This window comes from Squalius cephalus, assembly GCF_949319135.1.
Source record: "Squalius cephalus genome assembly, chromosome: 3".
Classification (NCBI taxonomy): domain Eukaryota; kingdom Metazoa; phylum Chordata; class Actinopteri; order Cypriniformes; family Leuciscidae; genus Squalius; species Squalius cephalus.
This window is the reverse complement of record NC_137124.1, coordinates 15,576,960-15,865,317: the sequence shown is the minus strand read 5'-3', so window position 1 is coordinate 15,865,317 and position 288,358 is coordinate 15,576,960. Positions and strand designations below refer to the sequence as shown.

Below are 288,358 nucleotides of genomic sequence, written 5' to 3'. Positions count from 1 at the left end.
CTAGAATAGAATGTTCAATGTAATTAAAAATATATAATAAATTCATACTCAGCAGCATAACTTTGTTTAAAAAGTGGGTGGGACAGGAGCGGGAGAAACAATAACATTACAATGTCCAGAAATCAATTTCAATAGTACATCGAGTACATAAAATATAGTACATCGACATCGACATAAAATTCATGTTTAACGTTATAGTTTCATCCTTACATCTACTATAATACAATATTGTTAGAGATTATTCACATCAGTGAATAAATGCATTAATTTACATAGAACGCTCTATTCCATAATGGTCGGTAGAACTTTTGTAGAACTCCGTAGGTTCTAATCCACTCTTGTATAGTTTTTTTCCCCATTAAAAGCCAAAGAGGTTAATCAGTGATTGTATATCAAGAGCATGGACACGCTTGTGTACATTTTGTTATTTCACCAGAACGAATAGTCTCCACAACGGCGTTGAGCGAAAGACTGAAGCGCACGTCTGTGTGAAGTGCACAAGCGCAAAGAGAGCACAGTTGTCTTCCGCCACTGATAACAGCGATAACAAATGCTCAGCATGATTAAAAAAAACTAAAAAAACAACACATTCCAGTGCCAGATCGCTTCTTTAACAAACAAACTAAATGAATGCTCTGCTAGTCAACTGGAGATGTTTCAGTCATTGCCAGTAGTTTAACAGCGTATTGACTCTGAGCTCTTTTAAAATAAGCTGAAACTGCCTATTTAGAGCATGCCAAATCAGCAATCTAGGACCTTATATTTCATTTAGGATGCTGCCTTAGAAGACAGCTTTGTAGGCAGTAGACACATGATGTCAGCTTATCAGGTTTTGGAACAGAGCCACAAAATCTAAAATTGCAAACACTTCACATATGCATAAACCTTAATGATACCAGCACAATCTGACAAGGAATGCCAAGTGAAAATGTAAGAAAGGCATGTTTTCATGCTTCTATTCCCAAGAACGCACCTGTCGTCTTTGTCTCCATCCCAGAATACGGCGTTGTGGCCCTGCAGCGCCGATAAGAAGAGCTGACTGTGTTCCTGGCAGGACAGCAGGTACCTGAGACAAGCAAAACTGGGATCCTGCATCTGTCTCATGAGAGGAGCGGCCAGGGGACGCTAAAGCCACAGGAGGACAGGACATTATTAGATAGAGTACATGCCTTATTTCACAACATCTGCAGGCTAAAATGTGCCTACATGACTATTTTTGCCTCAGGTGTATGTGAAGAACTAAGACAATAACCATTATGACATACTGTACACTACCATTCAAATGTTTGGGGTTGGTAAAATGTTTTAATGTTTTTGAAAGAAGTATTTTATACTTACCAAAGCTGCATTTATTTGATCAAAAATACAGTAAAACAGTTATATTGAGAAATATAATTACAAGTTAAAGTAAATTCATTGCCACGTAAACCTGTGAATTTAATGAATCATTGCTAAATGAAAATATTATTTTAAATTAAATTATTAATTAAAATTCCATTTGAAACATTTATTTTCAATAATAAAATAAATGTTGATTGAAAATAAATCCCCCCCCCCCCATTTAAATTTAATTTAAATAAATAAAATTTATTTATTTATCACAAGCTAACTAAATTAATGAATGACATTATCCCAGGCCAAAATTACTGGTTGGAAGTATTTTTCTCTATGCAATCAACTTAATATTATGAGGCATTCACACTGACAGCATCTTTAAAGAGGACCTATTATGCTTTTTTGGATAATACCTTACAAGTAGTGTGTATGTTTAAACTTAGTTTATTATTTATTACCATTTATAAATGTAAAAGGTCAGTGCACGATAAATGAGTAAATGCCTTCCAAAAAGAAAAACGTTCCTGAACTCCCTGAAACTAGTCGTCAGTAACTTTAGTCTTTCTTCCATGCTAGCCTATGGTCTTATTTGGCTGTCCGCACACAACATCTACTTTGATCCGCCCTTAAACACTGTAGTAGCAGCTGAGACCTGGAAGAGTTTAGTTTGTGTTGTCAAAACGTTGAGAAGAAGCTGTTTTCTGCGCTGTGAAAGCAAATCCACTTTGCATGCACTTCCAAAGGGTGAGGACTCTGGCTCGAATTCATTCCGTAAAAAACAACTATTTGTTTCCACGTTGGAAGTGGTAGACCAATCACATCAGACTGGGCCATCTGACCAATCAGAGTTGAGTAGAGTAGGCTCTTGGAAAGTAGGGGCTTAGAGAAACTGAATCCCTTATTGAACCATTTCAGACACTGTGAGAAAAGAGCTGATGCTGCAATGTTTATTATGAGAAAATAAATTGTTTTTTGAGCTTGAACGCAAGTAAACCTATTGTGGGAGACCTCCAAAACAAAATGAGGAACCTTTAAAATAGCATAATAGGGGCACTTTAAAGGGCACCTATTATGCAAAATTCACCTTTACATGGTGTAAAGGCAGTGTGTACACAACCACCCTGTAATGATAAAAATCCACTCAGTGCTTTTTTTTTTAATCCCCATAAATAATAAGCAGTGTCTCAGAACAAGCCGTTTTCAGATTCTGGGCAAAGTGACGTAGATTTGCACAAGCCCCTCCCAAAACTGTTGACTGACACTGTCGTATTAGCGTAGACCCGCCCTGAGTGAGCTAAACACAATCTGCTATTGAGCAGCCGTAAACAAGAATGTCTTATAAGCAAATGAGATGTTTTGTTATAAGATGTAAGAATGAACATAGCAGTCGTCATTTATTCTCGTTGTTACTCGAGGATGGATCTGTACCAACTATTCGTGATCCAGCTTACAGTCTCCGGTGCGATAGGCCTAACGTTACTGGTCACGGCAGTAATGAAAGAGAGAGTGTGCACTTCTGTTCATAGGAGTTGTTTTACGGATATAAAGTTGACCAGTTTATTAAGCACCCCCTGAAAAGGTGTGTATATATTTGTTTACTGTTAATTGTAACAAGTGTTTTGTGTAATTCGCTGTGTGTGTTGATGATAATGAAAGGGAGAGAGAGAGTTTATGGATAAGACTTTAATGCGCACTTCTTATACTGTGTTTATTCAGCTTTTACTGTGATTTTCTGGAGTAAAACTGACGCTTCATCTTTTGTGTGATGTACAATAAACTTCATTAAACACATCAGTATATTTTTGGCCATCATTCGGACGGGGTCCGCTACAGCAGGCTTGTATTAATAGTGAATAAAAGCAGATGACAAATAAGTTAGAACCGTAATTAATACCTGTTCTATCTCCATACAGCATATATTCTCTGACTCTGTAGGCATCATTGTCCAACTCCAGGTCGAAATGAACAGCGCTACTGAGAGTTTCTGTTTTGATATTATCACTCCGTGAGATGAGATTGTCCTGACACTGAGTGCGAGCTCTTGAAGCTCCGCCCTCTGTGCCGGCAGCAGCAGCTCATTTGCATTTAAAGGGATACACACTAAAACGGCGCATTTTTCTCAGTCCCAAAAAGTGACAATTTAAACATGCTGTAAAAAAAAAGATCTGTTGGGTATTTTGAGCTAAAACTTCACATAAATACTCTGGGGACATCAGAGACTTATTTTACATCTTGTGAAAAGGGGCATAATAGGTGCCCTTTAAGAAAAGTCAGAACTACGCTGTACCTTCTCTGGTTTGGTGTCCCAGCACTCCTGCATCAACGCCTGCAGACAGTGAAATTGCACCTCCTCTGGGGTGCCCAGCGCTGGTCTGAGTCCTTTAGATAGTTTCTTAGCGATCTGGAGTTGATGTTGACCCATGCATGGTCTGCGGCCGGACAAGAGCTCATACAGAACCATGCCGTATGAGAACATATCCACCTGAATCACAGATATGACAACAGTCATTTAAAAGCAATCCACAGTAATGTTGTTAAACAGTCTCAGATGGCCCATGGTCCATTTACAGCCAATTCGTTCCATGCAATTCCCATTTTGCAGGGAAGGTAACTACATCTCCACAAGCCGAACTGTATATTTCACTTTACTTTCTGGCTGTGAAATAATCTGATAAATGAAAACAATAATAAACATCTGGGCTCGCTCCTGTCCAGTACATTTTTTCAGTAAACAAGACTTAATACCCTAAGTTATTTTGTTTCTCAAGTAAATGTATCTTGGTTTCAGAACGTTTAGATATTTGTATTGGAAAATCATTTTTTGCAATGTAAGTGTAAGTATTCCTGCCCAGAACAAATGCGGTGCCCAGTGATACAACGTGAGACTAGAAGGGAGGAGAGATGGAAAAGAAAAGGATGAGTTCACAAAGGGAAGAATGAAGTCATCATTACTGACACAACAGCATGTACGTCATGCACTCCTGTGGTTGATTTGACAGATGCTCTGGAGACGGTGACATATTTTTATTAAACGTCTTTCTAGGTCAGTTCTATAAATGGACATGAGCTTTGATGAGAGCCGTGTCAATCCTGGACCTTATTTTTAGAGCGCTCTGCTTTGCCAACACAAAGGAAAAAGGCATGCTTCCACATTTCACTTCAGTTTCGGGAGCCTGAAATGACATCACAGAGCAGGCATGTGAAAGAGCAGGAAATAGTTTGTAGTTGACACACACACACACACACAAACGGCGGATCTACAGAGACTATTTTCTCTCAATCTTGAGTGCAGATATCTCACGTTAAAAGGCTATTACGGTAATGATTTGATTAGCAATTAGATTAATCATTGATCAATTAAAATGCCTCTTAGGAGACTTTAATCTAAAGATCAAGCTGTCAATCACAGAGTGAGACAGAAGAAACACCACTGAATGATTCCTGTTGGTTTATATTCAAGGGAACCTATGTGACCTTCTTTCTTCCAATGAAACACAATGGGGTCCAAAAGTCTGAGACCACAAAAAAGGCTTCTGATTAGCATTGCAATTTTGTCCTCTTTTCAAAGAGCATAAAAAACAAGAAACAGAACAAAATGTAAAAATGTAAAAGGTCACCAAAATAAGGTCCTCAAAAAAAAAAAAAAAAAAAAAAAAAATTCATCATCATATAAGCTTAAGCAACTGATTTTTTATTTTATTTTTTTTTTATTAACAACAATTTCCTCCAGTATGATTAAATTTGATCAGTATATATTGATTTAATGAAAAGGTCATAGTTACCATGTTGTATAAATTTTTGGGGGATTTTAATATTTATCTTGTGGGTCTTCCTTGAACCATTTTCCTAGTTAGTGCTTTTCTATTGGCTGCAAGTAATTTATAAAAAATATATATATAAATCTGTCTTTCCTTGTTATTTTTGTAGAAAAAAAAATGCCCAAATACATTTCTAATTCAACAGTTTGTGGGTTTTTTTTACATTAAAAAGGGCCAGATTTACTAACAGCTTGCTATAGCACAAACCCTCATTCGACATTAAAAAACTACTAAAGACACTTAGTGAAAAATCTGCGCTGAAAAGCCGTGGGCACAGTTAGTTTTGCGGCTGACCTTTTTGCATATGAATTTGTAGGAGTTTCCTTTTCCGTTTTCTACACAAAATTTATGGTAGTATTTCAATTAATCACGCAAGGTGATTTACTAAGGTTTGCGCTTGTATATTTACTGGTGTTTGCACCATTATTTATATTTTAGACGCTAATTTGCACTGCTCATGGTAGATTGCGTCTGTGTTCTTTTAATTTGCGGGTCGTCAGCAGATCACGCGCTGAACTCCCCCATCTGTGCTGTTTTGGAATTGCGCTCTCACGCTAATTTGCCGTTTAGTAAATCTGGCCCAAAATATATTATCAGCATAATTTGAATGAAAATTAATGCAGATTTGATTTGTGAAATAGAAATATAACCTTAAATATTTCCTCTTCATTGTATTTCAAATTTGTTTTAGATTTACATTTTTTCACCTTTCAAATAATACATGAAAATAGGATTTAATGCAGTCTCAGACTTTTGTGGCATGCGTAGGACGGTTGGATTTTCATCTTCAGACGGCACTACAGCTGCCCACAATCCACCTACTTACTATACATACTACACACAAAACTGGAAAGCACTTGTGAAAATCGCATGCGGTTTTGTTGTCAGACTGCAACACAACCTAAAGGACGCAGGATGCATGGGATGTGTTTTTAACGGTCTACTGGAAAAACAAAATCATGTTTCTGCAGATTCTGTAGATTTCCCTCCAAAAACTATATGTAGAAAAACATCTAGATTCCATCTGGACCTAAAAGCCAGTGAAGAACAAAAAATCCAAAACAAATTTGACCAGTATGCAGGACACCACTGTGCTCCTATAACTAAAACATCTAGGAATACCTGTCATTCTCTAATGACGTTGCATGAAAGTTGAGGAAACACGGTCATACAAATTCCATTAGAAACATGGTAATAGATTTCATTCTGTTCTGTTGGACATGATCCATGCATACTCAGCAAACCAAACTGGAAAACAAATCAGCCACCGTGAATTGACCTAAAAGACTCATTGGATCTCAAATCTGTCTTTGAAGGAAAATCCCTAGATGTCGACAGTCAGGGGAGGCATATGCAATCTCAAAGAAAACTAAAAACTTCTCTAAACAGCCTGAAGACAGAGCGCTCTCAGATTCACTATTGAATGTGGTTTCGTGAAGTAGACAAACAACTGAAAGGAATGTTCTTGGTTTAAAACAAGTTAAGCTCTACTGACAGATACTGTGGCGTGCTGTCGATTACCACTGAAGATCACTTCAACTTGTTCCTCAGTTTGTAAAAACATGCCAAAAATCACGATCATGATCAGCTGACACTAATGCACAATTATTTACACGAGTTACAAAAACTTAAACGAAAAAAAATATATATAAAAATGAAACAAAACAAAATATAAATCCTAATTCAAAATATTAAAATAATAATATTATAGTATATAAAAGTAAGACAGATACAGTAGCATAACAATTTTTGAGAAAAGCCAGTTAAAAAGTATTTTGGGGCTCAATTATCAGAAAACAGTCAGAGCGGGACTGTCAAATAGATAAATGTATATATATAAAACACTTAAAAAAGTGCACTGAAGAGCTTAAAAAAAAGAAACAGTATGTGAAGCTTATTAAAAATTGTGATGAAGTTTCTCAAAGCACATGCAGTACTTTGCAAATAGTCATATTAACATCCCTTTCCGGCATCGTTGCACACATTGTGTAAAAGCTAGTGGTTAACCAGCATTATATGGTCATGACAGCTGACTCATGGAGTTTAAAGACCAGATATTAAAGACTGGACCCTTGAAACTGAATTAAATTAGAATTCAGGCAGTAAACAGACTTTGAGCTTTATTGATACACTAAAAGCTAGTTTGGTGGCTGTTTGACAGCCAATCAAACTCATCAGATCAGTAAGAGCCCTTTGGTACCTTCTCATCATAGACGATGCCAGGCCGAATCTCTGGAGCCTGGTACCCGGGCGTGCCCTCGACCCCTAAAGCTCCCTCGTGAAAGGACTGCCGGGAGATGCCATAGTCGGACAGCTTGATGTTTACAGAGTCCTCCGCATCCAGAGACCACACCAGAATGTTGTCAGACTTGAGGTCACAGAAGATAATGTTCTTCTTGTGAAGATATGCCAGGCCTGTCACGATTTGATAGGCCACTTTGAAGGTGAGCATGTGGCCCAGTGGCATGTAGAGAGAACCTTAGGACAGTCAAGCAGAAAGGACAGATGTAAATTTCAGTTTGTTTCTCAGACGAACCCATGATATGACCTTGTATGGACTACTTTTATGATGCTTTTATGACATGAGGGTTAAGGTTGGGTATTGAGAACCGATTCCATTTTAGAAACAGTGATTCGATAAGAAACACGCATTTCGATTCTGCTTATTGGTTCCTGTGTGCGCATTTTAATGTAATTTAAACCATTCAAGCACAAAATCGGAATTGGAATAGTTAAAATTCAAACAATAACCAACACTAACGTAAATGATGTAAATTATGTAAATGATGATACATTTAATTTATTTGTTTGGTGAACTTTTAGATAATTAAAATTTTATTGAACCACTTAATGTGGCACAGAAGATCGGAGCAGTTTTTTCTTTTAAGGTTTGCTCACGTCTGATACCATTAAAAGACTGAAGTGTGTGTGTGTTTATATTTATATCATAGTAATTTATTTATTATTTAAATATCAAAATTTATAACAATGTATAATGAATTATAATATTGCCGGATCATTAAGGCTGATCTTTATACATTTGGTATAAATGTAAAAATAAAGGCCAGTTTCTGTGCCAATGTGTCACCTTTCGCTTTCTCTTCCAGGATGGTGTTGAGGCTGCCCAGCGGCGCCAGCTGCAGGGCGAAGCATAGCGGGTGTATGCTGATGCCCACCAGAGCCACGATACACGGGTGCTGCAGAGAGTGGAGCATGCTGGCCTCCTGACGAAACTCTGAGAAGCTCCTGGCAGCGTCCATGGACTGCAGGTGCTTAACCATGGTATCTGTGAAGAGATACATTTCAAGATGGTATTATTAAGCTGCAGGCCTGAAGAGTTCAGCTCAGACTTTTACCTCAGGTTATGGAATAATTATCGATGATGAGTGAAAACACATAAGCATGTGAATCTGGAACTTTACAAAGATCTCTGTATATATATATATATATGATGTATATGTATATATATAAAATACATGTTAAAATCAACAAATGTTTATTTATTTAAAGGAACATTTGTATTTCAGAAAATTTTATATATGTTTATGTATATATACATATACATACACATACATATACACATATATATATACACACACATATATATATACACACACACACATATATATACACACACACACACACATATATATGCACACACACATATATATATATATATATATATATATATATATATATATATATATATACACACACTCACATATATATATATATATGTGTGTGTGTGTGTGTGTGTGTGTGTGTGTGTGTGTGTGTGTGTGTGTATGTATATATATATATATATATATATATATATATATATATACACACACACATACATACATACATATACATATACATATATATATGAATAAATGAAAAAATGAATACATCCAAATTTATTGTTGCCAAAAGGATTTCTAGAGTATTGAAAATTATGGCATGTCTTATTTTATTCTTTAATACTTGCTACTGTTCTGTATTATAATAAAATAAATAGGCCAGATGTTTTTTCTTGTATATTGATTATTTGTCTTGGATGTGCTGGCAGTACATACTGCGAGGTTAAAAGAGCAGAGGTCAAGGATCAGGTTTTACATAACGCATACTGACCTTTCCCATTAAGCAGTACAGTAAAAAAAAAATCTAATCCAGTCTGAGACCTCAAAGAGGAAACCCTTAACTGTTCCCTGAGCTGAAACTAAAATGTTCTGATTTATAGCTGCAGGGTTTTTAATGGCTCTGGTTATTCACATGTACTTAATCTGAGCTGGTCTGGGGTCAGTGCCTGTCACTGTAAAGTCTTAATGAGCACCGCTGCAGTTTCTCTCCTGCTGTGTCACACATCACCGTAAAAAGTTTGTTTTATGCTGCAACGGTAGCTTGAAATAATACGCAGAAGTCTCAATGCTGCTGAAAGGAGTTTAACATGCTTTTGGTTAGTGACCGTGAGTTCCAGGGCGCAAAAAAAAGATAGTTTGCGCTGTACAGACATGATTTATGTTGGGTTGGCTGACGGATGACCGGGCTGCCGTGTGTCTTTGGTTATTTCCACTCAAATTCGACAACTGACTCATGGAGAACTGAAGTCTGCAACTTCAGGCCAGTTTTTACTGACAGCATTTCCTACTTGCATAAATCAAGATCTATACTCACATCAATGTGTTTGGGTTATTTCACCATGTGTTTCTTTCAGAGTAGGCCACAGTGTTTTATGATGTTTCACTTTTTCATCTTCTCCAAAACAAACATGAGAAAAGTGAACTGAAATCAAATCTACAATGAAAACAGTGATGTGAGAGGACATGTGACTTCCTCTTATAGTACATGTAATGCTCCTTCCCATTATACTTTTTTGAGAAATGTAATGTTAAAATCTCTCATTATAAAGCAGATATCTCTGACTCCAAAATCTGTTTGGAAAAGCCACAAGGTGATTTATTTGTTTTTCCACCCTTCTATTGTCCAATTTTGGTGAGCCCATGCTAATTGTAGCTTCAGTTCCCTGTTCTTAGCTGAAAGGAGTGTTTCCAGGTGTGATCTTCTGCTGCTGTAGCCTATTTGCTTCAAGGCTCGACGTGTTGTGCGTTCAGAGATGATCTTCTGCAGATCTCGGTTGTAACGAGTGCTTATTTGAGTGACTGTTGCCTTTCTATCAGCTCGAACCAGTCTGGCCATTCTCCTCTGACCTTCAAAATTATTACATGCGTTTATGACAAATGCACCTTTAACATGTTTAAATTATATTTGTTAATATTGTTATTGAGCTTTTCTTTGTAATATCTATTAATCAATCTATTTTGAAATATGATCATTCTCTGTCTGTATCTATATCTACACTAAAACTTTAACACTATTCTATTGCCGGCTTGTATATTGATTATTTGTATGTATTTTTTTTGGCACAAAAACAGATGAGGATTCTGCAAGCTTCCTCAGAGGCCTCATCCAAAGGCCAGATGCCATCCGTTGTTGTCATTGGTTACCATAGGGCACTACTTAATAGACCATAAAACTTCAGTACATGAATGCACTTGACAAAAAGATGGGAAACTTTGAACAAGAAACGTCTGGAATTCATGAAGAAGATAAACCTTATGTCATAAAAGTAAATGTCTAGATTTATTAGGAGTCTTTATTGTAAAAAAAAACTCTAGAATGAGTAGGAAGGAATAAATCAACAGAGACGTAAAACCGGGAACCGCTGAGAGACCAATTCAAACAGCAGTGAATGCTGACAAAGAAATAGTCCACATAAAACGGCTGCTGATGAAGAGAAACCGGCAAACTTAGTTTTTTTTCTTCAGTTTCCTGCAGGAGCTCTCTCTCGCTTGCAGTGTACGTTATGACAAACTGCACATCATAAATAGTTCGGAAACATTTCACAGGATTAGAGGAAGCGGACGGAGGAGCAGAGAGAAAAGGCAAGAGGCCTTCAAGGTCAGAGAAACGCAGAAACTAGTGGAGCGTGACACAGCTCAGAGGAAAATCATTACATTGAGATGTGCTGTCAGCATTGAATCTTGCTGCTGTAAAACAACAGTTTATAAAGTTTGATAACTGTGGTAGATTTTTCCCTAAACCTAACTACGTACCTGGGTCTCGTCTACAATCGACGTCCCCGAACGTCAACAGTCGACGTTAGTTTCCTATCTCTAGCGCGTCTACACGTCGACGTCGGCCGAGTCTAATCCTATACCCTAGCGCATCTACAGTCGACGTCAGCTGGGTGCTAATCCTATACTCTAGTGTGTCTACACATTGACATCGGCTGAGTGGTCTAATCCTATACTCTAACTTGTTCCCCTAACTAACTAGCTGCGCAGCTCTAATAAACAGACAGACTTTAGCAAATTTCCTCTAAATGCTTTAATCACGGCCGGGAGATTACTCAAGCAATTCTCAGAGAATCTCCCAAGAAGAAGCACGGCCGGAGGATCTCAGACAAATTTCAGAGAGAATCCCACCAGTAAACACGAATACAACAGTTTTTATAGAATAGGGGCATGGCGAAAATGACATGATACATTACATAATTCCCTACAATTTGATTTGTTCTTCATAGACAAACCCTTCTGTTACTAGGTAGCCTACTTCATAATCACAAGGTTTGAAAACTAGACATCTGTCTAGTTTCATTTCCCATATGTGTTATTTTTACACTCACACAACCAAAATCACGAGTTTTCACCAAAGGGGAAACATACATTTAAAATTCAAAAGCATATGAATGTTGTTCCTGCAAGAAAAACAAATGTTAGTTATAATTAATTAAAAAGTCCATCACATAACTTATTACAGAACTCCAAACCTCCCCCAGTAGATCATTATATTTTAAAGAGGTTTATTTTGCTTTGTTCAGGTATGCGATCCACTAACTTGTAAAAAAACACAACAACAACAATAATAATTATCATCATCAAACTAATTTTAATTAATTATTTTAATCATAAAAAACTTCTTGGTCTACAGATGTAACCTAGGTTCCCTGAGAAGGAGAACGAGACACTACGTCTGAACAAGACGCTATGCCTCAGTTTGACCGGTGTCTGAAGCACGTGTCTAAACAACAATTGTATCAGCCAATGACGTAACTACCAGTGCAACCGCGAGTATACAAGGGCACCTGAGGAACACGTCATCGTGTGTGTGGCAGGCATCCCGGAGGTATGGTCTCGTTCCACTTCTCAGGAAACCTAGGTTAGATTTGTAACCCGAGACGTTTCCTTTCGAATGGGAACTCACAGTGCATCTGAACAAGACGCTATGGGGAACAAATACCCACTCTGCCATGCTGAGGGGAATGCATGCCGTATCGGCTGTGACTATTCACTAAATAATCTGACTCTCCTTACCTTACCCTCGGAGTCAGGTTCCCCAAAGGCAGTCACCAGCTTGCTGTCAGTGACACTATTCCCTAGGGCCACAGCCCAAGCTACATACCCTAAACGAGGAAAGCCCTCACAGGGCCAAGTGACAGCGGTAGGCATAGCTCTAAGGTTTTGAATCATTTACCTACAGAAAGATTCCTTTGAGGAAATATGGCCAGGATCAAAAGAGACCCTGGCCTGTCACTTCAGGGGGACATAAAAGCGTCAACCCCTAGGATTGCCAGGGAGGCTGACTCCTGCTATCCTAGCAACCTACAAACTATCTGCCCAAAGCAGAATCTCTAGATATAGCACTCACACAGGCCTCCGAAGAGAATGTATTGCAAACAGGCAATAATGACTTCACACTGGATTCCAGAGAATGAAGTCCTAGAAAGCAGACACTCAGCATATCGACTCTCTAAGTGAGGAGAGTAACTCAGTCCAAAAAAGGGGTTCTCCAGGACCTGCAGAGCATTGACGTAGCTCTGGGGGAGCAGAATACTCCACATAACGACCCTTATAAAGACCCTGGTCCAGGTCCCTCAGAGTCAGCAGATTGGCTTGGTATGCTTGCAGCACTGCCACAGTGTGCAAAGCAGCCCCAGCCTGACCTGCTGCCATTTAAGCGAGATGTAACTCTAAGGGCTTAGATGGCAGGGTCAGAGCATTCAGTGTCAATGTTTCCCCCTCGTGGGCGTCTCTTCAATGGGAAGCATTGACACGTATCCGTGGTCACGCATGCCCTCAATATTATCATAATTAGCATACTGAAATCAATGGATGCAGGCTTAATACAGCTTCTTTCATGCTCTGTCAATCTTTGTATGGAGATCAGGAAGAAAGGGAAGGCTCACGGAACTCGGGCAGTTATGTCCAGATACAAATCGCTTGTCTAATCTGCAATGAGCGACTCCCTCTTTCTCGAGTTCCATAACCTCCAAAAGCTCCTCATACACGGGGCAGGCAGGCTGAGATGGCTCATCCTGCAGTCGCTGAGGTGAGGTTGTCCCGGTTCCCTCGAGAATACGGACAAACGAGAGCGGAGCATTCATCTCTAAGCTTTTCATCTGAAAACGCTCACAATGCATGCACACAGCCTTCTACAGCCTAAGTTTTCTTTCTACTTGCTCAGGCGAGCCGGTTCACATTTTTACCTGCCAAGCTAAAATGCAAAAAAAAGTTAGTGTTTTCATTGTTTTTGACCCATGTAACCTTGTAAACAGTGCTTTAAGATTTTCAGGTAGGTCTAATGGTTAAATATAAAAAAATGAGTAATTTCTGTATCTGTGCAGTTAAACACAGCAAAGTCTTCACTGCATAAATTATAAATTGAAGAATATAGATTAATCCTTATTAAAGCTCCGAAAGTTATTCAGTCAAGAGCAGTGACTGGTTCTCTTTGTCTTCTTGTTTGATTAACATTAATGACACAGACAGCAACAGGTTTATTAGGCTGCTGTCACTTTAAGATCTGAAGCACATGAATAAGATCTGACACACATCCTATTTTCTCACAACTCTTTACGTTCATTTAACACTTTTTAACTCATTTAAGACTGCTTAGGAGGATACCCTACAAATCGGGTTTTGTGTTTGTGTGTCTAAAGCGGCAATCTATTACTGTTTTTACATTTTACTGTTTTATTACAGCCTTGGTGAGCATGAGTCCTTTAGATGAAAAACTATTAACAAACAAAAATTGCTAGCGCCATGTCTATAGTTTGCTTTGGTAGTAGCTACAAAAATAATTGTATTAAATAGTATTTTTGTCTTGTTCAAACTATAATTTGCAGAAACAAGTTTTTCCAATCTCATTAAATTCTGCAGCTCACTAGGTTTTGGATTGGAGAAAGAAACACAACGGGAGGAATCCGGTGAAGATTAGTGTTTCTCTGTTAACAGGAAATTCCATCAGTTACAGACGCTGTGTGTCCCACTGCGAGCCTCGAGTAGAACGACAGCACTTTGACCTCTGACCTTACTTACGCCTGCTGGAACACATGGCTTACTTTCCCCAACTGATCACCTCTGACTTTAAAATCATTCATCGAGCACATCGAATGCAAATCCAAACATTGCAGTGAGAGGAACTAACGGATCATATCCTAAAGATAATAATGGCTGCTTTCAGAGGAACTGCAGGGGTCAGTACAGGAGAGTAAAGTACCTGTGCTACTGTTGAGCGACTGCTGCCTGCATTTCTTGAAGTGGAAGCATTTAATAGCCACCGGATGGCCTCTGTATTTAGCTCTGTAGATGATGGTGCCGCTGCCACCCTGACCCAGGATCTCTGCTTTCTCTTCACTCCACTGCAGATCACTCTTCAACAAGAACAACCTGAAACACAGACATATAGATGTTTGCACTATGTGTGTACACTACATTTGAGATTGATTCAATATTGAATAATTAAACTTTTTTTATTGAATTTAGCAAGATGACTAAATTGATTAAAAGTGACAGTAAAGACACACATATAATGTTACAAAAGATTTCTATTTCAAATAAATGCTGTTTATTTGAACTTCATCGAAGAATAGTGAAAAAAATAAAAATAAAATAAAATATTAAGTAGCTGTTTTCAACATTGATAATAATAAATGTTTAAAAGCAGCAGGTCAGCATATAAGAATGATTTCTGAAGGATCATATGACTGAAGACTGGAGTATGATGCTGAAAATTCAGCTTATACAACTGCAAATAAATGCAGTCTTGGTGAGAATAAGAGACTTTTAAAACATAAAAAAAAAACGGTACCGATCCCAAACCAAACATGCATTCTGACTTTTGATCTCTATCATTAACCATCAGATTTATTCTCTCTTTCCAGCTCCATTCTTGTGGCTGCTGTTGAATCAAACCCAATGTCTGACAATTCAAAATGAGTCCATTTAGTCAGCTGTTATTTCCTAATCATTTCCATTAAAGCTCCACATGAGAACGTAATTTCATTTGACATGTGCTTTGAACTTCCCCGCTGACTGATGGTACGTACAGATGCTTTTAATGCTCTCCTTCCACAGAACTTCCTTTTTGGTGTGTGATACAAACTTGCGGCAAAGAATTAACAGGAAACACTCATTTATAAGACATCAAGCCAAGAGGATTATACTGTTGGCATAATTATATCAAATAACTGGTAAAATCATTCATCCCTTCTGTATAATTAAAGACGTCTCCAGGCCACACTGCTGTTGTAATGAAGTTCATGCAAATCTTTTGTTTTTGACTCGAGTGTTTCATAATGTGAAACTATTTTTGTTCAGATGCCTGACAGTGTTGCTATTGTTAATGTTAACTAAATGTAAAACTATAAAAAAATAACACTGATGCCAGACTTATCAGAAATTTGTTATGAATAATCTTATCTTGTGTCTTGCGTCCATCAAGTTCTCATTTATTTAGTATTTAATTTGCTCTATTATCCAAAAATAGACCTTCTTGCATGATTATTAAATCTCATGCTGAATTTCCAGGAAAAATAACTATATTCTGACATTCAGCATGACTGATAAGATTTGGTCACACGGCCCATGTATAAATGCACGTACACCACATTTACAGTTTAAATATAAGATGAAAACTTGCTGATGTAGTTGTTGGTCTGAATAAATAAGGTTTATCTGCAAGTAAGCAAAAAATGCTGATCATGTCAAAACGAGTTAATGCTCATTAGGACTGATATTCACAATAGGCTCGTTATAAAGTCTCTTCAAAGAGAAAGTTTAAAGGTTACCATTTGTGAGTAAAGCAATTTAACTTAACCTTAATTCCAAACTCTATTAAGAACATATTCCAGTATATCCGGTGTTACAGTGGCTCTGTTTCAAATGCTAGCGAGCTGCCTCAAAGTGTACTGCCTACATAGGCAGCATCATAACTAAAATTAAATCTCATAATTGATTGATGTAATACTCTAATGATAAAATGCATAGCACATATAATTATTGTTTAATTAGGTACTTTGAGTCATTTCAACTTTCTTTTGCGAAAAACAAACAAACTTATATTTCTGTGGACGCTGTCTATCATATTTTGTGTTTGTCGCAATCGATTGCATGATTCACAAAGAATAAATAGGAAGTCACCTTGAATGTTGGCCAAAATTAGATTTCTAATAATTCAGGATAAATTCACAGTCTAAAAATGCTGTCTACTTGACACAGCTCAGCTCACCGGGGTTTAGAACAGAGCCAATGCGACAAAATATTACAACATATTTTTTATTGTGTTTTAAAGATCCAAATCGACCCTTTCTTAATGCATCTTCCTAATTTTAATGTGAACAAACCATCAGTGTATGTTATTCCAAATTAATAAAAAAATTAATTTGTTTTGGTAAATCACAATATAAAAACTTGCTCAGTCTGTAAAATCATGACATTACAAATTCAGCTTCCTTTTTATTTAAATCCTGAATTGTAGTAACCTTGAGATTTATCAATTCATAATTATGTGATTTTCAAGTCCTAATATAAAGTATGACGTCCCACAGAGACTTTTATTCAGCCCTTTGCCGCATAGGGACCTCTTCAAAGAGATTTGTTTGACGTGGCTCAAAGACAAGAGCTGCAGTTCAAACCCTCAGATTCTTCTTCCATTTTAACTTCAGAATTAATAATCCAATTTATGTGATGTACCACAACCGCACAGAGAACACACATCTCATGCCAAGACAAGAGCACGGCAGCCCACCGAAAGCCTTGTTTATATTTGTGCTATAGCTCAACCCTAACCCACTTTGATTCAGCTCGATTAAATACATCTGAGCTCTGGTTATTAGGACCAAGTTTGCAAGGTTTACATTGAATACAAAACTTAAATGCCACACGCTAGCAGATGCTCAGGAGAGCACTATAATATATATATATATATATATATATATATATATATATATATATATATATATATATATATATATATATATATATATATATATATATAAAATGGCCCGGTCCTGCAGATTTGCCTTATACAACATCAGGAGGATCAGGCCCTTCCTATTGGTGCAACTCCTTGTCCAAGCTCTTGTTCTATCCAGACTGGACTATTGTAATGCTCTCTTGGCAGGCCTTCCAGCATGTACTGTCAAACCTCTGCAACTGATCCAGAATGCTGCAGCGAGAGTGGTCTTTACCAAGCCGAAAAGAGCCAACGTCACAACTCTCTTCATCAATTTGAACTGGTTGCCAATAGCTGCTCGCACCAAATTCAAGGCATTGTGTTCACCTACAGAACAACCATTGGCTCTGCACCCATATACCTAAACTCACTACTTCAGACCTATGTGCCCTCCAGAAGCTTGCGTTCTGCAAGTGAACAGCACCTTGTGGTGCCATCCCAAAGAGGCACAAAATCCCTTTTACGGACCTTAAGCTGGACTGTTCCCTGCTGGTGGAATGACTTGCCTAACTCAACCCAAGCTGCTGAGTTATTTAATATACTGTATATTTTCAAGAAACAGCTGAAGACGCATGTTACTTTGTCAATACTTGACCCGTTTATATACATATATATATATAAAAAAGTGTACTGTGCTAGACTAACTGGGACTAGTCACAGCACTTGCATATTGTTGCCCTATTGTTGATTTGATTGTTTCGATTGTTCTCATTTGTAAGTCACTTTGGATAAAATTGTCTGCTAAATGATTAAATGTAAATGTAAAAAGATGGTTCAAAACTTCATGCTGAAATCTTACCGTGAAGGGAAGTCGGTCATGAAGAGCTCAGGCACCAGCTCCTGTAGCGGCACAGGCTGTTTGGGATGGTTGGGGCAGGTGATGTGCTCCTTCTCCACAGCTGCCAGGACACAGTCCTCCATGTTGAAGTAGTGGACAGTGCTGTGATTGGAGCCGGACAGAGGCAGGGGGTCGGACATTTTGGGTACAGAGCTGCAGTACGGACAGGGAGCGTACTGCTCGATGAGACGAGAGCCGTCACTTTCACTGGCTGTCAATGCTGACCAGGGGAGAAGGGTAGAGATGATTATGAGCATGTAATGCTAAATGCAAGTATGTATATGGATTCTGATTTTTATATAAAAATAGACATTAATCATGCTTAATTAAAATGGCTTATTATAACAGGTTTTTTTTTTCAGCCATTTGACAACTCTCAATATACATCTCAATATATTTTCAGCCATTTGACAACACTAAATATACATCTCAGTATATATGTATTTTCTCAGAAATGGCTTAAAAGGGTGATTTGTTTATCAAGATTAAAAAGCATTACATGCATCTGTTAATAATCTCTCACAGCAGTTACTGTAGTTTGTTTACACACAAACATTTGTGTAGAGTAGAAGTCCTGATGTGTAACTGGTGACTTGAGCAGGTGTGTGCTGATGCGTCTAGTATAATTAACAAGCTTTGTGTGGATTAATGAATCAATCACTGCTGCAGTATAAACTAAAGTATGACTCACCCCATCTATATGAGTTCAGTGTGTGTGTTTGTGCTGCACCTGTGTTATTGACTGACAGTGTGTTAATAGTGTGAAGCAGCTTTGCACTGACACACAGCAAACTTCCACACTGAATGTACTGCAACAAACAGCTGCACATCCGTATTAATACCCTTCGGTTATGGGTGTAGGATGTTTGTCAAGATATCATCACACTCGATACCCTAATTATGATGCTATTTTAGTCTTTTTGTTTTCGGTTGGGCTTCTGTCTTATGACTGCAAGTGATGTCGTCACTTTTGTTTTGCATGGAGACACTCATATTATATCATCTTAGACTAGTACTGTCACAATGTGCATCTCAAACCGCATTTCAGTACTGCTTCTAACTGGAATAATTACTACTGGTTCAGTCCTAGTCATTGATAAAAATGTATCACTTTCAACAAATATTTAAGACTCTAAATCCCACATTTGAAGCTGTTCACATTTAAATGCTGAAAAAAATGTGATGGCCTTCATTCATAAAAAGATGCCATTAAACAAGTATTTACAATACAGGCTACGGTCTTTATGCTTTTCTCTAAACTTTTCCACGGACCCCCTAGCACTCTCTGTGGCCCACTGGGGGTCTCCAGACCCCAGTGTGAAAAACCCCTGCACTGGAGGATGCATGTTATAATCTTATTACCAATACAGTTACAATGATGAATATACTTTTTAAATGTATGGGCTAAAGTGGCGTTTTTAACCGCAATGCATTATGTGGTTAAATTAACACATTCAGAATGAAGTAAAAAGTCTACAATCCACCCACAATACCAAGTTATAGGCCTGTGCATGAAATTAAATATCTAAGAGATCTATAGAGATCTATATGCCTGTGGACTGGGATCTGAGAAACTCAATCACAATTGGAGGAGTCCTCACCAGGAAACCACTGCTCTATGAGGGAGTTAACGTGATCGGTGATGAAAGCCATCGCAGAGAAGTCCCTCGTCTCCGACTGGCAGATAATCTTGATGCCTCCGCTTTTCTTTTTCTTCCAGTTTAGGTCAGATGACTCTACGCTGTGGGCGAGAAACAATGTGAGTCTTTTCTTATATGAATCTCTGCACACACTAGTGTTAGGATCTGAGTCAGATGTTCATCAGTGTTATTTTAGTATTATTTATATACTATTATAGCTTTATCAATATTTTAAAGTTTTCATTGTAATTTTTGTTTAATTTTAAGTCATTTTGTTATGTACTTTATACACTTTTTAAAAAAAATAATACTGATTAGGTTGAATTTATTTTAATTTTAGTTTTAGTTTAGTTTTTATTTCCAGTAAGTAACTTATTTCATTCTGTTGCCAAGGAAACATTTCTCACTTTCATTTAATTTAAGTTTTCATCAAATATTTATTATTTATTTGATTTCAATTAACAAAATTGTTTTCATTTTACTTAACGATAATTGTATTAAGTGTATGTAAAGCATAAGATAACATTTTATGGACATATTTTTAAAACAACACCACCACATGTATCCCTTGCAGAGAAGGTAGTCCCATAATGCTTTACGACAAACTCCGTACTTCAGTATTATTTATTATAGTATTTATTAAGTTTAAATTTTCATTTGAGTTTGTTTTAGTCTTTTTTTCTGTGCTTTTAACATTTTTGGAAAAAAAAAATCGATTTAGCTTTAAATTTTTTTTTTTTTTTTGGGTACTTTATCTTAAAAGGGGTGGTTGTTTAGTTAGTGTGTAATGTTGCTGTTTGAGCATAAACAACATCTGCAAAGTTACAATGCTCAAAGTTCAAAGCAAAGGGAGATATTTGCTTTTAAAGAAATCGCTTTTTAAGGACCACAACAAACGGCTGGTTGGGACTACATGACATTCCTAAAGGGTTAGTGACATCACCAAACCTAAAATTTACATAAACCCGCCTTCGGAACACGATTTATAGATTATCAAGACAGAATAAGCTAATCAATGACTAGAAGATAACTACACATAAGCTAAATAAATTCACCAACTAACCATTCAGAAAAGTCCTGTTGCATTCTACATGTAGTCACTTTCTTCTTGAGTCTCTCCATCAATGTCTGACTCCAGTTTAAAAATAAAAGGCTAAAAGTTTTTGAAATTTTCAGTGCATGTCTGTGTGAGTGCAAGCTGTTGTAGCTCCGCCCTCTGTGCAGGGAGCAGCAGCTCATTTGCATTTAAAGGAACAGACACAAAATGGTGCGTTTTTGCTCACCCTCAAAAATTGACAATTTTAACATGCTATATAAAAATATCTGTGGGAATTTATTTCAGTTTCAATTATTCTAATTTTCATTTAAGTACTTAAATGTTTCCATTTAATATTTATACTTTATTTTAGCTTTAGCTTTAAAGGGCACCTATTATACAAAATTCACTTTTACATGGTGTTTGAACATAAATGTGTTTTGGCAGTGTGTGTACACAACCACCCTATAATGATAATAATTCACCCAGTGCTATTTTTTAAATCCTCATAAATCATAGAGCACTGTATCAGAACAAGCCGTTCTCAGATTCGGGGCAATGTGACCTATGGTCACAGCACACAGAGGAACTTCTGCATCTGGTGCCGTGTGCCAGACTGTCTTCTATACTCCAGTCCTGTTTTTGCACCGTAGACCTGGTCTATTTGTCCAGTGTTATGGCTTTTCAGGATAATTTAAAAAAAAAAATTGTAAAAAGTGCCCACTGGAATTTTAAAATAGTAGAGACAAATTCTAAAGATTATAATATTAAATAAATTAAGCAGAGGTGCTTGATTGTTTTATTACTTTTGATAGTTCAGAAACACCTGCAGATTTTAAATCGAGGTGCATACTTGGTTTAATTAATTTGAATGTTCGGAGTTTAATCTTTAAAATGGATATGGTTCGTATTTGGGCACAGTCAACTGATGCGGATGTGATTGTTCTAACTGAAACGTGGCTGAACAAATCTGTTTTAGACAGGGATATATGTTGTGGAAGAAATTTAATGTTCTATTATATTTGCACTTAATTATATTCATAGAATCTTTGAAATATGATGGTAATTAGATTAATGTGGTGTCGATACATATTCTTATTAATATACGTATGTGTATGTCCTTGTATATGACCGGACAAAAGTTAATGTGACAATGTATGACCGAGACAGAGAGTCTCCACTCAAGGAGATGATAAACAATGTATTAGTTATGGCTGAGAGATATCTTCATGTAGCCTCAGGAAAACAACCTTGGGGGAGGAACAACTATAAAGAATGAAGAAAGCCCCCACTCGTTGTCACACTCTGCAGGCACTTTGTAATGACTGTATGACTGCTGACCTTTCCTTGCAAGAGAATAAATAATTGTTAAAGACAATTGATCCATGTTTGTCTCTTATTTAGTAAGTAGAAAATAGTTTGCCACTACAATGTATTAATGGTTATAATGTATATAGGTCTGACTGACCAAAAAGGGGTGGGGGCATAGCAATTTATATATAAAAAAAAGGTTTCATGTTAAAGTATTGCTTTTTAAATCAGTGAGTAAACTATTTGAATTTTTAGCTCTCGATCTTGAGTTTTCTAAATCTCTCATCATAACAGCCGTTGGTTGCTATAGGACACCATCTGCTGATAGTAGTGCTCTCCCTTCTTTATTTCAGCTCTTGATGCTAAAGAATTGGTAGTTCTTGGTGATTTAAATTGGAATTGGTTGCATTCAGCAACTGATGAATGTAAAACCTATTGTGATGCATTGAATCATATTCAAATTGTTGACAAGCCCACTAGACCGAACCTAAAATGTTCAGAAAAATCATCACTGATAGATCTAATCTTAACAAACACTCCCCATAAGTATTCAACTGCATCCATGTTTGTGAAAGACATCAGTGACATCGCACTGTGTCATCGCAACAGTTAGAAACCCAAAAATTCCTAAAACCACAAGGGTTCCTACACGATTTTAATAATTTGGAGTGGGAACAAATTAATTCAATTCCTGACCTTGAAATAGCCTGGGAATTTTTTCTATGCAAATTTTTCTGCTTTAGCCAACAAACATGCTCCTCTCAAAAGGTACAGGGTGAAGGGTCGGACTAATGCATGGTTTTCTCATCTTTTATCAAATATGCTTCATGAGCAAAACCTGGCATGGGCAAAAGCTAGGAAAACCGATTTAAATTCAGACTGGCTTGATTTCTGTCGATTGCGCAATGAATGCACGGTTGTAGTCAGAAAAGCTAAAGCTGAACATTTTCTTATACACACATCTCACAATCTAAACAATTCATCAAAATTTTGGAAAAGTGTTAAATCATTAACTGAAAATAATAAAGGTATAGAACTTCCATCATGTATTAATTAGGGCTCTCATTCAATCATTGATAAAGTAAAAATGCTTAATTGTTTCAATGAACACTTCATAGCTTCTGTTTTTTTGCTTGATTCAGTTAATGGTGCTCATGTGAACCTTTCGATTGTTCAGTCAGAGAGCTTCGTGTCTAGTCAATCATTCAACTTTTCACCAGTTGCAATCTTTGAGGTGTGCAAAGCCCTTAAATCTTTACATGTTTCAAAATAGGCAGGTCCTGATAAATTGGAACCTTACTTTTTAAAGCTAGCAGCTGATCTTATTGCCCCACCTCTGATGCATATCTTTAACCTTTCTCTTGTCTTAAATGAAATTCCACTTATGTGGAAATCAGCTTTTGTTCTTCCCCTGTTTAAAAGGCGGAGATCCCACACATCCAAATAATTACCGGCCCATTTCCAAGCTGTCAGTCTTGGCCAAAGTCCTCTAAACATCTGTCAACAATCAATTAAAGGACTTTCTGTCTGTTAATAATACCCTGTCTGATTTTCAATCTGGTTTTAGAAAACAACATAGCACAACTACGGCAGCCTTAAAAGTACTAAATGATTTTATTGAATCTGTTGATAAGAAACACTGTGCAGCCTTATTCATTCTTTGATACTGTTGATCATACCTTACTGATATAACGACTTGTCAGTATTGGATTAACTAAACATACTATTGGTTGATTTTAATAACTATCTCTCAAACAGAACTCAATGTGTACAGGCAGAAGGTTTTATCTCAGATTCACTTAATGTAACTAAAGGTGTGCCACAGGGGTCAGTCCACTCCTATTTACCACTCCTATTTACTTTATATACAAATAATATTGATCAAAATGTTCCTAAAGTAAATTTTCATTATTACGCTGATGATACCGCTATATATATTTCAGCATCCACACCCAATCTGGATCTCTCTCAGTTACAGCTTGCATTTAATATTGTTCAGCGTAACTTATTTGAATTAAAACGGTTTTAAATGGTGATAAAACAAAATTCATGTTGTTTTCTAAATCAAAATCAATCCCTCATAATCTTCTGCCTATTACTACGTCCCAAGGTTCGGAGATTCAGTTTGTGTCTCAGTATAGGTATCTTGGGATTTTAATTGATGACGCTCTCTCTTTTGGCCATCATGTTCAGCAACTGGTGAAAAGATTGAAAGTGAAATTGGGTTTTTACTTTAGACTAAAATCCTGTCTTTCCTTTGAGGCAAAAAAGAGGCTTGTTGCAGCCACTTTTATGTCTGTACTGGACTATGGTAAAGTTATATACTGTATATATGCATGCATCTTCATAGTGTTTACATGCTTTAGACACTGTTTATCATGGTGCACTGAGGTTCATAACAAATCTTAAAACCCTCACTCATCATTGTGTGTTGTATGCAAGGGTTGGATGGTCTGCTTTGTCCATCTGAAGACAAAAACACTGGCATGTTTTTATTTATAAATCTATCCTGGGTCTACTTCCTTTATATATTTATACCTACATCTGTAAAAAGCATGTTTGTAGGTCCCAGGAATTATTCTTACAGTCTGTTCCAGTGGTACGTACTGAATTGGGGAAAAATGCCTTTAAATTTGCTGCTCCCTCTGCCTGGAATACTTTGCAAAGTACGTTGAAACTTAGGGAGCTGGTTTCATTGGACATTTTCAAAGTAGTTTTAAACGATTTGGAGAACGAAACATCGAGCTGTAGATGTTTTAACTAATTATGTATTGATGTTGAAATTTGATTGGGTTTGCTTGTGTTGTGTATATGTGTATGTATTGATGGATATTATCTGTTAAACTCAAACGAGCTTTGTCTGTCAGTCTTGGCCAGGATGCTCTTGTAAAAGAGATTCTTAATCTCAATGTGCTTCTTTTCCAGGTAAAATAAAGGTTATAATAAACTATACCTGTTCTATTTTCATACAGCATATATTCTCTGACTCTGTGGGCATTATTGTCCGACTCCGCGTTGAAATGAACACCACTACTGAGAGTTTCGGTTTTGATATTATCATTCCGTGAGATGAGATTGTCCTGACACTGAGTGCGAGCTCTTGAAGCTCCGCCCTCTGTGCCGGCAGCAGCAGCTCATTTGCATTTAAAGGGATACACTAAAACGGCGTGTTTTTCTCAGCCCCAAAAAGTGACAATTTAAACATGCTATAAAAAATGATCTGTTGGGTATTTTGAGCTAAAACTTCACATACACACTCTGGGGACATCAGAGACTAAATTTACATCTTGCGAAAAGGGGCATAATATGTGCCCTTTAATTAAAAAATTTAACAAGTTAACAATAACACTGAAGTGATGAAGTAAAAGAAATGTTAATAACAAAAATACTTTTATTCATTAGATGTAAAACAAATAAAATAAATAAAATAAATAAATAATCCTTAAACATTTACTAACCTCAGATATCCACCATCAAAGGTGACTAACAGCCCTTCCTTCCAGTAGATGGTCTGGTTGCGACGCACACGGAACGTGCTGCAGCGATTGCGCTGCTGGTTCCCCGCAAAGCTGTAGATCACGGTACTGCGGTTCCTCTGGGTTTTCATATTCTTTTTGGTCTCGAATGCCTATTATGAAAAATGAAAAAGTAGGAGACATACATCATAATCAGTACACTGAAACAAGCGATCAGCTTCAACGACACTTTCACCTGAGAACTTGTCATATAAGGAAATACTTTAAAATACAGCTGCAAGCAACGTCTACATGGCCAAGCCTTCATTTTGATACTGAATGATTGAACAGTTTTGTTTGGTTCAGAAAGTTTTACCAGTAGGTGGTGCTACAAATTTGAATGATATTCTCAGGGCAATGTGGCGTTGATAGAAAGAAAAATTTTGTCAATATGCAAAAGCTTTGCCAGGACAATGACTCACTTCCTGTTTGGTGTCTTCGCCAGCAAAATTGTTAAGGCTTTTCTGGAGAATAAAATCCAGCAACTGAATTTGTGTGGTTTTGTCTTTGTCTGTGTCTGTGTCTGTGTCTGTGTCTGACCTGAACCAATTTTGGCGAAGATTCAACAAACACTGTAGGAGGAAAAGCAACAAAAAAAAAAAAAAAAAACAATATGCAAAATTGCTCCAAAATAGCATAAAGTAGCACCCTAGAAATACATGAAGTGAAGAATCATGACGTTCATCGTGACGAAATTATGATTTCTGGCTGGATTTCATGTGCCTAGGCCAATAGATGGTCTGGCAATGATGCATAGCAAGTTTAAGATACGTCTCACTTCCTGCATGGCATCCTCATTGTCAAATTCATTGATGCATTACTAATGCTGCACGATAAATTGCAGTATTACTTATCAAATCGCAAAGGCTTTGATTTAAGTAAATATATGTGCTGTGTGTTTCAGAGTGAAGTGCAGCACTGTGCTCTTTTACACGCAAGCAACTCAGTCTCATAGCGACTGATCGCAGTAAATGCTGTTCCACACAATCTCGTACGCTGTGAATTTGGGTCACTTATAATGTTCATTTAGGAACACAGAATGTGCAACCATCTTCTCAAACTTGTAATAAGAAGTGCTTAAACATCGGCAGTTGTCAACAAAAGAGAAGATTTAAAGTGATCTTAGATTTAAAGATAAGATTTAAAATGTCAACATGAAATCTTGTTTTTTTTTATGGAATATTGTGGTATTTATAATAAATGATTTATCAGTGAACGTCTTTTTTCTTTTTAAATCCATGTGCCCTTGTAATCTTTCATCAAAATAACTTTCTTGCAACGACTTCTCTTCCCTGATGACGCGTTCACAGGCGCGATTGCGGGACAACCTGTCAATCAAATAAGATCCACCAATAGCAAACCACAACAATCCAATCAATTCCTCACAGACAAAATCAAGTTCCGCCCTACAATTTCATCTGGATATTCGTCATAATAGGGAAGAAAAGACTATCGCAAGTTTCATGCCGACTTTGAGGGCTCCCTGCGGTTTTCTGTCAAAATAAATGTTTGATGGTTTTATGTTTGAAGATGAAATAATTCAGAAAATCAATAGTATTGTAATTGTACTGTTGTACTATGAAATAAATGTATATGATTATTTTTCATAAAACACTAGATTTTTTATTTTAGAGTGAAATATAACAATAGTAATATTTCTTATTTTGTTTAATAACTTATTTAACAACAACAATAATGATGATAACAATGACAATATTATTATCAACATTGTTATTGTAAATATTAATAGTGATATATAAATCAAAATTATTTTGCCAAGAAAATGGCAAAATTGGTACCTGGAATACAGTGTGCCAAGCGTCTTACCATGCGTTTTCAGGGGCTGTTGTAAACTTCAAGCCAGAAGCAATGTCATCATGTGGCCTCTAATTATGACTGCAATTATTAGACTAATATTGGTCAGTTAAGCTGTCATCTCAGGGTATGCGTTTACCTGTACGTCCATCTGGTTTAAACTGATTAGCATTCTGGCTATAAAGCGCTCCCAAAATCCCGCAGGTACGAAGCTCATCTTAAAATGCCGCTGGATGTTGTTGTTAGTTTGGTGCCGAAAGCCGTGGATGTCCAGAGCAGGTTTGGGTGGCAAAAGGTGTGGTAGCAGATAACTATGAAGAGAAGACGACATTTCTGAGGCAAAATTAGATTGAAAACATTAAACATTAAAAAATAGATTGAAGTTACAAAGAACAGAAAGCTATTGTTTTTAATCTATTAAATATTACTATATATTAAAAACATGTTCTGCATTATTTTCACAATAGGTTTATGCTTTACCCATCTGCATATGAATGAATGAATGCTGAAGTTACGAAAAAAATCCATTGTTTTACCTGTTGCTGGCCACTGGTAAAGCGATCTCAAACTTGGCCAGGAACTGGAAGTACTGTTCTTCTGTTTGTTGGGTGAATCCAGTTCCTACCAGCAGCATGCGGAGGTCCTCCGCCTTGATCACTCCATTGCAGGCCACGGAGCGCGAGCCCCTCAGGTTGATGATGCGTTCCAAACATTCGGACAGCCACACGGCATCCAGGAAGTACAGTTTACACAGGCCGTGACTCGTGTCAGAGAAATGCAGTATGGTGCCGGTCTCAATGAGGAAACTGATCGCTGTGTGATTCAGAAAAGATGTTATGGAGCCATATTCTTCTAATTGAACCCTGTTTCACTTGGAAATGCATTAGATTACAGCGGTCAAATAAGTTGCAAGATCACATCTATTTTAAACTTTAATGCGAGGAACTGTGAATGAAATAAAATTTTGTATTCCAGATATACAAAATTATCAATAATTACTTAACTTTTTAAAGGGAATTTTTTTAAACTATATTTAAAGATCTAGAATTCCACATGCTTTGAAATTTACAAAAGAAATTAGGCATTAAAACAATGTGCGGTAAAAAAGGTGGAAGAATATTTTAAAAAATGGGGTCAATTAATTAATTTAATAAATAATCAAATTAACTAAATAAAAAAAACTCAATTCATACGGATTAAAATATATATCAAAGTTAAAAAACAGAACTAAAATGTGCATTTTAAAAAATATAATATAAAAAAACATTATTAATATACATTAAAACAGTTATTATTTTTGTAACAGATAGATAGATAGATAGATAGATAGATAGATAGATAGATAGATAGATAGATAGATAGATAGATAGATGGATAGATGTTAATAAGAACAGAAATATAAATATGTATCTTAAAAAATAGAAAACATAGATTTTAAAATAAATGTATATTTAAAAACGTTTTATATTTATTTTGTAATAAATGATGCATTACCTGTCTGCAGATCCTCATAGTCTTTGATATCGCTAGCAGGACTCTGCTCAATGATATGCTCCAGTTCCGTGTCCGTCAGGTACTGAACCTCATCGGCTTCGTCTCTCCTCAGACATTCTGCCTTTATGGCCTCCTGCAAGGTTAGGTAACTTTTGGGGATCTGTATAACAACAAAAAGACACTGACTGAGATGTTTCATCTTAAAGACATTAAAGTAATACAACTCCTTTTTATGCATTACAGATGCAATGCAAAACTGCTGCACAGCCTTCTCACACTTATTTACTTGTGTTTTTCCTCAAAATATCCACTAAATGCATTTGAGGTGGAGCAACAGTATGTTTGACTTTAGTTTTCCATCTTACTGAATAGATGTCAGAGAGTACAGTGATTTACGCCATCCATAGTCTTAACTAACACTAACCAGTCTTCCCACCAGTTTGTGACAGCTAGCAGGGTTGCTGATATCCCTCATAGAGCAAGCAACCTGAAACAACAGCCTCTTGAGTCCGTCCACGCCTTCTAGTGTCTTACACGACACCTCACTGTCAAACAACCACACATTTATTCACAAAAAAATCAACACAACAATTCCATTAAGGAAGCTAAAGCATGTTATGATAATAAAACCAACTGTAAGTGTTTCCATGTAATGTCGGGGTAGCCACTGGCCCGTGCACCAGAAGGGGTTCTGCAAAGTGCCAGGATATATGCCCTCAGCGTAGCGACACGCTCGGTACGAAACTTAGTGTCTATGAGGTCCAAATGTGTGCCAACGACAATGACAGCAGAGTTAGGGGCGCGAGCCTGAGGGACACACACATGAACACCAACACATTATAGACTAGTGTATATTTGTATATGTTAAACAGATATTTTTCAAAACACATCTACAACATGCCAGTAACTTTGTTTTATTTTTTCCCCTTGAGTCTTATCTATTTTTTAGCGTGTGCCCTGCATTTCTAACTTATCTTTGCTCTATTAGTAAATATGCACATTCTGAAAATATTTAAATATAATTTTGTCTTTGTTCTTTCTCTTTGTATAGGCCATAGAATTTAGTTGATATAAAGCATTAAATAAGCTTTAAGTTGTGAATATGAACTATTCCATAAACGTAAAAAATTAAGAACTTTATTAAATTAGTTAGCAAAGGAATTATTATAATTAAACTATTACCAAATAAATAAATAAATAAATAATAACTTAGTTTGCAATGGCAAAATGCTGTTCATTAATATTCAAATACTCAATTAAGAATTGATATATCCAAAATAAATAAACACAAACTTTATTAATTTAGTTTGTAATGGCAACATGCTGTTCATTATTATTTAACCATGCCATAAATAACAGATAAATACTAAATTAATAAATACTAAATAATTACTAAATTATTAAATTACTTATACATTTAGTTTGCTATGTTGTTCATTATTATTAAAATATAAAATAACTTCAAAATAAACACTAAATAAAAAAACATTTATCTACACCTCATCAAATAAAAATAAAAAATGCACCTGTTTCATAGAATGACCCAGTCCCTTTAAGTCAATCAAACATTTTTTTTTTATCAAAATTTATGCTATGGAGCTCAGTATGGAAGCCTCCTGACCAAAGTTAGCGCTTGAACGCTACCATTTTTTCAAAGTGTTATATATTCTTCTTTGCTCACCTCGATGTTGAGCAGCCAGGACTGTAGGTTGGCCACGGCTTCCTCTCCCAAAGCCAGATTCCAGATCACCATATACAAAGCCTTATCTGTGAAGAAGCACTGGTTTACCGTCGACATGCTGGCCGGGCCACCAATGTCCCACAAATTGAAGGACACCAAGTCAATCTGTATCCAGAGTAGAAACAAAGGCATTAAACAGCCTGACAACATCACTCAATACTCTTACTTTCATCAAGGCATTTTGTTGCTGAAGTGAAACAATGGTTATTTTGTCCCATTATGAAGCAACTTGGAGTCAATTTGAAATAAAATTTACCCTATTACAGATTGCAAGTAGTTAAATGATACAGTACATTTTGAATACTTATTTTTGTCATTAAAACTTTCTTTGTCTGATAAGTGCATTAAAGCTGATTTATACAATTTGAAAAACAATTTTTTTTTGTGGGAGAACGATTCTTTTAAACAGCAAATCTCAAAAAAACTCTTGCAGTGAGTCAGCGGTGGAGTAAGTGTTCACAGCTGCTCGAGGTGGAGCGACATCTCTGGGGCTTTATAACATCAGTGTGCTTGTGTATACGTTTGCTTCTGTCGATGACATACGTGTAAGAGGCCATTCTGTGTATGTTTATAAGAACATGTCTATATGACATCAGTGTGTGCGAAACACTGTCTCAGGTTTTATACGTCTGGCTCTGACTCAGGGCGCCTGATGAGAATTGAAACACTGTTAACTCCTGCTAAGAAACCATGTAAGGCCACAAATAGGGGTCCAAGGTCCAGAGCTGCTACTCATTCATAAACCCTGATGTCAAAATGTTGGCATTTAAATGGCTTTGTGTGTTTTTTAGACTTGCTATAAAGTTTTTTTTTTTTTCTGCCTTATTTTTGTCTTATCATGTTTACAGAGTTAAAGCAAACATAGCTGTTCATTTCCCCATAAGCAAGCATTGTGGGAAAAACACATCTGAAGGCACGCCCTGAAAAACAAATAAGATTTGGGACTGGGAATTCAGTAAAAGCTCAAATGATGAAGTCACACATTGTTTTTAAATCAACATAAGAACACTTCCTTTGTCTACAGTGCGTTTCAGTTTCTTTCCACACCAAATTTACTTATTTTTATGGCAGCAAATGTATGCATATATTAAGAAACACATGAACTTTAATAATGGATGGATGGATGATATTTATATATTTATTTGAATTTCTGGTTTTACATTCAACATTTATATTATGCATTCTGCTAAATGTATTAAGCAAGTATAATCACAGTAAAACAATACATACATATATATATATATATATATTAGTGTTGAGCGATATGCTCCATTTTCATATCGTTCTATCGTCAGCCTGTGAGATCGGCGATACACGATACTATCGTAAGGGGGTGGGGCTTATTTATTTGATCATTAACTTGCTTATTTACTCATTAATTTGCTTGTTTAATTACTTAGTTTTATAGCATGAGAATATTTTTCTATTTTCCTGGCAAATGTGGAGTGTTTATTAATAGGCTAAATCAGGTTATTTCCCAGTACAGTGAGGTAAAATATATATTCTAATCATTCTTGTATCTGACTCTGCTGAGTATTTCAACATGACAGCGGGAAATTTACAGACACATAGGCTACTCTCATGCGGTAATGCAGCATTTTGACTGTAGCCTATTTCTGCACGAGATGAGAACATGTTTTTATAATTCCTTGGATCAAGAAAGAGTCGGAGTTTGCGATATATGGGCTCCTACCAGTGCTCTCTCTCTGTCTAGATGCACTTAAATACACAGTAAGGACGCTTTCCAGTCATATAGCCCATCACATATGTGCACTTCAATAAGCTCAAAGAACGCGGGTTAATGTGTTTTGCATGCAAAAATCTAGCTGAGTCGATCGGCTTATACTTAAACTTATGACTTGACTCTGATAAAGGAAAACGGGTTAATGCGTTTACATGACCACATGCATTGTCAGTTTATTCAGCATAATCGGGTTAAGAACATGCATGTAAACGCGCGCACTTATTCCCTGAAAGTGAAACCAGAAACGTACTTTCGGCATCTGTCGCTGCATTAACGGCACATTCTCTCGGAGATGGATACATAACAGTTTAGCAACTGTCTTAATTTACTGGCTTAAGATTACTCTTGTGGACCTACATTAATGACAGTGAAAAAATGAGAAGAATATTTCTTGTTAAACAAGTTGTTTTTTAAGCGTTTGAAGCTGCTTTTGATTTTCACAGATGGCAGATTTGTGCTGTGTTCATGAACTAAAGACTGTTATTAGGCCTATATCATTTTACTGATATTATTATATTATTAATAATTTTTTGTAAATGTATTGTTTTTAGTGTTATTAGTGTGATTAAATGTTTTGTTAATGTGCTATGGAAGCAAAATGCTGACAAACACGATGCCATTTTCATCTTGGCTCAAACGACAACTGTAGGCCTATAAGAATGATGCGTCTCTTACAAGCACTCTTGACAATTGTGTGTGTGAGTGTGTGTGTGTGTGTGTGTGTGTGTGTGTGTGTGTGCGTGAGTGTGTGTGCGCGTGAGTGTGTACCCTTACAGAAGATTTGACTACTCCTACGGGTCGCTCCAGATCCCAGCTGGACGTGTGGATGCTGCAGTCAGTGTTGAGGAAGGGTGAAGGTTTGCCAGTCTGCAGTCCCTCCAGCAGAGCACTCTTACCCTGCCGGGGAGGACCGACCACCATCAGCTTCAGCAGTCTACAGGGCTCTGCTCCTCGCAGCTCCGCACGCAGGTACGCCAGAACCGCAGCAGGACCTACGACCAGGACAGAGACAGAGAGAGATCTGCCTCAGCTCAGTGTCTCCATCACTACACTACTGAGATATTCAATCTCTTCCCATCTTTATTTTAATGGTTTCATTCTTAAATAACAAACTTCTTTGGTAAAATTTTACAATAAGGTTCCATTTATTCACATTAGTTAAGATGAACTAACAATGAAAAATACTTTTAAATCATTTAATAATCTTAGTTCATGTTAATTTCGACATTTACTAATACATTGCTAAAATCAAAAGATGAATCTTAATATTATTTAATGGACCTGTGCTGAAATGAACTAACAATGAACAGTTGCATTATATTAAATAACATTAATGAAGATTAATAAATACTGTAAAAAATAAAATAAAATAAAAAGTATTACTCATTGTTTCCAATGGGACATTATTTTTCATTTGAATTGAACTCCATTTTAATTATTTCTTAATTCCTTTTTAAATTTGTTGATTGTCACTTTTTTTTTTATTTACTCATCACTTTGTTATTTACATTTTTTATTATAATACTTTAAAATATTAAAATAAAGTGTCTGTTAGTAGATGCATTTATTCAAGTGATAACTGCAATAGAAGAACTTTATATTACTTTTATTTTATATATATATATATATATATATACATACAGTACAGGCCAAAAGTTTGGACACATTACTATTTTTAATGTTTTTGAAAGAAGTTTCTTCTGCTCATCAAGCCTGCATTTATTTGATCAAAAATACAGAAAAAAATGTAATATTGTGATATATTATTACAATTTAAAATAATTGGATTTCAATTTATTATACTTTAAATTATCATTTATTTCGGTGATGCAAAGCTGAATTTTCAGGATCATTACTCCAGTCTATCAAATGATCCTTTAGAAATCATTCTAATATGATGATTCATTATCAAAGTTGGAAACAGATCTGCTGCTTAAAATTTTTTCATAACCTGTGATACTTTTTTAGGATACTTTGATGAATAAAAAAAAGAAAAAGAAAAAAGAAAAGAAAAAAAAAGAAGCAAATGTTTTCAAGATAGAAATCTTTTATAACAACAATATACACTACTGGTCAGTAATTTGGGGTCAGTAATTTTTTTCTTTATTTTTTTTTAAATAAATCAATAATTTTATTCAGCAAGGATGTGTTAAATTGATAAAAAGTGATAATAAAGAAGATTTATATTAAAAACAATTTTTTTTTATTTTGAATAAATGCAGTTCTTTTTAACCTTTTATTCATCAAATATATTAGGCAGCAGAACTGTTTCCAACACTCATAATAAATCAGAACATTAGAATGATTTCTAAAGGATCATGTGATTGACTGGATGTCACATGTGACACTGAAGACTAGAGTAATGATCCTGAAAATTCAGCTTTGCATCACCGAAATAAATGATAATTTAAAGTATAATAAATTGAAAACCAATTATTTTAAATTGTAATAATATATCACAATATTACATTTTTTTCTGTATTTTTGATCAAATAAATGCAGGCTTGATGAGCAGAAGAAACTTCTTTCAAAAACATTAAAAATAGTAATGTGTCCAAACTTTTGGCATGTACTGTATATATATATCTCTCTCTCTCTCTCTCTCTCTCTCTCTCTCTCTCTCTCTCTCTCTCTCTCTCTCTCTCTCTCTCTCTCTCTCTCTCTCTCTCTCTCTCTCTCTCTCTCTCTCTCTCTATATATATATATATATATATATATATATATATATTAGTGGTGGGCCGTTATCGGCGTTAACGCAGCGAGACTCTTATCGCGCGATAAAAAAAATATCGCCGTTAATCTATTCTCCAAATTGGGTTGGGAGCTGGCTCAAGCTACACAAGCTATGATGACGCAATCTACCCGCGGCCGCGAGGAACACCCGGCTGCAACGCATCATATTCGTCGTCATCTTAAGTAAACACGGCTGAAAGTGAAAGCTGGTGTAAAAGATCCGTGCAACATCCATTATTTGGACTAGGTTCGGATTTAAGCCGTCCGACGTAGACTGTGTGGTGTAACAGTTCGGTAAGTTAACACACGACTAATCCGTTCTACCACCTCAAATTCAAAACGAAACATATAACTGAATACCAGCGCGCGCGTATTATTCCCAATATATCTTAGTGAGTGGTGTAGCACATAATCTCTTTTTATTAAAAGCGCCCGATTTTAAGAATCGTTGTTGTGTTTCTTTTTAACTGAAAAGACATCAGTTAGACAATATTCTCATTTTAAATTTGGGGTTTCATAAGCTTCAAGCCATAATAAACATTAGACCTACTTAAGTCTCTGCAGCTAGTGTACTTAAATTTTATTTATCTGCAAAATTATGTTGTATACTTACAGTTTTGCACAATATATGTTCTCAAAACTACATACACCCTTTCAAAAAAAAAAAAAAAAAACATTTAGCAGTTGTTTAGCAGGGTCTGTGTAACCTGTTCTGAAATGGTTTTATTATAATATCGTTATCGCAAGAGGCTGCAATGTATATCACAATATGGATTTTAGGCCATATCGCCCATCCCTAATTGATAGCCTATAGTAGTTGATAATAACATAGGCCTACCTAATGTTGCCTACGGACGGTAACAGTACAGTAGTAACCTTTTACAGTCTATGAGTAGAACAGCTTTCTCAAGCAGTTTGTGATGCATTTTGGAAACAGGAGATGAGCCCCTGGTCTAATGCGCCACCTGGCTTGAGAAACCCGTTCTCAAAGACTTACTTTTATAGTCATTATTTGGGTAGCACACATATTCTGAATGCCTTCGGCAGAATTCAAATGAGCCATTTTAATCTAGATTAATCTAGATTAATTTCAAAATTAATCTAGATTAATCTAGATTAAAAAAATTAATCTATGCCCACCTCTAATATATATATATATACATACACACACAAACATGAGATTAAAGATTCTGAAACCTAAAAGTAGATTGTGTTGTCTCAACAATACAGTTATAGTACATCCACATGAGTGACATGTCAAGCTCCAGGGGATCTTCAGCTGAACCACACTGACCCACGCTTCCACCCATGGCGTGGTTTTCACTTCAAGATAATCAGCTTTACGCTGCTGATGTGTTCGTGTGCGCAATGTTTGTTAGGGACACTACTTCCTCTCAAATCTCTTGAGTCTGTTGTTATGACAGCACAACGCACTAAATATTGCAACAAATGCTTCAGCTCTATGATGAATCGACAGCTGGCTGAACAACTCACAGCTGGAGTCACCAATGAAACATTAATCAGACAAATCCTAGATTATCCAGTTTTCAAAGGCTGAATTGGAATATCACTTTCTCTAATGCAAAAAAGTAATGTTCAACATGACAACATTTAGCTTCTTACAGAATAAGGTACTTCACCTAATTAGTTTCAGAGATGCATTCACATTACACGCATGCATTTGGCAGATGCTTTTATCAAAAGCACTTTCATTGGATTCAAGATATACATTGAGTTGAATGTTGCTATGGTAGCACAAAGTGCAGAAAATGAATAAAGTCATTATTTCATTCATAGCATCCATTTAGAAGCAGTGTTTAGTTTTATCTACTCTAATGAGCCAAAACATTATGATCAGTCACAGGTGAAGCGAATATCGTTGATCATCTCCTAACAAGGCCACATATTGACGTCTGGGTAGATTAGATGTTAAGGAAACAATCTGTTCTCATAATCAACTTGTTGGATGCAGGTGAAATAGGCAGGAATAAAGATCTGAGCGACTTTGACAATTGAGCATCAGTGGGATGTGCAGGACCGAAAAAGTTTGATCCACAACGGCTCCACCTCGTAAACTACAGGACTTGAAGGTTCTGCCTCTAACGTGCCAGATATCACAGGACACCTTCAGGAGTCTTTTAGAGTTCATGCCTCAGCGGGTCGGTGCTGTTTTGGCAGCATGCGAAGGACCAACAGCATATTAGGCAGGTGGTCATAATGTTTTGGCTCATCAATGTATATTATCATAGTTTTTATTAATATTTTAATTTAGCTTAATTTAGTTTTTATTTTCATTTTATTTGATTTTTTTTGTAATTTTGTTATGTTATTTATATATATATATAATATAAATAAATATAAATATTTGTTTTTTATTTATTTAGGTTAAATTGATTTAGTTACGTTTCAGTTATTATTTATTTTTAGTTCTAGGGCTGGGTATCGAGTTCGATACTTTTTAGGCATCGACCGAATTGCCTCGATACCATCGAGTATCAAAAAAATGTCTTGTCGTTAGGTGCCAAATTTCGATACCTGAGGGGTTAATCTGGTCAACGTCAGTGAAACACTAAGCATGCAGCATGTATGATGTGCCTAAATCAAGTGCTGGTGATTGGCTGTGGCGAGGCATCAAGGAAAAACAGTAGTTTATGTCGGCTTGAAGGCAACATTGCAGTGCGTGATGCAATGAATAGCCCAGACAAGCACCGCGTGCGTCGTGAGTGCTGTGTAGTAAACACGCATCTGCACCATTCATTGATGCAGAACCATAGCGCAGAACATGCAGGAATCATATTTAAATAGTCCCTTTGCATTTTAATATTCTCACTTTGACAACATTTAATTTGAGAGAAACTATCGTCACATCACAGAAGGAGGTCTACACTGCAACCCGTCGAAAGAAACTGCCATAGAAATATATTACTCTTGTACAGTATAATCTTAATGTAATACTACTGCTACTACTACCAATTCAATTATTCTTTAAAAAAAAATGTCTTCCATGTTATAATTTGAACAGTAAACTTATGTTGTGTAGCACTTCTTTGCCAAAAAAAATTACTTGTTTAATTTTAATTTTAATAAAAGATACATTTATTTTTTTATGGCTTCATTTGATTAATAAAAAATAAAAAAATAAAAAACATTAAGAATGTAATATTTGTTAAACTGTAAATAAATTGCTGTTAAATTGAACAAGTTTCATGATTTAAATTAATTACACATGCTTTTTAGATAATACAATTTTATTTAACCATCCAGAAAAAAACCAGAATCAAGAAAAATTTAAATGGGAAAAAAGGATATTAACTCACATTAAACTAGGTATCTTGTAAAATGTGCTTATACTTAAGGTTGGTTGCATTAACAGTTTAGCTTTCTTGTTTTTTTCCCCCTCTTCACATTAATGTTACAGCCTCTGCTATAACATTATCTGTTCATAAAATCGGTACCGAAAAAAGTATCGTTCAGGAACCTGTATCGAAGTCATGGTATCGGTATCGATATCGGAAAAAAATTAACGATACCCAGCCCTATTTAGTTCCTAATTTGTGTTTGTGCTTTAAATTAAACTAAAAGAAAAATAGAAACGTTGCCTTGACAAATAACTAAAATAAGCAAGCAGCTGAAATTGTATTTGCAACTGATTGTATTTCAGCTTTATTTCAAGCAAACATGCTAATTTAATTCATTTAGTTAACGATAATAACTCTGCTTAGCAGTTGTGTAAAGACCTGCTATTCAATAAAAAAAATTGCATTTGCTGAACCACCCTGAAAAATTGTTTATTTCGACTGATCTGACCTCATGAAGCATTTATAATATTGATGTGTGATTTTTATTGCTGAATATTGTTGCATGTGTTACTTAAATGTAATCTCAGCAAGTTTCCCATTCAAATAGATATGAGCTGCAAGACTAGAAAAGTTGCCAGTGTCTTACCATCTTTCCTGACATCTGCAGGGATGTTTGTGATGTTCAAGTCTTCGATGTCCAGCTGCCAGAGGTTGGAGAGCTGCCCGAGCTCAATAGGAAGTTCCTGGATACCTGGATTACTACGGAGACAGGAAGGATTAAAATCAAGATATGGAAGTCTAAACAAAACATCATTACATCCTGTTAATTGCTGAAGAAGAAAGGAGAGAGGAATAAGTCTTTTTGGTACTGCACATTAGTTTGACTTGCAACTCTTAACTTTCACCCACACTGTGAAAACCCTGAATCACCAACTGTGATTCTTGGGCTCCATTCCAAAAACTAGTGAAGTTCTTTGCTGTAAAGCTGAATAGGAACCTCGTAAGTGACTGATTTGTCAGGCTCTACACAGACAGCAACAAACAAATAGTGCTGCATCATAGCAATGATTGATTTCAGCAGTTTGGCATTAACATGTTGCTAAGATTACGCCAAAAATGACGTAATAAACATAAAACGCAGGAATAATGAGTAAAAAAAGTAAATTTTTAATTTAAATATAAACATTTTCTTAAATTCAGTGACTCTACTTTTTAATACTTTAGATTTATAATCATTATTTCTATCTGTTTTCATTTTTTTAAAATAATTAAATTTCATTTTTACTGTATAATAATAAAGTGGAAGAAGTGAAGATCTACCCTACTGCACATGTCCCATGATTTCCCTGTGACTCACTTGGAAAGATAGAGTTCAGAGAGGTTCTTGAGGGCACATACTGACGGCGGCACACACTCCAGCTGGTTGTCATTCAGGAAAAGAACTTCCAGAGAATCCCGCAAGATTGCAGGAAACTGAATGGGAGACACTGCCAAAAGAAAAGAGCCACTGAATATGAGCATTTCACCATAACCACATAATGTAGATTTAAAATCCCTGGAGACTAATGGATGATCACTGATGACTGTGGTAGTAACTCTAAAGCTAATATCTAATATTACTGACTAATAAGGCTGGGCGGTAAGACCGTAATATGGGCCTACTATGAGACGGTAGAAACGTGTCCATATTCGCACAACCATTAGGACTGCTTTGCATTATTAACTTGCAAAAATACAAAATATATTTTGGTTTGCATTATCAACCAAAATGGATAAAATAATGAAATAAGATGAAGTGTCTTTCATTCAACACGGACATGATTAGATGTATTATGCATTATCATAAACACGGACATGATTAGACATTGCACATGATTGCGTAATATACACTTCTGTTCTCTTATGCTCACCAAAGGCTGCATTTATTTAATCAAAAATACAGTAAAAACAATAATATTTTGAAATATGATTGCAATTTCAAATAACTGTTTTCTATTGTAATACATTTACAAATTTTATTTATTCCTGTCATGCAAAGCTAAATTTTCAGCATCTTCAGTGTCACATGATCCTTCAGAAATCATTCTAATATGCTGATTTTCTGCTCAAGAAATGGTTCTTAATAGTATTAAATATTGAAAACATTTGTGCTGCTTAATATGTTTGTGGAAGCTGTTATACATATTTTTTTAACATGCTTTGATGAATAGAAAGTTCAAAAGAACAGCATCTATTTAAAATAGAAATCTTTAGTTTTATTATAAATATAGTTACTGTCATGTTTGATCAATTTAATCCGTCCTTACTTAAAAAAAAAAAAAAAAAAAAAAAGCAAAAAAAAAAAAAAAGGCAGTACAAACAGCTATATTGTGATAAGTTTTTATTAAATAATATAAGATTTTGGTCATACCGCCGAGCTTTATTGCCTAAAAACACTTAAAATGAACTTAAAATATGAGTCCCCCTTTTGGATGAAAAAATTATTTTGGATCAATTTGAAAGGGTTTTATTTTAGATTCTGATGCCATTACTAAAACAATCCACACACTTGTCACAGACTCAACAAAACATCATTACCATGGTGATATTACTCTAGATCTTCTGCCTGGGCAGTTTCTCTGTGGTAAGTTTGGTAAACTCCCTTCAGGGCTGGTTATGCCATAATTACAGTGTGAAACTGTAACGTGCCATGGCAACGTAACCACAGTGTTTGAATGTACTGTACCTGGCTCTTGGTCCCGTCTGTGCCACGTAGTGAAGAAAGCCAGTTTCCTGGTTTTGGTCGGCTCTCCTGTCCTAAAATAACATTCAGAGCACTCGATTTCAGATATTCACAATATATATGTCTATATACAACCACAATGACTGCGAAGATGATCTAGAAGGGCTAGAAGAGCATTTTGTTCTAGAAAATCATTTGTGCCAAATTATAAGGCAGCATCACATGTATCCTTTGTAGAGAAGGCAATCCCATAATGCATAATGTGCACTTAGCGAAAGAACATTGATTAAGATATACATATAATTTATTCAATAAAGAAAAGATATCTAGCAACAAAAACAGACAGACCATTTTACTATGTTACTAATTTATGCTTATTACAAGTTTCACAGCATTGACCAAAAGAGATTATCATAGAAGGCATAATTATGAAAAGCCTTCAGATTGATAATGTGCCAATGGATGCATTAAAATGCAGCCTATGTAGGCTCACTAGGTTTTGGAACAGAGCCTTTCTGTGTGTGTATATATTCATATATGTGTGTGCGTGAGTTTGACCTACTTCCCCAGTTGGTTTCTGGACAGGTCTAGTGTTCGGAGACAAGAGCATTTCCATTTGTTGGGAGTGGGCAGAGTGGAGATTTGGTTCCCACACAACTTCAGAGAGACAATGGCCTAAAACACACAGTTAATATTTGTGACGCACACACATGACGCATCATTGCTGGCCTGATCCATTGAGTAATGATGCAATAAAGTAATTTTGCAAGTGTGGGCTTACTAGCTAGCACATTTATCTGCTGTACATTTTTTATAAAGAAGCTTAGAAAACTTGATGCCTACTACTCTCAAAAGACTACAAATAAAACTCAAATACAAAAAAAAAAAAAAAAAAAAGATGAAATAAAATGGAAAATTAAGAAAATAAAAACATCAACAAAATAAAAAACAATAAAATAAAAACAACATCAAAATAAGAATAAGAATAAAATAAATAAAATACAACAAAATAATAACATAATTCATAATAAAAATAAATAATATTAAAATAAAAAGTAATAAAATAAATAATAAAATAAAAAATATTAAAATAAACAGTAATCAAATCATAAAATGAAAAACAAAATAAATATTAAACAAAAACAATAAAACAAAACAAAAAACAAAAAAGGAAAATGTGAATGGTGTTATCCAAACTTGCCATCTCAACGCTAGAGAGTTGTGTGAGGTTGCCAGAGGATTGCTATGAAGTTGCTAGGGCATTCTGGGTGGTCTGTGCTCCAAGTCAAAAGAGCCCACACTCAAGTCTCTATGCAAGTCCATGTGATTTTTTTTTTACCAATTTTTATTTTTTTTACCATCAACAAGAGAACAGAGTAACAGCACACCTCTCCTCAAGCTGCACAAGCAATAATAAAAGTGATGCTCACCTTATCCTAGACATAATATACGCACTCAACAGTTTTTGTTGTGTGTTAGTGTGAAGTGTGATATCCTAATACAACGTCAGTTTTGACTAGCACTTCACTGTTTAATCACTATCTTTGCTTCGAGACTACATAAATATTTGGTATTTAAAGAGCAGAGATTTTAAAGTCAAACTGTTCGAGCATTAAATTGATTTTTAAATAAAAAACTCCTGTTCCCTTCTTCCTTATACACTTTCTTAAGCTCTTTAGTTTGCAATCTCGATTTCTCACTCTGTCGTTGGCTTTGTGTTGACATCTTGCCAGTTAACTTGCAAAACTTAATAACTATAAAATCCCCATCTGAGCTGTTCTGCCGTACGTTTGTAAACACTTCATGACACACTTGGTGTCTTTCAAGCTTACTAGTGTAATTTTTTTATTATCCCTGCACTTTTTCTCTGATTCATTGGTATCTTTCAACATGAAGGAGATACAGAAGGAAAACCCACAATCATTCAGGGCTACAAATGACCTTTAATGTGAGAACAGCGCCACCATGAGGTAGAAAGAAGACAAAAGAAACGGGTGGACTGAGTGCTGTATAAAAGAAAACAAAAGAAATTTGTCTTATTACAGTAATCAAATTAATTAGAACAATGAGATTGCAAAGTACAACGTCAAGACAAATGCAGGAAAAAAAAAAAAAAAAAAAAAATCAAGGTTAAAAATTCTCTTTAGTCAAACTATTATTTTTTTTATTTATTTTTTTGCTGTGGACATGAACTCGTTCGATTCACCCTAGCATGGTGGGTTCACAATAGTTGAGTTGCTCCTTACCTCCAGCTCAAATATGTAGGAGGGCAGCTCCTTCAGGACGTTCTCAGAGATGTCCACCTCCCTCAGATGAGTCTTCCAGAAGATGGAGATGGTGTCAGGAAGAACCTCGATCTGGTTGTTTGAAGCTTTGCAGACTTTCTGTGGGGTAAAATTGTCCCTGATTATCATAATACTCAAACAACACATACAGTACCATGGTATTTAATGAAGCACTATCTAAATATACCATGGTACATAACTATGGCATTCATCTTACCCAAAATGCAACATTGTATAATTTATCCAATACTGTTTTCTGAAATTGTAACTGGTAATTACTGTTGTTCAATTTCATAAATACATTTAATGTATTTAACTGCATTAAAATGCACATTTTCAGTTCCATATTTATTTTATTTGTAATATTTTGGTCCTCTAAAATATATAAAATAAAATATAGAACAAAACTAAACAAAATAAAAACATCAAAAAACAATCAAATAATTCAAATAAATAATAATAAACTAAAAATAATTAAAACAAAAATTTATTTAAATAATTATACAAATGTATTTAAATAATTAAATAAATAATAATAATAAAAAAAATAATAATAAAAAAAATAAAATCATATCTTCATTTAAAAATATGTTGCTAAAACTGTAGATTCTCAAGCCCTGCAGACTGCACTAAACGTGTGTGTGATCAGACTGTGTTTGCAGCGGTAACACACCAGAGGACAGGCCCAGGGATCCGGGAAGCTGGTGAGTTTGTTTCTGTTGACATTGAGACAGCTGAGGGCCTTCAGACAGTGCAGTATGGAGGAGGGAAGATCCGTCAGGCTGTTATCGGACACGTCCAGCTCCTGCAGCTTACGTAGGCCGATCCAGTTAGTGCCTGCAGCAGAAAAACAGCAGATCTGCCATGATAACCACTTTAAAACAGTGTAACACTGAACAACCATTCAGAGTAACTGTATACTTGCTGTATTCATTACATGAATTAAAAAAATAAATGAGCAAAATCAAGGCCGAAAAAACCCACAACGTATTAGATACTTAAGGAGTGCTTAAAAAAGTAAGTAGTAGGTAGAAATTAAAAAATAAATAAATAATTATGTATGTATTTATATATATATTTTTAGCATAATTAAAAAATGAATGAAAAAAAAAAAGATTAAATGTTATTTAACATATCAATTTCCCAAAAGTACTTCACGTTAACCACTCACATATTAATATGTTAGGGAAAATTTTTATTTTTTTTTCTAGTGCCATTCATTGTGAAGAAAGTTCCTTCCACATAAAAGGCAAGGCAAGTTTATTTAAAAGACATTTTGGTTTTGAGATTGGTATTAAATTGTAAAATAGATATACAGTTATACTATTATATAATACACTTAAGCCACATTTATATTAAATGACTTCAATCATTAATAGTCTGATGGAAACAAACATTTTAATTTGAAATACAGACCCAGTGCAGTGAACACTGATCAGTGATCCTAAACCGAACTGCTGAAACTGCTGTGGATGAGCGATAGATAAACAGAGTGTGGCACTGAGTGGTTGATGCCAACTTAAAGAATGTTGTCTATTCTGCTTATGCAAAGATCTGTACGTGTCGGCATGTGAGACGCCAATAGGGAGTGTGTTTGTGTGTGTACCGTTAGGGATGTTGAAGAGGCTGGTGAGTTTGTTCTTTGCTGCAGAAATCAATTTCAACTGGCCGAGGTGAAGCAGACCGACAGGGAGACACTCCAACTCATTCTCACAGAAATTCACCTGAGATAATCTACAAAGGAAAGAGGAGTTATTAGCGAGAGAAAAAGACGATGGCCCTGACAGTATCTGCAGACGTTTTTCACATTTCCTGTGCTGAATTTGGGTCAAAACATTTGGATTTAACATGATAAAATAGACCTGCTGATTACATTCAACTTGGTCCCACTTTAGCATGTGACCAAGAAGAATCACAATTGAGCTCTTTAATATCTCAATTGTTTCTCCTAGACAGCATTGAGACTGAATGGAGACTTTTGTTTACATCTCCTGCTTTTCAGATGTTTCTCCTGAGACAGATGTCATAAGAACAGCATATTGTTGACCAGCTTCACCAGCTTAGTTTTGCTAACTACACTGGTCCACCAACTAAACCAGCACTAGACCAGCATAAAACAAGCCTTATAATTCATGCTGGTCAAAGCTGGTCTTTTCATCAGGTTTCCTCCAATCCTACTCCTGGAGGGCCACTGTCCTGCAAAGTTTACTTCCAACCCCAATAAAACACACCTGAACCAGCTAATCAAGGTCTTACTAAGCATACTAAACTTCCAGGCAGGTGTGTTGAGGCAAGTTGGAGCTAAACTCTGCAAGACAGTGGCCCTTCAGGGCCGAGTTTGGACATCGCTGTTCTAGAGCTTCAGAAGAGATTTCAACAATGTCTCAAACAGATCTCAAATTTGGAGATATGAAACAGTGTTGTGTTAATTAAACTAAAACTATTAGACTATTACTAAAATAAAAATGATTACACAACTAGTAAAATAGTTTTTCATTTATTAAAATAAAGCTGAAATAAAATGAATATTAGATGAAAAACTGGAATAATCTTAAATGAAAAATAAAAATATTGCCTGGGCAATTACCTGAAAAAAGTACGAAAATTACTAGAACTGATTTATAAAAAAATACAACTTCAAAAAAAAAAACTAATAAAAATGACAAAAGCACATATCAAAACCATTAAAACTGAATTCAAAATATTAATAATATTATATAAATAATCCTAAAACAACACTGATATGAACTTCTGATCAGAACTTTTTGGAGAAACAGCTGAAATTGATAATTAAGAGAATGTGATGAATTTCCACAACAATCTAACCCTGATTTTGATAAGGATATCTTTAGTCGTATTATAAAGAGTGCACTCAGAAAAGTAATTTTATGTAGTCAAAAATATCTCAAGCATGAGGATAACGAAAAACTGACTAGAGTGATTTTTGCAGATCTAAAATGTGTTGATATTTCGGTGTGTGGAAGCGTTACGGACCTGCTGCAGATGATCTCCTGAGATGACGTTGGGGTGGGAAGCTCTCGAAGCATATTGTGGGAGAGATTGAGCGAACGCAGGTGTATCAGACCCCAGGGCACCACAGACGGCAACGAGCACAGACAGTTATGAGACAGATCCAGAACTGTGATCCGAGACGATACGTCCATGAACCAGTCCAGATTCAACCAGGGTAGCTTCAGTCCTGACCAATCAACATGGACAGCCTGTGGATGAGGAAAGTGAAACTGTGAGATTTTCCTGACACTGAGTTAAAGAAGTGATGATTAAAGAAACCTTGTGAAATCAAATTGGTATCGATCATAATACATTACTACTGTGAATGTTGACAGTACACAATTTTTATAAACACTAAATTGAGCAGTTTAGCAAGAATAAATAAATTATTATATAATATTATAATAAACTATAACATAATAAAATATAAACAATTGTAAAATATAATGTAATAATAAAATTAAACTAAATAAGAAAAATATTAAATAGAATAAAAATACAGAACAACACATACATACATAATATGTAATAATGATAAATATAATGCAATTTAATAAAGCAATAAAATGAAAAAATAAAAAAGGTAACATTTTATTTCAATGATTCTACTAACTGTAAATAACTATGCAACTACATTTCAACTTCCTCTCATTAGAGTATTAGTAGACTGTTTGCTTAACACTATTTTGATGTTCCCCAGTCTACTAATACTCTAATGAAAGTTAGTTGTCATTAATTGACATGTAGTTGCAAATTAATGAGTTAGTTGACATGTAGTTATTATGGTCAATTCAGAAACATTTTTAGAACCTGAAAAAAAGTAAATTATTTTATTTTTTAAAAGTTGTGATTTAAAAAAAAGTGCAAACATTTGCTCATGAATATTACATTTATAATATTAAAAATATAGCCAAAATATAGCCAAAAAAGAATAAAAAACAGATCAAGTGAACAAATGTGAATAATAGAATTGGATATCTAATGCTAAAAATCGATCTGTGTTTGGGATAGATTGTTTAGTTTGGGTAAAATCATTAGAATTACGACTTCCAAACTCGAAAGCAGGAACTTTCCAGGAGGATGTGAAGTATCCTGTGGCTAGACTTCATTTAAAACAACAATTTTACTTCTTGTATAATTATTGTACAACATGCACATGTTTATAAGCTCAAATTAATTAAGAATCTTAATTACATGAATTTTGTTCAGTTTTAAAAATCAATTATTTATACCACAGGAACTGCAAACTAGCTTTTGGAATATACAAAACGTTGGATATTATTTTGTATTTTGGTAGTGTTTAGGCACAGGTATCAAGTTTTGCCAGTGTGTGTGTTTGAAAAAGGAATACATTTACAAAGAGGAAGTAGTACTGACTGTAAAACTTCTGTAAAAAAAAGCCGCAGCATTGTTCATGAGTCCAGCGCTGATCTTAAAATACTTCGGTCAGTCAAGAGTGTGAATCAGTCTCACCTGCAGCAGTCGCCCATCCGCAGGCGTGTCTTTGTCCTGCAGGAGGCGCTGTCTGAGCAGCTGCCCGCTGAAGTCTGCGTGATCCATCAGGGTGTACGAGGAGAAACCGGCTCCATTCTCTAGTAGAAAGCATGCAATCTCCTTATTTCCTGAGTGGAGAAAACAAACTTCGGTTAGACCAGGAAGAACTTTTGCTTTGTGTCTCCACACCTCTGTGCTGAAAGAGGAAGTGTGAGCAGTGGAGGAAGTGCGTGTGCGCTGGATCAAAGTGGGAAACCTGAACACTGTCAAAATTCCCCTGCTTTCTCAGTGTGCAGTTCATGATGATAAAGTATTACTTGACTCTAGATAGATAGATAGATATCAAAAATCAAATTCAAAAAGCATAAGAATGACATCAAATCACAGACGAGTCACAGATTAACCATCTGAGGTCGACATGCTGGATTTTCTTCACATAGCAGTAAAATAGACTCAAAATACTCATTTGGTCATTTATGGTCATACAGATAAAATAAATCCATTTAAAACTGTAAAAGGTATACTTTTGTATGTGTTCATTCATTTACAATCAAAACAAAACCTTGTGCTTTTGTAAAATAAAAAAAACAAATAGGGTGTGCTTTCTGCCGTCTCGGTCTCCGAGAACTTTTTTTCTGGAGCATGTCTCTAAAATGAAATAAAACTCAGCGAATATGTGTCACACAGACATGAGCAAAATATCTTTATAAAAATGTAAGGGTGTTTTTAAATGATCTAATTCAAAACAAAAAATCTCTGTTTATGTAATCTGTATAAGTGAGCTCTATTCAAATGCTAATTCTGAGGCTATCCATGTTGACAGGGTCAACGCCCACATCAACTCGATAAAACACAATAAACTCAAAATATAGTTTTTACATAATGTACATAACATTTTTGAGTTTGAGTAAATGAGTAGTTTTATAAATCTCCATAATTTTTTATTTGATTATGCTGCTCGCAATGGTTCATGGGATTGTAGTTCTTTCCCTCACTAAATCCGTTTAGTACACATTCTTGTACCTTTGTATTTTTGTTCAAATACCGGTCGATTTTTTTGCTTAAAAATCAAAGTTTGTAATGTTGTGAAGTATAGGATGAGCAGAAGCCTACAGTACCTGCCTGCGCTGCAGCATACAGGGGCAAACCGGTGATGATGGCAAACTCTCCTGAATTTACTGCGCAGTCCTCGGCATCAGCATTGTATGTATAAACCAGCAGCTTCACCACCTCTAAATGCCCCTGCTGGCACGCCGTAGCCAACATCCAGTTCAGCAGATCTTTACGGACACACGGACCTAAAGAAAAAGAAAGTTGTTTCAGAAGTGGAGCAAATTATCATGTTATGATATACAAAATGGCAAAAAAATAAGCTTTTGTTATTTGCAATAACACATACCATCGAATCATATCTTTGTCGGGCGGAAACCTTGTATCTTCGTATTTCATCATTTTACATTTTTTTCAAAAATCATTACTATTGTTCAACCTTTACGTCGGTCTGAGGGTTTTGCAAATATTTGACCAATGAAAAGTATGCAAAGCACTTCAATTTTATACACATGAGATTTTGTCCAAATGACAGAAAAAACTGAGCACCCAGATAGCTAAAATAAACTTTATAGCCTGTAAGTTGATGAAAACGTGATGCACTTACTGCGGCCATTCTAATGTCTGACAAATCTCTGACATTCACTGGTCAAAAACCTTGGAACTCCATTTGAGCTTGATTTTGGTCAAATGTTAATAATATAATGACACATGCAAGTTTCTGACCATATATAAAGCCACAATATCAACTTTGACAACATATTGTTTAACTCTTTAAAAAAAAAAAGTTTTTTTTTTCCATTTCCTGAAAAGTAGCAGTTTTGGACATACAAGGTTTGCGCCTGACAGTTACAATATGCAATAAAACCTGGAATGAGCATTAAAAAAGTAAACAGGGTCAATTTTGATTTCACGTTGACATTAAAGTCAGCATGAAATGGAAGATGATAGTCTTTTCTTCCATATTGTGACGTATATTCGAGTGAAATGGCTTTTCGAACAAGAAAAATTGGAGGGTGGGACTTGAGTTTGTCCATTGGGGAATTGGTTTGCTATTGGTTGATCTCATGTGAGTGACAGGTTGTCCCGCTCTCGCACCAATAAACAAATCATCAGAGAAGAAAAGAGAAGTCGCTGCAAAATGGAGGGGAAGTTATTTTGATTAAAGATTACGAGGGCACACAAATAAAAAATTTTTTTGCACGATTTATAATTTATAATAAATACTGAAATATTCTATAAAAAAATAAGAATTGACAAATTTCATTTCATGCTGACTTCAAGGAAGTTGGTTTTGGTTTCCGCTCACGTGGTATGGAGTCCAGCAGCTCTCGGACTAACACCTGATGTCCATGATGAGCCGCTAAGACGGCAGGGTTCTCTACGCTGGGCTCCTGTGGAACCACAACCCGCGCGTCCTGCAGCAAAAACCGAACAGCGTCCACGTCACCGTTCTGAACTGCCAAACGCAGGAGCTCCAGCTACACACACAAACAATAAAATTCAGTTAAATCGGTTTCAATAAAAAACAGACATTTTGCAAAAAACATTTCCATACCACTATACTTCAGCATCTGTAAAAAAATTTAAAAATAAATAAAATTAACTTAAATTGAAATTTGAAAATTAGGTTCCAAGTGTCTTCTTTTACATACCACAATTGTCCACATACTCCAAAAGGGTTTAGAAAAGATGACCATTATAGACCATATGAAACAACATACAGTATCTAGTTAGAGAAATCAGCTCTAGGTGGCAGTAATTCACCTTCACAAATGACACATTACACCAAATGAATGGACAGTTTAGTTTGTAATTTTTGTTTTACAGTACCGTTCAAAAGTTTGGGAACTAGAGAAATACAGTGAAAACTGAAAAACATTCTTATTAATATCAATGTTGAAAAAAGTGCTGCGTGCTTAATATTTTTGTGGAAACAGTAAAAAAATTTAAGGATTCTTAGATGACCAGAAAGTTCAAAAGAACAGCATTAATTTGAAGGAGAATTTTTTTGTAACATCATAAATGTCTTTACTGTCACTTTTGATCAACTTAATGTGTCCTTGCTGATTAAAAGTATTAATTTCTCTCAAACCCCAGGGTACAGTATATAGAGTATTTAACACAGAGTATTTAAAAAAACACAGACAAACTGTGGTGTAACATATTTGATTAATGTTTTAGATTCATTTAATTGCTACACAACTGCAATAATTCATATTGCCCATCATGTACCTGGTGTTTAAAATACGATGGTAAGACCATAATTTTTGGCTATGTTGAGAATGGAATACTAACACGATTCATTTGTCACACTGGATATGGAAAATTAAGTAGAGTAGAGCACACTGAACTATGGGATACAGGTTTTATTAAAGTTTGACCTGGATGCATATTTTGACAAATGTAGTGGATTAGTAAGAGTAGTACACAAGTATGCCATTCCAAAAATAGTCTTTCATTTACAAAATGTGATTTAATTTTAGGCGAAACAGCTGTTGCAAAAAGTCACACTAGCTTAAATGCAAGTACACACTTCCTCATTCTGTTCCTGGCTCACTGTGGCCTACAGACAATAAACTCGTCCTTTTTTCCCCACTGATCTGTTTCAGTCTCTGAATAAGTGCAATACAATTTCTACTACTATTTCTGCAGTATGCAAACTGAATGCAGAATACAATTTTTACGAAAATACCTGGATGAGCTATTACTGTATATTCCTAGAAGATGCAGTATCCAGCAGCACAGCATGCTTTACACAATGTACACCGTTTCAAACCGGCTTTACAGGCAAATGTTGCAGAACTAATTTCTGAAATTCCATTGATCAGTTCTATTTAAAGCTTAATAAATAAGAAAAAATATGCAAAAAATATATAAATTAAATAAAAAACATAACTTAACTTAACTAAATGACTTAAATATAATTTAAAAAATAAATAAAAAATAACTTGAACTTCCATTCTCTGTGTGACAAATGAACCACAAGTTATGTCTAGTGTGATTTATTTTTAATATCCAAGTCATTTGATAATCTTAGTTAAAAAAAGGTTTTAAGTAAAAATACAAAAAATGCTTTGTTATATGTGGAATACAAAGTGTTTTTATTTGCATTTTTTCTCCAACTTTGTGTAAAACCTTTTTGTCATTTCTAAGTTGCTATGGAAAAATGTGTCTGATAAATTAATAAATGTAAAGGTAAACATTTTTTTTTTGTATTCATGTCACTTGCTGAATTTAACAACGACACAATGAAATCAAATGATAATGTTTAAAATACATTTCTTATTTTATAGTATTACACTAAACATACGAAGCATTTCATTCTAAGCGTAGGTCAAGTGTTTTAGGGCAACACAGAAATATTGAAATATTATATACACAAATTTCTCATCTCCAAGACCATTGAGCTCAATAACAAACTGATTGCGCAGGACTAATGTGATGAACGTGGAGGCAGAAGCGGAGGATCAGATGTGTGTTTGTTAACTGATGGCTGGTTAGGAGCCATTACAGTCACACCATCAATCACTCGTGACCTCATTAGAGACCTGTAACAGCATTTACAGAGGAGAATCACTGCGCACTAACAGACCACATGCTGTAATCTCATCTGTAATCACCTTACTGTGAACAAAGCCTTTTAAGAAACAAACACACCATATGATTTATGTTTTCTGCCTTTCATTTTTAAATCACAGACTCAAACCAGTTTTTATTAGTACCATAAAAATACATTACCATTGTTTTGCAGTGTGTATTTTGACCTTTTTTTTATTCTCAGGTTAGGTAAAGTAGGTCAGGTCTGGCCTAAATTATAAGCATTTTAAAATACTTAGAATTTGGTCAATATATGATATAATATTTATATAAAATATAATAAATCACACCTTCAAACAAAGGTGTAGTCAGATCTGGGTTTCTTGTCCTCAGCTCTGGGATTCTATAGTCATCGGGAGTACTGATGTATGGTCACACTTTAGAATAGGGTCCAATTCTCACTATTAACTACAAATCTTGCTTCAATAAACTCCTAATTACTGTTTATTAATAGTTAGTAATGTAGTTGTTAAGTTTAGGTATTGGGTAGGATTAAAGGATGCAGAATCTGGTCATGCAGAATAACGCATTAAAGCTACACTGTGTGAATTTTTCCCCCATCTAGCGGTGAAATTGTATATGACTACCCAGTGAATATTTGTTTCTGTTCCTCTCAATTCCGAGGGCGTTTTAACTCCTACGGTGGCCGTATTATTCCAAGATTAACATGGCTTCCAGTTATCGACTTCGTCCATGACAATAATAAACAATACGTCTAAAATGAATAAAACTACAGGACAGATGTCAGGAGGTAAACGTCACCCTTGGAATCGGCTATCCCAGCATAATCAGATTAGGCTAACGTTACAATGTGTACAAAGTAAAAGCAATTAAAAATAACTAAAATTTACCTTGTCCTTTTTTTTATATAGCTTAAAAAATTGCGCCTTTAAAACTATTCATCACCTGTGATCCGTCGCAGCACAGATTTATGTTACAAGGTAAACAATACTTTTCACCATTGACGCGAGGATGAAGTTATACTAGAGGTCGTTCTGGCGTTATGCACAACCATGCTATGGTTAGACAAGCAACTATAAAACTTCGAATTTACACAAATGAATTACAACAGGCTGAATTACCTGTCGAGAAGAAAGCAGGCAACCTCGGCGCCCGTTTTAAAATCTTTTCTCCTCATGAGCTCTTTCCATCTGGGAAAAGTTACTCCAATATTGACTATGGTCTTGCTGATTTGCCTGTCGCGTTGACGTAACTTTTAATTCTCTCTTTCAAGTGTGAGCACACACGCACACACACACACACACACCACACTATCTTTCAAATCTGCCGGCACTCGCGAGCTCGCGAGTAATCTCCCCCTCGCATTCGTCACGGTGTCACTGAGTGAAAAACGCAAAAGGCGAAGCTTGAATTTACAGGTATGTCCCTCTTTGGCTAATGTAGTTTCAAGATGGAGTGGCAACATGGCGACCGGCATTCGAACCCCTCACCCGTATGTACTTTCAATGGCAGATTATAAACTTAAGAGAATACTTTATTACTTGAAAGAAGTAAATATACATTAATGAGCACATATATTTTTGAAAGAACTAAGTGTTTTTTTGCTAAGAATCAACTAAAAAAGTTACACAGTGTAGCTTTAATATGTGCCTTATAAGTACTAATAAACAGCCAATATGCTAGTAATATGGTGTTAATAAGCAACTAGTCAATAGTGAGAATAGGACCCTAAACTAGAGTGTTACCTGATTTAACAGTATCTAAAGGGGCAACTAAATCATCAGTTTTTTATATTCCTGTTGTTTACCACAGACATAGGTTCATCTTTCTTGATTGACACATGCTGTAACTTTCCTAAGATCCAAGATCCTTCTAAAGGCCTCACAGGTGCAAGCTCTACGCTTTCAAGTCCTTGAAATCCAGTAAACTCAACCAAGATTGCTGACCTCCTTTAAAGCAGTGGTTCCCAAAGTGTGGGGCCCGCCCCTAAAGGGGGGAGCGACGTTACCATTGGGGGGGCGCGAGTGAAAAGCTGAGAGGGAAAATTATGTTTGGTTATTCTGGTTAATTCCAATTTTTGTATTTTACCTTAATTGTCACTAGGGGGCGATCACAGTTTTAAAAGCTGATATAGCCTATCTTGTTTCAACTGGTAATAATACCCGCTAGCAGCTAGCAAAACTTTTCAGAGTGTAGAAAATAAGATGGATCGTTGGCTGATTCGTAAAAATATAATCGTTGATTCTACGCCTAAAATAACTGGAGCAAACACAGATGGCGGGGGATACAGTGGTGCCAGTGAAAGTGCGAGGGAAACGCAAGCATTCCACACATAGGTGGATCTCGAAACAAGATGATGAAAGAGAACAATAGGTTACTGTCGTAACCCCGGTTCTCTGAAACATCGAGTGGAGAGATCCACCTATGTCAGGTACAGGATGCCCTTCCCATAGGTGGATCTCGAAACGAGATGAGATGAGACATTAAAAAGCACAAAATTTTCTTACGGGGGGGCATGCCCACGAACCCCCCTAGAGGGACAGAGGTGCACTCAGCAGTGGATTCATCACTGTGAAGTATAGTTCCATGTTATTAATAAATGACAATTTTGTACTTATTTCATCTGTTAACTATCACTCGTTCCTCACTCAGTACATGGCACAGTTATTGTTTTTTTTTTGTTTTTTGTTTTTTGGGGGGGGGGGGGCAAAATTGTTGCTGCATACCCCTCTGACACTGGGTAGTTGCGCCCCTGGGTGCTATGATGGGCAAACATAAGGGTCTAAAGGCGAAGATACAAGCAGTTGCACCACACATAAGATTCACCCATTGTTTTATACACAGGGAAGCTCTTGCTTCCAAGGCCCTTGATAATGAGCTGAGTTGCGTGCTTCAAACAGTAATAAAAATTGTTAACGTAATAAAAGAATGTCCCATCAATACGAGACTGTTTGCTGTTATGTGCAAAGAAATGGGATCTGAACATGAATCTTTACTGTTGCACACTGAGGTCAGGTGGGTGTCGCGAGGTAAAGTATTGCGGCGTCTTTTTGAAATAAGAGATGAAGTGCGACTATTCTTATTGGATATACAGTCTCCCTACGCAGAATGTCTGACAGATCCTACATTTCTGACAAACCTGGCAGATATTTTTGATAGACTGAATGGACTTAACATGTCACTGCAAGGCCCCAATACCAACATTATGTCATTAGCCGACAAAGTAATCGGATTTGTAAAGAAGATGGAGCGATGGACAGCGCGAATAGAAAAAGGAAGTGTGGAGATGTTTGATGGACTACATGAATTTATTGAGGAGAATGAGCTGCTTCTGGATGACGGGACAAAAACATTGATAACTAATCATTTACGCGGACTTATTGGACATTTCAAGCGGTACTTTCAGGAAGAGAAAAACGAAAACAACGAATGGATCCAACAGCCGTTTATTGCCACCACCACTGGCAGCAACCTGTCATCGGGACTACAGGACTCACTGCTGGACCCATCCAGTGACAGGGCCCTGCGAGCAGCCTTTGTCTCAACTCCGTTAGATGAATTCTGGCTGTCAGTTGCAGGGGAATACCCGGGATTATCTCAAATCGCTTTGGATGAACTGATTCCCTTTGCCTCGACCTATCTCTGTGAAGCTACATTTTCTTCGCCTACTTAAAAACAAACAACGGTCACGACTTACGAGAGCTGAAGATGAACTACGTTTATCAGTATCAAGCATAAAGCCCAGAATACAAATGTTGTGTTACCAGCATCAGACTCATCCATCTCATTAATTGGAGTGAGTGCAACAACTAATAACACTGTATGTTTAAGATATTCTGGTATGTAAGCTACTATATACCGTACATAGTTAATTAGCCCAGAATACAAATGCTGCGTTCACAGCGTGAAGTTTATCCATTTGAGATGTGACGCATATATATGGGGGGGCCCGAGGCAAAAAGTTTGGGAACCTCTGCTTTAAAGGTTCTAGGAGTAGAACCACAGTTCTTTGTGTCCATGGACACACACACACACACACTTCTGTATATTTGGCATCCAATTGCCCCCCTCCTTCTCATGGCTAGACACACATATACAGTCCATAATTAACAATTACTGTACATATCTTCCCATACAGTATGAGGCATTTCTTATTCTTATACAAACAAAAATAAATACCAATATTGTAAGCAATGCATTATATTCAACACATTGGCTAAATATGTGTAAGGAAGTAGAGGGTAATTGCATTTCCTTGATATTATACAAAACTATTCAAAAGTTTAGGGTCGGCAAGACTTTTTAAAATGTTTCTGACTGAAGTCTCTTATGCTCATGCAGGCTGCATTTATTAGATTAAAAATACAGTAGAAAGTAATATTGTGAAATATTATTACCATTTCAAATTGTTTTCTATTGTAATATATTTTAAAAAGTAATTTATTCCTGTGATGCAAAGCTGAACTTTCAGCATCATTACTCCAGTCTTCATTGTCACATGATCCTTCAGAAATCATTTCTAATATGCTAAATTGCTGCTCAAGAAACATTTCTTATTATTATCATCAGTTGTGCTGCATAAAGTCCCCATGAAATGGAAGTTGCAACCGACTTTACTTCAGTGTTGTGAAGTATTTCAAAGTGAAACAGTATATTGAATAGAGGGCAGGGTTTTACTTTAGCGAACCTCCTCTCCATCCCTCGCTCATAAGTTAAGTTAAAGGGGTGGTTGATTATGATTTCACTTTTCTAACTTTAGTTAGTGTGTAATGTTGCTGTTTGAGCATAAACAACATCTGCAAAGTTACAATGCTCAAAGTTCAAAGCAAAGGGAGATATTTGCTTTTAAAGAAATCGTTTTTTAAGGACTACAACAAACGGCTGGTAGGGACTACACAACATTCTTCCTGGGTTAGTGACATCACAAACCCTGACATTTACATAAACCCCGCCCCCGGGAACACGCAGTCCATGTTGAGAAGAGGAAGAGTTGTTTAGTAGAGCACATTTGTGAGTCTGCTCAAGCTGTCGCATCAATCTTTTCACATGCAATACAGTGCTTAACACAAATGCAATATCATGTCACTCTGTAGGCATCTTACAACAGTTCCCACACGAGCAACTTATAGATTATCATGACAGAATATGCTAATCAAAGACTTGAACATAGTTAACATCAGCTACATAAATTCATCAACTAACCATTCAGAAACGTCCTGTTGCATTCTACATGTTGTCATTTCTTCTTGAGTCTCTCCATCAATGTACGACTCCAGTTTAAACAAAAGGCAGAACAGTTTCTGACATTTCAGTGCATGTCTGTGTGAGGTAATCGAAGCTGCTAACACACACAAGCTCTTGAAGCTCCGCCCTCTGTGCTGGGAGCAGCAACTCATTTGCATTTAAAGGGACACACACGAAACAACACGTTTTTACTGACCCTCAAAAAAGCAAAATTTTTTTGTGAAACTTATTTTACAGCATGTTACAGCATTTTAAGGATATTCAACCCAAGCCGTCAAACTGACGTCACCAGAGAAGGAATAATAAAAGTATTTCTATAAAAAAATCTTACAGACTTTTGAAAACAAATGGACTTTTTAGGACCATTTTAGTTTCATTAAGTATAGGAATATGGTGAATTAAGATAAATTAGTCTACATTTGACATTGAGATGTCTGTGGTACTGCAAAAAATTTGCAAATGTGTTCTGCTTGCTAAGAAGGTGGTTGTTCAGGTGTTCTCAATGATTGCTAGATAACTGCTAACCATAAAAAAATTATTGTTTTGTCAAACTAACATAATGGCTGCATTTGAAATAGCATATTCTGAACTCACGCCATTGGTTGAGCCAGAAGGTAACATGTACGGTGGTTTAAACAAACAGTTCATTGTCAGTGTTAACATATTTCAGGGAAATCAACATGCAAACGATTTACTTAGTTATTTCTGCATATAAAGCTATGACAGGAGGAAGTATTGTAACTTAGAAAATCAATACATTTCACCTCTACTTCTAATGCATGCCTTGTCAAATCCAAATGACTTGAGCTTGTTTTTTTGCTGCTTTTCAAAACAGTTTTAGTTTGATTGTTACACCCACACAGACAACTAGAGCAGATTTACAGGCCAAAATATGTTTTAATGTTAAAAACACATCAGTCTACCATCAGAAATACCTGCTTATCAGCAGCATCACAGACAGTAAACACATGCAATTGTAGTGTTTTGAGTAGGAGGTCTATGGCACGTCGATATCATGTTTCTACTGTTTTGAAAGCACATAATTAATGTGTGCAGTGTATTTCACACATTGAACCTCGAGGGGAAAACTGAGAAGCAAGTGTGAAAAAAGCTGTGATGTTTAATATTTGTTAGTAGGTTCTTTTCTTTTAGTACTGCATTGTGTGTCTATGTAAGACATATCAAGGGTTTCAATAGAAGCATGTTTTTAGTGCATGCAGATCAGAAAAGCCGACACAGTCTTATGCTAAGCCAAGCCGGATACTGGACCATTGCTCAAATTTAGGTTTATTCATTTGAAAAAAACACCCTAATCCTCAGTATTAAACTTTGGCGATTAAATCATCATGCATCATTTCTGCTCCAGACTGATACATAACATAATGCAATTTACATTGATGCATTTGGCAGACGCTTTTATCCAAAGCAACTTACATTGCATTCAAGACAAGTTACACATTTTTTCAGTTCATGCATTCCCTGGGAATCAAACCCTTGATGACTTCTCACTCTCTACTGTCTGAACTAAAAAAACAGTTTTTACATAAACTAATAAACGTACTGCGATGCTTATATATAAATAAATGAAACAGGTAAGAAACAAATTTCTGCTCTCAAAAAAAAAACCATGGCATAGTTTATTATTAACTATTAGCACTTTTAGTTTATTTTGTTTAAATAATCATATTTTCACATGAACACAAATCTACCCATTGTGAAATCAATTACATTAATTCAGTTAAAGTATGAACATGGTTAAATTATGGCTAGCTGTGGAACAAGCAATATTCAATTAGTTTAAATGTATGATATTTAAAAAAGATGGATTTATTGATGATAAACATATAAACCTGGTCATTTTATATTTAAAACACATCCAGTTTATTAGTACCATTACAGAAATCTTACCCGTTTCTTAGCAGTTTCATTTATGTATGACTGACAAATGTACATCGCATTAAGTTTATTAGATGGTTTATGTTAAAACTGTGAAATCCAAATGTATGGACATTTTTTCAAATACACAATTCTTAAATGTAGCCCTAAATATTGTTTTGAGTGTAGCAGCTTCCAAAGCACAACATATGCTGAGCGTCCTTCAGCTGTTGAACTTCACAATACACCAGCTTCCCTTCAGTGTTTATGTCATTTTTCAGTAAAACATAAACTCACCCCATCCGGTCCCTCCCCGCTGTTATTCTCGCAGGAAAGACGGATTAGCTCGCGTGCCCTCTGGTCCTCTCCATCAGTATAGGCCTCTTGGATGTTCTTCAGAGTGGGCGACTGACTCAAGGAAAGGTTGCCAACCGCTGACTGCTTGGCTCCCATCTCCGGAATGCCTGCAATTGGGGCATAGCCACCATAAACAAACCGTATACTCAGTAAAAGATAAGGAATCTTAGCACACGCTCATGCTAAAGCAAAGATGACGCGATGGGAAACGAGCCCCAGATACAGGAGGAGAGGGAGCATCCGGGAATCAGGTCAGCCTCATAAAGAATTCACATGCCTTTCCCCCCAGACTGGTGAGGGTGTATTTGCGGAGCCGTGCTTTTCCACGTTCACCTTTGATGTAAAGAGCACCTACTCTGGGCGAGAGTGAGATCGGGAAGAAGATAGTGATGCTCACGAGTACATATGCATGCACGCAGCTCTAATAGCTAACAACAAAAGCAACAATCTGGACACAAAACACACTCAAAGTGAAAAAGGCATGTATATTTGGTAGTTTGCATGAAATATTTTTAGGAAGTTAACATGCTCTCTGGTGTGACATACTAAACTCTATCTAAAGCTTTTTAAATGGCATTTTGATCATTCTTTTGTAATTATTATGCATGTAGGTTTGCCACCTTGTATTGTTTTACAAACTAAATTAAATATTTGAAAAATCTATTTGTCACACTACAAGATCATTTAAAATGAACTAGACAGATAGAATAATAGACAGAACATTTGAATGATAAAACAATAGACAGGCAGATAGAGAGAATGATAGAGAATGATAGAGAGCCAGACAAATAGAACGATAGACAAAACTTTTGAATGATAGAACGATAGACAGGCAGATAGACAGAATGACGGAAAGGAAGAGAGACAGGCAGATAGACAGGCAGGTAGACAGAACGACGGACAGGCAGAGAGACAGAACGATGGACAGAACGATATACAGGCAGATAGACGGAACGATAGATAGAACGATAGACAGAACGATAGACAGAATGACGGACAGGCAGATAGACAGAACGATGGACAGAACGATAGACAGGCAGATAGACAGAACGATAGACAGTCAGACAGACAGAACGACAGACAGACAGAATGACGGACAGGCAGATAGACAGAACGATAGACAGTCAGACAGACAGAACGACAGACAGACAGAATGACGGACAGGCAGATAGACAGAACGATAGACAGTCAGACAGACAGAACAACAGACAGAACGACAGACAGACAGAACGACGGACAGGCAGATAGACAGAACGATAGACAGTCAGACAGACAGAACGACAGACAGACAGAATGACGGACAGGCAGATAGACAGAACGATAGACAGAACGATAGACAGAATGACGGACAGGCAGAATGACGGACAGGCAGATAGACAGAACGATAGACAGTCAGACAGACAGAATGACGGACAGGCAGATAGACAGAACGATGGACAGAACGATAGACAGGCAGATAGACAGAACGATAGACAGTCAGACAGACAGAACGACAGACAGACAGAATGACGGACAGGCAGATAGACAGAACGATAGACAGTCAGACAGACAGACAGAATGACGGACAGGCAGATAGACAGAACGATAGACAGTCAGACAGACAGAACGACAGACAGACAGAATGACGGACAGGCAGATAGACAGAACGATAGACAGTCAGACAGACAGAACGACAGACAGACAGAATGACGGACAGGCAGATAGACAGAACGATAGACAGAATGACGGACAGGCAGAATGACGGACAGGCAGATAGACAGAACGATAGACAGTCAGACAGACAGAACGACAGACAGAACGACAGACAGACAGAATGACGGACAGGCAGATAGACAGAACGATAGACAGTCAGACAGACAGAACGACAGACAGACAGAACGACGGACAGGCAGATAGACAGAACGATAGACAGAACGATAGACAGAATGACGGACAGGCAGATAGACAGAACGATGGACAGAACGATAGACAGGCAGACAGACAGAACGACAGACAGACAGAATGACGGACAGGCAGATAGACAGAACGATAGACAGTCAGACAGACAGAACGACAGACAGACAGAATGACGGACAGGCAGATAGACAGAACGATAGACAGTCAGACAGACAGAACGACAGACAGAACGACAGACAGACAGAATGACGGACAGGCAGATAGACAGAACGATAGACAGTCAGACAGACAGAACGACAGACAGAACGACAGACAGACAGAATGACGGACAGGCAGATAGACAGAACGATAGACAGTCAGACAGACAGAACGACAGACAGACAGAATGACGGACAGGCAGATAGACAGAACGATAGACAGTCAGACAGACAGAACGACAGACAGAACGACAGACAGACAGAACGACGGACAGGCAGATAGACAGGCAGATAGACAGAACGATAGACAGTCAGACAGACAGAACGACAGACAGACAGAATGACGGACAGGCAGATAGACAGAACGATAGACAGTCAGACAGACAGAACGACAGACAGTACGACAGACAGACAGAACGACGGACACACAGATAGACAGAACAATGGACAGAACGATAGACAGAACGACAGACAGGCAGATAGACAGAACGATAGACAGAACGATAGACTGAACGATAGACTGAACGATAGACATATTTATTTTGGGGTAAACTACACCTTTAATAATCTATTTTAATATCTCTGGGTAGATCATCAGCTAGACAGTTAATGAGAGTTTTATGATATCAATCCAAGAGGCCAGTGAAGCTCAAATCAATCACTCCCTCCTATTATTCACATTAATCCATCGAGCCCTTTAACATTTATCTGGCGAATGTGGCCAGCGGCAGACGCTGCTCCATTAACATCAGGTCTGCTTTGATGTAAAGGAGCCGGACCTGCGGGTAAGTGCCGGTATGGCTGTGTGCTTTAATAGAAGATGGTCATATGAATAATTGAGAACATTTTTCTGATGATGATAGGCCGGAGAAAGCCTGAGGGAGGGTAACCATTAGAACAAATCCAGCCTGCATCAATACGGTCTCAGCTCACGTATCGCCCAGACCAAATCAACCTGGAGGAGAAACCAAAGCCAAGACAATAGCTTCGTTCTGAAACCAGCAAGCTGACAACCTAGACAGATTTTAAGGTATTTAAGATGCTCCTAATGTGAAGGAAAGATGAGCATGAACACAGTTCAACTTGTTGCAACACCAAATTCGCTTGTCTCACCTTAAATCAATGACTGTAAATGAAAATGAATAACTTCACAAAAATGAAAACACATCACAAAAAGCCCAGCAAAAAAGTTCATCCAAGATTGTAGACAAAATGAAAGAATTGTAGACTAAGAATGCACTTAGGTATATTTCAATACTGATTTTTATAATAAATTCAAAAAAAAAATGTATCTAATATTTATACTTTATTTTATTTTTTATTTCAATTACCAAAATCTTTTTTTATAGCTTTAGTTAATAACAACACGGCGACAGACATACAGATGGATAGACAGATAGAATGATAGATAAACAGACAGACAGACAGACAGACAATGATAGAGCGATAGACAGAATGATAAAATAAAGTGATAGATAGAATGTCAGACAGAACGTCTGAATGATAGAACGATAGACACAGTCAGATATATCGACAGAACGATAAACAGAACGATCGAATGATATAACGACAGACAGATAGACAGACAGAATGATTGAATGATAGAACGACAGACAGATAGATAGACAGAATGATTGAATGATAGAATGACAGACAGAATGATGAAATAATAAACCGATAGATATGTGAAAGATACAAATTATCTTAATTGATCTATGTGTGTAAAGATAAAAATTAAGAGAGCTCACTGTCAACATTGGGCTGAGCAAAAGGTTGAATATTCACAATACACTTGCAATGATTTTGCTGGCTATATGAAATCAAACAATGTTTTAATTAGGGCTGTCAAACGATTAATCGCGATTAATCGCATCCAAAATAAAAGTTTGTTTTTACATAATATATGTGTGTGTACGGTGTATAATTATTTTCTATATATAAATACACACACATGCATGTATATATTTAAGAACAATTTGCATGTATATACTGTGTATATATATTTATATTATATATAATTTATATTATATATAAATATTTTATATATAAATAACACATTTTTCTTAAATATATATGCATGTGTGTGTATTTATATATAGAAAATAATTATACTCCATACACACACATATATTATGTAAACACAAACTTTTATTTTGGATGCGATTAATCGCGATTAATCGTTTGACAGCCCTAGTTTTAATAGCATCTCCAATTTAAATTTCAGCCAAAAAAAAAATAAAAAAAAAAAATTAGAATTGGTGAGTTTGACTCTTTACAATGTAATTAATTTCAAACTGTCAGTTTCAATGAATCGATTTAAAATATGACGCAATTATTCACTTGTATCATCACCCTTAAATGTTAACGAAAGTCTCAACATGGCATGTTTAATATATTAAAATGTTTTATATAACAATATGCTGTATTTTGGTAAATATTGCATTATCTTTGTGCTTATTAAAAAAATAAGCGGAAAAAAATGTAATAAACATTTTGAATCTACTAATCTACAATGGCTGCTCTCAATAATATATATGTGTAATATTATATATAATATATATATATATATATATATATATATATATATATATATATATATATAATATTAATGATGTCATATTTGTGTATTTGCATAAAGTATATACAGTATATCAAGATTGATGTTAAATATATTCAAACCCTTAAAAATATCAATATTCAACTCTAGATATGATAGCGCAAACCTCTTAAATTTGAAATAATATGTATTGTGGAAAGAACTATCCAAATAAATTAACTGAATTAAATTTCAGCTCTTGAAAAGACACTTAAAGGGAAAATTTAAATTCTGTCATTAATTACGAACCCTCATGACGACTTTTGTTCATCTTCAGAACACAAATGAAGCTCTTCTTGATGAAATCTGTCCCTCATTGACAGCTATGCAACTACCACTTTCAAGCCCCAGAAAGGCAGTTAAGTCATCACAAGTGATCCATGTGACTCAAGTGGAACTTCATTTGTGTTCCTAAGATGAATGAAAGTCTTGCGGGTTTGGAACGACATGAGGATGAGTAATTAATGACAGAACCCCCTAAACACCATTTACATATAAATGAAGTGTTAACACTGATCTAATCAGCATATGTTGAGTAAAAGGCCTCTAAATTGAACTTTTTTCATTACTTTCAACATATTCTATTACCACTTCATCCCCTTAAACTATAGAAAACGTTTAAATCTTGCTTCCACTAAGTATAAGACAACCAGCTTCTACTAAGACGAGCACAATCTATCAAGACCACTCAAACAATGTGACAAATCAGACAATGAAAAGAAAGTCTGAGGATGATAACAAAGACAAAGAAAAAAAAAAGAAAAAAAAAGTATAAAGAGTAAATGAAAGGTTCACCACACAATCACTTCTCCTTAAACCCAATTCCCACTATGAACACTGACCTGAAACGCAGGAAAGAACCAAGACATCCACAATCCAAACACGCTGAGCGCTCCGTCAGCTACACATACCTTATCATTCTGCACGGATCTATCCGGCAATCATCTCATTTACTGTGCGTCACAAATCCACAAGCTTGAAGTACGTCCAGTACCTGGAGCTTAAACCTGACTACAGAGCAGAAAGATGCTTCACAGAACGAGAATCCCGTCTCCTCCCTCCATGCTGTCCTTAATGGCAAGGTTATCTTACACTGCAAACACATTAAAGAGTGAAACCCAACCCACCCTGGCCTGCTGCTGTGTCTCTGTCCCTCCCAAGAGGACCTCAGATTGCGTTTGCAGCTAGCTCAAGCCGTGCTAAGCCAGATTAGCACATTGGCTTCTTTCTGCAGCATGTGTTACCATCCCACAAGACCAGCGCTGCTCAGACGACACACTCAAACACACACAGATATGTGACGGGACTCAGACCTATGAGCCACGCTGCTCTAACACACACCGATGGATGCATGCAAAGTCACTGTTGCTAATGGCAACGGTGTTGCTGATGCTGAGCCGGCAGGGAAAAGGAAACCCAACACCTATGGCATGAGATTTCACCTCTGGGGGGATACTGACTGTTTTTCACGGGATGCTTACTTCATCTGTTTTCCGGCAGAATGCAACGCAGTGCAACCCAGAAATTATATACAGTTGGTTGTGAAAGTATTCGCAGCCCTTCAATTTATTTTTCACATTTTATGTTGCTGCATTTTGTTAAACTACTTTAAATTACTTTTTTTTTTTTTACATCAATCTACAGGTGAAACTTGAAAAATTTGAATATCGTGCAAAAGTTCATGTATTTCAGTAATTCAACTTAAAAGGTGAAACTAATATATTATATATACTCATTACATGCAAAGTGAGATATTTCAAGCCTTTATTTGTTATAATTTTGATGATTATGGCTTACAGCTTATGAAAATTTTCAAAATTTCAGAGATTTTTAATTTAGGGTTTGCATAAGCTGTAAGCCATAATCACCAAAATTATAACAAATAAAGGCTTGAAATATCTCACTTTGCATGTAATGAGTCTATATAATATATTAGTTTCACCTTTTAAGTTGAATTACAGAAATACATGAACTTTTGCACGATATTCTAATTTTTCGAGTTTCACCTGTACACTCCATACACCATAATAACAAAGCTAAAAAACAGATTTGTGACAACTTGGCCAATTAAAAAAAAAAAAAAAAAGAAACCGAGATATTACATTGCATAAGTATTCATACCCTTTTCTGGAACACTTTCACTTTCCAATTTCACTTGTAGATATTACTGCACTTCGAGTGGAGTTAATCTGTGGCAAATTCAATTGAATGAGTATGATTTGTAAAGGTACACACCTCTCAATAAAATGTCTGAAAATGCATATCAAAGCAAAAACCAAGCCATGAGGCCAAAAGAACTGACTGTATAGCTCAGGGACAGTATTAAATCAAGACACAGATCTGGAAAGACTACAAAATAATATATTTATTTATATTTACTCTCCATAATCCTTAATGGAAGAAGTTTGGAACAACCAGGACTCTTCCTAGAGCCGGCCTCCTGGCCAAACTGAGCATTTGATGGAAACGGCCTTGGTTGGTGACCAAGAAGCTAATTGTCACTCTGGTTGTGCCTATCCAACCTGACAGAGCTTGAGAGGATATGAGGAGAAGAATGGCAGAAAATTGCCAAACGCGGATGTGCGAAGCTTTTCGCGTCATACCCAAAAAGACTTGAGGCTGTAAAGGTGCTTTAAGTACTGAGTTAAGAGTTTGAATACTTATGCAATATACTTATTTCAGTTTTTCCTTTTTAATAAATTTGCAAAGTTGTCACAAATCTTTTTTTTTTTTTTTGCTTTGTCATTATGGTGTATGAAGTATAGATTGATGTGAAAAAAAACCAAGACGTTTAACATAAGGAAGCAACTTTTGCAAGACACTGTATATTACAAATATATAGGGATGGCCAAAGATGAATATAGTTCATTGGACTGCTAAATGAATGTGAAATTTTGAATTGGGTGAATGCCAGTCAAAAGTTGAGACACATGTGACTACATTTGTAAATGTAAAAAACATTTTCATCAAAAGGTTAAATATTTAAAATAAGTGTTGAAGACATTTTTGTCCCTGCTCTGGGAGAAATATCTGTTACTGTAACATCAACTATAATATTTTTTTGTGTGATTTATACATTTAGTCAGTCATGCCAAAACTAATACAAATATGTGCAATATATATGAATCAATGTCAAATGTTTGGACCCACTCATTCTTTATTATGACTATTTACCACATTCACCATAAAGACATTTATTTATCATTGTGTCATCAGAGAAGAGATGTCACTGCAAGAGGGAAGGGAAGTTATTTCTCAATATGAATCTGTGGTCAACTCTATATTAATCAGTATCCAGATTTGACAAAAGAGTGAGAGCTGAATGCACATACTGAATAATGCAAATGAAATGCAAGCATACAGCCCAACCCCACAACCAAACTTGGGTATGTGTGAGAGGAAATGACGTGCAATGCTATAAACACCTATCTGAAGAAAAGCCGGGTTTCAGTTCATATTTCTAAATATACTGTTCAGACTGTGAAGTTCCTCGAACCAGAACCGCACTACTGGTGTTGTTTAAGGTTTCAGAGGGGTGAAATGAACAACTAAAAAGGAACAAATCACACATGCTGCTTCTTACATGGTACACTAGGCCGAATTGAAATCACTATTAGTATCACAATATCAATTTCTCACTTACATGACACAGTAAATTCGCTGAACTCTTGTTTCTCTCAGAGGGAAATATTAGCCTTTATAGTGCTATGATTATACAAATTCACAAACTGCCACACTTCTGTTTATGCACTGTCTGACAATTTGTAAAACAATGAGGAAGTTTCTCTGACTTCAGTATGTCTTCACTGAGCAAAATGTCACTGTTTGTAAAGTTTATTTAGAGGATCTGCTATGAATCTCTGTCAAAGTGATGTTCTGGAGACGTTATAAAATGTAATATTATTTTTGCAAGTAGATCACTGCCAGACCAAGTGCCAAATGTGCCATATTTGCAGGGAAAACTACTAAATGATTCATTAAATAATTATCATAAGGTTTAAAGATATAATATAAATAATGAATTAATGAATGAATTGATGAATAAATAAATAAATGAATAAATGATTACAGAAAGGTTAGAAAGGTTAGAAAGGTTCTCTTACCATCTTGCTCCTCCATGATGCCGTTGATGCCACCTGGATCTGCAGTCTCTCTAACGTTCCAGTACGACGACATATTTCAGGCTAAAAGCTGCCGTTTCATTTTGAGGATGTCATCATTGATTGACGATATGTGAAATACCCCTTGAGGAACAGATTGTGAGACATCCATCAATTTGCTTGTCTTAAAAAAATTCAGAGACACTTGTAGACAAGTGAAAAGGAACAATACAACATGTAGAGTGCAACAGAATATATCATTTTAGAATATTCAAAAATTATATTCTATATATATATCATATATATATATCTATATTATATTCAAAAATATAATGTTAGGTGTTATTCATAGGTGCAGGTTGTTTAAAAACAAAAAAAGTGTCTTTGTGAACCCTTACTTATGAAGTCCAATTCTGTTTTCTTTGGAAATATGTCCAAATATGGAAATAAAGTGAAGTTATACAATGATTTGAATATGAAAATACAGCAACAACACCAGTGGCATCTGGCCATTTCATTTAGTTCCTCATAAATATGCCGATGCCAACCATCTTTTTATAGATGTCCAATCTAAAGTAAGTCTGCTGGTATCTTGCTTTCAATTTTAAGAGCTATACATCAGCTGATCCAAATACCAACTGTCCAATCTAACAATTATTCTACAAGTCTACAATCCACCACAAGAAACTGATGTATCCAGCAAAACCCTTTTCCAGAGCTGGTGTGCTGTGCCAGCTACTGACGTGACTCATTTTTCCTTGGCTTGAGGTCATTGGTCATTTGGTTACAAACAAAACAAGCTTTCTTTGGCGAGTTACAGTAGGCTACATTGAATTTTAATGAGTGACCTCTGAAATGCTGGTACGGCCAGACACATTTTGACTCGCATTTTGCAATTAAATGTTTTGAAAGAAAGTATGAGTCCCGTATGCAACGTCACGGAATGTCAAACACTTTAAAAAACATGGTAAACATTTAGTACCATATCAAAGTAGCAGCTACTGTTAAATGTTCCATCACCAATGAACCATGGTACTACTTTATTGGGTAAGCGTACTGTATGTAGCCTACGTACCCCAGATATTAACGTTTACAACTTCTTTTTAATCAAGTAGGAGAGACTGGGGCTCCCCAATTTGTTGAATAAACGTTACAGTTTACAATATCCCACATACACAACCTCCTCACCTGCACTGCAAACGCTGCACGGCGCGCTAAATCTAAAAAGGCTGCACGCGCACGACGCGCGAATTAATGCAAGCTTTCCAAGCCAAACGTGTTACGTTGCGTCGCGACGGAGACAGTGTAGATGAGGAATACACATGTGGTGTCTAGTCAACAACATTATAAGATAGTCTAGTGTAGGCTACTTACCACACACTTGAATACATTATATTTCCCGTAAAACCACGGAATAAAGCGGGGCTCCTCAGATGCTTTCGGTTTGGATCCGTTTCGTAGACGCTCAAGGATCAAACTAGATTTCTACTTCCTGATCGGGGACAATCTTTCCTGAGGAGTTGAGAGTTTGCTTCTCGTTGCACGGCACGCGCGCACACACACACACACACACACACGCTCGCGCTTGTTTTCAAACCTGCTGGGGACTTTCCATAGACTATTGCTTGAGTCCATTATATTTCTGTATCGTGAATGTAACCGTCCCTCACAAATTTTACATTTCCAACAAGACATTAATAACTATGACACAGGTGTATTTTGTTGGCTGTCCATTTATAGGGTGACATCAGATTTTATTGGGACACTGCCATTGAGATGACTTGGAAAAAATTGATTGAATGCCAATCAACCTGAATTCACGGTTTCTGTTATGAAACCTGTTTACATGATCATTCGCGAAACTTGATTTGCCAAGTTTTAATTCATTCACTTCACATGTCTTCTCAAGTCAAGTTCCAGCATATTTCACGTGTGTTTATGTGTGATGACGTTTTAAGAAGTAGGCTATTATCAAACTACATTATCTATAGAATATAAAAGAGGACACATCATAGATTTCTGTTTCTGGCACTTTTATGTCAGAGAGGCTCATTCTATTAAAAGTTACATATATAAAATATATATATTTTTTGTAATGTGAAAGTCATATTTTAATCTATCTTAGAATGTTTTTACCATCTTTTCTTTTGCCGTTTTTGCAGAATTGTATTGCTTTTATTTGAGGATTTATGTAAATATGCTGGTATTCAAATACAGATTTTATTTTTGGAATACCACTCATACATTTACTACTACCTGACACTAGATACATTGTGACAGCAATAGACCCAATAAAAAAAATAAAAAAAAGATGGGCAGCCTTTCAGAAATGACTTTAATTATTTTGTGCATTAGAGTTTTTACCGAATTTGCAATCATAAAATAAATTGTGGTTAATTTAAGTTAATATATCAACACTCCCTGTTTCTTGTAATAAAAAGGTTTTATTTTTACAGCAAAAATGACAGGCCTTTTAATTATGGGGGGTTAAAAAAGTTGAGAGCCACTGTTTAATATCTTAACCAGATCTTGTAAAAACATACTGTATGCAAATGCACAAGTTGCGAATGCGCTGTCCCTTTGTATATACTTAACTTTGGCCTATTTTGTGAAAATCAACCTTAGTACTCAAGGAAGTGATCAAGTTACCCTCAAATGTTTGTGCCATTAAACCTAAATAACTAGCACCACTTCAACAGATCAAAATGACAATAAACAGTTACTTCATATGATTTTTTTTTATTGATTCACTGATCCAGATTCATTTTTTAAAATCAATAGCTATTTAATAAGTCAAAGTAAACAATATATTTGAAACAATTACGTCAATTCACCTGTCATATGATGTGTATGTACATTTACAAAAGGAAATCACTTTTAATTCTAATTATACATTAACATATGCAGGGCAACACACCATATACCATATACAGTGCTGAAAATGATTCATCATTTCAATTTGCATTCAGCATCACAAAGTGAATGTTGTAACAGTTAAATAATTTTTGCAGTTGTGTTTGGTGTCAGAGAAGCAGAAATTATTTAAGACAGCTTTGAGGCGAATTGCAGGACCATTTTGGAATTTCAATCCAAAAACTTGATTTTTTACACATAACAGACTATACTTGGTTGCATATTTTGTTATATATTACCAGGAGACCTTTAAAGTCACCATGAAATCAAAATCGACCAATATTGCATTATTTATTATAAATGATTTATTCATGCACATCATTATTATTTCATTTTTAATTAATGTGCAATCTTAATCTTTAATCAAAATAACTTCCCGTCCCTCTTGCAGCGACATCTCTTTCTGATGATGTGTTTACTGGCGTGAGGGCGGGACAACCTGTCACTCATATGAGATTAACCAATAGCAAACCACAACCATCCAATCAATTCCAACTGGAAAAAAATCAAGTCCCGGCCTAAATTTTGTCCTGTTAGAGAAGCCGTTTCACTCGTCACAATAGGGAGGAAGAAATCGCAACTTCCGCTCAATGCCGACTTTTAAGACCGCTAAGAAGAATTGAACCTCCAAATCAAAAGCAAAGCCTGTGAATATGTGTTCAACCAGGCAAACAAGCAACAATGGTTTGCATGTGAATCTATTGCACATATGTACTTAAGTTGGATATAGTATATTTCTTTATATTACTAAATATTGAGAGATGACGGATGACTTTGCTTGATTTAAAAACATCCAAATTAAATAAAAAAAATTCAAAAAACACAAACTTTCTTTTAAATCTGTACAGCACATCTACATCAAATAAACAGACTGGTAGAAAAAGAGCTGAAATGAGACTGATGGTTAAAGCCAGAGTTTCTTCATCCGTAGACTGACAGATGCTGTTATGAACACAGATAGATGGTGGAGCTTCAGATCACAGTTTCAGCTGCTCGCTGAGTCTAATAGTGATGGCTTTGACCTCGGTGTACTCCGCCAGTGCATACTCACCCCTGCACACACACACACATTTGAAGGAAATGTACATGCATAACCCAAATTGACAGAAAATAAGATTTGAGATTGAGAGGCTGGAAAACGGTCATGATTAAACTATGATGCAAAAATCTAAACACTAACATTACATAACATAGACATTAGGGATGTATGTTCATATTATTAGACAGGTATGAAACGAGATAAACACAAACGGAAAAACTGAACCCAAAGTATCAGCACTCACAGCTCTCGGCCGTTTCCTGACATCTTGTAGCCTCCGAATGGAGCTTGAGCATGTAAGGCGTTGTAGCAGTTCACCCTGGAGAACACAAAGAAACATGACCTTTGACCTCACGTTGAAAATTCCTGCTCATGTCATTTTTGTATATACATTAGAGGCCAAAAGTGATGTCCGACCTAAGAAAATTGGCTTCTCTGCACTTTATTCAAACTTTTAATGAAATATTTATTACATATTTTGTTTGCATGTTGTAAAGTTGCGCCTTGAGTGTAAAACTAATGTGCGAGTTCCACGTTTCAATTCATTATTCTCATTATTCCTAGCCAATAATTCAATAAATCACTATGTGGCAGGTTTTCGCTATATTATTCATTTTAGCTATAATATTATTTTAGTAAAAAAGGGTTTAGGGTTTTAGTAAAAAATCTTCTTTCCTCTTTCTTCCTTTTTTATTTGTATAGCACAATTTAATACAACAGGTGTTGCCCAAAGTGCTTCACAATCACAAGATCAAACACTTAGACAATATACTAAAAGAAGAAAATAAATAAATATAAGGAAACACTAGCATATAAATAGTAACGATCAACACCCGATTCATGGAAGTTCCCAAATGGTATTTAAAAGTGTTTTTTTAATAGCTTTTATAACATAATGGCAAAATCTGGTCAGTCTGCTCTTGATATTGCTCATGTGCAGGACATTAATTGTTTTATATATACACTCACCTAAAGGATTATTAGGAACACCATACTAATACTGTGTTTGACCCCCTTTCGCCTTCAGAACTGCCTTAATTCTACGTGGCATTGATTCAACAAGGTGCTGAAAGCATTCTTTAGAAATGTTGGCCCATATTGATAGGATAGCATCTTGCAGTTGATGGAGATTTGTGGGATGCACATCCAGGGCACGAAGCTCCCGTTCCACCACATCCCAAAGATGCTCTATTGGGTTGAGATCTGGTGACTGTGGGGGCCATTTTAGTACAGTGAACTCATTGTCATGTTCAAGAAACCAATTTGAAATGATTCGAGCTTTGTGACATGGTGCATTATCCTGCTGGAAGTAGCCATCAGAGGATGGGTACATGGTGGTCATAAAGGGATGGACATGGTCAGAAACAATGCTCAGGTAGGCCGTGGCATTTAAACGATGCCCAATTGGCACTAAGGGGCCTAAAGTGTGCCAAGAAAACATCCCCCACACCATTACACCACCACCACCAGCCTGCACAGTGGTAACAACAAGGCATGATGGATCCATGTTCTCATTCTGTTTACGCCAAATTCTGACTCTACCATCTGAATGTCTCAACAGAAATCGAGACTCATCAGACCAGGCAACATTTTTCCAGTCTTCAACTGTCCAATTTTGGTGAGCTCGTGCAAATTGTAGCTCGTGAGCTCGTGCAAAAAAACGTCTGGCACCAACAACCATGCCACGCTCAAAATTGCTTAAATCACCTTTCTTTCCCATTCTGACATTCAGTTTGGAGTTCAGGAGATTGTCTTGACCAGGACCACACCCCTAAATGCATTGAAGCAACTGCCATGTGATTGGTTGATTAGATAATTGCATTAATGAGAAATTGAACAGGTGTTCCTAATAATCCTTTAGGTGAGTGTATATCGGCTATTCTGCTTTGTAGATATTTTGTAGATACTTTTGTGTTTGTTATTATAAATTACAGTCAGTGAATGTTTACACTCTAAAAGCTTACAAATGAACTGCACGAGTTTAGTGAGTCTCCTACCAGACGGTTCCAGCTTCCAGGGCCGCAGATACGCTCAAGGCACGATCGATGTTACGAGTGAACACGGCTGCCGTCAGGCCGTACTGTGAGCTGTTGGCCCTGTCGATCACCTCCTCCTGAGTCTTAAACTTCATGATGCATTGAACCGGCCCGAAGATCTGCAAAATACACACATCAGTGCAACACTAATGCCCAGGCTATCTACAGGTGCTTAAAGGAATAGTACATGCTAATAATAGTGGTGCCATTATTTACTCACTCTCATGTCATTCCAACTATGTATGCTGAAAAAACGAAAGTTTTTTTCCATTCAACAAAAGTTCAGTGATCATGTCTTTCAAGCTCCATAAAGGGCAAAAAAAGCGCACGTGGTTATCGTATGACTTTTACACTTTTATGATACATTAAATGGTAATTTAATTTGCAGCCAGGTGCATATTTTCAGACAGTCAGCTGAAATGACAAAGCGAATTTATATTTATATTTAAACATTATATGGGTGCCGGTCTGATCAGCTCAGGGTTTGTGTTGTGTTGTGTTTGTCTGAACCACCAGGGGCCTATACCATGAAGCCGGTTTAGGTGGCTAGCCAGCTATGTCTCAGTTTAGTTTGCGCTAACCCTGGGTTTTAGGCACCATGAAAGTGGTTTGGCTTTTAGCAGTGTTCATCGCCATAGTAACTTATGCTCCACGGCTAACCTGATCCGCAGGTTATGTTCCAGGTTAGAGGTTGCAAACCGAACTTGGACCAATCAGCTGTGAGCAAAGTGACACATGTCACTCCACCTGTATCTACTCCAAATTAAAGTTCACTACATAGCAAATGATTTTTAAAGACAAAATCATCTGGCTTTTACTAATGCTTATTTAGAATAATAATTGTGTATGATTTAGATATATTTATGTAATTATTATACCCTTAATCGATCACATATGTACAATTTTAGTTGATCAATTATTATTGCGCACAGTTTAAATGAATAAATATATAAATGTAATATAAATATGCTTTAGAATCAATAGATAAAGCTATAAAATGACTACAAGTGAGCTTAAATGTTCAGTTCTCTCTATACCTTTATCAACTGTACAAAATCAAATTAACTTCACAACTTTTACTTGCACTGATAAAGAAAGACTTTTTCGTTTAGTTGTCCTCTTTCATAGACAGCTATTTTCTTCTTGCTGTGTAAATTTGTTTAAATTCTTAATATTTTTCAATCTATATCAATCTTGAATCTTCAATCTTGAATCTTCAATTCAATAATATTTTGCAGAAGAGAGAAGTGAATCGCGAGCTGCTTCTCTCGCGAGAAATGAATCACAGTTTCACTCTTTCTCAGCATGTGATTGGCTGTTCGCTACTGATGTCATATCTAAACCCCTGAACTCAGGATCAAAGCCTGAGTTGACAGAGAAAGTTGATGATCAGCATCATGGTACCAACACAGCCTGGTTGGATTGGTTTGGTTTGGTCAACTCGAAACTAATCCTGTAACCCTGAGTTTGTTCAACTACCATCATCCTGGTGTTTGTGTTGTCATGCCATGTGCTCTATCGTCTACTGTTACTCCGCCCATCTTATGTCATTATGGCTCGCACCTGCTTTAGTTCATTTGTCACCCTTTATATTCCCCTCTTGTATTCAGTCTTATGCCAGATCGATTCTCTGCGTCGCTGAGTTTACCTTGATCTTGTCTTCCTGCCATTTATCTGAAGTTTTTGAGATTTGGTTATTTTATTTTTTCCCGTTTTTCTAGCCTTGTTTTTGAGCTCCCGTCTGGTTAGTTTAGTTTAGTTTTTTCTCCTCCCCTTCTGTTTTGCTCCCCAACTCCCCTGTCTGCTTTGGCTGCTGGATCCCATCCTTCCTGTTTAGCCTTCCTGCTCCCTTTTGGATCTTCCCTGCACACCAGCCCCAAGATTCCAGCTTCCACTGCCAGTTCCCTACCTCAATCATCAGGGAGCTTGAAAATGGCTGCATCCGAAAACGTAGGCAACTGACTTGTTTCCTCGCTGCCCTATCAGCAAATGACTTCGCAGGCAGCGTTTGCTCACGAAGGTTCCTTTGCGAAACTGATTTTGTACAGAATTCTGAGGCAGTGTAACGATTTAATGATCTACAGCAGTGGTTCCCAACCTTTTATTGTCTGAGACCCCCTTTTTCCCAAGAAAATATTTTAGGGCCCCCCTTCACATTTAATGATATTATCGCTCTTGTTGGCTAGCAGCAAGGATGACAAAATATGTTGTTTTCAAGCAAACGGTAGGCTATGTTTATTACTATAACCAGATATGTTTATGCACAAATAATAGCCTATAGCCTAATATTGAAAATACAATAACAAAAACATCAGTGGGCCATTTGTAATTTAAAAACGTAAGCCTAAGAGTAACCTATAAATTGGCCCTATTTGAATCGCAAAAAAAAAAAAAAAATCTGTATTCACACTGGTGTGTAGGTTAAAAAAAAGAATGAATATATAGGCTATTACAAAATTACTGCTGTCTGGGACCTCAATACTTGCATGTTATTTGTGAGGCTTTATCAAGAAGTGTGAGGATCTGCCGGTCGTGAGTAATTTGGTCAATGCGTGGAGAGATCTTTAACAGGGTAAGATATCTTTATCATCCTCAAGGGTCAGTCTGGCCCATATGTATTTGGTTTTTAAGGCTGTCATGGTTAAAATCCCATTTTTTGGTCAGCCAGGGAATGGATAAAATTAGCTAATGTAATATGATCGTTCTCCTTAAAGCATGCATTCCTTTTTTGCGCACTATAGCGATCGTTAATAAACATGCGTTTGTTAACAGAATAATGCGTCTTTCGGAGCCGGAATTACTTCTCTGTGTTTGGCTATGACGAGTTACGCAGGCCAAGTACCACTACTCCGCAGCGGCGGCGATCCGAACCAGTGTTAAATAGTACCAATATAAACACTTATTATAGGTGTACCATAGTGATTCAGAATAAGACAAAAACACGGTTTGGAAGGTGGATTCATGATGAACTCGCTCATTATATACATTTTGTAAATTTTTAACGTAGAAAAAGTTACGGACGACTTGAATGCTCATTACTCAAAACTTTTCAAAATATGACGCGACCCCCCAGAGAGCTCGCCGTGACCCCCTTGTGGGCCGCGACCCCCCTGTTGGGAACCACTGATCTACAGCAAAATAGAGCGAGCTTTGGTGAAAACTAAGTGAATATTTAATGACTACAAAAGTAATTTCTCGCTAGAAATGACATAAGTGAAAAACATTGATCAAAAATGTACATTTACACACAAACTGACGACCAGCCGCAATTTTCAGACGCCATCTTTATTTTTCTAGCTCAACTGTCACAGACTGGAAAAGCATAGGATTCTGGGATATCAAAGGCGATGAAGGATACATCTATGCTGCCTTCAAAAATCGATCAGATGAAGGTATCTCAGTAGACAGGAAGTAAAACTAACATTGCATTCGGATGTGCCTTCCGACCTCTAAATGAGTCCTCCGAAGGTAGCATTTATAAGTTTTTGGACGCAGCCAATGGCTGGAATCTTTCCTGTTCCCCTTTTTGACTCTGGCCTTACAATTCCTCCCTATTTTGTGTGCCTTTTATAATCAATAAATCACTGTTATTCCAGCATCAGATTCCTCCTCTTTTACCATCCTGACTATATATATATTGTATATACAGTATATGTGTGTTTAAATGCAAACATATTTCACTTTGAAAAAAAAAAAAAAAATATATATTATATATATATATATATATATATATATATATATATATATATATATATATATATATATATATATATATTTTTTTTTTTAAGAATATACTGTATTTATTTTAATTTGATCAGGCCATCTGAGGACAGACACTGCCTTTAATGCCACAATCATCCAGCAGGTGGCAGTATAGGACACACATTTAGAACTCTGTCTCCTGGGCCCAGTTGTTCAAAAGCAGTCTGATCGGGTAAAATCAAATCTTGAAAATGGGTTGTTCAAAAGAAAAGAAAAAATTATGAAATCAGATTAGGTTACAAAATCCAATCTTGGTTTTGATCTGGATCAAAATCATCAGATTGTGTTGATCAATTTTTAGTAAGACTGGGTTAACTGATTTAAAAAAAGGATTATCCTGATCCCAGTAGAAGGGTGGATTTCAGGAACAAAAATGTCATAACTTTTAAAATGGTCAGAAATTACAACATTTGTATCATGATACACACATATACATACATATAAACACATTTAATTATTTTATTAGTTTAGCTATTAAATTAATAAATTAGAAGTAGATTTTAATCTACTAGCCTTTCAGTACAGTAAAGTAAAAAAAGAGATTTTGGCATCATAAAATAATCCCCCAAACAGCTGTCAATATCGAACACAAATATTATTTTATTTTAAGTGGTTTTTTTTTTAAATCACTGTATATAATTATATCAATGGACATGGTGATGGGAGGAAAAATATGAGATGGGAGGAAAAATTCATTTGAATGCTTTAGCGTTCTCTCGGAAATGTTTTGCGTTACCCAAAAAACTTTGCATTCACTCTCAAAACTTGAGTTCTTTGCGAATTAACGCACATTATTTCTTTAGGGAACACAAAACTTTTGTGAGAGAACGCAAAAGGATTAAAATAAAAAAATTTCTCGCATTTCATTTTTTTTCCCCCAACCCCTTTAGTGCCTCTGTAGCGGTCTGATTGTTTAAAGGAAACTGAAAATGGAAGGCGATGTTTGTTTGTTTATGTTGTTTTCTTTCTCTTTAAATAAAGTAACCCCACATCGACTCTTAAACCTGTTGTTCTTTACATAGCTAGCAGCCTTCATTGTGAAATGTAACCCCATTTTGAGCACTGGTAATCCAGATTTGGTAATCAAAAAAAATAAATAACTGTGTATTTGGATCAGCGTGATACAATCCTATTTTGCTTTGAAAAACCGGCACAAAACTAAACTGGATGGCAAACCATAGGATTTCCAAATTTTCCAAACCATAGGATTTCCATTCTAATCCAGATTAATCCTTTTGAACTGGGCACTAAAGATCTCTATAGTTAGTTCAAAATGAAGGTTATGTCAATATCTAGTTGAGTCATGAAACTCATGAGGGCGCAGGCTGATCGGTCCTTTACATGCAATCCGCAAGCAATCAAATTTTTACTGCGTGACACAAGCTGATTGGCCTCTGCTGATCCTGAAGCCAATGAGATTGCTTGCTCAACATTTAAATAGTCTGGTTCAGTGTTTGCTGTCCTGCAGTGCACTATCAGAGTTCCTCTGAAACCCTCCACCTCCCCCAGCTCCACCTGCCTAGATCTGCTACAGGATTTGTCTATTTATGCAGCAGCAGCATATCTTACATGCTCACAGCATGGCGTCTGTGTATCTGTTAGCAGTAGCAGGTTCATACTTTCTCTGCAGCAACGTAGCAGATCAAGTCTGCCAAGACCAAATACATTAACATTAAAAATTATATTACGTCTACACCATGTATGTAGCTGTTTTTCTATATGCTTTACAAATGATAGTGCACATACTATAACACTGAGCACAGAGGAGCGTCGTACCTCTTCTTTGGCAATACGCATGTGGTCTTTGATGTCAGAGAAGATGGTCGGATGGATGAACAGACCCCTGTCTTCCACTGCACAGCCGCCACACTCCAGCTTCGCCCCGTCCCTCTTCCCACTGTCCACCAGCGCCAGGATCTTATCAAACTGATGCTGGTCAATCTGACAGAAATGCAGAAACACATAAAGAACCTGAATACAGGAAGAAAAACGTTCAAGTTAGTGAGTAAACTGAGTGATCACCTGCGGCCCGTGTGAGGTTTGCGGTTCCATAGGATCTCCAATCACAATATTCTTGGCTCTTTCCACACTGAGACGCACAAACTCATCATAAACCTGCTCTTCCACGTACACACGTGATGCAGCGGTGCACGCCTGACCCTGGTTGAAGAACGCGCCCTTCTGCGTCTCCTCCACCGCCGACTGCACTACACACACACACACACTCATCAGTGTGCAATTTATACAAAACCTTTTCTTGTGTTATTTTCCCATGCCCTTATGCTTTGTTTCTTTCCGCAAAGCTGCAGTGCATTACGTAGCAGTTTGGTGCTCGTGCCAATGTTCATGCTTTGATTCATTTGTAAACTTGATAACATAATGCATTATATCATTACACCCTTTCTGGAGTTTAATGAGCTGTGCATTGGCATAAATCTGGGTTTGTGTGCAGATGTGAACATACATAATAATAGAGCAGCAAAGAGTTCACAGCTGCATGTGTGGTCTGCAGTATTGCAACATCACTGGGGCTGAATAAACTCTAGCCAAAAAAAAAGCCCATCAGAAATATAACTGTACCACAATCAAATGCACTTCAATGAACTTTAATCATACTGTACATTGGTCCAAAATGTATTTGGCAACTTAACCCTCATAAAGCTATCATATAAATCATCAACATGATCAACATTTTGGTGAAAAAGCTGTTGTACACTATCTACTTCTGCCATCTGACTGATAGTTCATAGCTTTTTAGCAAGTAAAAAGACTTTTAGCATAATTGTAAAAACGTCCACCTTCGGGTTAGTAAACATCTTTTTGCTGTTAAACCTTTACAGATTTTTATAAAGTAAAATATTTCAAGACGAACACTTACTGGACTGAAGCAGGTTTAATTGATTATTCATACATAATTTCTTTTTTTAATAAAAAAATCATGTTAAAATGTGCATATAAGATATAGAACGTTCATCTCTCGATCATCATTGTATTGCATTGCATTATATCTTTTGACCCTGCATAAAAACTAGAGTTTAGTATTTAAATATTAACTTAATAAGACATAATAATGGGAGATACAGAGTGATAACTGATATTTATAAGCATTTTATGTAAGTAGTCTGACCTACATTAAAAGCTATCAGAATTACATCTATTTGGCCATATACATAACCACATCTGCACCAAATTGCATATTTTTACTCAGTTTGGGCCTCTGAAAAAATCCATATTCTCACTATATCATACTAGATGAGCCATGTATCAAATAAGATACTAAACAAAAAACATATATGCAAACCTTTTTTGTCTAAAGGTTCAATTAACTTCTATTAAAAATTAAAAAAAAATCAGCTTTACAGGGTTCAGTCATTTACATTCATGCATTTGGCAGATGATTGATGATCAATTTGATTGAAAAGTGTACTATTTTCCTTTAAAATAAATGCACTTTGTTTTTGTTTTATAATGCAATGACATTCAGACTTTTTTAAGTGTCCCTTAAGTGTCTAAATACTTTCCACTCTTTGAAATAAAGACCAGTACATCTTGATTTAGGAACATACTGCACACATCGTTCCCATTCCCTGTTTTTCCCAGCCTCCCCAGTGCAATCATTATTGTTTCAGCAGTGAGATCTGGCAAACCACATCACTCACGGTCTGAGTCAGCGAACACAATGCAGGGGTTTTTTCCCCCCAGCTCCAGAGTCACTCTTTTCAGGTTGCTCTTGGCCGCCTCCGCTTTGATCAGCTGGCCCACCTGAACACAAACACAGCGCATGACAATAAGGAGAGCGGGGAGCGCAGCCGGCGCTTGCTAATGATGCTTCCGTAAGCTGGTCTGTTGTATGTAACTTATGAATATCATCTGGTTTGTCATTTAGATAATGACGGGAAACTACCAAAACAGCACAGCGCTTTGAAATACTACCGTTCATAGCACTGAGATTCAGCTCGCATAGATCTCATCCTATAGAACTGATATTTCAACAAAATGGTTTATTAGTACTTGAGGTGACACATCATTTTCCATAGGTGAAATAAATCATCTCAATTCTTAATCTCTGCAATTTAAGTTATTCATACAGCAAACAATATGTATATTCATATATATTTTTAAATGTATTTCAAAATTCATAAAAACTTGCATTAAGATTCGGTTAACACTTTACAATATGGTTCCATTTGTTAACATTGGCTAACATAAACTACATTGAACAATACTTCAAGAGCATTTATGTTAATCTCAACAACATTTTTGAAATCAAAAGTTGTATCTGTTAACATTAGTTAATTTACTGTGAACTAACATGAACATTTTATTAACTAACATTAACAAAGGTTATTACATGGCTTGGTTGAATTCTAATGTAGAATGCGGTCTGTTATTTCTTGATAACAGACCGCTGCTAAGTATAACACACCGTTGCCATGAAAAACAGAGCGTTGCTATGGACGCAGGATTCTAACTGTAGAGACGGAACGGACTATTTTCTTTAGCGGAAGCAATACAATCATTTTAAAATCAATAAACCCCTTTTTAAATCAATACTTTGTGTCAAATTATTGATTTATTTGGTAGGTAGCCATGTAATAAGCGGGATAATGTAGAGCGATAACATTATCCCTTACTTACTAAAAACTGTAAAAAATATGTTGCTCATAGTTAGTTCATGTTGGTTTAAGCATTAACTAATGTTAACAAATGAGATATTGTAAAGTGTTGCCAAGATATATAGCTTACATAGAAATATATAGCATATAAAGCACACTGCTTTATAAATATACACTTTATAAATATATAAGTTGTAGTAATTAATTTATATATTGCATGTTTTCAATCTAAATATGAAGAGTTCAGATGCAAACGCCTCTAAGTGCCATCTGAAATTTTCTTCTAGAATGATCATTTTTATCAAGCTCGTATATTTAAGTTCAGTAATTTCACTAAAATGGCAATGCAAATTACCTATTAATTGTCATTTAAGTGAAATTACTGAACTTAAATATACAAGCATGATAAAAATGATCATTCTAGAAGAAAATTTCAGATGGCACTTAGAGGCTTTTGCATCTGAACTCTTCATATACTTATATTATCCAGAATCTATTTTTAAAAATACAGTTTTCCTTTACCTAAAATGTATTTTAAGATTGAAAATGTATTTTCCTGCTCCTTGAAGAGCACATTGGCATGTGAAGGTTTTGTTAAATATATTTGCCTAAGCACCGTTCACCACATTTATTTAAAATATATTTTGGTAAAATAAACCAAGCTCTGAAAAAGCAACATTTGAGCAATATCATTTATCCTGAGCTTTTCCCCATTAGTTGCTCACCTCTGTAGAGCCTGTGAACGCCACTTTGTCAATGTTCATATGACTGGCGATTGCTGCTCCAGCCGTAGATCCAAACCCAGGTACGATATTCACGACTCCAGGTGGAAAGCCAGCCTGACATGATGAAAAGAAAGGGCTTTATTTTTATTATGTACAAAAACATACAGGCTTAATACTGTGTGATATGGCTTAATACTTTCTACTAAAGAAGGGCAAATGAATAGGTAAAAAAAAACTTCCCATGGGGACAGAGACAGCAAGACTGTTGATGTACACAAAGAGACGCTTTTCTTTTGAGGACTTTAAACCACACTGATCTCATTCATAATGATTAAGACATAAATCAGCTCTTTTTTAGATACAGAGGGCTTGAATAGAAAGCGAGGGGCGGTTGACAGAAGGCTTGCAGCTGCAGTTTTAGTCCATGTCATTACGGCAATTCATGAGTCCTGCTCTCTTTGAAGAATTAAACATGATAATTTAAGCGTTTTGTATAAGCAGAGACAGAGCAAAATCTCATGACCCACAATGCAGCGGAGTCATTCTGTAATACAGCCAGGGGCTTTCAAGTTCAAATCTTTCAATAAACATATATAATAAATTTACTTACTCATGTTACTCAATAAATTTAATTTGTGTATAAGATAAGAATAAAGTGTAATACTTTCATAAACACTTTTTAGTTCAAATGTACACTACTGTAAATATTTTTTTCATAACTAATTTTTTTTTCATTAAATCTATGATATCGGTAACCCTTTACAATAAGTTCTCATTTGTTAACATTACTCAATGCATTAACTAACACGAACAAACAATGAACTATATGCACATTAACCAATGTTATCAGATTCAACATTTGATCTTAAAAATGTATCAGTAAATGTTGAGATTAACATTAACTAAGATTAATTAATGCTGTAGAAGTATTGTTAATGTTAACTAATGTTACTAAATGGAACCTTTTTGTAAAGTGTTACCGAAACATCCAAAGTGACTTTGTGACTTTGACAAAGTGAGGATATAATAACCATAAGCAAATAATCCAAGAAAGAAATCAATAGTGTTATTCTTACGATGCCTGTGCTGTGTCTAGTGTTTTGTAAGGACTTTTATGTTGAAGTGTATTCTTAGTTTCCATTTTTTCTGTTCACTTCCTGTGTTTGGTTCCTGTTTTGCCTTGTACCTTGTTTGTCGCCATAGTTACCCTCCTTAGTCCCCATGACATCAAATCATCAACACCTGTCCCTTGTCAGCCCCTTATTAACCTGTCAATTTAAACCTCTGAGCTTCAGTTGTGGTTTGTCGGTCGTTGCTCTCTGTGGATTACTCTTGTTCTTGGATTATCTGTGTATTTTTTTGTTAATAATAAACTGTTGTTTAAAAAAATGTAGTAAACTTGTTTCCTTAGTTAAACTTAATGCTTAATTGAAAAAAAAAATTGCCTTGACATTACTTAACTTTTTCGATTAAGCATGCCGTTTATTAAATACAATTTTAAGGCAACTGGTTTCCTCAATTTTTTTTTTAAAGTTAAGTCAACTGATCACTTGCTCAATGCCGCAACCAATCAGAATCAAGTATTCCAGAAAGTCATTATTAGTGCTGTCAAATTGATTTGATGCGATTAATAGCATCTAACATATAAGTTTGTGTTTATATAATATACTGTATGTGTGTACATATTATTATGAATAAATGAATGAATGAGGTATTTATATAGCGCTTTCATATGTACTATTGTACACCCAAAGCGCCATTATATATATATATATATATATATATATATATATATATATATGTCTGTGTGTGTATACTATATTTATATTTACACATATATAAAAATATACACACACCTACAGTATATAAACAAACCTTTATGTTAGATGCGATTAATCGATTTGACAGCACTAGTCATTATATACTGGGGTGCAAAAAAGCCGCTGGCAAACTTAAATTTGGCATTTCTCTCATAATCTCACGATCCCCCAGCAGATCCATCATGAAGCCCTGGTTGGGAAACACTGACTTACAAAGTTTATGCAACATGCACAGTCAAACCACAGAATCTGGGATGCAAGAAAGGCAACGCTGATGCAATCAATCATCAGTGTCCATGTTAATAAAATCAACTCCAACAAACCAAACAAATCCCATGAGCCACCGCTGCACCCTCACCTCCTTTATGAGAGCTCCAACATGAAGAGCCGTCAGCGGGGTCTGCTCAGCGGGTTTAATGACCACCGTGTTCCCGCAGGCCAAAGCCGGCGCGATCTTCCACGAAAACATCAGCAGAGGGAAGTTCCACTATAAATGCAGAAGAAGATTACAATTAAATACACAAACACATGTACATCAGCACAGCTGCACTAGTTTGATTTCTCCTGACTGCTATTGCACTGGCATTGCTTTTTGAAACAAGATTTGAACATGTCAGGTGGTTGCTACTGGGTTCTGAGTGGTTGCTATGTGGTTGCTAGAGTATTATGGGTTGTTACTACAAGCTATATAAATTTGGAGGCTAAAAGAAGAAGAAAAAGCAGAAGCAGAAAGCATCCCATGAACATTTTCTGCCAGAAGTGAAGGAGCCACAGTTGTTTTTAAATATGAGAGCACACCAACAAGTCTAATTGCTGTTCTCTGTAAAAATTAGTTACACAAATATGTACACAAATCACTTGTTTACCAGAAAAGAGTTGTTCTTTTTTTACAGCTTCTTGGATGTTGTCATGGCAATTAGACATAATTATATCTCTGGATTGCATTTTCACTTTTCTTATTTTTCTTTCTGAGTGACTCATTGCTCTGAATGCCAACTTTGCTTTCTCTGATTACCACCAAATCAATCCCAAATATGAATAATGACTTTATGATATAATCTCCAGTGTCTATCAACAGTTTGTGCTTTGTTTCCAAAGCAACATAAGACAATAAAAAGCCAGTCATTGATGGACTAAGATTCTTGGATGGCCTGATTTGATTAATGATATATGTACGTTTTTGAGAAAATATGGTGTTACATCGATGACAATAACTTAATTTAGTCAAAAATTACCCACCCAGGAGAATCTTCAAACAAGCCTTTAAATTATGATAACTATAATTATTTTCAGAAAGAAAGATTTCCCTTAATATTGTATGGTATTCATTAAACCTTTTTTTTTTTTTTTTTTTGTCTAAAAATTTTGTCTAAAAAATTCACTGTCATGGTGTTAGGGTTTTATCTGTGGTTGCTAGGGTGTGACCTCAAATAAGGTGACTGTATAAACAGCACTGAATAAATTTGTCTACAATAGGTTGCTAGGTGGTTGCTAGGGTGCAACATGCATAACTTGCACCCGCTCTAGCAACCATTCAGAACACCATAGCAAGCACCTATAGCCACCACTCAGTAAAAAATAGTGTTTAACAGCAGAATTCCTGGTGAAAAACACGTGATGCTGTACAGACAATTACACCAATCAGAGAGTCGAAAAAAGCGACACGCTCCAAAATAGCTCTATTGCTCCGCCCACTCCCACGAAGCACTGCGAATGGTGTAATCGAGTCGATCTCGCTACGCCCTCAAAATACTGAAATGTTTGTACACTGTAAAAAAAATACTGTTGGTTAAACTTAAAAAAGTAAATTACCTGGTTGCCTTCAAATTTTGAGTTCACTGAAATTACAATTTTTAGTTAATACAATGAAGGAGATTTGTCTAATAAATAGAAACTCAAAATATTGTTATCTGAACCACATTAATTATTTGACAAAAGATAAAAAGTAAATAATTTTTACAGTGCATATATAAACATTTTGCAAAAAACTTAAAATATTGCTTTTATATACAGTAATCAACATTTGTAAATAAGTAGTTTTATATTTCTCCATCGATTATGCTGCTCACAATGCTTCATGGGATTGTAGTTCTTAAAGCCGTTAAGTAAACAGTCTTGTACCTTTGTATTTTTGTACGATTTGCCATTTTTTTTTATACTTCAAATCAAAGTTTGTAGTGTTGTGATTCACCTCATAGCTGTTCATGGCTTATAACTCTTTAACAAAGACTATTTTACAATCCCTATGGTAAAAAATGAATGAAAAAAATACTTAGGAATCAGAACCGCTGAAAAAGGCCACTGTTGTACTCTCTACCCTCTATATGAGAGTCAAATCACACTTTCATCTCATACCTCACGTTCACCGTGCTTTTCTGTCATTGGAATTAGTGAGGATTTAGAGCTTCACAAAAGATCCGGCAGAACTCTGATAGAGTTATGTCAAGAGAGAAAACAGGCTCTTTTACAGTAAGGAAACAAAACAAGGCCTTGTGGTTTCAGAGAGCTGATGCTCGTGCAAGCTTTCATAAACATTAATAAGCTTCAGTGGCACGTGAGATCATAATACGCTCGTCTCGTGTGATGTCTGTGAGAGGGAGTGGTGTATTTGTATTCGTCCGTGTGTGAGAGTGTGTATCTGTATCCAAGGTGTTTCCTTACATGCATCTGAAAGACTCTAGACAGGCGTTGGCTACAGTATATAAACAATGCTGCGACAAAGCCATCATGTATGTGTGATTCAACACTCACAGGAGCTTACTGTGTTTATGTTCTTAACCATGTTCGAGTTGAATCGAGTATTTTATTATTTATTTTATTATACTGTCAAATTCACAAATTAAGTGCATTTTGCAAGCATTGAAGATACACAGTTTCCCGTCCTGGGGAAACTATGACAATTTTACTTGCATACTACAAGCTAATCATAATTTAGTCAGAAAGACGGCAGACCTTCATCGTAGCTTTCATTGGCCAAGGACCGCCCAGCCCCTACTTTTGACTGACATGTAACGCAACCAATCACAGTTACTCTGAGCTAGGGTGACGGCATTAAACAACATTTGAACAGATTATGGGTATGTTTACACGACAGCGATGTACTAAAAACGGAAAAGTTTTTCTTTTCCGTTTTTTGTGTACAGACGACAATGTTGTCAAAACGTGATCCCTGTTCACATGGATCTGCAAAAATGACAAAAAATGCTGTATTATGCTGTCAGGCCAGTAGTTGGCGATCTCACTTTATAAAGAAAAACAACACGCCTATAGACTGAACACGTAATGCACATGACGTCACCGTTTTGACAAATTCACATTTTTGGCCCTATCACAACTTTTTGAGCAATGTTGCTGGGCAATCTTATTGCTTGGGCACTTTCCCATTGAAAATGGGAAATAAATTTCTCTCTGGATAATTTAGATCGCTCGTGGGCCCTGTGTCTCATCTGGTTGCCCGTTGATGGCAACACTGCCCAGCAACATTGCGCAAAAAGTTGCCCTTTGTATCATCACCTTAAGTCCTCGCAATCTTCCTCCGAGTGCACTTTCATGACGTAATGCCACTTTGGTCCTGTCCCAAATGGCACACTTCATGTGCACTTGTGGCCTTGTGGCCATTTTGGACAGGGCCTTTGACTGTCTGTGCGAGCTTTTCTAACATTTATAAGATTTTATAAGATGTTTTTAAGACTTCTAATCCATTAAATAATCCTTAAAAATCTATATCATAGTTTCCAAAACAATATTAAGCAACACAACTGTTTTCAACATTGATTATAATAAGAAATGTTTCTTGAGCACCAAATCAGCATGTTAGAATGGTTTCTGAGAAAAAAAACCCAACAGACCCCAAACTTTTGAATAGTTATAATATATTATTATTTATTAATACATATATAGAATAATTTTTAAATATAATTAAATAAATATAATAATTAAAATAAATAATAAATATAAATACCTAAATAAATAATAAATATAAATACCTAAATAAATATATAAATAATAAAAAAAAAAATTACATCTAAATATACCAATTAAAAAGCAGGCTGTACCACAACATCCCCATTTGATCCACACGCGCAAAAAAAAAAAAAAAAAAAAAAAAAAAAACATACATTAATGGAAAATAGCCACAAACTCACCGGAATAATTGCTCCACACACACCGACGGGCTCATGTTTGGTAAAACACACAAAGTTTTCATCTGTTGGGAAGAAAAGAAATAAGGAAGTCAAGGGGCACTAAACACTATAACACACTAAGCTCCCCTTTGATATACAATCATTGTTTCCTTGGGAAGCTCTTGGATGTGACCACCGAAAACCAAACATGAAAGACAAAGGATTGGGAAAAACACACAGCGACGGTTTCAATGGCCCACACAAAGCTCTGGTCAGGAAGAGTGTATATGTTCTGCTGCTTTTTTTTTCTTCTGCTTTCACCGGAGACACGTTGAAACGAGAGAGGCCTGAGGTGTGTGAGAAGTCTGGGCAGCAGTTCAAACCCGCTGCAGATCTGCTCTTGGCTTGGATGCACACCTTTGTTCGCCCTCACTGGTCTCCTTCTCCCTTTGCTCTCTCTCCCAGGAGTCAGATAACCAGTCAGGGGTAATGTAAGGTAGCAATGCTGTTTTATCACATCTCTTCGCACTTGAACCTTTCCGTTGGAAAATGCCATAAGATTGGCCAATTTACCACTTCCTTGTTCCAATGTGTATCCAGTTAAAGATTCGAGTGGCCTCGCTAAGTATTGCACAACGACTGATTATTAAGGGAACAGTTCTTCCAAAAATGAAAATTCTGTCATTATTTACTCACCATCATGTACGTACGCTGCTATTTTCTACGTGAACAGAAGTGCGAGGGAAGATTTTCAGTGAAATAATATCAAAATGAAGGTTTGGAACAACATGAGGGTGCAAATGAGTCCGGCTAATGACAACTCTCAGAGGCAAACACCTCTGTTAAAACCCTGTTAAAACACTCACAATGAGTCATTCTCTTTGGTCCAAAACCTAGTATGCTGCCTATTTAGACAGTATTTTAAGGCATCATCAGTGGGAGGCAGCAGGATTATCCATCTTTTGAACAAATTCACATCACAAGTACACTACTTTTCAAAAGTTTAGGGTCAGTTAAATATTTTAATGTTTATGAAAGAAGTGTCTTATTATCACTAAAACTGCATTTATTTGATAAAAAATACAGTAGAAACAGTAATATTGTGACATATTATTACAATTTCAAACTGTTTTCTATTTGAATATATGGTAACACTTTACAATAATGTTGATTAGTTAAGATTAGTTAATGTATTAACTAATATGACCTAACCATGCGCAATCCATTTGTTACTGTATTTGTTCATCTTTGTTAATGTTAACTCGTAAAAATACAGCTGTTCATTGTTAGTTCACAGTGCATTAACTAATGTTAACAAGATGTTAATAAAGTATTAGTAAATGTTGAAATTTACATTAACAAAGATTAACAAATTCTGTATATGTGCAGTTCATTATTAGTTCATGTAGTTAACTATTGTTAACTATTGTTATCTAACGAACCTTTTTGTAAAGTGTTACTGAAAATATTTTAAAGTGTAATTTATTCCTGATACAAAGCTGAATCAGCATCAATACTCGGGTCTTCAGTGTCACACGATCCTTCAGAAATCATTCTAATGTTTGCTGCTCAAGACAAATTTATTATTCTTAGCAATTTTGAAAACAGTTGTGCAGCTTCATGTTTATGGAAACCTTTTTTCCAAGATTCTATGATGAATGGAAAGTTCAAAAGAACAGCATTTGAAATAGATTTGAAATAGACATCTTTTACTGTCACTTTTTGTCAATTAAAAGCATCCTTGCTGAATAAACGTATGCAATCCCAGAATACACTTTGATGAGTTTAGTCGGGAAAAAAGATAGCTAATAAAATAAAAAATTTTGTTGGTTAGAATTTTTTTATTTCTTTATATATATATATATATATATATATATATATATATATATATATATATATATATATTAGGGCTGTCAAACGATTAATCGCGATTAATCGCATCCAAAATAAAAGTTTGTGTTTACATAATTTATGTCTGTGTACGGAGTATAATTATTTTCTATATATAAATACACACACATGCATATATATATATTTAAGAAAATGTGTTATTTATATATAAAATATTTATATATAATATAAATTATATATAATATAAATATATATACACAGTATATACATGCAAATATTTCTTAAATATATACATGCATGTGTGTGTATTTATATATAGAAAATAATTATACACCGTACACACACATGTATTATGTAAAAACAAACTTTTATTTTGGATGCGATTAATCGCGATTAATCGTTTGACAGCCCTAATATATATATAAATATATATATATATATATATATAAAGAAATAAAAAAATTCTATATGTATATGTGTGTGTATACTAGATTTTGGAAGAGAGTGTGAGCTTCATAAGACACATTGAAAGCCTTCCAATTAAAACTACAGCCCAACAACAAACTCGGACTTGCTGCTGACACCAGCATTCGAAACTCCCACGAACATATATGAAATTTCATATATCTGTGCATGGATACGTGGGAGCCACGCCTGTTAATCTACCACAGCCGGCCTCTCCGAGACCTGACCTTCTCGTGTTTCCCCATGCTGCAATGTGTCGGGGTGATTACAGACTTGACGACTCCCTCACACAATGCTCATCTCTGGCTGGGATCAGCCAACTGATCCGACAGTGCTGCTTATCAAAGGTTAAATTTACATGGCATCTAAGGGGTTTATTTCAGCAAACTGTACGTTTCCAAAGCCTCGCCCACCGACTTTTCCAGCAGGAACTAATTCATTTGTATGGACTGAAAATAATAATAATAATACTGTAATCTGACATATTAACAACCAATCAAAACATATCTGATGTTTGATAAGCATTTATGCGGAGCAGGACTAAATTGCCACACCCATGAAATAGAAAATCCTGTTGCTCATTGCTTAACCCTAAAGTCTACCATATCATATTTGATAAGCAAAATTAGAAGTCCTCTAAATTATCAACATGATCAAAAATTTGATAAAAAAAAAACGTGTACACAATCTACTGCAAGCCTTCTGTCATCTGATTCATAGTTCATAGTATAATTTAGTATAAATTGTAGTATAATTGTAAAATATCTCCCTTAAGCTTGTGGTCTTTTTGCAATGAATTCTTTAATGATTTTTATTATTTTAAGTTAATAAAGAATAACTTTTAAAATTGTTAGTAATATTTCAAGATGAACATACTGGACTGAAGCCAATTATGTTTACTTGATTATTCATACATGATTTTTTAATTATAAAAATCTTGTTAAAATGTGAGTATCAAATATGATACATCAGGCTTTTGAGGAATGTTTATTTGTTCATCTCTCAATCATCATTGTATTGCATTGCATTATGTTTTGCTCCCTACAATGAGTTTTGATCATAAGACTAAGCATTTAAATACCAGGTTATAGGGAGATATAGAGTGACAACTGATTTATTTATGCAAGTATTCTGCTATGCAGTTATAAAACGCTTATTGATGACAAGGTGTAAGAATTTAATTTAGCTTTTTTGTCATGTAAATATCAGCAACTGCACCAAATGGAATATTTTTTTACTTAGTTTGGGCCTATAATATAATAATAATAGGTGTTTTTTTCCTTCTAAAGTATGATTTATATTTACCAAATTCTATTGTCCATAGCATATTTTCCTATATCACACTATATGAGCCATAAAAGCTATCTAATATGATTCTCAACAAAAAAAACATGTGCATTATTTTTTTTTACTTCGTTTTTCTCATATGTCAGGCTTTACAGGGTTAACCTGTCCAAATATCATATATGCATGAAAAAGCTTATTTTGTGTGCATCTTTATCTAGTTGGGACCCAATGCAACATGCCTGAAGTGATAGCCACCTCTGTCTGCGGGTGGAAATGTCAAATTGGCCAGACTGGTCTTCTAATTGGCACGTCGACAAACCAAGTTAATCCGGCTAATGGAATGAACCCTAAACAACACATTTTTCCAAATAAACACTTGAGTTGGGCAGTAGGCGGTTGACGTATGCTAATTGGCAGCTGTTATCAATGGGGAAATTCAAAGCGGCTTCAGTCACGCACCGTGTTCCAGCCCTCAAAAGAGCGAGATATTCTATCTGGCCGCTGATTCCCTGAACTCCAGCTCATCTGCGGCACTAGCGGCCGTACCTCAGCGATTAGGATCAGAGCCTCTTCCTTTTCCTTTGTGTGCCAGGGCTTTCGTCTTTTAACGCTTTATTTGAATCTAATCAGGGGGAAAGGAGGGAAGCATGTTTTGTCTATTGAGTATCCTGGAGTGGCAGGAATGCTGGGGGAAAGGGAAGAATTAGAGAGGGGGATGACATACCACCCAGGGCTGAAGGGAACCCATCAACCCTTTCATGCTCATTAACTCATCACTATCATGAAGAGGAAGAGGACATAGGAAACACTGGCTGACTTGAATGTGTTTATCATATCCACACCGGTTGAATTTAAAATGCCTTTTAAATTGAAATTCAATTTCTCGATTTGAATCGAATTTGAATTCGGTAGCACACAGGAAGCAGAATTCAAATTTAAATTCAAATTTAAAATTGCAGAGTGTAATTTCATAGTAAATAATGACTCTCCCTCTGTCTGCCATCAGTCTGCAAAACCTACAAATTACTTATTTACAGTTGTCCATCCATATTAAACTTGCATGTGAAATAGTAGTTACCAATAAAAATAAACTAATACATTTAATAAAAATAAAAATAACGTCACAAAATTTGGGGTCAGTAAGTCATTTACCGTGTTACAAAATATTTCTATTTCAAATAAATGTTGTTCTTTTGAAATTTTATTCATCAAAGAATCCTGGAAAAAAGTATAACAGTTTCCACAAAAATATGAAGCAGCACAACTGTTTTCAACATCGATAATAATAAGAAATGTTTATTGAGCAGCAAATCATCATATTAGAATGATTTCTGAAGGATCATGTGACACTGAAGACTGGAGTAATGATGCTTTTATCATCACAGGAATAAATTATATTTTACAATATATTTGAATTGAAAACAGTTATTTGAAATTGTAATAATTTACAATACTCTTTTTAAATGTATTGTCAGCCTTGGTGAGCATAAGAAACTTCTTTCAAAAATCTTACCGACCACAATCTTTTATACAGTAGTGTATACTGTACCCGCTGTAAGTATAGTTTTTAATAATACATATATTTAATAATAAAATGAAATAAATAATAAAAAGATATTTTAAATACCACTTATAAAAATGGATTTCATTTAGACATATTCTGTAATATTTAATTATATTTCATTATGTTTTCAGTGGGAAAACACTTAATTTCCTTGAAAGCTCTATTGACCACAGTATTCATAATGAAACAATGAAAAATAATGAAGTTGCTTTTAAACAAAATAAAAAAATCCTCATCCTGTCATTTCCCTTTGAATTCTGATTCTACACCAATTTAATTCAAATTCTTTCTCATGATTTGAAAATAAGCATGTTCTAAAATTGAGAATTTTGCTCAAGCCTGGCCCACATGACAGACAATCATGGTACTAAATAACTCAGCTGACTGAAAACATAAGTAACAACTGGCCTATTCAACACTCACCGACTGGCATGGTTTTCCCATGAATCTTGTCTGTCCAGCCGGCGTAATACCTCAGGGTTTTAATGCTGCCGTCCAGATCGACAAAGAACGCATGCAGGAAGGGTTTGCCAGTGTCCATTGACTCTAGAGTCTAGAAACAAAAAAGTATTTGGTTCAACTACTGCAAACCAATTCTGAGAACATAAAAGCATAAAATTATCATTTTTTATTAGCAATCTGTTTCAAATAGGCATTTTTATTGGCCATTGTCAAAAAGCAGGCTCATTTCGAGAGCTACAAATTTGATACAAAACTACTTTTTAATGTGCGTCAGAGGATGCCAAGATTTGAATTCGCATGGGGAGATTTGTAGGTCCAGAAATTAAACAATAACACAAATAATAAATTCTGCTGCCCTCTAACAATATAAACAATGTCATCAAGAGGAAAAAAAGGAGGTGAGTAAGTTTCCGGCTGAAGTCATTGGCAGATTTCTTGCTCATGACAGTTGTAATATGGGAACCATCAGTGCTGGAATGGATCGATTACCAAGCACGCTTCTAAAAAAACTTATTTTGTTAAAGATTAAATTACAATTACAGTTATAAAGCATGATTAATCTGACATCTCAAGCTACTAACAGCCTCACAAATGTATCATTTTAGATTGCTGGGTGTGTTTTGAATTTCTATACTCAAGAAAAAGAAAGTTTTTAGAATCTGTTTGCGTGGGAAACATACAAAACTTTATGCATGAGTACAGTTGTGAAATACGTATTATATTTGATCCATCCCATTTGCACAATGTACAACCGCAAAAAGCACAGTATGGCTTAATATAGACAAGGGAGCGCATTTTAACCTCTTTATCTCTAAATCTGTTCTTTATTTCCCTATGCAGAGCTCTGAGTTATTGAAATGAGCTATATCCCAGAATCACAGGACATGTTTGCAATTATCAATCACATGCAATCTAAAAACATTACTTCACACACATCTGTAAAATTTCATTCACAAATGCGGTAACTAATATGATCTGGCAGGAGAACAGGGTGAAAACCAACTCAAGCAAGGCTTTAATTATGTAAAACCCAAGCATTGTGATACTGTATAGAAACAAACAACAATGCGTCCATAGATGTAGAAGGCAGTTTTTGATAGAACAAACACGTTGGTTTCTCAAAGGCATCTAAATCCTACATTTTTTGATGTTTTAATAGACCAGACTTGAAAATCAGAGCACAGTGTCAATGCTCACACCTGCAGCAGTGTTTGATGAATGCATTCAGACAGGCGTGACAGCCTTTCGACACAAAACAAACACAACACAGCCATTATCATCAATGAAGCAGCAAGTGTGCAGTTTCATAAGCACGGCTGTTTATGAGATGTGCTCATTCTACGATCTGCAACAATTCTTTCAACTGGGCAGACATTTAATTCTGCTCAATTAGCTCAACTGTTTATTCTGACTGATGTAGCCTATTTACATGAAGCCTCTTCATTCTGACAAAGATTTGCAGTGATGGTGATCTGAGGCCATTTATAATAAGAGTTGACATGAGCGAATTTAGGACTGATCGATGAAATAAAGAGACTTGCAATGTCATTTTGTTTGTGTGTATATTGTATAAAACAGTGATTGATCTTTTTCCACCCTAAAAATGAGTGTATCTTAATTTAGTGTTTTTTTTTTTTTTTTTTTTAAGTAGGCCTAGTTGTTGTTTGTGTAGGCCTTATATTAGCTCATTTCTGCACTGTTGACACAATGCTATAGCCTAACAGCGCACACTATCGCTATAGGCAAATTTGGCCTTGAAAGTAATTATATTGGGACTGAAAATACAGCGAAAGTTTAGCAGAGTTCCACTTTATGTAAAAAATAAAAATGTATAACATCGAAATCCCAGCCGCTGTCTACATCGCATGCGCGCGAGAAGATTTAGGCTACTGTAATCGCTTGAAGAAAACAGAACTCACCGCGAGCACCGCGCGCTCTCGCTCCAGCAGGTCCGCGAGTCTGTGCAATAACCTCCCGCGGCTCGAGGTGTCCATCCGCCGCCACTCCGAGCCTCTCTGCCCGGCCGCTCTGGCAGCTTTAACCGCCTCATCCACATCAGCCTGAACAATTATCACCACTTTAGAATACACCAGAACTACACAACAGATTAAAGGTAAATCGTTCATTATTTATTACGTCTACTAAATTGAAATTGCAGATGACTTAATCATTTAATGTAACCTGATCAATGCATTTAATCAGCCAATGTTGCCAAATGATTATAGGTTACAGTTAAATAATCATATTCATAATTCTTAAACCAGACTTATTTGCATAATAGTCTAGTAACTTCTTAAAAATGCAACACCAGCTGCCAAAATCATAGTTATAAAAAATAACTGCAATTACAAAATAAATACAAACTCTCAAATCAGTCTCATATAGTTTAACTGATATTAGTAGTCATTAATAGCAATATGCAAGCATATGAATTCCTTGCTTAATAATGGAATTTAATAAATTGAGTGAATCTAATTTATTTTTAAATCAAGTCATATTTACATGAATGATTGCAATTAATAAATACATTACAGATATACATGACTCCCAATTCACTGTACATGCATATTCATTTTTTAATTATACATCTTAGTCAAATTCGCCTTACTTTATCCCCCTCCTCGACGTCGCAGATTTTGACACCTGTTGCAGGGTTGATTGTAGGAAACTTCTTCCCTTTGATTGACGTGTGCCATTCATTATTGATAAAAATCTACAACAAAAACAGTGGTTCTAATTACAGTTAAGACTTATTTTAGAATTAGGACTTGCATGGTTAAAGACAAAACATGACCATGGGATACTGTATCTATCCCTCATGAAAAATAATTGTCACTGTATAGTTGCAATGAGGCTCTTTGAAGATAATATATCGTTTTTTAGGGTCTTTAACTCACCAGTACAGTTTTCTAAAAACTATACAAAGTTCTTTGTAAAACTTCAATGACATCAGGCTCTAAAATCCTTCATTTTTAATAGAGAAGGCCTAAAGTTTCTCACAAATGTCCTTGAAAAGGCACCACACAAATCAGACTAAAATTCCACTTGCTCTATTATTTAGTTTTTACAATGAAAAACTCTTACCTTCGTGTGTTTAATCTCAGGGATTTTCACAGGTTGAGGCAGAGGCGGAGGGGACGTGTTTCGAGTCACCCCGTTTTCTATAGTCCCGTTCTGTGCCATTGCAGTGCGGTCGCAGCGAAGTGCTATAGAGATGAAGATTACAGATCACTGTTGACTGAACATGATTCTACATCCAGCACACTTTATAAGAACTTTTAAAGGTCCTCCCCCTTTTGGGCAAGTGTGCTCTCCGCCTACCATGACAAACAGACTTTCTCGTCCCACCTGCCAGTGAATCAGTCTTTCAAACAGAAAACATGCTGTTTTCCAGATATGCGTTTACATGACGAATCAGACAAGTTTTAAGAGATCAAACATTGGAAATGGCTGCAGTTAGGAAGTTTGGGAATGTTTTAGATTCTTCAAAAGCCTTACACAGTTCCGAAAAGAATGATTGGCTGTGTCTTAATGCCAGGCGTTGGAGGTAATGAGTGTGAATTAATTGTCCAGGAATATTTACATTGTAACAAAGTGGCTTTGATCTGCTTGCGGAGGGATGGATTTGAAGCGACGGCGGGCTGGGCATCAGATGGGCCAAGGTGTGATGCGTTCTGATGTTCATCACGAAGTTGGTTTTTGCACCTGGGCCTGGTGAAGTTGAGTGGAGTTGAATACGTGCAAACAAATGCTTTTGTTCGGCGGGACAAAGACTTTCCCAGCTTTGGGCTCATACTCGGACACTGTTGCCATTGTTTCCCCTCCATTGCTTCTTGTCACTCTTCTTGTCAAAGTTTAATTAGGACAACGAGCTCTCGCGGGCCCATTTCTCACTTCAGCAGCTTTCTAAACACTTCCTAATGAGGGCAAGGCTCAGAGAGATCGAGCGAGAGAGGGCGTACGGGAAGGGAAGGCAGGAAAAGCAGGAAAAGCGTATTTTGCTCACTAAAACCTGAAACGCACACAAATATATCTGCACTTAGTGTATTGCTTTAATCATTTGTAGGTTGCTAATCACGATGACAGAAAATCGAGTCATTGTGTAAACTGTTTTTACATGCAAATTATCAATCAATCAATCAAATAATCTTGTCAGATTTAAAAAAAACGGCTGAAAATGTGATCCGGGGAAAAATCGTGGGAAAGTGGAGGCAAGTGCCCTCATCCTCCAAGCTTGGGTGCTCCGGTTAATTGGCGTTCCACACCTTTTAAATGAAGGTCAAGTCTCTTCCCCTCTCCAGGCTTCAATGCCGTTTAGCAGCATTACCCGGCTAATTGTAATGACTGCATCCTCAAAGAAATCACATGACTCTGCAGACTCTTCCCAAAACAGATCTCAATAGAAAAGCTTCAGAAAATCGCCAGCATTGTTCAATCAAAGTGACACTAGAATATAGAGATTTAGCTACAGAGAACAGGTGCTTCAACTAAAGAAAACCGTCACAGTTTTTATTGTTTAATACACAGTAAGATACAAGATGTTTTCAAACAGTTATTTAAATTATGAAACAATATAAATAACAATATTCACAATCACAATTACTTTTTTTTTTAACCATTATTTACTGCTCTTGCATGTTACTGATCTAAACAAACCTCTGACCCAGAGTAGTAAGTTCGGTGGTCATTCCACACCATTTGTGCCATGGACATGAATGATATCTAAAACTGTGAGGCTTGTGAAATGTGCGCTATTAATTTTTTAGGCTATTGGATTTACATAAGCAAATGGTTTTATCATCTACTTGTCTGGAAAGACCAGAAAATATAGAGAGTTGGGGATAGGCGCTGCATCCGAAAGCGAATACTTCCCTACTGTATTGTTTGCGAAAAACAGTACGCCAACAGAGTAGTATGTCAGAATACATAGTTTTCGAAAAACAGTATGAGAAACGTTCCTGGATGACCTGCTTCCGGCGAGATTCTGAAGTGCGCATTCGATGGACACTTTATCCCATGAGGCCACAGGAGACGACAACGCTGGTAACATGATAACGATAACATGGCAGATGTAGTACGTCCGGATTACATTCATACTATATAGAACATACTTTTTTAACGGTCACAAAGTAAGTTCAAATTCAATTGTAGTAACCAAATTTTGAGGCACTGAGGGTCTTTTAACTTGAGCCTGTAAACACTACTCACATTTGGATTATTTTATAATTTGGATACATTTTTTCTTCAGAAAATGTAAATATCTAGTTCCTTAACTTGTTCACAAATATGAATAAAAAAATAACTAAATAAATAATAAATTAATTAATTATTAAATTAAAAAGTAAACTTCTAGTTTATTTATTTGCCAACAAATATGATTAAAACAAGTAAATTAATCAAACTTGTAAATATCTTGTTTATAACCATTAATATGAAAGAATTAATAGTCCAGAAATTTAAAAAAAAAAAAATCAAATTAATAGTGCTGACAAATCGATTGTGACGACTGAGATTCATTTATTTTTAGTGCTGTCAAATTGATTACTGTAATCGATGTTGACTACTGTATATACACACAAATATATTTTTTACAAACTTTTATGTTAGATGCAATTAATCACGATTAATCGATTTGGCAGCAAAATTAATAAAAAAGTTAATTATTAGATTAAATTGCACAAAAATATGAATAAAAAAAGCTCACTATCTAGCTCACTAACGTCCCCACAAATTTGAATAAGTAAAAAATATTTAATACATGTATTGCCACAGGTGTATAAAATCAAGCCCCTAGCCATGCAGTCTGCATTTACAAACATTGCATACAAGTAAATAAAATGAGTTGTTCTGAAGTTCTCAGTGAATTCAAGAGTGGTACTGTCAGTGCTGAGGCGCATGGAGCGTAAAAAGTCGCCAACGCTTTGCTGATTCCATAGCTGAAGAGTTCCAAACTTCCACTGGCATTAATATTAGCACAAAAACGGTGCGTCGGGAGCTTCATGGAATGGGTTTCCATGGCTGAGCAGCTGCATGCAAGTCTCACATCACCAAGCGTCTGATGGAGTGGTGTTAAACACGCCGCCACTGGATTCTGGAGCAGTGGAAACGTGTTTCATGGAGTGATGAATCACGCCTCTCTGTTTGGCAGTATGATGGACGAGTCAGGAGAAGGTTCCCTGCCTGACTGCTTTGTGACAAGTTTGGTGGAGGAGAGATAATGTTATGGAGGGGTTGGAGGAAAATCTCAATGCTTCAGAATACCAAGACATTTAGGACAATGCTATGCTTCCAACTTTGTGGGAACAGTTTGGGGATGGCCCTTTTTTATTCCAGCATGACTGTGCCTTAGTGCACAAAGCAAGGTCCATAAAGACATATTTGGATGAGTTTGGTGTGAAAGAACTTGACCTCAACCTTATCGAACACCATTGGAACCAACTTCATATTAAAGGGTTAGTTCACCCAAAAATGGAAATTCTGTCAGTAATTACTCACCCTCATGTTGTTCCAAACCTGTAAGACTTTCGTTCATCTTTGGAACACAGATGAAGATCTTTTTGATGAAATCTGAGAGCTTTCTGTCCCTCCATTGATACACAACTACCACTTTGACACCTCAAAAAGTTCATAAAGAGATTGCAAAACTAATCCATATGAATTGAGCAGTTTAGTCCAATTTTTTAAATGATTTGATCGTTTTACACGATGAACAGATTGAGTTTAATCTTTTATTCATATATAAACATTGATCAGCGAACATAAACAGAAGCTCAACCGATCCTGCTTGACGCACGAGAACAAAACTCTTGCGGAAGCTGAAATGTGCTGCGTAACACGAAAATGAACCTCATTGGTTCTTGCTGAAGCTGAAACGTGCTACGTAACACGAGAATGAACCTTATTGGTTCTTGCTGAAGCTCAAACGTGCTGAGTAACACGAGAATGAACCTCATTGGTTCTTGCTGAAGCTCAAACGTGCTGAGTAACATGAGAATGAACCTCATTGGTTCTTGCTGAAGCTCAAACGTGCTGAGTAACACGCGAGAAGGAACCTCATTGGTTCTTGCTAAAGCTCAAACATGCTGAGTAACACGAGAATGAACCTCATTGGTTCTTGCTGAAGCTCAAACGTGCTGAGTAACACGAGAATGAACCTCATTGGTTCTTGCTGAAGCTCAAACGTGCTGCATAACACGAGAATGAACCTCATTGGTTCTTGCTGAAGCTCAAACGTGCTGCGTAACACAGGAGAATGAACCTCATTGGTTCTTGCTGAAGCTCAAACGTGCTGCGTTACACAGGAGAATGAACTTCATATTTCATTAAAAGATCTTAATTTGTGTTCCAAAGATGGATGAAAGTCTTACGGTTTTGAAACGACATGAGGATGAGTAATTAATGACAGAATTTTCATTTTTGGGTGAACTAACCCTTTAATGTCTATGTATTGAATATCATTACAGTCCCTGTTGGTGTGATCAGGTGTCCTAATACTTTTGTCAATATAGTTTATGTATAAAAAGTAAGTAAAAAATATGAATATTTACTTTTTATTAAGATATATAAATTTAAAAAAAAGTTATATATGAATTCATTATAAAATGTATTAACATTTTACATGAATTCATTCTATCATTCTCAATTTTACTTCCCTCATGAATATCTCCACTGGCATTTACTGCAGTCCAGGAGAGTGGTTCAGGAATATCAGTGCTGACTGAAGCCAGTGTCGTGAGCGGGTGAGTGCAGAGGCTCACTGCTTTGGCAGCGGCTATCAGCTCGATACGGACTGACCATGGAAGCAAAGGAGGACCAGTCATCCTAAGATAACTCCCTCCAGGTGTTCAAAGGCCCAAACAAAGAGCCTTTTCAGTCGCCTTTATGAAAATGAAGAGGGCTCAGGCTTGTTGCAAAATATACTGGATAAAAGCGAAGCAAACACAGATATAGTAATATTCTGCTACAGTGGCTGGGACCAGATTCGATAAGGTCAACCTTGTTTTTGAGGGATAGAAATGAGCCAATTAGTCCAGCGAAGCATGTACAAAGCAGACTTGAGCAGTGCAGAAGAACTGTGGGCCGATGTAAGGATGGGTTGTCTTAAATATATTACTTTAAGGAAAAGTCATCATTTACTCACCATGACGTTATTTTTCTGTGGGGTGCAAAATGAGATATAAAGAATAATTTTATGCAACTTTTTTTCCCATGTCAAGCTCCTAAAATGACCAAAAAGCATGTTAGCAAATAGCACGTCTCTGATTCTCATATATTTTGTTAGTGGGCATTAGATCGCCAAACAAAAAAAATACAAATAAAGCTAAAAGAAAATAAGATAATGACATTGGCTGACTTTATCACACAGGGTTGAAGCTCATCATGCAATCATGATGATTGTGTGATTCGTACGTATGTTTCATCCTCGAGATGACAAGGTTGCATTCGGGGCTCGCAAACCTGATCTGACCAATCAGCTCTTCGCTGTTTTGAACAACACAAGATATCGCCATTAGTCGCCAAGGAACTCCTCATTCAGCATTCAGCCATTGTGTGTATTTGTATTAGCTGTTGCTGCTGAGCTGTTTTTCAAACGGCACTGCTCTGTTTCCACACGTCTGATTATTATGTTCTATGCATACAATTATATTATTTGCCAAACCACTTTTCACAATTCAGACTTTGAATGTGATACGACCATAAAACACACATGAGACTATTAAAACTATCACTTAATTATACACAAATTATACAGTTTCACATTTCTTTTATCATATCATTTTGCAAAGTAATGAGGCAGATTTTTACTAGGCGTCTTTAGAAACGTGTTTGCAGTCTCAGTTTGTGTATTTATATGAAAAAAAGAGTAAGAGTTCACCAAAAAGTGAAAATTGTCATTGTTTACTCAAGCAACACTGGTTTGTAACAGTTTGTGAGGGTGCAGTAAATTATGAAAAATTTCACTTTTCAGGCAAACCATTTATTTAAATGAGTGTCTGTGAAGGGCCGCTAATCAGAGGTGGACAAAGTACACAACTTCCTTGAATGAAAGTACAGATACTTCTGGTCAGGAATTTCCAACCAAAATCATCCCCTGACTGATGTTACTACTTTCTACTCAAGGACCTTGACAGAAATGGAGTGGAGTAAAAAGTACAATATTTGTCTTTCAAATGTAGTGAAGTTAAAGTAAAAAGTTTCCAGAAAAAAATAACACTCAAGTAAAGTACACTCCAAAAGTACAGTACTCAAGTAAATGTACTTTGTTACTGTCCACCTCTGCCGCTAATTTCAGACTCCATCATCCAAGGATTTTGTATCCGTGGTTCGGCTCCCAGGCTTCGACGGGCCTCTTTTGGTCCCTGTGCCTGCTGTCACCATTACCTCTTTGAAGTCGACTCCGACTCCAAACCCTCGGCGTTTCTCAGCACCTCACTTCTCCTGCCGCAGGTTTGCTCATCACTGCTCGAGTGAGAGAGCGCTTTGTGTTTAAGATCAGAGCAATTTGCAAGCTTATTGAGGAAAACTGTCTTAACAAAAGAACCTTAGATATAACGTCTGTCATCGCTGGTTTTCTCCAGTTAGGGCTCGTGTTTCATACTTGATGAAATTACCTTTGTGGACAGTTTTGTGAAATTGCAGCATTAGCTTCTCTCACACATTTTTTTTTTCTTTTCTCTACCGCAATACGACAGCAAAAACGAATATGAAAACGTAGGCCTTACACAATCAACTGCTTACATTTTTGAGAAACTTTTTGTAAAATTACATAGCAATGAAAACTGAGCAAATAAATAATTGCTCATTACAGTAAATATATAAAAAAATGTTTATTACTTTTATATAGCCTACACTACCATAATTTAGGGGTTGGTAAGATTATTAAAAATGTTTCTCTTTCTCACCAAGGCTGCATTTATTTGATTTTAAAATGTAATTTATTCCTGTGATATCAAAGCTGAATTTTTAGCATCATTGCTCTAGTCTTCAGTGTCACATGATCCTTCAGAAATCATTCTAATATGCTGATTTGCTGCTCAAGAAACATTTCTGAAAACTGATATCCTTATATTTAAAAAAAAAATATATATATATATATTCTAATAGAAGCATTTCTCAAGGCTGAATTACACTAGATTTCCTGACACCTAAAGTAGAAGTTTTGTTCTCCCAAAAGACATGGGAGGCAAAGACAGCACAAGTCTCTAGAGGAGGAATGTGATTTATAAGGAATGCTGGGTAGAATTCTGATTCGTGGACTTCTCTTATTATTTTCTAATGTATAATTGGTCCTAGAATTTAGAAGAATGCAAACATTCAAAAACTGTAGGAACTATATATATATATACAAACATCATGAAAGTAAATTGTTTCTTGTTTTTGTTTTTTAAAGTAACCAGATTTTAATAAACTCCCAACAAGGTTTATTATCGTAAAAAATTATGAAAAACAAACTAACAAAACATTTTTAGAAAAAAAAAACTTAAATAGTGATGATATAAAAAAAACTAATAAAAATGAAAAAGCACATAAAATTACAAAAAAAATAAACTCAAGTTTAAACAAGAACTGAAAAATATGAAAAATACAAGAATTCAGAATATTAACAAAGACTATAAAAGCATATAAATAATACTAAAATAACACTGTCCCCAACCATAGAGGTCAAGATCTTTGGGTGGAGATTTTGCACTCCTTTTATAGCAGACTCATAATTTAGCCAATCATGCTAACCACCATGATTTCAGTCTCATCTATGGTTTGGTTTTGTAGTTTGCAAACCTTCGCACCTGTTAAAGCGAGGTCATCACAGTGGACGTCTGTTGCGCTGAAACGTGGCCCGCTAGATAATGTGTCGCGGGGGAGACGGCCTACAGACGCCCGGGGAACTGAGCCTTATTGTGACTACATGCAGGGCTCCTTGTCAAAAGCGCTGTTCTTATGTAGAAGATTGAATGACCGAACACTGTTTACATCTCACTTCTGGCCTCGCAAAGCTTGCGAGCGAGCGAGGGGCTTCTCGGCCACAACGTCAATGTTAGCTATTGTTCCGTGACTGAAACGCGTGAATCCGTTGGTGTTATTACGGTGGCGACAATGATAGTTGCCGTCATGGGACACACTTAAATGATTCCCCCAAGCGTAATGAATAGGCATCTGACAGATGAAACTGGTTATTAAGTGTGGAAATAAACATTGAACGGGCTGCGGTTATGGCTGATGAAACCCAAGCCGCCTCGCTCTGTTTGGGGTTTTTTAATAAGACAAGCAGGCGCGCGACAGGATTCGCTCTGCGGTTATCTATAAACTACATCATCTCCGCAGGTAAGCCTATGACAGGTTCAGACCACAGGTTTATGGTTACTATAGCCTATTAATAGAAGGGATGTTCTCTGGTTTATAAACATGTTTGCGTTAGCATCACACTACAGGCCACCAAAGAAGCATCATCATCTAAGTAGCCTATGATAAATGGGGCCACTCTGTAGGCCTAAACATTAAAATATTCATTGTTTCAATAGCTCAGTCACAAAAATATGTGCTAGCATGATTTTTTATTTGTGTATTTTCTGTATAAAGAAGTTTATTACATTAAATTATAAGCTTAACATTTATGCTTTAAACCCTCCAAAATTCACTTCCGTTGCAAGTTCCTCTCTGTAACCTTTTTTTGGGACTAGACAAAGCAATTTTTTGTGGTAATCAATATTATCAGACATTGCTGTATGACATGCTGCTGCACATGATTTAAAGCAGGGCTATGCAGTTTCGGGAATTTCTTTGCTGTATTCTCGCTTTTTGCTCGCAGGTTTCTCTATAGAGCTCCCCCTACAGCTTCGGAATAGATATTTGAAAACACTGTCGAAAAACTCGTTGATACCAGAGGCTATATCAACGACATCAAAGCAGATGGGACATTCTTTAAAACGTCTTCTTCATTCGGGTTCGAACAGCGCGAGGGAGCGCAATAATGACAGAATTTTAGCAGATTTTTTTGCCGTAAAGCAATTCGTTACATCGCGAGACCTGATATCACGCGATACTTCCTGACGCTGAGGTCACCCAGCCCAAAGTTGCAAGGGTGGTTTTTCGGCTCACAGGCGCTTTGGGGGTGCGAGACGACCACCAATCAACCCGAAAAAAGTCATATAACTATTCCAATGACTCCGAAGCTGTTCGGTTAAGGTAAAAAAGTTCACCTTTAACCCCCGTAGCAGATCTATACAGGTGAAGCTGGGGAAGGTGGAGGGTTTCTGAAGGCGCGCTGCATATTGCTAACAGCAACACACTGGTGTTTGTTTGAATGTTGATGCAACAGCAACCAATCAGCTGTGCTATGTAAATAATGATGATAAAGACCTCTCAGCCGGCGCCATCTAGAGTTTCATGCCAAAACCAGGTAATTAGCTGTGTTTAATGGGACAATTTACCACAATGTACTAAAAACTGAAAAGTTTTTCCTTTGCATTTGAAAAGTTTGCTTACAGACAACAACATTGTCAAAACTATCACTGTTCACACAGATCTGCGAAAATGACAGAAAATGCTGCCAGGTCAATAGTTCGCAGATATGAATTCTTCTACAGAGCGGTGAATACAAACAATCAAGATGGCGAAAGCATTGAGCAATTTTGTTTATTACTACAAGTCACCCTGGACTATTAAGCGGAAAAATGTCAGGAAAATGTGAACTGGGAGTCAAGTCAAATAGGCTACTTGTGCATGCCTATAGTCTGAACATGTAATACGCATGCGCATAATGTCACCGACCGTTTTTCACAAATTCGATAATGATAACGGTACCGTTTTCAAAAACTTGCACTTTGAAACGTTTTCAGGCCCGTTGTTGTGTAAATGAACGGCCAAAACGCATAAAACGCTTTCCATTTTCAGTTAAAAACGGTCATTTAAACGCTCCCTAAGACAGCAGAATTGATTTCTAACTGTAACCTATAGACGTGAGTTATAAGGAAGTCTGCTTCTGCAGGAACAAGAACAAGACAGTGAGATTTCAATGTCATATTTAAAATAAGAAAGAAAATGAGCTTTAAATGAGATCCACCAATCAGAGAAGCAACTGTTACTATGTAAACCATGGAATGCATAAAATAAACTCAGTCCCATATAACATTCCAAATGATGTAATGGATTTTTATTATTTGGCAATAAGCTTCAAATGCATTAAATTTGATACATATATTTCATATTATTCGATTGTTTTAGATTTTATGTAATTCATGGGAAACTATTTTTTTGGAAAACAAGATTTCTTCAAATGCCTGAGAAAAAGAATAAATGGGAACATACTTCTGGAATCAAGGGCGACGAAAATGACGGAAACATTCATTAATTTGCGTTTTTTATCTGACCTAGTTATCCATCCTGCTGCTTTTCAACAGAAAACCCAGCGGACCTCTTTTAGATGGCCTTTTTCTGAATCACTACACACTTGTGTGGGAAACCCGAACCACCTCTCTCAGTCCTTGGACCTCCATTTAGAACGCAGCGTCCGGCTAGAGCTCTCTGCATGAGCGCTAATAGTCTGGTCTCTCTTGCTGGGTCCCAGACTCGGTGCTGAAACCCATCCAGCTGGTTTTTGGATCTTTCCCGAGCCCTGTTCTCTCTCCGGCTGAACACTGGCAGATCTGTGCCTCTTTCCCCTGAGAGCGCGTGTTTTCAACTGGCCCCGTCAACCTCTCAAGCTTTTTATTGAATACTGATCAAATTATGGTGTCACTTGATATTTTGTCAGCACGTCCAGTGGGACAAAACAAAACGGTGTTCGCAGAGGACGAGAAAACAATCACTGCCCGTATATATGAGTTTGGCATAAGCGCAATGGCATGCCAGCTCATGGGAAACGTTTGCTGGGGCCTTGACTTGGGACGCGTTCCAATGGGAAATCATGATAATTTGCAAAGCAAATGCTTTTAATGTCTGGCACAACATTGATAGGGTCAGGTTTAAGAATGGAAGCCCTTAAACTAAAACACATGCGCTCATCATAGTTTTACTGAGGACCACGTTAACCTTGATGAGGTAAATGCAAAGAGAGGCCTGTGCGAGTTCTGACATAAACCATTACACCGATAGCTGTCGTGCTCCTTTTTATTCACTCCGCTTGTGCAAATGAACAGATGAAGAGATAAAGCGCATCTGAATCTCAGCTGTGAGCAAAATGAGCTTGAGTTATGGAGTCACTTTGTCATTGTTGTCTAATTTGCTATTGTCATTTGGAAACTGTTGCCAACATGGTAAGTCATGTTTCAATTAAATTATATGCTGATGAATTCAAATCAAACACAAATCAAGATTTCTCCACAAAAGCCCACAAACAAAAAATATTCAAAGGCATTACGCTATTTTGTCAGATGAAAATATTAATTATGCTGATCATTTTTTTTAATCTATATTATATAAATATTATAATTTATACATTTGTTTATATAAAAACAAGCTATAATTTTATTTAAAAAAAAGATAATATTTGAAAGCTTGTTAAAAATATAATAAAAATACTATTTGTATAAAAAAAATGAAATGTTTTAATCAAAGCTAATTTTATTTAAAGATACAATTATTTGAATTATAATTATTAAAAAGTGTAATCAAAACCTAATTACATCATATGCTGATTAACCAAATTAATCATTTATATCAAAATGTCCCCACAAAAGCTCACAAACAAAAATTATTCAAAAGCATAACATTATTATGGCCTAAGTATAGTAAAATATAATTATTAAAAATATTATAATTTGAATAAAACTATACATTAATTGCATGATATGATTATAATTAAATTAAATTAACTCCTTAAAAGCCACCAAACAAAAAAAATATCGTTTTGTTATCGTATTGTGGCAGATGAAAACACTAAAGCTGATCAAAAATATAATAACAAATAAACTAGTTGATTTTATTAAAAAAATAAAAGTATTTCAAAATAATCACATTACTTGCATGATATGCTGATTTATTAATATTAATCATTTTTTTGGTAATAGACAAAAACATTTACATTTAAAGTGACTCACAATCACTTTAATCAATCACTTTATAACAAAAGTTATAAATCTAATCAGTATGTTCCTTGAGAATCAATCCATCGGCCTTTCTGTCAGCTGAGCTACAGAAAACACTGAATGGATATTACATTTAAAGTCAATATTTCTATATCACTGAAAATGCATTTTTCTCTGACCTTGCGGTCCATTTCGCAAAAACAAGCCAGCGGTTCTTCAGGCTTAATTGAGTTGAATAATTGAGTTGTCAGAGGTCATGATTAATTGCAGGATTTTTATCATCATATTATTTTCTTTATAATTAATCACACTAAATTAACACACTCAACTGACAGCACTAGAATAAACACAAAATCAACAAACTCCACATGCGTCATAAATACCCACGCTTCTAGAGAGAGATGCCAGATAATAACTGTGTAAACCAGCCAAAGGGGTTAAGATAGTTTCCCAGCCTGGCCAAGCTGTTTAGGCTGGTCTGTTTGGATGGTTTTATAGGGCTTTGGGGCACTTTTTTTATTTATTTTAGCTCTGAGACCAGCTAGACTAGCTTAAACCATGCTGAGACCATCAAAAAGCGAGTCAATAGATCATGCTATTTTAAGTTAGTCAACATTTAACTTTAACTGGATTGACTAAAATGGACAACTTCTAGACCATCTAACCCATGAGCCAGCTTTTTCCAGATTGACTTTCCTATAAATGAATGCACATCTTATCTACTGATCTTTTAGCTGCATTATGCAAAACCAAGAGACTAGTTAGAGCTTGAAGACAAGCACTACTAACACTGCTGCCATTGCATCTGTTCACAGACTAGATCTCTTAAATCTTTCTCATGGCATTATGAGTCACTCATACGAGCAGTGGGAGATGAAACAATATCAGAGGCAATAAAAGACAGCAGCATTTGAGCGAATGACACTCAGCCAAGCTTTTACATTTTCAATAGCATGGTGGATCAGCAGTCCAACTCTCATTGTGACTCATCCTTGTCATCTGTACGACACATGCTCGTAATATGTCAAATAAGCGCATGTTTGATTTTTCTGGCTCTTCTGCTATAAAGATAACATGAGGCCTCTGCTAGCTTCCTTATGTTTGACATTCCACTGGATCAAAGGCCCGGTGCTATTAGAACTGGACAAGGGTCTTTAAATCAACTTGTGAACACAAAATTAAGGAGTTAAAACGAAGTCCAGGTTTTCAAACAGACAACAATAGGCCTTATTCAAGCTTTAGCCTAAAGCTAACCCATACTAACAAGTTACCACAAAGGACATTCATTCTGGACATTCAATCACAATGTGCATGTTGTGGACACTCTTTTCCTTCACTATCAGTTCCAAATCATCCATAACAAAACATTTTAATATGTTTATATTTGTCTACAAAATGAAGCCTTTAATTCAAAAGGTCTTTCAAGCATTGATTCGAGACATTCATGACTGTAATGTATATACACGAGACCCCGTTTTTCATTTAATCTAATTACAGTTTATTCTCGAGCCATACGTCCATCTCCTCCATAGCATAACACGGCTATTATTAAGACTACACATCTGTTGGCGGCCCCCCTCTTTCTTTCTTTCTTTCTTTCTCTTGCATTGCTCTCTTGTTAATGAGAGACGACCTTCTATAGTCTCATTCCCCGATGCACCTGTACGCTGCTCTTAAAATTAGGGGCTTTACATTACACTGGTGCGAGAGCACAAAGGCTGACAGTGTACGCCGCAGGCGGGTCTCGAGCTCTCCGGTCGCGGGCTTTTATTCCCGGGCCCAGAGGGAGGGAAGGACTCTCTTCTGGCCTTTCACTTCGTTCTGCACCACCACGTCCCGCATGAGCCCCAGTCTGGGCTTTCAGCAGCTAAATGAAGACCTGATAAAAAAAAATGGCACCGGAACAGGCGAGTGGAGGAATACGAGCATTAAAAAAAAATGCTTTTGTGCTTCCACGGGCTGTGACGGAAGCGTGACCCCGTGGCGTGCGGTACATACCAATGCCGGACAGCCCGTGAGAGCCGAGCTGATAAACAGCCCTGAGTGTGTGTGTGACAGCAACTCAGAGCGGGAGAAATAGTATAAAAGAAATAAAATAAGATAAATTCATCATCAAATTCATATATATACAGTACCTGTCAAAAGTTTGGAAACATTAAGGTTCTAATGTTAATCTCACCAATGCTGCATTTATTTGATACAGTAAAAACACAATACTGTGAAATATTATTACAATTTAAATAGGGCTGTCAAACGATTAATCGCATCCAAAATAAAAGTTTGTTTTTACATAATATATGTGTGTGTACGGTGTATAATTATTTCCTATATATAAATACACACACATGCATGTATATATTTAAGAAATATTTGCATGTATATACTGTGTATATATATTTATATTATATATAATTTATATTATATATAAATATTTTATATATAAATAACACATTTTTCTTAAATATATATGCATGTGTGTGTATTTATATATAGAAAATAATTATACTCCATACACACACATATATTATGTAAACACAAACTTTTATTTTGGATGCGATTAATCGTGATTAATCGTTTGACAGCCCTAAATTTAAATTAACTAGTTTCTGTTCTAATATATTTTAAAATGTAATTTATTCCATTAAATGAATAAAAAAAGACAGTAAAGACATTTAATATATTAATAAATATTACAAAAATGTATTATTTATAATAAATGTTGTTCTTTTGAACTTTCTATTCATCAAAGAATCCTGAAAATAAATCACTGTTTCCACAAAAACATTAAGCAGCACAACTGTGTTAAACATTAATAATAATAAGAAATGTTTCTTGAGCATAAATTAACATATTAGAATGATTTCTGAAAATTGAAAATTCAGCTTTGATTACAGAAATAAATTACATTTTTAAATATATTACAGAATATATACCAGAAACCACTTTAAATTGTAGTAATATTTCACAGTATTGCTGATGTTACTGTATTTTTGATCAGATAATGCAGCCTTGGTGAGATTAAGAGACAAAAACATTAAACAAATCAAAGAAATGCACAAATACATCACCCGTCTCTCTGGGTGGAAGAGAAGAGATGGAAGTAAGAAGGAAATAGAACATGGAAATTTTTTTATCATGCTGAATATGAAGATAACAGTAGAGACAAATAGTCAAAACTGTTCAAATGTAACTATTTCCTCAAAAGGTCTTATGTGCATTATGGTAATTCTTTGGACAGTGTGAGAGGCTGATCGTACAGAAAAATACATTTTTTTGCGAGTGCTGCTTGCACATGCAAACTTTGACACCATGTTGCTAGGATGAGTTACACACACACACGTTTCATGCAGGCGAAGGTTTTGTTCAGATCACTAACCCCAAGTGTGAGCAACATAATAGTGATGCTTGCCTCACTGCACTTCTAAAGAAAAAAATAAACAAAAAAAACCTTTTCCATTTGTTAACATTACCTACATTTGTCAACATGAAAACTTCAGAAGCATTTATTAGTGAATTTTAATTTCAACATTTACTAATGCAATATTAAAGTCAAAGTTATTAAATGGACCTGAGCTAACAATGAACAGTTGTGTTTATGTTAACATTAAATATTAATAAATGCTCGGTAACACTTTACAATAAGGTTCATTAGTTAACATTAGTTATTAACTAACATGAACTAACAATGAGTAATACATTTGTTAGAGAATTTATTAATATTTGTTAATGTTAGTTAATAAAAATCCAGCTGTTCATCGTTTGTTCATGTTAGTCCACAGTGCATTAACGAACGTTAACAAATACAACCTTTGATTATAATGACGTATTAGTAAATGTTGTAATTAATATTAACTGAATATGAAGACTAATTAATGCTGTAAAAGTATTGCACAGTTCATTCTTAGTTCATGTTAACCTTATTGTAAAGTGTTACCAAATACTCTACCAAATGCATTGCTCATTGTTAATGCATTAACATAACTAATGGGACCTTATTGTAAAGTGTTCCCGAAGAAATCCAAATTTCACTAGAATTAGAGATGAAAACACCACCAAAAAAAAGCTTAATGACCTTTACTCGTTAAGTAATCGCCGCTTTAGTGTTTAGCGATAACCACAATCCAACACACAAAGCACTGTTGCATTTGCTTTGCACATTTCCTCCTGTGGCCATCAGCCCACACATTCAAATGGATCTTTCCTCTTCCTCACAGATATAGGCCCACAGACAGGGAGTTTCCCGAAGCCAGCGGCCCGGGCTCAAGGAAGACCTGTTTCTAGCGCCGCTGAGGACACCATCCATCCGGCAGGACCACCAACAATAGACGCATTGTTCTGCTTGTCTGCAAGGAAACACGGGCTACAGAGAGATGCCATTGTTTTATTGTGTAATGTTACCTGTGATTCGATAAATGATAGCGGCCCGTGTTTTTGTCGTAGGAATGCGCAAATATATCACTCACCGGTGTTCTTAGGTCACTGCAGAGTTTTGGCACGGGCCCCGCTCGCATGGGTTCAAGAGAAGCAGGAAAGCAGAAACCTTTTTATTTAAGAACGCCGTTCCTGGGAAAGCGAAGAGAGCGAGAGAGATCGCTTTTCAACAAAACATCAGCCATTCTCAAGTAAACAATACATTCAGATCTCTGGAATAAGTTGTGATACGGTGCCAAGCGTCGTCATTTAAGGTGCCCCGTGCGCAGAAACCTGTAACGTTACTGAGATAACGTGGCACTGGATGAGCTTTTCTCTCAAGCTTTGCCAGAGATTTGGTTGTAATGGCATAACGATGAGATACGAGACCACGGGAAAGTGTGAATCGATGCATCAGACGGGGTTCCCACACCTTTCCATTAATGAATTTTACTGTGTGATTTCTGGATACGTTTTATTTTATTTTAGAGATTATAGAGCAGTTTATATGAAGCTGCGAATCAACTTTTCGTGACTTTGTAAGAATGTTATTAATTTCCAGGATGTTTTCAGGCCTGGAAAACACAATTTAATACAATTTCATAACACTCGGGATTCAAAACATGTGGTTTTACCGCATCATCAAAACAATCATAATAAAATAATAACTGTTGACTCTCAGAAAAAAAGGTACAAAAGCTGTCACTGGGGTGCATGGTACCCTTTCAAATGGTACATCTTTTTTACCTAAAGTGTGCATATTAGTATCTCAAAGATATTGGTACCATTAGTGTACATATTAGTACCTAAATTGTACATATGTGACCCTGGACCACAAAACCAGTCACATGGGTACATTTTTTTTAAATTGAGATGTATGCATCATCTGAAAGTTGAATAAATAAGCTTTCCATTGATGTGTGGTTTGTTAGGATATGATAATATTTGGCCGAGATACAACTATTTGAAAATCTGAAATCTGAGGGTGCAAAAAATTCGAAACATTGAGAAAATCGCCTTTAAAGTTGTCCATTTATGTTTGCGATTGTGCTGCATTCACTCACAAAAATAAATGTTTTATATATTTACGGTAGGAAATTTACTAAATATCTTCATGGAACATGATCTTTCCTTAATATCCTAATGATTTTTGGTATAAAAGAAAAATCGATAATTTTGACCTATACAATGTATTGTTGACTATTGCCACAAATATACCCGTGCGACTTGTGACTGGTTTTGTGATCCAGGGTCACATATTGGAACCTTTTGAAAGGGTACCATCCCAGTGACAGATTTTGTAGCTTTTTTTCTGAGAGTGCACAGGAAATAACTTTGACTTGTTCCGCAGATTGTAAAAGCAAAAATAAGTAAATTAATTAATTAAAAAGTAATTCTGGAGGGAACAAAAAAAATCAATGTCAAGCATTTTATTGCAACATTATTTTAAATTAACTTGAGAGGTGGCAGCAAAGTAGCAGTATTCTGCAAATGCTGTTGATAAAGTTTAAATGAAATGCTATTTTTAAAGTTATTTCACTTCTGTTCTGGACATTTTGTTTTAATGAAATGAAACTGGATAAAAAAGAAATTAAAAAAAAAGAAATGCAGAACAGGACTTTTTTGGATCATGGAAAGTGGCATTACATACCGGAATGAAGGCAGATCGTTGAAGAGGTTGAAGTAGTAAAAAGGATTTGTGATGTAAACTGAAAAAGAAAGTCATTTTAGAGATGGCACAAGTTTAAAGTAGGGTCAATTTTGATTCAATGTTGTATCTTACCTGAAATATTCCTTTAAAATAAACATAAAGCAACCGGTGATTATTAAACAGCGTTTTAGGGTGGATTGTCCTGCAGTTAAAAGTAAAGATGGCAAGAAAGCATATACAGTTACCAAATGAACAATGAATTCAGTAATCAGCATATTTAGCAGACATTTTATTAGAAAGTCATCAAACTCTAGAAAAATGGATGCAAATCGATGAACACGGCACAATTACTGCTTCAAAGTACAGCAATAAGACTTTGAAAAATAACAAATGGGGACATTATGAGATCCATTTATTCACACAAATGTACATGTGAAACTTGCAAACAGCAGATTATATACATTCAGTAGTAGAAGTTGTGGAAGACTTTCGCTTAGTAAAGACAATTCCCATAAAACATTCCTTCGCTCTTAAATCAGTCCTCCAAACATTGTTCTGAAGTTCAATACATTATGGTAGCAAGCAGTCATCCAGAGATGGTTTCGTCCCAACAAACGCCCAAAACACACTAAACTGAACCTAAATGCGACAAAAAAAAAAAAAAAGAGATTATTTAAATTTTGTGGCAGGTCACTTTAATGCTCTTGAATTGAGTTCATGATGTGGTGAAATGCCGTAGCTGTACTGCGTCACAGATTGCAAGTAAAGGCAGCTAGTGTTAGAGAAAGGTTTAAATAAAATAGACTCGAGGGAAAGTGAAGGAGAGTCCGTTCAGAGTCCTGACATTTAAAGTATCTCCCACAAAACTCTTACACTGATTGAGATTTTAGGGGGAAGATTAAATATCAAGTTGCGATCTGAATGACACGTGTATGAAACAAACTGAACGCTTGCTTGAAGACGTGTCAAATGAACTGAACTAACTTAATGCTATGCAGACCTTACAAGTGGGTTTATATTTTGAAGAAAAAAAACAAACTTAAGTGCATTTCAAATCTTTAATAAACAATATGAAAAAATAAAATAAAAATTAAGTTACTGATTGCAAAGATTTAAGAGATTTTTCATGTGCATAACAAAAAAAAATTAATCTTAAAGAAATTAGGGCCAATTAATATTAAGCATCACTTATAGCTGTAATCGAATCTAATTTTCCATTTCTTTGGGGATTCGGACATTCCCACATGAAAGCCCTTGACAGGTCACATGAAAAACACACAACTCAACAAAACCCCCAAAACACTTTGATAACACAAGCTTGTGGCTTAAATAGTCTAAAAATATCTGCTGTACATATATGACAATTATTTACATAAAGTTTGTTAATGATTTATGCGTGTACATACGTTCACCTATGTAGACCTCTCGTGACTAGAACTTTGAATGGAAACTTAAGTCAAGAGCCTCTGATGCTGTAATCAGATTAAATTAGGCATTCTTTAAAAAACTGAAATGTTTGCAGAGAAAAACTGAGAGCTTGTGGGTTTTTTGGTATGATTTGTTTTTTTTTTTTGTTTTTTTTTTAATTTGAATGAATTGGATTCTCAACAGAGGGTTAATAACTTAACAGACCAAAGAATTTCTCCAGAGCAAAAAAGGACAATAGCACATGCATACAAAATTGTGAGTGGCCTGAATATTTGCCAATTTGTCTTGATAGTTTAAAAGGGTTTTATATATTCCTTGTCTGAGAATTTAGACGATAGAAAACGTCAAATACTTACAAAGGCCTTGTTGATTTAAGAACAAAAAAAAAAAGATATTGGTACAAATCAAACATCCGCATTTTTTCTTCTCTCGTGGGTCAGGAATTTCTCCAGGCATGCATGAAAGGACACCTTCTACGAAACGAATCAAACGTGGCCATTACAGTGCTCCCCGATCCACAGTCGTTACTCTGCAAATAAGCTTTTTCACTCCGCTTGTACAAAACGCCGCACCTGCTCCCAGAGGTTTTGAGTAGAAATGAAAAAAGAGAGTTTGCATAGAGTCTTAAGGGAACCTACAGAAATGAGTTTGTTGGCTTCCGTCAAACATTGTCGAACTTGTGTTTTAGGTAGTCCTTTATGACCTTGGCAATGGGCAGATCTTCCAGAAACTTTAGGCTCTGCAGTCCGATGCACTGCCGGATCTTTATCCTGCACAGATCCTGCAAAGTCCTGGGTTGCCCTGAAACACAACGACTGTCAGGTTAAATTCAATCTATGTTGACATTTAATAAAAACTGAATGATTGCATTACTGCGCATTGACTAATTTAAACTGATAACAGAGAAAAAGGTACAAAAATACCAAAGATTTGTGGCTAGAGCAGGGTAACTAGGCTATAGTTAACTGAAACTAAAACTGCTTGAAATTATAATTTTTTTTAAATCTTAAACTCATTTTATTTCAGCTAGTTGCCAAGGGAGCATTTCTCATTTTCATTAATGTACTAAAATAACTAAAACTGAAATAGAAATGAATAAAAAATCATTTAAAAATGACAAAAACACAACAAATTTGAAGCATAACAGAATATTAAGCACGAGATAAAATGTGAATGGTAAACTCACACAGATCATACTAAAAGAAAATTGTGACAACATTAAAACACTCTCCAAAATGCACCAAATGTAAGTAAGCTCTGTCAAGTTAATAAAAATGTTAAACCGGACAGTTGGCCGATAATAAAAAAAAAAATATATATTTTCATAATAATAATAATAAGTCAGTTTATAATGTAAGGAGGACAGTCTGACCCTTGTGTGTTCATCTGCCATAAAAAACACAGTATATACTGTATATTCAGGGCGAAGCAGAAAAAAGTTGAAGCAGTAAAAACCAGACATTCAATTAAAACAAATTGGCACAGAAAACCACCAATATTATAAGTGGCCATCGGGGGAGAAAAAAAAAGAAGAAAAAAAAAAACACACACAAAAGATTGAAAAAGGGTTTTTTTTTTTTGCATTTGTCATCTTAAAAGATATCAGGAAAGTTCTGCAATGAGTTCCAGGAACCCGGTGCACAGAGTTTATCAGTTTTAATGGGCCAGTTTTCCAGTCCCAACACAATATAGCACAGGCTGTGCTTCCACAAATGAAGCCAGCTGGAAAAACCACTACAAAGAGCTGGAGACGGCCATCTGCAGCCCCTGTCTTCTGTCAGTCTCAATGCCTTACCAAAAGCTTGCAACTATAGGTGACGGCAGAGAGAGCCAAATGAAATCAGTGCGTATTCTCACAGAGGCGAACCGGTCACTCCCTTCAAGACATGAAGTCATGCTCTCAAAGTCTGAGTCGTCCATGTAAATACAGCCGCTGAAGTGCCTTTTTAATAAATAATCAAGGTGAAATCGGATCACGCTGAATGAGTTGACAGCGAGTAAATGTCTGCGACAGACAGGTGGCTTTGATATGGCGATATCAAAGTTGAAGCGGTGCACAGGAATGTGGCCATTGTTGCGTACTTGATCATTAGTGCTTCAGGTAACACGGCTCGCTTTTCTCAGATGACCGATTGTTCTGTGTGGGGGATAGAGATCATAATGGTGTTCGTTCGGGAGGTTAGGCCATTGCTCAACTTACAGATCGGCTGCTGCTCTTCGTGAGATTTGACATCTTTCTAGAGCAAAGAGTGAATATGACCTCCTTTGATGATACTCTTTTTGTTAACCTTTGAGGTTTAATGCTTCACGCTTGACTTGATTGGACTCTCTTCAAATTTATATCTGTAATGAGTGTCATTGTGTAACAGAGAAAAATTAAAGCTTCGAAGGTTTCATTTGCTAAGGCAAGCTCATTAGTTACTGTCGTTAACAAAAGCAATAATCAAAACTTGCAATTAAATAGAAGAAAAGAAACACACACACATGCATACATATATGTGTGTGTATATATATATATATATATATATATATATATATATATATATATATATATATACACACACCCGAAAGAGCAAAGTATACCAACTATAATGTGCACTGCAATTAGGGCTGTGTATCGGCAATTACTTCTTATATGATACACATCAATATTCAATATATTGCTGTGCGCATCACTAAATCATAATTGGATTGCAATTTAAACTGCAGCAAACACACGAGAGAGACTGATTTATGGAAGAAAATATAATATATATGAAGGAATATGATGAAATTCTATAAGGTTTTATAGCTTCACAAAAGTGAACCAAACTTTTCCTTTCAAAAAAAAAAAAAAAAAAAATCTTGCTAAAAGGTGTCTTCTTCAAAAGGTAATAAAAACTACCAAGAAAACTACCCCCCCCCCCCCCCCCAAAAAAAACCCTTTGTAAAGGAACAAAAAGTAAACCAACTATAATGTGAAATTTAGACAAGGTATATCATGTTATGCAACTTTATCTTTGAAGTTTTAGATTTTCACGTTTGGCTTCAAAGAAACTTTACTTAAAAAAAAAAAGTACATATTTGAAATTTTTATTTGTTTAACTATTGTTAAACGGTGAACTAAAATGATTATAAAAGCTGGCAATAAAAAATATTTGTTTCAAATAAAAATGCAAAAGAATGAAAAATAAACTGCAACTCTAAAGTGCACTACAATTAGTACTGACTGAGCATTACTTGTGTAAATGTTAAATGTTTAACTTGTGTTAAATATTATTGAAAGAAGTCTTTTATGATCACCAAGCTTGCATTTATACAAGTAAACACAGTAAAACATCTTATTGGGATTCTTTGATTAATAGAAAGTTCAAAAGAACAGCATTTATTTTAAATAAAAATGTAAAACATTTTTAACCTTGTAACGTTATAAATGTCCTTGCTGATTAAAAGTATTCATTCAATTCTACCGTAATAAGAGATCAATGTGCAAAAATAGTCACCCACTAACAGAAAATCTGAAAACAAAAAGAGAAATAAAAATTGTATTTGTTAAATAAGACACAAAGATTCAATTAGTTCCTAGCTAAAACGTACTTGAAAATTTGGACTGCTAGAGGATTTGAGAGACCTCAAAAGAGTACTGTCACCTAGAATACTGAGACATTTTTACTATAGTTACTATTACTATATAGTTACTGTTACCATCTACCAAACAATTAGGAAGAATGCTGACAGTCCACATATAAAGATTTAGAGAGGAAGAAGAACCTACTTGTGACCTCCTGCAGGAAGTCCAGACAGGGTCGACTGATGCCAGACATGCTGACGGAAACAGCCACGGGGGTCTGGCCCTCGTAGTTGCGCGTGTTGGTATCGGCCCCGTACGTGTACAGCATTTGAGCGCACAGCACATCGTCTCTGAGGGCCGACAGGTGCAGCGGTGTCTGTCCGTCCTCCAGCCGGCCCAGGTTAGTGTCCGCTCCCCGCTGCAGGAACATGCGACAGTACGAGTGGTTGCCCTTGATGACGGCGTAACGCAACAAGAAGCCGTTCTGAATGTCTATGTTGGCATTGTGGTCGAGCAGAATGCGCACACAGCTGGAGCGCTCGCGGATGATGGCCAGCTGGAGCGGCGTCGTGCCTTTGTCGCTGAGCGGGTCCACCTCAGCTTTGAACTCTAAGAGGAGACGCACGAAGGAGTCGCGGCCGTAGTGGGCCGCCACGTGCAAAGGGGTCCAGCCGTCATTGCTCTTGGCATTGATGATGTCGCTGCGATACTCGGACTCCAGCATGAGGCGGGCGATGCGGGCACGGCCGTGCATGGCAGCATAATGCAGAGCTGTGAAGCCTCCGATGAAATCCTTCACTGTGGGGTCCGCTGGAGATCACAGAGAAGAAAAAACAGCTTGAAGGATAAACACATGACAAAACCAAACTAGTTTAACTGACAACTAAAAAAAAAAGATGATATATATATATATGCATTAGCCCTACTATTATTACACAGGACAATTTGCATTTAAATACAATTTGCCATGTGAAATTGAATAAATTAAATGTTACGATTGCATTATGATAGGCTATACTTGTTTTCAACATGACTAAAACATTAATAAATAAATATAAAAATAATTAGGCTATTTCTTTAATATATTATGTAGGCTGGATTCCAAAAACATGAATGAAAGTGGTGTGTAATGTTTAGAACATTCTATTATGTACAATATTTGTATACAAATACTAAAAGGAATCCTTTTTATTTATTTTTAACTCTTAAATGTTAATAAATGACTACAGTTACAGTCCCTTAAATTGTTGATCATAATTATTTGTATGACATTTAGCTAGCTAAAAGTTCATACTTCTGCGCTCTTACAGCTTTTGACCAAATAATTTCAATGATTTATTTATCATTTTCCAGTAGTTATAAATAAATATGTAAAATATGTCGAACTAAACTTAACTAGAAACATTTATATTAACTACAGGAAATTCAATTACATTTCCTGACTAAATCAATCAATCTGGGTTTCTACAGATTTAAAGAATGTAGATTTAAGACTTTTTAAGACCTTTTTAAGACCAACTAATGAGTTGTATTAGCGACACTTCCAACAGATATCTGTTACTTTTGAATTCATTTTACAAAATAAGTCGCTTGAATGCCTCTGCTCCCAACCACTAGAACATGGAAATAACTTTTACTGTAAATTCTGATCAAACTGCAAAAAAGTGCTGTTCTTTCTCAGTGTTTTTGTCTTGTTTTCCAGTGCTAATGTCTTAGATTCTTAAATCAAGACGCATTTAATTGAGATGCAAAATGATGTAAAATATGAATCAAAAAATATGTTTTTTTGTGGAATTGATCAAAATTAAGTGAGTTTATGATTAAAACAAGAACAAATATCTGCCAGTGAGCTCAGAAAACTTAACTTAATTCAAATGGAAGTTTTCATAAGAAATACTGAGAAAATAAATATTTCATAAAGAAATACTTAAGACGATATTCATTTTTTTGCAATGCATGTGACATTTTAATGCCATGACTTTAAATGCCATGAATTCATTTCAGCTCTGATTGAAGGCCTTAATTTGTGTAAGGGTGACTTAAGACATTAAATTTATTCTGAATCTCAATAAGCAGAGGACAGTGCAACTGCACAGTTAAACACTTAATTGTGGATCATTCTATCTGCAGATCTTTTGACAAAAATAGCAGTTTTATAGCGCCCCCTAACGTCTAGCATGCATTATCACACTGAAACATGAACATCAGAACAGTGTTGTCTCTTCTAGCAACGTAGTACCAGTTTAGTATTTTAAGGGATAAAGAGATGACAAGATAGGAAACCTAATTATAATGCAAGAGTGTAAAATATCACCTCAGCCACCGTTGTGAACTCACTGGTTATCAAGAGTGTGCCATTGAGAAAAAGCACTTAATCATTCACGTGAAATCAAATTTACCCAAGGAGAGGGATTATATTCAAACTATATACTGATTAATACACATTAAACTATACATTTTCATTACACTTTGTTGTTTTTTTTGGAGCTTGGTAGTTTACATCTCCATCTACTTTTAGTGTGTGTAAAACAGAAGCCTGTGTTTTAAAAATAGGGATAATAATACAGGGCCCGAATTACTTTAGGGTAAGTAACATAATGAACATTTTTTGGGAGAACGGATTCCTTCAAGAGCCACCTTCAGCAAGCCAACCACAGTTTATAATAAGTGTCAATCTAGGCTGGTCATTCAAGATATTTTCTTACAAAGTGACACATTAAATCAGACTTGCCCATCTCCCCACTGTCCTAAAGCAACCAAACTTTTTACCTCCGTGTTCGAGGAACACGCGCACGCAGCGCTCCTTGCCCTTCGCCGCAGAGAAGTGCAGCAGCGTCCAGCCGTTGGCGTCTCTGATCTTGGGCGAGTAGCCCTGCTCCAGCATCTTGCGGACAGTGTAGACATCGCCGGCCGCCACCGCCGCCTGGATCTGCAGCTCCTCCTGTAACTCTGGGTTCCTTCTGCAGTGATGGTTCAGCATCCTGTCACATCTCGCAGTACGGGCGTCAGACGCTCCTGTGTCCCTGCAGACAAACACACACGGATGACATTACTGATAGACAAGCTCCTCATTTTGAATCAAAGGATGATCAATTATGTATGTTATGAAAAAAATGCAGTCATATGCAGAGTGTTTACATGTTTTACAGGAATCAACTACAAATGTCTCAAAGGAGATTTTGAATACAACTTTTGCATGTCCAATATAGATACCAATACTGCAACCTTAAGTATCTGCCGATGCCAATAAAATGTTTTCTTGATCAGCTTAGAATATCGATTTCTCATTAATTTACTAACTACTCACTGCTTCATTATTAATAAAAGATATAAATAAAGAATAAATACATATGTATAAAATGTTACATAAGATTTTAGAATTACTGTTAATTTGAATGCTGCATTTAAATCAAATGCTTTGAATGTCACAGGTTCTATAATATATGTAGGCCACGTGTGTGTGTGTGTGTGTGTGTGTGTGTGTGTGTGTGTGTGTGTGTGTGTGTGTGTGTGTGTGTGTGAAAAATATATAAAACACAAATAAAACTAGACTACTGGATACCGCACTAATATTAACAATCATTCCAAATTTTTATTTTTTATTTTGTCAAATCTAAAAAAACAAATAATTAAGTAAATGTGTATAGACATTATACAATATATATAATATTACAATAGATATATATTTTTTCTTTCTTGATCAGCTTAGAATATCGATTTCTCATTCATTTACAAACTACTCACTGCTTCATTATTAATAAAATAAAAAAATATGCATAAAATATTACATAAGACTTTAGAATTACAGTTCATTTGAATGCTGCATTTAAATCAAATGCTTTGAATGTCACAGGCTCTATAATATATATAGGCCACATATGTGTGAGTGTGAAAAATATATAAAACACAAATACAACTAGGCTACTGGATACAGCACTAATATTAACAATCATTCCAAAAAAAAAAAAAAAATCTAATTATTTTGTAAAACCTAAAAAAAAGAATTAAGTGAATGTGTATAGACCTCTTACTGGTAAAATCATACTAAAAAACACAATTATAAATTACTATTTGTGTTACAAGAGTGTCAGCATACTTAAAATCTTATGAGCAATACATTTTAGATAATTATTACATAATTTATCATATGAGATAATTACTACATAAATATATAAACACTATAAACGGTGTTTCTTTGGAATGTATGATGCTGATTTTAATATATTTCTTTAAGAAAACAACATGATAGATATGATAGAACAAATACATAGACTAATTATTACTTATCTTTGATTGCAAGAAACAGTATGAAAAGAAAACAATTGCACACATCACTTTTAAGATAATAAAAATAGTTTTGCATGGAAGGCGAGATAGTTGCGTTGCATGAAGGCAAATCCATTAAACCACCCATAAACAAGCTCAAACAACATAAACATGTTAATATAAAACAAGATGACAGAGATTACAAATTAATACATATTTAAAACCATTGCCTACAGATAATTAGAAATGACAAAATTACCATTCATTAATGTCTTGTAGATCTTAAACAGCCTTTGAGTTCTGCATCCATATTCATATCCACTTCAGATCTCCATTCTAGAGATGCAGAGTAATATAGAAATATCATCATCATCAACATGATTCATTCATCTTTTATATAATATCCTTTCATTTATATGTATTAATGCAGATTCATATAGATATTTACATAATCATCATTTAGCCACACCTAAATGGTGATGTCTCATTTACACACTTATCTGTCATTACATTGATCAGCTCTCTGTCTAGGAGCAAATATTTACTGCCATCCATCAGTTCACAATGAAATTGTCTCTCAGACTCTGAAAAAAACAGCTGCAGCGAGCATTTGCACACCTACATTTACCTTTAACAACATAAATGTCCGCTAACATCTGTGATATATACCATCAACAGCAGTTTGACCTGTTTAATCACCTCAAATAAAGTAAATAAAAGGTAAACAATCCTGTTTGTAGCTGCTGCACTGAGAACAATGAATCTGTTAGCTGGTGTGCTAAACCAGCTGTGGCAGCTAAAATGAGCCTAAAACAAATACTAAAGCTGCTCTTTTTTAGAGACACACATAACTCGTTTTAATATCCCTGCAATAAACGATACGATAAGTCTAACACGTATCATTAAACTGAAGGAGAATCTGACAAACTCTGTGATTGACATACACTGTTACTGCATTAGCATTGTTAGCATTTAGCCAGCGGTTTTTGACCATTCTCACAAGAACACTGCTTTTAAAGTTATTCAAACTCTCTTAACCTGTGGCGAGAGGACAAAATTAACGACATCTGCTTAATTAACACAATAATAACTCGGGGGACAGTGAAATAAAAATATATAATATACATACAGAGTACAAATACAGTCAGGTAGCCATGAACACCATCTCCAAGGCTTCAAACCGCAACAACCAATCAGATTCGAGCTGTCAAATACGTCATGTTGACATCATATTGCTGCAAAATAAAACGCTGAAGGTTAGAATTTTGCGACAATTTTGGCCGGATAATGGCAAACAGCATTCCATGTGCTTTATGGAGGCGTTTGTTCATTTTGGATTTTTTAAATCAAGGTTAAAGAAAAACTCACCGGGATTTTAACTGAGCAGTCCTAAAAGCTCTTCATTACATTACAAATTCTGCTTTAACGTAGCATCTTTCTACAGATCACGCCTGTCAGTGGATTCTAACCCAATACTTGGGTAACGAAATCCTCTAAACAAACTCTACCGTCCTGTAAATATGAGGTTATTTTTCCATTTATGATCTTCTTGTCTGTTAGATTTATTCATTGCAGACTGATGAAGTGGCTGTTCGGGAACATTAAACAGGATATTGAGAAAATTGGAAATTCATCATAAATCACGTAAGCAATCCATTTGTGATTTTGGGATATTTTGGAATAGCACATATAAAATGTCTTTAAACACTTTAAGTGAAGAATCATACTTTTTTTAATTCTTGCAATTTCATTTAAACATAAAAGTAGAGTGTTGCACCTTGACTTATTTCATTCAGTCTTACTGAACTTAACAAGCCAATCTACTCATTTTATTGTAATTTTGCTGGCCATTACTTTGGTCATTCTGTCTTTGGCTTAAAGGTATAGTTCTCCCATAAATGTCAATTCTGTCGTTAATTACTCCGCCCTCATGTCGTTCCTCCTGAGTCCTAACCCAAGTCTTTTGTTCATCTTCGGAACACAAATGAAGATCTTTTTATAAAATCTGAGAGCTTTTTGTCCCTCCTTTGACAGCTACGCAACTGACACTTTGACATGTCAAAAAGTTCACAAATAGATATTAAAATCATTGAAGATTCAATCAACCTAACTGGTTCTTGCAGAAGCTCAAACGTGCTGCGTAACTCACAAGAATGAACCTCATTGGTTCTCGCACATCAAGTGAACATGCTTGAGCTTTGGTTTACCACAACTGACGTGTGAGTTGATGAAGGTTTGTATGTGAATGTGAAATGACAGGATTTTCATTTTTCAGTGAACTAGCCCCTTTTAAAGCAGTTCATTTATTAATGAATTTTAATTATACTCACAATTACAAACGGCTGTTTTTTTAAAGTCTGACACATTCAGGACTAATTTCAGGATATAACTTATAGTCTAACTACATTTGGCATGTCTTTTAGAACTTTACAGAGCCAACATTTTTGATTTGTAGATATAAAATGTCTATGTATAGCCCTAGAAACTAAGTGCTCTGGCCGTCTTAGCCATTCAGAAACGCTCTCTGTCTGTCAGTCGCTTTTCACAGTCAGGTTTGCTGACATCAAATTGTCTAACATGTTCATGAAGGGAAGAGTGTTTTTTGGAAGAAGCATGTGGTTGAAGAGATGGGTTGGTACAATTCTTTGGCTTTAGTCTTATTAATGCATAACAACATTCATTTAACAAACTACAGGTCATATCTGCAGTAGTTTTGTTTAAACACAAGTTTCGAGCATGAATTACTGATTATCATTCGTTTGAACCTATATTTTCACAGTGTCTGAGCATGGATGCTGCCGGATTGGATTTCCAAGCCATTTTTAGGCTGTTATGTACAGGATCTGCTCCCAGCCTGAGCAGTGAAGAGCTCTCCAGCAGAATCTCATCATGTGTTGATCAAACAGCAAACACTCCTGCTCCGTCTGTCACACACACAGACGTCATGTGCTTTTGTCTCACTCTTATAGAGGCCATCATTAAGAGGCTGACAGCACAGAGTCTGCAACAAGATGTCACAATATTCTATGAAGATGTCAAAAGGAGGTTGTTTGAAGAAATGAATCTGATGACAAAACTGGTATGTTTAATCAAATTAAACAAATAAGTAATATTATTTTAATTAATACATTTTTTTTTTAATAGATTTTTTGTAACACTTCTTTTTTTTAAATGTCCGTTACACATCTTACATGTACTTACTATTGTAATATAAGTAAATTATGCATAATTACAAGCGACTAACCTTAAACCAAACCCTAACTAATTATACAGTAAGTACATATTGTTAATTAATTTTACTCAGTACTTATTTATATAAGTAAACTGTAACAAGGACACCTTAAAATTAAGTGTTACTTGTTTTTTTCACATCGTGATGATCTTCCACGTTTTCTTATCCCGATTATCCCTATATATATATATATATATATATATATATATATATATATATAAATAACATATTTTTATACCATATTTTTAATAATGGGAATTACAGAATAATACAGAAACATTTTCCACATTTTCTTATCCAATATAATTATCTATCTATCTATCTATCTATCTATCTATCTATCTATCTATCTATCTATCTATCTATCTATCTATCCATCTATCTATCTGATTAAAAAAAATAAAATAAATATATATAAAACATATATTTAATCCCTACTGAGAATAATGGGAATTACAAAATAATAATAAAAAAATGGCCAAACACATTATGGTAATGTAAATTTACTAGTCATTTCTGGCATACAGTTTTTTTTATTTGTGCATAGAAACTTCCTCATTTGAATGAAAATAATAGCACAATGCAAAAAATATAATGGGTGATGTGCTAAATTTATGTAAAATATATTTTCTCATTGTTTTTCTTTTCTTTTAAGTCATGTCACCTTTATTCCTGCCTGTACAGCACTTTATACAGTACAACCCAGGTTTGCTACACATTAATAAACAGGAGAATAACTGAATTAATGATGTAAACTTCTTCAAATATAAGACAAGTTCAAATTAGCAGCTGTAGCAAGATAATAGTGTTCTTATTCAGCTCAGTTCAGTTTAGTGTTGATTCAATTCAGTTCCATTAGTGTGTGAAGTTCATTCATTATGGAACTGGTTCAATTCAGCTATACGCAGCTCTTAAGAAGACAATAGTGTCGTCATTCAACTTGAGTCAGTTAAATGTTGATTCAGTTCTGTTCAATAGTGGTGTAGATGTTGCAAACTTAATCAGTTTGGAAAAGAAAATTGATTCAGCTATAAAGCAGAAGACAAAATGTGTCTTGGGCATGCTTGTGATTATACATTTAGCCTAGAGTTTAATGTAGAGATCCTATAGCTGTTCAGTTCATATCTGTAAGTTTGAACATGTTTTTTGACCCATTATACTGATGTCTTCATGCAGGTTTCTCTCCTCAACTGTCAAGACCAACTGGTGTCTCATTTATCTGCAAAGTGTATATCAGTCTATGTCATCAGTGACATTTCCATCAATGTGAGTATTGCTGCTGTACATGAACTTGGACTGGCAACTACTCCATTTGAGTATTATGAGGATTTGATATATTATGAATGTTTTCTCTGTTTTTCTCTCTCTCAAGCTGTGTGGGTACACTAAGTGCTGTAATTGTTGATTATAGGGAGGCAGCAGCTCAATCTGGAGACACAGGTGTGCTGAAGTGTTTCAGGAACCAACGACCAGCAGTGAACTGGACTCCTGCCTGTGGTCACTGACTGCTGTGATTAAAGGAGTGCTGAGAGGAGAAATATGCCAGAGGAAAAGAGGTACCGAAGTGTGTTCACATACAAAAAGATGATTCAGACTGAGTTGTTTTAGTATCCTCATGTAAATGTAGTGGAACCTTACAAAACGTTTTATCCGAGGTGGCAAGACAAGCGTGAATATGGATAATTGACTGAATATGTAAAACTTGTAGAAAATATTACAATGTAAATAACTCACTCATACATCATGACTTTCACTTATATCTGAATCTAAATTGAAAATTCATCTTGAAATGACTTGAAAACAAGAAATGATGCTTAGTACCTGGGTTAAATTTCTGCAGTCAGCATGTTTACAGATTTGTTGACGAATGGTTGGAGAATAAGATGAGGTAGTATTTGTAGTAGTAATAATAATAATAGTCTTATTCTCATACCATTATTTTTTTCATGTTGGTAGGTATTGTCTATTATTATTATTAGTAGTATATAATATAATAACAATAAAGCAATACCTTTTGCCATGAAATGAGGTGATTTATTAAAGGGATGGTTCGGAGTAATTTCAACCTAGGGTCCTTTGCACCATGACCTCGAGACAAACACCCCCCACCCAACCCCCAGAAGCTTTTTTTTCCCTTGGTCGAACATTATTAAAGTTAGAGCTTATTTAGAGATATCAGCCGAATGGCTTAATGCAGGCGCTAATGGAAACTAGGATGTATCTCGTAAATTACCCCACTAATAATGCCCAGAATGGTACAGGCTTTTCCCTAATCACTGAAGTGACCTCGACGTCCGGGTTAGCGGTAGCATAAGCCATCAGGCAAGTGTTATTTAAGTAAACTCCTGATGTACTTACAAAATTTGTAAGTTGTAGTTATTTTTGAAGCAATATAAAAATTATTTAAAAAATTGCATAAATAATTGCAGACTTAGTTTAATGTATAATGTGTTCAGATAAACATAAAAAATATTATTGTATAGCAAGAGGTTACATTAGATTAAACCACCAATTAGGGCTGTACGATACTGAAGGAAAATGCGATATGCGATAACTCATTAATTAATGCGATATTCGATATGCAATACGATAATGCTTAAAGTGTGTAAAATAAACTTAAAGGTATAGTGGAGGATCTTTCCAAATTTTAGATAAGACCCGCCCTCTCCACTTTTTGAACAAGTTTGATTGATTCACCAGAAAGATTGACAATTAGGAGGACCAATAGTATAGGTGATCCACCCGGAAGTAAAAAATCCTCCACTATACCTTTAAATTATCTTTAAAATATATTTAAAATTATATAAGTGTTTCACATTCTTTTTGTGACAAGAAAACATCCCTACAACTTCTGAAAGTGAACATCAGTGTTTTACTGTAGCATACAAAGTGTTATTTTAACATAAGAGTAAACCACAGGGTTTAGGGTTTCAGGTAGGCCTACATTAGATTTATTTATCAAATGATCAAATGTAAAAATAAAACACTGCTTAGTCTTTACTGTATGATTTAAATATATACTGATTCTTATTAAAGCTACAAAAGTTATTCAGCCAAGAGCAGTGAGTGATTTTCTCTTTGTCTTTTATTCATGACCCCAGTTATTGCAAGCTGTTGCGATATGCATATATATACATTTTCGATATTTCGATAATTTCGATGTATTGTGCAGCCCTGAACCAATCTTTGCCTTATCGTTTCAGAGGACATGATCTCTTAATTCCAGCTGCTTGTTTGTCTTCTCCATAGATGTTTTGATGAAGCTTCTTTCTGGATTGGATGCCTCCATCACTTACTTGCACACCAACCTTCTGACTCAAGACACACAGGACCCTCACAAAAGAGAACTGACGAATCTTTCTAAAACCATGTATGAGTTCTTCGACCTCCTTGAAGTCCTCAGCGCTGCCCGGCTCAGATATGGAGTCTGTTCTTCTGTTCAGAGAGTCATATTCGTTCAGTCGCGAGCGCTCCTTCGTGTCATGAGAGCTGATGTGGAATATTTTGTGAAGAAACGAGCACTGCTTCTTCTAAAGAAAAGTCTTCTGCGGAGAGCTGGGGACGACTGGGCTTTAGGTGAAGCTCAGTCTGCGTCACATGAAGATCACAGCCTGACTGAGGACATGTTGACCATGGCAGATGGAGTGCTACAGGAAGTGAATGCAGGCTGGCTCAAGGAAGTGCCTGTGAAAGCTCAGGCCAGTTTCTTTGGTGGGAACTGTGACGTGAGACTCGCTGGGACGCAGAAGGATGATGTGATACTGAGAGCTGTGAGCCTCATTTTGCTGAAGTCACTAGAAATAAACATTCAGCGCCTTCATTGTAAAGGTAACTGTCATTTATTAGTTTTCACATCATCATAGTAACAACTGGAAAATGAAAGTTCATTAAGACAAACTTTACATGACAGAGTCTTTCCTGAAGGAAACCAAAAAGATTTTTTGGATGTCTGAAAGTTACAAAGTGTATACAGTTTGAAAACTGTTTTATATGCTATATGGTTGCTAAGGTATCCTGAATTATATAGAATAGAAATTACATTTATTTTTAAGAAATGCAGAACATTTGCTAAATATGAATAAATACTATAAAAGTACCTCAGTAGGTCTGTCTCATTTCATGTTTAGAATTATTTTGAAGGCACTGATTCACAAAGCATTTGTAAGAATGTTTGCTTGCATGTACAACTTACATAAACTGAACTTTCTAGTTCTTCACCACAGCTTAGTTAGAATAAAACATGCCATTTAATCATTTGCAACAGCAGGGGGCAATGCATCTCTTCATTAAACACATCTTTCCTGTGTTTCCAGGATCTCAGAGTGACATTGACATCCGTCAGTATTTAACAGAGCTCATGTCATTCCTCCAGCGTCACGGGACTCTGATGTCTGCAGACGCTCACAGCTGCTCCTGGGTGTCTGTAGTATTTGCCGAACAGGATGATGACATGATAGAATCAAGCAAGACTTTGATTGGCTTGTATTTATATAAAAAAAGGTTTGGAATCTGTTTTTATAAATCCTGCTATACTGTACCCAGAACTATATCTCTTCCAACTGATATGGGTATTTCCAGAGGTATTAATGTACAGCAGGGGTGTCAAACTCAGTTCCTGGAGGGCCACAGCCCTGCAGAGTTTAGCTTCAACCCTAATTAAACACACCTGATCAGCTAATCAAGTCCTTCAGGCTTATTTGAAAACTGCAGGTGTGTGTGTGTTGAAGCAGGGTTGGAACAAAACTGTGTAGGGCTGTGGCCCTCCAGGAACTGAGTTTGACACCTGTGATGTACAGCATTGCCAAAATAAAATTTTACTCAAATATTTGGGCAGACAGAGTTGATGTATTTCACAAAAATTAAAAACCAATTTTACCAATCCAGTTGGAAGATTTCAAACAATTTTGCAGGGTTCCCACGGGTCCTTGAAATCCTTGAAAGTTTGTGAATCTGAAAAAAAAAAAAAACACACACACACATAGATACAGTTCCTTGAAAGTGCTTGAATTTATTTTGTGCAAGAAGTTTTCTGGAAAATAATTCCATATTATTCCCTATGGTTATTTCGCCAACACTTTGTGGCCTATGCATAATAGCTTGCTTAATTTACGTTAGTTATGCGCATTTACGCGTTACTTGAAGTGTTTCCCGCGTGAGGTACTTGTGTTGTACGTGGCCATGATGTTCACTATGGTTCATCTACTATGATGGTACCTCAACGTTTCACAGACACACCGTAAACATGGCAAAAATTGGCTGAAACCGCTGAAACGCGATGCCTGGAAAATGCAAGTTTCAAGATATTTGGCTCACCAAAGAAGATTACAAATGCTTGTTAATGTAATGTAAACCCATAAGGCAAGAAAACCTTAAAAGCATATTCATATATACAGTATATCTTAAAACGTCTGATTACATGAGCCTATTTCTTTTCAATAAAATCCATGCAGTTAATATCAGATAATTTTAGAATACAGTCTAGGATGTACCGAATATTCTTCAGTTTTATGCAAAACAGAAATACGACAAATAGAATATCAGATCTCTGTCATATGACCAAACTTTTTTGCATAGTTGTGTTTGACACATGAAAACTGTAACAATTTATCTTACAAGGTAACACGATGTAACCTTGCTCTCACCTGAAATGTGTCACCACATTAAGTCCTTGAATTTGAGGATATTGAACCTGGAAAGTCCTTGAAAGGACCTTGAATTTGAAGTTAACCAAGGTGTGGGAACCCTGTGTTTGATATTTTGAGTACATTTTTGAACACATATTGTTTTTATTTGTCACATGTCTCCTTGCAATATTGTTGTGTGAGTTTGTTGTGTTCAGAACGACTTGAAAGTCTGGTAGCGGTTGATCCTGAGTTGTTTAGTGTATGATGCCTAATTTTTCTCTGTAACCATTTACAAAGCCGGCAAGTGTATGATGCCTAGTGTTTTGAAGTCTTTTTAGATCCCGGTTTCACAGGCTAGATTAAGCCAGGATTAGGCTTTAGTTTAATTAGGGCATTTATGTAGCTTTTTAAAACATGCCTTAGAAAAAAAAAAAAAATTACTGGTCTGCATATTGAGACAAAATATGGGCACTGATATATTTTAAGATCATCAGTTAAGATATCACTTAGCTTTCAGTTAAGACAGTTCAAAAAAGTCCTGGACTAGGCTTCAGCTTTGTCTCTGAAACGGGGTAAAAGTCACAAAGTGTGTTCCAGCCTTAAGTTTAGGAAGTTTCTAGGAATTTTACTAAAGAGTTCTGAGGGGCTTCTTGGTATCAAAAACAACCACAACTAACGATAATGACACAGAGGAACAATATTGTTGCGATGAAAACGTTAACAGCAAATAGAATAGAATCCATCCTGTTTTAAAGAGATGTGCGTTTAATGCGGCAGAGGACAAAACTACAGTGCTTATGTGTTGGTATGGACACTAATATAGTTATCGTTCTTGGTGTGAACGGACCTTTACAGCTTTAATAGAATAAAGGCTTAGGTGTTTTACTGTAAATGTAAATATATTATTAAGACACTAATATAGTAATTGTTCTTGGTGTGAATGGACATTTACAGCTTTAATAGAATAAAGCTTTATAAAAGTTCTAAAAAATATTTAAAAAGGTTTTATTTAAACATCTATGTATTTATTGAAGAATAAGAAACACTGGCTATTATACATATGTATAAAACATGCCTTAATTTGCCATAATTATATATATATATATATATATATATATATATATATATATATATATATATATATATATATATATATATATATATATATATATATATATATATATATGTGTGTGTGTGTGTGTGTTTTTATTTATTTTTTATTAACAAATAAAAGTAATTTAATGGTAAATGTTTTTTTTTTTTTCCCTTTTCTTCACAGTTTGAGTTCCTCAGACTCGGGGGTTTGTGTCTGGGGCTGTAACCCTCACTGTCATTTCATACTTCTTCTCCGCTCCCTCTCCTTTGACCACACCGTGCTACTTGACTTCCTCATCTCTTCGGAAACATGTTTCTTGGAATACTGTGTCCACTACCTGAAGCTTCTCCGTGAGGACTGGACAGGCTTGTGTAGGTCTTGTCGTCATATTGAAGATTGTGATGGGAGGCTTGGTGCCACTAGAAAAGGAACTGATCCTTCTGTCCAAGCTCCTTCTGCTAATTCAGAGACGATGTATGTTGTTCAAGCAGGTAATGAAGTCTCAGTTCCACGACTGGTTGATTATGGGAGCTCAGATGAATCCGATGAGGCAGAAGAGCATGTTTCTGGGAATACTGATGTAGATTCTGGTAGGACAGATACTAAAGCATCTTTTTGCCCATCTGAAATGGCGCTAGAACAAGTTCAGACTGAATATGCATCTGAATCTCTGTTAGATAAAGTGTTTGTGTGTCTTATGGACTTGAGGACCACCGTAACCAGACTACATAACAGGGGTCTCTTTCCCTACAACCCTACCTCACTTCTGAAACTGTTAAACAGCGTAGAACCCCAGAGAAACAGGATTAGTTAGTTAGCTTTGACTTAAAGCTAACTAACAGTTATAGATTATGATTGATCAAGAATGTCGATCTGTTCAATTACTGCAGTGAATAAACAATACATTGCTGAACCAAAAGATTTTTTTGCATCAAAACTAATAAGATATAGAGGGACTAAATTAAATAAATATATAATGAACTTATTAAATACGAGATGGAATGTTGCAATAAATAAAAATACAATGAAATGTAAGAAGGCGTAAAATACACTGAACAAAATTAAGGCAAAAAATTAATAAATTAATAAATTATAATTATTATTATTTATTTATTGTGGCCACACCTGTGCAATAATTATGCTGTCTAATCAGCATCTTGATATGCCACACCTGTGAGGTGGATGGATTATATCAGCAAAGGAGAAGTGCTCACTAACACCGATTTAGACAGATTTGTGAACAATATTTGAGAGAAATAGGCCTTTTGTGTACATAGAAAAAGTCTTACATCTTTGAGTTCAGCTCATGAAAAATGGGGGCAAAAACAAAAGTGTTGCGTTTATAATTTTGTTCAGTGTATATTCATCTGGTAACACTTTTCAATATAGTTCCAGTTTTTAACATTAGTTAACATGAAATAACAGTGAAAAATACTTCTAAGGCATTTATCAATCTTGGTAAATGTTAATTTAATACATTATTTAAAACCAAAATATGTATCTGTTATATTATATGTAATATTATTTAGCGGAGCTGAACTAACGCAAACTAATTTTTTATTAAATAATAATCTTATTTAGTTGTGCTTACATTTCATTCTACTTTTATTCTTTCACGGAAAATGAAAAAGGACATGAAATGCCATGTGAAATATCATTTAAAATGAAAAAAAAAAAAAAAACTTGCAAGGCATATTAAACCATTTTATTTTATATTTATTTGTTTAATTTAGTCTGCTAAATCCCTCCATAATAAGTTTCCTAACAAAAGCAAATTTTCTAAGAGTCCATCCTATGATATTCTGGAATGGCTCCAGTCAGTCCCCTCATTCAGCATTTGTGTTTGTCTATTTTTTCACTCAAAAGGTATAAACTCTGTGATTACTGTGTATGTAAACCGTATTAACAGCTGGTTTATTCCACTAAATGGGATTGTGGGATTAGGCCCAACACCATTATTTAGCATTTAAATTACATCACCAATCCAGCTAATAAGAGCAACAAAATTTCCATCATTTTATATGCAAATATCCAGAATCAACATTCGGCAACAGCTTTTCAGAGGGAAAGGCACCACTACTGTAGATCAAACAGCTGTTGCTCACAGTAATGTCATAATTCGGCTTGTTAGATGATTAGACTTTCCTCAACTTGAATGTTACTAGCGAACGTTAATTAATTAAATTATTAAAGGATCCCAAAGGATGAAACCTTCAGCTTCGGTCTAGCTCCTCAATATAAACAAACCTGATTTAAATTGAGCTATAGACATGAATGATTCCTCAAATAATGCGTTGCTAAAAATATTTAGAACACACATAAATACATGGTTTCCACAAAAATATGATGCAGCACAACTGTTTTCAGCCTTCATAATATTAAGAAATGTTTCTTGAAATTAGTATATTAGAATGATTGAAGGATCATGTGACACTGAAGACTGGAATAATGATGCTGAAAATTCAGCTTTGCATCACAGGAATAAAATACATTTTACAATATATTCAAATTGAAAACAATTAAATTGCAATAATATTTCACAATATTACTGTTTTTTTACTTTGTTTTTAATCTAATAAATGCAGCCTTGTTGAGTAAAAAAAGACTTCCTTCAAAAACAACTTACTGACCCCAAAAGAAAGGCAGAAAAAATACCAAATATAAATAATATAGTGCTACAAAAACAAATGATCATAGAGCAAAATAATTCTGGTGCACTGCAAATTTATCTATTGCTTGGTAGAAGTCACTTGGGTTCACTTGCAGTGCGAATAAATACGATTTATGTCAACCACAATGTATGGATTGAGTTTCACCAATTTAGAAGACATTTAAGAAGCAGAATTTAATTGTTTCTATTCTGTGTCGTCATGTTAATAAGTATGATAGGATCTATGCATTTTCAGGATGCCTTTGTGTACGTTTTATGCACCAATTCTAGTACTGTGTTTGGTCACCACTTGATGTCCAATGTAAAGTTTGTGTCCTGAAGTAAAACTATTGTCCTTTGCTATATAGCTATAGGTGTCTCCTGAATTCCAGGTACCTAATGGGTGCAAGCACAGGCAGCGTGTTTTTGCTCGAAACACACCCCATAGAACTGAGTCATTGACTGTTTGTCTGTCTGCCCTTTTGTCGTATCTGGCTTTTCACACACTATCTCGCCCTCACCTTGCTGCTCTATCAGTTGCACTATGCAAATAAGGTGAGTCCTTAGGGCGCAGTTTTTATGTGTGTGTGTGTGCATGCATGAGTGAACCCACCGAATGCCTGTTAATCTACAGAAGGTGAGGAGGAGGCAAGTAGGGAGGGGAGGAAGCAAGTCAATTGCTACTAAGGTAAGGTGTGACCGCAAAGTAATTCAGACAAAGAACATTCCCGTGGGTCTCGCGAGCAGCGGTGCTGTCATGTTACTCACTTTCCCACAGTCATCAGTGACGCAGAGCGAGTGGATTGAGATCAGACGTTTACCTGAACGCTGCACTGAACCGCTAACAGGAAGCAGAGGTAAGTGTTTGCTTTTTCTTGACCTTTGAAAAACTTTATCTTGAGTTTTAAACAAGAAGAATGTTGAAAATAAGAGGACTTTTATGGAAGATGTTTGGAAAGTGTCTCCAATGAAGTAGAGCTTGTGGAAACCTGCCTGTTCAAGAGCTTTTTGGGTTTTAAGACAATGGAAAATCATCTTAAACCCAGGTTTTTCTGTTGTTTTTTTGTTGTATTTGTTGAAATGTGTTTTACAATTGAAAATTTCTGCATTATAAGCTGGGTTGTACTGTAATGCTAAAGTTTGAAATTTTTTAATGTGCTTAAGTTAATCAGTTCTTGAATTTTAACTATTCAGTTCATCCATCCATCCTAGTTTCTTGTTATCAGAAATGGTTAACAAAGAAGATAGTGGCTTTGCGATAGTGTAGATAATTTTTAGAGTTGTGTGTGGCAGTATTGGGGTTTGAAGGGAAGGATGATAATAATTCTGTGTGATCTGTACATGAGGTGGCAGCTTTGTTTACTCAGCGTCTTGTTCAAACAAACTCTGAGCTCTTTGTTATGTTCAGTCGGCATGCTGTTCTGGTCATTCTCTTTGGTCATAGTACAGTCATGGAGATAGACTGCTGTGCTGTTAATATTGCCTGATCAAAGCCAAAATGTTAACCATATATTATGGTTAAAGGAATGAGCAGATACATTAAAAGTTCATCACCAGACTCCAAAGGTCAGCCTCAGCCATTAGTTATTAGTTAGCCATTAGTTCAATAGTTTGGGTTGGTAAGATTTTTTTGATGTTTTTGAAAGATTATGATCACCAAGGCTGCATTTATTTAATACAAAATACAGTGAAAACAATAATATTGTGAAATATTATTGCAATTTCAAATAACCTTTTTCTGTTGTAATACATTTAAAAATGTAATTGATTTCTGTGATCAAAGTTGAATTTTCAGCATCATTACTTCAGTCTTCAGTGTCACATGATCCTTCAGAAATCATTCTAATATGCTGATTTGCTGCTCAAGAAACATTTATTATTATTATTATTATCATCATCAATGTTGAAAAAAGTTGTGCTGCTTCATATTTATGTGGAAACAGTTACACCCCTCCCCCCAATTGATTCTTTGATGAAAGTATTTGTTTATAACAACTAATAATTAGACTGTATTAGTTTGGGTGTGAGTTGCCGTTACACATGATGTAATTCACTAAATAGATTTGAACTTTAAATCCGCATAATAACATGTTGGTTCACACCAGCCCTACTTGTATTGCCCGTTCAGGTGCATGGCGTCTCAGGTGTGTGTTGGTAGTAAGCATGTGGTTTTGCCTCGGGTTAGCATCGGCCCTATACTGTTTTCAGTAGCAGCAGAGCTGTTTTACTGTCAACAAATTCGACACATCCTTTTCAGAATCTGCACAACGTGCTATGGAAGCAGAATCTTGAAAATACCACACGATAAAAGGTAAATTATCAAAAGACTTTCATGAAACTATCATTGTTAAAATGGTTGAGATTCTGTAGCTTTAATTATTTATATATATATAATTAGATATATAATTATATATGTATTGTATGTGTATTAACATGCCTAAGACTTTTGCACAGTACTATGTATATATGTGTGTGTGCGTGCGTGTATGTATGTATGTTTTTTTTGGTATAAATACACAGAGCTGAATAAGCCTGATTTCATCACGACTACTTATGTGTCTATACATGCTAAATCTAGTATGTCCTTAATCAAAATTTCATTTCCAAAATCTTCTCTCATCTCTCTATAGAATATAATAGAAAAATCAATTTTTTTTGTAAGTTTCTACAATCATATATTTATGAGTGTACCATATACTTTTATGCTGTATGGATGGATGTATGCTACTATTAAATGTATTAAATTATGTACTGATATGTAGGTATCATATCAATAATAATAATAATATTAAACAGGATAAAACATTATAAAACTTCTCTTCTTTAGAATAATGTGTGCACTGATGCATCATGAACCTTAAGTCCAGAATGGAATATGTATTAAGAGTGTAAATGGTGTCAATTTTGTTTCTTTCTCCTCGAATGAATTCAGTATTCAGAGTGTTGGCTGAAAACACTTATTTTTGTAAAATGTGATGCGTGCAGTCTTGTCTAACTGTGCTTGTCATCTGCTGTGTTAACAGATCGTGGTCATGATTGGTGAGTGGTTGTGGTGGGACCGGTTGTGGCTGCCGGGGAACCTCACGTGGGCCGATCTCAAAGATGAGGAAGGGCTCGTCTATGCCAAATTTTCCCACCTCTACGTCATTGTGCCTTATGCTTTAGTCTTCCTGCTAGTCAGATACTTGTTTGAAAGGTGAGTTGGTTGTGGAATTTCTGTGATTATGTTGCAGGAAGTTAAAATATGATCGATCACTCAGGGTATATATTTCAACGGCCAGCGTGAGAATTTGTAAATGATCCATTTTGAAAACCATCCAGCCTGACCAGACTGGTAGATGAGAAAACTAGCCTGGTTTAAGCATTTTTACCTGTTTTTTTTGTTGAGAAGGCTGCATGGCTGTTTTAGGTCTTTTTCATTGTTTAATATTTAGTTCAGATTTAGTGGTAACTGTTTACAACTCTATGGGTGCGTCTTAATCAGCTCCTTAGTTTAGTAATCAGGTCACTGATCAGGAAGTCGGACATTTTAAGGCCTGTCTCAATCGCAGAATCCTTTTAGTGCACTGAAACGTTCGCTCCCTAAAAAGTCCCACAATCCACTTTGAAAACCAGGAAGCATCGATGCTCACTATGTTTCCTTACCTTGAAATCAGAAGCGCAAAAAATAAATCAAGTGGGCCAACTCAATACACATAATGTAACACGAAAGATGTTTTCTTTTTCAACAAAAAAACATGATCTACATTTGTTTTACTGTCAATGTTGATCAATTTAATGTGTGCATGCTGAATAAAAGTATTAATTTCTTTAAAAAAAAACTTACTGCCCCACATTTTTGAACAATATTGTATATACTATCTTTATCATCAAACATTTTAAATACCACATCTCTGCCTGGTTGCATAAACTGCTTAGACTAGAACTACAAGTTAGTCATGTAATTTCTTTTCTTTAACATTGGTTATAACATTTTTATTTTTACAGTCACATAAAAAAACTAGACTGGCCCAATTTGAATCCTAAAAGTAAAACTACCCCTTAACAAACTGCTAGATGGTCAGACTAGCTCTTAAGACACACAGTCTTAACATAGAGGCCAAGTTTATGAAACTGGCCACTGTTGTCTGATCATTTTCCAAAAATCAGCCAATTAATTGCCCTAGCTGATAAATAGCTAATCATAACAAGTATAATAGAAGACATTTACTCCAAAAATGGATCAAGTAAAGTTTCACAGTTTCATCTAAAATATTTGTGCCAATAATGCTAATTAATTTCAATTTCTTACAAAATGATTTGGGTTGAGGTGGCAATAAAATCACATCACGGCACAATAAAGTCCTCGTATAACCTGCTCGATATGTTTCGCCACACTTTCGAGGCACCTTTGTTAGGCTGTCAATCAATGTTATTGTAAATATGCTAAACAGAATGTTAACCCAGGATTTACAGTACAGTTTAAAATAAATTGTTAAATGATCAATTTTTGCAACAGACATGATCATGTTAGAAAACATTTAAAGCTTAAAAGCTCATTTTAAAGTAAAGCTACCCTTTTGAAGTATAGCTACACTATAAGATAAGCTGCTGACAAAAAATAACCAACTGTATTGATGTGTGTTTGTGACATAAGAAATTAGGGTTTTGGCTTAATAAACTAAATACAAGATACAGGCTGCATCTCACTAGCTCCCCTCCCGGTGACAACGCCACTACTGGTATTTATGATTTACAGCAGCACAGATATCTTTCTGACATTCATTTGTTTGTTATTTAAAAGTATATGATGATAAATACTTTGATTGTTACATATCGCTGCAACATTTCATCCATACATTTATTTTAAAAGTTAGCTAAATTAGGTAAATTACCTGTCTAGCGATGCATGTTTATGGCAAAATGTAATTAATATTTTTTGTAAACAAAAAAAAAAAAAAACATGTGATTTTGTTTCACGCTTCAGATTTTCCTGTAAGGATACAGAGAGCATCGATGCTTGCAGGTTTTCACGGTGCATTGTGGGACTTTTTAGTGAGCAAACGCTTCAGTGCTCTGAAAGGATTCTGCGATTGAGACAGGCCTTAAAATGTCCGGCTAAACTAAAACTAAACTAAACTAAGGAGCTGATTGAGATGCACCCACAGAATTACCTACACTAAATCTGAACTAAATATTTAAAAAAATATTTAACTATGAAAAAGACAGCTATGCAGCCTTCTCAAAAAAAAAACAAAAAAAACTATGCACAACAAAAATGCTTAAACCGGCCTAATTTTCTCATCTCCCAGTCTGGTCAAGCTGGTATTGGATGGTTTCAGAGTGATTTAGCCACTTTTTGACTGGTCAGGTTTTGAGATCAGCATAACCTAGCTTGATCTTTTTGTCAGGGTAGAGTTTTGTTGTGCTGCACCTGCACTGCTAGTCTGCAAATAAAAAGTAGCTTTTTACTAGAAAGGCTACACTATTTTGAAACCAGCTTAACTATCGTTTTGTGTTGATTCCTTAAGTTTTGAATATGATTCATATGAAGGATGTAAAACAAAGCATCAGTGATTATCCATGTTTGGAAGATAATGCCAGCATACTGTATACATAATAAAAAATGTCAATGGTTTAATTCTACTAATGTCTGTCTGTTTAGGTTAATAGCAACACCGTTTGCAGCTTCGCTTGGCGTTTCAGAGAAGACCGGATACAAAGTGGAGCACAATGCTGTTCTTGAGCATTATTTCAATACAAAGTCAAAAAACCCAGGACAGGTAACGTCTTCTCCTCTCACGTAACAACATATCATTCTGAACTTCAGATCCTCATCAGATTTAAAGTGGCTTGTGGCTTGATCACGGGGGAGCATCACTGTTTAAGACATCATTTAAGGCAAGATTCTCTAAAGCTTTTTTGGAAACTTGAATTGAACTCAGTTCCATCCAGATCATGTGATTTATATTTAGGTTTTTAGTTTTCCGTTATTTATTTATTTAAATTTTTTTTTTTTAACCCATATACCTATACATATACCTATACATTTTACTGTATTTAATATTTAGATTTAATTGTTTTATTATTTAAAAAAAATCTGTTTATAAATCAAAAATGAAATATTAGATTAAACACTCAACCCAGACCAAGTACTTGAGGTTCGTCATCTAATGAAGCAGTTTTGGCTCCTTCAGAAATTGATGCAATGGCTTCATGTAATAGTCTGACTGGATGTGTTTGATAAGAATCATTTTTTTATATTTATTTTTATTTCTTTGAATGTTTATTATGTAATTATACACCCTTAAAATGTATTATTTTTTAAGTGTTTATGTAAATCTGGCAAAACTGAGGAGTTTTTTTTTTTTTTTTTTTGGTAAGATTTGGTCAAATAAAGCCATAATTATTACACCACTTTTCATAATCAAAATGGCACTTTTCTGCAGGAGATGGTTGCAGTATTTAATGACTTGTAACACTAAATCTCTTCCATCTTTTATCAGGCAGATATAGATGGTCTGTGTAAAAAATGCAGCTGGTCAAGTAGACAAGTGGAGCGCTGGTTCAGGAGGAGACGAAACCAGGACCGTCCTAGTGTTCTGAAAAAATTCAGAGAGGCCAGGTATGAAATACACATAAACTCATTTGACTTACCACATAGCTGTCTGGAATACTTGATAGTGATTGGCCAAATGCTGCATTCTGTTGTCAAATATTGTTGTATAATGACGATAAACTAGTGTTCTAGCATTCTTCAAAAAATGTAAAAAATATAATGCTAATTGTGTAAATGTAAGCAGTCTAGTGTCTGCTGTACCAGAACACTTTAGGAACTTAAGGGGTTTTTGGACACTGAATCACACATCGCAGATGTCCAGAATATCAAGATGCACAAATGGAAGTAAAAATTATTTTATTCAAAAAGTAACTAAAACTAAAATAATAATAATTATTAAAGTCTATTCCAGTCTGTGTGATTTGATGAGGATTTAAAAAATATTTTTACTCAATTTCTATCTGACAAAATATTTTAGACATTAAAATGTCCATGGTTTTTTAATTAATTGACGTTTTCAGATATATAAACACTTTCAAAATTAGGCTTCGTAAAGAATGAAGGAACCCTGGTTCTTCAAAAGGGAACAAACAGTTGTTGAGAGGGTGAATTAAAATAAGAAATAGATGCACAAATGACGTAAACGCAGGAAGTAGGATTCAAAAATAAAATTATTTTATTTTATATATAATTTTCTTGTATATAATTTTATTTATCATTTATTTTCACCAAGAAATCACCAAAAACTCACAATAGATTATTGCAAAATTAATTTATTAAAAAAAAAATGTGCTAAATGTATTTTATACAACAGTAACACTTTACAATAAGGTCTCATTTGTTAGCTTTAGTTAAAATTACAGTATATATGCATTTAATCATTTAGCAGATGCTTTTGTCCAAAAATCAAACCAACAGTTGGTCAATTTTTTTTTTAAATGCATAAAAAATAAATAGATATACAGAATAGAATAGTAAGTGTTAGTATTAATGGGACAAGTGTTGACAAAAAAGATGCACCTTTAACTGTTTCATATACTTTGACAACATGTATTAACCTTGTTAATGTTAGTTAAATCTTTTAAACAAATACATCTTTTGATCTTAAAACGTAGTATTAAATGTTAAGATTAACATTAAGATTAATAAAAGCTATAGAAGTATTGTTAATCCTTAAACAAGGCATGTTTATAAAAGCTACTTAAATGTCTTAATTTAACTAAGGTCTAATCCTGGCTTAATCTAAACCCTGTCTGTAAAACCAGGCCATAGGTAACTAATGTTTACAAATTAAAACTTATTGTAAAGTGTTACCTATTAAACACTGTTCCATATGTAATGCCCACAATGCACTGCAGTAGTCATTGAGTCTAAGGCCCAAAACCCAAGTGGTTGCTGACTTGTTGCTGTGTGCTTCCACTGCCAGATTATTGTTGATTAGTGGTTTTGATCTGAATGTAATCCCTGATCTCATGAGTTTACCTATCTGTTGGGTTGTCTCTATAGTTGGCGATTGGTGTTTTATCTGGGGGCGTTCATTGGTGGAATCATAGCCCTGTATGATGTAAGTTTATCCTTTTCTTATGGTTTTCCTTTAAAATTGCATACCTGAAGTAAGAAATCTATGAAAATTGTGCCTGTTTTCCTGTACTGATGATTGGCATGATTAGGACCAGTGAACCTGTTCTGTGATCAGCTCTGTGATGTGCTCAGGGGTTTAGAGATCTAATGTGTGTGAAGCTTCTGACAGATGAACACTGTGGTGAATTCAGACTGATTTGAAACACACTACATAGGCAGTATCATACAAATGCCCCCCATTATCCACAACAAAATCCTATTTTTGTTTTCAAAAATTATTTTAACCTAAGGACGCTCACAGTTTCTATAAATTTAAAAAGTAACTTAAAACTAAAATAAGGTTTAAGAAATCACACTCTTTTTAGGATTTAAAGGTGACATATCATGAAAATCTGACTTTTTCCACATTTAAGTGCTATAATCGGGTCCCCGGTGCATCTACCAACCCAGAAAACGTGAAAAGTGACAACCCAGTAACTTTGTTTTGGTAAGCCTTTCTCAGCAAGCATGTCAGAAAATAAGCCGATCAGATTTCACTCCCCTTCTGACGTAGGAAGGGGATCTTATTATAATATTCCCGCCACTTAATCTGCACGTTTCCACCCACTGTGACACCATTTGTTTTTTGCAAGCGACAACAGTGTAACCAGTTCTAACGCAATGGCAAAATTTCGAGCAAAGCATGCAAACTGTTCTGTCGATGACTCCACAGACAAGCACAGAACGCTATTTGGAGTCCCAGCCTCAGATGAGACGAGAGTAGTGGATATGTCATAATATGTCACCTTAAAGGAATGAGGATAAGGATTTAAAAAATATATATTTTTACTCACTTTCTACCTGACAAATTATTTGTATATTATTCATTATAAAAATGCTCATGGCTTCCTCACAGTTGTTGAGAGGGCAATTTAAAATAAGAAATATCTTGATATTTATTATTTAGCTCATTTTAAAGTTAATCTTATTTAACTATAATCTTATTTTAAATCATTTTAAGTCATCTTAGCCCCCTGATTTCCGAAAGTGATTGCGTTTGGAACAGTTTTTGTGTTGGGATTGTGCCTATAATGCCTTAAAACGCCGTTTTAGAACACGTTTTAGAACACAGTCACATTGCAGCTCTAGAAACAGTCATTAATAAATAGATAAAAAGCTAATTTTTCACGTCAGAAAGTAAAGTTTTGAGTTTAAAGTTTGTTTAGAGTCTAAAATGGCCATTTTGTCATTTTATTAATTCAGTATTTTTATTGATTCTTCTATTTCTCACAGAAACCCTGGTTTTATAATTTGCGGGAGGTATGGAATGGTTATCCCAAACAGGTATGTTCCAGACTTCAGATCTTTAATTTGCTTGTATTTGCTCCAAGGACTATTTTATTGTTCATATTACTGCACTAATAAGAGCAGACGAGATTTTGCTCACTTTGACCCTGCCCCGATAAAGTGTTCAGTTCACGCAATGCTCAAATTTACGGCATGGCTAATAAAAAAGGCAGATAATAATGCTCACGCTAGTTCCAAATCAAACATGGCCATATTTAGAAGAAAGATGTTTTTTTTGTTGGCCCAGCTGAAGTTTTTTGGAACCGTTCACTTGTTATCGGAGTTCCAGGTTGTAATCAAAAGAACAGTGATCCAGATTGGCACTCAAAACATTGAGTTTCCTAGAATAATCGCTCAAAAAAGTGCCCTCTTCAAAGCACAATGAATGAATTACATAAAATTCACATTGAATTATATCTCTGATCAATCAAAAGAGTCTTTTACATTTTCCGTTGTAAATGTAACAGTGGGTTATACCTTGTTATTGTGCATTTTTCTGAGAGCTTATTGTTGTTTTCGCTTTTGCAGTCCATGCTGGAGTCACAGTATTGGTATTATATTGTGGAGATGAGCTTCTATTTGTCGCTAGTGCTCAGAATAACATTCGACGTCAAACGAAAGGTCAGTATCATGTGGTCTTATTCTGCATAATTACACCCTTACATTTTAACTACTTGAAATCTTTCAAATTAAACTTTAAACTATGTGTTGTCTGAGCCTAACCATTTATCACATGACCTGGAATAAACATCTGATCTGAAAGATACACAATGAAAGCTATTGTAATCTATTATTTAAAGCTAGATTGATTTGTTGTTGTTTTTATTTCAGATACAGATCTCATCTAAGAGCACATCTACTTTTTTCACTGTCACAGAGAATTACTGACTGTGAACACTTTTTTTGTAAATGTATATCTATATTTTAGGACTTTAAAGAACAGATCATCCATCATTGGGCCACACTGACACTCTTGGCTTTCTCCTGGTGTGGAAACTACATCCGGGTCGGGACCCTGGTCATGCTCATTCACGATTCTTCAGACATTCTTTTGGAGGTTAATATGACCAATCTTATTTTATTTGATTACTTGTTTTTTTTTTTACCACTTTACCTTTTTATTAGTGTTTTACCTCTAGAATGGGGTCTTTAAGAATGTTTATAAATGTCAGTATTAAAAGTCGTCATGAAATGGAAGAGTTACGATAGTCTTTTCTTCTCTGTGACGTATATCTGAATGAGACAGCTTCTGGAATATGAAAAAAAAATGTATGGTGGGACTTGATTTTGTCCATGGGGAATTGATTGGATAGTTGTGGTTTGCTATTGGTTGATCTCCTGTGAGTGACAGGTTGTCCTGCCCTCACACCAGTACACACATCATCAGAGAAGAGAAGTTATTTTGATTAAAGATCAGGAGGGCACATTAATAAAAAAAAATAAAAAATTGATGTGCATGGATAAATCTTTTTTTGTGTGTGTGTGTTATTTCTCTGCAGTCCGCTAAGATCTTCAACTATGCCAAATGGGAAAAAACGTGCAACAGCATCTTTGTGGTATTTGCTGCTATCTTCATAGTCACGCGCCTCATTATCTTTCCATTTTGGTGAGAATTTTGTGTGTGACTATTTACATCTTTAAGTTCTTATAAAGAGTCTCAGTTGTAGTTTACATAAGATATATTACGAAAAGTTGTAAAAATCTCTGTTGTCTCGTGTATTTTTATACCAGGATCATTCACTGCACATGGGTTTACCCGCCTGACTATTACCCACCATTCTTTGGATACTACTTTTTTAACTTCATGCTTGTCGTCCTGTTGATGCTCCACATATTCTGGGCATATCTGATTCTACGTATGGTGAAGATGTTCCTTTTCGGAAGTGTAAGTTGATCTACATTTACATTTGGGAATGTTTTATTTGTTTAAATTCACGCTCATGTAATATAGATTTGTTCCATTTCTCACATCATTCATATTAAAGTATACTTGGTAAGTATACTTATGCAATATTTGGTAATTCATTTTGGGTAGACATATTTAGAGATTTCTCACTGTACATTTGTAAACCCTGGTTTTACAGGGATCCAAATAACATTGATTTGACAAATAAGTGTGTGTGTGTACTGTATGTGATTTGTGTTTATATTTGCTTGTGAATCTGTAAATGTTGAGACATGAACCTGTCTTGGGTTTTCTGACACATGGTACAAATACAAGTACAAAAATTTAAATGCTGATGAACTTACAGTATGCATCACTTTTCAACATGTTTAATACAAAACAACATGTGAAAGTTTCTCTGATTGTACAAAGCGCATGAATATTTATTGAGGCAGATTATGATAATTGTCTGTTGTTAAACAACTCGCCGTAACATTTTGGCACTGCAGTTTGTTGCAGATCTTTATAACCCAGGGTTAAAAGCATCACTAACCCCTTTCAAAATTACAAGTGAGAAATGTTGCTTTACCCGGGGTTAAATAGACATTAACCTGGGGTTAATTGTTGCGTGAAAAGCCCTGAATACATTATAAAACCATTTATAAAATGGTTCCAGGCACAGCAGATCTGAATGACTCAAATAGTAGTAAAACAAGTAATGAGGTGCATCTATGCAGCCCGTAGGCCATGTGTCACTAACAAAAACCATTAACACTCTTACCTCACCACCCTCGGCTAGTTGTCAATCATCTCAACTGACAGAACTGAGACTTTATGACTTTTAACAAGTCATAAAACTGGCATATATGCAGTCAGAAATTTCTGGATGTTCTGACCTGCATGTGGACGGACTGTTTTATTTGACGAGTTCCTGACTAAAGCTATTTTTAAGAAAAGTTATCTGTTGTCTTGTGAGCTGGTACAGTTTCAGCTATGACACGGTTTTCATTTACTGTCCAACTTAAATGTCCTATTGTGATTATTATTGCATAATTTCTGGATTTACTGGTCTAGTTACAACCCATAATGCTGGTTATACCAGTGTTGGTTGGTACAGCCCAGGAACACAATTGTACTTATGCTGCGTTTAATCGTTTAAAGTGCTGGGTGAGCGCCAATAGAGCTTACCACTGCCATTAGATATGGTTGTCTCCAGTTTGTCAGTTTGGTAATCTATGAGAGTGACAACCGCATTTTACAACCAATTCACTAAATCTGTGATATTAAATCCATGTAGCGTATATTATACATGCTAGTATTCCTATTGTGAAATATAACAAACACTGTGATAGTGTTATACTTAACAACAGATGAGTTTTTAGTCTCAATTCCATCTCAGAGGAAGAAATTCCTGCATTTTGCAGTCATGGCATGTCATCGTTTCTTGTATGTGCAGTGCTCCCTATTGGATCCTGTAGGAAACACTGCCTTAATTAATGTGAAGCAATGGCCTATGCATTTATTGGCAGTTACAAGCAAAGTCATTCTGCATGAATTATACTCCAAACACAAATGATGACACGAGCTTGTAACGGTGACTGAGTTATCCAGGTCTGCGCCGTTGTTCTGTTATTTCCCATTACACTCGCTTTCTGATTAAAATAAGCCCTGCCAGCCTGTGTTTAGTGCTCCATTGTTTTCACTCCAGCTCAGTCTATTGAAAAAGGTGAGTCATAATTTGAGAGTGATTGCACTGGCAGCGTACATGATCTCTCGCAAATGCAGAGCGGATGAGGGATGCCAGATTCAATCGCTTCTCTGCTCTGTGTACCTGCAGCCTGTTGCTCGAAGGGACCTACTATAATTATTCGTGATTTAGTGCACATCAGACTGTTCGGATTCATTTACTATGGATGATGGATTGTGTACTTGCTCGTCTGGTTTCTACAAATAGCTCGTTAGGTTAATGTTTCAAGACCGGCTGTATTTTCAGATTTCAGATGTTGTGGTTTTCATTTTGGTTTTTGCAAAGTACAGGAAGTTCAAAGATCAGCTTGCTTATTGTTTGATTTTCAAATATTTTCTTAGCTAAGGATCAATAAACTTGTGCAACAGTCCTTGCACTGGCTTCCAGTGAGGTTCCACGTTGATTTTGAAATCATTATGCTCACATATGTGACCCTGGATCACAAAACCAGTCACAAGTCGCACGGGTATATTTGTGGCAATAGCCAACAATACATTGTTTGGGTCAAAGTTATGGATTTTTCTTTTCTGCCAAAAATCATTAGGATATTAAGTAAAGATCATGTTCCATGAAGACATTTTGTACATTTTCTACCGTAAATATATAAAACATTTATTTTTGTGAGTGAATGCAGCACAATCGCGAACATAAATGGACAACTTTAAAGGCGAATTTCTCAATATTTTCGAATTTATTGCACCCTCAGATTTCAGATTTTCAATAATAGTTGTATCTCGGCCAAATATTGTCCTATGCTAACAAACCATACATCAATGGAAAGCTTATTTATTCAGCTTTCAGATGGTTTATACATCTCAATTTAAAAAAATTGACCCATGTGACTGGTTTTGTGGTCCAGGGTCCCATATAAGGCACTGCATGGTCTGGCCCCTCAGTAACTGTCTGCGCTTTTAACTTTATATAATTCTTAACGTCATTTGCGCTCCTCTCAAGCTGTTCCACAGACACTTTTGTGATCTGTAGGGGACAAGGCTTTATCTTCCTATACTCCTAGATTCTGGAACGCACTCCTTTCTCATATTAGAGATGCACAAAATGTAAGCATTTTTAAATCTAACCTAAAAACAATTTTTTTTAGTACGTTTTGTATTTCTATCTGTGTTTTATTTTTTTCCCCTTATATTTTTTTATTGTTTAAAGTGCCTTGAGATGCTGCTTTAAAAGTGCTATATAAAATAAAGTTTATTATTATTATTATGAAACATACTTTTGGTTATTGATTTCAACCTGTAAATGTAAGTATTAAACAGTAAGGCTCCATTCGTGGTTAACTACATTAAATAACATGAACTAACCATGGAAAAATACTTCTAAAGCATTCATCAATCTCTGTTAATTGTAACATTTATTAATACTTTGTTAAATCAAAAGTTGCATCTGTTAGTGTTACTTATTAAACTGTGGCATGTAGATACTACTCAGACCACATGGCAACACCCTGGCAACCACCCACAACACCCTAGGATAGTTTTGCATGGGTAAACACCACTCAAATTTTCTTTCTCAAATTCGTTTTAGAAATAAGTGTTAGATGTTGTTCGCTATAAATTCTTATTATTTAAATTTTTTCCTTTTTTTGATAGTTAACCAAAGATGAGAGAAGTGACAATGAAGAAGACGAGGAAGAGGACGGGGAAACCAGTGTGACCGAGGACAATGAAGGACATGTGAAAGTGACCAATGGCTGTGGAGGAGGCGGGGCTAATCATCACTGACACATCTTTCCTTAAACTGTGAATGACTTTGAATTGGTCTCAGTCAGGGATGTGAGGAGCCAAAAACATAATTTGGATTTATTTCCACACATAATATGCCAGAGACCTGTCAAAACAAATTGCATCTTTTAATAACACTGAAAAAACTTTTTTACTCTCCACTCGGCTTCACTGGAGGCGAGGCGCTGTGTGTCTTGGCTGCTTTAAACCTATTTTCCCCCTTTCAACTAAGAACTTTTTTATTGTGGCACAGGATCACATGGGTAATTATGAAAGAACACCACACAAAGAAAAAGAAACCCCTTGTAAGATTTAATAGACTGCTCATTGTTTTTGAAGCTCAAAGATCACGTCACACTGGCTGCCCTTCTTCCACCGAGGCTTCATCTGCCGTGCTGCTGAGTGCTGCATCAACCTCTGCCTCTATAAAGAACTGAAATGAAATCTCAAGCCTGCATTTCTTGCGAGTGACTTTGAAGAATAACATCTCCCCTTGTATCACTTTAACCTCTGGACACTGGAGCTGGGGCTCGGTGGACAGCTGACGTTTTCTTTTAGTTCTTAACTTCTTTTACTGTGTCTAAATTGGATGTGTCCAACATTGTGGCTTATTGGTGTTCACACTGCAGTAACATCTTTTTTTGTCAATGCATGTTATTTGCATCAACTTCTGATTGCTGGAGGTCACTGAGTCTCTGCACTGCTGGTTTCTATTTCTATGCGTACTCTGAATCTGCACTCCCAATGGCAGTCTCCACATGGCATTCTGCTCAACTCAAATCACCAGCTATCATTGAAAATGAAGGACTTCCAGTCAGTCAGAGGTTTAATAGTTACCTTCATATGTGTGTGGCACAAAACCAGAAGTGGTTTTATTAAAATAGCTAGTTTTAAAGGTGTTAAAAGGTGTTCACCTTTTAACTTTAATCTTCCTTGCTCCACAAGTCTCAGAATTGAAGAATTGGCTGCCTTTCATTTCATCAATTTGAATTGGCCACACTCCACAGGAAGTTGAATTGGAATGACAGGAAGAGGAATTTATTGAATTGTAATTTTAAAGAAGTGTGAAATGTTTTTCACACTGGTCCGCATAATCTAATTGATTAAATATGTGAAAATTAAATGCACAAATATGAAATATACAAACTAAATGCAAATTTGAATAGAAGGCCATCCATCCATCCATCCATCCATCCAAAAGTTTTGATGCTCTGCTGGTGTTTAGTGTAGACATGTTTTCATAAGATATTATGTATGTGACTTAAAACTACCTAAGTATATCTGAATGCTGTATGTGGTAAATTTGAGATTTAATGTTTAATATGTCTTATTGACATTTATGAACTGGAATATTCACATCTGTGAGTGACTGATTTGGTGTGTGTTTTAGGCAATTTAATTAGTTGATATGTGTATGAGAGAATGACAAAGAATGAATTGAGATGAATGAGTTCAGGCCTTTGCAATATATATATATGTGTGTGTGTGTGTATGACAAATCATTCTTGTTTCTCTGGGGCGATGCAAAGATCCACAGATCAGCAGAGATGGTTTTGAGAATTTATGTAGTGCATTTACTGTTTTCTACACTGAAAAGTTAAAGGTTTAATTGAAGGATTTTTTTTTAAATTGTTTAATTCAAATTTTATTGTAATAAAGATCTAATATTGATCTAATATTTCAGTATACAATATTATAATGCTTATAATTGGATCTTTATTTAATGTTCATTTAAATAGAAATTTCATGATTTTTTTCTCCCCTATATGTTCAATGGACCTCCAGTTTAAAATGTTTTGGGTGAAAGGAGTATTTTCCCCTTAATTATTATTATGATTATATTTTATATGTCGTCTTATAGATATATTTTGCATTTAATGCAACATAAAGAAAATATTCAAGTTGCTCATTTCTATACGAAGAAGTGGTTAAATCTTCCTCCTGTCCTAACTATTAAATCTCATTTATAAATTTCAAGCAACATGACCATGAGTAAATGACAACAGAAATGCATTTTAAATTTTTGAGTGAACTGTCCCTTTAAAATCAGTGTGTGTAAAGGGCATTCAAGCAGTGTAATGGCATAATGAAACAGAACAAACTGTCTTATAAAACTTACTCCGACTGAACAAGTTCTTGTTTAGTGTACTGCCTCTAGAGGGAGCAGTTGACCACACTCTTGACCTCTGCAATAAAGCACACAACCTGCAGTTCTGCAGTGTCAACTCAAAATGATAACTGCTAAATCATTTTTGCTTTCATTATTGTGCTTGTGTTCATAAATCACTGCTGTCTTGTAAAGTATCTTGTAAAGTCTTTTCCAGGGATGACTGTAAGGATCTGGGCTACCTAGAATCATGTTGTTGTCATGCAGGTGATATTTTGTTCTGCTTAAATATATAAAGAACAACGCTTCTCCTCCTAAACATGATTATCATTAATAGTGTTTGCTAAAGTAAGCATCACCAGTACTGTTGTTCATACAGTAGTCAACATTTGAAGTGACAAGAACGGTTGTTCAGATTGTTCAAAATGGAGGTTTTTGGAATATTTGCTAGGGTGTTCTGGGTGGTTCAGTGATTATCAGTGCATCATTACTGCTAGTACACTGTACATTCAAACTACAATCAGCAGACTTATTTTGCTATAAATTCTGCACACTGTGCTCAGATATCATCATAGCACCACTGTGTCCAGCCTTGATCATTTTGCCATGACCATCGCTCATTACGGGCCACTTGGTTGTGCCAGCGGCCCCGCTATCCGCAGGAAGCAGTAATTCTTCTGTGGTACTTTGGCGAAGAGGAATGAGAAATCAAAGCACTTGAAATAGGATTAAAGCCTCTGCTGACCTACTCTAATGAACTTTATCCACTCACAAGAGCGCCGTTCTCAGGGTACGGACTGCTGATAAATGAGTTTTTCTATTGCTCTTACTGTTGTAAGAGAATCCACAAAATTAATGGAGAGTAGATTCTTACACCACAGGTTTGTTCAGCTCTATAAGAGCACCTCTAGACTGCACTAGTTCTTTTTCCTGTTTTGATACGAGATACGAATTAGTGGTGTTTTCTAAGACAACTGCATAGACACCACATAATGCAACTATCCAGGACACCCTAGTAACTCCATAGCAACTCAAATGCTACTTTATTTGATTGTTTTAATTGTAGTGCATAATGTTGTATCACAGACTCCCTTATGCACTGTATTTCATTTAATGTACTAAATAAAGAACATTTAAATAATGTTTTGTTTCAGTTTTCTAACTGAATATTAAAACAAGGCGTATTGTAAAGGTCACGCATGCAAAACACAAAATGCATTTTTGTGTTTAATCACATGACTTGCACACATAACTCACATAGTTTTGGCCCTTTAATGACTGTATATGGGCTACAATACAATCCCACACCACTGCTTTATCTGTGTGTTGACAAACTATAACTTACATTTAAAACGACAATTTTCAGCTAGGCCTATATAATAGTCATCCAGTAAACCGATTCTCTCCCATAATGTTATCCAGGTCTGCACATGCTCTGCATTAGTAATAATACATCACATCTGTTACTTCTAAAACTGATGAGGCACAATTACAGGCAATGCCAGCATATATGCCACGGAGATGATATCCTCTCATATCCTCCCAGAATGTCTAACACAAAGGGATAGATTTTTTTTTGTCAGTCTCTCTGTCAGGACGTTATTTGCATTTCTTTATCTATGTGGTTTTGATTATGAAGTGAAATGCGGTTCAAAGTGATTGAAATTGTTCTTTTAATATACTTGCAAATTACCCTGTGCAGACACTCTTTTATGTGCCGTTATTCTGACTTGAGAGGTTTTAGATTACAACGTGCACTTTTAAGATTCAATGTGAATAAAAAATAAAAAAAATAAATAAATTCTAAATGTTATGCTCTAAATAAATAACCCTATTTATTTAGAGCATAACATTTAGATTTTTTTTTTATTTTTTATTTTTTTTTAGTTTAATAGAAAGTAAAGGAAATATAATTAATTTACACAGTTGAAAAAGTTATTATTGAAAATAATAACTGAATATTATCAATAATATTTCAGATTAATTCTTAATAGTAGGCCTTATTCTTAATTTGACAAGTTGTGGCATCCACAGTAGCCTATTCTATAACAATTAACAATTAAGTTTACTATGGTCTATGACTAGGTAAAAGGTAGAGAATGCAATCAGTTTATGCATTGTCCTGCTGAAAAGACCAGCTTAAGGTGATTTTGCTGCCCTTAGTTGAATTTAAATGATTTTGCTGGTCTCCTCCTGCCCCGGCCAGAAGGATGAAGCTGTTTGGCTGGTTTAGCTGATTGGCCAAACTGACAAATACCCAAATTTTGGCAAATACCCAAAACCCATCTAAAACCTAGACAAGCAAACCACCTTAAACTGGTTTGCTTGTCTCTCAGCCATTGGTTGGTTGATTAGAGGGGTTTTGTGAGCATCATTTTGGCAAAGTTGGGACTGGGAGACCAGCTAATTTTTTTTTTTTTTGCTTAGGCTGGTTTAAGATGTTTTTGTTCAGCAGAGAATGTACCAAAAACCGACAAATGAAAGCTTACCACCAAGTTCTTCTTTACTGTTGGATTGAATACGTTTTATTCACCTAACAGCTACAGGCTGATTTGCCTTTCCCTCTGTTTCAATAGATGTGTGGGACAGCGTGCACTGTCCCGGCCCTCTTTTCAGACTGACAGAACCAATAGCCAATGACGCCGCAGGAATCTATTTACATAAATCAAATCGACGAATCCGAACGCAGTCTGTGTTTGGAGGCGGGGCTTTTGCCTGAAGTTGAGTTCCCCGTCTGCTGTAATTAAACTTTCTGAAACTTCGCGTCAGTCCGCTGTTGCTGTTCCGCCAGCGCACACTGCCTACTCTCTTCACACAGACTGTTTCTCTACGATATATTACTCTTAATAATGCACGGCAATGACACTCTACTGCTTTTCTTGTCTTTAATTCTCTTTTGCATTGGACTGAAGGCAATATCAGGTAAGACTGCAGCACCTGCGATACTCCTGACAGAAATTCACCATGGTTACCAGTTTCAGGCTATGTACCAATATTACTACAGCTATAGGTGCTGGACAAAAAAATAAATAATAATATGGCAGAAATGACTTGAAAGCTTCTACACTATTCCCGTATTAACATTATTTTGCAATAGCCTAGTCAAGATAACGGCGGAAACTGCGGTTACCATGGTAATTTTTTCGTCTGGGATCATTTAACGTGTACTAACCGACGGCGACTTGTCTCCTCGACTTGTTTATATCATTTTTAACTGCAAACTGCATATTTTTCCTGCTGCTTACAAAAAGGTTTCAGTCATGTTGTTTCAATTAAGATGAAATTGTTTATCTAAGACTAAGAGCCATAATACAGGTTACATTTCAAGATGTTGTGTGTCTCAAAACCCAAGTGCGCTAACGTTACCTAACGTTACGTAGACAGCTTTTTTGGGCGTCATAATCGGAAAGAAATGATGTGACGTCACGTGCGCTCCTTTTGGCAGAGTGGATGTTACATCACAAGTGCTGAGAGTGCATGTGAGCTCATGCAACGGTATGATGCCAAAAAGGCTGCCTGGATAGTTAGCTTACTAGAGGTCACATTCTCTGTGTAGTCAGCTGCCTGTAACTAGACAGTTTTTGGGGGCATTTTAGGCACATTTTAAGATGTTTCTCTTGAATGAGAGTGTCCATGCAACTGTATGTTGCACAAAATGCTGTATAGATAATCGTCTTATTAAAGTACACAAGTCACATTCTCATGTAGGCATTTTAGATTCCATTTCAAACATTTTTAAGCTTTATCTCTTGCCCGAGCATGCATGTTGAGCTCATGCAATTGTATGATGCCCAAAAAATACTGTCTTGGTAGGCAGCCAGATAGTGTGTCTTCTGTACTCCAGTGAGCTACTTTCCTAGAAAGCATTTTTAGGCATTTTGGGCAAAAAAACTCTCTTGGCGAAGAGTTAATGTTACATCACAGAGGGCTGAGAGAGCATGTGAGCTCATGCAACTGTATGATGCACAAAAACGCTGTCTAGGTAGGCAGCCTACTTGGTTTTGAGTGTGTGCTTCTTATGGTTCTGTGCACTTCGTTACTTCATTTTTTTAATGAACTGTTCAGTGGTTTCTGTACCCTCTATTTCCATGTTTATTGTTTTAACAACTTTATTCCCCCTTACGTGTATCATTCTTTAACTAACTGCAGACAGACTGTAAACTAAACTGTAACTTATAAAACTAAAAGTTTTACTGTCTTTAAGGGTTACCACACAACTTAGAAATGTCAGGGGATTTTAAAATATATATATTTTTTTAGGTGTGGAAAAGTCATGGAAATGATTAAAATCTTTTTTTTTTTTTTTAAATCATATAAATCACGATAGTGAATGTAAGTGTTTCCAGTTATGCTCAGCACTAACATATTTAATTGCATGAAATTGAGTGTAATCCTTATCCAGTAATCGGCTGGAAAGGTCATGGAAAAGTCATGGAAATAGTTTTTTTTGGGATCTCTGATGTGAGACTATCCACTTTGCACTGCTTTTCAAATAACAACGTGTTGCATGTCCTCTAGCGCAATCTGCCATGTACGAGACAGATGTGGTCGTTCCGCAGGAGCTGCGGCCAGACGAGGTGCACCTGCTCCAGGGAACCTACAGGTGGAGCAGAGGTCGCAGACGACGTTCGGACCATCAGCAGGAGGACCACCTGTTTCTACGGCTGCCTGCTTTCGGAAAGGAACTCTACTTGCAGCTCCATAGAGACGACTCTTTCCTCGCCGAGGGGTTTTTGATGGAGGAGAGGAGCGAGGAGGGCAGCGTTCAGCATGAGCCTGTTCTAAAGGTTCGCCGATGTTTCTATACCGGAGCCGTTCTCAATCACACTGACTCTTTCGCCTCATTGGATGCTTGTGGTGGACTGGTGAGTGGAGTTCAAGTTGTTGGGAGATTGTCACTGCTGGAAAGACATGAATGTGTTTGTTTCAATAACAAGAAATCTGATTTTGCTTAAAGAAAATTAAAGTCCTTTAATTTCCATTGCCCCCTCTAATTATCATTACCATAATGCAAAAACCTCACATTCTCATCTATTATATGTATTATTTGTTTATCAAGTTTAACATTTTCTTGATGTCTAACCTTTTAAAAGATTGAGTTTAGTAAGATTTTTTTTTAAAGAAATTAATACTTTCATTCAGCAAGTAAAATATATTTATAATGTTACAAAAGATTTCCATTTTGCTATTCTTTTAAACTCGCTATTTATCAAAAAATTCAATTTTTTTTAAATAATGAAATTAACAGTTTATAACATTTCTTGAGGAGAAAATCATCATATTAGAATGATTTCTGAAGGATCATGTGACACTGAAGACTGGAGTAATGATGCTGAAAATTCAGCTTTGAAATCACAAGAATAAATTACATTTTAAAATATATTAAAATAGATAGGCCTAATTTAAATGAATAATAATAATAATAATAGTTCATAATATTACAGTTTTTACTATATTTTTGATCAAGGTAATGCAGTCTTGGTGAGCATAAGATACTTTTTTCAAAACATTAAAAAATCTTACCAACCCCAAACTTTTGAACAATAGTGTATGCTATCCAAAATAAGCACAATTTTTCTGGTTAATAGAGTTTTATTAATTGCTTTTGCGACATTTTGATCAAAACAGACGTGAAACATTTTTTTGATACTACCAGTGAGTAGAGAACTAACAATACAGGTGCTTTTTAAAAAATTATAATGCAATTGTTCATATTAGAAGAAAGGATATGTGCTGAAATGTTGTGAAAATAATGTCACAATGCATTTAATTCTTCATGGTCCTAAAAACAGGCTTACTTTTCTTTCTTATTATTTCTCTTTTGATTTTGAGTTCAAATGTGGCATTGACATGTTTTTGTGAGATACATCTGACCACACTTTGAATATGTGGTGGTTATTTGACTTGTGGTTGTGAGCATTCCAGGCCCACCCATGGGAGAGAGGCTGTTTGTTTGAGAAAGAGTTTCCCTGACTTTGGTCCCATTATGGTCATTCCATCAATCAAACTTCCTTTTGAAATGCCATCAATCAAACGCCTGTGAGGGATGTGGCACTCCATCATCGCAAGCTGTCAATTAATCTGATTAGAGTGCAGGTTTTTTCAGTCATCTTATTGGCCAGGGTTTGTGGTCTTTGATGTATTCTGACCAAACTTATTGATAAACCTCACTGATTGACAGTTCGGTTAACGGACAACTAGTGACCCATCCCTCTTTATGCTGACTATGTGGAAAATGAGCTCATTGTTACTGTAAATGTTCTATCCACATGTGACGTGAAGGGTCAGACATTTTTGACACCTAAAGTGAGACTGACCGTGAGCAGATGTGAATGGTTTTGCAGATAAGTTGAAGATCAGCTGTGTGTTTTAACTAGCCCCATCTGACAGCTGTCAGTGACGCGTGCAGTTCTCTCGCCGCTTTGCTCACCGCAAGGAAATACAATTTTGGATGGTGGAAATGATGTCCAGTCCAGTTAAAAAAATCTTAACAACCCTAAACTTTTGAATGGTAGTATGCTATCCTAAATAAGCAAAATATTTTGGGTAACAATGATTTTTTAACTATTTTTAGGGCTGTTTACACAACACTGTTTTCTACTAAAAGCTTAAAAAGTTTTATGCGTTTTGTCTGTTCATTTACACGACTAGGCTATGTCGTTTTGGGGGCCTGAAAACTTTAAACTTTGAAACTTTTGAAAATGGGTTTGTGAAATTGAAATCGTCTCTGTGTAAACTATGAAAACACAAATGTGTGAAAATGGTACATCATGCGCATGCGTATTATGTGTTCAGTCTAAAGGCATGTAGTGTTTCTTTACAAAGAGACATCGCCAACTACTGGCTTGGCATGAATAATACAGCGTTTTAGGCGTTTTTCGCGGATCCGTGTAAATGGTGATTGTTTTGACAACATTGTCATCTGTATGCAAATTTTTTTTTCTTCTGTTTTTAGTACATCGTTGTTGTGTAAATGTGCCCTTAGATACTTTTACAAATTAATTGATTTAAGCATATTTATACTTACCATTTTGAATAAAAATTTTCCACTGATCTTTTTTTTCTTCTTTTTTTTTCTGTCGTTTTTGCCCTTTATCACGATAGGACAGTTAGTTGACAGGAAGCAAAGTTGGAGAGAGAGACTTGACCGGGAAAGGTCCACGAGCCGGGACTCGAACCCAGGACGCCCGTAGCGCAACTGCCCACGAGGCTATTGGCGCCGACACGGATCTTGTTGCAATGCATTGTGGGAATCCCTACTCATTGAAGAATGCATATAATGCAACTGTTGATTTTGTGCAAAAGAAGGTTGCTGTCTACGTAGGGAGAGTCTAGAGTCTACTTCTTCTAACTTCTACTTAGTAATCTTGTTTAAACAATGTTGAAGTTTGAGTGGACAAGGTTTTTCTGCCTGTTAATGTCATTTCGGACCATTTTTACTGCTCTATCTCTCCTCGGAGTGTAGCCATATGTAACTGTACTTTGTTTAACCTGGTACATGTGGGGTTTGTCTGTACATGTTGTGATGAAAGCGTATGTTTTACAGCCTCTATGGGCAACTTCCTGTCAGCACTCCCATGTTCTTTTCCTCCTCCACCCGCCTGGGGCTCTATGCACATCTGCCTCACCTCCATCCATGTGCATTTTCCACTCTTTTCTCCAGCGAAGCCTCTGTTGTGCTGCTTGGATGCAGCGTCAATCCGGACCATTCTGCTTGACTGAACGCTGTCTCCGGATTTGATGCTGACTTTGTAGTTTTGGGCTTTGGCAAAAGGAGATAAATTATTATCACATTTCACATCTTTGTGCCCTTGAAGCCACGAGGGGTGGCACGGTCAGATGGAGGGGAAACAAGGCTTCGTATATGGGAGATCCTCAGAGGGGCTCATGATGAATGATCCTGGGTTTGCTGTAATAGAAAACACATCAGCTTCCTCCTGAAGCACATCATCTGAGATTCTCTATGCAATCTTAAAGGAATAGTTCACCTAAAATTAATGTCATTATTTACTGTACATCAGCAGTTCACAGTGATCAAAAACATGAAAGTTGTCCATATTGTCTTAAATGTCTGTTTCTCACATAAAGGTATCATGTGACTTCAGAAGTCTTAGTCACATGGACTAATTTTATAGTGATTTCATGAGAGTTTGTTTTAAAGCTTTGCAGATGTGGCTTTGTTCAGACATATGAAAAAAAAAAAAAAAAAAAAAAAATTCCAAATCAAGTAAAGCTGATGAAATATGAGCTGTCTGTTCAGGTAGTGCAGTGATTTTCTGGTATATCTACATCAATATATATCTACTTGTTGTTTTCAGTATGTGCAGAACCTGCTTATATATATATACAGTATATATATATAATAACATTGTATAATAAAATTGTGGAATATTTTAATGCAGTCTATGTAATTAAAATATATGAACTGATATATGGCAAAAAACTAATAATAAGAATTCTTTATAACTTTTTTACTTTTGAAAAACATGACTTTTTTAATATCCTTAATATCTTACTGGACAGTTTTCTGAACATTCTGAACATTCACAGATTGCCTCCAGAGTTACACATTCTATCCAGATAAAGGCTTTCTCATCTGCCGTTATTGATTGTTCCACCTCATGTGTTTTCTTGCAGACTGGCCTGGTTCAAACTGAAGAGGAAAGACTGTTCATCACGCCAGTGGGCCAGGCTGCGGATTCCTTCTCTGGCTGGGAACACAGAGTGATCCGGGAAATACATTCTTCATCGGATGGACCTGCTACTGCTGCAGACAGCAGCCCGAAATTGTGCCAAACCATCCAAGGTGAGACATTGCTGCGCTGAAATGTGGTGGGCTTAACCGTGTCAAGTGTGGCAAGCCCCATTGATTTAGAGGTCATTTTAGTTCAGTTTGTAGCTCTACAGGGATTTAATTTAGTCAAATTGTGGGTGCTAGTGGGAAAAGTGGTCTATTTATGCAGTCAGTACACTGCTGTGGAATAAATGCCCAGTTTAACCTCTTTTCACCCAGAGACCTTTACGATTTCTATATGCTACACTAGTGTTTCTAAAGTGGATTTACAAGCACACAGATTTTAGGTTGATTATCAAGTGGTTACCCATAGTTCCAAATTTGTTCATCATAAACTAAAACCTGTCAAATGTTCTTACAAGTGACAGATAAAATACTGTAAATATTTATTGGACATACATCATTTGACATCATTTTAAAAAGTGTATTTATTTTACTCTCCTAAGTTAACTATGCACAATTATGTGTTTAGTTGCATTTTATTATTTGCATTCAGCATTGCTCTGTGGAAACAAACCTGTGAATCTCTTTTGGGTCACAACTCACCAGTGGTGAACCACTGTGCTTTAGGAGTCTGTTATCATAATCTCACGCTCAGATTCTCATGTGTCTCCCATCTTCCTCTTCCCTCCAGGACCGCTTAAGATTCAAGAGTTGTCAAGTCTGTAAATCAAGTGTTTCATAGAAACCTTTATGACTCCATGTAACTCTTTGATGTCTTCATCTTGTTAGCAGTGTTGAAAGATATTGGAAGAGAGAAAGCTCCGCTGTTTTGCTCTTTAATGCCTTTATCACACTGGTTAATGGTGGTAAACTCCTGTTGGAACGTGCTGCTTTGCTGTTGAAATACTACCAGTAAGAAAGCAAGTATTCTGTTGGCCTGCTCGCGTACATTAATAATACCGTGCATATTTTCCAGCCCCTTGGGTTTTTCTTTGCCAGGATTATGGATTTTTCTTGCCGAAAGGAATTCGCATATTTGAAAACGGCCTCTTCTGTTCCCTCTGAGTCTCTGAATGCCTCCAGCATCTGCAGGTTTTCATATTCCGAGGCAGGAAGTTTTGTCTAAGCATATTGCATTATTGGATTTGTAGTTTACCCTTTGAAATGAAGATGCAATTATCCAAAAATCCGGGTTTGTGTGTCCATGTGTGTGGATATATACAATCCTATGGGCCAACCAAAACAATTTATGGAATTTCCAGTTGTACGCTACCCTAGTTCGTGGCTGATTACATTAGATCCAGACTTAAAGTCCCCTTGAACTTTTTGCTTGGTTCAACATCGTTCAAGTCCACTGTTTTTGCTTCTGACTTTGTGTACTATGAATATTACACAACCCGAGGATGAGAAGACCACCGGCAGGCTTGACAAGTAGATTTTTTCCATATGCCAGTATCTGGGAATTTAAGTAACCAAAACCAGTTCATATAGGGGAAAAACGGGAGTTGAAAATGAAATAAAGGTTGGTGGGTATGCAAGGGTCTTGATATGTGGGTGCATTTGTGTGTTTCAGGCATGCGGTTGGACTCTAGCGATCTTGTCTCTGCTGTAAAAAAGCTCCAGGTGCATTAGCGATGCGGTTTCCCCCAGCACCTGGTGTCTGCAAGTCAGTCAGTCAGTCAGTCAGGCGATAGACCAATAGGCGGAAAAAGTGCCAGATTCGGGGGGAAAATTCTTTCCTCTGCACTCATGTCTGTCGGAGGCCTTTCAGCTGGCCTGCCAGAGTCTTCTCTCTCATTTCCCACCAGTGTTGGGGAAGCTGCTTCGAAACCTAAGCTTGCCAAGCTACAAGCTGCTCATAATTTAAAGTAGTTCAGATACAGTCAGGTTAGCCTTTTGATAAAATAGTCTGTTCCACATCCGGCATGATTTTCAGTAAAATGTGTTCATAAAGTGGTACAAATTTAACTGATGTTATTCTTATGTGATTGACATTTGACATTGTGAATGGCGTTTTTCATTAAAGAAATAGATAAATCACGTATTATTGTGATTGGAAAATGCATCACTATTATACACATCCCGGCAGTAATTTTGTTTAGCATTTTGTGTAATGCTTTTATGTGAAGGGAATTTCATATTTTTTTGAAAACTGTCCAAACACACAGATCCTCTTTAGACTTACAGTAGAAAGGAGCAAAAGTTTGTCTGATAATTGACGACCACAGTTGCTAAGGTCAGTAATGTATAATGTATAAAAACATAATGTGCTAAACAGGCTCGACAGTAAGCCTTCTTCTTCTTCTTTCTTTATTTATAAGCCTTGTCATGTGCTTGTCCTTCGGACATGTAAATCGGTCATTCACTTGCCCTAGTTGCTTGTCTGGAAAAAAACAGGATTTTTTGTGGTGTAAATATATTTTTTTCTGAAGCAATATTCTCATTTGTGTTCTATCAGCTTTTGTGATATTTACAGCAAGGCATTTTCCCCTGATCTTTTTTAATGTATGCTTCATCTTTCATTTCAAATTCTTAAATTTGATCAATAAAAGAATAAAAAGACACTATAGGACTGTTACAAATCAAAATAAATCATCTACGATGAAAAATGACAACTGCATTAAATAATGTCATGAGATTATTTTAAATATATTTTAATATACAAATAAAAAATATTGGGGAAAAAAAAAAACTTTTAAACATGAAACTAAACCACCAGTAGGTGTCAGCAAGTGACCGTCTTAATGAGTGAATCATTGAGTCATTTAGACGATTCGTTCAGATGGCTGATGCATTCAATCTTTGACTCAACCGATTAGTTCAAAACGCAGAATCATTTAGTAATGAAACACGGGTGAGTTTTGCTTTGAGATGCGCTATGGTTCTGCTGTGATCTTTGTTTTGAACTATTTTCGCTGCTGAAATAAAACAAAAACAGTCAATATTGTGTATAAAATGTAAGTACTGATGTAATGTAATGTAAAGTACTTGTTTTTTGAAATGTAGGAAATCAGTGTCACATTTTCAATCGTGATGGTATTCAGGAAGAGAGCACCCACTCTTGGTCGTGCGATGTTGCTTAACTGTATCATATGTTATAAATATAAAACTCCACATTTAGAATTTTTTTTTTTTACCACAGCGTGTTAACTGAGCTTCTTTGTGTGTGCTGCACTCATTTGTTTCGAAGGCTGATTGGGTCACCACTGCGCGACGAAGGCTCCTTCCTTGAAAGGGACTTTGCTGAAATGCGGCCTCCAAATATGGCTTTCGTTTCTCCTGCAATGAAGGTAACAACAGATCCGTCCTTCGAAGGATGCAGCCTCTGAATTTGGACGCTGCTTATGAATTGGAATGCAGCTAGTGAATTGTTTCTATATGAATGAACCGTTCAAATGAACCAACTGCTGAAATGAATCAGACTTTTCAACGCTATTTCAGTGAGAGAGATATTTTCATTACTTCATCTCATCAGTGCTCAAACAATGTGATGCAAAAAACATTTTTTTTTTGTTGCGCTGCACTTTAGTTGTTACTAGTATTTTGAAAACAGAAGTACTGTCATGCAACTGAAAATCTACTAGTCACGTCACAACATTTAGTTAGTTTCTCCCCAAGATTACCTTTGTCCACTGTCTCTTCCTGTTAAAAAAAGTTAAGTGAGAAAAGTTGAGCATTGCTTCCCACAATAACCCCACCTCAAAAACCAAACCGTCCCCAGAGAAGGATACTCGCAGAAACAGACCTTAAATCCATTAAACTCCAAATGCCCCTCTCGGACACACACACACACACACACACACACACACACACACACACACACACACACACACACACACACACACACACACATGCTGTCTGGATGCGTAAGATGGATCAGGTTGCACGGTGGTGACGGCAGGAGTGAGGAAAAGCTGCCGGTTTTCCTCAATGATTCCCTCTCTGTCTCCACTGAAATAGGATTCTGACAAAACGCACTTAGCACTTCTAATCGGGCCGTGTAATCTGCGGAGTTGTACGTCCGTTGATCCATTCTGCCCACGCTCACATGCCAGGAAGCTCAGGTTCGGCACAAACAGACGGCTTGCTTCATTCTTCATGTCGGTGCGTTACCGTCGTGAGTGGGGTTGAAGAGGATCAAGTATCCACATTGAGAGGAGGGAACGCCGGTTTGGGAGCAGACACAAAGACTGATCTGATCCGAGAGGAAACAACGTGTGAAATTTGTAGGGCTGATCCAAGAAGAGCGTTTGATTGATGCGTACAGCACATTCATGCTGAACTCTGGGGCTGGTTAGGGGCTAGTCTGGTGTCTGGAGAGAACAGAAGCTACCCAAAATGATAATGAGAAAATTGTCATTTAGATGGTGCCTTTATCTGAAGTGACTTACAGTGTATTTGTTAAAGGGAGAAGCACAGTGGTTAAAAGCTCATGGATCACTAAATGAATGGTGATTTATACTGTCAAGATCTAAATTGAAGCTCTATTCTGCTTGTGTCTCACAGAGTAACAGTGTACGGGTTGAGAATGATATGAGGGTGAGTAAAGGATGACATAATAAAGAGAAAATGTATTCCTTTAACAGTCCTGTTTCTTACAGCATTAGTTTGAGGGTATCTATCCCGAATTATCCCCCGAAAATATGAATTTACAAATATTCTACGCAGTGTGCATGGAACCGAAGCATAAGCATAAACAAAATGCCTCAGATGACTGTGGTTTAGTTAAAATTGCTATACACAACAAGTCTTTTTTCATTGTTATATTAATTTGGTCAAAAATAGCGGAGACCAAACCAAAATAGCGAGAAGCCAGAACGTTGCGATTGTGACCATATGGTGTCAATCATCGCAGTTTCGGGAGTGAGTCATGTTCCGTACACACACAATAATGATAATTTAGGGGATTCACTCACGCATTTAAATGCAGTTGTCACTCCTGAAACTATACCGTGTGTAGTACTGTGTACATGGCCATTGAAGAGCTAAAAAAAGTGTACCAGGTTGGTAGCATGGCCGATAATAAAGCGAAGTGCTAAGAGTTAATATGTGTTAATATTTACAGAGTTGATATATGTTAAGATCTCTTTAACATCTCAGTTGTTTTAGTTGTTTCTCCTAGACTGCAATTATATTAAATGGAGAGCAAAACAACAGCAACAACAACTACAAAAAAACTAATCTGCAACTTTGTCAACTATTGGGTCATTTGTTTATGTTTTATTTCTATTATAAGCCCTTTTGGGAGAAACATATTAGTCAAATTTGATACTTAAACATAACTCCATAGAAAACAGCGTTTAGTCCTTTAAGCTATGGAGGCAAAACATTTTATAAAAGACTATCATTTTTCAACTATGTTATACAGAGTAAAAGCATTTTTCTTCTTCCTACCAATTTGATGGCCCTCACAAAGCATGAACACACACACACACACACACACACGTACACACGCGCACACTTGAGTAGGTCTGGGTACGTGATTTATGATTCCCCTTCAGCATGAAAATATTATTTATAGTCATCCACACCGTTTTCACCATTAAGGCCCCTCACAAAGCTTCAGGGGCCTGACTGAGAGATTTATCGACAGTTGATTAATTGAATTTTGGAATGGACACATCAGCATCATGGCCTGAAATCAGGTTAAATGTTGTGGAGAGTTGAAGTGAGCAAAAGTATCAATGACTCGAATGAGTTTTATTAAGACTTATGAACACCAAGAGGATGTTATAAACAAATGGATTGTTAAAGGAATAGTTCAGCCAAAAATAAAAGATCTGTCATCATTTACTCACCCTCATGTTGTTCCAAACACATATAAAGCCTTTTTTAAGTGGAGTATAAAAGTGTTCAAATATTGTCCATGGAAATGTGTTGTGCCAGGTTTACGCACACTATTGACTCTCATGTCTCATAACTGATTGAAGATCAAAACCACTTTGAATATGCAGAAATTTCAGCAAAAGTTTCAAATATTTTGTTTTGTTTATTTTGCACAGAAAGCTATGTTTAGATTTTGTTGTATGTTTTTGAAAGGCTGTATTATTTCATAAAAAAAATAATACTAAAATCAGTAATATTATGAAATACTTTTTGCAATTTCAAATTACTGTTTTCTATTTGAATATATTATCAAATTTAATTTATTCCTATGATGGCAAAGCTGAATTTTCAGCATCATTACTCCAGTCTTCAACATCATCCTTCAGAAATCATCCTAATGCTGATTTGCTCCTCAAGAAACATTTCTTATTATCAATATTGAAAACAGTTGTGCTGCTTAATATTTAAAGGAGAACTCCGGTCAATTTTAACATTGAGCTCATTTTTTTGTACATTTGGAGTGCTGTCAATACAGAGAACAACGACAAAAATCGGTGTTGCCTACACCGAGTTATTCTATTTTTAAAATTTGCACCCTGTTGACTTCAATGGGGCAAGTACTAAACCTGCTTTTAGGCTCTTAACATCCTTGATGTGTCATTACAAGTGCACAGAAAATGTGAGTGATTCCTTCTGAGTGAACACGAGTGGATCTGACTGCAGTAGATGTGAAAGATATGTATAAAAATGATGTTATTTAAGCCAGCGCAAATACCTGTTTACATCCTGTTTTTCGGTTGAAGTCCAAAGTAGTCGATTGCCGAGTTCACGCGCATAGGTTTAGTTACCTATGATCACGCGCGTGAACTCGGCAATCGACTACTTCTTTCATCTTTTGGAGGTTTTTCCTTTGGCTGCTCACTGGGAGCAATGCATGACAAAAGCACTATACAAATAAAAATGGCTCGATATGGTTATTATGTAGTGCACAAGTCATTTAGACTATGTTTATGGTGCTGCTTTGCCATTTTTGGGCACTTGACAGCACCAGTCTCCATTCACTTTCATTGTATGGAATGAAAATCGCTGCTAAACTTTTCCTTTTGTCTTCCACAGAAGATCAAACACATCAGGGTCTATAAATAATGACTGAATTTGTGTTTGTGTGCACTGTTCTTTTAAGACATCAGAACAACAGAAGCCTCTTGAGTCAGCCGGATAAGTCTTATTATTACAGCTCTAGATGACAGGTTTGTGATAGCTTCCTGACCATTAATAATGGTTTGTTCTTACTCATTACTTGTTTTACGGTTGTCTCTGTCTGCTGGAATTATTGATGGTTTCAGCACATTTCTAGTGATTTTCAGTGTCATTTGTGTGGAAGTCCAAGGCACCATTAGTTTTCTCTTCATTCTCTTTAGTCAGATCTGCCTGAAAACAGCTGAGAATGGAAAAAATGCTCGTGCTGCAAAAAGAGCGCCACATTAGCACCATATGTTGTGCTAGTCATTTATAAATGCACGCACATTCACACAACTACACATTTTCTAAACACCTGTAAACATACAGCAGAGACCCGCATCAGAGGGACCCCCATCAGAGCCCCCAATGAATTATGGTGAGAACTCAACTGAACAAACACATTTTTACAAGTTTTCAAATTGCCTTTTTGTTTCACTATTGGTGCACATCGGTGTTGTTTTAGAATTATTTATATACTAATATTCATATTTTTAATTGCCTTTCATTTTTATATTTTCATTTTTCATTTTAATTTAAGTTGGATTTTTACTTGTTTTTGTAATATTTATATATTTATATTTAGCTTTAAATTATTAAGTTTAAACTTTTGTAGTAAAATTATATTTATTTCAATTAAGAAAAAAACATTTTTTAATAGTTTTAGTTTTAGTTAACAATAACAACACTGGTGTAGCCATTGTTAGGATTAAATGTTCTACAGTGAATGCTAAGATTCATAATGTGATATTGTAAACTTGCATTAGTTAAAGTTTGTTAAAGTTGACCTGTTTGTAGCTCGCAGATAAGTTACCAGCACATCAGTGCAGTAGCACTTGCTTGTATTCACACAGAAGTGTTTATTTCCTAGCAGAAGTACTTTCCATCTGTTGATCGCAATGGTTTCATATGTGATACCAAAGCACTGGATAAATGCCTTCAATGAATGTATTAGCAAAGACTTTATATATAGAAAGACGGGGTGCGCTCGTATTGCTATGAACGGGAGAAAGTGCAACACGCAATATGGCAGAATAAGTCCCGTCTTCTAAATAAGAACCAATCACTGATTGGTAAAGTCATCACGTCACTGCAGCTGCCATTGGAAGCTCTGGTTCCTGTAGAAACGGTCAGTGTTCAGAGACACGCGCTTAGGACTGCGCATGCACATTCGCTTGGTCCAGCATGAAGAATTTTTTTTAATGCGTTTAGAAACAAAATTTATGAGACCATTGTTGTCAGATTTCATTGGGGATTTCAAATATGAAATTTAATTTTAAGCTTGGCGAACAGTTTTGTAGAATTTGATGTTTCCCCATTCAAAGAGCTGCACTTGCATGCCCGAGAGACGTTTCAAAGATGGCCGCCGAGTGAAATGACTTGTCTTAAAAGGACTTTGGGATTAGTCAAAGCTAGGACAGGTTTTTTTTTTTTTTTTTTTTTTTTTTTTTTTCACTTAACGATAAAACAGCTAGACAAAGAGAAACAGTTTGAACATCATTTAACATTTTTGGAGCTCTAAGGACAAATCGGTGGGTTTGTGCAACCCAGCAAACCAACCAAAACTGGACTCCAGATGGTGGAAAACCACTGTTTACAGCAAAATGATACTTTAGGAAACTGGAATTTACTTTTTCATTTGTGTTCTGGTAAACACTTCTTTGCTTTTTCTCCAAGATAATGGATCATCCCATCTCTGGGGATGTTTACAGGTGTCTTCAGTAAACAAACACTTACACGCTCATGTTTATTTGGGAAATGCACCAGCAACCAGACTCTGAAAAGCTCACACCAAGAAGGAACACTATCTGTTCCTAATACCATTTGTGTGTGATTGCTGGTTGTGGTGAAAGTGTATTATGAATGGATTTTACCTGCTGACAGGTTTGTGAAAGGATCAGTAGTAAGCCATTTACCCTACAAATCCTCATTTCCTCATCTTACATATACAGTTATCGGCCAATGCCAGTATTAAATTTGCATATACAAGTTACAAAATAGAAAAGGCCACCGCTCATCCGTCAAGAAAGTCTTATAGTGAGGTGCTGCTAAACTAAATCATCATAGAAAATTGTAAAAATACAGCAGCCGCACACTCAAACACTGTGCAAGATCAATTTATTAGCAAGCTTTCGGTCTTGCGACCTTCTTCAGGCAAGTACAAGTTACAAAAACATTTTTTTTTTCAACATGTACCTTTCAATCAGTCACAATAAAACCGCTTTGGTTTTATTTTTGTCTCTTTTCTTTCGGTCAGGTCTTATTTCTGGTGGACATTGGCTCTCTCAAAGGTTTGGACTTGTTTACAGTAAAGCTGTGGCCTTTGTTGAGATCAGGTCTAATTGTGCACACACAACATATGTGGTGTAATTCTGAGGATGAATTGTGCTTGTTTAGAACCAAAATGTGTCCCCTGTTTAGAGCTGACAGCAGGTTCAGTCGAACATTGTGCTTTATAACCGTAATGTTTGAAGAGTTTCTTTCTGTTTGTTGTTGATTTGTTTATCAGCTCCAGGAACTGTAATTCTGTGTTTGTCCTATGTATCAATCTTGATGTCTTTGTATACATATGTATGTCTTTCAGAGTAACAAAGAACACATTTCCTGAAATAATTGCAGGTTTGATGCTAAGACATGAAACATACCCTGCACAAGTACACGCAATCTGGATTTTAGTATGCACGCTTGAAATGTGTTAATGAAGCATTCGTGTTTGATAAAGTTTTCAACCATTCAAAAGAACGGTCCATACATTAAAAAAAAAAAAAAAAAATAGAAATGCTTTAAAAAAAACTTTTTTTTCAGCAAGGATGCATTAAATTATCAAAGCTGACAGTAAAGACATTAATGATGTTGCAGAAGATTTCTATTTCAAACAAATGTTGTTCTTTTAAACTCTCTAAAAACATCCTGAATTTTTTTTTCACAAAATTGTCATCCACAAAAATATTAAGGAGTACAACTGTTTTCAATGTTGATAATAATAAGAAATGTTTCTTTAGTAGCAAATCCACATATTAAAATGATTTAAAAAAAGCATTGCTGTCACAGGAATAAATGACTTTTTAAAAAATATATTTAAAATAGAAAAACATATTTTAAATTGCGATAATATTTAATAATTTTACTGTTTTTACTGTATTTTTTATCAAATAAATGCAGCGTTGGTGAGCATAAAAGACTTTCTAAAACATCAAAAAATCTTACCGACCCCTAACTTTTGAATTGTAGTGTACAGTATTTCTCTGACCTAACAGTTCCGTTTTTGTACTTGTGGTGTGTGTGTGTGTGTGTGTGTGTGTTAGACAAGAAGAAGACAAGGGCAAAAGGAGCAGAGGAGGTGCGCGGCAGGAGGAACGCCATCAGGCTGAGTAGAGAGTACACCGTGGAGACGGTCGTGGTGGCTGACGCAAATATGGTGCAGTACCACGGTGCTGAGGCTGCGCAGCGCTTCCTGCTCACCGTCATGAACATGGTGAGTCACATATAGGCTGACATATGTAATAATAGTCAGAAAAATCTATTTTTTTTAAATGGAAGTTTTATGAACTTTTAGACAAAATCTAAAAAAAACCCTTTAGGCTACATACAAAGAGTCTGGTAGGACCAGGCTAATATACAAATAGTAAATTCTTCATTAATTTTCACTGTAATTGACACAATTATTATTGTTTAATTGGCTCATAGAAAAGTAATTGTTAATTGGTTATTAGAAATAAATAATTCTCACTTTAGATAAGGGAAAATGGAAAAATGTCATTAATTGAGTGCTTTAAACCAACCTTTATTAGACATTAATTTTCAGTGTTCTTTAAATTGTTTACAAATACACACACACACACACGTTGGCATATGTTGTTGCAAATGTTGTTTTATACTGTTCAAACTGTGAATTTTATCCCGTTACACTAACTCTACCCCTAAATCTACCCTACATTAATACTAATGCAATTAATGTCTAATAAAGGTTGGTTTAAAGCACTTAATTAATTACATTTTCTTATTAGCCGTGACCTAATCTAAAGTGAGAACTATTTACAGCTAATAAGTTGTTAACAATGCATACACATTTATCTAACTCTTTTTTCATATGAGCTAATTAAATAATATTTTTAGTTTTTAGTTTTAGTTAACAGCAATAACCCTGGTTTAGATTGTTTGCATGTTTTGCATGTAACAGAGCCTTTGGACACTAGAGTAACTCCTGGCAAAATGGAAGAGAAATGGGTCATAAAACACAGCAGAGACAGATAGCGGTTGAGAAGAGAGTGTGTGAGCGTAACATTTGCTCTGCTGACCGCAGCTGTGCTGTGTGTGACATTCATGAGTCGGCAGCTCTCGGACACACACATTCACGCACACACACCTCTCTTTAATCACATGGGCTCTGTTACAAAAATGAGAGTGCTGTCTATAAGCCAGATTTACTAAACAGGACAATTTAGCGTGAGATTGCAATTCCAAAAACACGCTGATGGGAGTGGAAAGTTCTGCTCGTGATCTATTGACAAAGCGCAAATTAAAGAACACCGACACAGCCGGATCATTTCCGAATGACCAACGTAATCTACCAGTTAGTAGAATTTCATTCTTTGTCGGGTCTCTCTTACGTTTACGTGTGTTGCCACCATCTGTTGCCTTTCAGATATTTGTAACTCTTGTTGGAATTTTATTCTTCTGTCTTCATCTGTCTGCCTGCAACCACTTATGACAGAGCAGACCTCCAAAAATGGATATAAATGCCCAATTTATTTTGGTGGCTTAGGAGAGCACCAAACTTTTGAACTTTAGCCATCTTGCCATCACCTGCCCCCTCGACGACAAGGCCCTGAAGGCTTTGCTCTGGATCAGGGTGAACTTTAACCACCCCATAGACCTCCCAGACACCACAGGACTTAACTGGAGTGAGGCCGTCGTTAGGTGTCTGGAGAGCGTCCGGCCCCGATTCAGATCACAGCCAGATCCAGAGCCGGATTTACAACCATCAACCACAGAGAATTTGCGAGAGCCCCCGCAGACATTTAGGAACCACCCACCGCGATGAGTGAACCAGGACAAGAGGACAGCGCTCACCATGGTCCCAGAAGTGGAGCCCCCAAGTGAGTCTGACCAGGAGTGTGAGCCCGTGACACCAGTGGCCGAGAGAACGGAAACCACGTACAACTACCAGCAGCGCTCGCCCATGCGAGTGGATTCTGTGGCTCTGCTTCCGGCCTCGGATAACTTTGCTCCATCTCAGCCCGTCGACAGCTCCGCCTTGCCACTGGGTTCCCTCGTCCCACCGGCTCACCCGTGGTCAGTCATCGCTCTACTTCCGCCACAGACATACGGGCTGTCCGCTAGGCTCCGTCCCTCCACCCCTACAGCTGCAGTGGGTTCCTCCTTCTTTTTGGCATCGCCTCTGTCCTCTGTCACACCGGCATCGCCCCAGTCCTCGGGTACTCCAGCTCTGCCTCCGACTCTCGTCTCCATGGCATCGCATGGGTCTCCAGCACCAGCGGTGTCGCTCAGCTACATTGACCCTCCGTCTGTGACATCGGATCCTGGGTCCTCGTCTCCTTTGGTCATCCCCCATATGTTGGCAGCCACACCTACTACATCGTGTCTCCTCCCGCCTTTGTCTCCACCGTGGGCTGTCGGCTCTGTGGAGCTCTGGGTTTGCGTCATCAGGCTTTCTCCACCTTCACCATCGGGGTCTCGTCATCCTGCCATCACCATCCCTTCACCACATCCTGCCACTATCCCTTCGCCATATCCTTGTCCTCCTCCTAAACCCCCTCCATCCCTCCCTCTGCCATCATTCTGCTACACCGCGAGGTCAGAAGGGGTCGTGATGTCACCAATATGTTCAGTTAGATTGGACTACATGGACTTTCAGTTTGTTTTCATTGTTCAGATTCCCGCCACTCGTTTGTCTCCCTAGTTACAGTCATTATTAGTTTGTTTGTTTCAGCTGTGTTCTATTAATCATCTTGTTTGAGTTCCTATTTAAGTTGTATCCTCACGTTCATTCTCTGTCTGGTCTCTCTTACATGTATGTGTGTTGCCACCATCTGTTGCCTTTTGGATATTTGTATTTAAACTCGTGTTGGAACTTTATTCTTCAGTCTTCATCTGTCTGCCTGCCAGATGTGTTTTTTTTGGGCGGTAAATAATGGTGCAAACACCAGTAAATTGATGAGTGCAAACCTTAGTAAATCACCTTGCATGATTCATTTAAATACTCTCCTCCCATAAATTTGTCTGAAAGGGAAACTCCTACAAATGCATATGCAATAAGGTCAGCCACAAAAATAACTTTCCACATCTTTTCAGTGCAAATTTTTCACTGCTTGTCTTTAGTAAATCCTGACAGTAGTTATTTTTTAATGCCAAAAGAGGGTTTGCGCTGGTGCAAGCTGTTAGTATATCTGGCCCTATATATGCTGCATTTTGAGGCGTCATAGTTTTGAGGCAACAAATCAGAATTTAAAGTCATTAATTCATCTTTCTAATACAATCTCTTTAGAAATGTTCCAGTAAAATGCTGTTTGCAGTAGAAGTGGGTGTTGCTTACGAAAATATCATGGCTCTGACAGCATTTGTCACAGCAAGTCAGGCAAAATGAGGAGAAGAAAGGCTCTATATGCAGCTATCTTTATTTAATAAAACAAAAACAAGGAAGATATTACAAATAGAAGAAATCAGAGGAGCAAACATGTGGCAGGATCATGTGGCAGATCGCAATTCCAAAAACGCGCCGATGGGAGTGGAAAGTTCTGGTACACTTTGCACTGTTTGAACATGCTATTTTACAGGCCTTTCTGAAAAAAAAATATTCTAATGCTCTTTCATAAGTGCATATTCAGCCACTCTGAATTAAATCCAGTCTGTGTTTGTTGATCTCATGTCTACAAGGCACAGAAAAATGAAAGAAAGAAATGAGGCTCCTTTTCCTGAGAAATCAGCTTTTCTGACCTGGCCTGCTTGTACATCTGTTATTTGCCCATCTCACCTGCTGCGTCTGAACTACCTGGTGCATCCACTTATCTCTCTTCATTATCAATCTTCCTGACCCTCTCTATCATTTTTCAGCTGCCACAGCAGCACTGGTTGAAGCCGGAAATATTCTAAACAAATTAACCTGATAGCTAATCATACAGGTCAGACTGTTCAGCTTTCCTGCCGTGTAAGTTTCTAACTCTATTTTGCCGATACCTCTGTTTGTGCCTCCTCAGGATGTGGCCTTTTTATTCTTGGAAAATATTTTTTAAAATTCATCTGGATTGAAGGAGCAAACATTCAGCATCAGAGTTAAAGAAGTTAACATTACAGTCGATATCAGTTAGCCTATGTACATTGCGCTACCCTCAACAACCCAACTGTATTCTAATGTTAGCTTAGCTGTCCTTAGTTGCTAGGGCCTTACAAGTGTTAGGTCTCCGTGATTTAGAGCTGTTGAGAGCATAGACTCTTATCAGAGTTAACTTTAATGAATGAGTTTGGCATATTTGTCAAGACGAAACATTAGCATATTGCCCGCCCACTTATTGAGCACGCAGACACCAGGGAACACTTGAACCTCAAACTGGCAGCTGATACTGGATAGCATCATGTTGGGAAGACGCTGTGCTCTACAATGTGAAGGTAAAGCCAGTTTTTTTTCACTGCCCAAGGACGAGCATGTGAAGAATCAGTGGTTAAAATTCATCTTTACAACGATACCACAGCAGTATAATCCTAAACTTTTGCTTTGTTCCCTTTATTTTACTGACAACTGCTTCTCAAATCTCGGAGTTCAATGCAGGATTCACACACCGCTTGCTCTTAAAAAAACGTTGTTTTACCAACGTTTATGTTACATCAGTTATTCACGCTAGAGCTCGGCTAATGTATTGCATACATGCATTAAATTGATACAGTTTCCACATGTTCACCGCAATATATTAGAAAAATAGTCGGTAAATAAATTAGTACAAATAAAATAATCGGTTTGTTGATGGACATGCACTTGTTAATGCTGATGGTGAGGAATTACAGTTGCAACATCTCATAATGTAGCCTACCTCAAACTGAGTAGTGTATCACTGAGAAACTGAGAAACGTCCTGCTCGGTCCTTGCGATGGAGGTTCGGGTTGAATAACTAGTTCTTCCAATGTTTCATCATCGGACTCACGCTCGGATTGATATGGTAAAATCAGCGCCATTGTTCGTTACTGTGTTTAGTTTACAGTGTAGGAAGCCTCAGGACACGCAGAGCTGACGTTGTTATGGCAATGGCCGTTTTTGTTTTCGGCGCGCGCGCTGTACGCGGTAAACCAATCGGCAGAGTAGCTCACGGAAAGGAGGGATATAGAGAGATTGATTCATCTGACGAGTCGTTTGAGAATCATTGAAAATGTGGTGCAAATGTATATTATGAAGAAATGAAACAGTTTTTTGACATTTGATGCATGTAAACCTGTTGTAGGAGACTCCAAAACAACATTAGGAAACTTTAAAATAGCATAATAGGGGTACTTTAAGATGAGATTGTGTGTGTAGGTTTGAAAGGATAGAAGAAAGAAAAATCTTCTTGATTTGTGTATTTCAGTTCATCCCAGAGTGAATGACCTCACTCTCATTCAGAACAGGTTCGTAAACACAGTGTGCGCTGCGAGCGCCTGGAAACGAGCCTGTGTAATAAAGTACAAACAAACTAAATATTGATCTGTAAAACAGTTCACAAAACAACACCTCACTGCATCTGCTGTGGTAAAGCAAAGCTCGTCAATTCAAGAACGGCCCTTTCTACTGTATCTCTAATGACAATGATGAGTCATATGAAGATTAATGTAAAAATAAATGAATTGCCCAGATGTGTGGGATTTTGTAAGAAAGTACACCTCCTTTTGTCCTCCCTGAGGACCTTATAAATCCATTCTTCACAGACGAGTTCGACAACGCTGTGGAAAATCGTGCTGTTATTTTGATATTCCCCTCCAGATGCTGGTTACTCATCAATATCTGAATCCTCCCTTCAGTTCAGCTCCATACTTCTTCATTAACTTTACCCCGCATGGAATTGCCGTGGATTTTTTTTCTGTACAATAGTAAAAAAATGTTTAATGTGATTGTGAATCACACAGCTTACTCTGTGAGGGTGATGAAAGCTCAACTCTATTTCTTTCTTGATTCTTTTATCTTCATTTATATAGGAGATTTGCATGTTGTAAATCAGAAGTTTTTGTGTAGCAAATTGGCTGAGACCAATATAGTTTTTAAATAACAAATGGCGATGTTTTTACTCAGTATTTGCACAATATTTTGCATTATCTGCGCAAGGTGTCTGTAGATTTTGGAACTGTTTATTGGCCAATGGTATATAACCAATAAAACCTCACCAATACAAAAAACTGAGTCATGTTGCAAATGAGTCATTGAATCAGTGTTTTGAATTGATTAATTCAAAAAGACAGTTTGAACTAATTAACAGAAATTAGGCTAATCAAACTTACCAACTGAAAGTTTTTGTTACAATTGAGACAATGACTTCAAAGAGTCTACAGTATTTTCTCAGATTTTTTTTCTATTCACTTCATTGAAATGGTATTAAATGTCTGTTAAATGCCAAGCAGGCATGTTATAAGCTGATGTTGGTCTCAAAATAGCCTGATATCAGATAACTTATCGGCCTAGCTGGTATATCAGGCTATTTTGAGACCAACATCAGCTTATAACATGCCTGCTTGGCATTTAACAGACATTTTATCTTTGACTACTAAATACTAGATACTTCATGTTTTGTGTATAAATATTTTAACAGAATTTTAAGTAAATATTCCATCAAAGCTTTGTCTTTGGTTATTGTAAAACCCAAACTGGTCAACTGCTAAATAATAACATAACTTTCAAAACTGAACTTTGTAATATTTATTTTTAAATGTGATATTGCATATTTGATCAGTAAGTTAATTATCTTGTCTTGTTCTCTTTGTATAGGTTTATAACATGTTTCAACACCAGAGTTTGGGTGTGTGGCTCAACATCCGGGTCACCAAGTTAGTTCTCCTGCACACCCGTCCAGTAAGTGTGATCCTGTGATGTACACACACCAGATCTATGTATGTAGTCACTCAACCATTTATCCACTCCCTTGCTGTTTTATTCCTATTTTCAGGACCTGTGATGTTATCTTGCTCAGTGTGTGTGTGTTTTAACTACCGGTTTTCCCCTCCATTTTATTGCTGGATTGCATTCTCTCTAAAGGCTCCGGAGTGTCTGCCAGAAGATTTTTTGAGTACTCACATCTAAAGTGTAAATTGACGTATGTCAGGATGTCACTGACTAGCCATTAGTGTGTTTGTATTGTTGCTTCAGGGCAAACCTTTTGGACTCACAATCTCTGATATCAGGAAGATAAAATCAGGGAAATGATGGGTTTAGATGCTTGAAACAAACTGACTTCAAGTCCAGCCGAATTACACCAGCAATTCTCAAAGCCATTTTGATGGTGTTGTGTGATCGATGAATCAACAAAGACCACGTTTATGTCAGCGGAAGTTCATAAAGAAATTAAAGATCCCATGGAGACTGTTATCTTTGATGTTAAACAATATGTGCTGGTGTACTTCTACAAGTTGACAGACTTTTATTAGATACACATTTAAAATTGGACCAAAAATATTGCTGATCTTGCATGCAGAGACACACACAAGTTTGAAGTTTTAAAGGTTTGGAATTGGTCATTTTTTTTAATGTTTTTGAAAGAAGTCTCTTATGCTCACCAAGGCTACATTTATTTGATCAAAAATACAGTAAAAACAGTAATATGGTGAAATATTACAATTTAAATTAACTGTTTTCTGTTTGTATTCCTGTTATGCAAAGCTTAATTTTCAGCATCATAATTCCAGTCTTCAGTGTCACATGATCCTTCAGAAATCATTGTAATATGCTGATTTGGTGCTCAATGTTGAAAATAGGTGTGCTGCTTCATATTTTTGTAGAAACAGTTACACATTTTGTTCAGGATTCTTTGATGAATAGAAAGTTCAAAAGAACAGCATTTATTTTAATATGATTTTGTAACAATGTAAAAATCTTTAATTTTGGTCAATTTAATGTGTCCTTGTTATATAAAAGTATTAAAATTATAAGTAAATAATCATTTTGAAAAAAATCTTACTGATCCCAAAGACTTGAACGGTAGTGTATACAAACTTTTGTCTAATAAAACACTCGCTATAATGCCTAGCAAGTAGCAAAGTAGCAAATCACGATTCATGTAAACACCATAAAGGCTGTTTAAGCCCAAATTTGATTTGTGTGCCTCCTGTGTGAATAGGAAATACTGCTCTCGATTTAATAGGGTCTTTAAAGTAAAATCCACTGGCTAGAAGAGTAAACTATTTAGCCCTGTAAGTAGATGTCATATTTAATTTGAGGCAAATGAAAACGAGGCTGTGTGGGACAGAATTCATTATGTCTTACGTTTTAATGGAACAAATAAATCCTGCAGTTCACCAGCATGTAAGGTGAATGGACTGACATTTAATACTCTGATCATGTTTAAATGACCACTGAAGGTTTGTCCTTACAAAATAATTTAAACCTTTGCTGTATCAGTCTTATAATTATATTCTAATGCACAGATATTGTCCAATGTGCTCTCAGGAAAAGCTGAAGGTGGGCCATCATGGCGAAAAAGCCTTGGAGAGCTTCTGTCACTGGCAGCATGAGGAATACGGCGCACGATACCTGGGTAACAATCATGTTCCTGGGAGCAGAGATGACCCTCCTCCTGTGGACGTGGCTGTGCTGGTCACCAGGTACTGATCAATCATGCTTAAACAATCATAGAATGACCCCAACAATTATTTGGACATTTCATTCATAGTTGTCTGAATGTCATTGCATTAGATACATTTTTTTTATAACAAATTGCACTTATTTAAAGAAAGATAGTTGTTAGTAGATATATTACTGGATCATGTTCATAGTTAATGTAATGAACCCCACACCTGTGTGAACTTGAGTAGAGCTTCATACATCCACAAAAATGACCAATACGCCAGTTGATTAAAAGACATTGACCAAAAACAATGAAGAAAGTTAAAAGATCATGCAGCATTTGAGATGCTTGCAAAGTAATGCAATTGCATTCAGATATTTTAAGTGTTAAATACTTAATATCCAAATTCAAATACTTTTTGGGCCTATCATATCTGCACAGATATTATTCTTCATTTCGCTTTTCTTTCTCCATCGCCGTCCCTCTTTTTTTTTTTTTACACGTCTTTCAATTTCCGTTTTGTCACTCACATCCTTTGAAGTCCTGTATCTTTCAGCTCTTGGTTGTTTAAGACAGATTTAACCTTTTTTCATCCCTTTTATTGAGATCCAACACAATTTGAACCTGCCAGTATCTGAGCTGTGATAGACCCTAATAATCCTTCTGTCAGCGAGACAAGTTTGCTCCCAATCTTCATCTTTTCAGTACAACAGATTACTAGCGGCAGCCAAAACACTGCATTCCCGGCGTGGGATTAGGGTTTATTAGCGTACTGTAATTTTCAGATTCAAAAAAAGTAAAGAAAAAGAAAATCCTTTTGTTAAAACGACTCATGTGAGCCTGTCAGATAATATCTGTCATCCCGGACCCGAGAAGCTCGCAGGGAGAGCGAGCTCACACAGAGAGTGCCTTTGTTCCCCCTGCGCCGGGTTAAATATGATCTCCGCTGGCATACAAAAGGAACTCTCTATAAGGATGCGGCGTACAGGAGCAACATCTGTCTCGTCTTGCATGCCAAGATGGCCTGGGGCAGCGAGAATGCATCAAAGCAAATTAAGGCTTGACAAGGTGCGCCTCGGTTTCCCCTCTCACAGCTTTGTAGGAGCTCGTCCTACAGTGGCTCGTCCCAGGTTCCCGCGGCACTTGCTGACTGAAGAAAGATTATCTTCTTAACGCATCTACGGCCACATAGATGCGCTTTTCACTGCTCTTCTAAGAGATTAAACTCATTCTGAACACAATCAGCCCTTCGCTAAGACCCCACATAAAATCCTAACTGACCAATCTGTGCTCATTTTGTGCAATTTGAAGAACTATTTCAGGTGGAGAGATGCTGTCTCTGTACAGCTACCATGTACTCTACTGTATCCTCCACAACAATGCATTCACGTTCTGATATTATTACAGGTTGAAGTGAGCAACTGCTGTCCGTATGGATATGGAACAGAATTTACAGGGATTCACTCCTGAATTTAAATGCAGTTGTCACTCTCGTAACTTGAGTGTGTACCAGGATTGTGCATCAAATGTTGAATGTGCTCCAAAGTCTTGTTTGAATTTTTTAGGATAGATAGATAGATAGATAGATAGATAGATAGATAGATAGATAGATAGATAGATAGATAGATAGATAGATAGATAGATAGATAGATAGATAGATATGCATATTTATGACTCAAACTCACTGTGTTTTCAGATGGAGCAGCATTTGCTATTGATCACAGAGCTGTGCTTCACTGACAATCTGTGCATAAAAAATAATTGTAGTCTCTCTATTGCACTGACTTTCCGAGTTGAAAGGAAAGTTGCATTAGATACTGTTATGCAGGATGAGGTTAGAAATGCTTTCGCCTGGACAGTTTCGCAGCAGTTGTGACACAGTCCTCCATGCATGTCAGCGCTAATGGAAATCAGCATGCCTAACTGTATCCATTCCTAGCCATCCTTGGCTAAACGGGATTCGTCTTCAGCACCCAGCTGTGTGTCACATTCACTTAAGCTGTGAAGGAACAGGAAGGGAAACCAGAAGCCCACATCAAAAACGCTTTGGAATAGAGGGACATCAGACAGCCAAAGTGACATGTTGCAGAGCACGTATGGTGCAAACGTTTGATGATTGTAGACTCAAAACAAGAGACATCCATCTTAGCTGTCTGATGTTTAGTAAACAACAACATCTTCGTTAATTCTCTTGTTCTAAAAGCCTATTTGATTTTTTTTCTTTCTGTCTAACCATCTCAAAGGTCCTCTGATGTTTTAGTTTGTCATTTGTTGCCCAATTGTGGTACCACTAGTGTTGGGGAAACTACTTTGTAACTAGCATCCAAAACTACAACCTACTCGTAATTTAAAGAACACTAGACAGTCAAGGTGTTCTTTTGAAACAAGTACTAAAAACTCAGTGAGTGTTTTAGCGCAATTTTCTCACCTCATGGGATCACAACACTAAGAGATAGTAAATCTCTCTTTTTTTGTGCGTTCCCGAGACTAGACCTTCCTTAACATAATGCCGAAAACCCGAAGTCTCTAGGTGGTCTGGTTGAGGAGTAGATAGAAGTGCAAGATTGGTGCGCACAGACCAGAAATCATGAGTTAACAATCGCAATTTGTCCGGTGGAAAATTGCGCTAAAAAGTTGCACTGTAGAAAATGTACACTAATTTCAACTTGCTGTCTTAAAATCGATTTGTATAGTATAATCAACTTGGTTCAACTTAAATTATATTAATCTGACTGACTTATGAATATATATATTTTTTTCAAGAGACACAAATTAGTAGTTTTAGTTTTAGTTAATGATAACAGCACAAGTTAATTTCCAGTAAATTATATCACAAGTTTTCAACATCATTTGGTGCTATGTGAATAATAATAAGCCTAAAAGATGGAAAACCATTGCATAAATACCAGATGTTTCTTGTTCCTTATGTGAAATTGACTATTAAAGATATGTAATATTATATTAGACATTGTTATATTAATGATATAACTTGAATATCAGATCATTTATTTCTAAAATCAGAGCAGTATTTATCTGGCCCCAAAACAGACATTACTGAAATAATTGAACAAACACTAAATGAAACAAACTAGATAATTATGACTTTTGTAGTTTGGGAAGTTTTGAAACTTTTTAACTATTTTAAAAATCATTTAAGCTTCTGTCACTCTACTAAGTAATGTAGATATGTTAGTGAGGTTGCTGCTTTTAGTTAGTTACTCCCCAACACTGGGTATCAGAATCCCTGCTTGTTATTTGTTAACAATTTAGTGTTTAAAACCACTGTAGAATTATCTGGTTTTCTGGCTCTCCTCACCTGTTATTCATTGTTTAAGCTCAAAAATGGTTTTGGTAAAGTCAAATTACAGGCTTGGAGGCTGCTGGAGTTCAGCCCTGCCAATGCCAATTACAAGAGGAAGCACAGCAGACATCTTTAGCTTCTTTGTTGTTAGAAGATTTGGAGGCATTGAACATGGTTGTGCTAGACTCAGGAATGCTTTTCAATCCTAAATGTCACCTGCTTATGGAGAGATTCAAAGGTACCTTCTGCTTGAACTGACGTTGACCCTGATGGGTTGTTTAATTGTGCTTTAGCAAGGAGCTTGTCTAGTTTGTTTGTTAATGTTTGGTGCAACTCTCATTGTGCTGAGAAAGCAAACAAACAAAATCTCTTAGATCTTCTTGGATGTCAGATGGGTTTCCTTTGGTGGCGGGGAGGAGCTGTGCTGTCTGCATGTAATGTGGGGACAAATCTGTTTGAATTCAGGCCAGTCAGGAAGTGGGGGGCCAATGCTGCTTTTTGTAAGTGAGACTGGACGATATCCAGACATCAAGTCTTGTTTGGTGTTTGCATTTGTCTCTTTCTTTTTTTTCTGCATCTCGCTCGCTCTCTCTGCCCTCTTCTGTCTATCTGCACTTCTCCAGAGACACCCCGAGCCCTGATGTATGTGTAGTGCAACTTCACATAGATTCGTTCCCAGATGCTGACGTGAAGCTGTCAGCACCTTGCTCAGTCATCAGATGGCTACGTGGGAAAATGGCCCCTTCTAAAGCATCTGTTTGCCATTTCACACCCAGCCCTGGCTATTAGACATTATCTGTTTGTTCCATAGGACCACAGAGCTCTGACATGATTCTCAGCACACTCACATTAGCCCTGCTGTAGTGGCAAATCACTATTAGCACTGATCTGCAGTCAGTCAGTCATTCAGTCAGTCATCAATCAATCAATCAAGTCTGGATGAAACTATCAATTTTGGGTTTCAAAACTATACAATTCTGGGTTTCCATGTTTTATGGGGACTTTTCAAAGATATAATGATTTTTATTCTGTACAAACTGTATATTATATCTCCTATAATGCCAGACTGTTTCGAGCTGATAGAAAGGTAACAGTAACTCAAACAACCACTTTTTACAACCGAGGTCTGCAGAAGAGCATCTCTGAAAGAACAACACGTCAAACCTTGAAGCAGATGAACTACAGCAGCAGATCACCACACCTGATGCCACTCCTGTTAGATAAGAACAGGGAACTGAAGCTACAATTTGCACGGGCTCACCAAAATTGGACAATAGAAGATTTGATAAAACGTTGCCTGGTCTGACGGGTCTCATCGCACAATGTCACACAGCTCAAATCATCTCAAACTGGTTTCTTGAACATGACAATGAGTTCACTATACTCAAATGGCCTCCACAGTCACCAGATCTCAATCTAATAGAGCACCTTTGAGATGTGGTGGAATGGGAGATTCACATCATGGATGTGCAGCCGGAAAATCTGCAGCAACTGCGTGATGTGGTACCTTGTTGAATCTATGTCACAATGCGGTGAATATGTTATCATTTAATTTATTTTAGGATCATATTTTTAGGTTCTACATTGTTAAATGCATTTTTTTGAAGTGAAATGTTTTTATTTTATCTGTTAAATATTTTTTGGAACATAATTTTAGGTACCACAAAAATATTTCTAAATGCAAAATTTATTTTTGGGGTAAAGTATAACCCAGACATGTTCTTTTACAAGCTTTGTGTGATTCACCCTAGTGGGTTTGATTGTCAGTCTTGAGTGCTAGTTAGTGGTTTTATGCATCAGAAGTCACAGCAACGCTCTACTGCCATCTCTGTCTGAAGTTTTGGTGTCATGTTGAGTTCATGCCACTCTTGTCTGGTTGTTGAAGCTTCTCTTGAGCATTGCGGCTGGTTCAATCCTCATGAAACCTAAATCGTTTTAAGAGTCGAGCAGGACATGAGCTGGATTTGATTAATTCGCTGATATTTTGAAGTGTTACTCCCTAAACCAATAGAGGAAAGCCAGGAGCACACGGTTACAGCAACAGCGCTGTGGTTTTCCCACATGGCATTATTTAACCATCAGAGGTCAGGTTCAGGCAAAAGGAATCCAAACAAACACAAAACATTTTCAGATAAACATATACTTCTCAAGATATTCTATATCAGCTTTTCATTCCCTGTTTCCTAAATCTTTTTTGCTGTTTTGCCTTTAATGTTTGCTTTTTTCTTTGTCTTGAAACTGGTTAGTTTATTTCTCTTATAATTAATATGCAAGATAATGAATGTGCACAGATATGCATTTTATAACATCTCAGTTATGCTTTATTTGTGTCAATCTAACCTCAGATGTCAGTTGTCTTGTGAGAAAAAATGTTGGAGTTCATATTAGGAGCTCTGACTTTTGGTATCTGAGGATAGTTTGAGACACCGCTTTTCCACAGTTGGGCAGAACGGTTCTAAGAACGGTAAGGAACGGTTCCAGTTATGTTTTCACTTAAGCGTGGTTTGGCACGGCACAATTACAAACCGTTCTTGACCCGGAGTTCTCAGCACGGTTGGGATGGTTGGCACTGTTGCCTGGCTACCAGTTTCTCTGTAGCTGGCTAAGTGGGCTATTTGAGTGATGTAAACACAAATTAATAAAAAAATGTAAAGAAATATCGGATCATCCTCCATAACGCGGTCGCTATTTACATTTCATACCATCAGTAAACCGATACGTTACCAAGGCAACGACTGGCACATTTGTATTACATTGCAAAGAGAACAGTTTGGCCCGACGATGGAAAAGCGGCTATTGTTGAGATCTCTGACACATGTGAGATTAACTGCAGGAAATATGATGAGACTACAGTCTACATATGCTCTCTGTTTAATCTCAATGCTGCGAAAAATTAATATATGTGACCCTGGACCACAAAACCAGTCACATGGAGCAATTTTATAAATTGAGATTTATACATCACATGAAAGCTGAATAAATAAGCTTTCAATTGATGTATGGTTCGTTGGGATAGGACAATATTTGGCCGAGATACAACTATTTGAAAATCTGAAATCTGTGGGTGGAAATCGAAACATTGAGAAAATCACCTTTAAAGTTGTCCATTTATGTTTGTGATTGTGCTGCATTCGCTCACAAAAATAAATGTTTTATATATTTACTGTAGGAAATTTACAAAATATCTTCATGGAACATGATCTTTACTTAATATACTAATGATTTTTGGTATAAAAGAAAAATCGATAATTTTGACCCATACAATGTATTGTTGGCTATCGCCACAAATATACCTGTGCGACTTGTGACTGGTTTTGTGATCCAGGGTCACATATGACAGAAACATTATTTGTGATTTTCCTTTCCTATTAGCTAACATCTGTGTCTCTGGTCTTGTTTTCTCTCTAGAACAGATTTTTGTGTCCACAAAGATGAGCCTTGTGACACAGTTGGTGAGTATGTCTGGCTGAACTGCTCTTTTTTTTTTTGTTGAATGCTTCTCATAGTTTCTTCGTGGAATGTAAAATACCTAAAAAAATACAATGGAATATCTCTTGCAATCTGTAAAAAGCCAAAATCTAAAAAGTCCTTTAAGCCACAAAAGGACATGTTACAGTGATTTTAGCACAACAGCAACAGCAACTGTATAGCGACACTGTAGCAACCACCCATAATGACCAACGAGTTTAACGTTCTTCAAAACATGCAAAAAATATTTTTAGGTTCAAAAAGAACATTTGTAATACTTTTCAAAAAAATGTTTTAATGTGCCCCATTATGATTTTTCGAATTACCTTTCATGCAATGTGTAATAGGCTAGCTGTCTGTGACTGTAAACGGCCTGCAAAATTGTAAAGTCGAAAGTGCACAATAAATAAAGTTATTGGGTCTCATTCACTACTACTTACGTGGATTATTTTGTATTTGTACGCACAGGAGAACTTCTCACAAAAATCTCCGCCTAATTCACAAAACGTTCGTATGCACATGAATTTGTTCTTAACATCGTTCTGTGAATTTGGAGTATTCTAAATGAGTACTAATACGAACGCATGCTTAGTGAATGAGACCCATTATCTCCCAAAAGAAAGAATTGACTCTGAACTGCCTAAACGAGTCGTCAGGAATTCCAGTCTCACTTCCGTGACCTGCATACGTAACGCATAACACATTTGCATAATGCTGGCCTATGCTCTTTATTGGCTGCTCACAAACAATGTCTACTTTGACCCGCCCTCAAACGCTGTACACACTGTAGCAGGTTCATGTTGTGTACATGTCGGGAAAATGCTGTTGTCTGCTCTGCAAAAGCAAATTCTCTGTGAAAAAACTTCCAAAGGATGAGGATGTGAAGAGTCAGTGGTTAAAATTACCACAGCGATACAACAGCAGTATAACCTTTTGACGATTGCTTCTTAGTCTAATCTCCATGAGGTCTATCCATTAAAGATGGGACAGTACCCACTTTATTTGGACAAACTTGCTGCTCAGAATCACAACCTGTAAGTATGACTAATTATTGATTTATATATTTTCTACCGGTTGTTCAAAAGTTTTGTGTTTTATATTGTGTGGGTCTCTGGCTAACCAGCTAACTCACGTTATGTCTGTCTTTCTGAAATAGTTCTGCTAATCTTCTGTGAGCTTACTATTACTTAAAATTGTGTCCATTAATGCAGATTGTCTGTTGGTCTTTCTACTTTGAGTAATGATATGTATGGAGCAAGATTTGTTTTTACAAACTTTAATGTTACATCAGTCATTCACATTAGTGCTCAGTTTACGTATGCACTGTTATTGATACAGTTATTGAAAAAGTTCCCGTATATGCACTGCAAAAATTTTGAAATTTACACATCGGTTTGTTGATGGACATACAATGTACATCAAACTGATTAGCGTATCACTGAGAAACGTCCTGCTCAATCGTCTTTGCGATGGAGGTTCTGGATGAATAGCTAGTTCTTCCAATGAATCATCATTGGACTCACGCTCGGATTGATATGGTAAAATCGACGCCATCGTTACTCTCAGCGTGTACAATCGCAGAGGCCTGAGGAAGCCTCCGGAGCTGAAATTCAGTTATGGTAATGGCCATTTTGTTTCCGACATGCACTGTAAGCAGAAGACCAATCACAACAGACTGGGTTGTCTGGCCAATCAGAGCAGAGAGGAAAGAAGGGATTTAGAGAGACTGAATGAGAGTTATTGAAAAATGTTGTGATGTGCAATGTTTATTATGAGAAAATGAAAGTGTTTTTTTGACCTTTGATGCATGTAAACCTGTTGAAGGAGACCTCCAAAACAAAATTAGGAATCTTTAAAATAGCATAAAAAACTAGCATATTATATTTTAACTTTAATATATTTTAGGTTCTAATTTTTAATTTCAGTTTTTTGGGGTGAAATATGACCCAAACATATACACAAATCCATATTCAAAAATAAAATAGATTTTTTATTAAATCCACAAAATTGTATTGTAAGCATTTTAAGCCATAGGAGGTCATGTGTTACAGTTATTTTTGCACCATAGTAATCACCCAGAACAAAGTAGAATCCTGTCAGTGAGCTTAACATGAGCAAGCAGTTACAATTTCTTCAGAAAATGAAAAAATAAAATGCAGTTTATGTGTTAAAGTTATTCAGGTCACCCTTACAACTAATTACAACTAATTTCTTCTTTATAAATCGGTTGAGCTTTTTGATATGGACCATTAAGCATTCTGACATAATCCTGTCAGTATTCAGTCATTGATGGAGAAACACAAAAACAAGAGATAAATGTTTGCTCAATTATATAAACATGCCTTTGGGTCTTGAGAACGTCATTCCATGACTTTTTAATCCAAAGTTTTCATCATTGTAACTTTGATTTCTCCTAAACTCAGAACAGATCTCAGAACCTCAGCCGATCCGTGAGTCCTGGCCACCTGCCGTTTTCTCATTTCTCTGTGTGGGGCATTTGAATATAGTTGTGTCACTTCCCCTCCCCTGATCCCTTGGATTTCAGCCATTCAACAGCAGAGCCAGGTGACTCATATTCACCCAGCATACCCTTCTCTAGCCTGGGGAATGCACACTGAACTGTGATCTGCTCTTGAGCTGTGTTCCAAAACTACAACATTGTGAACTTTGTGGCTTTCTTCTTTTTAGAGAGGTAGCTATTTAATAAGACAGTATCCTATTAGAAATTAAAACTCATACACTACTGTTCAAGAGTTTGGGTTTGGTAAGATTTGCAATTTGAAGTCTCTTATGCTCACCAAGCCTGCATTTATTTTTTCCAAAATACAGTAAAAACAGTATAATTGTAAAATTGTCACGATCCTAGCCTCAGGTTCCCTGTTTTGTGTTTGGACTTTTATGTTGAAGTGTTTTCTGTTGCCATTGTTTGTTCCTATAGCCACCCTTGTTTGTTACCATAGTTACCCTTGTTAGTTTCCACAATCACCTTCACCTGTCCCTTGTTATCTTGTGTATAAATACCCCAGTGTTTCTCATGTTTCTTGTCAGGGGTTCGTACCATGATGGTAGTTGAACAAACTCAGGGTTACAGGATTAGTTTCGAGTTGTCCAGTCCAGTCCAGTCCAGTCCAGTCCAATCCAATCAAATCAGGCTTTGTTAGTACCATGATGCTGATCATCTCAGGTTTTGATCCTGAGATTAGGAGTTTAGATATGGTATCAGTAGTGAGCAGCCAATCACATGCGGTGGAACAATGAAACTGCGATTCACTTTCCAAGAGAGAAGCAGCGCGATTAACTTATTTCTTCTGCAGAATATTACGAGATTGAAAAATATTAAGAATTTAAATACAAAATTATTATTATAAATAAGCTTTGCTAAAAGCCAGATGATTTTGTCTTTAAAAATGATTTGCTATGTAGTGAACTTTAATTTGGAGTAGAAACAGGGGGAGTGACTTTATTGCATCACACATGTGTCACTTTGCTCACAGCTGATCCAGGGTTGGCACAAACAAAACTGAAACATACATTCATAGGATAGGCCTCCGGTGTTGTCCTTCTATGAATGTTACGTGTGTCAGTTTTGCCTGGCTTTTATTACTTATAATAAATGTACTTTTATTATGTTTGTTTGAATAAATGTTTGCTGCTTCTGGATCCTACTCTCGTTCTTCTGAAACAGACACCATTACCTTTTTTTTTTCTTCAGGACTCTTTGATGAAAAGAAAGGCCTTTTGTAACATTATACATGTCTTTACTGTCACGTTTGAGCAATTTAATGCATCCTTAATAAAAGTATTAAAGTCTTACTGACCCCAAACTTTTGAACAATAGTGTACACCAGTGATTTGAAATGTCTCTATAGACAACAACTCTGTGTGGCAATAAAAAAAAAAAAAAAAGATTAGACATTAGAGTTTGCTAATGGAAAAAAAGAAAACAACAATAGTCAATTTTTAATAACACTTACATACTTATACCAATATATACAGTGAGGAAAATAAGTATTTGAACACCCTGCTATTTTGAAAGTTCTCCCACTTAGAAATCATGGAGGGGTCTGAAATTGTCATCGTAGGTGCATGTCCACTGTGAGAGACATAATCTAAAAAAAAAATATCCAGAAATCACAATGTATGATTTTTTAACTATTTATTTGTATGATACAGCTGCAAATAAGTATTTGAACACCTGAGAAAATCAATGTTAATATTTGGTACAGTAGCCTTTGTTTGCAATTACAGAGGTCAAACGTTTCCTGTAGTTTCTCACCAGGTTTGCACACACTGCAGGAGGGATTTTGGCCCACTCCTCCACACAGATCTTCTCTAGATCAGTCAGGTTTCTGGGCTGTCGCTGAGAAACATGGAGTTTGAGCTCCCTCCAAAGATTCTCTATTGGGTTTAGGTCTGGAGACTGGCTAGGCCATGCCAGAACCTTGATATGCTTCTTACAGAGCCACTCCTTGGTTATCCTGGCTGTGTGCTTCGGGTCATTGTCATGTTGGAAGACCCAGCCTCGACCCATCTTCAATGCTCTAACTGAGGGAAGGAGGTTGTTCCCCAAAATCTCGCAATACATGGCCCCGGTCATCCTCTCCTTAATACAGTGCAGTCGCCCTGTCCCATGTGCAGAAAAACACCCCCAAAGCATGATGCTACCACCCCCATGCTTCACAGGAGGGATGGTGTTCTTGGGATGGTACTCATCATTCTTCTTCCTCCAAACATGTTTAGTGGAATTATGACCAAAAAGTTCTATTTTGGTCTCATCTGACCACATGACTTTCTCCCATGACTCCTCTGGATCATCCAAATGGTCATTGGCAAACTTAAGACGGGCCTTGACATGTGCTGGTTTAAGCAGGGGAACCTTCCGTGCCATGCATGATTTCAAACCATGACGTCTTAGTGTATTACCAACAGTAACCTTGGAAACGGTGGTCCCAGCTCTTTTCAGGTCATTGACCAGCTCCTCCCGTATAGTTCTGGGCTGATTTCTCACCTTTCTTAGGATCATTGAGACCCCACGAGGTGAGATCTTGCATGGAGCCCCAGTCCGAGGGAGACTGACAGTCATGTTTAGCTTCTTCCATTTTCTAATGATTGCTCCAACATTGGACCTTTTTTTCACCAAGCTGCTTGGCAATTTCCCCGTAGCCCTTTCCAGCCTTGTGGAGGTGTACAATTTTGTCTCTAGTGTATATGGACAGCTCTTTGGTCTTGGCCATGTTAGTAGTTGGATTCTTACTGATTGTATGGGGTGGACAGGTGTCTTTATGCAGCTAGCGACCTCAAACAGGTGCATCTAATTTAGTATAATAAATGGAGTGGAGGTGGACATTTTAAAGGCAGACTAACAGGTCTTTGAGGGTCAGAATTCTAGCTGATAGACAGGTGTTCAAATACTTATTTGCAGCCTTATCATACAAATAAATAGTTAAAAAATCATATATTGTGATTTCTGGATTTTTTTTTTTAAGATTATGTCTCTCACAGTGGACATGCGCCTACGATGACAATTTCAGACCCCTCCATGATTTCCAAGTGGGAGAACTTGCAAAATAGCAGGGTGTTCAAATACTTATTTTCCTCACTGTATATATATATATATTTTTTTTTTTTCCATTTGATTAATTATAAGTGTTTTTATATTTAAAAAAAAAGTACTCTTTACAAAGGACACATGCAATACTACGTATTTTGACCAAAAAGGTATGTTAAAAGGCAGCATAATATTTGACAAGGTCAAGGTTTGGCTGGCTAGTATGGCTAAGTTTGCCCCTGTTGGTGTATACTGTTACTACACCATCCCAAAAAGCATCTTTCTCCATTAACAGACATTCAGAAGTAGTCGTGTTTTCGTAGTTAAATTAACGCATTCAGTTCCCTTTTAAGGGAAAAAAGGGCTTTGTGCATTTATTAGGTTCTGTGATTTGTTTGCATGACACTCATAGCATAAATAATTTACTTATATTGCTTAAAAAACTGAAGATTCTGTATTTTTCAAACTGCATTCAAACACATAGGAAATCCATATTTTAAAATGACAAATTGTATGAACAGAATCACACAAAATAGAACAAAAAGTCAATGTCATATTAAATAAATGTGTTAATGGCATTAAACAAAAATAATGGTGAATATTTTTAATTAATTGCATTTGTTAACCTAATTCTAATTCCTTCTCTGTGAAGGATGCTGCCTGAATTTGGCCTAAAGAAGGTATATTAGACAACCTGGTCCTACTTTATATTAGGTGTCTTTAACTATGTAATAACACTAAAATTAATCAATTGATGCAATGCACTTATTGTGTACAGTACATACATGTTTTTACGTTGTACTTACATTTAAAAAAAATACCTGCATGTAACATGCTGGTTTGTAGTGAAAACAGCTTCACTGTTTACTGCACTTAGTTATTGTTCTAGTTATTTACTAATAGCAGCTAATGAATTGGAAGTCAGAAATAAATAAGGTGGATAGATCAGCTTTTGCATTAGGAGATTAATGCTGACTAAGTAGGCAGCCCACTAGGTTGTGGAACAAAGCCTTGGAGTGAAAGTCACTGTGACATTACGATCTCACACCCGCCGTGTAGTGGTGTTGTCAGAGGTTTTGTTAAACAGTTGAAAATTGGTCTATTCTGTTTCCAAACACACTTGGTAGAGTCATGCTTTTCTTTAGTGTCTGCATACCATGAGACATCATCACATCCAGAACGGATTGCAAGCATAGAAGCTACCTCAAGACCGTTTGTTCAGTTCCAGACAATTGGAGCGTGCCGTAATTGTTCGGGCATGATGGAAATAATTTGGTCACAGTGGTGCTATTATACAGCAACTGGGAATGGTATCCCTAGAATGATGAGTTTGAGCGGATGTCTTTCTGTATGGGTGGCCCAGTTCCTTCAGGGGAACATTGACATCAACCGTGAAAAACTTGCAGTCTGAGGCGGCAGCCAAGCAAGGGCCTCTATGTCAAGACGCGTAAGATAAGCAGACTTTTCTATTTCTGTTCCACGTCTTCGTTTCTGATTTAACACTTGCATGATGCAACTCTCCAGTTATTTGACTGTATATGGTCTTTAGTTGATTGGTAGTAGGGTTAAAGTAACCAAGTAAAGTCTGTTGAGTATCTGTCAAATGTGAGCATTTGGCATAACGGCACTGGATAGTCGCACAAAGACCCAGTAATAAAAGCAATGACCTCACAAATATCAACTTAAACCCACTTTGTGCCCCACCAGCAGTGTTAACTTAAGAAAACAGACTTTTTCATCTTAGGAAATAGTTTAAAGTTAGGGTAGGCAGTTTACAGAGAGGCGAGCAATTCCAAGCTCTCTTTGAAAGCATAGGATCCCACGCTCCCTTCAGAGCGTCTCCAAATCCACGCCTCCTTCAGAACACATGAACGCACACAGCAGGGAGCAAACAAAAGCATCGCAAGAGACAACGTTAAACTACCTCTTGTCTCAAAGCACATAACATTACAATAATAATGAACATAAACAATTACCTGACTGCTGCAGATTCATTCCAGCGTTAATAGTGTTGCCAATGAATCGCATAAATTCGAGTCACAAACTGGTCATAACATCACAGGTTTCCATCTCTTCAAAAATACAGTGTTAAAATTACAATGTTTTTGGAGCAAATCACCTACCCTACCTTTAAAACTGTGTTTGCGATATTACAATGTGGTACATTTGCATTTTAAAATATTAAAACGAGAGCCGCATTTAATTTAATTTAATTTAATTTAATTTAATTTAATTTAATTTAATTTAATTTGCACCATTTAATACATGTGTTGCCCAAAGTCACAATCTAAAACAATGAAACAACACTAAGACATAGTAGCAATTTAAACACTTTCGTGAGAGTTCCCAAATAGTATTAAAAAGTTGTTTTTTTAACTTGATTTTAAAAATAGGCAATGGATTTGACAGAGAGAGGGAGAACTTTCCAGAGTTTGGGACCCACTCTGGAGAAATCTGTCACCCTTATGTTTATATAAGGGTCCTGGCAAAACAGAGGAGATTTTGATTCTCCGATCTCAGGGGTCTCTGGTGTGTAGACCAACAACATATTGGAAATATAAAGAGGAGCTATTGTGTTGAGTCTTAAAAACAAGTATGAGTTTTTTACATTAACATTAACCTTTTTACACCAAGCTTTTTGCACGTTTCAACGTCATGGTTAAAGATACACACATTTTTTTGTCGAATCAGCAAGATCAAAAGTAAGCACAAATTAACTTTGTTTAGGCTGCTTGGTTTTTGCTGTTTTTTATTTTATTTTAATTTCCAAAAACATATGGTTTGGAAAAAAAAGGTAAACCTCCTTCACTCCGGATTATGCAATACTGGAAATGATCCATTTCAAACTGTGATTTGTTTAAACATAAAAACTACTGATAATGACAAAACGGCTAATCCCCCCCCCCCCCCCCCCCCCCCCCCCCCCCCCCCCCCCATTTTGAAGAATTATTTACTTGGGTAAATGGGCTAAATGTGCTTATGGGATTGCAGCAAAGTAGATATTTGCCTAAAAATGAGGAATAATGTAGTGAAAACACTGTGTAGCATCATCATTGTTGTATTTCCTCCCGTCCCATTTAAATCCACGTCTAACCGTCTGGAATCACCCTTTGAACTCAGTTAAAGGTTGTAATTAAACAAGAGGAAGTTCCCCATTCAGTCAGGTACGTAGGAGGAGTGGAGACGCCTTGTCTTGGAGATCATTCACAGCAGAAGTCTGAGTTTAAATGGAGCTCCTCTCTTTTCAGCTGATGTACAAGGATCCCATTGAGATACGATTTGATTGAGAAGGGATAAGCTCATACCTCAGGCTTAATGTCTCCCATCTCAGATTCACTTCCTGGCTTTTGAAGTCTCTGTTTCTTTGAGTTCTTCACCCTGAGCAATGGTCCACAACTCATGTGAGATCTGATATGAGAGGTTTAACTTTTATGGCTGCCCCACAAGACTTGAGTCAAGAGGGAAACCGGATCTGACTTGAAAATTGGAGATTGACACGTTTGTTTTGACTGTTAAATAAATGTAAACTTAAGAGAAAATCTGAGGACATTCCCTCATTGCTTTATTCAGATATTTCCAGGTATTAGAACTAAAACAAGCAAAACTATTTCAATTTTTTTTTAAATAACTGTCACGTTCACTTTTAAAGTGCCCCATTATGCTTTTTCGAATATTGCCTTTCATTACCGTGTAATATAGCTGTTAGTGAATGTAAAATGTCGGCCAAGTTTTAAAGATCAAAAATCACAATAAATAAAGTTATTGTCTCCTAAAAGAAAGAAATGATTCTGAACAAGGTCTACTTTGACCCACCCTCAAACACTGTAGTTCAAGCGGAGGCCTGGAAGAGTTTGGTTCATAATGTCGACGTGTCGAGAAGACGCTGTTTTTTAGCGCTGTGAAAGCAGATCCATTTTGCATGCACTTCCAATGGATGAGGACTCGTGCTGGAATTGATACAGTAAAACTGGTCCCATTGTTATCGTTTCGTATCACTGTCTATACAAGTTCTGAGGAAGATCTGGAGCTGAAATTCAGATATGGTAATGGGTGAATGTTAATTTCCAACACACGCTGTAGACCAGGGGTGCCCAACCCTGCTCCTGCCGATCGACTGTCCTGCAGAGTTTATCTCCAACCCTAATCAAACACAGCTGAAGCAACCAATTAGGGTCTTCAGGATCACATGAAAATTAAAGGCAGGTGTGTTTGATTAGGGTTGGAGATGAACTGTGCAGGACAGTCGATCGGCAGGAGCAGGGTTGGGCACCCCTGCTGTAGACTAATCACAACAGACTGGACCATCTGACCAATTAGAGCAGAGTAGGCTCTTGGAAAGGAGGGTTAAATTAAGAGATTAAATCCTTTATCGAACCGTTTCAGACACTGTGAGAGTAGAGCTGCAATGTTTATTATGAGTAAATGAAAGTGTTTGTTTTTTGACCTTGGAAAACCTATTGTAAGAGACCTCCAAAACAAAATTAAGAATAGAATAGAATTAAAATAGCACAATAGTATATTTTTATTAAGGAAATTATTATTATTTTTTTACAAGGATGACTTTTACACTGATTAAATGTTCCTATTTCAAATAAATGCTGTTCTTTTGAACTTTCTATTCATCATATTCATTCATTACAAATTCTGACTATCATGTAACTTAGTTCCTGCTTGTCTGTACAAATGCAAGTAACACTGTTGCTTGGGTTTTGCTAGAGGGTTGCTAGGTTGATCTGGTCCATGTCAAAGGATCCCACCCTGTACAGTGTCTATTAAGGACAATCCACATTTCACCGACAGATGCAAACAACGGCAACAGACACTTTGTCGGGTTTTGTCAAATCAGTGTGTTACTCTTGTTGGCATTGGTTGGCGCTTGTAGTCACAGATTGAACATGTTAAATTTGCATTTGTAGGGTCGTTGAATATCTGAGAACTTGGTCGCCATCTGTTGGTGCAGTGTGAATTGGCCTTTAAAAGCATTCACCCCCTCAGACTCTTTGTTTTGCAATGTTTTGTTAGGTTACAGAATTAAATCACAGTGGACTTAATTTGGCCTTTTAGCCACTGATGAACAGGAAAAATTATTCTTTTCATTTCAAAGTGAAAACATACAAAATGACTCAATTGTTTGTAGATTATAAGTATTCATAAATATTCAAATCATCACTGCCACAGCCAATCGATCAAATAATTTACTGTAGTATGAATAAATCTTTTGATGATCAGTGTTGTGGCAATATTTGTAGAAGTTTGTTTCCATTTTGACATGAAAAGTTTGTTGTTGATTAGTTTAGAAAAAAGCCACATTAAATCCTTTGTGATTCAGTGTTCTAAAACAATAGATGAAAATAGTCCATCAAATGAAAATAGTTAATCCCTTAGGAAAGCAGCAGCATAATTTGGGGCATCATTCATATCTGTATACTGTTAAGAAAAGGAATTAAAAGGTTATATGTAATCTTAAAGGGTTCTGTCGGGTGCTTCATATATAGAACCTTTTAGGAGTTCCATCATGGGATCATTTTATTGATTTAGTTTTAAATAATTTAGTTTTAATTCATTAATACATTTTAATTAAATTTTATGAATGAAACAGCTTGTAAACATACTTTATCACTAGAAAAAAATAGAAATAGCTTTGTTAAATATGAACGTATTATGCAATACTTAATGGGGCGGTTTCCTGGACAGTGTTTAAATTAAGCCAGGAGTAGGCCTTAATCTAGAATAGTTAACCGTGTCTTAAAAAATTGCTTACTGTAACACAGATTAAGTACAGAGTAGTTTCACCTGGACTATGGAGATTAAATTAAAACCAACTGTGCTAATCTGAATTAGCATGACAGAGGTTGCCTATAAAACATGGAATGACCAAAAAAAAAAAAAAAAAAAAAAAAAAAAATATATATATATATATATATATATATACACACTGCTCAAAAGTATTAAAGGAACACTTTGAAAACACATCAGATCTCAATGGGGAAAAATATCATGCTGGATATCTATACTAATATGGACTGGATAATGTGTTATGAACGAAAGGATGCCACATCGTTTGATGGAAATGAAAATGATCAACCTACAGAGGATTGAATTCAAAGACACCCCGGAAATCTAAGTGAAAAAATGATGCAGCAGGCTGGTCAATTTTGCTGAAATTTCATTGCAGCAACTCAAAATGGTACTCAGTAGTTTGTATGGCCCCCACGTGCTTGTATGCATGCCTGACAACGTCGGGGCATGCTCCTAATGAGACGACGGATGGTGTCCTGGGGTATTTCCTCCCAGATCTGGACCAGCGCATCACTGAGCTCCTGGACAGTCTGAGGTGCAACCAGGTGATGTCAGATGGACCGAAACACAATGTCCCAGAGGTGTTCTATTGGATGTAGGTCAGGTGAGCGTGGTGGCCCTTCAATGGTATCATTCCTTCATCCTCCAGGAACTGCCTGCATGCTCTCACCACATGAGGCCGGGCATTGTTGTGCACCAGGAGGAACCCAGGACACACTGCACCAGCATAGGGTCTGACAATGGATCCAAGGATTTCATCCCGATACCTAATGGCAGTCAGGGTGCCATTGTCTAGCCTGCAGAGGTCTGTGCGTCCCTCCATGGATATGCCTCCCCAGACCATCACTGACCCACCATCAAACCGGTCATGCTGAACGATGTTACAGGCAGCATAACATTCTCCACGGCTTCTCCAGACCCTTTCCTGTCTGTCACGTGCTCAGGGTGAACCTGCTCTCATTTGTGAAAACCACAGGGCACCAGTGGCGGACCTGCCAATTCTGGTGTTCAATGGGAAATGCCAATCGAACTCCCTGGTGCTGGGCAGTGAGCACAGGGCCCACTAGAGGACGTCGGGCCCAGAGGCCACCCTCATGAAGTCTGTTTCTGATTATTTGGTCAGAGACATTCACACCAGTGGCCTGCTGGAGGTCATTTTGTAGGGCTCTGGCAGTGCTCATCATGTTCCTCCTCGCACAAAGGAGCAGATACCGGTCCTGCTGATGGGTTAAGGACCTTCTACGGCCCTGTCCAGCTCTCCTAGAGTAGCTGTCTGTCTTCCTGGAATCTCCTCCATGCTCTTGAGACTGTGCTGGGAGACACAGCAAACCTTCTGGCAATGGCACGTATTGATGAGCCATCCTGAAGGAGCTGGACTGCCTGCGCAACCTCTGTAGGGTCCAGGTATCGCCTCATGCTACCAGTAGTGACACTGACCCTAGCCAAATGCAAAACTGGTGAAAAACAGTCCAAAAAGATGAGTAGGGAAAAAATGTCAGTGGCCTCCACCTGTAAAACCATTCCTGTTTTGGGGGTTGTCTCACTGTTGCCCATCTAGTGCACCTGCTGTTAATGTCATTAACACTAAAGAAGCTGAAACTGATTACCAACCCCCTCTGTTACTTAACTGACCAGATCAATATCCCAGGAGTTTAACTGACTTGATGCTATTCTCTGATTAAAAAGTGTTCCCTTTATTTTTTTGAGCAGTGTATATATATATATACACTGCAATAAAATGGGCAACCCCAAAAAATACTAACATAGCAGAAACTTTTAAATACCAACATAATAATTGAACATTAAACATTAACAAGTCTCTCCGTTTTCTCATCTTGCTAATTTGTTTGAATAAAATATCACTTTATTTCAATTCAGCCCTGTGCAAAGCATGATGGGAAGTGAATGTCCTGTATGACTGGGTTTCTAGATTGAAACATATTTCAATATGAAAACATCAAGTGAAGTCAAAGAGTGACCATCTCAAGTCAGTTTAACATGAACCAATCACATTTGAACTAGAAACCCGATACAATGGTGTTAAAACAAAATTAAATGTTTAAATTATATATTAATAATGTGTGTGTGTGTGTGTGTGTGTGTGTGTGTGTGTGTGTGTGTGTGTGTGTGTGTATCCAAGTAATGCATGTGTCTTCTTTGAAACACAAAGTTAATCTAAAGTTAAACCTGCCTCCTGGTTAATTTAAGCCTCAATTTAGTCCTGGAGTAACTCTAGTCTTCCTCCAGGAAATCATCTTATTAAACTCTGGACTAAACTAAATCTAGGACTATTTAAAGCCATGACAGAGAAAGCAGATTTCTGTTAATCTGGTTTAAAGGGCCGTTTTAGTCTTAATCTCTGTCCGGGATTCTGCCCCTAAGACATTTCTCCTTATGTAACCTTTTTGGCATAAAGCGTTCTTTAAAATTGTTACATGCTGCTATGTATCATCCAAGGAATGAAGAATGTGACATGGAACGAATAACTAGATACATTTAATTAACACACTTAATATTCAACAATATTACTAATCTGCTTGCATTGACACCATTGTATGTTAACTAAACCGAGCTGGACGATGACATCACTGTTTTCTCCAGAGCTGCTGTATAGATAGATACATGACTGAATTAAGGACTAATGATTTTTTTACAACGGAAATTAATCAACACTGAACTTACTTAAGATGGACAATGCCACTATTTTCTTGTAGAGCTGCTTTACAGCCAAAACAAACTTTGTTGCATTATTTTTCTGTTATCACTGTAAAGCTGCTTTGAAACAATCTGCATTGTAAAAAGCGCTGTATAAATAAAGGTGACTTGACAAGAAGCGAGAGCATACATCAAAACAACTAGCATAAGACTGAACTTAGGAAAACTCAGGGCATATATACACAGGGAAAACAAAGGGAGCTACATGAAACGCAGGTGAAACTAATTAGTAACTATGGGAACAAACTGGCACACACTAGGAAACTAGGTCAATTAACAATGCCTGGGAACACAGGCAAACAGGAACAGGGAAAACCAAACTAAAACGCAATGAAACTAAACCAAAACAGAACTACACATTACATTAGTCTCCCCTCCTGGAAGATGCGTCCTCGCACCGTAACAGTCCAACTGAGGTGGGATGGGTCGGGGCTCTAGAGGAAGACGTAAAGCAGGCAAAGGGCAGGAAACTACGGAAAATAACAGAGGGAGAGACCAGGGTGGGGATGATGGTGGGAGGACCCAAATATATACACAGAGAAAGGACTCCTTAAAACTAAACATGAGGCTTTGAGCAATAGTTATTTCAATAATTCACAACCCTCAAAGTTTCAAAAGTCTACTGAGTAGAGGTCTCATAGTTTTAAGGGTTGACCTCTTGTCTAGTACAAACAAACAAACAAACAAACATCCCTCAGGGATTTGGGATTTCCGTCGTGTCGTGATTCGGAAGTAGGTTGTTTAGTCATAATCAACAACTTCCTTTTCGGCTGTCCCACTTCGCTATGTTTATTGATATTTGAAGCTCATATGAATGAAGCTCCACGGCCATGAGTTGAACTTTAAATCATGGTCTATCACTAGCGTAAAGCATACATTAAGCTGATGGCCACAAGAAACACTGTGATGAAATGTAAACCTAAAAAGCCCATAGACATATTTTCATGCCTGTGTAGGGTGTGAACAGCAAGTTTCCATTGCTCTGTTCTGTACTTCTGTTTCATATATATGGGAATGTGGGTTATGTGAGGAATAGTAAAGCATGGTGTTCTGGGTAATATGGAAACGATCCTGCCTTTCAGTTCTGTTGATCGTCTCCATGGCTTTATAAGCCCTCCTGCACAGTAGGTTCAACATGCCGTTTCATGTTTTCTGTGGGCCGTTTGAGGGTTGAGAGTGATGGTTCAGTGTGGGATTGTAAAACTGAAGCTTTATTATAGAATCAGGTCATTAAACTCAAGAAAATCCTATGTAGACAGTTTTCTCTGCTCATGCAAATTTGTATTTCACAGTCAATCTTTGTTTTTTTAATATTCAAAAAGTGTCTGCGTTTTTCGTACACATATTAAATCATTTATTTTATATATACAATTTATTTGTTTGTTTTATCAATATGTGCCTGTTTAATAATGGAGTGTATTATTTCATTTAATATAATACTGTGGAGGAGAAACAATTGAGATATTTAAGAAAATATGTTTTTTCACTTACCTTTTGAAATGTTTTTTGATTGATTCTCGCTGCTAGATAATAACGTGTCCTGTACATTTTAAAATAAGTAATAAAAAAGCAGTAAAATAGTATGAAATAAAGTATTAAACAAACAAACAAATAAATAGTAAAATAGGTTGAAAATTTCATTAATTTGACTTTGGGTTGACACCCAAACCTCTCTCTATATATTTATACAGCATATACTGTATATATAAAGAGAGAGAGAGAGATAAAAGACAGAGGAGAGAGGATCCTGAATGGAATGTTTAAAGCAGCTGACCGAGAGCGATCCTCACAACTAATAACAAAGCATTTGTCGCAGTTCAGCCAGGCCGCCCAGGCTGCTGAGCTGGTAGATTCGCTGTTCTTCTCCCGTCACGAAAGGGCTCAACTTGTGAATGCAATCCACTCTACATGTGCTAACGGCAAATTAACCCCAGATAAATAATCTGCAAAATATCTCCCGGCGCCGTGTATTTAGCCATGTCTTTCTGAGTCTGTCTGGCTGGGCGCTTTAGCTATGGGGCCCGTGGCCATTTTTGATCCAACAAGCGCTGAGTCAAATACAGCTGGTGATATCATCGCCCTGTCAATCTGTTTCGTTTTTCTTTCAATCAACTGTAAAAAATAAATAAAAAAAATCCAGGAAATTTACGGTAAAAAAAAAACAGCTGCTGTGGTTGCCAGAAATTTACTGGAAAAAATTATGGTAGCAACATTTTAGGTTTTACAGATTTAACTTGAATTTGTAGTAAAAAAAAAAAAAGTTTTTAATTAACTGATATAATGTTAATATACCAACATTTCCATTTCTGTTGCTCACATTGACGTTGTATCGAATGAGAGACACTAGGAGTCACTCTTGGGAGCCCCAAACACCTCTGACCTGTTCACAAAAGGTCAATTAAGTTGGCGTGTAGAATTTGCATGTCTGGCCACTCTGCCGGACATACAGGTATAGAAGAAGGTCAACATAATCTACACATTCAGCTTTGTTCTTCAGAACCAGATCTTGTATGCAGAGAAGCACTGCTGGCTGTCTATTCACCTCGTTGGATTTTCAAAGAGCTCACTTCAGTGGTCTCCCTCTCGTTTGAGCACAGTTAAGTGCGTTAAGTTCCCTTGGGTGCATCAGAGGTGTCTAAAAGAGGCAATTTCCTTAAATAAAGAGCAAATTCCTCTAAAAGACAGCACGGCGGATCGAGTCTTTAAAAGATGACTTTCCATCCTTGTCCTTCTGGTTGTGGTCGCTTCCTCTGCTGTTCACCTCTTTGTGAATTTAATATCTCATTCACGGTTTCCTAAGGATGAGAAGCTGTCAATCGCAGCATCGGAGGGTGAGCTGTTGTCTTCGAAGGCTGAAGATTCACCTGGTCTCCCACCCTCGAGTGTGACGACTCAGGCTGAGTGTGACAGAGTTGGTAGCTCTACTTTCCCGGGCAGTCATAAGCATTGGGCTGAAGTGGAATCCTTTGCCCTGTCTCAATCACTTGTGGCTGGATAGTTGGTTTCTAGGCTAGAGTGCGATACGATGCGCTGCATCACCCCACCCCAGTTCCATTCTTCCTGGAAGTGCATGATGATCTCACAAAGTCATGGAAGGCTCTGTTTTCCTCCAGAAAACAGCTTGCGTGCTTATTTGCTCTCACTACCCTCGACGGAGCGTCAGCCCGGGGATACTCGGGGTCCCACAAGTTTAGCATGTGATTGTGGTGCATCTGTGCTTGCAGAATGGCGTCACCTTGAGGAGTCGCCTGAAGCTCCCGACCAGGGCCTGTAAGTTTTCCTCATCTCTTACAGTAAGGGCTTACAGTGCCGCTGGTCTCTGCTCTGCACGCAATGGCCATCCTGCAGGTCTATCAGACCAGAGCGTTAAAAGAACTTCACAAAGGTAGTAGTGATCCAGAGCTCATGCTCGAACTGCACTCAGCAACCAACTTCGCCCTCCTGGCCATGAAGGTCACAGCGCAGGCTCTGGGTGAGACGATGTCCACACTTGTGGACCAGGAGCACCACCTATGGCTCAAAGTTGCAGAGATGTGGGAGGTAGAGAAAGTGTACTTGATGATACTGTTGAGGACTTCGCACAGCAGTTCTCAGCAGTAAAGAAGCAGACGAAGCAGACATCTTGCCTCGATGCAGGTCGACCACCAGATCCCCGAGGCCTCAGCCCCTGCCTGCCCGTTGCCGAGGGTGGCCCACTGTAAAGGCTGCACCGGGCCCACCCACTAAGGAGCCTGGGTCAGCAGCTTGAATGCTACGGTCCTCTTGTAGGAAGTTGGTCCCGCCCGTCAATCACCAGGCAGCTAAGAACCCGCCTAAGGCTTCGAAGCGGCCATAAGATAGGCGACCCAGGGATGAAGGAGACCCCACTAACCTGCCCGCCTCTGAAGAGACGGGCCTCAATCCCGCTGAAGGATGGGAGAAGAATTTTTGTTTAATTTTTCCTCTTATTTTGCCAGATGCCACACGGCTGACGGCTCTTTCATGCTCAGAAAAAGTTTCCTCTTTTGCTGGGTCATTCCCTAACACTAGACACTCATGGTTCTCGACCCTGGGGTTGATGCATATGAAACCGCTTTAGCAAATCCAGAGATGTGCATGGCACCGCCATCACACTGAACACTCCTTGGTCAGACCAGTTGTTGTTGTCACAACAGATGCCTCCAACACAGGCTGGGGTGCCATATGCTATGGGCGTGCAGTTTTTGGGCACTGGATAGGACCCCGTTTGCACTGGCATATCAACTGCCTAGAGTTGTTGGCTGTGATATTTGCACTGAAACGATTTTGCCAGCTGGTTCATGGCAAGCACGTGTTGATTCACATGGTCAAGGTCCCTGCGAGCAACTCACATTCTGGGCATCCTCAATCGCGCTGCCGACATGCTTTCAGGACAGGTCACGCTCTGAGGAGAATAGAGACTCCACCCCCAAGTGGTCCAGCTGATTTAGAGTCGGTTCGACGTGGCTCAGGTGGAGCTTTTCGCCTCCGAAGAATCCTCCCATTGCACTCTGTGGTATTCCCCGATCCAGGCCCCTCTTGGCATGGACGCACTAGCGCACAGCTGGACTCGGGACCTGCGCAAGTACATATTTCCCCCAGTGAGCCTCATTGCACAGACAGTGTGCAAGATCAAGACCCTACTGGCCCAACCAGACTTGGTTCTCAGAGCTTATGCTAATGGAATTGGCCCCTCCCTAGCGAATTCCCCTGAAGAAGGACCTACCTTCTCCGGAGCATGGCACAATCTGGCACTTTCGCCCAAACCTCTGGAACCTCCACGAATGGTCCCTGGATGAGACTTGGAGGAGTTCAGAGGTCTGCCACTACCTGTGGTAGACACTATCACACAGACTAGAGCCCCTTTTACTAGGCGGTTGTGTGCCTTAAAATGGCGCCCAAGGTCATTTACCATGGGCGTTGGAAGGTTGCGAGACAGCGTAGCTGCATTTGTCATTTTGGCACGCGAAAGCGTGCTATAGCATCTGCACTGCTTCAGGTTCAGGTTGTGGCTGTCAAAAGTGAGTCAGTCTATCTATCTATCTATCTATCTATTGTATCAATCAATCAATTAATCAATCAATCGTTCTGTCATTCTATCGTTGTATCTATCGTCCTTTTGTCTCAAACTTTGCTTCTGTAGTTAATAATTACAGTGGATTTGAATTTCTTTTGAAATTCAGTCATTTTAACTACTTATTTAATTATCCTTAAATTCATAAATTTCTCATCCTGTTTTCAAATTCAGCAAGTAAAATTAATTAAATAAAAAGGAGGGGGTTTAAATAATTTGTCGAGCTCTCATTTCCATTCATTTGCAATGCAGTTGTACCTTATTAAGCCTACCTGTCTGTCATCTGTAGTTCACACATCCAGACAGTCATTACACATTATAGATTACATTCCATCAACTCAGAGCAAGCTATAAAAATAACTGCACAGAACTATTGCAGAGACTTGCTTACAGAAACTTGAACTCATCTGACCCTTAAACTGTAAATCAGTCAGTGACAGATGTAGCAGATATAATTGCAGCTCTTGTCTTAGTATGCATGGCTGTAAAGAAGAAGAAGAAAAGAAATAGAGCATTAGAAGAGAAGTGAAGGAATTTGGGACAACATCTGTTTTCCAATCAACCTGCTGTTATTTTTATATGGCATTCAAAGAAAATAATTTTCCCATCATACAATTCCAGCCAGTGTAAAAAATGGCACAGCCCGTTATTTTCCAACATGTGTTTTAAACCTCAGCTCCATGTGTACAGATGAAAAAAATCATCCTGACACAAGCAAATCATCAAGTCATCTATATTGCTAATATGATATTACAGTTTTTGCGTTTGATGATTGAATTAGGGTTTCAGTCTCCATACATGGATTCGGTATGATATGTTTTATTGAAGAATGATGAAGCACAGTTAATTTGTTTTTACATGGCAATTATTTCCAGCATCAGTCATCAAACATTGTGACCAAATAACAAAGAAACGCTGATTTATGATCTACAGTGGAACATCCAAATTTCCCTTTATTTTTTAGTTGCTTTCACCAGCATAGAAGATATTTTAGTGCTGCCAGGCGAGTTTCTGTCCTGTTGCCTTAGAACAATATTTATTGAACCACAGTGTGAAACATGTAAGACCATCTGAAGAAATAATTTCTAGTCTGTTTTTGTTTAATAAGATGTGTTAAAGTGCTTGTTTATCATTGTCTTTTTCTTGTGGGCCTTTTAAGTCATGCTGTTGTTGTTCAGTATTTTTATTCTGTATTGATAGTAAACAGCTGTTTTGCACACAAGTCAGTGAAGAGTGTGTTAGTATGTATTCCATGCTTCGTTTTTCACATTAATTAAAGTAATAATCGACTTGCGAGCTCCTATGTAGACAACATTTTAAGGCTTGTGCTCACAACCAGGCATGAACTTTGTCGTAATGTACTATTTCAAAATGCTTTCTGTTATTTTCACAGAATAAAATAAGATGCTATAAGATAAGATAAAATAAGAAACATTCCCACAGCCCCTGAAAACTAGTCAGGAGAGAGTGGTAAGTGAGGATTTGAAGAGAGAAACAGTTCAGTAGTATATTTTTAGTTAGTAATTGAATGCTATTGTTTCTGGTGCAGCTTTAAATTGCCAAAAACATCTGTACGATGCATATGTATAGTGCAGATGTGAATCTCAATGAATACTGGTTTGATTTTTCTTTTGAGTAGACAAAGTGAACAAAAAATGTAAGAAAGAGTAGCTAGACTAATATTTGCTGTTTTTTGTGTGTGTGGATATGACCAGTTGAAGAAGCCTGATGAATGTTCCATATTTTTATATATTCTTCATAAAGTTTTCTTTAACAGTATAATGCAGTTCTAATCTACGCAAAAACCACACAATCTGAAAAATGTGATATATCATCATGCAATCAAACATTCTCTTTTCCTGTCGGGTTACAGTGTATTCCATATAGTCCCTCTGCAGGACCAAACTGCTCTCTTGTCATCCTAAACACAGTTTTGTATTGTATTTTTTTTTTTTTTTAACACAAGCATCTGGGCTGAATTTCATTCTCTAGTTATTGATTTCACTTATGGCGGTCAGAGGCTAAGTGAGGTTGTCTGGGTTTCGTCCAGTGTCAGACACAAACCAGGTGCTTTCACAGAAACACGTGATAGTCTGTGATGTGACGTAGGTTATGATGTCACATATTTGATGCATAGGGCATGTGTTTGGTATCAGTTTGTACCAAAATTAAGTGGCTAGATTTTTACATTTTCTAAAGACATTCAAGTTAAGAGCGTTGTGGGTGGTTGCCAGGTTGCTATGCTGTTGCTAGGTGTGTTCTGATATATTTTGAATGTCCTCCAGTCTCTGAATGACCCTTCAAGCAGTAAAGTATCAGATTTGTGGTTCAGTTGTGCTTCTTTTCTGTCCATTATCTTCTCACTCTGTACTTTGCTCTTTCCTCAGGAATCGCTTATCTAGGTGGCACCTGTAGCTCCAAGAGGAAGTGTGTGCTGGCGGAGGACAACGGACTCAACCTGGCCTTCACCATCGCTCATGAGCTTGGCCACAAGTGAGTCTAAATGGTGTAGAAAACTGATTTAGAAGCCTCTGTTATTGTCTTAAAATGAGTTCTGGTGCATCACATTTTTGCTCCATCACCACCTCTGTTTTCATGCAATGAAATATACATCTGAGAACTGTTTTTTGAGAAGCACTGTAGTACTTCAAATATCTGAGCATGATACTTGTCTAACCCTCATGTACAGTGAAGATGGACTTCATGTAACATTATTTGTGTTTGGGGTTCTTTGTTTTAATGAAAATGATTTATCCAATATAGTTTAAAAAATCTGTTTGGCAAACACATCAGAAATAATCAGAAAATCTTGTCTTGTGAAATGTTACCCCATTAAGCCATATTTTATAGTTTGGGTGATAATAAGCATTCTCATAGAGATTCATCATTATGAAGAGTCATGAAGTATAAAGATGATACTACAATTGTACATACACTACCGTTCAAAAGTTTTGGGTCAATATTTAATACTTTTGATCCGCAATATTTCAAAAGATTTCTATTTCAAATAAATGCTGTTCTTTTGAATCCTGTATCAACACAAAAATATTAAGCATCTGTTTTCAAAATTGTAAGTAAGAAAAGTATCTTGAGCAGCAAATCAGCATATTAGAATAATTTCAGAAGGATCCTTTGACTCTAAAGACTGGAGTATGATGTTGAAAATGCAGCTTTGCATCACAGGAATAAATTACATTTTAAAATATATTCAAAAAGAAAACAGTTATTTTAAATTGTAATAATATTTCACAATATTACTGTTTTCACTGTATTTCTAATCAAACAAATGCAGCCTTGGTGAGCATAAGAAACTTCTTTCAAAAACAATTAACGACCCCAAACTAATAGAAGATAATAAAGAGATAATTCTGCCAAAAACGAAAATTCAATCATCATTTACACAGCCTCATGTCCTTCCAAACCTGTATGACTTGCAGTCTTCTGTATTCACCCAGTTCATTTCCATACAATAAAAGCATATTGTAACTAGGGGTGGTGAAGCAAAGTAAATAAGTAAATAAAAAGCACCATAAAAGTAGTCATATTCCAATATGCCATATTCCAACCCCTATTATAGCTTTGTGTGAGGAAAAGAACGAAATTAAGTTTTTGTACCAGAGACTTGAGAACCACTGGTCACTGTTTTCTTTTATTTCATGGAAAAGAGCAGCATGAACATTTCCTTTTGAGTTACACGGAAAAAAGAGAGTCATACAGATTTGGAAAGACATGAGAGTGAGTAAATTCTGACAGAATCTTCATTTTTGTGTGAACTATACATTTAATTTTCCATTTTTGTTCGCACGTACCAGGGATTTTTTTCACATCTTATCAATTCAGCATCTATTTAAAGGCTGATGACTTTCGCCTTTTTGGTCCAATAAGTACAGTAGATTAATGCAATCTCGGCTATTCCCACCAAAAGTAGAGGCACCTGACCAGATCTTCATCCATGATCAGACTTCTCTTCAGAGATGTAAATATCTGGTTTGTAATCTAAATTATACATGAGCATGTGATGCTCTCTGTTGTTTTGTTGTAAATGCTCTGCTCTGCTCTTTTTAACAACAGTGAGTGATTAAGAAAAAAACACTTTCATCCTCACCGAGTGATTTGGAAAATCTAGTGAAATTCCTGAAAGAGAACATGCTATAAAACATTTCATGTTCACACATCATTCACATGAATTACTGGATTGAACCGAATGCCACGACTATGTGTTACTCACTTCTCACAATAGCAGCCCTTCATCCCCTTGCTAGCATAAAGCCCTCTTTGATAGAACAATGATGGGCAGCCAACAACAAAATTTGTCTGGAAAAACGGCCAAGCTACATTAGCGTAAGCGCCGTCTTTGTGGCAGTGCCAGTCTTCAGAGGAGTTATCACCATACCTGCTCCACTATAGCGTGCAGCAGGACGGCACAGGCCAAAGTCAGGTTTAATGCCCGACAGTAATGAGTTGGCACCGATCACGCCCGGCTGGTGCCGATACCAGGGCCGCGTCGCTAGTCATCACACGCACACAAGGGGTTTCATTGTCTCGAGTCTGTAAAAACACTATTAAAGCAAGTATATTATGGGTTTATATGTATGCTTAGTTCTTTACAATAAAGACGCATCAAAATGATAATTTCATTATCATTCGCTAACACTACTGTCGCTAACACTACTGCGGTATTGAATATTTCTGAAAGCATGGCATTTACTAGCTCTAATAAACACATGCTACAGCGTCACACTTTCTGATGGATTGAGATTTATCAGACTACTAAGCAGAGTTTCTCATATTTCATCATAAGTGCACCTGGCGTGATCTACTCAAGACCTTTTGATTTGGTGTGTGGGCGTAACAAAGCTTGATGAGTGTCTGGAGTCTTGTTTTAGCACTGCTCCATTCGTTACACTTTATCAAGTGTAGATGCTGATCATTTTCCAATAATAACAGCCGAAGGAGCATGATTATGGTGCTCTAGGAACATTGGTGTAACACAAATGTGGGGATTGCCGCATGTATCGACTGAAATGAGAACATCCTCTGTATTGTCAGAATGCATCATACAGTATTTCAGTCCACCCACAATGCCTCATTAGTGCCATCACTGCTTATATGATTATTAGTCAAAGAACCTTTCTGCATAATGATTGTCTGTTTAATGAGTGGATAGAGTAATTGGTGCTTGTACAGTAGGTGAGACTGGCAAATTACACAGTGTGAATGAGACTACACTACCGTTTAAAAGTTTGGGAATGGTAAGATTTTTTGAAAGAAGTCTCTTATGCTCACCAAGGCTGCATTAATTTAATAAAAAAAAATATATATATTTTTTTTTTAAATAAATGTAAAATAACTATACTATCTGAATATATTTTAAAATGTAATTTATTCCTTTGATGCAAAGCTGAATTTTCAGCATCATTACTCTAGTCTTCAGTGCACGATCCTTCAGAAATCATTCTAATATGCTGATTTGCTGCTCAAGAAACATTTCTTAATATTATCAATGTTGAAATAAAAATCTTTTGAAACATTATAAATGTCTTTACTGTCCAATTAATGAATCCTTACTGAACAAATGTATATAAAAACTAATATATATTACTGACCCCAAACTTTTGAACAGTACACTGTAAAAAATTTCTAACCTCATTTTCTAGTGACTGGTCACATCTAAATTTTTAAATTGGCCCAAGTGCAATTCTTGTTGCAATAGTCTGTTAACATTGGCTCAATGAGAAATAATACGTCAGACTAATTGAAAAATTTAGATGTGATCAGTCACTAGAAATTTTTGACTTGGGGATGTAATTTTTTTTTTACAGTGTATTATGTTACCATCAAAGTTGAAAAATAAGTGTTGTGAAAAAAATTAATATTGCTTAACTCAAAAGTTGTTATGTATAAAGTATATGTTTCCATTGTAGCTTATGTGCATGTCTTCTTACCAAATAAAATGATTAGGCAGGACCAATGCAAGCTTATGCTTTTTCATTCCCATTTTAAAAATGTTAGTGTTTCCATTCAGCATTTTTATGCAATATTCAATAGTTTATGCTAATTTATGTTCATATAAATTTATGCAATAGAATCCTGGCTACTTTTGGCACAGTGGAAGAAGTTTGGTGCAGTTTCTAACCTGAGAAAAACAGAATAGGTTTGTTTGCTAATTGGTGTCATTTGCTATTACATTTGCTTAGTTTAGGGATTTGAACAAACCACTAACACTAAGGGCATTTGTCCAGTAACTTGTCCAATTTATGGTCATTAATGATTCCTCATGTTTGGCTTTTTGAGGAACAGTGACTTCTCTAAGCTATATGACTTACGATTTTTGATTTGGGGCGGTAAGAAACCACCTAGCAACTGCATAATACCAGCCCATATCTTTAAGCACTAAGCCAAACATTGGTCATGCATGATGGCTTCCCTTCCAAGTCTTTTAAGTCCTGTGAACGCTTCATAGGGTATTTGGCTTGTGAAAGCACTTGACCGTTATTAGCTTGGCAGCGAAAAGTCCTGTTTTAATAAGGCTAATCATGTTTTTTTCTCCCTTAAACAAATTTAACACAACAGACATTTGGCTCCCTTATAAACCTCACACGATTGTGTGAGATTCTCATCTCAGTCCACTTACTGACCAAATCACCCCATTGACATTAAAAGGCGCTCATCTATGTTAAAGCTTGACATAAAGTGGCGATGAAACCACTGTAGCATTCACATTCTTCTCCTTGTTCATCTAGTTCTCCACGGCTACTCCTTGATTTCTATTGTGTTCTGTGTGTGTCTTTTGACTTTTATTGCTTTGGTCTTTAGCGGGAGCCGAGACGCAGCCTGGAAATCCACACTGCTCTCTTTATTATTTCCTGGGCTCACTGCTGCTGCTTCAGTTTTTGGTTGTTGTTTTTAATTTGGGAAATGTAGGTCAGGGCCTAAGAGAAAGTACTCTTATGACTTGAGTTGCTTTGGCATTTCGTGAGCACACATGCTCTATTTTAGAGTAATATTGCATTGTTATGCATTCAAAGGAAGCTTTGTAAACAGCGTTTTAATGATTATGTTTAACAAGCATAAATAACTATTTATTGTGCACTAAGTTTGCCTGGGTGAGACTCATATTTTGTGAAAATCACTGCTGTTTCTTATTAGTGTTTCGTGTTTTTGATTGTCTTCTCTCTTTAGCATGGGCATGAGCCATGACGACGATCACGCCAGCTGCACAGGCCACTCTCACATCATGTCTGGGGAATGGGTCAAAGGTCGTAACCCCAGTGATCTCTCCTGGTCCACCTGCAGTCGTGACGACCTGGAAAAGTTCCTCAGGTGAGTTCTATAAAATATAAAATCCTCAAACTAGCCTCTGTTTTTAGGTATTATTAGTAGTGATCAACCAATATATATGGTCTATAAATTGGCATGTGTTATACTAATTATATAATTAAACCAATATATATGGTCTATAAATTGGCATGTGTTATACTAATTATATAATTAAACTTTAACAACATTGCTGTAATAATTTATAATGTAATTTTAGCAATACTGCTATAATTATATTTAATTTAGAACAATTAATTAATTTGAGCAGATAAGATGAATGCATGTAATTAAACTACGGTGCCTTTAAAAAGTGTCATTTTCAGAAAAAAACATTGAGATTTCTGCATATACAGAAAAACTTTTATGTGCACATGAAAGAATTGTGTACAAATGAGAATAATTATTTTACTGTAATTATTTATTTTAAAAAGACTAATTCTAAAAATTATAATAATTATATTTATATTCATAAATAATGTGTAATATACATTAATAGTTATACAATTAATGTACATAATTTCCATATAATTTCCAAGCTAGTTGCTAGTAAAATAAATACCACTAAACAGACTAGATTCAGTCTCCCACATTAATTTTCTGGCAAAATTATCCTTGAGGAAGACAAACAGTCAAGCATTTGAATAGAGTTCATTCTGGAAGCCAATTCTTAATAGTGAATGCCCGGCTCTATAAACAAAGAACCGGCTGGAGTCATCGATCCTCACGGATGTACTGCAGCCGATGACAGAATAAAGCGGCAGTATTCACTGTCTGCTGTGCCCGGAGGACTTCTGACCTCAATTCAAACTACAAAGTGTCACCGTATCCAAGCAGATACCAACGTTATCCAAACTGTGCTGTTGAGCTTCTGAGAGTATTTTAATGCCAGAGACAATCAACCAGATTAGTGTTTCTTCCTGTAGAGTAAAGCTCCTCGCTACGATAATATGACAACATGTCAGGCTCTCCAAACTCACGCATGCATGTTGCTTCTTGTTTGTACACATACTGTACATGTGCCCTGTATGACAGCAGCTTTAGTGTGTAGCATGATGTTACACACATGGAAATTAATTTCCATGGTTTTACTTTATCAACATGCACCAATGCTACATTTTCTATATATCCTAATCATTTGTTAACAACATTACTTCAATGAGCTCATTGTTTTCCGCCTTAAATTAATACATTGTTATGGACTGCATTTATATAGCGCTTTCACAGACGCAATGGCCACCAAAGCGCTTTACAATATTGCCTCACATTCACCCATTCACTCACTCATTCATACACCGACGGCGGTGTCAGCCATGCAAGGCGATCCAGCTCGCCGGGAGCAGCTGGGGTTAGGTGTCTTGCTCAAGGACACCTCGACACTTGGTCAGGTGGAACCGGGGATTGAATCACCAACCTTTCGGTTTGTAGACAACCTACATGAACCACTGAACCACTGCCGCCCCTTAATTTGTACATTGTTAGCTAACTGCGTGATTTCTATATGTACATTTTTGAAATACATAACTTAGACACAGTCACTTCTGATCGCAGATCACTCTTAATTGAAATGTAGACACATGCATTTTCTGTAAAGCTGCTTTGAAACGGTGAAAAGCACTATACAATTAAATGTGAAGTGAATTGAATTGAACTTTACTTTTTTTGTTCAATTTAGTTTAGTTTAGATTAGGGGTGTAACAGACCAGGCCCACAGCTACGCATGCAGCGGCTTTACGACTTCCCTTTATGTGTGTTTTTGTTTGTATGTTTGATTGTTAGTGTCACATTTAGCTGTGAAAATCTTACGTACAGCCGTCAAGATCTTTTGACTACAATTGGAGCAGACTACAACGTGAATTTGACTCACATAATATAGCGGAGGAGATGGCCAGGACATCAGGCTCTCTGTGGATTGTTGTCGGCTCTGGCAGGCATCGGAGGCGAAGGAAACATAGGAAGCAAAAGCACGGATGCGGTCTGGCGAACTTGCGAGACTAAGGAGACAACCGCACCAACCACTGCTGCCCAGCATTTTTCTTACTTACGCCATATCTATCAACAACAAAATGGTCGAATTTAATCTACAAATCTCTGTGAATAAACTCATAAAGGACTGTTGCATTTTTATATTAACTGAGACGTGGCTTCACCCACATATCCCAGAAGACCCCAGTAAAAGCAAGGGAGAGGGATTATGCATTTACATACTTAACAACTGGTGCACTGATGCAAAATTTAGAGGCAGACATTGTTCTCCAGATTTGGAGTATATGATAGTTAAATGCTGACCGATCTATCTTCCACGCGAACTTACCATTGTTATAGTTACAGCTGTTTAGATTCCATCAGATGCTAATTCTTGCATGGCTCTAGTCTACCTGCTCAGTGCTATAATTTCACAACAAAGCGACTACCCTGAAGCAGCCCATATCATAGCTGGTGATTTTAATCAAACAGACATAAAGGCTGTTCTCCCGAAATTTGAACATCACACTAGATATGCTACAAGGGGGACAATATATTAGACGAGGCTTATTCAAACATCAAGAGCAGGGTTAGGTCAACACCGTTACCACAATTAGGCCAATCAGATCACCTATTCTCACCTATACTCTTAATTCCAGAATGTTGGAATTAATGTTGTTCCAACCCTGTAAGACTGACACGGAAGAGAAGAAATTGTTGAATTAAGTCGTTATCTTTTTTTTTTTTTTTGGTTTGCGCACAAAAAGTATTCTCGCCACTAATAAAATTAAGGTTGAACCACTGTGGTCACATGGACTATTTCAACAATGTCTTTACTACTTTTCTGGGCCTTGAAAGTGGCAGTTATCTTAATTTGTGTTCCGAAGATGAACGAAAGTCTTGTGGGTTTGGAACAACATGAGGGTGAGTAATTACTGACGTCATTTTCATTTTCTAGTGAACTATCCATTTAAGGATCGTATTCGTAACATCATCTCCAGGTCTGGCGATAGAGCCTGTTACAGCATTGAGAGAGCCAACCTGAAGAGAGGCACCAGGGAAGCAAAAATAACCTACAAGAGGAAGATTGATGACCAACTCAATAACAAGGACCCACGGCAGGTGTGGCCAGGCATTCGGCATCTCACCAATTATAAGTCCAGCAACCGAAAGACTGCTGACAACGACGTCTCTCTGGCAGAGGAACTTAATTGTTTCTTTGCATGTTATGAGTCAAAAGCAGTAGGAACAACCAGGACACCTCCACCAGCCTCCAACAGCCACACTCTCACAGTGCAGTAGCATGATGTGAGACACATGCTTAGGGCAGTGGACACAAAGAAGGAGGCCTGCCCTAATGGTGTGACAGGAAGGGTGTTGAAGTCATGCACAGACCAGTTGTCTATGGCTTTCATATGGATCTTCAACTTCTACTACGTCTCTCTTTACTTCTACCATTCCATCTTTCCTGAATTCTGTCACAATTATTACACTGCCAAAAAAGACAGTCATCAGTAACTTCAACGATAATCGCCCAGTCTCACTTACACTGGTCATTATGAAATGTTTTATAATAATAAACTTTATTTTATATAGCGCCTTTAAAAGTTGCATCTCAAAGCGCTTTACAAGAACATACAAATAAAATACATTGAAATAGGGGAAAAAATAGAAACAGCCCTTTGAGAAGCTGGTCCAACAACATATAAAAGCCAGTCTTAAACCTACCTTTGATCCATTCCAGTTCGCTTACACAGCAAATAGGTCTAAAGAAGATGCTTTCGTTACTGCTCTTCATTCTGCACTGAGTCACATTGAACATCAAGGGACTTACAGTAAGTGAGGAGGCTCTGTCGTTTAAATTCACAATTTTTATTTATTTTATTCACATAAATTCACGAAAATTGACAATTGTCTTTTGAATATTTTACAGTCAATTTATTCACATTTTACATATTTTACATAACACACAGTATCATAGCACATTGTTTTTAACTCCGGGTCTCTCAAACAGGCCTTGCCTTCCTGATTATTTTAGGATGAGCTAAAATATTAAATATTTACAGATTGCAGACGTGCTTGGAAATCCCGAAGTGTATGCGCTCATTAGGGTTTAAGGCATCAACGTCAACCCTTTCAAAATATTTCTCATTTGCCCTCTTTAAATAAGAGTTTGGAAACCGCTTTTGGTTTTGCAGACATCTGCCGTGTTACAGCTGTCTGTGTTTTTCTAACTTTACAGTTATAGGAAGATAAGAGATTGGACTTGGAGAAGGGACGGTTTTACTTTGAACAAATTAATTAGCAATGGAAAACCAGTATTAGAAGCACAGCAATTCCTAACTTCTTTTATATTAAAGCTTGCAATTTTTCCAGTTGTGTGTGAAGATGTTTTGTACACCCTATTGATTTCTCTAACATGCACTGTCTTCCAGATCAAAGGCCAGTGCCTGTTTGCTGCATACTGACCCACGTAACCGCTACCTCATCCGTCTGCCAGCCAAACTTCCCGGGATGCACTACAGCGCTGATGAACAGTGCCAGATTTTATTCGGCACGAACGCAACTTTCTGCACTGATATGGAGGTGTGTCTTTCATATTATACTGCACTCATGTACTACATGTTTCCTTACCGTAAACTGACATAATGCATGTACATACACACAAATTAACATCAGCAGTAGAAAAAAATCTCAGTAGATTGTAGATATTGTAAGCAACCAAATCTTTTTGACCTAAACAACCTCATATACATGTATGTGTGAAAGCTTTTTTCCACCACAGAAAATAAATTAAAAAGTTAGTAGCAACTTTTATCTAACAATTCTGACAGTTTTATTACTCACAACTGCGAGTTTATATCTCGCAATTGCACATTATAAACTCATAATTGAGTTTACATCACGCAATTCTGACTTTTTTCCTCATAATTGCGAGTTTACATCTTGCAATTCTGAAAGTTTACATCTTTTTTTCCGTTTTTGACACTAAAAACAAAAATAGAAAAGGTAATTGTGACTTTATCTCACATTTTTGTTACTTTTTTCATACAATAGCAAGTTTATATCATATAATTCTGACTTTTGAATTGTGAGATGTAAACTTTTATTCTGTTGTGGAAATAAGCTTCCAGATATACAGTAGTGGCCAAAAGTGATGTCTGGAGGCGATATTTGTTTTTAATGCCCCTACAAGTTTGATTAAACAAAATCTGAGGAAAATATTCTGTGTATATATATATATATATATATATATACACAGAATATTTTCCTCAGATTTTGTTTAATATATATATATATATATTTAATTATTTCAAATATGAGGAAAGAACAAAACACTAAACTTGGTTAAGGTATTTATCTGATAAAATTATTTGTCAAAAAAGGAAACAGTTGAAGGTTTTATTTTAATATGCAAAAATGCATTTAAAAACAAAAAGCTCACAGGAAAAACATACATTGACTACAACATAATCAGTTAATAATATTTCATTGGTTCTTGTTTTTGCATGTGTTCATCATTTCTCTGTATGACAGCCTGACCAAAAACAGCCTGACCGCTCAATTTGGCATTGAGTTATCACAAATAAAACAATTGACTCCAAGCGCAAAGTTATGCAATATGCTTACAAAATCTTTAACAAATTTTTAAACTTCAATTTTCCTAGGCCCAACTTCTCTTTTGGCAAATAATGTATGTAACAGGATCTCGTTACAGATACCTTTTTTGTTGGCTTGGCCCTGCGATCATTCCCATATGTTGCTAGTGGAAATAGAAAATTATCCAGGCTACATTTGCAGCAGGTGATAACTTAAAAGGGTTTCCGTACATAATCATAAATCATGTTTATCCACACAAAGCCTCCTCCTAGAGCTCTGGAGATTTCCAGCTGGAAGTTTCAGCTCAGAAATTGCCATAGTGAAAATATCAGAGCGGATGGCAGGTGTTGGCGTATCAGGCTTGATCTGATACGTTCAAAGTCAGTTCGTGCTTTCCTGAGCATGTAATCATCAGCTGTAACCGTTCAAATCATTGCTTTAAACATTTCAACTTGCTGCCTGTCCATCATGACGGTATACCATCCATATGCCACATATACCATCTGTGAAGTTCTACAGCAAATATCTAACTGTGTGGAATCACATAAAACATGCATTAAGATAATGAATAGTCCGTCTATGAAAAGCAGAGAGCAGTTGGCAAAAAGAGACATCTAAAACAAAAAGGTTTTAGACAAACGGTATAAAAAAGTATAAATAAGGCACTTTAATGGCCGTCCTGCCACCTTTAAAAATGTTTCTCACTGGGAGATTGGAAAATGTGATTGAGTGCTTGAGGTAAAGGACCATGCCTGGCTGAAGTAAAAATACGAAGTTGTCAGACTCACATAGAAAATACTGTCCATCTTAAGGGCTGTTGGGTAATAAAGTCTCTTTGTTTGAGTAAAGGACATGTGCGGGCATTAATTTACACGTTGCATAAAAACATGAAATAAATACATTTATTTATAAAATAAATAAAAATGTAAAAATTGGAAAATCAAATTTATAAAATAAATTAACATTTATAAATGTACATTTTTATTGAAATATTAATTCTAAATTAAGTATAGTAAAATTAAATTGTAAATAAAGCCATCTGGTCTATGTAATGTGATCACAATATTAAACAACATTTAATATTATCTGGCATTATAATTATTGTGGCATAATAACTTATGTAACACATGTAAATGTTTTTGAAAAAAGCAAATATTTAAGCATCAGCATCAGTTTTTTAATGTTTTGTTCTGACTATGTCAGGCGAGAGGGGATTATGTCTATTGAGAATGAATTAAAAAATATATATTTTCTGTGGGGTATATGCGTTTTTTATTAAAATTAATGTTTCAGTTAATTGTGGAGCGTGTAGCAAAGACATTTTTATATCCAAAAAATATTTAATAATTTTTCATCTGAAATCTTTATTTCCATGTGACATGATGTTGTTTCATTTGATGCATTTCATTTGGTTTTCATTTGATACAGTTTTATAAAAAAAAAAGTAATAAAATAAAAATTAAACAAAAGGCCATCAATTTATTAAAGGTGTTTTGCTGCTGTCTACACGAGTCTAAACTGTGTCTGTTTCAGCACTTGATGTGTGCGGGTCTCTGGTGTTTGGTGGAGGGAGACACGTCATGTAAGACCAAACTAGATCCACCGCTGGACGGCACAGAATGTGGAGCCGACAAGGTAACCTTTTTATCTTTAATATTATTAAAATGGCCATTATTGATTTACTTTTAAGCTGAAAAACAGTCAGTACTATGGGTAAAAACATTTACTCATTGTGGCTGAAGGAGCTGTATAGCAGGTCAAAAATGTCAGACAAATGTACGACAGACAAACCTATATACCGTTTCATTTATTATAATGAGAGAAATTTACAGGGTGTTAAAAAGCAAATAAATGTAAGATAGATGACGATTTGTATTCCAGTATGCAAACAGCATTGATGCTGACATTGATTTTGAACAGCCATCTATCAATGTACACTACCATTCAAAAGTTTAGGGTCTTAGATTTAAGATTTAAAAAAAATATAAAAATAAGATTTAAAAAAAATAAATAATAATAATTATAAAAATAAAAAATATAATTAATACATTTATTCAGCAAGGATGCATTAAATTGATCAAAAGTCACAGTAAAGACATTTATAAAAAAAATTAATGTGTGCGAATTCTTTTGAACTTTCATTTCATCAAAGAATCCTGACATTTTTTTATCATGCTTTCACAAAAAAATATGAAGTCTTTAACATTGATTATAATAAGATTTTTTTTTAGCATCAAATCAGCATATTAGAATGATTTCTGAAGGATCATGTGACACTGAAGTCTGGAATAAAAATGCTGAACATTCACAGGAATGAAGCTTTGCATCACAGGAATAAATTACATTTTAAAATTATTTTAGAGTTATTTTAAACTGTAATAATATTTCACAATATTACTGTTTTACTGTATTTTTAATCAAACAAATGAAACCTTGGTGAGCACAAGAGACTTTCAAAAACAAAACGATCCCAACCTTTCGAACAGTAGTGTAATCAAAGGGAGATTTTCATCTTGTATTTCTTAAAACATGTCAAATTCATCGTTGCATTAGTTCATTAAATGAGGTTAGAAGTTTAGAACAAACTGTATGTAATGTTTGTGGAGCATCAACACAGCACTGCTCGTAATTAACTTTTTTATAAACAATATGAATCTCTGGTATGTTCTCATTTAGCTGTATTAACGTGTGTGTGTGTGTGTGTGTGTGTGTGTGTGTGTATATATCAGTGGTGCAGGGCCGGTGAGTGTGTCAGTAAGACACCCATCCCGCAGCATGTGGATGGAGACTGGAGTCCATGGAGCACATGGAGCATGTGCAGCCGAACATGTGGCACAGGAGCGTGCTTCAGACAGAGGAAATGTGACAACCCCCCGTAAGCATTTACATCACTCTCTTTCTCTCTCTAGGGCTTACAAGATTATACATTTTTACTAGTCGACTAGTCATGCAGGAAAGTAGTCAGCAGGTCAGTGTTGATGTAAATGACTCGTCATTCGTCATCCAGATTTATATCCATTTTCATCCATGTTTTCAGATATACAGTAATGGCCAAAAGTTACTCTATGCTCAGAGGGCATATTTGTTTTTATTGACCCTACAAGTTCGAATAAACCGCAAAAATGTTTAATTAGATATTTTTAAAAATATTTTTAATATGAGGGATAAAAAAAACAAACAGAATTTCACAATTCTGACTTTTTCTCACAATTCTGACTTTTTCTCACAATTGCGATATATCAAGTCAGAATTGTGATAAATAAAGCTGCAATTCTGAGAAATAAAGTCGCAATTGTGAGATATAAAGTCCAATTCTAAGGAAAAAAAAGACAGACTTTTTTTTTTTTTTACCTCAGAATAGTTTATATCTCACAATTCTGACTTTATAACACGCAATTGCGACTTTATATCATGCAATTCTGACTTTATATCTCCCAATTCTGACTTTATATCTCGCAATTTCGACTTTATTTCTCAGAATTGCGACTTTATTTCTCACAATTCTGACTTCATATCTCGCAATTCTGAGAAAAAAAGTCACAATTCTGACTTGATATTTCGCAATTGTGGAGAAAAAAGTCAGAATTGTGAAATAAAAAGTCGCAATTATTATTATTTATTTATTATTCAGTGGCGGAAACAAGCTTCCATACATTTCAACTAGAGGTTTTATTTTATTATGTAAAAAAAAAATGCATAGAAAACAAAAAGCTCACAGGAAAAAGCATATATTGACTACAACATAATCAGTTATTAATATTACGTTGGTTGTAGGGTGAATATGTTAATTTTCCTAGACCGGGCATCATTTTTGGCTACTACTGCTCGTGTCCGTTGCTGTTTACTATACAAAACTAACTAGTCGTGCAAAACTCTTGTTAACAAACAGGCTGTAACCTAATCTTGCTCCGGTCAGGAGGTGATTTGACTCTGTGCTAACGCATTCACCATTCAAATCCACAATGCACCACAATAATCCTGGTTGTGTTTTTGCAGGAACAAGCTTTCCTCTCACTCTCCTCCTTCTTCTAATGATGCTGTTTCTCTCAGAGTGTCATTTCTCAATTCTTGACAGCCTGCCAGAGAGCTTGTTATAAAGTTTTGTGTGTGTATATGTGTGTTTAAAACATGATGTAATAATTCAAAGTTTTCCAGTTATTTCCTGCGTATAACAGCATGCAGTTTGTGAACGATGGTCCAAGACGCAAGATGAGCGTTTTTGTTTTGGACGCTTGTAACGTCTTGTGCCGTGTTTGTGAGGTAATCACTCTTTTGCGCATTTGTCCACCTTGGATCGTAAAACACTAGGAGCTGCGTCAAGCAAACCGAAGAGCATAAAGGAAGAAAAATAAGGCTGACATCCAAGTCACGTTCTGTTTTAAAGTAGCAGAAAAGGGGAAAGAAAGACTGTGAGGAATAAACTAGATTTACATTTACTGAAAGAAATAGCAGCTCTTGCAAGAATAGTGTTAAGTTTTAGGAAAGTTTAGGTTGTAGGTTTTGGGTTGTGTGCAAATATTAATTTATTATTATATTATATTAATATATAAAAATGGTCAGCGCACCCGGCGCACTTGTTACATCATTGATAATAATAAGAAATGTTTCTTGAGCAACAAATCAACATTATAGAATGATTTCTGAAGGATCATGTGACACTGAAAACTGGAATAATGATGCTAAAAATTCAGCTTTGACAACAGAAATAAATTACATTATATATTCAAATAGAAACAGTTATTTTAAAATGTAAAAATATTTCACAATATTACTGTTTTACTGTTATTTTGATCAAATGCAGCATTAGTGAGCTTAAGAGTCTTTCAAAAACACAGAAATGTAAATGTAATGTAAATGTTCTAGAAGTTTAATAATTCGGGTTAAAGCTTTAAAACAAAGTTTAACTAGAATGATTGAGAGATGTCACTACAGTTCTGCCTGGCAAACTCATTAACATGAGAGACATTTTGGAGAGACTCACAGAAGAAATGAGACAGATTGAATGATGGAACATGATGGGGACTGTGAAAATGTGAGGATACATGTTACTGAACAGGTTTTAGACTGTTATGTTGTCAGCTGTCATAATTTAAGGCAGTGAAACATGCTCTAATGAAGGTTTATGGGCTCTCAAAATCCACTTGTTAAAGGAAAAACCTTCCCTCAGTCATTTTTTGATTGAACTTTTTAGGTTAGAATGCATGTTTAGGTCTTAGAACATGAATTCTATGTTTAACTGTATTTCTTGTGGTTCTGGTTCTCCAGGCCCGGTCCAGGAGGGAGGCACTGTCAGAAGGCCAGCGTGGAGCATAAAGTGTGTGAGGGGCCGCCGTGTTCCAAGGGTCTGCCCACGTTTAGAGATCAGCAGTGTCAGTCTCATGACAGGCAGGCCAGTAAGAAGAAAAGCCAGATGTGGTCAGCTGTGATCGATGATGGTACGACTAAAAATATACCTCTAGTAGAGTATTTATCTGTGTAGTTATAATAAACAGTAAAGTCTTGAAGTCTAAGACCACAACAATGCCTAGATGTTCTTTTAAACATCCTCTTGGTCTCATGCCTTTTTATCTCTTTGTTCTGTACTATACTATCCTCTTTTTATGGTAGAAATACATAAACATATAATTAAATACATTTACGTTCATTTAGCATATGTCCATTTTTGGTTTGTTTGTAGAGGCCTCAGTACCAGGAGATGAGAGTGAGAACTGAAAAAGTGACCAATCTGTCTGATCTTGATTAAAAACAGCACTTGTGTGATATCACACTGTGAGCTCTTGTCAAGGACACGTTCACTTGTTGATTACCAGCAAGAGGGTGAATGTTATGCCTTGTTAGGATCCAAATTCATCTCTGAAAGTCTTTTGACCCAATCTTCTTGTTGTTTTAGTGCTCTCGCTGTCACTCCTAATCATCCTAACAGTCCTGTCATCCCGGCATATTGTTTATTTTTTCCTGTGTCACTGATAACACTAATTAGCCTAAGCTTGGTTCAAGGCAATATACAGTATATGCTGATTTTTTAATTATGCATACATGCTTCTCCCATATTTGTTTTGGAATGCTTGATCAGGCACTGTAATTGTCTGTCCCATGTTGGAATTGTTGCAGCTGTCCACCAAATGTCAGATTTTTCTTTTTCTTTCTTTCTTTCTTTCTTTCTTTCTTTCTTTCTTTCTTTCTTTCTTTCTTTCTTTCTTTCTTTCTTTCTTTCTTTCTTTCTTTCTTTCTTTCTTTTTTTCTTTCTTTCTTTTGGTCTGTCTATCTATCTATAAAAGTCGTTCAATATAGATAGATGGGTAGACAGACAAACAGACAGACAGATCTGTCAAAAGCAATAAAGCAGCAGCACTCAAGAGTGCTCTCACAATGGTAAAAACAAAGGCCAAACTTTGATCTTTGTGATCACTGCAGCTCTTAAATCACAACACGTCACTCAGAAACAGGCTTGTGATCTTCTTAAGTAGACTCCTCAGAACATGTGCACCAAATATTACCGTGAGTGCACTTCATGTGTTCTTGCTGAAAGTATAAAAACGTGTGCCTCCTTTAGCTTCAAAGCTCAGTTTACTGCATTTATTTATGTGTGTGTATGCTTTTATTTCCCAGAAAAGCCATGTGCTCTATACTGTACACCCATTGGCAGTGATGCACCAGTACTAGTGGCAGAGCGTGTGCAGGATGGAACGCCATGTGGACCGTATGAGAGCGACCTGTGTGTGAGCGGAAAATGTCAGGTGTGTACTCACGAGATTTTTAAAGGCTTTTGAAATAAGTCTCTTATGCTTACCAATATGGCCTTTTTTTTTTTTAACAGTAAAAAAACTGTAATATTATAAAATATTATTACAATATAAAATGCATAGTTTCTCCTTTAATAGATTCTAAAATGTGATTTATTCCTGTGATGCAAAGCTGAATTTTCTATCATTATTCTAGTCTTCAGTGTCACATGATCCTTTGGAAATCATTCTGATATGCTGATTTGCTTCTCAAAAATAATTTCTTACTATTATCAGTTTTTGTGTCAAGGTTTCCATATTTTTGTGGAAACCGTGATAAATATTTTCTAGGATTTTTGGATGAATAGAAAGTTCAAAAGAAAATTTATTTAAAATATATTTAAAAAAAAAGAGAGAAACATGCGCCGTTTTAGTGTGTATCCCTTTAAATGCAAATGAGCTGCTGCTGCCAGCACAGAGGGCGGAGCTTCAAGAGCTCACACTCAGTGTCAGGACAATCTCATCTCACGGAATGATAATATCAAAACAGAAACTCTCAGTAGCGGTGTTCATTTCGACCCGGAGTCGGACAATGATGCCTACAGAGTCAGAGAATATGAAAATAGAACAGGTATTAATTAGGGTTATAACTTATTTGTCATCTGCTTTTATTCACTATTAATACAAGCCTGCTGTAGCGGACCCCGTCCGAATGATGGCCAAAAATATACTGATGTGTTTAATGAAGTTTATTGTACATCACACAAAAGATGAAGCGTCAGTTTTACTCCAGAAAATCACAGTAAAAGCTGAATAACACAGTATAAGAAGTGCGCATTAAAGTCTTATCCATAAACTCTCTCTCTCCCTTTCATTATCATCAACACACACAGCGAATTACACAAAACACTTGTTACAATTAACAGTAAACAAATATATACACACCTTTTCAGGGGGTGCTTAATAAACTGGTCAACTTTATATCCGTAAAACAACTCCTATGAACAGAAGTGCACACTCTCTCTTTCATTACTGCCGTGACCAGTAACGTTAGGCCTATCGCACCGGAGACTGTAAGCTGGATCACGAACAGTTGGTACAGATCCATCCTCGAGTAACAACGAGAATAAATGACGACTGCTATGTTCATTCTTACATCTTATAACAAAACATCTCATTTGCTTATAAGACATTCTTGTTTACGGCTGCTTCGGCGTTGAAACAATAGCGGACTGTGTTTAGCTCACTCAGGGCGGGTCTACGCTAATACGGCAGTGTCAGTCAACAGTTGTGGGAGGGGCTTGTGAAATCTAAGTCACTTGAGAAATCTACGTCATCTGAAAACCGCTTGTTCTGAGACACTGCTTATGATTTATGGGGATAAAAAAAAAATCACTGGGTGGAAGCATTTTTATCATTATAGGGTGGTTGTGTACACACACTGCCAACACACATTTATGTTCAAACACCATGTAAAAGTGAATTTTGCATAATAGGTGCCCTTTAAAGGTCAGCAACACATTGGGTTGAGTCTTCGTCCTCCATTGGGACTCCAACCATGATTGCGGTTGGTGTCCACCTGAGTTGACGTAATTTGCCATCGTTGCTTTTTTCAAGAATGTACGACTCCCATTGACAGGGGAATATCCAATCTGTCAGTTTACATGGCAGTAATGTCAGATTTATTTCCACATATGAATGAGGCCTGAAACCGATCTGAGAATAATGTAATCCATGTGCTTTTTTCCTGCTTACACGTTTGTGGGTCATATCCGATCTGTGCCACATGGGAGGAAAGAATCGGAATTGGGTCACTTGAACCATGTAATATAAATGTGGCCTTAAAGACAGAATTAATACCAAGTAATATGTCCCAAAGCTTGCCTACTCTTCTGCTACACACTCAAAAGTATATACTTTTTCTGTGCTCATAATTTAGTCTCACAGCTTAGTTGTAACCGCTGTTTCTACAGTCAACCACACTGTTGCTCAATGGCCACTAGTAAGAGCACAAGACTGAAAGGAGGTCACAGTCTGCAAGCCGCCTTCACTAATAGAAAGCAGGACTGAAAAAAAAAAACAGGTCAAAGTGTCTGGAAGTGATTTTACTGTGTGCACTTTAACACACGCACACACACACACACACACACACACACACACACACACACACACACACACACACACACACACACACACACACACACACACACACACACACACACACTCACGTGTGGTTACTGTAAGTGAGCATAGGGATTCATCAGGCCTGAACATTGACTACATCCCTTCATGCTATAATATAAACAATGCTTGGCCTGAGCAGATTCAGGGTCAGTTTCTGGCCTGGTTTTTGCTGACCACAATCCCAGAATTGCTGTTTTGGGGATAGCGCTCATATTCACGATCTGAATGCAGCTCTTGTGTCATCTAGAGGGAGTGAACGGATGATCAGCGCCAGAATCCTCCAGTGAAAATACGATTTTAGTGACCTTTTCCTGTTTGTTTATTCGATTCCACTTCGTTCAGACTTTTAAGCAAGCCTATTAAGAACAAAATCACTGACAGAGATTACCTGGATTTCATGAAAGCTGTACATTATTTACACACAAAATCAAAACGAAACTATTCTTTTAGTGCATTTAATGTTATACCTTAATTTCTGATTGTTGTCAAAAGTTTCTCATTGTTTTTTCTGGTGTATACTGATTTATACTGCATCTTAACCAGACAAGATTCCAGTTTGTCCATGCAAAAAAATGTGTGACATGACACATTCGATCATATACAACCAATCAGAATGGTTCTCTCTGTTTGCACACTGTGTAATTCCTGAGGTGAAATGGAGAATGATTTCCTGTGCATCCAGATAATACAGCAGTTTTACAACAAAATGTACTAATGGCATTTTCAGCAGGAAAGTACTTTAGGTTTTTGAAATTATTCGTTAAAGATTTACATGATATGTCAGTGCTTTTATTTTCAGGCATGATTTTGTTGTGTTTGAAGATATCCAACCATTTGAGCAATTATACTTTATGTGACTTGATGTTGTGCCAAAGAAATCAAAAGTATATTGTGGCTCAACACTGATGTGTTATCAACACTAGCCTTTGCATGTTCTTTTAGCCCAATGGATGGATTTACTGAATGGAGAAATAAACTCAAAGATATTTTGACCCTTTACATACTGTTTTCTTTCTTGTAAAGCACAGTTTTTTAAAGAATCTTTACACAGCTTCTTTTCATACAGTGACACTTGATAGTGACCACGTCAGTCAACCGTTTTGAGCATGTTTCAGAAATGTCACGGCCCTTACCATAACTGCGAGTTTCAACACACTTCTAACAGAACTCAACCAGACCTCGTGTTCATTCCCAGAAGAAAACTCGAGACTACAATGGAGGCGTTTCAGGGAGTTCAAAAACAGTGCTTACTGATATAGAGAATAACTCCGTTTGGGTGTGACTTTGTGCTTTGTACAAGTGCTTTGACCTTTTTCATGCTCAAACAGCAACATTACACACTAAAGGAAGTTGAAAATGTAAAAAAGCATAATAGGTCCCTAATAAGATAAATCTTAACAAGATCAAGACAAGAGTCGATTCATGAATATGTAATTGACATTTCTGTAACTCATGAATCATGAAATAGAAGTAGTTTTTTTCTTTTTACTCTGCCTCCTTCAGAAAATCGGCTGTGACGGCATCATCGGTTCATCTGCGAAAGAAGATCGCTGTGGCATCTGCAATGGTGATGGCAAATCCTGCAGGATCATCAAAGGAGACTTCAACCACTCCAAAGGGATGGGTGAGTCAGAGGAGAATAATAGAATCATTTGTGTTCTGACGTTAACACAAACTTAAAGCAGCTCTCAGTCTTGCTCTAGTGCGTCAACAGGCCTGCTGGTGCTCAACACAACAGGTCTTGTAGACTAAATTATACAAGAGGCTCAGCCTCTCTTACCTCTTCTGACGGGCCACTCCTGTAGTTTCTTTGTAGTTGTCTTCAGTTTGGAGTAGTGAGTGTTGGCTTATTGAATTGAACAAAGATCCACAGTGATTATTCTCTTCCATTGACCATGTTGGTTTTGTGTCTCTCAGTCCCTCATAGCCTTTGTAAGAAGGTTTCTACGTGTGTGATGTCGAAACCCAGAGCTGTTCTCAAGTGTTTCTCATGTAAGATGCATGGTTTGACGTGTGTGTGTGTGTGTGTTTGTCATCTATCAGGTTGTTTTGATACGGACTATTCTATGGGATTAACACCTAACTGCTCTTTAATAATTATATTAAACACACCTTTATACTATGAGAGTTGATGTCCTGATTAATTTCAATACAACGTATACGCTACTGTTCAAAAGTTTGTGATCAGTACGATTTTTATTATATTTATGAAATAAGATTCTTTTTAGTGTTGTTATTTTTAACCAAAAAAAAAAGTTACACAGTGTACCTTTAAAGCTACACTTTGTCATTTTTTAAGTTGATTCTTAGCAAAAAACACTTTGTTCTTTCAAAATGATATGTGCTCATTAATGTGTAATTACTTCTACCAACTAATCAAGTATTCTCGTAAGCGTAGAATCTGCCATTTAGAATACATACGAGCGAGTCGCTCGAATGGCGGCAGCCGTGTTGCGCCTCCATCTTGAAAATACATTAGCCAAAGAGGGACATACCTGGAAATTCAAGCTTCGCCTTTCGCGTTTTTACACTCAGTGGCACCGTGACGAATGCGAGAGGGAGATTACTCACGACTGCCGGCAGATTTGAAATAATACGGCCACCGTAGGAGTTAAAACGCCCTCGGAATGGGAGGGGCTAGAAAGTAATATTCAGTTGGTAGTCATAAACAATTTAACCGCTAGATGGGAGAAAATCCTACACAGTGTAGCTTTAAAAAAATTAGATTATAAAACTTTAAAATGTTGTCTTAGCAATAACTAATACTAAAATAAGAATAAATTACAGCTAAATGTAAATATAAAAAAAAAAAAAAAAAAAAAAAAATATATATACAGTATATATATATATATATATATATATATATATATATGACAACAAAAATGTATTAAATGAATTAATTTGTTTGATCAAAAATATATCTAAAAATTGAAATATTATCAGAATTAAAATTACTGTTTTTTTTTCTTTTAAAACATTATAAAACATAATTTATTCCTATGATGGCAAAGCTGAATTTCCAGCTGAATTTTTCTCTAGTCTTCAGTGTCACATGATCCTTCAGAATTCATTATAATATGTTGATTTAGTGCTCAAGAAACATTTCTTATTGAAAAACATTTAATGTTGAAAACAGAATTATTTGATGAATAGAAAGATCAAAAGAACAGTATTTATTTGAAATAGAAACATTATAACATTATACATGTTTTTACTGTCACTTTTGATAAATTGAATGGATCCTAACTGAATAAGAATTTCAAAATTGTAGTGTTCCCAAACTTATGAACAGTGTGTATAATTGTATTGGTTTGTCAAGTTAACATGTTCTCATATTGTTTTTCAAAACCTCTAACCAGAGGATAAAATTCAAAATTTGTCACAACAAATTTCCATTTTCTGTTTAATATGACATTTTCATTTAACTGACATGCTCCATAAGGTCTGTGTCTGTGAATGATTTAACATTGTAAATGAGGTTAAAACTTTTTTGTCATTTGAAAATCTTTTGCTCTCCCTCATCAGCTGAGTAAGGACTCTTGCTCATGGGTTATATGCTATTCACTGGACTCAGTCCGGATGACTCCAAGGTCACTGTGTGCCTCCCAAAACTGCTTTAATACCGAATGTCCCTATGGTCTTCAGCTGTTCTAGCTTCAGGCCATTATCATCCTGTCCACTGCTGAATGTGGGAATATATATGTATGCCCAGCCCTACAGGGAACGAGTCAGGGTAAAACTAAGGACTTTATACTTTGCCGGGAGTTGTTGCTGAGCCAAATAAAGACTCTACTTTGTCTAAAGCTGCATGCACACTTTACAATTATTGCTGTCTAAGACAAATTCAAGAGACTAAATCAGAAGTCATGTTATTTAGCATTCCCATCATATTATGATCATATTAAAATTAACTCAAATTCACAGTCCACAAATTCCCCCTTTTCACAAGTGCTTTTTTGGCTTTGTGCATGTGGATGTGACACGGATTGATGGAGTAAAATGGCCCGTTAGTGCTGTTAGTCTTGACTTAGCTAACGTGTGTACCACACTACAGTCTGACATGAAGGACAGTTGATTTTGTACAGTCTGCTTTTACTAAAGATCACATGTAATCTGACAAAGAAAAGAGAAAAGACAAACAATCAATAGTTCCAGGCATTTCAGGAGACCAGAATTGAGCAATTTCTTTCATTTGCAATGTTTTCGTCTTTTAAGTCTTTAAATTAATCTTTTGGGCTTCTGAAACCAGTTCTCACTGTGTGAAGGTGTGTTTTAGTGGATCTTAAAGAGCAGTCATGAGAGGACTTTACTCCTATAGAGAGATCTGGCTCAGTCTTCTTCCACTTTCACATTTAACCACATTCTTAGCAGCCTTTCTACTGGAAGTATTTTTCCCATTCCCATTCCATATGTACACTACTGTTCAAAATTTTGAGATCAGTTTTTTGAAAGAAATTAATTCTTTCTATTCATCAAGAATCCTGAAAAAAATGTATCACAATTTCCAACACTGATAGTAATAACAATTGTTTCTTGAGCAGGAAATCAGCATATTAGAATGATTTCTGAAGGATCATGTGACACTGAAGTCTGGAGTAATGATGCTGAAAATTCAGCTTTACCATTACAAGAAAAAATTACACTTTAAATTATATGTTTTATTTCTAATTTGTAAAAACATTTTTACAATGTTTTTGTCTTTTATTATATTTTTGATCAAATAAATGCAAGCTTAATGAGCATAAGAGACTTGCAATGTTTATTAAAATAGAAATATATTTAATTTATTAAAAATATTCAGATATTGTAAGTTTGAGTTTGGAAACTTATTCAGTTGCATCATTCTCCATGGGAGTGTGATGTCGCTGCTCATACTCATTAGCCACAGTTCCCATGGTGACAGTTACTTAATTTAATAATGAATTTGACTGACTTATGGCTTCTGAAGAATCACAATTAATCACTTAACTTCAGAGCTCATGATAAGTCTTTATTGAAACGTTTACATGTTACCACTAAACATTGATTTCTCTAAGAATGATTCTTAAACTGTTGTGCTTAATTTGCACAATGTGTCCTGTACTTGTGTTTATGAGTCTCTCTCAATGCCTCAGCTTGGTAAAATCATCTGAAAAGAAGCAGATGTTTAGTTTAAACAATATGGTTAAAATATGAGGTCAGTAAGATTTTAAGAAACGAGTCTTATGCTCACCAAGGCTCCATTTTTTTTAATCAATAATACAGTAACAGTAATCAGTTTTCTCAGTATCAGTAGTTCCCTATCAGTCAGTCATGTTCAACGTTAAGTCAGAACGATTGACGAATTGGGGATTGCAGTGCAGACTGCTTGAAGTGGGTCTTGCACGCCAGTGATGCGCGGGTTGATCCAAAATGAGCGGGTGCCTGCGGTCACCCGTTACGAGTCATCCAAAAATATTTTTAATGATATTCGGGTCGGTCGGGTCGTTTGAAATAAAGATGCCAATTAAACCTTTGTAATTTATATAGTACTAGACACAATTTTCTATGAAATACATAGGCCTACACTTTATTGGCTGAATAACTGGCGCGAAGATGACGCACGAGCTCAGTCTGCAGGTAGAGATGGAGGCGGCAAGAGAAAAGGTGAAGACTGGGGAGTGGAAGCTCCGCAAATACACAAATAGAAAGAGCAAAGTGTGGGAGACATTTGCCGAAATAATGAAAGATGATGACCAAAGTGCTGGCTTTGTCATGTGTACTTCTTGCGATGCTATTTACACATTTGATAGCCACAAAACTGGCACGACCAACCAGGCACGGCGCCAGGATTCCAGTTTTGGATGGGCCAGACCAATTGTGGGTGGGCCTTAAATTAAAAACGTTAAATAAAAAAAAAATGTTATCCAATCACTGCTTAACCTAATAAAAAATATTGACTAATATAGCCTACTGTTATATTATGTGTGCGTATACATAATATAGATTTTAATAGCTTGATGCTCTTTAAATATTTTGTTGCATTGTAAAAAGTTTCGGTGCATAGGACGGAGTGGACCTCTCTGCGATCGCTCTCCATGGTTCTGACCAAAGAAGAGCGCTTTGGAATCTCCATTACGCATCATACGCATCACGAAGACTCTTAAGGTATAATTTAACTAAAGGTATACTACCACTAAAGGTATATCATTGCTAGGCGTCTTCAGGGCTATCATCCACTCGTGAGGCAGAGGCGCTGAGAGGCAGAGGCGCTGACGCCCTCCTAGCAACGGCGCTGTTTTTGGTAAAACATGATTTTGACGACTTCATTAAGTTTTGTTTTATAGAAAACTCTTTTTAAAAGATTTTCGTTTTGTATAAATTGTATCTTAATTTTGATCAATGTTTTATCAATCAATTGCCCGTATTTAATAAATAAGAAGCAAATATATAGCAGACAATGTAATAAGGCGCCGACACGATCACTTGCATTGCATGTGAACTGGAGGGCGCGGAAACTCAGCTTGTGCCTCACAGATTTGAGAAATATAGGCTATATATTACAGAAAGCTTGAAATGTCTACTTTTAAGCGAAAATATTCAAACCAAAAGAAATAGGCTAATTAAATTAATATAAGGGCGATTTGTCCACGAATGGCTTAAATTAACAACTACTAGTTGACTAGAAAAAAAATTAGTCGGAGGCACTTATTCCACATATTTTGGAAACAGCAGGCCATTCTGGGTTGAGCGAGCGACCCTGCGGAATGAGTGAGCGGAGCGGAATATTCAGAAATGCGCTCTCCGCTCACGAGCTCTGATCAGAGCTCACACACCCCCGCACCCCTAGTTCCTACGTCTATGGCCCAATGACGCTACGATGAGCATTTACTACTTTTAAAAAATGCGGGTCAGGAAGCGGGTCGGCTACAATATTTTCTTTTTCTTTTTTTGCGGTCCGAGTTGCGGGCGGGTTAGTTGAAAACGTCGGTCGGGTGCGGGTTGTTTATACATTGACCCATGCATCACTGTTGCACGCCATGCAGAACCAGTGACCGTCCCTGTGCGTTTCAGCACTAAGCTTTTTCCCTAAAAGAGCAAGCAGAGGGCGAGCGCCTCTTAGAAGGCTGCTCTCCATCCATGTGTTTCTGGATGTGGTCATTTCCTGTCCTCATCTGATGGCCGCGATCGCTGTTTCACATGCATGGGCATAAGCATGCTGAGAAAGCATTTGTGCGTGTATACCCAGAAGGTGCACCCTGTGCTAGACTAGAGCCGCATTTCCACTGAAATTACCCGGAACAATTTGTCCCAGGAACTTTTTTCCCCCCAGATCTGTTGCTAGCCGCATTTCCACCACGGTCTAAAGTACCGTGAAGATTAGGCAAATAGTCCGGTGATTTAGGACTGTGCGCAACTTTACAGTTCCCGCTGGATTTCATCCTCTGAATTTAAGCTTAATAAAGCCTGAACCTCGTCGTCAGTCCATCGGTCGTATCTTTTAAACTCCATTGTTGATTCGAATAGCAGACGACTGTTACTGCACGCACTGCAACAGATGGTGGTTGAATAAAATGCTGCGTGGAGTCAACCAATCAAAATGCGGCATGAACTCAACCAATCAGCATGTTCAGCGCCCAAGTCCCACCCCTGAAAGTTCCTGAACTTTGATAAAGTACTACCTCGCTAGCAGGGACTTTCGGAGGGGGAAATATTTACCCGGAACTTCATTTAGACCCTGGTTCCTGCGGTGTAAACACACAGAGTACCACCCCAAAGTTCCTAGTTCCCCGGGAAAGTTCCTGCGGTGGAAACGCAGCTTAGGTGCCCATGTGTATTGATTCCCCTTCGGGTGAACCCACATGTGTATTCTTACACACTACCGCTTCCCTTGGCTGACCTCGCCCTGTCATCTCTGCCCGGTATTGACTTCACCCTAGCTAGGCTGGATCTACCACAGAGACCTAACGGTCTTTAACGGTTACCTCCCTATGGGCAGGATGTGGTCTCCATAGTGTTTCTTTCAATTTGTCAATACATGTAACAACCACACACACTTTTCTCACCTGTTGATGCCACTATTGGAGAAGCGAGTGCACACGTGATCCCGATAGCACTTAGTCAATCATCCACAGTCCATACTTCCCTTCTGTTATTCCCTCCAGACATATCACTCATTCTCATTATTTGTTTGTTTTATGTATTAATATTAAATTGTGTGTTATATGTTGGCGTTACCGGGCTCAGGTTGGGTGAGCGATTATGGCATCATCGGACTATGCCGCGTCGGCGCAGTGGACCAGAACCCGGTGAAACCATGTGGTGTCTATATGTGGGATACCCAAGTTTTAGGTTAAAGACAAGCAGTAATTTGAGTTATGTTTGTCTAATTTATTATGTTATTATGTTTATTGAAATTTGTTTGTATAAAGTTAGTTTTTTTATAAGGTGGAAGTGTATGTCAATCCGAATGTGGAAGATATCACCTTATGACACTGGCCTATTAATGGTGGTGGCCAGAAAAAGGGGTGGAGTCTGGCCTTTAAAAGCAGCAGCCAGACTCCAGAATAGGACTTGTTTACCAAGTCGAGCCAACGTGCTACTGCGGAGTCGTAAGCTATATTGTATATTGTGGAGACTTGTGAGTTTATATACATATTCGTCTAGTTAAATCTTTTTGATTTATTTTGTTGGTTTATTTTTGTTGTTTTGTTACTTTGTTTTCGGGACTGTACACTTGTATATATTCACTACTGGATTATTGGACTTTCGGACACTTGTAAATAAATACCACCATACTCTGAAGAGTGCTACGGGTTGAGCAATCATTATTTTTATTTATTTTTTGGACTGTAACACATCCGCAGTAGACTCGAGGTGACCCAGTTGGGCCTGCCAAAGGTCTACTGCATCACATCAGTGTTATCCAAATAAGTCTCACTGTGTGGGTAAGAGGGAAAAGCAGTGATCAACTCTCTCTCTCCTCGTTAAAGCCCTGTCCTTTCTCCGCCCCAGCAGGTGGGGGGGGGGGGGGGGTGGATTAGACGGCTTATGTGGGGCTCTGTAAGTGGCAGCAATTGCAGCGTTTTGGTAGGGATCCCAATTCATCAGTTGTTTGGACGTAACGTCTGGGAACAGCTAGGTTACTAATGTAACCCCCGTTCCCTGAAGGAGAGAACAGAGACGTTACGTCCCGTTGCCACAATTGCTGTACCACCACTGAAATGGCCGTGACACCATCTCGGCTCCTCAGCGCAAAACTTGAATGGCTGAGTTCAGCACGCTTCCATTCAAACCCAATTCGCGTGATGTGGTTCGCGATGCAAATCTCACTCACCAGTGTCCATTGTCTTGTTTTGTTTACGCTCGAGGGTGATTGGGCTCACAGGCAAGATCCCCAATTCGTCAGTTGTTCTGACGTAACGCCTCCATTCCCTCCTTCAGGGAATGGATGTTACATTAGTAACCTAGACGTTATTCAATGATGAAAACAGTTGTGCTGCTTAATATTTTTGTAATATTTAGTTTTTTCAGGATTATTTGATGAACAAAAAGGATTGTTTACAAAAAAACATTTATTTTTTATTTGATATAGAATTATTTTGTAGCAATATCAATGTAATGCATCCTTGCTCAATAAAAGTATTAATTTATTTTAGAAAAAAATCCCAAACTTCTGAAAGGTAGTGTATGCTCAGCTAGAAGCATCACCCTCATTTGTATATAATGTGTAAAACTGAAGCAAAATTAAGTCCCTGACTGTTGTTAGATGCTTGCTGAACAATGACCCCAATGTCTTTGCTGAGGCTTTAAAGGAGTAATTCACCCAGAAATGAAAGTACTGTCCTCACCCTTTATGTTGTTCCAAACACATAGGACTTCCTTTCTCTTCTTTTTTTCTTTCTTTTTTTTTTACCGTGAAACCGAAAAATGGATGTCAGGTTAGAATCCAAGAGCTTTTGTTGTCCATAGAATGAAAGTGGATGATGATTTATACTGCAAAGCTCCCTAAAATTACAAAAAAAATGTCATAAAAGCACAATAAAATAGTAGTTCATATAATTTTTTTAAGATTATAAACTCAAACATTCACCATAACATCATCATCATTTTGCATTTCACAGAGGACAGAATATTAAACATAATTTCCGTCTTTGGGTGAACTATTCCTTTTTAATAGCTAGACATCACCGGTACAGTAGTGTTTCCTGACAAATTTTACTCCGTCTTCCAGGAGAGGCCATTAAACATTTGGCAGAAAATGTTTATTGGAAAGTCCTACATCTATATCCTTAACTTTCATTATTTGAGATTAATTACTTTCTATAACAAAACCAAATAGAAACTTAATCCTGAAAGTCTGACGTTATTTCAGGTCCTCCAGATGTGGTGGGATGTGGAGGAGTGTGTGTTTTTGATCTGGGTTTGATGTGTTTTATGCTAATCAGGTGGATGGTCATGTGGTGTTGGGTGTTTAACAGGGGGTGGTGGTCTTTTCTATGTGGAGTGATAACTGCATGTTTGTGATCATGCCAGGAGGAATACGGTGAGTTTAAGGCTACGTTCACACTGTTCGTTTTTGGGATTGACAAATGTATTTACTTACAGATGTGAGTCTCAAAATGTCTCATTTACACAGCAACTTACAGCAGCAAATTTCTGTATGAACTTGCAACTGGAGTCAAGCCCGTATTCTCTTACCAGTAACCATAGCGACAGTGACAAAGATGGCGACATCCATAAAACTGAAAAGTATTATCACTTTTGACATGACAAGAGTCCAGTAGAGCCGCGAGTTCATCCGAAAAATCTTCATTAACTGTCAGCAGCTTTTAGCGTTTGAGTCATATGTAGCACACAAAACTGACAGGAGCCGCTCCGGTGGTGGACAGTGACTGGATCTAAAACCTTCAGATGACACACAGCTCATATCTCCGTCGCTATAAGCTACAGACACATGGTAGACTCGCGTTTGATGTGACAGACAACTATATGTCCAGTCCGGTTCGGTTCACACAGCACAGGTTCTCCAGTTGTGAATCCTGAAAATTTTGTTTGGTTATAGAATGCGATTGTCACTCCTACTAACTGAACTGTGTGTGAACGTAACTGTATTAAGGACTCAAATACAGGACTGACAACCGTATTCTGTTGCTGTTTGAACGTGGCCTAAAACAGGTTTGGTGCAAAGTGTGGGTCTGTAAATGAAACCAACACTTGTCAATAATCATTTCAGACTGTCATCCAAACTGCAGGTCAAATCATCCCAGTCAGGGTCACAATAATCTCGCCCTGCAAAACATGTTTCACGAAGCTGCCTGTGTCTGTGAGACCTCAGCGTCAAAGGTCTCTTCTTTAAATGAGCTGAACTGATGGCAATTACTCATATACGCATGAGCATCAGCCATTTGTGTGCTGTAATCTCCTTTCTTTCAGGGTCCTTTCCTTTTGCTCAGTGTAGTGATGTATTGATTGAGACTTATCGTAATCATTGTGAATGGTCTGCTTTGATTGGCCATGAAAGTACTCTATTTGTAGAATCATGCACCTGTGCCTGCCCACTTGTGCACCAGTTTGAAATAGCTTGAATTTTTTCATTTTCCACTCTTCTTTCTCTGGTTTCTCCCCTTATTTCTCTCTCTCCCAAAGGTTACATTGAGGCAGCTGTCATTCCAGTGGGAGCTCGACGAATCAAAGTTGTGGAAGACAAGCCGTCCCATAGCTTTCTGGGTAATTACTCAACCTGTTACCATAACAACGGTCTTCCAAATGGCCACACAATGGATCACACTGAGATGGGACCAACTCGATAATGGCTGTAGATAGGAACTATGCCAGGTGGTGTCTCTTGTTCTACGTTATGACAAATGATGCTTCAATGCTGACAAGCTGCTTGTCACATTAGGATAAAACTCACAACAAGGACGTTTTACATTCATTTGCTTTATTCTGCTCTAAACCTGCAATACTAAGTAAACACTTTTTTTTTTTAGCCCATGAAATATTCACTTTTATGAGTGAATGTCATAGAAAACAATGTCTAGGTAATTTTTGATCATAGTTTCATGACAATTAAGCACATTTATGCACCAAATTCTAATTACATTTAATACATTTTATCTAATAATATTTAAATTATATATATATACTGTATATACAAGGATGGCAATGTATTTGTATATTGATATATATATTTCACCTTAGACTTCTCATTATTTCTGCAATACAATGTTGATTATATATTTTTTTATTTTATCCCACATTACAGTAATAGGACTTAATCATAATTGTCTATTAACAGGCTTTAATTTGTTCTTTCTTTTTATTTTAGGGTGAAATATGCCAGACATATTCTTAACTTTTGTGAGATTCACCCTTGTATTTAGTGAAACGCACTTGAGAGAATGTAACTCATGAAACTTAATTAAGACTTTATTTGTCCAGCTGGCCCACAATTGATGAGCATATTCATTGTGATTTAATTTATTTTAATGAGTCAGGGGTTTTTGAAAAGACGCCTTCAACTTTCAGAATTAATGTGTCTTGTCGTCCAATTTCACAGACATAATGCTGACAGATTATAATAACGCTTCACTCTTCATATTCTCAAATAAACATCCATTTTCCCAAAGGTCAGGATCACATGACTGCCTGGATTGAAGTTATTAAAAATGCCCACAGTCTCAGATCTTATAGACTAAGTTTCATAACATTATAAAGTTTAGACTTACTATAAAATGTCTCATTTCGGTTAAATGTTTAAGCAGCATTGCTTGCATTTTGTTCTATAAAGCCTTTCAGCTAACGTTGAACTGGCAGGATTCATTCTTTAACTCATACGCAGGGAGATGTAAACATATGTCTAGTTTGGGTCTGGTTTGCCATCTTTTGTAAGAGAACAGAATGTTTTTTTTGTTTTTTGTTTTTATTCCAGCCAAAAGCTTGAAGTGACATGAAAGTGAACCCCTCCCATTGAGCTCAGCGCAGATGCTCTCCAAAACAAACCAGGCTATGCTTTCATTGCAGCAGACTGTGGGCAATCACATGTCTTCAGTTTCTACTGCTTAGAAACAATAATGTAGTCGTGTATGTGTATAAAAATAGGATGAATGTGAGGTAATGATGGAAGAATTATATGCAATAGCTCATATCACTCAAATGCATGAATGGTGAGAATGTGTTTGAGGTGCATTTTAAAAGGGGAAAAGTTGCTCTGGATTCTGGACTGTGTAAAGGCAGAGATGTTTTGGATAAAAGTAAAATTATAAAATGCTATAAAAAAGGGATATAAATGCTATAGAATATATTTAAATCCCCACCATTACTGTCATGAAGTATACCTTTAGATTGGTGCTGTACCTGTACATTAGGGGTCTTCAACAGGCATCGGAGGGGACCTATTTTGTGTTAAAGAGGCCATATTGTGCCCTTTTACAAAGTCTTCATTTTGTTTTTGGCATCTACTAGAATAGGTTTTCATGCTTGAAAGTTTAAAAAACACATTAAATGCTCTGGGGTGCATTTCCCAAAAGCATTGACCAGTTATGGTCGCAAGTTCCGTCGTTACCAACATAGTTGAAACATTTGGCGTTTCCCGAAACCATAGCTCCAACGAACATTCACAAACAGCATCGCAAACTTGCATGGTTGGAACTACAACTCTTGAGCTGTGGTTACAAGCATATTTTCTTGTTAAGATGACGCATGGACTCAGATGATGTTCTTGGGCATAATAAGCGAGCTAACATTCAGTAAATTTTATATCTTTCATCCCATTTTAATATATATATACATTTTAACCTATATATTCTAGCGTGTCAATGATCAGTGCCATTTTTGAAGAGTGCACGTGCATAAATGCGAAAGCGAACCCTGGAGTATGACGTAGAAGGAACCCACAATGAATCAAACATTAAATAAGGCAAAACGACAGGGTACCAAGACAGTTCGTAACAGCTGCATGTCAGAAAAATGTTATGTTACATGGAGAAAGTTAATGACTGAATGAACCGCATATATATATATATATATATATATATAAGGGAGTAAAGTGTACAACAATTACTGCATGTTAACGTGATTAAAAATGAACGGCTTTCTGTTGTTTATGTAAATTACCATACTAATATTAAATGCATTAATTACACAAATACATTAACCGATCTCGAATCGGTTAATTAGTAGAAGTTATTTCTCAAACACCACGTGGCGTAACTAAAGTACTATATTGCTAAACTAACGTGGTTTAAATGACAGAGGTGCGACCGATCGTGACTAGCTAGTCATTTTCTACAACGATGCATCTTACTATGAAGGTCAAGCAGTGAGTTATGTCGTTGTACAGGAAATTCACCCCTGTTTAGTTCCTAAACTCTCCTTCTGAAACACGCGATGTGCTCTGATTGGTTGGCTGGACCAGAGTGTTGTGATTGGTCAACTGCTTTGAATGTCACGTCCCTCACCATAACCACAAGTTTCAACACACTAATGCAACTCAACCAGGCCTCGTCCCCTTGTTTTGCATATATCTTGGGCAAGAGTTATTTAAATAAGTAATATTGTGACGTGTTTGTTCCTGAAAGAACACTCAAGACTATATTCAAGGCGTTTCAGGGAGTTCAGGTTTCGAAACAGTGTCTACTGTTATAGAGAATAACTCCCTTTTGGGTGTGATTGTGTACTTTGTAACTTTGCAGACCTTTTTACTCAAAACCGCAACATTGTACAAAGAAAGTTTCAAAAAAGTGTAATAGGTTCTCTTTTAAAACTGAAAATATGCTTTAAACAAAAATCCAATATTAATTTAACTTTAACAAAAATTTTAATTAAGAAACTAAAGATCAGCTAAATACTGTGCATCCCACATTGAAATGTATTAAGTCACATTAAAATGTAATGCATGTGACTGTACATAAATAATGTTTTTTAATGACTTATATATGCAATATAAGCATCATACAGTATGTACTGTAAATACTAAAATGAATATGGTACTATACACAAAAAGATTCTCATGCATTTTAGGAATATAGTCTTTTTGAAATTAGCTACTCACTCAGGTCTACCTCATGTCAATATGTACACAATTATTTTGTTTTATTTGACAAAAGAGAGCAATTTGATGGAATGATGCTTGTGTAATGTGAATTAGATATATTTGTTCCTGTTTGTCTGGTGCAGCTCTGAAGGACTCCAGCAAGCGATCCATAAACAATGACTGGAAAATCGAGCTGCCAGGGGAGTTTGAGCTTGCTGGCACCACAGTCCGCTATGTGAGGAGAGGACTGTGGGAAAAGATGTCTGCCAAGGGACCCACTAAGACTCCACTCCATCTCATGGTAAAAACATTAGGTCATAACATCCACCTTTCTCTTTCTTAGCTCTTTACCGTCTTTCACACGTTTCGTGATGCAGTGTGCTTTTAAACTCAGCGTAAAATGCCATTCACTACTCATTTTATTTCTGTAATCACATGATTATTAAGAAAGACTGTAGGACGGGACATGGTTTTATCAGGAAATTGATTGAATCATGAACATTGAATGAAAATTTTGTTTAATCACCCCTATGAAAAAGAAGTGCACTTAACTGTATTTAATGTACACTTGTAGTGTATTTTAAATCTTAAAAGGTATATCTTTTTTTTTAAATTGAAACTGCAGATGTATTTTTAAGACACTTAAGTACACTTTGTATGTCAAATGAACGCCCGGTTTCACAGATGAGGCTTAAGATAGTCCCAGATTAAAATGCATGTTTGAGTTGTCTTAACTGAAAGCAACTTGCAGTGACATCTCTTAAAATATGTCAGTGCCATTGTTTTGTCTCAAGATGCACACCAGTAATTTGTTGTTTTTTTCTAAGGCACGTTTAAAAAAGCTACTTAAATGTCCTAATTGAACTAAGGGCTAATCCTGGCTTAATCTAAACCCTGTCTGTGAATTTTAAATCATTGTTTTAATTATAGAAGCAATTATGAAACTACGTATAAAGATGTACTTAAGCAGGTCAACAAAACACTTTAAAGTTCAGATTTGCATTTAATTTAAATGTAAACTATAATATATTTTTTATTTCATTGTATCATTTAATTACAATCATTTAAATTCAGTTTGCATGCAATTACATTTCCGAAAACTTTACATTTAGTTATCACTGAAGTATATTATTTTAAAATATTATTTCGATAATAAGTTATTTTTTTTAAAGTATACTGAAGTGCACTTCTTTTTCACAAGGGTTGTTCCAAACTCGTATTTTGTTGAGTGTCAGATGGTCACTATGATCTCTATATGGAAAGAGCTGCGTGAAGCTTAATAAAAAAAAAATGTCCCCTTTTGTGTTCCATGGAAAAAATAACAGCATATGGGTTTGGAACAACATGAGGGTTAGTAAATAATGACAGAATTTTTCATTTTTGGCTGAATTGTCACTTTAAGAAAATAAATGGGGGCAATTTTGATTTCATGCTGACTGTAACTGCCATGTTCTCCATGTTTCTAGTTGATTTAAAATATAATTAAAGCATATTTGTCTTCATCATGAACGACTTCATGATTAGCACAACATGTGAATTTATATTTGGAAAACATGGCAGCCTGGCTAATCCAAAGCAAATACATAAATCAAATGGAAAACATATCAACCAAAATGTTTTGAAAGCAATAATGCAGATGTTTTTGGGATGGAGCCACAGCTAAACCTGAAGTCTTCACCTTCATTGATGTCTAGAGCTGCTTTTCCACACCATGTGTCTACACAGACTTGCAATGATTTCATCATCTCAATGCAAAAACAGCTCAATGCAGCACAGCGGAAAGAAATACAGGAAACACATATATCTTGAGACACATTTCTAGCAATTTTACACATTTCTCCAAACCAAGGTCCATGCTCTCAAAACAATTAATACAGCCATTCGTATTTTTCTTTTGTGTAATTATTATAAAAATAATTCAAAATGTTAATAGTAATCATTAGTAATTATTTTATTTATTAATTTAGTGAGTATTTTAGTAATTACTTTTTCATTTTAATCTCACCCAAACAATAACTTTCTGTATCCACTACTCATGTTGTACGCGTTTACATTTGTGCATTTGGAAGACACTTTTATCCAAAGCAACTTGCATTGGATTCAAGGTAGACTGCAAAAAATGATTTTCTTCTTCAGTATATTTGTCTTGTTTTCCATTACAAATATCTAAACATTCTTAAATCAGGATACACTTACTTGAAAAGCAAAATGACTCAGGAAAAGTCAAGATTAAAAAATATCTGCCAATGGGACCAGAGAAATAAACTTAAACTTAAATTCAGAAGGAAAACAAATTTATATATCTTATTTTGATACAGAAAACAAGACATAATATCTTAAATAATTTTGCTCTCAAGTATATGCATTAATATATCTTGATTTAAGAATGTTTAGATATTTGTTAGATATGTTTAGATATTTTTTTTTATGTTGAGTAAAAGAAGAACTGCTGCATTTTTAAGCATCATGTTTTCCTCTCTTCTGTCACTGACACGTGACATTTATATATCCTAATAATGTTGAATATATATGTCAAGTAAACAGACATGATTAATTATATTGTTGTCCATGTCCAAGACCATTTTATTTGTTATATCCATCAATTCATTCATCTATTCCTCAAACCGATCGGGAGTCCATCCCACAGACAGAAATATATTAAATTATTAAAATAATTTTTGCAGGCTGAAATTAAGTGATTTCCTCACTTGTTCCTTTTGACACCAGCATGTATTGCCAACTTGCTTCATCAAATCCAAACTATCATTTATGTTTGGACCCCGATTATTGCTGCATGCGGCTATATTTATAGATTAGCATATTACTGCTCATTATCGAATGAAACCCAGTCCTCTAATCCTCTAATTCAAGCACGTTGGTTCAGTTAATATATCCTCGAAGCTCTTTATGATGAAGAGAATAGACTTGTAATCTCCATTCCCTCACAGTCACCAAGAGTTTAAAGCAAAAAGGTTTGTTTAGTCCGGAGAGCTAGAAGGTGTCTTGAGAGAGATCTCTAATTAGTATAATGAAGCAGTGAAGCAGGCTTTAGAAAATGCTTTCCTCACAGAGGTCCTCTGGCGCACAGATGCTCCACTTCAAACGGTCAAAGTGTTTTCAGACCCATTTAGAATATTTGAGCTAAATTTCTAATGTGCCTCTGGTCAGCTTTGGAGCTTCTGATCGAGGCTTTTTGTTTGACTTTGAATAACTAAATAGATGCAAAATACTCCAAATTAGGTGAGAAGAATCTGTAGTGTTCCCAGAGCCGGATAAACCATATGAGCATTTAGGCCTTTGGGCCAATCTTGAACTGAGTGTGAATATTCACTTACAGACCTCACCATGACGTTTCAGTGGCATGTGGTGGTATGTAATTAAAACATAATTCCTTTCTTTTAATTGTTTAATGCAGTGATTTGAAATTAAATCTCACAAACCCTGTCAAAGTCATATGTACTCAATTCCAAAGGAGAAAAGAAAGAATTAAATATTTTGCATAAGGAAAATAAAGACTTTTTTGGCCATTTTTGACCAATGCGATTTTCTTTTTTTACATTTGACATTATTGAGTACATTTTGCATATGTATTTGTTGTATGCTGATTTAAATGATGGACACAGTGCAGAAAATGTGTGATTTTACTTGTGATTGTGGGGTGAAATGTGACTTGGACATGTTTTCATGAGATTTACTCACTGTATATTTTGTGCATCTGCTGTTGGCGGGCTTGTTGGGTCTTTTGAACGTACTTCTACCTGTTTGGATGTGTTCTTTTGTGTGTAGTTTCTTTCATGTCATTAGCCACTGGCTGATAAGAAGACGGCTCTTTTTGAGAGGCTGTTAACCTCCACTGTCTGCACAGTAAGTGAGGAAAATGGCCATGAGATGGATCTTGTGATAAAGTGTGCTGGAGGCCTAGTCTAGTCTTGTCCCTGGAAATGATTATGGGAATGAATGGAAGTGATCTCTCTTTCCTCATGGCATTTTGGTAGCCATTTAAAATCAGACCTTGTGCTTGTTCACAGGCCTCTAGAGATGTACTATTTGGCCAAGAGTATGCAGACACCTTCTAATGCTTTTAATTAACAGCAGTTGTTTTTCCACTTGATCCTGAAGGTGGTTTGTGGGGTTCATGGGCCAATTGCATAAACTATGTTAATCGAATAGTTCACTTAAAAATGGTTTAAAACAACTTGAGAGTGAGTAAATGATGATAGAGTTTTCATTTTTAAGTGAACTATTCCTTTAAGACTTTGTCGAAATAACTAGTCTGACCAACTTGCAGGTAACTAAGGGATAATCAGTCTTACTTTTCAGATTCAAATTAGACTAATCTACTTTTTTATTTTATTTAACTGAATTTAAGAAGTTACCCGTCTTGAAGAAAACAATTTACAACCTTGTAAGACTAGTCTTAAGCAGTTTATGCAACCGGCCACATACACTATATTGCCAAAAGTATTGGGACACCCCTCCAAATCATTGAATTCAGGTGTTCCAATCACTTACTGTACATGGCCTCAGTTTTATAAAAGCAAGCACCTAGGCACATGCAGACTGCTTCTACAAACATTTGTGAAAGAATGGGTCGCTCTCTCAGGAGATCAGTGAATTAAAGCGTGGTACCGTGATAGGTTGCCACCTGTGCAATAAGTCCATTCGTGAAATTTCCTCACTTCTAAATATTCCACGGTCAACTGTTAGTGGTATTATAACAAAGTGGAAGCAATTGGGAACAACAGCAACTCAGCCACAAAGTGGTAGGCCACATAAAATCACAGAGCAGGATCAGCGCATGCTGAGGCACACAGTGCGCAGAAGTCGCCAACTTTCTGCAGAGTCAATAGCTACAGACCTCCAAACTTCGTGTGGCCTTCAGATTAGCTCAAGAACAGTGCGTAAAGAGCTTCATGGAATGGGTTTCCATGGCCGAGCAACTGCATCCAAGCCTTACATCAATGTGCAATCAGTGCAATGCAAAGTCACCAGATCTAAATATTCACAACGAACATCCTTTCAACATGAAACCAAGAAATGAGACCTACACTTGCTGAATTTTCAGCATCATTACTCTAGTCTTCAGCCACATGATCCTTCAAAAATCATTCTGATATGCTGATTTGCTGCTAAAGAAAGACGTTTTGCTGCCTAATTCTTTGTGGTAACTGATACATTTTGTTTTTCAGATTTCTTTGATGAATAGAACGTTCAACAGCATTTATTTAATTGAAACAGAAACCTTTTGTAACATTATAAATGTCTTTAATATCACTTTTCATCAACTTAAAGCATCTTTGCTGATTAAAAGTATTACCTTGGACCAAACTGAATGTAAAAGCCTGAATGCTCTTCATCTCATTTTTCTCCCAGGTTCTGCTGTTCCACGATCAAACGTACGGGATCCACTATGAGTACACGGTTGCCCTGAACCATTCGCAGGAGAACAGCAGCGATTCAGTAAAGGAGCCAGAGCACATGCACCTGTGGACTCACAGCAGCTGGGAGGACTGCAGCATGCACTGCGGAGGAGGTCAGTGCCGGCTGTTACCCACAATCCCTCTGGGGGGTTCATTTCTTATTACTCTTTGCAGTTATTCTCGTGAGTATTATAAGCTGATCAGGAAAGTTTCCAATTCTCTTAAAGGTTTCATTAAATTCCATTTCAGCCTTGGCCTTAAGTTGTTAATGTATACGCCTGCTGCCCAGCTGTCTTTCTGCGATGCCGTGTGACTGTTATGGTCAGCACAGCTGTGTGATTATATCTAGCAGGTTAAAGCCCCAAAAATAATAATTACTGCTATGAAAAAGAGAATGAGGGAGATCTCAGACTAATTATATCAGTGCTAATTGACTCGCAAAGGAATGAAACTTGCAGAAAGAGTCATTGCAGAGACCTTGTCAGTGTAAGTCGTCACATGTGGTGGAAGTGTTATTCACTTGAGACTAAACATGTCTTCTGTACGCATAAAATAACCCGACACTGAAGCCGGTCTCATTTTCTTAGCCTGTCTGAGCGTGGCAGTTTTGCTGGTTATATTCACAAAACTGATAGCAGATGAACATTTATCTACAACAGACCGGCATGCAGTCTCATCTAAAATGGCTCCCATTTTAATGGTGATCTGCTTGTTTCTTTTATGTGGTAATTACTTTCTAAGGGCTGAACGAGAAGTGCCATTGTCTGCGAGAAGTGTTGCATCAGTTACATTTGCACACAATAACAGATGAGATAATCTGTTTCTAAAGTCATTTTTTATGTTTTACTTAAATAATGTGTGCTGCTTTGGGTTTTTTAAGGGCATTTCGTTCTCTGTGACGAATAAAAAAGCTTTAGGTTTTCAACACAAGCTGAAAATCAGATTCTGGCCTGAGAAAGCTGACACGAGATTTGCTGTGCCTGTTTTTGGAAACTTCTAGACACGTTTGTGAAATAGTTGTTGCTTCGTGGTCAACATCGTTACTTAATAATAGGAGGTAAAACTCTCTTCATAACTCATAACTTATAACTAGATGTCGTCTTAACTTGCTGTTTTAGTCCTGATTAGCAAAGTCTTCAAGGATCCCCAAGAGAATTTGGAACTGGAAAGGGCAATAAGTAAATAGCCAATGATTATCTACCCACATTCATGCAGAAAATCACAACTCTTCAACAATGCATGTCAAAGGTTTGTCTCATCTGAAAGTCTTAAGTGAGCCTTTCTTTCAGAGGAGGCCAATTTACAGATAGATGGGAGACACTAAGGACACTCTACTGTACTGGGGTGAAAGTGTGTTGCCCTGGAAACCGTTGTTAAGGGGTTGTAGGAGTGAGACCAGAAGTGTCATGCCCATTCAAACTAATGAGCCCCCTCTGATTTTTGGAGGTAAAGTGGTTGTCAAAGTTAGTATTGTAGCTTTATGTATGGTCACACACTTGAAGGTGTCATTATATTATTATTAACAATTGACCAAAACCAAGCTCAAATGAAGTTTTATCACCAGAGAATGTCAGAGATTTGTCAGACATTAGAATGGCCGCATCTGAGGCAGAAAGTGCACTGCATCATGTTTTCATCAACTTGCAGGTTACAATGTTTATTGTAGCTATGTAGGCGTTCAGTTTTTCCTGTCGTTTACATTTGGCCAAAAAGTGCTATTCACAGGCTGTATTGGCTATGATGGCAAATACCAGACTAAGACTCTCTTTTCTACTCAAATACATAAAACGCTAGCCTTTACAAACGTTGTGTTTTTTTAGTAAAGAAAACACTGTACTTATTCAAACAACCAGTTCTTTATTTACCCTTGGACTGCAAAGAACCAGAGACCGTTTCCAAAATGTGTGCAGCACTTCATTCTAAATGGAGGCGGGTGGAGCTACTGTATGAGGTTTTGGGGATCAGTTTGAGGATCTACTGGAGTTACGAAGTTTAGTCACAAGCTCTTTTTAGTATGAAGTTCTATTCAAGCTTTTGTATAAAGCAGGGTTCCTCAAATCCGGCCCTGGAGGGCCACTGTTTGACCACTCACCTATCTGCAATTTTCTAGTAACTCTGAAGACCCGGATTAGCTGGTTCAGGTGTGTTTGATTAGGGCTGGAAATAAACTCTGCAGGGCAGTGGCCCTCTAGGACCAGATTTGAGGAACCCTGGTATAAAGTATAGGGGGGAAAAAAGTAATATTAATAAGTAATGTTAATAACGTACTCGGTTACTAACGTAACCTCGGTTCTCTCTAGAAGAGGGAACGAGTACTGCGTTTTATCAAAACGCTACGGGAAAAGTCTCTTTTCACGAAACACTGAAGCAAAAAATTATCCTTTAATTTTCATATATGTAAAACGCGTTGCGGCAGCAGCAGTCAGCTATGGCGAGACGGCTTGCTCGCTCATTGGCTGCTCTGCGGCAACTGCTTAAGCCTATCGAGCGAGGCCTGAGATGACATCAGGCCAATGAGGGCGCTTCGCGCCCTCCTCGCCACTTCCCGCCGAAACGGGCGTGGCTTACCTCTATAAAAGGAGCTCGAGAAGGCTGATTCACTTGATTTTGATCGCCGAAGCGAACCAGAGTGAACCGTACGCACGGCAGAGAACGCAGTACTCGTTCCCTCTTCTAGAGAGAACCGAGGTTACGTTAGTAACCGAGTACGTTCTCTTACGAGAGTCCTCTCGTACTGCGTTTTATCAAAACGCTACGGGAACCCCTTGCAAAACGCCGTGCGTGCTGGGATAAAAACACTGATCACCGGAAGCTATTTCAGGCATACAGTGCATAATCACCAGATTGACTCACACAGAGTCAGGGAATAAGGGTGGGAGCCTTAATTCCCTATACTGTAGCGTCGTAGAATAGACATGTCCACAGACGCAAGTATAACATCACATAGACAGGGTAGGGAACCTGAACTAATGTGGAAAATGTGGGTCTTACACAGTTCTGCCCAAGATAGTCGGTAGCGCATTGCGCATGGGTTTCAGCGGTCTGACTAGACGGCTGAACAGATTACACCGACAAAAGCTTAGCCTGTAAGGCGGGAACCTCTAGGTTATAAAACCTGATAAATGTAGACGGCGAGGCCCAGCCCGCCGCCGTACATATATCCTGTAGGGAAATCCCGCTGGACCAAGCCCACGAAGAAGCAACGCTTCTCGTAGAGTGCGCTCTGACTCCCAACGGGCATGGAATGCCCTTGGCAGTATAAGCCAGCGCTATGGCGTCAACTATCCATCTGGATAGACTTTGTTTCGAAACAGCCATTCCTTTGGAACGTCCGCTAAACGAGACAAAGAGCTGCTCTGTCTGTCTGAAGACAGCAGAGCGGGACATATAAGCTCTTAAAGCCCTAACAGGGCAAAGAAAACTCGAGTCCCCTTCCTCACTCGATGCCGGCAGGGCAGCCAGGGAAATGACCTGAGCCCGAAAAGGCGTGTTGAGGGATTTCGGCACATAGCCGTGCTTAGGTTTGAGTATGACTTTAGAGTCATTAGGACCAAACTCCAAGCACGCCGGGCTCACAGAGAGCGCGTGCAGGTCGCCTATGCGCTTCACTGAAGCGAGAGCCATCAAAAACACCGTTTTGAAAGACAAATGTTTGAGGCTAATAGACTGGATAGGCTCGAAAGGGGCACCTTTCATGGCCGCCAGGACCGTAGAAAGGTCCCACATAGGGACTGAAGGAAGTCTGGGTGGATTCAGTCTCCTAGCTCCCCTGAGGAAGCGGATGACTAAATCATTCCTTCCCAGCGACTGACCCAGCGTTGAACCAGAGAACGCTGAAATAGCCGCCACATACACTTTGAGCGTGGAAGGGGATCTGCCCTCATCCAACAGCTCTTGTAGGAAAGAGAGAACCTCCGTTATCTCACATTCGAGGGGTGAAAGGCTCCGAGCTGTACACCAGCCGGAGAAAACCGACCACTTCGAAGCATAAAGCCGCTGAGTCGACGGCGCTCTAGCCTGAGTGATGGTATTCACGACTCCCTCTGCGAGACCAACGGGTATCCGTTGAGCGCCCACACATGAGGGGACCACAGTTCCGGGTGTGGGTGCCAAATCGAGCCCCCGGCCTGCGAGAGGAGATCTCTCCTCAACGGCAGTGGCCATGGAGCGATATCTGCCAACTGCATCAGAACTGGGAACCATGTCTGGTTCTCCCAGAACGGAGCTACAAGCAGCACTGGGCATTTTGTTTTCCTGACCCGTTCCAACACCTGTGGCAGGAGGGAGACGGGGGGAAAAGCGTATAACGGGCAGCGCGGCCACCTTCGGGACAGCGCGCTGTCGGTCTTTGAAAAGAACGCGGGGCAGTGCGCGTTTTCGTGGGACGCGAAAAGGTCCACCTCCGCTCTGCCGAATCTCTCCCACAACAGCCGGACTGTTTGTGGGTGTAGAGACCATTCGCCCGGGGGAACATTGTTCCTGGACAGTCTGTCTGGGCCCACATTCTGAAGCCCAGGTACATGCACTGCTCTCAGCGAGCGTAAGTTGTGCTGAGCCCATAATAGGAGGCGTTTCGCCAGCCTGTACAGGGTTATGGATTTCAGACCGCCCTGGCGATTTATGTAGGACACCACAGCCATGTTGTCCGAACGGACTATGACGTGTTCGTCCTTGATGTGGAGACAAAAACGCGTCATTGCGTTGTGCACTGCCAGCATTTCTAGGCAGTTTATGTGTTGGAGCTTTTCTCGTTCCGACCACAGGCCGAAGAACGGTCTGCCCTCAAGCAGCGCTCCCCATCCCGAGGTGGATGCGTCTGTCGACACCATCCTCACTCTCGAGGAAGTCCCCAGGCTTACACCTGATCGGTACCAGTCGTCCGCCATCCAAGGCGCCAGGGCTGAAACACAGCTCTGATCGACCTTGAGGCGTAATCGACCGGTCGCCCACGCTCTGCGCGGTACCCGCGCTTTCAACCAGAACTGCAGCGGGCGCATGCGGAGCAAGCCCAGCCGGAGAACTGACGATGCTGAGGCCATGAGACCCAGCATCCTTTGAAACTTCCTGAGCGGGGTGAAAGCGCCGCGGCGGAAAGATCTCGCCGCGCGCTGAATGAGCAACACGCGCTGTGGTGACAGCCGCGCTGTCATAGACTGTGAGTCCAGAACGACACCCAGAAACAAAATCGTTTGACTGGGGTTCAATGAACTCTTTGTCCAGTTGACTGTGATACCAAGATTCTCGAGGTGATCGAGTAAAATGGTTCTGTGCTCCACGAGCTGTGATCGTGATTGAGCTAGGATCAACCAGTCGTCCAAATAGTTCAGCACTGTATACTGGTATGTTTGACCCTCGAAGGCGAATCTCAAGTATCGCCTGTGATGTGACGCTATCTGTATTTGAAAATACGCGTCCTTCAGATCTATCGACATGAACCAGTCTTCTCGGCGAACATGCGCGAGAATTTTGCTGGTTGTGAGCATTTTGAAACTGCGTTTCACTAATACTCTGTTCAGCCATCTTAGATCCAGTATGGGTCTGATACCGCCGTCCTTTTTGGGGACTAGAAAGTATCTGCTGTATAGCCCCCCTTCGCTTAGAGCTGGGGGAACGCGCTCTATCGCCCCTTTGCTTATCAGTTTTGATATTTCGGCTCGAAGTAGGTGTGCTACTTCCAACGAAACCGTAGTTTCGACGCGCGCTATGAAGTGGGGAGGGTGTCGACAAAACTGTAGCGAGAAGCCTCTCTTTATAATGCCTAGCACCCAGTCCGAAACCCCTGGAAGCGCTGCCCATGCTTCTGCATGGCTGGCTAGGGGCTGGATACGGAGCGCGCTCTGTTCGCCGTGCGACAGAGGCGCTTCGGGGGATAAAAACATAGGCGTTATGCCTGTGGCATTTGAGGCGGGGCGCGTGCTTAATACAGCGGGCGGAACGCTCGTCCTCGACCTTACTACAGTGCTTAGCTGAGTGAGGGAGGACTGAGAAAGTCTCATAGGACTCATGTGAGCGAGTAGATGTGGGCTGGGAGCGGGCACATTTACTGCTTTGGGCGCGCTGTCTGCCTGAGCAGAGCGCGCGCTCACAGGTCTCGTTTTTACAGAGAGCCTGTGATCTGTTAGACATAGTGTTCGTGGGCACTGGGAAGCGGGCACTCTCACTATGTTGGAAGCGCAATCGACCTGAGTCGATTTTATGTGCGCGAGCCCTAAGTGTAGGGCTGTGCTTATGTGTAGTGATGGGCACTGAGGAGTGGGCATCGAGACTACATTTATAGCACCATCGGCCGTGGCCGGGCAGAATGCCTGCGCTCGACCCCGCTGCGGTGTTTAACCGAGCAAGGGAGGGCTGGGCGAGTCCCGTAGGACATATAATGGCCGTTAGTAAGTGTGGGCGCGGGAGAGCGGGCACAATTACTGCAATGAGTGCACTGTCTGCCTGAGCAGTGTGAATGCACACAGGTTTCGTCTTTACAGAAACCACAAGGCATGCAGAACATAGTGTTTGTGGGCACTAGGCAGTGGGCACGTTCACTATGTTGTGTGCGTGATCGACCCGAGTCGAATATATGAGCGCGGGCCCTGTGTGAAGGGCTGTGCTAATGTGTAGGGATGGGCACAAGCAGTGGGCATCTTCTGTACACATATAGCATCATCGGCCGTGGCCGGGACTTCGCTCATGGGCTGCAAAAACAAACACGTCTGCAGTTGCCTCTCGGGGAACAAACAGAGTGATTTGCATTCGGCGGCATAAATATTTTCTGCCGGCAGACCCGGGATTCGAACTCGGATCCCCCGCGCGAGAGCCTAATAATCTACCACTGGACCACAGTGAAGATACATAGACAAAGTCAGCGCGAGTATTATCCACACTGGCGTTTGCTTGCAGGCATGTACCACGTGCTCGTGGGCTGCGAAAACAAACACGTCTGCAGTTGCCTCTCGGGGAACAAACAGAGTGATTTGCATTCGGCGGCAAAATATTTTCTGCCGGCAGACCCGGGATTCGAACTCGGATCCCCCGCGCGAGAGTCTAATAATCTACCACTGGACCACAGTGAAGATACATAGACAAAGTCAGCGCGAGTATTATACACGAGTACACACTGGCGTTTGCTTGCAGGCATGCGAGTAAGCACGACATGCAATACTAACATTTTCAGACGCCTGAAATATGCCAGAATGTGAGAAGGGTGGATATCGCCCGGTTTCAGCGGGGCTGAAAACACTCCATTCTACTTTCGCCAGTGACGCACGGGAACCGTAGAAACGGCGTTCGGTTGCAGGCAAGCGGGTACTACGCGCTCGCTGGCTGCAAAATGCATCTCCGAAGTCGCCTTCAGGGGACTGACAGAGCGAAGCATTGGCGGCATAAAAATATATGCCGCTAGATCGGGATTTGAACTCCGGTCTCCCATGCGGAAAACCTATAATTCCGCCACTGAGCCACAGGGGGATATAGGCTTTGAATGTGAGAAGAGTGGATATCGCCCAGTTTCAGCGGGGCTGAAAACACTCCATTCTCCTTTCGCCAGTGACGCACGGGAACCGTAGAAACGGTGTTCGGTTGCAGGCAAGCGGGTACTACGCGCTCGCTGGCTGCAAAATGCATCTCTGCAGTCGCCTTCAGGGGACTGACAGAGTGAAGCATTGGCGGCAAAGGCGGCGTCAACATGTATTCTTCGGCGTTTGCTGGCAGGCAAGCGTGCTATAACAGACTCACTTGCTGCAATAATATTTCCAGTCGCCGAACAGGGAACTGAGAAATATGAGAGAAAAGAGGTGAGACCGACCAACGGTGGGACTGAGAACACTCTTTTCTCCTTCGCCGGTGAATGACGCGTGCGGAGGCAGGGTAGCTTTTCTTGTAACGTAAAGAAAAACTAATCCCGCCGTCCGCTTCCAGGAAGGGCAGTCTCGGAAGGATGCCTGGCGAGTCCTCAGAGTCACCGTAGGCAATTGGCTCGGAGTGAGGGCGTTTCGCCGTCAGCGAGCGCGAGCGCTGCATGAGAAGGCGTCTTGAAAAAGACGCAGCTCTTTTAGGGGTGAGTGTTGCAGCGAACACACACACACACACAGAAAACAGAGCAATATAGCAATAAAGGATATAGGCGTCGGAAAGCGCAGCAGGTACGGCTGTAGAAGGCGGCGTTGGCCAGCGGCTTCGAGGGCTCGTCCCGCTGAAGTGCTTGCTTCGAACGACGCTTGCTTCCGTGATCCAGCGATGCGTGCGCTTCGCTGAAGAGATTCAAATCAAGTGAATCAGCCTTCTCGAGCTCCTTTTATAGAGGTAAGCCACGCCCGTTTCGGCGGGAAGTGGCGAGGAGGGCGCGAAGCGCCCTCATTGGCCTGATGTCATCTCAGGCCTCGCTCGATAGGCTTAAGCAGTTGCCGCAGAGCAGCCAATGAGCGAGCAAGCCGTCTCGCCATAGCTGACTGCTGCTGCCGCAACGCGTTTTACATATATGAAAATTAAAGGATAATTTTTTGCTTCAGTGTTTCGTGAAAAGAGACTTTTCCCGTAGCGTTTTGATAAAACGCAGTACGAGAGGACTCTCGTAAGAGAACCGGTATTTTTTCTAATCTAACTAATGGAACACAAGAACAGAAATGTTAAAATACTGAATCTGCTTTGAGTAAACCGATTGATTTGTTTGTTTGTTTTTTTAAGCCCTGTTCTGTTCTTTTTACATTTTTTTAGTATTAAATGAAATATACACTAATGCTCAAAAGTTTGGGGTTGGTTTTTCAATGTTTTTGAAAGAAGTCTGTACGCTTTCTAAGGCTGCATTATTTGATCAAAAATACAGTAAAATACAGTAATATTGTGAAATATAATTACAATTTAAAAGAACTGTTTTCTATTTGAATATTTTTTTAAATGTAATTTATTTGTGACTCAAAGCTGAATTTGCAGCATCATTACTTCAGTCTTCAGTGTCACATGATCCTTCAGAAATCATTCTAATATGCTGATTTTCTACACAAGAATAATTTCACTTTTTTTTTAATTGAAAACAGTTGTGCGGCTTTATATTTTTGTTGAAACCGTGATACTTTTTTTCAGAATCCTTTGAATATAAAGTTCAAAAGAACAGCATTTATTTGAAATGGAAATCTTTTGTAACATTAATGGCTTTACTGTTGTCAGCTTTGGTTCCTGAAGAGACGAAACAGGATCTAAGTGCAGCAGTCTTTATTTAGAAATAACTCAAATCTTCACAAAACAGAGTCTCAGGAACAGAAACAAGATCAGGAATAGAACAAACATCTTAACAAAACATTGCCCTGAACGACACACGGGGCTTAAATAGACAGAACAATCCAATCAAAGAAATTTGAAACACCTGTGACAACTAAATCAAACCATTTGTAACCTAGGAGACTAACAGGCAGGGAACCGGAGGATGACAGGACTGATTAACAGAGCAAGAAAACCAACCTATACAGACATGAACAGAACAGAAAAGGATATTAAAAGCAAACTCTAAACACGACCAAACTCGAAACATGACAACTGTCACTTTTGACCAATTTAATGCATTCTTGCTTAATAAAAATGTGGATAAAAAAAACCGTATTGACTCCAAACTTTTGAATGGTATAATGTAAGTATATTTGTAGTCAATATTCCACTCAACTCCATCTTTCAGAAGAGTTTGGTTAGCATGTTGCTAAGCTTCCATCAATCATGATTCTATAATGAGAATAAAAATTGTTAGTTTGTAATTAGATTTTTATATCAGCATTGTTCATTGTTAAAAGACATTCAACGGTGACTTTTTTTGCAGTGGGCTCATTACGGTACATTGTAGGATTGACTTGTCCATGAATGATACATGACATGTGATGCTGCCTTACAACAGGAACAGGCTTTGCATCTGGGACACCCATATGATGCCTAAAATGCTGACTAGGTACTAGGCAGCACACTTTTTGGAACAGAACTGGTCTCTCTTTTTCTTAGGCTGCCCTTCTCCGCTCGCTGCTCTGAGGAATTAATCTCTGTTTCTGACTGCTCGTGGTTTTTCTTGGCAAACGTAGAACAACACAAAATTAATGACATGGCTAATCCTACAGTCTGGCATGCCGCCACCCTCTGAAGCAACAACAACATTAAGAATTCACAGCAAATTAAACGTCCCGAGCAAATTCAGTGCAGAGTTGGTGCTTCCCCCAGCTGCTAATTTGGTCTTGACCAAACACCCCCGACTCCATAGATGACCACTAGGAATAACCTCGTATTGTTATATCTAATTAGAAATGTTTTGTTCTGCAAATACCTAAAATCAGACATGGCTGGTTGGGAGGTCAGAGTGGACCAGACAGGATCAGATGGTATGAAGGCGCTCGCACGTGCCAGAGAAAACACTGTTTCTCCTGTTGTGGTTAAACACCCCCAGTACAGAGTTACTGCAGTGCCCTCGACGCAATCCAAACATTAACATCCTTAGTGGATTGTTTGTAAACTCGTGCAGGCGTCTCAAAGCGGCCATAAAGACAATTATTATTATATAACCATGCTTTTTTTTCTTTTAGGAAAGTTTGACCAGTTGCTTATGACATCTAAATCAACTGCTATAGACAGTTGTGGCTCTAAAATCTGATTAGATGGAGTATTAATGTAGAATGTGATCTAGTTTACGGTGTATAATATTATAAAAAAATATTATTAGTGCATACTATTTATTTTATTGTTATTTTTAAATGTAATTGTTTATTAAGTATTATTTATTTATTTTTTATTATTGTTAGGTTATTAGTTATAATTAGTTATTAGTTATAAATAGTAAAATATAAAATAGATAACCGTCACGTTCATGTCTTGTCTAGTTCATAGTTTCATTGTCATGTTCTGTTTAGTTTAGTTTAGTTTAGTTTAGTTTAGTTTAGTTTAGTTTAGTTTAGTTTAGTTTAGTTTAGTTTAGTTTAGTTTAGTTTCCCTGTCACCTTTTGCCTGAGTTCTCGTTCGTATTTTTTTGGTCATGGTTTCTGATTGAGTTCTGCACCTGTTTCTTGTTCCGTTGATCATTCGTTCTGTGTATTTAAGCCCTCAGTTATTTCTGTTCATGGTTCGGTGTCATCAATGTTAATGTGTAGTGTGTTTTTCTTTATTCTTGGTGTCTATTAAAAGTATCTAACGTTCATTCTGCATTATGCATCATTCTTATCTTTTGGATTAAGCCAATCGTGACAATCACATTCCTGTAGTTCAAACAGTAGAGCATGACACCAGCAAAGCCAAGATCATGGGTTTTTGATTCTTAGGGAATGCATGAACTAAAAAACACATTTATCTTCAGTGCAATGTAAGTCACTTTGGATAAAAGTATCTGCCAAATGCAATAATGTAAATGTGGAGAGTTATTAATAAAGATATTATTAATGTTATTGCATATTTTAATTTTATACATTTATTTGTTAAACATTATTTAAAATGATTTATTAAAGCTAGTTTACTGTGTGAGATATTATTAAAATAATATTAAATACTATTTATATATTATTAATTTATTAAATCTAATTATTTATTAAACATTGGTGTTTTTATTAGAACTATAATTGAATGTTGCATTAATGTAGAACGTACAGTCATAAGTGTGGGTACATTAGCTACGCATTTACAGTGAGAGTTATTGTTAAAAATAATTGATTGTTTTTATTATATTTACCGTGATCAAGGCATGACTGACACATTGCCTCTTGTATCAAATTTCTTTAATTTTCAAGACATGCATTATAAAAATAAGTACTCAAAGTCATTTACAATTGTATTGTAAACCCCGAGTGACTGTTTTTTCTTTTTCTTTTAAATTGTCTAAGAAAATGTTTTGTTTTGTTTCAGGAGAGAGAAGGACTGTGGTGTCATGCATGAAAATCGTTAACAAGACCATGACTCAAGTAAACGACAGCTACTGTCAAGTGCAGAACAGACCTTCACCTCAAATCCGCTCATGCAACATCCACCCCTGCCAATACAGGTACCGGCTACACCAAAGCTACACCAAAATAGAGCATTTTACCTGATGTGTGTGTGAACTGTGCATTTTTGTGCTGTCAGCTTACACAAAACAAGAGCCTGAGTTTTGGAGCAGAGCCTGGGTCTCCTCTTTTTTTCTGGATTCAACAAACAAATTGTGGATAATGTTCTCAACAAATCCACACAGGACAAAAGACATCCAAACATAATACGAAACCTATTCTGTTGCCGTCATCTCTATACAGATGAAAGCCGTGACAAACTTGAGTAATGATCCTTGAGGAAGAACATGCATCAGAGAAATGATTCTTGGCAATTAACCGTACTGCTTTTCAAATGATATACATTTGTCCCGGGAATACGTATCCTCTCATTAAACTCAAGAATCAGTATTTTACTCTCTCTCTCTCTCTCTCTCTCTCTCGTTCGCTCGCTGGTCAGTTTATTAAAAGTTTTACCTTTTCTTTTGATGCAATTGAATCTTTAAATGGCAATTGCAGATTATTGTTTCAGATTGTAATCAGATTCAGATTGCTCTGATTCTAAAAAGCTATTTCTTTATCTGTAGCTTTTCAAGGTGCATATATGTCTCACATTATACACTTTAGAGGAGATGTGATGAAACATATTGATGTGAAGTTGTTAATTCAATGCAGGCCTGTTCACACCAAGAATGATAAATATATTGATAACTATAAAAGCATCCAGACCAACGGACGATAATGTTACGTTTATTCTAAGCTCGTGCTTCAGGGTATAAATTTCAATATTTTTATTGTTTATGAGCTGGAAAAAAATGTGATTCCAACAATATTGTTCCTCTATGCCGCTACTGTTACAGTTTTGTTGTGGACTGTGAGTTATGGGTTATGGTTATAGTTATCGCTCTTGATGTAAATGGATCTTAATTCAGTATTTAAATAATGTAAAAATATATAAAAAGTTGTCAGCTGGGTTTTTGCATCTTCTGAGGAAAATGTAAAAAAACGATTTCTCAGTGGTTGCTAGGTGGATGCTTATTTGTCCATTCTGAGCTGTAGATATGGCACATGTGGCATTTTTTCCCCACTCCACCAGATGTAAGTGTCACTTAGAAAAGTAATTGCACACCTCTTTTTCTGTCTATAACTCCAAAATTGGTTTTGGTGCTTGTAAGAATGAGATCTAATTGAGTGTTGGACAGAACAGCTTTCTGTAGGTTTCCAGATGTCTCGCTGTCATCTTTCATCGTTGTTTAAGCAGTTTATAAAGACAGCTCTGTTTTCATTCTCTTTTTCATCTGTTGAGATTTTCTGCATATAAATCACAAGTTCATTTCATGACCATGTGACAATAAAGATAATCATCTGTTATATTCAGTCATACTGCAAACTGATGCTTAAATCATCTATATTTTATTATGTTCCCTGATTAAAGGATTTGGTAAATTGTAGCGAATGGTGTGGGGGGTTTTATTCGTCATGTTACAGAAGTAATGTGTAAAGGGTTGTACAGGGTTGCAATTGGCTTCACTCATTGACTTTAAGTACTTGTATCAGTGTCTTCTCTACCTTTTCTGTCCCTCTCAGGTGGGTCACTGGCGCTTGGACGCAGTGTTCATTAACCTGCGGTAAAGGCTTGCAGCAGAGGGAAGTTGGCTGCGTGTATCAGCTGCAAAATGGCACATACATTCCCACCAGAGACCTGTACTGTATCAGCTCCAAACCAGCTGGCGTACAACACTGCGAGGGACGCCACTGCCTCACCGTGTGGGAGGCCTCCGAATGGTCCAAGGTTTGAGCTCAAGTCAGCAGAAATTATTTAAATACCACATCATGGACAACAGGATTGTGCTCTTGCTTTTGTGAAAACATTTGATCTACCATTTAAACATATTTTAAGAGGCCCTTTCACTTATAAAGAAATGTTTAAGTAGGTGAAATGTTCAGAAATGTGGGTGGCCCTTTATAAAACAGGGTGGGCAAAGCATACAGTATGAAAACTACACACCAAATTACCAAGAAAAAATATAACTCAGCACAGTTTCAAGTTCAAAGTTTCAAAACAGAAAACAACAACTTTTCACAAATAATTTCCACAAACAAGTTCTGTTGCTGCTTTAAGTATAATCAAATTGGCTGTACAAGTAATTTCAACTTAACTTATATTAAAACTGACTTAAAAAAATCAAACTGAATCTCATATTACTTATTAAAGAAAGTTGAAATTGCTTAAATTATTTTTATGAGTTGAAGTATTGTAAATGTTGCTATGAATAATTGATCAGATTTTTTTTACATTAAAACATTAAAATGGCTCTTCCTTTTTCTATCAAGTATGTCAGTATAAATATTATATGAATTTATGTTTAGAATTTTTTAACTATGAACATTGAGAATTTTTGTACTTAGCTTTACGTGTACTCCTGCAATATTAGTCTGAGACGACGGAATTTCTGGTTAAAAACATGTCTCTGTCAGTTCGCATTAAAGGAATCACCCGGATTCATTCTAGCATTGGTTTCTTTCAGCATTTGTGTGCTGCATTTTAAGAATGCTGCTAAAGATGTAGAGCAGGAACACAATGGTCAAAAACGCCAGTCTAGCGCATGTTTACTTGGAATAACAATAGAAAAGCGGTGCAATAGAATTCAGAAATGCATTCTGTATGAACGGCTCCTTATGATGTTAGAATGAGCACATATAAAGCCCCTTTCATGAGACACATCTTGTATCATTGGACTTTAATGTTTTCTGAGGTCACCTGAAATGTGCTTATTCTGTGGGGCTTTGTCCTGGCCTATGGAGGGCACTGTGGTCGTTTTTCAGCCTCTGCATTTCATTTCGGATCTTCATGTTGTTGATATTGTAAGCACTTCATTAGAGTGGATTCAGTCAGTGGAGAGAAGCACTAGCGAGACTCCACAGGATATCTGTTTTAATGACCAGCACTCTTCCCATCTCTTGCTTATGTCTTAATTTATTTCTTTGCACCCAATTGCTCACTTATTTTCCTCATGTTATACTCTGACTCGCTGAATTCTCCTTGTCTTCGTTTGTCCCAGTGTTCCTCTGAATGTGGTCGTGGAAGCAGAAAGCGGACAGTGATCTGCACCAATCCTCAGGGTCTCTGTGATCCCGTGTCTCGTCCCACAGAGGAGGAGATGTGTGAGGATCACTCCAAATGTTACGAGTGGAAAAACGGTGAATGGTCTAAGGTAGGGTGAGCAAACAGTCAGAAGTCGATATAGAAATGAAATTTTAAAAGTCTGGGTCAGAGTTTTTTTTTTTTTTTTATTCAGCAAGGATGCATTAAACTATTTAAAAGTGACAGTAAAAACATGTATAATGTTACAAAATATTTCTAAATGAAAAACTTTCTATTAATCAAAAAATCAAAATCATTGAGCAGCACAACTGTTTTCAATGTTGATAATAATAAGAAATGTTTCTTGAGTAGCAAATCCACATATTAAAATAATTTCAGAAAGGATCATGTGACACTGAAGACTGGAGCAATGATGCTAACAATTCAGCTTTGCTGTCACAAAGAATCACTTAAAAGATGTATCCAAAATAACAATGTTGTCACCTAGTACACTAAAAAAAATTAAAAACAAAATTGATTTAAACAGTTTTGCAGCTCAAATAATGCGCACGTTTTAGCAGGGACTTCTAGAAACATAAGCTTCACATTTCTAAGCACATGCTTTTTTTTAAACAAAAATGAGGGATGAATTAATTTATATAATTATATATATATATATATATATATATATATATATATATATATATATATATACATACACAGTTGTGTTCAGAATTAATAATACCCCTGGTAAATATGATCAAAAATGGCTGTAAAAAATAAATCTGCATCGTTTATCCTTTTGATCTTTCATTCAAAAAATTGGCAAAAATCATTGAAGTAAAATAATTGAAAGTGGGGGGAAATCACATTATGAAATAAACGTTTTTCTCCAAAACATGTTGGCCACAATTATTGGTACCTCTAGAATTTTTTATTAATAAAATATCTCTGAAATATATTCCCATTAATATGTACTGCACCTTTTTTTTAGCACACAAGGGTGACTAGGAACATGAAATTGTCCAGCTATGACTTCTTGTTTCACAGGAGTTTAAATATAAGGAAACACAAAGGCCAAATTCCCTTCCATCATCCAAAAATCATCCATCACAATGAGTAAAACCAAAGAATATAGTTCTGATGTGCATCAAAAGATTGTTGAGCATCACAAAATAGAAAGTGGCTGTAATAAAATAGCTAAAGAATAGAAAATCCCCATTTTGACCATCAGGGCAATAATTAAGAAGTTATAATAAACTAAAGATGTTACGAATCTGCCAGGAACAGGACGTGTGTCTATATTGTCTTAATGGACGGTGAGGATGAAAGTTTGAGTGTCCAAAGACTCTTCAATTATCACAGATGGAGAATTGCAGAGATTAGTTGAGTCTTGGGGTCAGAAAGCCTATTAAAAAAATTTTTTCAAACAACCCCTACATCACCACATGTTGTTTGGGAGGTTTTCAAGCAAAATGCTCCTCGCTCATCCAAAAACAAACTCCAGCATATTCAGTTGTCAGACACGGCTGGATCTTCAAACGGCACAGGGTTCTATGGTCAGATGAAACTAAAAAAAGAGCTTTTTGGCAGCAAACACGCTAGATGGGTTTGGTACACACAAGGATAAAAAGTACCCCATGTGTACAATTTAATATACCATTGGATCTTTAATGTTGTGGGCATTTTTTTCTGCTGGAGGTCCTGGACTTCTTATTCAGATACATGGCATCGTGGATTCTATCAAATATCAACAGATAAAAAATCTAAAACTGACGCCTTCTGCTAGAAATCTTATAATGGGCCAAAATGTGTTAGGGAGCACAAAATGAAGCTTCTGCCATGACCGTCCCAGTTCCTGACCTGATGAGTGGAGTGAAATGAAGAGAGGAAGCACCAACATGGATCTGGGAATCTGCAGGATCTGGAGAGATTCTGTATGGAGGAATGGTCTCTGATCTCTCGTCAGGTGTTCTCCAAACTCATCAGGCATTATAGGAGAATACTCAGAGCAGTTATCTTGGCAAAAGGGGATTGCAAAAAGGTATTTAATAAAAGGGTACCAATAATTGAGGCCAACATGTTTTGGAGAAAAACGTTTATTTTATAGTGTGATTTCCCCCCCACTTTCAATTCTTTTACTTAAATGAAAGGTTAGATTTTTGCAAATTTTTTGAATGAAAGATCGAAAGGATAAACGATGCAGATTTATTTTTTACAGCCATTTTTGGTCATATTTACCAGGGGTATGATTAATTCTGAGCATGACTGTGTATATATATATATATATATATATATATATATATATATATAAACAATATATTTTTTTTTTCTACAAACTTGATGAACAGTTGAGCTTAACTTGTGCTGAACCCGAAGTATTCCTCTTCATAACGCATTCTGCATGTGTCCAGAGATCTTCAGCTGAATCAGTGTTTGTTGCATTGTCACATGTGATGCATTTGGGCTGTCACTGGTTACCTTGTGTCAACCCCAGTGGAGCTGACTGCTGCGGCCCAGGGTCGGCATCATGCCTATAAAGCAGCATCTGTCTCGTTCCCTCTTTCTCCTGAGGTTGGCGTTCCTCAGTAATGAGCTCTTGCCATCTCAGTGCAGACACACCATTATCATAGTGCTGCTGCTTATGGCTCAAGTGCACAGGGTGGAAGTAAACTTTTGTCGTAGGATATTTGGGAATAATGCTCATCCAATTTGTGTTTTTCCTTAGCCAATATTGATATAGGGTCGTTGATGGTCAATATAAGACTGTTTACACTAGAAGATGTAGATACTGAAATGTAAACTAAGGGTAATAGTTATAGTCTGCTATGAGTGATCAATTGATCTATGAGTGAAATGTGTGAAATCTGCTATGAGTGAAAATTTATCAACCAGATTCCAGGTGCAAATTTATGCATAAAAAAAATAAAAATAATAATAAAATATATATATTTTTTGCTTCAAGCAGCAATTATCAGGGTCAAGCACTGGAATGGCAGCAAGTGTTTTGCTTTTATTTGACTTCACAGATTTTTGATCAATTGGAGGTTCTGGGGACCATGCATGCTTGTTTTCAAGATGTAAAGCATTGACAAGATACAACATTAAAGCTACACCATCATTTACATTTGTTATCAAGTTTGTTTATTTATGTTGTTTATTGGAGAATAGGGAATTAAATTCTCTTTGGACATTCAGGTTTAGGTGAAGGAGAATAGCAAATAAACTGTTTCTGATATCATTAAAAATGACAGACAGGTAATATAACAGAACTTGATATATTATAAACTCGTTTACACTTGTACATTTTATATGCGTTTTTACCCTATACCTATTTAATTAAAAATGTCATAACTTGCTATTCCTCTGATATGCACACACAATGCCAATGACGTACATTATTTTTAAATTGCATTTTGCAGTCTGCATTTATTTGATAAAAAAAAAAAACTTTTTAACCGTTCTATCCTGTGCCGAAGTGGCTCGGCCAGTATGGTTTCATTTTCCACTGTGGGGTTGTTAACGGAGCTCTTTGGAATGTAATACAAATGCGTCAGTCGTTGCCTTGGTAACGCTAGAGTTTACAGACGATATGAGATGTAAATAGTGACCGCCTTATGGTTGTTTATTATTATCTTGCATAAACTTCTCTCAAATAGCACGCTTTGCCAGCTTCAGAGAAACTGGTAGCCAGGCATCTGACAAGTGACCAATCCTGAGTGGCGACGTCACTACACACATTCTACCAGCACACTTCCGGGCTGAGAATGGTTTATAATCGTGCTGTGCCGAACCAAGTTCAAGTGGAAATTACCGTAACCGTTCCTTACCATTCTAAGAACGATCGGGCCGGTGGTGGAATATTGGCTAATGCTGAAATGTGTTGTTTTGCTGCTTAACATTTTTGTGGACACTGATATATCTTTTTTCTATTTTGTTCAATTTAATGCATCCTTACTGCATACAAATATTAATTTCTTTAAAAAAAAATGCTTCTGACCGCAAACTTAAATGGTAGTGTATGCAAGGCAGCACTACAGACAATCGTATTCAGTTCACCCTCTGTTCAAGGGCTGTCACAAGCCAATGAACAACCGAGGACCGAAATCAAGTTCCATGTCATGTTCAGTTAGCTATTTCACTCATAAATATGGTACAATATGGTAATAAAGTCAGTTGTAATTTCCATTTCGTGCTAACTAAAGTTTAATTTTTAGATGCATGCTCGGTGTTCATTTTTGTAGCAATGTTACATTGCCCTGGATGACTTTCAAGACTCAACAACAAATTGGAGCTTCTGGATGTGTTGTAGGTTCCTGTTTGGGGTTTATGTTTCCCTCTGAGCTTCACCTTACCATCGTCCCCCATCAGAGGCCACAGATGTTGAAGTTGTTTGAGATGGAAGCTTGCTGAGACATTTGAAGGTTGTGCCTCATAAGGATTATGTTTCAGACTGAGGGTCTGCGGTTGGGCAGAATGGTGGGATTGATTTTTGGTGAAGGTGCGAGTGTCTGATCTCAACTTCACACCTAAGATTAATTTTGCATTAAATGTTTCTTTTGCATTTTATCAATGCCTAAAAAAATATGATTAAATCATTGCATGGCCTGTTGTGGTTTACTGCTTATTTTACGTGTCCAGAGGCTCTCAGTATTCACTATACAAGGCTCTGCAAAATTTGTTTGTGAAGCCGGCCATAGCGTTTTGGGGGCAGAATGAGAGGAAAATAGATTCTTTCATTAGTGAGAAGTTGGTGCAGAAAGCATCTGATATTTCTGCATGTGTCATGTATTTATGTAAAGAGCAGATGTTCCCTCTGTAGACCTCTTCCTTTTCATTTCAGTGATCTGCAGCTTTCTCAGTGAAAGACGAGCTACTATCACACCAGAAACTGAACTACACTGGAAAACATTTAGTGTGGATTTACTGCATACTACTTAAGTCATTTTTACAGTAGTAGTTCTATAATTTATTTCTACCATGACCGTATTCTGTGAAAGTGACGTGAAGGCCAAGTATGGTAACCCATACTCAGAATTTGTCCTCTGCATTTAACCCATCCAAGTTAGTGCACACACATTAGAAGTAGTTAGTAGTGAGCACACAGACACACTGCAAACCGTGATACACACCTGGAGCAGTGGGCAGCCATTATGCTGTGGCGCCCGGGGAGCGATTAGGGGTTAGGTGCCTTGCTCAAGGACACCTCAGTCATTTCCTGCCGGTATTGGAATCGAACCAGCAACCTTTGGGTTACCAGTCAGACTCGCTAGCCACGACTGCCCTACTGTGACCTCAGTAAACTGGACGTGACTGTGATGTTGTATGTGTACTGTATGTGCTGTAGTACAGCAAACTCTTGTATACTGTATCCGTTGATGAACTGTGAGATCTTAAGTATTGTGCTGGTGTTTGGAATTCCCAGAATGCACTGCAGCAGGGGTTATTTTAGTATTATTTAAAATTAAGATTTTATTATTTAGATTAATATTTTGAATTAGCTCTTATTTTTTTCATGTTTTCATTTTAGTTTGATTAATTTTATGTGCTTTTTTTTCTGTTTAGCTATAATTTATTTATATTTCCCTTTTTTTTAGTTTAAATAATTTAATCAACGAGGCGCCTCTATGCTCTGAAGTGGAACCTATTCGTTGAATGGTGTTCTTCCCACCGGGAAGTCCTCCGAAGATGTCTGATCAGAGTCGTGCTTTCCTTCCTGCAAGATGGATTCCTTCCTCCCTCAAAGTGTATGTTGCCGCCATCGCCGCACATCACAATGCAGTTGAAGGTAAGTCGTTGGGAAAGCATGACCTGATCGTCAGGTTCCTGAGGGGAGTGAGGAGACTAAATCCTTCTCGCCCCACCATACCCTCTTGGGATCTGTCTCTAGTGCTCAGCGCACTGCAGAGACCTCCCTTTGAACCACTGCGGTCAGCTGAGTTAAAAATCTTGTCACTAAAGACAGTGCTCGTGACTGCCCTGGCTTCCATCAAGAGGGTAGGGGACCTGCAAGCATTTTCGGTCAACGAATCGTGCCTAGAATTCGGGCCGGCCAACTCTCACGTTATCCTGAGACCGTGGCTTGGATATGTGCCCAAGGTTCCTACCACTCCCTTCAGGGATCAGGTAGTGAACCTGCAAGCGCTGCCTTCGGAGGAGGCAGACCCAGCTCTAGCTTTTCTCTGTCCCATCCGCTCTTTGTGGTTATACGTGGACAGAACGCAAAGCTTCAGGACCTCAGATTAGTTCTTCGTCTGTTACGGAGGCCAGCAGAAGGGAAAGGGTGTCTCCAAGCAGAGGATGGCCCACTGGATAGAGGATGCTATCGCCTTGGCTTACGAAGCCCAAGGCGTGCATTGCCCGTTCGGGTTGCGAGCACACTCAACTGAAGTGTTGCTTCCTTCTGGGAGCTGGCTCAAGGCGCCTCGCTGACAGATATATGTAGAGCTGCGGGCTGGGCGACACCTAAAACGTTCGCTAGTTTCTATAGCCTCCGTGTAGAGCTGGTATCTTCCCGTATACTCACTCCCAGTGGCCAGTAGCATGAGGGACCCGTTCTTAGTGTCGGCTTGCAACGCCACTCCCGCCCCTATGGGCCGGATATGTGCATCTATTTGCTCCAGTAGTGTTCCCCAGAAATGGCCAAACCTGTGAGTTCCTCCATTACCCCTGCGGCAGTCAGGCGTTGCGGAGCGTTTGACGCCAGGCCTACACTCGTATGCATTGTGGAACCTGTGTTAGGCTATGTGTCCATATGTAGTGGTCCCTGCGGCGACCCCATATGTGTATTCCTCCATGATCAGCTCCTGCGGACGAGCCCGTGTCTTTCCCTAGACAGAGCCCGCTCTGCCGTGTCTGCTGGTGTTCTTTCCCCCCTATAACTAGGCTGGAACCACCCCAGAGACTGCCATATGTTGTACTATCCTGCTTGGCTAGTACATATGTGTAACCGTCACAGTGCCTCCCTCCGGGGTAGGATGTGGCTTCCGCAGCGTACCCTTCCCCAAGGGCACGCTTTTCAGCGTTATCCAATAAGTCACACTGAGTGGGTCTTGCGGAACAGCAGTGACTGACCTTCTCTGCTTCGAGCTCCTACTTCTGCCCAACACTCTGGTCAGGCCAGGAGGCTCAAGCAGAGCGCTGGAAGGGCCAGCAGCCGTGGCGTTTTGGTAGATATCCCCATTCGTCAGAATCACTTCTAATTCGCGTCATAGTGAGCTGACGAAGGGGAATGTTCGTTTACGTATGGTAACCCTCGTTCTCCGAGGAGGGAACGGAGACTTGAGTCCCCTCTCCACAGTTGCTGAGCTTCCGCTGTATGGCCGAGTCACAGGTCCGGCTCCTTAGCGTAAAAACAAGGATGCGAGGCACCTGCTGCTCATTATATGCTCGCGCTTCGATGCACGGCAGCTGGTGCAATTATCGCATGCCAATGTGCATTAGCTCGTTTAGTTTCACTCGAAGTAGATGGGCTCTTGCAAACGATCCCCATTTGTCAGAATCACTTCTGACTCACGTCTCCGTTGCCTCCGCGGGGAACGAGGGTTACCATACGTAACCAAGACGTTTTTGCTGTTACATAGAACAGTTGAAGCATATGATGGGAGACTTAAAGTCACTAATTACACTTTTAGCACTATTTGATTTCACAATACAGTTAAGAACATTTTTTAAAGTAATGACCGCTGGCAAAATATTACAGCCGGTAGACACTGATTAACACGAGCATTCATTCGTATGACTGACACGGCTTGACTGAAAGGCCTCTGCTGATTGTAAATTGCCTATTTCAAGCAGGAAAATCATGTTCTATTTCAGTGTTTTGGCTGCTGTGCTCTTATCCAGGCTGTGAATGTCATTCCTTTTCAATTATGTGGAACACATTGTGTGTTTTGACACAAAATGACACAATTACATATTTTATTTCTGAATGGGATGAGAGATTGTAACAAGTTAGGATCAGTCTGTTTGGAGTGCTCTTCACTTGTGTTAATATTGCTGCATTTTGTGTCTGCATCATGTCAGCTATATTTATCTAATGCTAATGGGCGTCCAGATAATAGAATTCAGTGAACATGAAATTAAAATGTTACTCCAAATGGAAAAATATATATTTTCTACATACTTTTGTCAAAATGTGTGATCACCAACCCACTGATTTTCAGTGAAAAAAAAAAAAAAAACTCATAGAAAATCGTCTCGAGACTTACATTAGTTTGTTCCATCACGCTTGCATCATGGCTTTGAGGTTCAGCTGAACTTGATAAACAATCTTCGTCTCTAATTTTGTTTTGTTTGTGTCATCTCTGTTGTTTTTTTCTGGCTTCCTATTGTTTGTAAACTTCTTTTATCAACTTCAATGATTCAGTATGTGGGCAGATTGTTTACACAATGCTCCCATTTTCTGTTCAACTCTACCGGAAAATATTTGCCATTTAAAAAAAAAAATTTAAAGTAGCTTTTATTTTTATATTTCTCGATAAGGAGCTCACTGGTCTCTGCTTCATTCCAGTTTGCAGACATTTTTTCGTTCTTTGTTCATGACGAACACAAACTTTCTTCTAAGAGCAACAGAGTCGCGCGATGGCACATGCGTCTTCACTACGACACACCCCTTACGGTATTGGTCCTGGCTTTTGTTCACATGATCCCGGCAATGTTACTAGGTCCCTATCCCGGCATCGATCCCGGGACGTGTTTGCGTTCACACGGAAGGCATTCTAGCAATTTTACAGCAATTTCCCGGGATCAATGTCCTGTGTGAAAGGGGCTCTAGCCTATAGGTTTTTTTTAAGGGGCTATTTGTAGAATTCAGAAACCCTTGTTATTAGCGACACCGGTGACCGTTAAGTGAACTTGCAACTTGTTGCTGGTGCTCGCACTTGTGCACACGTAAGACTGAACGTGATTTCAAAGCCCCGATATATGCACAGCAAAGTTCTTTTTCATTCTTCCCCTTAGAAAAAGTTGAAAATACATAAGAGAGGTTCTCGTGAGCGTGCATAACAGTCACATCCATAGACATCACATTTCATTGACAACCTAGGAAGTCGGGGAAGGTCTCGGTTTGAAGTTTCATTACAAGCTCTTCACACATTGGCAATACAAAACATGACACAGGTGCGACCTTGAGTGTAAAAGGGTACCTGTATTAGACGTTATTTATCGCCCCTCATTCTAGCCTATAGTTTAATCTGGGGATCAGAGTCTTGGATGAGCATTGTACTCCTCTCGACCGAGGGTCTTTCTGCTGAGTCCTCGGCTCCCCAGGAAACCCATCTCTGGTCCTGGTGAGAAGCGGCTTTTTGCCTGAGCTTTGCATCCCTTCTCACTGGTTGAACACTCCTAGTTGCAAGTTCCGTGGTTATCAGCATAGATCAACATGCCGGTGTTTCCCGAAAACATAGTTCCAACGAACATTTGCAAACAGCATCACAAAGTTGTGTGGTTGGTAAGACAGCTCTCGAGCTGTGGTTAAAAGCAGAGTTTCAGGTTTGCATGACATGTGGACTAAATAAATCCTTATCTTGATCAAAACAAGCAAGCTGACTTTCAGTACAATCTATATCTTTTATTTAGAATACATACAAATGTCATTTACGTCTTTTAGTTTGTCAAGAGATTTAACCCCTTACCTGACAGGGATCACTGGTGATCCCAGATTATTTTAGTTCAAAATATGTTTGAGCTTATATATCTCAATATTAATAACAGTCTGGTTAATTTTGAGTCTTGAACTATAAACTCTCAAGGGTTGGCTTTCTAAATGTATGTGTGTTATGTTTCTATTCAGAATTACTTATGAGCAGTAACCTTTTTATTTTGGGCATTTCATGTATGCAGCACTTGCCAAAATTGGGGGTGATGAGCAAGGGGTTAAAGCACCGTTTTTGAAGAGTGTGCATGTGCGAACGTGCTCTGCTATGGAAGAACGAGCCTATGATTGAATTTGGAAATAAAGCAAAATAACTGAGAAAAATTTGAAATAGTCCTCAGATGCCATGTCCGTAATTTATAACAAAACATCTAGCATTAGTTCGATCTCAAACAGATTCATTAAGTTATTACTCCACCACGTCCGTGACATCATTAACCAAAGTGGTTGAACGACCAATTTGCGACAGTACGGTTTCGGGAAACAGTCATGACTACCTAGTTGATTTCTTCAACGATGCATCGTACTATGGTAGTAAAGCAGCGAGTTACATCGTTGTACCAAGAGTGTTGATCATACGAGATGCTGACTTCAGGTCAGGCAGGGTGGAGTATTTCGCAAATGCTCCCCTGTGGTGTTTGTGGTTGAATCAGATCCCCCTATATATATTAGGGGTGCTCTGATTGATCGACTACCGATCGCTATCGGCCGATAATCGCTTTGGGAAGTTTGATCGGCGGTCTCTATAAAGATTGATCTCATCATGTTAACAACGCTTAAAGACGCGCGCCTGCCGTGAGAGGTATGGCATGATATGCAGCGGCACGGTCTCAATCTTTGTCCGGCACGGGTAAAATAATTCTAATGTTGTGTGTGAGTGAATCGCAGCGCGCTCTCTTTCCCTCACAAAATGCGCAAATGGCTTCACATCACCACATCGCGTCTGCACTATAAGCGAGCTGCACAGTTAACACCGGAATTGTCACTTGCACAATCAAGGCAGTGTTGCATCGTCACAAAAATTTAAAATTGGCACTTCAGTGGGCCTTTAAATGCTAACCAACAGTTCGCTTTAACATCAACCAAAAGCCATATAGCTATTTAATTGTTGTGGTAGTCTAAAATCATTTAAATAGGTAACACAGTTATTTGGCATTTTAAAATGTCGTATTTAAGAACTCTGAGCTGTGTGGAGTTTCTGTATTCCTATTCATCTGTAAGGGTGTTCTGAAATCACTCCACTCACACTTTCCCTAACTGCAGTTATTTACTAGACTCTGGTGACAGGCAACACTGAGATCAATGCTAAACTTTCATGCTGATTTCATTTTCAATAGCCCTTCATCTCTTGTAAAACGTGAAATATTGTGCGCTGTTGAAAGGATTTTGGGTTCCCTCAGAGGCAGGGAAATGTATTGCTTTCATGCACCTTTTGCCACTTAGGAAAACTATTTTTGTTTGTGTCGTCTGTAGCCATGGCAGCCGACAGCTCCTATTCTATAGTCCAGGGGTCTTCAACGGGGGTACATGGCGACATCACAGTCTGCCTAATTTCTGTGAAATGAAAGTGTTACAAAAAAGTTAAAGTTAAAGTCTGGCCAAATGTCTTTTCCACATTGGAATGTATTAAATAAAATAAATGTATATAATCATTTTAATGCAAATTACACTTTCATTCAAAAGTCTGCGGTCAGTAATATATATTTTTTTAAATAAAAAGAAAGAAAGAAATTAATACTTTTAATTAGAAAGGTTGCATTAAATTGAAGACTATTATAATGTTACAAAAGATACTTTTTCAAATAAATGCTGCTCTTTCGAACTTTCTACTCATCAGAAAAACCTGGGAAAAAAATGATTACAGCTTCTACAAAATTATTAAGCAGCACATCTTTTTCAACATTGATAATAATTATTATTTTTGAGCAGCAAATCAACATATTAGAATGATTTCTGAATGATCATGTGACTCTGAATACTGGAGTAATGATGCCAAAAAAATCAGCTTTGCATCACAGGAATAAATTACATTTTTATTTTAATATTTCACAATATTACTGTATTTTTGATCAAATAAATGCAGCCTGGCTGAGCACAAAAACACACAAAAAAACGTTTGAATCCAAGTGTATATAAACATTTATATAAATGCATATTGTCGGCCAGGCTGAAAATGCACCACTCAATATATATTGAATATGTTTAGTTCCCCCGATCTACTGAGGACTATTGATGTCAATGATGTTATCTGTGCCATAATCAGGTCAATTTATTTTGTGTTTATCATTTCATCATGCTGTCTGCTCCCAGCTCTACTCAGCCAGTGATGAAATAACTGAATTTGTTCCTGCCCTGTTGAACTATAAGTCTTTTAAAATGTATTAGATTGTTACAGAGATACGTTGATTTAATTTTGCCGGCATGTTATTGGAGAAATAAAGCTTCCTTTGGGTCTTAACTGCGTGAGTGTAACGATCGTGGCTGATACTCTGACATTATGACTCCTGCTTGTCTCACAGGTATCAGAACAGTACATTACTGAAGAAAGCTTTCCACCTGTTGTCTTCCTCTGGAAATATAATTCAGTTAATTTGCAATGAGCAGATTCACACTGAATCTTGTATGTGTTTGTATATTAAATATTTTGGCCAATTTGAATGTACAATTTAGGGTTTTTGGAGATCAACTTCACACCACAGATATTGTCGATACTGCTGAGGTGTTTTGAACCTGTAACACTCCTTTAATATTGAACTTAAATTTTGTGCAGCCGAAGGTTTTTTTATTCACTGTTTCACAACTTCAGTTTTTGTCTTGCAGTGTGGCTCACACAATCCCAATCCATTTATAAAACTCTACAAAACAATATTTAATTAGGATGCAGTTTATCAATAACGTGGAGGCCTATGAAAATGTTCTTTAGATATTGAACAGCATGTGGTTTGCCTGAAAACAGTGTAATTATAAACTCCTCATGAGCAGAGATGTCAAGCGAAAGCTGAAGATGTTTTAGAGTTTTCGAGCACTTGCAGCACACTATGTAAATTAGGTCAGGCTTATGAATCGTTATTGTTTCTGAACAGAAAAGAGGAAACTTTGGTTTTGCCTGGAGACAGCACTGCTCATTAGGGTACCATGAAAATGCAGTGTTCAAAGGTTTTTCATCCTCACATCATTGGAATATTTTATTTATTTATTCAGTTATTATTCTTTTTTTTTTTAATTGTTTGTCATTTTATTTTGTCACATTGTATGCATAGGAAATGGCCCAAGTGTAATAATCTTTTGGAGAAATCATACAGTAACACTCAATAATAGTCCCACCTGATTTACAGTTAAAATGGCCAATATCACCTTTGTTTACTTGACCAGCCTGAAAAATAGTTTTTGGCATGATTTGAGCTAAAAAATCATAATATATGATACCACTGCTATCAAATTGTATTTCTGGTTATCAATATAATCTGATTATCCGATAATCTATTATTTAAAGTTTTTAAATATTGATTATGCTGTTTTGTGAGTAAAATGTGTCAGAGCAGGTTATGATGTGAATTATTTTTTATTTAAATCTATTGTGATGTCATCATTGATTCATTGCAGTGCTCATCATCCTGTGGGCGGGGCTTGCAATCCAGAGTGGTCCAATGCATGCACAAAGTGACCGGTCGGCATGGCAGCAACTGCCCAGTAGTCCTGAAGCCCCCTGCGTACAGGCAGTGTCATCAGGGGGCGTGTAACATAAAAGTCAATGTGAACACCATCACCTCTCCTAGACTGGGTAAGACTTTACAGTTAAAGACATTTGTGTTTCGGGGGGCGGGGGTAACAAATTGAGACAAGGCAATATTTCTAATTTTCATTTAGTTTAAGTGCTAAAATAACTAAACCTAAAGAAATTAAAACTAAAACTTAGAGTCTTTGAAAAAAAAACGAATAAAAATGTCAAAAAACCCAACTAAAAAACTAAAACTTTAACTAAAATTTTAATTAAAACAGAAAATATAAAAATAAAATATAATTGAAAATATATTAAAAAAAATCTAAACTTTGCCTTAAATAAATATAAAACAAACTGCATTTAAGTCATATCGGCCTGGTTCCACAGACAGGCCATAGATTAAACCAGCATTAGGCCTTTTAAGTAGCTTTTATAAATGTGTAGAAAAAAAAAACTATTACTGGTGTGCATCTTGGGACAAAACAACAAATATCAAAAACTTTTATATCAACATGATAACACCTAACATGGTCAATCAGTGAATTAACCAATCCAATAAATCAATGAAATCCAAGGAAAAAAATTCAAAGAAATTTTTAACAAAGATAGAAAATAAATAAATAATAATAAAAAATAGATTAAATAATGAACAAATAAACATTCTGCAAAAAAATGTTGAGATCAAAATCCAAATAAGACCTTTAGGACAAAGAGTTTTCAATGTATATACACAAAAAAATGCTTCCCTGTGTTCCAAATAATAGCATGCTGCACATTTACACATCATATGCACTTCTGATGCAAAGGCAATTCCAATTCCTCATTATATTTTAAATTGACTTAATCCTGCCTATGTTGAGTGATCCAAATTAGTCCTTTTCCATTTCAGTTAGGATGCTGCCTTAATTGTACTGTGGGCAGTAAACATCTCACTAGGTTTTGGAATAGAGTCTCTCTTTGCTTTAAGCAATAAACATTTCATTGTACTGCATAAACATTTCATTGCCAAGACATCTGTTAAAAGAAGCGTCATCTGGAAAGCATCACATTAAAATAATCTGAAAAACATCTAAATAATGTAAGAGCAGATTCACATACTCTAAATGTTTATATGCCGAATGTCCTTCTACACTGAAAAAAAGGTATAGGATTTACTCTGAAACAGTGTTCACTCAGAAATTGCTAGTACAAATAATTACAAAGACTCAGCAGTAACACTTTACAATAGGGTCTCGTGTTCACATTAGCTAATGCATTAGCTAACATAAACTGACAATGAACAATATATGAAGTGTTTTGTAATCTTTGTTATTGTTAGTAAGTAAAAAAGTATTGTTCATTGTTCATGTTAAAGTGTCATGAAACTTGAGGAAACACTTACGTCAAAAATGTACTTAACTAATGTTAACTAAGAAAACCTTATTTTAAAGTGTTTACGAATCGGCAAGTAAATGTGAAATGTTTGGAGTAGAGAGACTAAAATAGTATTTTTTTGTGATCTTTGTTTTATTTACAAATTCGAAAAATAATTTTTCACAGTGTATAACAGCAACATTGAACATTGCGAAAGTTGTCTTTTAGGTGAACTGCACACATGTACATGTCTGGCCTGATGTATGCATGTTGTCAGGGATCATGTGATATAATTGAATCTATGAAATGCCGAGTCCTGTCCTTCTGTCATTCCTGGCAGCTGCATTGACGTACAAGTGCACGGGTGATCAGTGGGCGGTTTACTGCAGGGTGATCCGAGATAAGAACCTGTGCCAGGACATGCGCTGGTACCAACGCTGCTGCCAGACCTGCAGAGACTTTTACACCAACAAAATGCCCCCCAAGACTTGAGAACAACACATAGAGGTTTATTTTTGCCTTTCCCATTTGTACTGTCAAGAATAATATGTTTTATATTTGAAAATGTTATTATGTGAAAATAAAAGCAGCCTGAAAGCAGTGGAACAGATATTACAAGCAGAACACACTATGCAAACTTTTGAAGGCACTGAGGTTTGTTACTACCAAAGTATGTACTTGCAGTGTGTTCGCCAAGCGTTTGCGTACTTGCATTACGTTTGTTTCTTGTTTTTGGACTTGAAGGTTTCTTGTTTTGCTGTAATCCACCCTTTTAGTCCCTGGAAGTGACTTCTTCAGCATACTGGCTCATTTCTCCAGATTACCAGCTGTGATTTGCTTTCTTAAGGCCACTGGTTGGCCAATAACTGATGGACTTTTTTTTTCAGACTCGGATCAATTATCTTTTAACTTGTTTTTGCTTTTATTTCTTAGAATAATAATAACTTGTCTGTTGGCTCTGTAACCAAAACCTAGTGATCTACCTTGCTCCTTACAAATGGTTTCAATAGAGTTTAAAATTAATCTGTTGCTAATCTAACAGTGCAACACATTAAAAAAAACCCACAAATATTGCATAAAATAGTCCATTGTTTATTAAGCTGAACTATTTTTGCTGATATGTTTAGGTATTGAGTGGATTATATATATATTTTCAAACATTTTATCTCTGTTATTTCATCCATCAGCTTCTTTTTTCTGAGCTTGTTGCAATGCATTTACATTTATGCATTTGGCATACATTCACGGTATCGAACCCCATGATGTTGGCTTTGCCAGTGCCATACTCTACTGTTTAAGCCATATCTTTGCATTATGCGTGCATATAATAATAGATTATGCAGTGCATTATTGTAGTTCTCATTCTCTGCATCTGCAGCAAAAGAAGACATGGTTGTATAATCAATCATTCTGCCTACCTTTTTGAACAGCCTTCACACTGAGAGTCTTAAAATACTGCCTACGTAGGCAGCTCACTAGGTTTTGGAAAAGAGCTGAAGTAGCGTGTGCTATTTAATTCATAAAGAGCCATCTCAATGCAGTCGAGCAGTCAAGTTGATAATAAGTGACCCATTTGGGTAATTTTTCTCTTTAGGGTTTATGTATTTTATATAAAACTAGGCGAATTTGTGGCTCTCTCAGAATGTGGCCACTTTCTTTTTGTCATCTAGGTTTCTTTGCATTATTTACCACACTCTCTGTGTGTTTCAGATATTTGCTGTGTTGTTTCATATATTTTAACAGTACATGATCTCTTCTGCAGTGTAAACAAGTGAGTCTTCATTAGTCTGTTGCCTTTGGTGCATCGTTGTTCACCCCAAAATGAAAATGTCATTATTTTACTCAAGCTCATGTCGTTCGGAACCAGTATGCTCTCATTTCTTCTTTTGAACACTAGAAATTTTAAGTAATGCTTATTTAGATTGCACAGAGGGTGTCTTGTGACTTCAGAATAAATAAAAAATAGTCATACAATATACTGCTTTTAAAAAAAATACAAGAAATTAATACTTTTATTCAGCAAGGATGCATTAAATCGATCAAAAGTGACAGTTAAGACATTTATAATGTTAGAGATTCTATTCTATTTCAAATAAATTCTGTTCTTTCATCAAAGAATCCTAAAAACATGAGGATAAATAAATGACAAGAGCATTTTTAGTTTTGGGGTGCACTGTTTCTTTAAGGTGTAGTAAAATCAGGGTACAGGAAATGTTATGTATGTGTCTAATCATATTTTAGGAATCATTCACACATTTCACACTTTTTTGTGTGTTTAAAAAAAACGACCAGACGCAGGTCAGTGAAGTGGAAAGAAACAAGGTCTAGAGACGCGTTTTTTAAAAGTTGAACTTAAAAAAACCGCATCTCTAGACCTTGTTTTTCTACAGTGCCACAGTTGTCGCACTCAAACATGCTAGTCTTGACTCTGTGCTTGTATATCTTATTAATTTGTCATCAGTATGAGACAATAATTCCTTTGTTTAAAAATTGTAATTTTTGTAATTATTGTAGTTTTCATATTGTGCAATAGAGGCAGTATGCAAACCCCATAGACAGGCCCTTTTTATTTCACAGAATTTAGGAACAATAGCAACAAATTTTGTAACAAACATCACAGTCCAAATCTCATAGTTAAAATCTGGATACAATTTATAGGAGTTTACAAGGTACTTTTACAGTAAGGATGTGGTCAGGAAACGTGACATTTTAAGTTTGTATTTCATAAAATAACACCATGGCCGAGAGTGACACTGCATATGCATGAGAGGCTTGAAACATACCGAGTTGCCTACGGCCTACATGGGGAGATGCCTTCTAAGATAGCATCCTAACTGAATGAAACCTCACTAGTGACAACAACTTGTTGAGTTTTATGCTACTCCAGAAAGGATGAAATGCATAGCAAACCAGTTGACCTTGAAATGCTGTCTGGTTTTTGGAACAGAGCTTACGTGTGTGTTTGAGACCTTGGCTCTGATCTACCAGGTTGCACAAGGTCACAACAGGTGCTTGACAAATTTCACTACTGTGAAATTCAGCCGTTTTTTTTTTCTTTCTTTTTTTTCACGTTTTGTTCTTGTACTTTTGTATGTATTTAAATGAAACGTGTTTTTTAATGTTTGTTAGGATTATTTAATACATATTGTATCTACCTGCTTTTGTCAGAACTATTGGGTGCAACAGCTTCATGTTCCAGGTATAGTGAATATTGCTTGTGTATTCCAGTACTGTATGTCAATAGTTGCACATGTGATTGGTACTTAAACTTCCACTTTTGATGGTGCTAATTTGAACATTTCAGACTGTTCAAAAATATATAATAATAATAAATGTATATCCTGTATTATGCTTTTGTGTGTGTGCATCAATTTTAAATGATATTTTCTGCTTATAATCAATAGCTTAATAGTTTTATATTGAACTATCATTTACACACTCAGCCCCTATTAAAGACGTTTGGTTTTCCTTTGTCCAGATTTTCATATACTTTTTTTATCATGCTGCATATAACAATATGAGTTTTTAATTATTGTAATCTGGTTTCCTGCCTGATGTTTTACCAGAAGAGAGCTCTTGGTTTTGTTCAGAGGTCTCCGTCACAACCTTGTGAAGTTCCCCGGCTCGTTCTTCAGCAGTTGTTTGCGTTTTTATTTTGCTGATTCTAATGTTTGTTGGCTGTAACACTGTGAATATATTACGTCGAGAGGATCCGTGAGCATATGCTTGACGAACGGCTGCACGGCCTGCTGTTCTCACCCGTAAATCTGCCGCTGTCAGTGTAATGACACTGGCGTAGCTGTGAAGGGCGTGAGGAGAAGGTCACCGCCACTTTAAAGTGCTCATCTCAAATCCTCTGTATGCTGGAGACTCTTTGTGTTACAGTGGGCGTTCTGACATTCACACCATTACACAAAATAGACTGTTTAAAGAATTGAAGTGAAATGGTCATAGGTGTATGGAATTAAAAAAGTTGTTTTCATAATCTTCTCAAAATCAGCCAGTGAACCTCTCCAGAATATGTGGCGTGTATTTCTGCATCTGTCGGTGCGTGAGAGCAGATCGTTTAAGCGTTTTCAGCACATGAGCTCATGAAGATCTCAATCTGAAATTTCAGCACAGACGTTTTATTCACGTATTATGCAGTGAAGTTTCATGAGCAACTTTTTCCTCAATTTACTCAACAGCTCCTCTGTTTGCAGACTATGGCGGGAGCCTCTGCAGAAATCTGCCACTGGCTCCTTAATATGCTCAAACTCTTTGGATGAATGATGTGGACACTCTGGGGTGAAACATCTCCAACGCTTTTTCTGTTTTGGTTTCATTTCAGCCACAGATGTTCAGTGGAAATTTCTGGTGGAGCCTTTTTACCACCATCTGTCTGGCTACAGGTTTGACATGGATTTAATAATTGATATTTAATGTATTATTGTTCTAAATCATGAAGGTTTCTCCTGAAAAGACCAGTACAGCCAAGATGTTCAGCTTAGTTGGTGAAGCTGTTGATAAAAGAAGTCTTGATGGTTTAATTGGTAACATTTTTCAAGAAGGTTCTATTTGCTTACATTAGTTAACTACATAGTTAACATAATAATAAATAAAAAAAATACTTCTAGCATTTATTAATCTTAGTTGATCTTAATTTAAACATTTACTACATTAACAGCAAAAGTTTTATCTGTTAATATTATATAGTGGATCTTTGCCAACTTGAACTAACAATGAACAGTTGTATTTTTATTAACTAATGTTAACATAAATTAATAAATACTGTATCAAATGTAATTGTTAGTTAATGCATTAACTAATGTTTACTAATGGACCTTATTTCCATTTTCCATTCCATAGTTTCCATTTATTTAGTTAAAGAAAATAATTTACTCACCGTCATGTCATTTCAACCAGGTATTATTTTCTAATGTCTGTGAAACACAAAATGAGATGATTGAAGGTTTGAATTTCTGTTTTAAATAGAAGGAAAAGCAAGCTCCAACAAAGGACAGAATAACACCATCAAGGTATTTGGCAAAAGCCAAGATTATGATTATGGTTTTCTGATGTCACATGGTCACATGACAAACAAAGTAAAGGAATAAAATATGTAATCTTTTTAGTGTTTAATGTTTATTATATGTTTTTCTTTTTTTTTATTAAACGAATTTGTAGAACTTAATTAAAACCCCCTTAATTGCAGATCCTTCGTGAACCCTAGAAATGATCTGCTTGGACATTCTGTCAAGAATCTCATTTGCTGTTTCATGAAAGACTAAAAACAACATGAGGGCATGAGAGTAGCTACTCACATCATTTTAATTTTTGGAAGAATTATTTCTTCAAGACTTCCATTTTGGGGCTGAACTCCATGTGCTGGTCATCAGCTGTTCCTCTGCGTTACTATATTGTTCAGAAGCTGTTCTTCATAGAATCTACTAGAACATCTCTAAAGTGTGTTCTTACATTTATTTAACATTTACATTTATTCATTTAGCAGACGCTTTTATCCAAAGCGACTTACAAATGAGAACGACAGAAAGCAATTAAACTAACAATAGGACAACAATATGCAAGTGCTATGACCCTTCCCAGTTTAATCTAACACAGTACGTGTAGAATATCTCCTAATTCATTGCACTGTCACATACCTTCAGATCAAACATCAAAAGAGGAAATGAGAGGACGCTTCAACTACAACGACATTGTCAGGAAATCCACATGAGCTCCTTAAAAAATCAGAATGAGAGCATAAGTGTCTATCCCTGTCATATTCGCAGCAGGACACTGTTATATGTTCAAATTCTCAATCATGTTCTTCTCCTCGATTGGAAGGTTTGTCACATCACAGCCCAGCTGGTCGTCTTTGTTCCTCTGTTCATCTTGTCCTGTTCAGCGGCGCCGTGATTAAGACTTCCCAGTGAGTCCTGCAGAAATCAGCACTCCGCTGACATCACTGGACATCTCAACAGCTTTTGTCTCAGACTGATGTTATGATGGATAATACTCATTTATGAGGTGAAGAGATGCGTCTCGAGACACTTTGTTATTCAATTGTGATGTTTTCTTCTCAAAACCAGCTAATCTTAAGGACTGTTTTGTGAATTATCTAAGACCCATAGTGCACTTCTGTGCTTCTCATGTTGGTTATTTAAAGAGATATGCTATTGCTCAAAGGTTTGGGGTCAGTAAAGAAATGAATACTGATATTCAGCAAGGATGCATTATATTTAACAAAGTGACAGTTAATACATTTATAATGTTATGAAAGATTTCTATTTCCAATAAATGCTTTTTTTAAATACGTTCTATTCATCAAAGAGTCCTGAAAAGATTGAACACATCTTCCACAAAAATACTAAGCAGCACAACTGTCCATCATTAATAATCAGAAGGATCACGTGACACTGAAGACTGGAGTAATGATGCTGATAATTCAGCTTTGCTTCAAACATCTTACCGACTCCAAAATATTGAACTGTTGTGTAGTTCACTCTAAATAAATTAATAAATCTGACAAAGGATGGTTGGAGATGCCCTCTAGCACCGGTTGAGATGCCGCTATCTGCAAGACTTCAGAGTCATTTCTGATGATTTTCTCCCTCTGGATTCCTTCAGTTCTCTCTGACCTCACACAGCCAGAATAACTAAGCAGCGAGCCACACGTCAGCTGTTATCGGATCTGAATGAAGTTGTAGGGAGAAGATCGCTGTGATAATGCCCTTCAGACAGAGGTGATGTGACATTTACTCAACGCTGAATAACCCTGGAGTAGATGTCCAGATTGTCTTCAAAACTCCTTAGATGAGGGAAGGGATGGATGTAAAGTGAACAGCTTAATGTTTTCATACAATATTTAGGTTACATGAATGTGTTGCTCCTTTTTGTATCAGGATATTACTCAAAAAGACAATAAATACAAACATGTAATGTAACCCTGGCTCCCTGAGAAAGGGAACGAGATGCTGCGTCAGCTGATGACGCTATGGGAATGCACCCTCACAGAACCCAGCGTCTGAAGTACGTGTACGAACATGGCATAGTATGGCCAACGCAGCGTATAAGAAGGGTGCCTGAGAACATGTCATCAGATTTGTATTGTCTGAAGGAAGATGTGCCGGCATGCCCAAAGCATAGAAAGCGACGGGTTACATACGTATCCCTAGACGTTCCCTTTCAAGGGAACTTACGCTGCATCAGCTTCTGGTGCTATGGATGGAAATTCCTTTCCACCCACGGCATCCATCAAGAACCCTACTCGCTCAGAACCTCTACATTCGAATAACGTGAAGCCGAATGGACCACATGGGCTTAGTATGGATGTCTCCACGCACCTCAGTGTGCACCTCAGTGTGCACCTCAGTGTGCAGGTCTGGAAGAAAGGGAAGGCTCACCAGTGCTGGTCACTGATGACTCCGCAGATATTGTTCATCTA

At 37.0% G+C, this 288,358-nt stretch overlaps 6 protein-coding genes across 11 annotated transcripts in view; 3 read left to right on the top strand and 3 right to left on the bottom strand.

Moving 5' to 3' along the window:
- lrrk1 (leucine-rich repeat kinase 1) overlaps nucleotides 1-70,531 on the bottom strand; it is an 87,813-nt gene extending 17,282 nt beyond the window's left edge. The window contains exons 1-30 of one of the 2 annotated variants that reach the window (XM_079866506.1): nucleotides 70,359-70,531; nucleotides 68,988-69,128; nucleotides 60,136-60,302; nucleotides 50,468-50,639; nucleotides 49,227-49,406; nucleotides 48,088-48,236; nucleotides 46,597-46,823; nucleotides 45,209-45,336; nucleotides 44,276-44,439; nucleotides 43,564-43,701; nucleotides 41,880-41,992; nucleotides 41,321-41,391; nucleotides 39,953-40,082; nucleotides 39,242-39,354; nucleotides 33,338-33,555; nucleotides 30,760-30,924; nucleotides 29,713-29,885; nucleotides 29,503-29,623; nucleotides 29,079-29,238; nucleotides 28,121-28,397; nucleotides 27,724-27,895; nucleotides 26,192-26,341; nucleotides 25,713-25,882; nucleotides 19,869-20,008; nucleotides 18,229-18,487; nucleotides 14,694-14,863; nucleotides 8,242-8,439; nucleotides 7,354-7,631; nucleotides 3,623-3,817; nucleotides 974-1,125 (exon numbers count right to left, since the gene is read on the bottom strand). In XM_079866506.1, coding sequence (XP_079722632.1) covers nucleotides 974-1,125; nucleotides 3,623-3,817; nucleotides 7,354-7,631; nucleotides 8,242-8,439; nucleotides 14,694-14,863; nucleotides 18,229-18,487; nucleotides 19,869-20,008; nucleotides 25,713-25,882; nucleotides 26,192-26,341; nucleotides 27,724-27,895; nucleotides 28,121-28,397; nucleotides 29,079-29,238; nucleotides 29,503-29,623; nucleotides 29,713-29,885; nucleotides 30,760-30,924; nucleotides 33,338-33,555; nucleotides 39,242-39,354; nucleotides 39,953-40,082; nucleotides 41,321-41,391; nucleotides 41,880-41,992; nucleotides 43,564-43,701; nucleotides 44,276-44,439; nucleotides 45,209-45,336; nucleotides 46,597-46,823; nucleotides 48,088-48,236; nucleotides 49,227-49,406; nucleotides 50,468-50,639; nucleotides 60,136-60,302; nucleotides 68,988-69,060 — 4,823 coding nt within the window. In that variant the 5' untranslated portion in view covers nucleotides 69,061-69,128; nucleotides 70,359-70,531. The remainder of the gene's footprint in view (nucleotides 1-973; nucleotides 1,126-3,622; nucleotides 3,818-7,353; nucleotides 7,632-8,241; nucleotides 8,440-14,693; nucleotides 14,864-18,228; nucleotides 18,488-19,868; nucleotides 20,009-25,712; nucleotides 25,883-26,191; nucleotides 26,342-27,723; nucleotides 27,896-28,120; nucleotides 28,398-29,078; nucleotides 29,239-29,502; nucleotides 29,624-29,712; nucleotides 29,886-30,759; nucleotides 30,925-33,337; nucleotides 33,556-39,241; nucleotides 39,355-39,952; nucleotides 40,083-41,320; nucleotides 41,392-41,879; nucleotides 41,993-43,563; nucleotides 43,702-44,275; nucleotides 44,440-45,208; nucleotides 45,337-46,596; nucleotides 46,824-48,087; nucleotides 48,237-49,226; nucleotides 49,407-50,467; nucleotides 50,640-60,135; nucleotides 60,303-68,987; nucleotides 69,129-70,358) is intronic. The other variant, XM_079866507.1, reaches the window with a different exon arrangement.
- Nucleotides 70,532-71,705: 1,174 nt separating this feature from the next.
- aldh1a3 (aldehyde dehydrogenase 1 family, member A3) lies at nucleotides 71,706-98,888 on the bottom strand. The gene is made up of 13 exons (XM_079865766.1): nucleotides 98,733-98,888; nucleotides 98,257-98,361; nucleotides 97,568-97,708; nucleotides 95,610-95,739; nucleotides 90,041-90,102; nucleotides 86,254-86,382; nucleotides 84,076-84,189; nucleotides 82,394-82,496; nucleotides 80,757-80,941; nucleotides 80,511-80,675; nucleotides 74,934-75,091; nucleotides 73,181-73,255; nucleotides 71,706-72,950 (listed from the first exon to the last, which is right to left on the bottom strand). Exons 1-13 carry the CDS (start codon nucleotides 98,829-98,831, stop codon nucleotides 72,875-72,877), a joined length of 1,542 nt encoding a protein of 513 aa, XP_079721892.1. The 5' UTR covers nucleotides 98,832-98,888; the 3' UTR covers nucleotides 71,706-72,874.
- An 18,123-nt stretch (nucleotides 98,889-117,011) lies between these two features.
- asb7 (ankyrin repeat and SOCS box containing 7) lies at nucleotides 117,012-127,180 on the bottom strand. Of its 2 annotated transcripts, XM_079867910.1 has the most exons (6): nucleotides 127,106-127,180; nucleotides 126,236-126,312; nucleotides 124,480-124,733; nucleotides 121,915-122,520; nucleotides 118,799-118,961; nucleotides 117,012-117,371 (listed from the first exon to the last, which is right to left on the bottom strand). In XM_079867910.1, exons 3-5 carry the CDS (start codon nucleotides 124,688-124,690, stop codon nucleotides 118,822-118,824), a joined length of 957 nt encoding a protein of 318 aa, XP_079724036.1. In that variant the 5' UTR covers nucleotides 124,691-124,733; nucleotides 126,236-126,312; nucleotides 127,106-127,180; the 3' UTR covers nucleotides 117,012-117,371; nucleotides 118,799-118,821. The 2 variants fall into 2 exon arrangements, with proteins under 2 accessions (XP_079724036.1, XP_079724035.1); XM_079867909.1 differs by having other exon boundaries at nucleotides 117,012-118,961.
- A 48-nt stretch (nucleotides 127,181-127,228) lies between these two features.
- Nucleotides 127,229-136,843, top strand: lins1 (lines homolog 1). 2 transcript variants are annotated; one of them, XM_079867958.1, is made up of 7 exons: nucleotides 127,229-127,620; nucleotides 128,756-129,055; nucleotides 130,385-130,474; nucleotides 130,620-130,764; nucleotides 132,458-133,036; nucleotides 133,522-133,708; nucleotides 136,112-136,843. In XM_079867958.1, exons 2-7 carry the CDS (start codon nucleotides 128,765-128,767, stop codon nucleotides 136,740-136,742), a joined length of 1,923 nt encoding a protein of 640 aa, XP_079724084.1. In that variant the 5' UTR covers nucleotides 127,229-127,620; nucleotides 128,756-128,764; the 3' UTR covers nucleotides 136,743-136,843. The 2 variants fall into 2 exon arrangements, with proteins under 2 accessions (XP_079724084.1, XP_079724083.1); XM_079867957.1 differs by lacking the exon at nucleotides 127,229-127,620 and adding an exon at nucleotides 128,200-128,209.
- A 1,918-nt stretch (nucleotides 136,844-138,761) lies between these two features.
- Nucleotides 138,762-156,627, top strand: cers3a (ceramide synthase 3a). 2 transcript variants are annotated; one of them, XM_079866526.1, is made up of 12 exons: nucleotides 138,762-139,266; nucleotides 139,357-139,435; nucleotides 141,602-141,774; nucleotides 144,223-144,340; nucleotides 145,064-145,182; nucleotides 146,623-146,680; nucleotides 147,970-148,020; nucleotides 148,552-148,644; nucleotides 148,952-149,080; nucleotides 149,523-149,629; nucleotides 149,755-149,908; nucleotides 153,260-156,627. In XM_079866526.1, the coding sequence occupies exons 3-12, from the start codon at nucleotides 141,611-141,613 to the stop codon at nucleotides 153,389-153,391; spliced, it is 1,125 nt and encodes a 374-aa protein (XP_079722652.1). In that variant the 5' UTR covers nucleotides 138,762-139,266; nucleotides 139,357-139,435; nucleotides 141,602-141,610; the 3' UTR covers nucleotides 153,392-156,627. The 2 variants fall into 2 exon arrangements, with proteins under 2 accessions (XP_079722652.1, XP_079722653.1); XM_079866527.1 differs by having other exon boundaries at nucleotides 138,762-139,435.
- Nucleotides 156,628-158,262: 1,635 nt separating this feature from the next.
- Nucleotides 158,263-281,594, top strand: adamts17 (ADAM metallopeptidase with thrombospondin type 1 motif, 17). Of its 2 annotated transcripts, XM_079866514.1 has the most exons (23): nucleotides 158,263-158,420; nucleotides 160,017-160,363; nucleotides 164,136-164,304; nucleotides 174,606-174,775; nucleotides 181,262-181,345; nucleotides 182,936-183,090; nucleotides 189,763-189,806; nucleotides 211,343-211,448; nucleotides 216,138-216,278; nucleotides 220,673-220,823; nucleotides 223,371-223,472; nucleotides 224,567-224,712; nucleotides 227,103-227,272; nucleotides 228,447-228,574; nucleotides 232,247-232,367; nucleotides 242,351-242,431; nucleotides 245,882-246,039; nucleotides 251,112-251,271; nucleotides 263,003-263,138; nucleotides 264,706-264,910; nucleotides 266,181-266,333; nucleotides 279,462-279,639; nucleotides 281,273-281,594. In XM_079866514.1, the coding sequence occupies exons 1-23, from the start codon at nucleotides 158,348-158,350 to the stop codon at nucleotides 281,422-281,424; spliced, it is 3,330 nt and encodes a 1,109-aa protein (XP_079722640.1). In that variant the 5' UTR covers nucleotides 158,263-158,347; the 3' UTR covers nucleotides 281,425-281,594. The 2 variants fall into 2 exon arrangements, with proteins under 2 accessions (XP_079722640.1, XP_079722641.1); XM_079866515.1 differs by lacking the exon at nucleotides 266,181-266,333.
- The last annotated feature ends 6,764 nt before the right edge of the window (nucleotides 281,595-288,358 follow it).

Coding starts and splice junctions, on each gene's coding strand:
- aldh1a3 (XM_079865766.1), bottom strand. CDS start 98,831: ATGGCACAGAACGGGACTATAGAAAACGGGGTGACTCGAAACACGTCC. Junction 90,103..95,609: donor TGGGAAAACCATGCCAGTCG/GTGAGTGTTGAA, acceptor TCTTCCCAACAG/ATGAAAACTTTGTGTGTTTT. Junction 84,190..86,253: donor TTGGAGCTCTCATAAAGGAG/GTGAGGGTGCAG, acceptor TCATCATGTCAG/GCTGGCTTTCCACCTGGAGT.
- asb7 (XM_079867909.1), bottom strand. CDS start 124,690: ATGCTGAACCATCACTGCAGAAGGAACCCAGAGTTACAGGAGGAGCTG. Junction 122,521..124,479: donor CGTGTTCCTCGAACACGGAG/GTAAAAAGTTTG, acceptor TGTGATCTCCAG/CGGACCCCACAGTGAAGGAT. Junction 118,962..121,914: donor CTTCCTGCAGGAGGTCACAA/GTAGGTTCTTCT, acceptor GTTGTGTTTCAG/GGCAACCCAGGACTTTGCAG.
- lins1 (XM_079867957.1), top strand. Junction 129,056..130,384: donor TGAATCTGATGACAAAACTG/GTATGTTTAATC, acceptor GTCTTCATGCAG/GTTTCTCTCCTCAACTGTCA. Junction 130,765..132,457: donor AATATGCCAGAGGAAAAGAG/GTACCGAAGTGT, acceptor TCTTCTCCATAG/ATGTTTTGATGAAGCTTCTT.
- cers3a (XM_079866526.1), top strand. CDS start 141,611: ATGATTGGTGAGTGGTTGTGGTGGGACCGGTTGTGGCTGCCGGGGAAC. Junction 141,775..144,222: donor GTCAGATACTTGTTTGAAAG/GTGAGTTGGTTG, acceptor CTGTCTGTTTAG/GTTAATAGCAACACCGTTTG. Junction 144,341..145,063: donor AGTCAAAAAACCCAGGACAG/GTAACGTCTTCT, acceptor ATCTTTTATCAG/GCAGATATAGATGGTCTGTG.
- adamts17 (XM_079866514.1), top strand. CDS start 158,348: ATGCACGGCAATGACACTCTACTGCTTTTCTTGTCTTTAATTCTCTTT. Junction 181,346..182,935: donor TTCTCCTGCACACCCGTCCA/GTAAGTGTGATC, acceptor ATGTGCTCTCAG/GAAAAGCTGAAGGTGGGCCA. Junction 279,640..281,272: donor CATCACCTCTCCTAGACTGG/GTAAGACTTTAC, acceptor CATTCCTGGCAG/CTGCATTGACGTACAAGTGC.